The sequence below is a fragment of the Rhineura floridana genome, chromosome 4 (assembly GCF_030035675.1).
Source record: "Rhineura floridana isolate rRhiFlo1 chromosome 4, rRhiFlo1.hap2, whole genome shotgun sequence".
NCBI classification, from domain to species: Eukaryota; Metazoa; Chordata; class Lepidosauria; order Squamata; family Rhineuridae; genus Rhineura; species Rhineura floridana.
The window spans coordinates 11,366,192-11,654,549 of NC_084483.1; the positions used below are offsets into that span (position 1 = coordinate 11,366,192).

Below are 288,358 nucleotides of genomic sequence, written 5' to 3' on the forward strand. Positions count from 1 at the left end.
CCAGAACTGGGGAGAGGGGAACATCTGTCCACTTACCCAGGGCTTCATTGGGTACAAGCAAATGTTTCCGAAAGAAATGCTTTAAATCCACCCTAAGCCGAGGAATAGGGGGCACGTTCTGCTCCACTCACAGAACCTAAGGGGCGAGGGCTTCCTTCATATCCCACTTTCTGTCCTGCCCTGTCAGTATTAATCCCTTGACAGGCAGAGAGAGCTCCTGAGCTTAGATTTGATTCATATGTGACTTTGCAGTGCAAGAACTGCTACGGCACAGTTCCAAGCCTCTCTGGTATCATGTAAACAGAGGAACCACATGAGACAGGGATGAGGATGAGGATGATTTCCCACCACCCAGCCCAAGAGGCAGGTGGAGCAGCAGCCACTTACTGAGACAGGCCATTGGTCTATTTTGCTCAGTGTTGTCCAGTCTGAACTGACAGCACCTCTCCATGGTCTCAGGTAGGGATGAGGGAGAAATTCAATTCAGTTCATTTAAAGCTGAATTTATCTATGTACTTTCCAAAACAACATGAGAACCTTCAAAATTTGCTTATCTGAATTATGCGATGCAGTTCTCCAACAAAGCAAAGTTTGCAAACGTGCATATATAAGGGGAAAGTGTGCATTAAATCAACATACTCGTTAAAATAACATTAAAAAATGCATTACGTGATGAGAAATTGCTTGCAAAAATGTGTAGTCAAAACTGATACAAGAATGTATTTTGTTGTTGTTACATGCCTTCAAGTCGATTACGACTTATGGCGACCTTACGAATTGGTGATCTCCAAGAGCATCTGTCGTGAACCACCCTGTTCAGATCTTGTAATTCAGGTCTGTGGCTTCCTTTATGGAATCAATCCATCTCTTGTTTGGCCTTCCTCTTTTTCAACTCCCTTCTGTTTTCCCAGCATTATTGTCTGTATTTAGTAGGATATGTTCTCACAGTCCTACCAGGGGATTCATCCTGATGTTTCCAATGTAATTATTCTGCTGCCAGGTAGGTGCCCCGATAGCATTGCCTCCTTCACCATTATAGCAGTACCATCCCGGAGAATTTTAACGAGGATTTTTTTGTCAAAAGAAATTTGCAAATGACTGTAGAAATGTGGAGAACCAAATTTAAGACTGGCACAAAGGGAGAAATTGAGAGCACTGAAATTGACAGATCCTTCCATCCCTAGTCTCAGGCAGAGGTCTTTTCCAACCACACTGCCTAAGAGGCATTTAATCAGGGATGCCATGATGGAGCGAACCTAGGATATTATGACTGTGCCTGCAAAACATGAGCTCTACCACTGAGCCCATGTCACTGCAACTGTATTATTGCAAAGGAATCATGTGAGACTAGGTGCACTTTCCCCCCTCTGCTCTCTTCCTGATCATCCTATAATCAGTCCTGCCAGTGGATTCATCCTGATGTCTCAACATAAGTATTCTGCTGCCAAGTAGTTGCCCAAATAGCACTGCCTCTTCCAGCATTACAGCAGTACCATGCATGGATAAGTTGTGGGAGGTGAACTCCCCCCCCCACATACACACACTTGCTGGCTTTTTTGCTTGCACTATCGTCAATCCATGTACAGAAATCTATTTCTATATGCAGATTGCCACTCCTGCATTGGGTGAAGAGAGCTAAATCATAATTTGGCCAATATATAGGGGGCTGCAAGCCATCTCGAGCCCTTGGAAAGATGGACAGAAGGAAAGAAAGTCACTGGACAAGAGCAAATAAGCTTACTTGATTTCTCTCTCTTCACCAGGAGAATTACTAACGACGTATATACTTGTATTCTGAACAATCACAAATATATTTTTATTCTTATTTAAGGAAAATAAAGTTTATTTTAAAAGGCTTTCGACTAAGAGTGCATTTTAAACAAAGTACATAAATTTCTGAAGGTAAGCACAATCGCTTCCCCCCCTTTGTCACTTAGTCTGGCTGTCCCTTTGTCCATGTCCTAGGTACAAGACTGGTTCCAGTGCACTCCCCTTTACAGCTTACATATGGACTATACAGAGATGCTTATGCTGGACTTTCACATCAATCCTAAATACATTTACACTTGGAGGCAAGCGATTCCCTCCCCCCACTGGCGCTTATATCCCTGTAAATGCCATTTGTAGTAGATGGAAATGGCTGGCACGCTAATCCTAAACACATTTAGTCAGTAGAGCCAATTTACACAACACTCCAACAGCATCTTCAGTTCTTCATGGCAGTTCTCTCTGACACTAGTCAATAGTTCAGAGGGAGGAATCATGCAGCCTCTGGCTGACCAAAAACCAGCTTAGAGCAGTTGCTGTCACTGAGAGCTGATAGGAGCGCTATGTGAGTGAACCCCACTACCCTGCTAAGCATTTAATATCATGTTGCACCCAGAGCAGCTTGGCCCAGGCAGAACAAAATGTCTGTAAGAGCAATGCAGAAACAAGAATCCTTTTCATGCCGCATTTTAAAACTCCACCTGTACTTAGACAAGGCAGAACATTTTGCAGGAAGTCAATATTACAGAATAACAAATTCATTCTGTGATCCAGGGAAAAAAAGAGCAATTAAGCTCATGGCATGTCTGATAATAAATTCTGAACTCTAGTACAGAAATCTAAATCCTCAATGACCTCAACCCCAGGCAGCAAGTTTTAGGGTCTCAGTGTAGTTCAGTGAAAAGCTGGGGGAGAGGGGAAATGTGTGAACAGCAGTAATACATGTATGTGTTTTAAATAATTCTTTTTTTAATTGTTGAGGCAGTAATACTTGGTTCATGGAACTGCAATACACAGAGAGGTGAAATAAATAGCTTATATATATATAATATATTTATATATATAATAGAGCTGGTTTTAAAATATTCCCTTATCATTGGCGTATTAGGTAATTTTACTTAGTCACTTGAAGGTCGTTAGCAGCATTCTCCAGAAGTGAGCATAACAATGCAGGATCACAGAGACGTGACACCTTATGTCGTCGGAAAGGGTTACAAAGGACTGAGGTACTGAGCCCTCCACGGAAGCTCAATGACTGATCTGAAGACCATCTTGTCTCGGTCAAGCTTGCAGCAGACAATAAAGCAGATCGCTGCAACACCAGAGAATTATCCAAGGAGTTTCAGGGACTTTGGGGAAAGATGAACTTTGGTTTTCTTTGGTTTGTGGTTTTGGGTTTTATTCTTATTTTTATTTTAAGATGAACTTGTTCCCCTCTAGGGATTGGTTTGGAAAAGTTGTCCGTTCCAAAAGAGAAATAAGCACCTGTATGTCAATCCACAGACGAAGAAAAAACAAAGGAAAAAATAGTCAATTTAAATAGAGCCATTCATTTTTGTTTTTCTTCAAGTTACAATAAATCTTTTACAGCTTCCCCAACGGGTTTTTTTTCAATCCAGTCTTTTAAAAAAAATTAAACACAATGTACAAAAATAGAGCTTCTCCCTTATTTTTAGTGTAAAAATATTTCTCTGGTACAGTCTATCTTCTGTAGTTTATTCGCATGACACTGTCTTTGTCTTTTAACTGGGATTGGTGGGTCGTATTCTCCTAGTCCGCTTGGTCACGGTGGTATACTTGAAAGGTTTCTGGAACTCCACTTGACCCTTTGGGTATCTTTTCATAAAATGAACATCTTGCTGGTTCTCCCGTGTCTTGGGTCCTTTCCGGGGCCTCCCCTTTTTGGTGAAGCCGACATACCAGCCCGAGTACTTTGCCGACATCAGTGCTGTGTAGTTGTTCTCTAGGACTTTCTCAATGAAGACACATTCTTTGCTGGTGCCATCCGGCTGCAAGGGAAATAAAATTTTTTTAAAATCAATAAAATTGCAAATTGTTCACAAAGCCAGTTGACCACGCTACACTGGATTCTGGGAACTCCAGTTACAGTGCCCATTTCTGCTAGTTCTATAGAAAGAGGTTATTATTTAATAAGAAGAGCTGCATTTATGTCATGAATCTGTGGGAGTATGGTAAAAGCACAATGTTTGGCAGAATTTGGCTTCTTCATAATCTTTTATTTGTTAAAAATCAGATTTCCAGCTCTTATGGCTATGAAAATGTGCTTGAAAGTGTTTGGGGGAATGTCTACTGAAATCTTGGAAGTCAAGAGAAGTTGCCAAATATTTTTGCTTTGGCTGGGGAAGGAGCTTCAGTGGCCTTGCTCACTCATGACTAGCAAAACTAGATTTATGCAAAATGTAATTATTTATTTCCTCATACTTATACACTACCTTTCCTCTCAATGTGAGCACAGAGCAGCCAGCGATACAATATCACTTACACATACACAGCAGTACATCAGAGTAAAAAAGAAAATTACAAGACATCGTAACTGGAAATACAAGCAGAATAGAAATAGTAATAGTACAGATAGCCAAAAATTGTAGAATCATCAAAAATGCCTGTAGTATTCCAAAGGTCGGGGCAAATAGAAAACAGCAACAGCAGCAGCAACAACATGAAAAATATATTTTACACAAAATGGAAAATCCATGCAACTGTCCATAATGTATACAGGTTGCAGAAACTAGCTTTCCTTCAAGCAAAAGTTTGATTGCCTGGCCACTTTATTTATTTTTAAGCACAGACTATATGCAACCCTGCATATAAGAATATTACAATAAGTATAATATAGTCAAATGTGAAGGTTCCTTCTGATTCTTATTTAAAAATCAATCCAGCACATCATGCATGAAATTGTAACTGCATCACTGCTGCCAACCATGGCTGGATGCAGCCAGACATTTTAGGCCTGTGAGGATCTGCTTCCACTGCTGGCTGTTTCCTCCTCTGCTTAAATTTCATCCGAGCTTAAGTGGTTGCAATCATATGTGAAGTTAAGCTTGAAATAAAGGCTCCTAATGTCTCTTGCTTTTTCACAGATCTTCACATTTTGTACTAAATATATGGTTTGGAGTCAATGTGCAAAGAATTCTGCAGCACCAATGATCAAATATCAAAATACTGTAATCAGGCAAGGCTAGGGGCTGAGCCTATAAAATCAAATTTATGCATTGAATGATTCAAATACACTACAAATCAGGGGTGGCCACTCCGTGGCTCTCCAGATGCTGCTGAACTACAGCTCCCATCAGTCGCAGCCAACACAGCTCATGGTCAGGGATGATGGGAGCTGTAGTCCAGCAGCATCTGGAGAGCCACGGAGTAGCCACCCCTGTACTACATGAAGAGATCAAAACCAGCTTGTGTATTTGATTAGCACATGTTGGCCTTGCTTCAGACGTAATTAATAATTGTCTTGCTTGTGACTGGTGCTGAATAGCACAAATGGATTTCAGGATTTGTATCTTCCAAGTTGGAAGCTAGATGAAAATTCTTCAGCTTGTTTCTGGAATACACTGACTGATTCTCTGCCGGAAATATATAGCAGAGCCATAGTGATATGAGTCCAGATATCTGAAGCAATCTGTCATCTCTCCTTTCCTCCGACAACTTAGCTCTTTTAAGATTTTGCTAACACTGCCAAATCAGCAACCTTCAAAATAATGAAAAGACTATCATTGCTGACATGGTTGTTATTTGAGTCCTGGACTCCACGTGTTTTTTAAAAAAGAAAATAGAATTGAAGAATTGAGTTAGATCCCCATACAAAGATACCCAAAGCCCAAATTCAATCAAATGTTAGTCTAGGATACATCTTTAGTATCTTGACTGAGAATAAAATGCATTCCAAAATCAGGCTTGACCAAGGATTGTGCCCATAGCTCTTAAGTTTGTAAAAGAAAGTTCAGTGCAAAGCTTTTTCTTAATTTGCCCTAGAGATGATCTTTGGTTTACAACTCATCTCTACTACCCATTAAGAAATGTTGTGCATATATCTATGCATTTAAGACTGCAATCTTGGCTGGGAGTGGGGATGGGGGAGAAATTTGATTGAGATCACATTTAAAGCCAAACCTATGAAATCAGCACATTCTGAAATAACAGGAGAACCGAAACACAGCCATCCTTCAAAATTCACACTTATGTACTTCTCAAATCAAACAATGTTTACAAAAATGCATACATTAAGGGGAATTTGCATAAAAATGACTATATTAGTTCAAATAATATACAAAATGCATTATATTAGGAAAAATTGCTTGCAAAAGTGTGTACATCTATAAAAACTGCACACAAAAATGTGTTTATGAGGGGAAATTTGCACTAAAATACTGAATAGTTTTCATGAGAATTTTAAAAAAATTGCAAATTGCTACAGAATGTAGAGAACTGAATTTAAGATTGGAAAAAATGAGAAACAGAAAAAACAAAAATTGACAGATCCTTCCACCCTTACCTGGGAGTTGAATTCAGTGGGGTGAACCAGAAAGCAGACATGTGTGGGACTGTGCTGTACGTTACTTTATACCAAATTTTCTTTGCTACAAGCTTTTCACATCATCAGTGGAGGGGAGAGGAAAGGCAGATAACTCACAAAGGAATTTTACTGTGCAGTTCTATACATATCTGCTTAGAGGTATGTCCCATTGAGTTCAACAGGCTTTCCTCCCAGGTGAGGGGGTATAGGGTTGCAGCCTTCAAATTGTATCTGATGTGAATAGCTCACAACCCACTCATCCCCACTGTGGGGATTGCCTCTCCCAGAAACAGCCTGGAGATATGGGGTGGAAGGAACTGTGGTGGGAGGGGGAAATCAGGTGCAGGCAGCTTACACAAGTTCTTTTAAATTATAGTCCTATATTTGGCTATTTATCCTAGAAATACTCTCTCATTCTTTATTTCAGAAGTGGGGAAACTTAGGCTCAGGGGCCAAATGCAGTCCTCCAGGCCTTTCTATCTAGTCCTATGTAGCCCTCAAAACTGATTCTGAACCAATTCAGAAATGTGAAATACTGTACCAATTGTAATACAAGACCTACAAAATGAATACTTATATATAATTTAAGGAAGAAAAAACACTTCCTTCAGAGCAGTCACCTGTGACAAATGAGAAGACAGAATGAATTTCAGTCCCTGAATTGACTAGCATAGCCAGAACAAAGGGGGAAGGGAACTATTTCCTGGCAATGAAAACAGCACACATAATTTCAATATACAAATTTGTGATGCAGCCACATTTAGACACTGTTGAGCATGCTCACAACTGTTCCCTAGATACAAGATGTCCTGGAACAACTAGTTTCCAGAATCCAGACACACTAAGGAATCACTTTTTTATTACTTTTGAGTTCCTGGTGTCTTGGCTGCTGCCATTGCAACACTATTGCAAGGGAAATGGTACTCAGTTTGTAACATGAGCATATGATGTTCAGCATACATTTTATATTCTGGGACAGGGAATTAAGAACTTTGATACCAGGACTTAAGGTGACCAGTATCATTTGCACAGGAGATGCTAACAGGAAAAGAAAGTAGGGGAGGTACCATCACATAGCTCTGACATTTCTCATATAGTTACAGTAGAACAGCAGAATACAGGCCAGCTTTTTATTAAAAAAAAAAAAAGTGCTACCAGGCAATAACATGATAAGCCAGTATGGCTGCAGCATTTTCTAAAAGGAAAAATAAGATAACATTAACTTTATGTAACATTGTAATGAAGGATATCTATAATGGAGGAATTTATGCACACCGATGGGCCATATTCAACATGAAACCAACAGAGTTGAAAGGGGTTTAAAAAGAACAAGTGTTCTTTCAAAAGCCCCTGAAACACTTACTGGATTGTTTGTACAGAGCATTTGGTTAATTATCTCACTGGTAGTAAACAAGGAACATCTTGAACTGAGACTAGGCTAAAACATTTGCTACCCTTATATTTACATTCCGCACATCTCCCAGCTACTCTCCTCATCTTTTATAGTCCAATTTGGTGTACTTGGCGCTTTTACATTTCAGGTTCTCCAATTGGAAAGGATCAAAAAGGAGTCAGCTGTGGCTGTACAAATGCTCTCTCCAAGCAAAGCCTTTAGTTTAGGCCACTAATAGTTTTCTGCTTGGCAGAAATTCTGTCGAGCTATGGTGCCATTAGGTAGATAGTGTGAGTCTATCCACATTTACTCACATGGTAATCGTACAGATTTCACAATGACTTATTCCCAAGCAGAGATGGGGGATCAATTCAGTTTGTTTCGCTTTTCAGTATGAACCTACCCTAATTCATACGTCTCAAAATAACATGTGAACTGAAACACAGCAATCCTTCAAAATGTGCACGTCTCTAAATTTTGTGATGCAGTTCTCCAGCCCAAAACATTGTGTACAAAAATGCACATATTAAGAGGGGAAATGCATTATATACAGTAGCGTGGTGGCAAATTAAGAAGTGTAGGGTCCCTTCATGTTGATCACAGCCATGCCCTGTTTTTGATGGTTTTTTTGCGGTGGGGTTCAGAATGAGATCCTTGTTAATGCCTAGGAACCAATAAGCATGAAAAAGGAGAGAGTTGGCTCCAATCAGCAGGAAAGAAGCATGTTAGAAGACTCTTCTCAGTGGCTAACACACTCTCATGCTGATAGACTTGTAGGATGCTGGAGACATACCCTGCTGGAACCCTGCTCCTGAAAAAGTAAAGGGTCTGAGACCCCCCCCAAAATCTGCATGACTACACCCCTGATTATATAAAGGAAAACTGCTTGCAAAACTCTGGGAGAAATGAGGGCCACTACTCGTTCTCTTGACCCTTGCCCACACTGGTTAATCAAATCTGCCAGAGTGGGAGTGGCTGACTGGTTGGTATATTTAATTAACACCTCCTTAAGGGAAGGTTCTATGCCAACATTGCTGAAGGAGGCTGTGACCTTTGTTAAAGAAGCCTTCTTAAGACCCTGCAGATCTTAACAACTTCCGCCCATTCGCTAATCTCCCCTTTGGGGGCAAGGTGATTGAGAAGGTAGAGGTTGCTCAGCTCTAAGTTTTCCTGGATGAATCGGACTATCTAGACCCTTTTCTATCAGGCTTCAGGCCTGGTCATGGGACAGAGACTGCCTTGGTCAACCTGCTTGATGACCTACGCCGGGCATCAGACAGGGGCAGTGCATCCCTGTTGGTGTTGCTGGACCTCTCTGCGGCCCTCGATACCATCGACCATGGTATCCATCTGGGCCGTCTAGCTGGGATGGGGTTGGGAGGCACTATTTTACGGTGGCTCTGGTCCTACCTGACAGACAAGACCCAGAAAGTGGTGCTGGGAGACTACTGCTCAACCCCCTGGCCGTTGGCCTACAGGGTACCACAGGGTTCACTTCTGTCTCCCATGCTCTTTAACATTTATATGAAACCGCTGGGAGAGGTCATCAGGAGATTTGGAGTACAATGTCATCAATATGCTGATGACACTCAACTCCATCTCTCCCTACCACATGATCGCAGGATGGGAGTGCTCATCCTAAACCGATGCCTGGAGGCTGTGAAAGGCTGGATGCGGGCTAACTTAAACTTAATCCAGACAAGACGGAAGTACTGCTGGTCAAGGGGAAAACTGCACCAGGGATAGGGTTGCAACCTATTCTGGATGGGGTTGCACTCCCCTTGAAAGAGCATGCCTGCAGTTTGGGAGTCCTCCTGGATCTTGCCCTGCTGCTTGAATATCAGGTGGCTGCAATAGCCAGAAGCTGGTCTACCAGCTGTGTCCGTTCCTGGAAGCAGTTGACTTGGCCCCAGTGACACAAGCATTGGTGACATCGAGGCTTGATTACTTTAACACAGTTCGGAAATTACAGTTGGTTCAAAATGCAGCAGCCAGAATGTTAACTGGAGCAAGGCGCAGGGAGCATATCACCCCTGTGCTTTATCGACTGCACTGGCTCCCAATTTGTTTCCAGGCCCAATTCAAAGTGCTGATTCTAACCTTTAAAGCCCTAAACGATCTTGGACCAATGTACCTGAGGGACCACTTACGTCCATATGTACCTGCCCGGGATTTAAGATCATCTGCCTCTGGTCTCCTCTGCATGCCTGGAATGAAAGATGTTAGACTGACAGGCACGCGGGAGAGAGTCTTTTCAGTCATGGCCCCCAGGCTTTGGAATACCCTAGCCCAAGAAGCTCGCTCTGCTGCCTCCCTGATGATTTTCCGGAGACTTCTGAAAACCATCTCGTTCTGGACAGCCTTTGGGAGGGACTGAAGGTAGAGCCTGAAACTGATTTTATGCCTTCTATTTTAATTTTACCTCTTTAGTCCCTTCAGTACCACTCTCCCATATGTATGTATGTGTGTGAATATGTGTGTATAGTATTTTATGTATTTTAATTTATCTTAATGCTTTTGTGATCTTTATTGTGTACAATTTTATTATGTATGTGTTCGATGTTATTGTAAGCTGCCTTGAGTGGCCTGTTACAAGGTAGAAGGGCAGGATAGAAATATTTTAAATAAATAAATAATGAATAAATAAAACTGTTTTTGCAATATGCAAAATGGCATACAAAAAAGTTTATACTAGGACAAATGCACATTAAAATGCTGGGAAAATTTCATGAGGACTTTTTTTTTAATGCATACTGATGCAGAAATGTGGCAAAGTGAACTTCTGGGAAATAGAGAGAAACTGAAATTGACAAGAGTCGTCCATCCCAAGCAAGTGTACAGTCTGAGCCAGCACAAAGAAATGCAAGGGCACCATTGTACTGACTTCTTATTAAAAACAGTGCAAACATTTGGTCATCTGAGAAGCCATCCTCATATCAAACGGGGGGGCAGCTATTTTGAAAGGGACAGAAAGGGACAGAGGAAGCAATTCAGAACAAATATCTTCAACGCTATAGCAGCAGCAAGTAAACATGGAAGGTTTGGATCAGGAAATAATGTTCTAACAAGTTTTTGATTTTTTTTTCTTTGTAAAGGTCCTGCTAAACTCCTGGACAATTTCAGTCCTCCCCTGGAGAATATTCAGTGAAATGGCCTTTCCAGTTTCCCCATCTGAAGTAGGTTTTGATATTGTTTTAACTATCTTACTATTGTTGAAGGAAGCCATTTCTTCTCTCTTAGCAACATTTCTTAGCAACATTAGCTCCATGAGCTAGAGGGAGCCCCAGCTGACGGAGCGTCAAGGCGAGTTAAGCAGCAGAGCGAAAAGAGGGTAAGTAGCTCCCATTTATTCCATTATTTAATTGAAGTAAAACAGCTCAGAGCAATAAGTAATAAGGGCAGCCCAAGGTCACCCTGAGCTAGGAGCCAAATCCTGAAAGAACCTATATCTTAGGAGACAGATCCTAGGAAGGAAGCCTATAGAAAGCTAGTTTTCAACACCACCCTAGCAGGAAAGCTTCAGGGGACACTGTAAACAAGGCTAAATTCCAGTCCGAGAGAAGGGGGAAAAGGAAACTCCACCAACACATACAGGGAGAGAGTCAGCTCAGTCCTTGCTAAAAAGGGCAGCTTCAGCCTTCCTGAAACACAACCACAAGCTCTGTTTCCCTAGGTTAAAGAAAGGTCAGGCTGTTCTAGGTGGGAAAACAACAAACAAAAAAGACTTGCCTAGAAGGCGCAGCCCCTTGATTAGATTAAAAGCAGCCAAAAGCTTAAACAGCCCCGCCCCTCACTCAGGAAGGAAGGAAGCCTACCTTCCTGCCTTCAAAGGAAGGAAGCCTGAGAGAATACTAAAGAGTTAAGCCCCAGCTGATAGCCATCAGCCTCAAGTAACGCATCATTGGCTGGCAGCAGTAGCTGGGAGGAACCAGCCACACATATAAAGTCAGAGCACCCTAGCGAGGGAGCCTGCTCCACGAGGTAGAGAGAGCCCCAGCTGACAAAGCGTCAAGGCGAGTTAAGCAGCAGGGTGAGGAGGCCAGGGCCCCCCACTCTGCCCGTCTGTTCCCTGACCTCAACTAAACCGCAGTCTCCAACCCATTGACGTAATAAACCTTAAACAAAACTATGCAGGTAAGAAGCCAGCAGGGGTGTGGGGGCTTTCCGGTGTTTTGCACCGCCTGCAGCATGTACGACTACCTGCCTGTTGGACAGAAGTCGTGGGTGTGCTCTCGGTGCAATGAGCTCCTGGCTCTCCGGGAACGACTTCATTTCCTTGAGGCCAAGGTGGCGGACCTGGAAAAGCTGAGAGAGGCAGAGAGGTGTGTGGAGGAGGCCTTCAGGGACGTTATAGCTGTGTCCCACTCCAACGATGATGGCTCTCCTGCTATCATGGACAACGATGGTCTCGGGGAAGGAGAGCATCCAGCTGAGGAAGAGGGAAACAATCCCTTAGAAGGGACCCATTCCTTGGGGGATGAGCAGCTATCCTCTCGTGCCGAGGATATATCTCCAGGGGGTGGAGGGATCCTTGTAGTGGGTGATTCGATCATTAGGAACATAGACAGTGGGGTGTGTGATGGGCGTGTAGACTGCAAGGTGTTTTGCCTGCCTGGTGTGAAGGTTGCGGATATCGCCCGTCGTTTAGATAGTTTGGTAGACAGTGCTGGGAAGGAGTCAGTGGTCGTGGTGCACGTTGGCACCAACGACATGGGGAAATGCAGCCGTGAGGTCCTGGAAGCAAAATTTAGGTTGCTAGGTAGGATGCTGAAAGCCAGGACCTCCAAGGTGGCTTTCTCTGAAATGCTACCAGTTCCACGCGCAGGACCAGCCAGACAGGCCCAGCTTCGCAGTCTCAATGCGTGGATGAGACGATGGTGTCGGGTAGAAGGGTTCGGATTTGTTAGGCACTGGGGAACATTTTGGGACAAGCCGGGCCTGTACAAAAGGGACGGGCTCCACTTGAACCAGAATGGAACCAGACTGCTGGCACTTAAAATTAAAAAGGTAGCAGAGCAGCTTTTAAACTGACTGAGGGGGGAAACCCGACAGGAGCTGAGAAAGGTCCGGTTCGGAATAAACCTCCCCCCTGGGATAAAGACCAAAGAAATGATGAAATTTTAAAAGGGGTAGGCCTAGAAGTAGGCATTGTGAGAGCAGGGGCACAGGATATAAATTCAGAAGAGCAAAATTACCACAGGCCTAACCACAAGTGCCAAAGACACTTGAAGAGAGACACTGCTTACAAGTGCCTGTACGCTAATGCTAGGAGCCTCTGAACCAAGATGGGAGAACTGGAGTGCTTGGTCTTAGAGGAGAGCATTGATATAGTGAGCATAACCGAGACCTGGTGGAATGGAGAAAACCAGTGGGATACGGTTATCCCTGGATATAAACTATATCGGAAGGACAGGGAAGGACGTATTGGTGGCGGAGTCGCTCTATACGTGAAAGAAGGCATTGAATCCAGCAAGCTCGAAACCCCAAAAGAGGCAGACTCCTCCACAGAATCGTTGTGGGTGGTGATACCGTGCCCCAGGAGGGACTTAATACTGGGAACGATCTATCGTCCCCCTGATCAAAATGCTCAGGGAGACCTTGAGATGAGATATGAAATTGATGAAGCATCCAAACTAGGAAATGTGGTAGTAATGGGTGACTTCAACTACCCGAACATAGATTGGCTGCATATGTGTTCCAGTCATGACAAAGAAGCAAAGTTTCTAGATATTCTAAATGACTATTCCCTAGATCAGTTGGTCATGGAACCGACCAGAGGGACGGCAACCCTGGACTTAATCCTCAGTGGGGACCGGGACCTGGTGCAAGATGTAAGTGTTGTTGAACCGATTGGGAGCAGTGACCACAGTGCTATTAAATTAAACATACATGTAACTGGCCAATTGCCAAGAAAATCCAACACGGTCACATTTGACTTCAAAAGAGGAAACTTCACAAAAATGAGGGGATTGGTAAAAAGAAAGCTGAAAAACAAAGTCCAGAGGGTCACATCACTCGAAAATGCTTGGAAGTTGTTTAAAAACACTATATTAGAAGCTCAACTGGAGTGCATACCGCAGATCAGAAAAGGTACCGCCAGGGCCAAGAAGATGCCAGCATGGTTAACGAGCAAAGTCAAGGAAGCTCTTAGAAGCAAAAAGTCTTCCTTCAGAAAATGGAAGTCTTGTCCGAATGAAGAAAATAAAAAAGAACATAAACTCTGGCAAAAGAAATGCAAGAAGACAATAAGGGATGCTAAAAAAGAATTTGAGGAGCACATTGCTAAGAACATAAAAACCAACAACAAAAAATTCTATAAATACATTCAAAGCAGGAGACCATCTAGGGAGACAATTGGACCCTTGGATGATAAGGGAGTCAAAGGTGTACTAAAGAACGATGAGGAGATTGCAGAGAAGCTAAATGAATTCTTTGCATCTGTCTTCACAGTGGAAGATATAGGGCAGATCCCTGAACCTGAACTAACATTTGCAGGAAGGGATTCTGAGGAACTGAGACAAACAGTGGTAACGAGAGAGGAAGTTCTAAGCTTAATGGACAATATAAAAACTGACAAATCACCGGGCCCGGATGGCATCCACCCGAGAGTTCTCAAAGAACTCAAATGTGAAATTGCTGATCTGCTAACTAAAATATGTAACTTGTCCCTTGGGTCCTCCTCCGTGCCTGAGGACTGGAAAGTGGCAAATGTAACACCAATCTTCAAAAAGGGATCCAGAGGGGATCCCGGAAATTACAGGCCAGTTAGCTTAACTTCTGTCCCTGGAAAACTGGTAGAAAGTATTATTAAAGCTAGATTAACTAAGCACATAGAAGAACAAGCCTTGCTGAAGCAGAGCCAGCATGGCTTCTGCAAGGGAAAGTCCTGTCTCAGTAACCTATTAGAATTCTTTGAGAGTGTCAACAAGCATATAGATAGAGGTGATCCAGTGGACATAGTGTACTTAGACTTCCAAAAAGCGTTTGACAAGTTACCTCACCAAAGGCTTCTGAGGAAGCTTAGCAGTCATGGAATAAGAGGAGAGGTCCTCTTGTGGATAAGGAATTGGTTAAGAAGCAGAAAGCAGAGAGTAGGAATAAATGGACAGTTCTCCCAATGGAGGGCTGTAGAAAGTGGAGTCCCTCAAGGATCGGTATTGGGACCTGTACTTTTCAACTTGTTCATTAATGACCTAGAATTAGGAGTGAGCAGTGAAGTGGCCAAGTTTGCTGACGACACTAAATTGTTCAGGGTTGTTAAAACAAAAAGGGATTGCGAAGAGCTCCAAAAAGACCTCTCCAAACTGAGTGAATGGGCAGAAAAATGGCAAATGCAATTCAATATAAACAAGTGTAAAATTATGCATATTGGAGCAAAAAATCTGAATTTCACATATACGCTCATGGGGTCTGAACTGGCAGTGACCAACCAGGAGAGAGACCTCGGGGTTGTAGTGGACAGCACGATGAAAATATCGACCCAGTGTGCGGCAGCTGTGAAAAAGGCAAATTCCATGCTAGCGATAATTAGGAAAGGTATTGAAAATAAAACAGCCGATATCATAATGCTGTTGTATAAATCTATGGTGCGGCCGCATTTGGAATACTGTGTACAGTTCTGGTCGCCTCATCTCAAAAAGGATATGATAGAGTTGGAAAAGGTTCAGAAGAGGGCAACCAGAATGATCAAGGGGATGGAGCGACTCCCTTACGAGGAAAGGTTGCAGCATTTCGGGCTTTTTAGTTGAGAGAAAAGGCGGGTCAGAGGAGACATGATAGAAGTGTATAAAATTATGCATGGCATTGAGAAAGTGGATAGAGAAAAGTTCTTCTCCCTCTCTCATAATACTAGAACTCGGGGACATTCAAAGAAGCTGAATGTTGGAAGATTCAGGACAGACAAAAGGAAGTACTTCTTTACTCAGCGCATAGTTAAACTATGGAATTTGCTCCCACAAGATGCAGTAATGGCCACCAGCTTGGATGGCTTTAAAAGAAGATTAGACAAATTCATGGAGGACAGGGCTATCAATGGCTACTAGCCATGATGGCTGTGCTGTGCCACCCTAGTCAGAGGCAGCATGCTTCTGAAAACCAGTTGCTGGAAGCCTCAGGAGGGGAGAGTGTTCTTGCACTCGGGTCCTGCTTGCGGGCTTTCCCCAGGCACCTGGTTGGCCACTGTGAGAACAGGATGCTGGACTAGATGGGCCACTGGCCTGATCCAGCAGGCTCTTCTTTTGTTCTTATGTTCTCCCCTCATCTATCAATATGAACTAATAACAGGGTTTCATTCAACATGGAGAGAGCCAAAATGTCTGGCAAGAGAGTTTTCTAAGAAGGACTGTTGGAGAATTTCACTTTCCTACCCCCAGAAATATTCAGTGAAATTCCTCTTCCCTGTAATTATGCCACCTACAAATAATGTGGAGAATTTTAGCAGGCTGTTTTTCCTTAGTCCTAGTTTGGCACAAGAATATAAGAAAAGCCTGCTGGCCCATCTAGTCCAGCATCCTGTTCTCATAGTGACCAACCAGATGCCTGTGGGAAACCTGCAAGCAGAACCTGAGCACAAGAGCACTTTCACCTCCTGGGTTTCCAGTAGCTGGCATTCAGGAGCACACTGCCTCTGACCATGGAGGCAGAGCATAGCCATCATGGTTAAAAGACACTGATAGTTTTATTCTCCATGAATTCGTCTAATCTTCTTTTAAAGCCCTCCAAGTTGGTGGCCATCACTGCCTCTTGTGGGAGACAATTCCATAGTTTAACTATGTGCTATGTGAAGAAGTACTTTCTTTTGTCTGTCCTGAATCGTTCAACAATCAACTTTATTGAATGTTCATGAGTTCTAGTGTTATGAGGGAGAAATCTTTTCTTTATCCACTTTCTCTATGCCATGCGTAGTTTCATACCCTTTTATTATGTCACTTCTTACTTACCTTTTCCCTAAACTAAAGAGCCACAAATGTTGTAACCTTTCCTCATAGGAGAGTTGCTCCATCTTGGTTGCCCTTATCTGAACCTTTTCCAACTCAACAGTATCTTTTTTGAGATGAGGCAACCAGAACTGTACACAGTACTCCAAGTGTGGTCGCACCATAGATTTGTATAATGGCATTGGCAGTTCCCCCCCCCAAATCTGTTTCTAATGATCCCTAGCATGGAATTTGCCTTTCTCACAGCTGCCGCACAGAGCGTTGACTTCATCAAGCGATCCACTTCTAGCCCAAGGTCTCGTTCCTGGTCAGACACTGCCAGTTCAGACCCTATGAGTGTATATGTGAAATTAAAACTTTTTGCCCTGACATGCATAACTTTACACCCTTTTTACATTAAATTGCATTTTATTGCCCATTCACTCAGTTTGGAGATATCCTTCTGGAGCTCTTCACAACCCCTTTTTGTTTTAACAACCCTGAACAATTTCATATCGTCAGCAAACTTGGTTACCACATTGCTCACCCAACCCTAGATCTTTCTTTCTTTCTTTCTTTCTTTCTTTCTTTCTTTCTTTCTTTCTTTCTTTCTTTCTTTCTTTCTTTCTTCATACATACATACATACATACATACATACATACATACATTTTATTTATAAATTTGTATCCAACCTTTCCTCCCAAAAGAGCCCAGGGCAGCAGACACAGAAGTGATAAAACAATTAAAACATCTAAAAACAATTCCAATACAGATGAATACTTGGAAACATCTCTTCTTAAAAGGCTTGCTGGAAGAGAGAGATCTTCAGTAGACACCGAAAAGACAACGGAGATGGTCCCTGACTAATTTTTAATGGGAGATAATTCCAAAGAGTAGGTGCCATCACATAAGAGGCCCAATTCCTCTACTGTGTGGAATGGATCTCCTGATGAGATGTTATCTCCAGGAAGCTCTCACCTGCAGAGCACAGTGATCAACTGGGTATATAAGGGGTGCAATGATCTTTAAGGCCTAGAGCAGCGTTCCCCAACCTGATGCCCTCTGGATGTTGCTGGACTACAACTCCCATAACCTGGACCATTGGCCATGCTGGCTGCAGCTGTTGGGAGTTGCAGTCCAGCAACATTCAGAGGGCACCGATTTGGCCTAGAGTACACAGAACATTGGGTTTAAAAGCACATATCCCAACACTGATCCTTGTGGAGGACTCTACTTTCTACATCCCTCCACTGGGAGAACTGTCCATTTATTCTTACTCTCTGCTTCCTGTTTCTTAACCAGTTCCTATCCACAAGAGCACCTCTCCTCCTATCTCATGACTGCTAAATTTACTCAGTAGTCTTTGGTAAGGTACTTTACCAAAAGCTTTTTGAAAGTCCAAGTACACACTGTCAACTGGATCATCTTTATATGCCTGTTGACACTCTCAAAGAACTCTTATCATGTAATATATTTACTGTCAGGGGATATGATCAGTTTCAAAGAAAACCACCAGGTAACCAATATGTTTTTATAAACTGACCTAAATAGTTGCATAAAAAGTCACCCACGCTATAATTTAAGTAACATTTCAAGAGTTCAAGGCACTTCATGCACATTCTCAGTAATCTTTTTAACAGTCCTGTAAGATAGGCCAATGCTGATATTTCCATATTGCAGATGGGTGGTGAAGGGTGAGGGGATAATGGCCTGTCTTCAGCCATTTAGCAAGCTGAAATTTGAACTTCCAGCCTGACAGCATATACGCATCGCCATATGCATCACTCTTGCTCTCAGAACACATTGGTGGAAAAACAGAGATCCATCTGTTTTGTTTATTTTTTAAGAATCTAACCCAGAGAGCAGACAAACCACTCCTGACACTCAATGGTGTTTCTGTTTTCTCCTTTAACTTCATTACGTAGCTAACCGGCCTTGCTTACATTCTTCTCCACTTTACCTGAGTGGTTACCATGGGGATAATATTAGGGTTGACATATTTCAGTCCCACAAATCCGGGCAGGCTAATTTGCATATTATGCACATTATTTGCTAATTATGCAAATTAAGCATATTAATAATTGCATTATCCAGTTGTTTTGTTTTTGTACCTAGTAATTGTCAACAAAAACTGAAGGAATATATGAGAAATCTTTTTTTTAAATGTACATTTTCAGCCTTAAAAGACTAGGCTCTATTCTATGGAATATTTATTTATGTATTAAGAAGATTTATATCCTGCCCTTCCATTGTTAAAAACAGAGCTCAGGGCAGCTTACAAATGTAATAAAAACAATAAAAGTGTAACTTTTCAAGAACAGTTTGGGAACTCTTGGTGTAAGGCATCTGCCTATATTCCTGTGCTGCTCTCACCCCTCATTTAGGTGCCACGGATGCACACATGTGGACATACCTCTTTACAGTTATGGAAAGTGATTCTTAATAATGTGTTATCTGCTCTAGGGGCTCATCCAGACGACCGCAAAATGTGTGACACACTCGCTATGTGTGTTTATTATTTTTCGGTCGTCCAAATGACGTCGCGCGGTGTTACGCATTTTCGCGAGTTAAATCCGCTCCTTCCAAAGGGGCAAAAATGCGATTTGCTGTTTGAAATCGGGAATCTCGCTGTGCCACAAAAAAAGCATTTTTTTCCAATGGGAAACAGTGGACAACCCAAATAGGAAACAGTGGATTATCCCGCTCCGTTTGGATAAGCCCCATGTCTCCAGATGCAAGGTTGCATAGGTGTTTATGGGCGGGACCATAAAATATTTTGTAAAGTTCAAGTTTTATATGACATCATTTAGTAAATGTGCTTAGGATCGCACCAGTGGCATTTCCAAATACGTACTTTCACACAGACTTTGGTTTTCCATAACATAGTGTTTGTACAAGCCTTCACACTTGGGGGGGGCACTACTTGCACACCCCTTCCAAAAGCACATCAAGGTTGGATATGCACCTTAACCAAGACACAGACAACAGGGCCCTCAAAACAAAGACAAAAAATAGTGTGTTTTTGTTTTCTGAGGAGGAAACTCTTCCTTGGGAAAATCTTATTATTATTATTATTAGCATTAGCATTTAAATACCACCTTTTCTCCAAGGAGCTCAAGGTGGAGTAAACGGCTCTAGCCCTTCTCATTTAATCACCACAACAGCCCTGTGACAGGTTAGGCAGAAGGGCAGCGACTGGCCCAGGATCACCCAGCAAGCTTCATGGCTGAGTAGGGATTCAAACCCTAGTCTCCCAGGTCTTTCTCCAACAAGGCTTTCTCCAAAGGCTTTTTCTTTTATATTTCTCTCCCCCCCCCACATGCTCTCAAAGTATTTTTACCCATCTTCTGTAATTTCTTCTCCCATTCTCCTTTCATACTCAAGTGTATCCCCTTCAAAAAAAATATGGCCAGTTTTTTCATCCCTCCTCCCTGCCCCTTTTACAGCCACTTCTTTCTCCTATAACTCCCTCCTTTCCATTCCCTGATTCTTTTATCTCTCATTTTCTTCAACATTTTTTTCTGAGAGACCTTCCTTCCTCCCTCCCCCGCCCAACTCATCATGCCTTTACTCAATATGCAAGGAGTTGCTGGTGCTAGCATTGGTCCAACCAAAAGGCTAAGGCATGCCATGGGGATGGGGCAGGAAAATGCAGAAGGACTAGGCAGGCTATAGCTCTGAGGCCCATCTGACACTGGCCCAAGGCCCACTGGTGGCTCCCAGGTAGGGTTGCAAGGTCAGAAGCATTCCAAACTCTGAAATTTCAGGGGTGGCCCCTAGTGTTATCATAGGGGCAGGCCCAAGTGATGTCACAGGGATGGGCCCTAGTGATGCCATTAAGCATGATACATTAAGCACCAACAACAATTGTTTAGGCCATACAATTCAATCACAAATATTTCTGTGATTGGAAATTAAGACAGAAATCTTAGCTAAAAGATGGACCCTAGATAGAGAACATTTAATCTAGCCTACTTGCTTCTGGCAAGAAGGGTTTAAGTGCCCTCAGGCCAGGCCACTCACCAGAGGGCCATTGTAGGAAGAAGGGAGCCTAGTGCTGTGGAGATGTTAGATGGGAACACTCAGAAGTAAAGATGGATGCCCCTGAAGGCTGCAATTCTAAACACACTTACTAAGGGACTAAGCCCCATAGGACTTACTTCTGAGCAGATATGGTTTGGATTGTGCTGTTGGTAAAGCTTGACTAGGGATCCTCTACAAAAATATCCATATCCAAGCAAGGTTGGCAACCCCCTGCATGGAATGCCTTGCCCCTACCTTTTAACATGGCTGCTCCAAACTTCACAGATTTGACCCTTCACTTCAGAAAGAGGTCTGAGAAATGAGTAAGAGTAAGAAGATTTTCTACCATTTTCTATCTACCCTGTGGGCTGCTATAAACTCACTTTGACAGCCAAACCAATTCCAGTAAGTATTGACAGAAAGAAAACACACATGGTTTGGTTTACCTTCACAGGCAGTAGATTGGGAACAACAACAATTGCATCCACACTTCCCAGTATGTGAATTCTCTTATACCACTACTGAACAAAAAACAAACCATCATCCAACCAACAAGGTGCATCATCAGTGAGTTTAAAGGGGTTAAGATGAGCATATGGAACCACTGTTGTTGCTTCTATGAATGTGAGTGAGGTTAAAGGCAAATAAAATGCCAATACCCCCCCCTAAAAAGACAGTGATGATTTCCTAAATGCAATACCCTATCAACCACAACAAGATTCCTGCAAGTAAAACAGAAAGCTCAGCATCCCACAATCAATCAGGATTCATAACCAAAAAAAAAAAAGTAAAAAAATCCTGGAAGCCAGTCAACCAAGGTCACAGAAATCCCCATGCAGCACAACCTGACCCCGGGGCCATGTTAGTGCAGAATGCTGTGGCACGATTGCTGACATGAGTGAGACCCTCTCAGCACTTAGTACCTCTGCTCTGAAATCTGTACTGGTTGCTGATTTGATACCAGGCCAAGTTCAAGGTGTGCTTTCCATGTTACGGGTGCCACATAGTACTTGTTCTGCTCTTGTAAGAAATCAGTCCTTTAGTGTGGCAGCACCTACTCTTTGGAACTCCCTGCCTATTGACACTAGGCAGACACCTTCATTGTACTCTTTTCAGCACCTGCTAAAAACATTTTTGTTTAGGCAAGTCTACTCAGGCATGAAGAAGCTATTGTGTTTTTTTAATCTGTTTTTAACTCATTGTTGGTTTTATTTTGAATGTTTTCAAATGTCTTGTCTTTAACTGTTGTTGCCAATAATTGCATTGTTTTAATTGCTTCTGTAAACCACTTTGAGGTTTTTTTACAATAAAATGGTATATAAATGTTGTAAGTAAAATACATAAATAAATTTCAGAATCAAAGTGGCCCTTGGGTCTCTTTCCTCTTTTAGGAACAAAGGAATCTGCCTTATACCGACTCAGGCCAGTTGGTACCATCTAGCTCAGTACTGATGACATGGACTAGCATTGGCTCTCCAGGATTCCAGGCAATAGTCTTTCCCAGAAATTGAATTTTGGATCTTTGCATGCAAAGCATATGCCCTGCCATTGAGCTACAACCCTTCCCATTTAACAAAGTATCTTTTAAAATTGTTCTTTTCATTTCACTAATGAATGCACATCATACCTATGGCAGATCCACACCTTTCATTTAAAGCACATTCAACACATATTTGAAGCAAACGAATTACACCACAGAATCATAGGAACTGTAGTTTGCTAAGGGTGGTGGGAACTATAACTATGAGGGGGAAACTACACTCCCCAGGATTCTTTAGGGGAAGTCATGCACTTTAAATGCGAGTTGGATGTGCTTTAAATGTATTGTGTGGATCTACTTAATAAACTTTGCCTGCATGTAAATTGTTTTAATTAATTTTTAAAATGGAAATTAGCGATAAAGGTTACTGTGTGACCATGGGCTAGTCACCATCTCTCAGCCTAATCTGCCCCTTAGGATGAAAACAACAGAGGGGAACCATGACCACCCCAAGGAAGAAGGGCACACTTAAAATGTAGAGGAAATAATCATGTACAACCATAGTGTGAAATCACATACTTATTGGAACATTGTATGAAGAAATATTTATATAAGCATGACTGTCAAAGATGTTTATTGTTTACACAACATGTAAATATATTTATAGTGCAATGCTATGTTTGTTTACTCAGAAGCAAGTCCCAATGTATTCAACTGGGCTTACTCAAACAGGGAAGCGGGCACAGAACTGCAACCTCAAGTGATAAGGAACTTCATTCACCCAACCCCAAATTCAGAATCATGCCACTTTAAGCTGTTTTGCAATTGTTTATCCTTGTTTTTATGGTAATTGGATTTTAAAGGGATTTATTTTTTGTTGTGAGTTGCCTTGGTTTACAATCACCAACCCTACCTCACAGGGTTGTTGGGATGACTCCATATATACACACACTGGATATGTAAAAATACCCCATATAATACTTTACATAATAAAAGTGGTGATACCTATGTAAGCCTTACCTAATTGCTTTAAAAATAGGATTGGAGGGAAAAGAAAGATTTATAACACAAACATCCTGACTTCACTTATTGGCTACAAACCTGAAAGGGGGGGGGTAGAACTGCCAGCTACGAGCTCATTTAATAGAAGTTGGGGTGGCGGCTAATGTTTTGGTGTATATCTCGTGAACCAGACCACGTAGAAACTTAATTTTTTTTTAAATGAAAGCTGAAAGTCGAGAGATTAAGGTGACTCACCTGGAGAGGATGCTAAAGATCTGGAATCTCCGGGTGAAAACCAGAGACCTGGCAACCCTAGTCCCAGGCCACTGTTTGAGAAACACTGTGCTGACTTTAAATGACCAGGTACCTTTTTAACACAGGGAAGCAGTCAGAAATGGCATGCCTGCCTGCAGCCTGAAGTGTTATATTCTACTCAACCCCCTCAAGTTTCTACCACCTCATTCTGCTGCACACGTAGGCCAGAAAACAGAAGCAGGGCCAGTCCCACCCTTAGGCAGAGTGGCGGCCTCAGGCAGCTGATCTGGGGTGATATGAAAGGGCAGCAAACTGTTGCATTTTTATTATATTTTTCTCCTGGGGAGAGCTACTTGTGGAATTTTCTGCCTCAGGTAGCAAAATGATTTGGCTAGACTTTGGTACCTGACTGAGGCAGGGGCACAAGCATGCACTGCTCCAGGCAGCAAAATGTCTTGGGCTAGTCCTAAGAGGAAGATCTAGTTTGGATCTAGTTTCCCTTTCCTCGCACAATGTTCTACAGCAGCCTTTCCCAACCAGTGTGCCTCCAGATGTTGTTGGACCACAACTCCCGTCTTTCCTGACCATTGGCAATGCTGGCTGAGGCTGATGGGAGTTGTGGTCCAACAACATCTGGAGGCACACTAGTTGGGAAAGGCTGGTCTAGGGAATGATTTAAAAAAACAAAACCAGAAGAGCTCTTTCTTGAGCAGATGTCACCTTCTGGGTCCAGAAGGGTACCTTTGGATCCAACCCAATGCATTTCTTCACCCTAAAATTCTCTGTGCACGACAGCAGCAACGAACAGCATTTTCAATGTACCATTATCAGATGTTTCAGTGGAAAGGAAGGGATTTTATTTTGTTTTATTAAAAGAAAAAGAGTATCAGAGAAATAACTAATAAATCTATTGAGGATCTTGGCAGATTGTTGTGGGTGTCAAGGAAGTTTGTTGAGGTGGAGCTACATCTTTTGCATAATGAAGCCATTGCATCAAACTGTCATAAGAATCTTCTGTTCTCAGCTGTCTGACTCCATGCCAAGAAATCCTGAAAATATGGCCATAATCTCTATGCATTTTCAGCTGCTTCACAGAACTGAAGGCCAGGCCATCCCTAGCAGTGAATGAATGCCAAGTGTTACTCATTACAAGCATTCTTCCTCCAACATATTGGCCTCTGAACTTGAAGAATCCTCCTCTGAGAAGTATTCTCAGGAGTCCTGGCAGAATGCTCAGCAAAGATGTCAGAGGGGCACTGCAACGGCTAAGCATGCTCCGAGGGAATCGCAGAACACTGTATTTGAACAGGGTAGGAAACAAGCAAAGTCATATTATAGCGGAGTTTTACAATGGCTCATCTTCATTTGTGCACAGTTTCCGTCCATTTTTCACAACTTTACACAACACAGAGTAACTCCACATTTTCTAACAAGAACTGGGAAGAGAAAAGAGAATAGTGCAACGATAGAGCATAGGTGGGTGGGTGGGGCTGCACTCCCAATGTCTCCAATCATGGAGAGCCACTACTAGCCAGAATGGACAATGCTGGACTAAATGGACCAATCAGTATGCAGCTGCTTAAACAGCTCTGTCATTAAATGCATGAAAGTGTCTGTCTTTTTTTTTGTTACTTTCAAAACAAGAGCCATTGTGGTTGAGGGTGAGGAGAGCAGGATTAGGACCACAGAGCTCAAAGAGCAGGGATTAACCCGCTCCCTCTATGCTGTGGTCCCAATGAAAATCTATCCCCCCACCCAGCTACTATTAACCCCAGCAGGGAAACTTCCATTCGTCTGAGTTACATACAGACAAAGTGTGGAATTCTCCTTGCACTTACAAATACATTCCTTATTGGCCAGTGTCCTAAAATGTCACTGGTTCACTCTTAAATAAGCTTAAGTGGAAATATTACTGAAAAAGCAAAAGTGGAAATGATGTTATTAAGCCTTGATACCTTCCTCTCGTTTGCTTTGCTTTGTATATATTATTTCTTAAGATCACAGCGCCAAGGCTGGACATAAAATGCTGCAGAAGTTCCCAAAAGAAAAATGAAGAAAGAATTACTTCTGACTGTTTTAGAAGTAGTAGCAGCAGTAGGACAATTAGAATGGCTAGAAATTAGATGGTACAAAAACAATTATTTGCGATAAAACACTCACTACTTCAATGCAATATCCATTGCTAGCTTTAGACATTTTCACATCTGAAGCAAATCAAAAGATAGTGGGCTGGATCCAAACTACGTTAATCAAGCTTAATCCCTATTGAAATCAATGGAAATTATTATACAGCCACGAGAGTGGCTGACTACTATAGCCAGCATGGTGTTCTCGCATTCCGCAATGTTAAATTGAAAATAACCCCATGCCATTCTGTTGCTTCCCATAAGCTCAGACCCCTTGTTGGGCTTTTCTCTATCAGTGGTCTCATAATTTGGTAAAATTAATTAAAAATCAGCCATGTTCACAGGGTACCTGTAATCTTATTGCCCTATACTCTAACCTTCATCTTCTGCAATTTAAAAGTTAATTTAAAAATGCCTGGCTGATTTTTAATTAATTTAAGAAAATTTACATTGAAGTCAATGATCAGCACGGGCATGCTCAGTAAGAACCCACTGTCAGTGTTCTAAAAGCCAGACTCACAGTTGCTGGGCATGCCTAATCAGGGGGCCACACCCATACCAGACCTTTATTTCACTTTAGACAGTCATGGCTTCCCCCAAAGAATCCTGGGAAGTGTAGTTTGTGAAGCATGCTGAGAGGAGACTCGTACTCCCTGGACAGAGCTCCAGTGGCCAGAGTGATTTAACAGTCAGCCCCTCTTCTGGGGATTGTATCTCTGTGAGAACAGGGCCACTCCTAGCAACTCTCAGCACCCTTCACAAACTACACTTCCCAGTAATTTTTTTTTTTTAAATGTGACCAATATCCAGATCAATGAACAGATGAAATGTGTGCCCTAACACAATGCACTCCTCCAGTTTTACAGTGGCTGATTGACTGCTTCACCAATTTTTTGAACAGCAGCAGTAGAGTGTATGAAAAACCCTATCGTCTTCCTTGCTTCAGGTGTTTCCTTTAGAGATGCTGCAGCAAACTGACAAGTTCAGTTTTTGATCTTGATATTAGGGCAGTGCATTGGCTCTGTATGTACCCCAAATAATGATGCAAATCAGAATGATTAAGGGTAGTCTCATCATTTTACTGAGTTGGATCATGCCATTAACAACCTGTGTAGAGGCAGATCAAGGAGAACTCAACCTTCTGAGTAGCTCTGCTGCCTTGGCTTTTTCTAAAAAGTTAAACTAATCTCTCTCCCCCTCCCCTTTTTTTCTTTACTGAAAAATGAAACCAAGCTGACTGGGTAAGCATCCAGATCCTAAGAGGGGAAGAGGTACAGAGGAAAGAAGGTGAAGGTGGGGAGGTCAGGGGGGAATCTAGCTGTTAATCACAGTGAATTATTTTCCTAGTGCAGTCCAATCACAGCCATTTGGGGGAACGATTTTGAAGTAAACACGTGGGTCGTCATTTTCACATTTTGGCTGTGAGAACAGGATATAAGCAGATATTGAGATGGTCTGCTTCGTTCCGTCTTTCCGTCTTGCGTTTTCCCAACAAACAGTTGAAAAACATAGTTGTCTCACTCTTCACTTAATGGAAGGTACTTGCAGATGGCGCAGGGGGAGTGAGCAGGGCCGGCTTCAGGTTTCCAGGGGCCCTTGGGCACAGGGTGTCAGTGGGCCCTTGTCCCCTCCATTTCCTCCTCAAACCACATTCCTCCTCCCTTGTGGCCCCACTCGTTTCAAAGAAAACAAATCTTCACCAATATTGCAACCCCCCTCTTATAAAATAAAAATACAAACTTTTTGTTTATTTTAATTTGTTGGGGTAAATGTACCTATTTTGTAGGCCTCAGCTCCTAAGCATTTATTCTGGTTTACCATGTTAATGATAGGCAGATTATATTGTATCAGAGCCTGGGATCTTCCACAAAATGTACTGAGAAATAATTCTAATTTTTTTACTGTTCCTGTTGGCTTCTCTGCTTTAATGTTTTCCCAGACAAAAAGTATGTGTGTGTGTGGGGGGGGAGGGTTGAAGCCATCCGTTCCTGTCATTTGCAAAGATCTTTGAAAAAAGCACTTCAAATAAACATTTCAATTCTCCACCAGGATTTTCTACTCACATAAGAAGCTGCCTTATACCGAGTCAGATCCTTGGTCCATCTAGCCCAGTACTGTCTACACTGACTGGCAGCAGCTCTCCAGAGTTTCAGGCAGGAGTCTTTCCCAGAAGGACTCTCAGGTTCAGTCCCTGATGGTACCTCTCTTACCTGGAGATGCCACTGGGGACTGAATCTGAGGGACCTTCTCCATGCAAGGCAGATGCTGCAATGGCCCTTTTCCTGCACTCACAACTTACTCAACTGTGCTGAGATACTAGGAGATATTCTAGAATTAATCTTAACACTCCTTATTGCCACGTGGCACAGTTATATCAAAGCACCAGGGCAAGCCAAGGACAGATTAAAGGCTGCCCTTTCAAGCAAATACTATTTTTCAAAAGTTAAAATTCCATTTCTCAAAAAAAAGGCATTCACAATAATTCAGCTACAATTCACCTATATCTTAAGAAGTGTGTATCGTGTACAGAAATGACACTAAAGGATACCTCCACATGATAGGGCTTACATGCAGAAAGACCTTCAGATATTCCAGACCCATATAAACACAGATACAATACTCCAGAATGCCTCAGTCCATCAGACACCCTCCTAAAAATGTCCAATAAGAGGAATCACCTTTGATGTGCAGTGCAGAGTCACTGGTGGATATAGCGCTTTGTATGAAAGGACTGAAAAAAGAGCCTTTCTAGGGACAAACTATTAGTCTCTGAACATGCTGTGTTACCACCAACCATCATAAATGTACAAGTTCCCAAGTTAAAGAGACACATGATAAGTAGGACCTCCTGCCAGAACTGGTTTCAGATCCCTGCTCAGCCATGAAGCTTGCTGGGTGGCCTTGGGCCAGTAACTGTCTCTCAGTCAAACCTACCTCACAGCAGCGTTGAGAGGATAAAATGGGGAGGGGAAGAACTGTCTTTGAGCTCCTTATAGAAAGAGCAAGATACAGTATCAATGAAAATAATAATAGGAGCTTCCCAGCTACAGCTGGGGTGGTGGGGAGGCAGGAGGTGGGGAAGACAGGGAATTCATATACAAAAGCCCCAGGACAGACCTGAACAATGGAAGTTTGCCTATAAAAAGGGAGGGAGTCTCTTAACTCTCTCTCATCAGTGGGGCAAAGGGAATGAGGAGGTGGGAAGGCAATTATTATTATGTAATTAAGGCTGCAATCCAATGCACACTTACCTGGGAGTAAGTTCCATTGAACCCAATGGAGCTTACCTCTGAGTAGACATTATTGGATTGCAGCCTAAGAAACCCAGGAAAGCCTTCTTACCTTCCTTCCAAGCACAACAGCCCACTCTTAGGTTGCAGTTCTAACTACATTTACCTGGGAGGCAGCTCTTCTGAATTCAACAGGGCTTACTTCTGAGCCATTAGAATAGGCATGGTTAGGCTCTTTTTCAGCACCTTCCTCCCCTCAGCATTGCCTCGCTTCTGCTGCTACAGGCCAGTAAGAGCTGCCTCTCCTCCCATGCCTGAAACTCATGACAGGCAGGGCAGCTCCTTAGCAACCATCCTGGTGCTTCTCTTCCCCAGCAGCAGTGCAACCAAGCAGGACAGACTCTGTTGCTGTAGAGCTGGCGGGGCTTGCCTGCACCACCGCCCCTCTGATTTCCTCCTCTGCTACTGGCCTGCACTTATCCCAGGAGGGCCCCCTGGATCCCTGTGTGAGATCCTGGGCCCTTGGGCCAGTGCCCTACCTGGCCATGTGCTAGCGCCAGGCCTGCAAGTGAGCAAAAAACAACTACGACTTTTCCAGTTTTTTTATAACCAAAGTAAAATCACCTAACACAATAACTGCTAGACCTATTTTGTCGCAACTTTGGCAGGTTTCTTTCCCAGGGGAACCTCCTTCATATCCTCAGTTTTCAAACCAATTGCCTCCCAAAGCTAGGGGAGGGGAGGGGATTTCTCTCTTCCCACCCAAAATGGTAACGTCTGCCCATCTTTCTAAAAATTGGCAGGCTTCCTCCCCAATGGGCAACTATGCCTGTAATTTGCATTCAATGATGGCAAATAGTAAAAGCGTTATAGATGTTTCCTTTTTCTTTTTTTAAATCACAGGTTCCTTGCACGAAAACCCCTGGATGGGTATGCCTCCCATCATCCCCAGCTAGCCAATGGTCAGAGATGATGGGAGTTGAAGTTCAACACCATCTAGGGACCCAAAGCTGAAGAACACTGCCTTAGGTTATAAGGGTTCCAGAGGTCATCTAGTCCAACCATTTGCTCCAAAGCAGAATAGGCTACATTGAAAACATCCTCACCTAGATGCTTATCTAATTTTACCATGTGGGATTACGTTAGCTAGCACTGGGCTGGTATTCAGCAACCATTTCTGATAACTTGTTTTGAATTATTTTGTTTGCATTGAAGCGCATTAATTATTTATCTTTTTAAACTTTTCCTTAATCAATATGTTACAGTGCTGTTTTTTAATATGATTAATCACATGTAACAGAGCTTTCTCAGCAATAGTTCCATAATTATGGATGCAATTCCTGTAGATATTTGGTAGGCTCCATCTCTTGTGTTTTTAAAGAAGACTTTAAAAACCTACATTTTGTTGATGCTGGATAGTTAAGCGGGGTATGGCTAAGTTTTACATTGGTGATATCAAATATTAGTCATACTCAGAATAGACCCATTCCACTCTGAGCATGACTTAAGTTGGATATCATCAACCCCAGTGAAGAAAACCCCTGTGTGTTCTGGGATGCAAAGGGTACCTTCCTCTTGAAGGTAGTTGGAACATGTGGGCATGGAGATCAGTGTCCCTTTCTGTTCTTCAGGTGGGTACCATCACCACAAGGACAAAATAACCAATCTGTCTCCTTCAAGTGGGTAGCATTCGCCATGGCCAGTCTTCAGGCAGGCAGCATCAGTCTGAGGGCACAGTGACAAATCTGTCTTCTTCAGATAGGCAGCATCAGCATGAAGTCACAATGGCCAGTCTCATTGAGGAAGAAGCATCAACATGAGGACACAATGGCTAGTCTCACTCCTTCAGGCTGCCAACATCACCATGAAGTCACAATGGCCAGTCTCTCTCCTTCAGGCAGGCAACATCAGCAAGAGTCAGTCTTCTTCATCTAGGTACCATAAGCGTGGGACCTGTTCCTTTCTCTTTTTATTGGAACAGATGGTAATCATTGCCTCATGGAAGCAGACAGAAACAGGAGTCTGTGGGTATAACCACTCCCATTGGGGTGGGCATACTCAGGAGCATGTGAGTGCCCTCCTTCCCTTAATGAAATAGGTAGTAGCAGTAATTTGTAGGTATAGCAGCAAATAGTGTATCTTTCAGTGAAATGGGCAGCAACATTTTGGTAGAACATAGGAAGCTACCTTATAGAGACTAGCTCAATATGGTTGACATTGTTCATCTAGCTCAGTATTGTTGATGCTGACAAGCAGCATCTCTCCAGGATTTCAGACCTGGGTCTCTCCCAGCTCTACCTGAAGATGTCTGGAACTGAACATGGGACTTTTGGCATGTAAAGCAGATGCTCTAAAACTGAGATATCGTCCTTCCCTTAAGGTAGTTTTAGATGTTTTAATGTTTGTGATGTAGTATTGTGTTGTGAACTGCTCCTGTGCTCCTTTGGGAGAAAGGGTGGTACAGAAATATAAATAGCAATAATCAAATTTACTTCTCATCCGGGGGTGGAAAATAGGAGCTGTATGTGAAAATTTGTGTGCAAGATAGAGGAAAAAATAGTGTACGGATGAGGAAATGCTTGTGCAAGCTACTTGAAGGTTGACAAATCACAATGGAAGGCGCATTCAGATGTGCAGTCAAACATGCATCCCACAGAAAGCAATGAATTAGCCAGACAGCATCCACATTTGGACTACATTCTGATACACATTCCAGTCTACTTCCCATTCACATTGGTGGTTCCTAAAAACAAGGTTATCTAAAGCACTCTGTGAAATTTCCACAGGTATCTGGAACTATGTGGCCGAAAAGCAAAAAACTCCCTAGCAACAAAGGGACAGGAATCACATCCGTCTGAGTTCCTCTTTACTTTAACCCACCTATTGGTGCACATAAGTGTCATACCTGTGAATCCAAAATCAGATTATTTATAAGCTAAAAATACAGTCATAAATGAATAGAATTCCCCAGTAAACTCACAACTGAGCCATACAAAAATATCAATTGCCTGATATTTTTGCTCCAAGAATTCTCTTTGGCCTTTCTAGGCCTTCACCCAGGAAGATATATCTGCCATTTGCAACCACATTGTGTTTCAAAGATTGACGTTTATTGTTTTTATCTTATAAAAAATATCAAGGTGTAATTACGAGTTAAGCGGGTAGGGTGCCCTGTCTCTGGTTTTCAGTGATTTGGTATCTTTGTTACCAAAAATGGCTGTAAATATATGTTTCAGTCACATATTTGTATGTGCAGTGAAGAGTCACAGGTTTGGGAACTTTCCTCCCAGTATTTGTTTGTTTTTAATATTGAGGAACATTCAAATGTGAAATCCTTCACATGTCTAAAACAAGCATTATTTCAGTGCTGAAAAAGCTTCCGTGCCTTCCCCCATGCTATCCTTTCCAGTAAGAGCTCCTTCCTGCTGTTTGTGAATAAAAAACAACAACCCTTCATTGTCTTTTCAGATCTTTCCTGAAAACACATACATTCTATAGCTTTGATCAGGAAGCAAGAAGACTAGATTATTTCTTCAGTGTCTTGTAACATGGCAATGGCCTTCAAGGACATTAAACTCAGGAGATCATGGTCATTCCTTTCCAAGGGATGATTGCTCTTTGGGTTTCCACAATGAAGCTTTCTGTTTTAATATACACATGCTGCAAAATAACCTCCATTTTAAAGCTGCAGTGTAAATTTCAAATCCCTACTACCCTTCGAAGAACATTTCTGGCAGGAGTCAGTGTTAAAGTTTAACCATCAACTTTAGTCTTTGGCATCAAGCAACAATTTGTTTGTGGTCTTCCAAAACTGCAGAGATCCCCACCATCTGGTATTACTGTAGTAACTGGCTGGTAACTTTAAATATATATTGACTTGGAAAGTAGTTATCTCACCAGAAAATCTTAATGTTTCTCAGTGAAAAACTTTGCTTCATCTGTTTTCCTTGCACAGTGAGTTCAAGTTCAGACCATGTGGAGTGAGTGACTTATGTGCTTCAGGCCTTGTGAGCAGGGGGAAAACCTGCTCATGAAAGATGCAGGAAAGCGTGGAAAGAATAAAACATTTAAAATTCCAAAGTTATCTAAAAAAATAGTGAAAATATTAAGGTGATTTCCTGGATGGTTTGAATTTCCAGTCCTTGTAGCCTCTAAAGAAATCTTGAATAGATACAGTAAAAGTTAGGGAACTAATGTGGCATGGGAACAGTGCACTGCATAATGTAAACATCATTCCTTCATATACGTTAGCATTATATTTTAAAATAGATGATTTAAATACGTTAACAAGACAAAATAGTTCTGCAATGAGAAAGCTAGAGGAAACATCCATAAGTCTCATGACATGATCAGTCCAGTGGAAACCACTGCACTGGAAAGAAAGTCCTTGCACAATAACTCTTATTTCCCCAAAATCACTTATTTCCTACCTATGACAGCACCAGTATTTGTCACAGCATACTGACTGTAATTGCTATAGAGATATAGAAGGTTTCCTAGTGTCCTGTCTTGGCCATTTGATGCCTGCAAGAGTGGAACAAAGTTCTCTAGGGAGCTACAGGGCACAGGTAATTGGTATTAAACAGCAAAAAGTCACAGCTGGTCAGCTTTGAGGGAACCGGTGAATGGCAGGCGGATAGAGAAGGTATCAAGTGAAACCAGGTATCAGAGCAAGATTTGCAAGAGATAAACTCTAGACCATGAATAGCTCCAAGGCAGACAATTTGCTCCAACCACTACAGGAGCCAAAATCATGGCATACTGACGCAAGTTCCGATGCACCAATTACTGCCTGTCCTGGGCCATGCTCTGCCTTGGAGCCTAGCATTCTGGTACTCTATGGTTTTCCTGAAGGCCCCTGGCATCTCAATAAAAGAGGAGGAGGTACACCTGGGGTCCTGGCTGGTTGGTGAGATTGTTCCTTAGGAGGGCTCAAGCTGCCTACACTACTGAGCTGCTCAATCCTGGGTCTCTGCTGGATGTGCTGCTTCCTCCCTGGTCTGCTTCTCCCTTGACTTGAATGAGGCCAGTTTGGGTTTATCTACCACATTTTCCAGGATGGCATTGGGGTCTCCACTGCACTCCCTTCCCAAACTTGCTGGGCAAATCCATGGCCTCTACCAATTGCACACATGATCTTATATGGCCTGCAGAAACGGTAACCCAAACAGGAGCTCTGCAGAAAGAAACAAAAACTAGCTTCCAGTCACAAAATTCTAGGAAGGCCATAGCCCCTCTGATATTCATGAGATATTGTAAATTATTAGCAGAAACCATGGAAAATATAACTCTGATTAGCAGTTCAGTATCCTAGGATGACGTCCATTGAGGCCAAGTACTACAGAGAAGTGGGCATAACATACTGCAAGTAAGCCATATTTTATTCCTGCCCTTCCAGCTGGAAATTCCTGCTCTTCATTGTATGAAAATGGAAATGGGCTGCCTTCAAGTTGATCCTGACTTATGACGACCCTATGAATAGGGTTTTCATGGTAAGCGGTATTCAGAGGTGGTTTACCATTGCCTTCCTCACTGTATGAGAGGATTGTTTATTATTATTATTATTATTATTTATTACATTTATACCCTGCCTTTCTTTTCATCATAGAAACCCAAGGTGGCTTACATATGGTTCCCAGGCAGTCTCCCATCCAGGCACTGACCAGATCTGACCCTGCTTAGCTTCAGCAGAGAGCTGGCCTCATGTGCCTTCAGACCATTGCCTGGGATGAGCTGTGCAAATAACCAGAGGTTTCTCATGGAGGAAAAGCCCTCCCAAAGAAGTTAAAATTTCAATTGAAAAATACAAACCTGGCATACAGAGTAATGCCATTGATCCATCTATCCATCTGCATATGCTTTGGTAGTCTCCTCTGAATGACAACAGCTCTTCAAAATATCAGGAACAGAGCTTTCCCTCTCTACCTGAAACTCTTTTAACTGAAGAGATCAGGGACTTTCAACACACAAAGCACATTATCTACCACTGAGGTATGGCTCACCCAATAAATTAAGCTTAGGGTGGCTAGTTATGCATTGCCAACAAAGCGGATTTGCATTGCCAAAAACAGGATGCCAATTTGCATAAAATTTGCATATGGTAATTTTTATCTATAGACACAAATTTAGAAATAATTATTGTAATTTAAATAGAAATACAATACATTTCACCATAGAAGGGAAGACGATGGGTGACTTGTTTGTCTGCTCATTGTGCTGCCCTGGTGCTGCTAATCTTTGGCAACTTCAGGGGTCCTCTCTTCCATTTTAAGGTTCCTTATCTTCAAACCACCTTTTCTTTGGACTGGACAACCCTCAAACAGAGGACACCTTCCAACAGAGGACTGTCTTCTGGCAACCTTTCAAAATAGAGAATTGTCCTCTGTAAAGGACACATGGCCTCCCTAATTTAGGGGTGCCCAAGCCCTTCAACCTGCCCCATGGCTTGCCATTTATTGCTGTGGAGCACTTAAAGGCATTTTCCTATATGGAACTTCAACTAAATTGAAAATAGCTAATTTATGTGAAGTTGCAGGATGGTAGAAAAGAAAAGGCCAAGCATTTTATAGTCCGCCACATCCTCAAGTTTATGGGAAGCCACAACTTTAAAAATACAAAAGAAATCTTGTTGTTGCTGTTATTGTTATTACTACTACTGCTACTACTACTACTACTACTATTACTACTACTACTACTACTACTACTAATAATAATAATAAAATTTTATTTCTGAGTCGCCTATCTGGCCGGGTTAACAGCCACTCTAGGCGACGTACATAATAGGATAAAATACAACATATGAAATAAAATACAACATATAAAATACTAACAGATAACCCAAAACCTCAACTATAATGAGCTAAAACCATCCACAACTATAACAAGATAAAACTAATCCACCCCAGGAAGATTGTATGCCCGCCTAAATAGCCAGCTAGCAGCATCAGTTAGATTCCTGACCTGACCTTGAGGTCCCAGGGCAGGTTATAACAATTTAAATACACAGTATCAAAAACATTTAAAACCGATTACGATAAAGAGAATAGGGTGGGTCCTAAAATATATATCCCAAGTGCCAAAGGCCAGGGTAAAGAGATTCATCTTCAGCATATGACAACTACATAATGAAGGTGGCAGATGCACCTCTGTGGGGAAAGAATTGCACAATTTAAACAGATATATGATAGAGATGACTATGACAGCCCTACTTCAAGGTATATCATCAGGAGTCGAGTTGTTACAGGAGCTACTAAAACCAAACCCTTATGCAAAAGTAATATGAATTGCTGATATTTAACCAATTTCTTATAAAAATATTACTTCTCCATAGGAAACCTGATTGCACCTGACATATGCACAGTTAGATGTAACCATGAACTAGGAGTGCAAGCCTTAGCATGTTTACTCAGAAGTAAGCTCCACTGCCTTCAATGAGTCTGTCTCAGATATGTGTGTTTAGGATGATAGCTATGATCTGGTGAAAACCAGCCTGGCGCTGCCTATTCAGAACGTTGAAGATACCAGTTGACCAGGACTGGCTCCTATACTGTATATCACTAAGCCCCCCTATTCATTTCATAACTCCAGTGGTGGCTTCTCTTCCTCCTCCTTGCAGATGCCACCATCCCACAGTTGGGATTGGGTGAGTGTACAGTGGTGGTTTCTGCTCCTCATCACCACTCACTTGCTGCTCATCCAGCAGTGATTTCAGGAGCTGTTTGGTGATGGGACCCTGGTGCATACGCCATGGTATATGCCTCACCATAATGACCACTGCTGCTGGGCTTACTCCTGATAGGCTGTGCCTTGCGGACCAAACTCAGGGGCTGTGTCAATCTGGCGCCTTAAAAAACAGTCCTTCTGAGCTTTTGCCCAGCTCCCTCTGAGCAGTGAGAGGTCTATAGGGCCTCTGAATAATAAATAAATACCAACTTTCATATATTTTCCATGTCTTCTTAAAGATCCAAATATGCAAATTTCAACATGAAAATCAAAACTTAGGGGGGGGTGAAATACATGTTTTCAATATTAGAGAGGGAGAATAGCCAGCATAGACAGGCTTGCCTCCATTTAAACTGGAATAAACGAAATGAAATATAGCCTTGACCTTGACTAGCCCGCTCATGTTTAAAACTATTAGCCTTGTCTACACTAGCTATATTTGCTACGTTGGCTGATTTGGCTACATTTTTCTCTTAATGTAGACCAGCTGTGTGTATGCACGGAACACAAACATGCAATAAACAGATTTAGAATCCTGCTCATAATATCATAGCCAAATCTAGCTGTGAAGTGACAAACAATAATGAACAAGAAAAGGGGGAAGAGAGAGAGAGAACTCCAAGGAGATTACATTCCAAGTTCCTGAGAAAGCTCCATTGGAAGGCTTGGCGCAGAAGAGCTAGCTGGTGGAGATGTAAATTAGCCTGGACGAAGAAAAGATGAAAAGGAAGAAAGCCTGCTCTTTTGAGGTCTGAGGAGTCACGTGGGCACTCCGTCTAACAAGCTTCAAGGTAGGTAACGCACCATTTCTGAAACAGTTAACTTTTGTCAGACGTTCCAAACTGAGGATAGCATCAACCTGCTCTCATTTGTAATACCCTTTGTAGATGATTATATGAAACAAAGATTTTAAACTCAAACCAGGTTTTCCACTGGGGAAGAATCCAAAGATGTTCACTGAGACGGAGAAGAAAGCCAGATGGCATGTGTTGGTATAGTTAAGGGTTACGCAGAGCAAGTCAATAGGAAATGAGCCGAGAGGGGGGAAAAAATCACAACCCACAGTTTCATTACTGGCAAGCGAATACTCCGGGGGTGATTGCAAAAGAGCTTTATGGGTTTCTTTCCTTCCCAGGATCGACTTAAATATTTGTATTGTAACACAGGCACAAACTTGTATCTAGGGGTTTAATGGCTGTTTCGAAAGGATTTGGTATATTAAAAATGTAGTTACTCAAGCTATTGCCACAAAAAGAGCTGATACTTGGATACTAATTAAAAACATAACCTTTGGTATTGCTAATATTAGTTTCACTTTCTCTTTCTTCTTCTGACAGAAGCTGTTAATAATGGGCAATGCATCTGGATGGGGAGATTTTCCTTCCAAAAAGGAATGTTCACACAGTATCCCTCTTGCTCAGGGCAATGTATTTTATGAACGTGCCAGCAATTGCAGTAGGAAAAGGGGGTCAGGGAAAAGAATCAGATGTGATATTTATAAGTACACACACACAAAATTCAAGCTTCTAATTTGACACCATAAAAAGTCACATGGAGGGAAACAAGCCTTCCACTTCCATTAAAAACTAAAATTACTTCCTGGCTAGGGTTCAAATAATGAAATTAAAGGATTTCACTTCAGAGACTTTGAACTGAAAAATTGGAATGCCTTCCATTTCAAAAGTCATGAGTCTTCTGATCGGCATTTTGCAACAGCTAAGCTATACTGACACCAGAAGTTATTCACATGCTTTGTCCCTGAATGTGCTATATCTCATTACTTCATACTGCATCCCATTTCCAATTTTAAACTTGGAATTAAATACTTCAATTACACAAGTAACTTAAAAACACAATGACAAAATATAGGGCACACTTATATAGCCTTTATTTATTTATTTAAAACCTTTAACTGCCCCTCACCAAAAGAGTCTAGGATGGTATACAAAAGTGAATAGAGCCCTGTTGGTTGGTTGTACTGTGTGTCTTTTTGATCTTGGCACATCCTGCAAGCAGTACGGGAGCATATATAAAATCAGATTTGAATTCAGGTACCACTGACGTCAACGACACAATACAAGTGGTATGAGCAAGCACTGATGTAGCACAGTTAGCTACAGAACTGAGCTTCAAAGAACATAAGAAGAGCCTGCTGGATCAAGCCAGTGGCCCATCTAGTCCAGCATCCTGTGCTCACAGTAGCCAATCAGATGCCCATGGTATTCCTGCAAGCAGGACCTGAGCACAAGAGCATTCTCCCCTCCTGCAGCTTCCAACAACTGGTATTTGGAAGGATACTGCCTATGACTATGGAAGTCCCTGGTCCAAGTTTCACCTCTGCCATAAACTCACTATTGGAGGTTGGTATATATTGCAGCAGAGTGCAGACATGAATAGTCTTGTAAGACTGTGGGTGAAAGAATAAAGAAAGGTTTATTACTACTGGGAAATAAAGCCATTCTGACTACAGGCATACATGTGGCCGTTGCAGAACCATGAGGCTATAACTCTCAAAAATATCTCTGGCTGGAAAAGGAAGGAAGGAAGTAAAGCCTGAGAAAAACAAACAAGTGGTGATTTCAAGGAAGAAATTGGTGAGGGAAGAATAGGTTGCCTTTCTGTCTGTCCCCACCCCCCACCCCCAGTTCAGGTTACTTGTTACAAGCTTCCATGTTTTACTCCCCAACATTCACAAGATGGCCTTAGGCACATCTTTCTCAGCCTCAGCCCTTCCTTCTGCCCCCATATGCAATATAGAGATAATAATACTGACCTACCTTACAGGGTTGTTGAAAGATTGATAATGTATATGAAGCACTTTGAATATTTGAAAGCACTATATAAATATTGTTGTTATCATCACCATCATCAGTATCATTAATTCTACTTTTCAAATTAATATTATTTTATAGGTAGCATTCAGTTATATCCCACAGTTCCTCCAAGGAGCTCAAGGCAGCATTCTTTCTTTCTCCCCCATTTTAATCCTACAACAACCCTGTGAGATAAGTTAGCCAGAGAGAGAATGGCAAGCCAAAGGTTCCTCTAGGAGCCTTACGGCTGAGAAGGGATTTGAATCTGGATCTCACCAATCTGACACGCCAACTATAACATCACAACGGTTCTCATGCGTCAGTTACTATTATCAGTTTTCCCGCCCAAAAGAGCACTATTGCCAACCAATGTCTTCTACTCAAGGCATGAAATGAAGGGAAAAAATTCTCTATGAAAGTTTATATGATTAACAACAAATAAAGTAATAACGGTAAAGTCCTTTTGGCACTGATGGTCACTGATTGTACATATAGTCTCTAAATCCCATAGCTAGCCCAGCTTGCATGAGTAGAGGCCGTAGGATTCAGTACTATGAGACACATCTCACACAACTGTCTTTGCAGAAGTCAGTAACATCCCACTGCAGTAACTCAGGCACCTGGTTTCTATTTTGGAATGTGGCTTGCAGTTCTACGCCTTTGTTGACTCAAAAATAAATTCATTCCCCTCCCCCTTTTCTTTTCACTGTAATAGCAATATCAGAGTTTTAATTCTATGTGGTAGCTAGCAAGGACATTTTTTAAATCTGTACTGAGCGAACTGCCCCCTGCCTGCCAAATTCTGGTCTTGCCAACAAAGTCTCTCTCTGCGTGGGGGAGCGGTGAATGGTGGAAACTACAAGATCAAGTGAATTCGTTTAAATCTGATACCAGCAAAGATGCTTTGCTAGGCAGGTAAATGCTAAGTAATTTGTTACATGTACCTATGGGAATAACAAAATATTTCAGTAATGCTAGGACCATGAATCTCATCCCTAGTAAGATCTCAAGATTGCAATATTAACTTTACATTATATTTTTACTATTTACTCAGGAATTGTATAGGCAAACGCCTTACAATTGTATCTACAATTCCTTTTATGCATGCACATGTGCATTTTTTTTATTTAAACCACCAAGGTAAGAGAGATTTATATCAGGTAATGCAAGCTCTCAATTGTTTTGGAGAGATACACACATCTTTTATCAATTTATGCAACTGTAAAATGGAAACCTACGTGTACCCAAAGAAATCAGTAATAAAACCCCAGTGGTTAGCCACAGTACTTAATTTTATGAGTTAGGGGGTTTCTTTTCTTCCCCCCCCTTTTTTTTTAAAAAAAGTAAGGGCTTGAATGCTTTAAGAATTCTACATTCCTTAAGTCCTGCTTTTCATTTGGGGTTGACAGGCAAAGTTCAGAACACATCATTACGGGGTTCGCAGTCACTGCTAAAGGTAACGCTCATATTACAAATGAATTAATAGAAAACACTTACCTTCCCTACTAGCTTGCCTTTCCTGTTCATGCAAAGGTAAAAGTCTGTCTCTTTCCCTTTGATCCGGACTTGACTGCCAAATGTGTCTGTTTCCACTAGAAGCTGGGCTTGTAAAGGAAGAAGAAAAACACAGACATTTACCAGACTGGTCATAGAGTGAATGAGTGAAGGAGAAGATACCTTTCTATATATTCTCCAAGTCAGTGAAGTGAGACAGAGCATCCATGCTATATCACTGGGAGAGAAGGGACGACAGCAAAGAGAAGCATGTTAGCCCTCATGAGCTATCCAAAACGTGGCTGCCAGACCAACATAAGGGCTGCTTATGCTGCAGTATGTAGCTGGAATTTTATGTGAATATAAGATTGCCATTACAATAAATGGAACTCTGTTGAACTGGGGATATGTTGCATTATTTCTATAAAATGAACCACATCCCTTTAAAATAAGGGACATCTGACAGACATTGCCTTCAGGTTGCACACTGCAAAAGCAAGTCCACTAACTAATATACAGTAGGTTCAACTGGAAGAAACTAAGGAAGTTCCTAATGCTACTGCTCTAACAAGGGGTCAAAGAAAGAACCCAGTTAGAAGCAGCAGGGTTAAGCAATCTGCCTCATGTGGCTCCAAGAAGGGAATAGGAGCCCCTTGGTCATCCTTGTTGCTCTCCTCTGAACCTGTTCCAGTTTCTCTGCATCCTTCTTAAAGTATGGTGTCCAGAACTGCATGCAGTGCTCAGGATGAGGCCTAACCAGTTCCCCAACAGAGGGGAACTAGATCCCTCTCACATGTAGTATTGCTGAGCCAAGTATCCCCCATCTTATAACTGTGCATTTGCTTTATTTGTCCTAGGTGTAGAACTTTGCACTTATCCCTCTTAAATTCTAATTTGTTGTTTTCAGCCCAATGCTCTAATCCAGCCTTTCCCAACCAGTGTGCCTCCAGATGTTGTTGGACCACAACTCCCATCAGCCTCAGCCAGCATTGCCAATGGTCAGGAAAGATGGGAATTGTGGTCCAACAACATCTGGAGGCACACTGGTTGGGAAAGGCTGCTCTAATCAAGCAAGATCCCTTTGAATGCTGTTTTTGTCTTCCAGGTATTAGCTGTCCTTCCCAATCTTGTATCATCTGCAAATTCAATAAGCATTCCCTGCACGTCCTCATTCAAGTCATTAATAAAAATGTTGAAGACTACTGGGCCCAGGACTGACCCCTGTGGTACCCTGCTTGTTATCTCTCCCCACTTAGAGAAAGAGCCATTGATAAGGACTCTTTGAGTACGATTTTGTAGCCAACTGTGGATCTACCGGAGAGTTGCTCCAGCACACATTTAGGTAGCTTGCCAATCAGAATATCATGGGGCACTTTGTCAAAAACTTTGCTGTAGTCAAGATACTTTATGTCCACAGCATTCCCATAGTCTACCAGGGAGATTACTCGATCAAAACAATGAGACAAAATTAGTCTGGTAGAATTTGTTCTTGACAAATCCATGTTGGCTTCTAGTAATCACTTCATTGTTTTCAACATGCTTACAGATTGACTGCTTTATAATCTCCTCCAGAATTTTCCCAGGGACTGATGTCAGGCTGACTGGTCTATAGTTCCCAGGTTCCTGCATTTTGCCCTTTTTGAAAAAAGGGACAACATTAGCCCTCCTCCAGTCATCTGGCACTTCACCCATCCTCCACGATTTCGCAAAGATAATAGACAGTGGTTCCGAGAGTTCTTCAGCCAGTTCCTTCATTATTCTAGGATGTAGTTCATAGGGCCCATTATTCATCGTGCCCTGGAGATTTGAACTCGTTCAAAGTAATTAGGCATTCCCTGACCATTTGTCTATAAATCGCAAGCTCAAATGTCTTGGGCTGGCTCTTGTGAGGAGGAGCAGAGTGAGGAAGAGCCACAGAGCTGTGCAGAGTGCATGTTTTACTCGCTGGAGATCCCATGTTCAGTTCATCCCCAGCTTTTTTTGCTAAAGGATCTTAGGGAGCAAAGAAAGACCCTTGTCAAAGAGAAAGCCCTTTTCCTAAGATCCAGGAGAGCTGCTGCCAGCCAGAGTAGACAACACTGGGGAAAGTGGAGCAGTATAAGGTGGCTATGTATGCTGTCAATCATTGGTTAAAATTATTCCCATGGCTTTGGCCACCAATGTTGCTGTATTCCTATGTCAAGGATGTGGGAGGGGAGAGGGGGATCCAGTCTTTGTGCTATGTATAAAGTTGACTGTCAGATAAAAACAACTTTTGGTGAACTTTGTCCTATGGATTCAACAACAAAACATAATGACAAAAAGATTCCATATCACCCATTGCATCTTGAACCAAATGTGGATTTCAGTCATGTATGTAAAATAGGTCTGCATCTTTTAAAATTCACATTTGTCTCCCTTTTCCAAAACATACTCATGAAAGCTGGGTAGTTTCAAAACTACAAGATACATCACCTCACCCTCAAACTAAAACAAGTATGAGTAATACCCAGGCTGATTTTAATTTGAAAAATATCACCTTAAAAAGATGTTGGTTCCCCAATGTGAAAATTAAAACCATCTGGATAGCGTGATTTCCAATAATTAATCTCGTTCTCCTTTGACACTGTTACTAATTAAAATACGATACCCCTTTTTTCAAGTGAAGACTTTAAATAAATTTTAAAGAGCCAATAAAATATTGTAATATTTTTTGGAAACAAATGAAAATTACCTTTTCTCCTACTTGCACAGACTAAAAATGCTGAAGCTGTACCTTTATGCTAACAAGAACTAATTAAGTCAAGGCAGCACTGAAGGCAGAGATCTTCCTGGGAAAACATCAGTGATGTTTACACAAAAACCAAGGACCAGTAGACACAGTGCAATGGGTCTTAAATGCAATATACAAGACATTTAAAAGGAAAGTTTTAGAATTACATTTCCAAGACCACAATTGTGAACTCACTTACATGGAAAGTAGGCCCACTGAACTCACTGTATAAGTTCACGGTAATAATTTATTCCCAGGCACCCAAACAACTGAGAATAACAGTGATCATGGAATATACCCAGAACCATGCTGTCACATGGGCTGTAGATACAATTCTGTGATGTATTAAAAACTATTAGGCACAGAGCAAAGGACAAAGTGGGAAGGCCCTGACCTCATTTGCTGTTTTTTTTCCCCTAGAGTGATTGCAAATAACTTTTCAGATAATTTCAGAATTATTCTGCGCTGTACATGGCATGAAATTAGACCCAGGCTTTGGATCCCTCAAGATGGGATACTTTTATACTACTTATGTAATATGAGCCAGAACCATTTTTATGTATTAGTATAACTACCACTCAGCCTTTAGGTAAACCTTTTTAAAGAGATACTGTAATTTTTTTAGAACTCTATTTTTTTCAAAATGTTGGTACTATATTCTTTAGTTCTTCATTGCAACTAACTGAAGAGCTACATGTTACATTGCAGCTGCATGGGCTGAAGCTGTAACAGACACTTCTTCATTGAAGAATGGGAGGGGTGAGTTGCACAAGAGTAGGAAGGAAAGGAGCATGTAACCTTTTTGACACACCTCCCCTTCCCAGCTGGGTTTAAAAAAAGGTGTCCCCGCACTTATAGTGCGAGCCGTTTCCGACTCTTAGGGTGACATCTTGCGACGTTTACTAGGCAGACCGTATATATGGGGTGGGATTGCCAGTTCCTTCCCCGGCCTTTCTTTACCCCCCAGCATATGCCAGGTACTCATTTTACCGACCACGGATGGATGGAAGGCTGAGTGGACCTTGACCCCTTTTACCGGAGATTCGACTTCCTCCTTCCGTTGGAATTGAACTCTGGCCGTAAGCAGAGCTTCGGCTGCGTTACTGCCGCTTACCACTCTGCACCACGGAGGGTCAACCCAGCTGGGTTTAGCTGCTGTTTAGTCCAGAGTGGTCCACATTTGTGAGAAAAAACATGGGCCTGAAATAGGGATGGATGAGAATTTTGATTCAGTTCGCATTTCAAACTGAATGTATCAAATTCACACTTTCCTAAACGACATGAGAACTGAAACACAGACATCCTTCAAAATATGCACTTATTCAAATTTTGCAATGCAGTTCGCAAACCAAACAATGTTTACAAAAATGTGTATATTAGGGGGAAGTGTGCATAAAAACGAATATATGATAGAAAGTAACATACAAAAAGGCATTATATGACAGCAAACAGCTTGCAAAACTGTGTACATTAGTCAAAATTCCCTACAAAATTTTGTTTATTGGGAGAAATTTGCATTAAAATGATGGAGAATTTTCATGAGGATTTTTTTTTTTTTAATTCAAATTGCTTCAGAAATGTGGAGAACTGAATTTAAGATTGGATAAAAGAGAAACAGAGAGAACGGAAATTGTCAGATCTTTCCATCAGTAGCCTGAAATAAGCAGAGCTAAAAGCAGCAGAGTGGAAAGGGCTCATGGGCAAACTTAGGTTTTATGCCCCCCACTCTCCACTGCAAAAATCAAGCCATCCAGCGGGAACGTTTCAATAGATGAATGGTGGTTTGGTTTTGTTCGATGCAAGTGTAATAAAATGAGTAGTTTTGTCCTGAAACCTTCTTCTAGTGAAAAACAAAACCAATTGCAAATCACTCCTTCTAACAACAAACTGTGGTGGCTCATGTGGTGAGCGAGTGCCAATAGGATTGTAGCCAAAATGGGGTCACTAAGAAGTATGAGGGAGGTGTCAGCATGCTCAGGGAAACTCCAAGGTATGCAAAGGTACACAAAATAACTTTTTAAAATATCAAAGGGAGCCCCCCCAACCCCCCTAAAAACAGCCCAGTGAAGACTAAGCATGCACAGTAATGTCTGAATGTTAACTGTCAGTTCAGGGAGGGGAATGGAAAGCATGGCAGAGGGTGGGTTGAATGCAATATCTTGGAAGAAGGAATGGCTGGTTGGCTGGAACCCTGAACAAGAGCACTCCAATTAGGAAATGAGGAAACTACTACAGTTTCCTGCAGCCACTGCTTGCAGATTAACATTTAGATGCAAACTTAACATTTGGATGCAAAGTTTTGATGCACAGACGACAAGAGGTTAGAATAGGATAAGCTACTATAAAATTGCAGAGCCACAGTAGTACTCTGGAGCTAAAGCGATGCTCTTTCACCACTGAAGTCAGACATTCTGCCCTGTATATACATGTAAGGATATGGAGGCCTTTTAGTTTGCACTTGTTCCACCCCTTTATGTTTTCATATAAGCACTTACTTGTTCAGCAGATCATTTTTTGAGAAGCTAGCCTCTGTTTTATGGGAGTTGCAACTAATTGATTTAAGGTACCTCAGTAATGCTAACCATATGGAATACAGTGCAAAGTGCAAAGTGATGATGTCACACAGACACTTTACTTGGTGTTAGGAAAGCAGCATTAGTACTATCCTTTCACGGTGTATTCTAGGGGCAATTCAAAACTGTAGGTAGATGTAAGGATGAGCACTGGTTTTATAGCAAATGAAATAATTAACCAAATGGAGGCCTATTCAGTTCAGTTTTCATTGATTGCTCAGGCTGCAGTCCAAAGCCCACTTACCTGAGTAAATAGGTATGAATGGGTCTGTTTCTGTGGTTTTTTTATTCTTATTTATATTCCATTTTTGTATTCCTATTACTATCCATTCATCACTCATTTAGGAGTGGGAGCGTACCTTTCTCAAAAGCAATGGAGTCCCTCTCAGTATCTGCTTGCTGGCACCCACCATGTTATTTTCCCAGAATGCCCTGAACATTGCACTTCTCTGGGGAAATGGTAACCACCACACACACAAACTATGGCCCCTAGGAACTGCCATTTTTTCCTAGTGGCTGCCATTATCCCCAGAATGTCTTGGAATGGTGCAACATCCAGGGTTTTCTGGGAAAATAAAAGTATCCACCAGGAGGCAGCTGCTGAGAAGATAACCAATGCCACCACCACAGGAAGAGGCAGCAAAAAAAAAAAAGACATTTAAAAATGGAGAAACCCACCAAAGCATGTAACAAAGGAAATATGATCTAAATGAATTAATAACAAAATGAACAAACTTTTAAATAATGAAAATAAATGGAATAAAGAAATGACGGGGGGAGGGAATTTCATACCCAATTTACAGATAAATGGCTCACTGGCCTTCCATAAGCCCACTGATCTCTTGCAGTGAGGTTTTTTCTGTCATCATCCCACAGCAACTGAATAACTGATGAGCCACTATTCATTTATACAGTACCATTCACCTCAATCTCCTTTCAGCTTCCTCCTGGCCAGTAGGATAATGGTGCACGCAAAGAGCTACTTAGAGGGATGAAAGGATGATTCAGAAGATCCTGATAATAGTGTTTGTTCAATGATTTTCAGAGCTTCAAGCAAAGCCTCCCTAGTAGGCCCCTTTAAATCGGAAAAGGGGTGTGCATGAGCAAACTGAGAATTCTCTCACGTTGCACTTTCAGCCCATTATGGGTGCTCCGTGCAAAGCGAGAATAGTGACACTGTTACGGCAGTGGGTCATATATTGGTTTTAGGGCTTTAACAAATGCCCAACCATACCACCTTCTGGAGCCAAGCCTGTATAGCAAGTTATGGCTTGCTACATTTCTGGACCAATGAAACAACAAGGTTGCATGTCATTTTTCAGTGATACTGTTCCCCCACCCCAAATTTAAGAAAACAGCTCATTAGAGCTGATTCCACATATAGGTAGTTTTAATTAGATTCCCAGTGTGGACTTGTAAAAGAAACATCATCCCTTTAAACTTGGGTTCTGCCCTATTCCTAAGACTAACAAGAGAAATCTTCTGTGGGCAGGTTTTTCTCATATTTGGTCCATTTAACCTAAACTTTCTTGAGAACTCCCAGTGGGGGGAGGGGGGAGGGGGCAACTCCTCAAATTTCTAGGTAAAAGGGATTATATATATATGGATGTATATATGAGTGTTGAAAAGTGATAGTCCAGCTAAGAAAACATTAAGTCAGTGAAACATTTGATGGTAGTGATGCCAATTATCTTTCAAAGATTTCCCTTGAGTGGGAGGATGGGAACCAGAAAGCTAATGAAAAGATATTAGGAGGGAGTAACAGAACTGAAAAACGGAATGGCTTAGATTTGTCTATATCAAATAACTCCATCTTGCCTCATTGGGCTAAATCAAAAGGGATACAGAGATAGGTTTGACTATATAGGAAAAACTAGGTTCACACAAACACATTTCCCACCCAAATCTAAATGCTACATTACCATTCAGTTCTGGTCTCTAGGGTCTCATATTGCCATCCCAAGAGAGTGTAACTCTGCACTCACTCAGAGGAGGGTGTGGATTGGAGTGCTTCCCACAGAGTCCTCTTATTTGCTTCTTTTATACAACTTCTGTCCCACCCTTCATCGCAGATGATCTCAGGGTGGGTAACAACAATTTAAAGCACAATAAAAACCAGCAAAACACATTTAATTAAAACAGTAAAAGTACAGTACGATATATCTCCCATCTGTCCCAGGCCAATAAAAATCATACTTGAAAGGCCTGGTAGAAAAGAAAGGCCTTCAGCGGCACTGGGAGGTGGAAAACATAGTTCCCAGCCAAAGTTTGGGTCTATAATTCTTCCCTCCCATCTGCCTTCATGGGTGACGTGCTGCTACTCTTCCAAGTAGTCTCTGTGACTTAGTAGGGCCAGTCAACTGCAAAAGGAGCAACTTTCATTGTCATATGCCATTGATGTGCCTGGGTTTACCAGTCCTTTTACTGGGAGGAGTCTGCACCCTGGGGTCTTAGGGAAAGGTGAGGGGCTGGGTGCTGCAGTAAGTTATAAACAGGCCTCCTCAGCTGCCAACTGAAAGGCTTCACCAAGCTACAGTCCGTTCAGGAGAGAAGCAGTCGAGAGGAGGAGGAGGGCTATGATTGGACCATATAGAAGCCACTCCCCCACCCTGCTCTCTGTGAATACAGGACGGAACCCAACATCAATAACACTTTTGCTGTTAGCTACAAAGGATAAAAGAGTGAGCCAAAGTACACATTCTAGCTCTGGCCTTGTGCACCATTGGCTTCAGTTGCACCTACCACCAGCATGTGGCCAACAGCTTATTCTTGAGAAAATGCAGCCGCAACAGAAAAAAAAAAGTTATCCACCCTCGTTATGTATTCATCATGAACTCATTCTCTGAGTGTTGGTCCTCATGTAGCCAAAGCTACACTATCCATGCACAAGGAAGAGGTATCAGCAAGCGTGAGGCAACTCCAAGGTTTGCAGAAGTACAAAACAAAAAGGCTTTAAGGTACAGGGACAGCTTCACGAGAACTGAGCAAGTTCAGTGGGCACAGAATGCTAACTAACTGTTGACAGGGGAGGAAATGGATTAGAGTATCGTGACTGGCCAGTTGGAATCTTGAATAAGGTCATTCCATACTTGCTAAATTATGCCCCTTTGTTCATTCTACACCAAAATGCCATCTGTAAACAGACCACAGGCACACCCCGCTTAACGTCGCTTCACTTAAAGTCGCCTCGCTATAACGTACATGCTCCATACGCCAGCATGCCCCACTTTAACGTACGTGCTTCGCAATAACGGACACTGACGGAACTTGCGTTCCACGTGCCACGTGAGTTGCGAAGTGTCATCTTCTTAGCGATCTGAGCGATCTGAGCGGAGCGATCTAGCGATCTGAGCGGCTGCTGCCTTGGAGATAGAACCTTTTACAGTACTGTAATTTAAAGATATTTTATTTTACTTAAGTAAAATATTTATTTAAGTACTTTACAGTACTGTAAAGAGCGATCGGAGCCCTGCCTGCCCCGGCCTAGGTCGGTGGCGGCAGTGTGTGTGTGTGTGGGGGGCACCTCGTGCTCTTTAGATCCTCCTGATTTCATTTTAGATCCCCCAATTTCATTTTACTGTCCCATTTTATACCTTTCCCTCTCCATTGTCCCATCTGCTTTACTGTAATTGTGATAAAAAAATAAAACATAAAAAAAATTCTTTAGATCCCCCTGATTTCATTTTAGATCCCCCAATTTCATTTTACTGTCCCATTTTATACCTCTCCCTCTCCATTGTCCCATCTGGTTTACTGTAATTGTTTGTGATAAAAAAATAAAAAATAAAAAATAAAAAAAATTCTTTAGATCACCCTGATTTCATTTTATACCTCTCCATTGTCCCATCTTCCTTTCCTGCTGTTTCTCTCTGTCTCTGCCCATCATTAGTTCTGGCTTTTGCCACTGCTGGCTTGTGACTCCCAATAGCGTGTGTGTGGGGTTTGTGTGTGTATTGGTATTGTTTTCCCTTGCCTTCAGTACTGTACAGTACAGTACTGTACAGTATTACAGTACATAATGGCAGATACAAAGAAAAGTCGTAAATCTATCACCTTAGATATGAAGCTTAAAAGGATTAAACTGTCTGATGAAGGTGTTCCTCAAGCTGAGATAGGCCGAAGGCTAGGCTTCACTCGAACAACAGTTAGCACAGTCATGAGGAGCAAAAAAAAAATTCTTGCGGAAGTTAAGAGTGCTACACCAGTGAACACAACAAAAATTAGAAAAAGAGATAGCATTGTTGCAGACATGGAGAGACTCTTAATACTTTGGATAGAAAATCAGACTGCATGCCAGGTTCCTGTAAGCCAGGCAATGATTCAAAGTAAGGCCTTAAGCCTATTCAATGACCTGAAGGCTAAGAAAGGTGAGGCAGCAAAGGATGCCAAATTTGTTGCAAGCTGTGGATGGTTTGACAGGTTCAAGAAGAGGTTTAACCTACATAACATCAGAGTGCAAGGAGAGGCAGCTGCCGCAGATACTGAGGCTGCAGAAAGCTATCCATGCGACTGTGGATGAGACTGGGCTGTTCTGGAAAAAGATGCCTGCAAGAACCTTCATCGCTAGAGAGGAGAAAACAATGCCAGGCTACAAGCCAGCTAAAGAAAGAATAACCCTTCTGTTAGGTGGCAATGCCTCTGGTACCATGAAACTAAAGCCTATGCTAATTTATCGTTGGGAAAACCCTAGAGCTTTAAAGAACTACGTTAAAACTAGACTTCCAGTGCATTGGAGGTCTAATAGAAAAGCATGGGTGACTGCAGCCATTTTCGAAGATTGGTTTGACACCTGCTTTGTACCAGAGGTGAAAGCCTATTGCAGGGACAACAATATCCCTTTTAAAATTTTGCTCCTTGTAGACAATGCTCCTGGCCACCCTCGAACGTTAGATGAACTGAACCCTAACATTTGAGTAGAATTCCTACCACCGAATACCACCGAATACCACCTCACTCCAGCAGCCCATGGATCAATGTGTCATAGCCACCTTCAAGTTGAACTACTTGAAAAGAACCTTCAGCAAGTGTATTGCAGCAACAGAAAATGAAGAGGGGACAGGGCAAGAAGTCCTAAAGAAATTCTGGAAAAGTTACAACATCTTGGATTGCATCAAAACTATAAGAGATGCTTGGAATGACATCAAGGAAACAACAATGAAAGGGGCCTGGAAAAAAATTATGCCCACAGTTATTTGATGATGTCGAAGCCTTTGCAGATCCTGTAGCTGATGTTACTGAAAATATTGTAGAGATGGCAAGGCAGTTGGAGCTGGAAGTGGAGGCAGAAGGTGTTGCTGAACTTATGGCGTCCCATACGGAACCCCTCAGCAATGAAGATCTTCTTGAACTTGAAGAGGAGAGAGAAGAAGAAAATGTGCCGGATGAGGATGAGACCATGGAACAGCCTGAAGGCCTAACTTCAAAAGTTCTCTTGGAAGCTTTCTGTCATCTTGATAGCGCCATGGCTCTTTTTGAAAAGCATGATAGGGACTTTGAAAGAAGTTCCAAAGTCAATGCAAACATTTCGGGGGCTTATGCCTGTTACAAAGAAATCTACAGGGAAAAGAAAAGAGCTACAGTTCAAACCTCCATAGACACCTACTTTCTCAAAAGGCCAGCAGCAGCACCCAGTCAATCTCCCAGACCATCAACATCCACTGATCCATCTCTAGCATCGACATCAGCCCCAAGCCCTACTCCTACTTCAGGTAGTCCATCCAAGTCGCCAGCAAGAAAGCGTCTAGCCCTTGATGACTCGACTTACGAAGTAGAAGATATGCCCTCTCCTTCATCTTTCCTGCAATACATGTAAATTTTCATTCATCCATTTTGCATCTGCCAGCTGACATTAAAGGTGAGCTTACTTTATTTTATTTTATGTTTATTTTAGTTATAAATGTGTTATTTACATCAGTTATGCCCATATATGACGATTGCAGTGCAGTACATGCATCAATAAGTGAAAAAAAGTAGTGCTTCACTTTAAGTACATTTTCACTTTACATACACGCTCCGGTCCCATTGCGTATGTTAAAGCGGGGTATGCCTGTATATAATAAAGGCTCAGCCAGGCTTAGAAATAATTAATCGCTTATTGTTTCCTATTATTTATTTCTATATGTCTTGCAATAGTCAAAGTGCTCTATAATCCATCTTAAAGAAGTCCTCCTTGGATCCCCAAGTTTTGAATAACTTTCGCCCAATTTCGAACCTACCATTCCTGGGCAAGATCATTGAGCGAGTGGTGGCTAATCAGTTGTCGACACACTTGGATGAAACGGATTATTTGGATCCATACCAATCGGGTTTCAGGACTGGACATGGAACTGAAACAGCATTGGTCGCTCTAGTTGATGATATGAGGAGGGCATTAGATAGGGGAGAATTCACCTTTCTTGTCCTCCTCGATCTCTCAGCGGCTTTTGATACTGTCGACCACAGTATCCTTTTACATCGCCTGGAGGAATCGGGAATAGGAGGCACTGTACTACGGTGGTTCCATTCCTTTCTCTCCAATAGGCATCAACAGGTAGCATTGGGGGAGGAGGTTTCAGACCCTTGGCCTCTCAATTGTGGTGTGCCACAGGGCTCTATCCTCTCTCCCATGCTATTTAATATCTATATGAAGCCGCTGGGGACAATCATCAGGAGATTTGGGCTGCAGTGTCACCAATATGCGGATGACACTCAGCTCTATCTCTCGTTTAAATCTTCACCAGAGTCTGCCGTGGAGACCATGTCCAAGTGCCTGGAATCCGTGAGTGGATGGATGGGAAGGAACAGGCTGAAGTTGAATCCTGATAAGACTGAGGTGCTACTCGTGGGAGACAAGGGAAGGCTGGGAGATGTTGACCTGGTGTTCGACGGGGTGAAATTGCCCCTGAAGGACCAGGTCCGCAGCCTCGGGGTTGTTCTTGATTCCAAGCTGTCCATGGAGGCTCAGATTTCGGCAGTGAGCCGGGCAGCTTGGTATCAATTACACCTCATTCGTAGACTGCAGCCCTACCTTCCTGCTCATCAGCTCCCACTGGTGGTACATGCCCTGGTCACCTCTCGGTTGGATTACTGTAATGCGCTGTACGTGGGGTTACCCTTGAAAACGGTCCGGAAATTACAACTTATACAAAATGCTGCGGCTCGACTACTTACAAACTGTCGCCGCCGGGAACACATCACCCCAGTGTTGTTCGACCTACACTGGCTCCCAGTTATTTTCCGGGCCCAATTCAAGGTGTTGATATTAACCTTTAAATCCCTATACGGTCTCCGCCCAGTTTATCTGATGGAGCACCTCCAGCGCCACCAACCATGCTGCCCAACAAGATCAGCCACACAGGACCTTCTCTCAATCCCGCCAACTAAAACAGCTAGGTTGGCGGGGACAAGAGAGAGGGCATTTTTAGTGGCGGCCCCCACTCTCTGGAACTCCCTCCCGTATGACCTTCGACATGCCCCTTCCCTGAATGTATTCCGCCAAGCTTTGAAGACCTGGCTCTTCAGACAGGCCTTTGGGACTTACGGGGAGGGTTAAATTTTTACGACCAATAGCCTACTACTCTGTACTGGAACTGTTTTATTGTTTTATTGTTATATTGTATTTTATGATGTATTTTATTATGATGTAATGTATTGTTGTTAAATTGTACGTCGCCTAGAGTGGCCATTGGCCAGATAGGCGACCCACAAATTAAATTATTATTATTGTTATTATTATTATTATCCTTTTTTTCTTATACCCTCACAACACAGATAATCACAATGTAAGATGCTATTGTGGACAGACGATCCATGAAAAAAAAGGCCTTGGACACAGTGACTTTGAAAATGCTACAGGTGATGTATATTTGGTGCTCACTTCTGTATGTTTACCCTTCTTATTTCTGTATTCTCTAATGCTTATGCTTATTTTACATACACACACAGTTGGTAAAGTCACTATGTTATAGATCAGGGATAGAAACCATAACTTGCTAAAGGTCACCCAGTGAGATCATGGCTAAGCAAAGGTTTGGGCTCAGCTACCTTGGGCCCATGGACTAGGGTTGCCCGGTCTCCAGTTGTCACCCGGAGACTTGGGTCTTTGGGGGCCCTCTCTGGGTGAATCGCCCCAATCTCTGGAATATTAGCTTTCATTTTTTAAAAAAAGTTTCTAGGTGGTCTGGTTCAAGAGATATACACCAAAATGTCAGCTGCCCCCCGCAACTTCTGTTAATGAGCTGGTAGCCAGCTGCTCTAACCCTGCCATTTCAGGTTTCTAGCCAATAAGTCAGGGTTGTGATTGACAAGGGATTTGTTGACCTCCAGGCAATAGCTAGAACCCATTGCAAGGCCAGAAAATTGTTGTCTTTTCCTGCTTGTCTGAAAATCTCATAAATCTCATAAACTGAGTAAGTGTATAGCTTTCAGCATAACAAAAATCTTTTTTTTTCTCTTGCGTGCAGAAGAACTAAATGCTATTACAATGTGTTATGCTTTTCTAATTATGAGTCAAACAAGTTTAAATTTTCCTGGGCTGTTGAAGAGAGCAGTTCATTTGTCTAATTCATAGCCTGTTTTGAAAACCTTGCTTTTCTGGGAGTAATGCAGTAATGCTAATCCCACATATTGGGAGTAAAATCTATTGAATTCAATATGACTTACTTTTAAGTAGACATGGTTAGGATTCTGCTGTAAATTAATTAATTGATTGATCGATTCAGTTTGGTCTATGGCAGTAAATAAAAATCAATTGATCGATCGATCAATTGATTGACTAACTAACTAACTAACATAGCAAAGGATTGTGTTTCTGTTGCAAATTGTGTTGTAAATCTTTCTCTCCCTCTCCAATCCTATTTTTAAGCAATTAGGCAGGACTTAGGTGTCAATGCTTTTATTATGTAGGAAATTAATATTTTTTATTTTATTTTTTTTAAGTTCTGCAATGACCAACTGGTTTTGACAACAAACTATTATATGAGGTGTATGCATTTTTACATCTCCAGTGTGTCTGTATATGGAGTCATCCCAACAACCCTGTGAGGTAGGGTTGGTGATTGGAAACCAAGTCAATCACAACAAAAAATAAATCCCTTTAAAATCCAATTACCATAAAAACAAGGATAAACAATCGCAAAACAGCTTAAAGTGGCATGATTCCGAATTTTGGGTTGGGTGAGTGAAGTTCCTTATGACTTAAGGTTGCAGTTCTGTGCTCACTTCCCTGTTTGAGTAAGCCGAGTTGAATACATAGGGAATGAGTAAACATAGCATTGCACTCTAAATATCTTTACAGGTTGTGTTAATAATAAACATCTTTGACAGTTATGCTTATATAAATATTTCTTCATACTAGGTCCCGATAAGTATCTGATTTCACACTATGGTTGTACATTATTTCCTCCAGTTTCTAGTATGCCCTTCTTCCTTGGGGTGGTCATGGTTCCCCTCTGTTGTTTTCATCCTGAGGGGCAGATTAGGCTGAGAGATGGCGAGTAGCCCATGGTCACACAGTACACTTTATAGCCCATTTCCATTTTAAAAAATTAATTAAAGCAATTTACATGCAGGCAAAGTTTGTTAAGTAGATCCACACAATACATTTAAAGCACATCCAACTCGCATTTAAAGTGAATGACTTCCCCTAAAGAATCCTGGGGAGTGTAGTTTCCCTCTCACAGTTATAGTTCCCACCACCCTTAGCAAACTACAGTTCCTATGATTCTGTGGTGTGGTTCATGTGCTTCAAATGTGGGTTGAATGTGCTTTAAATGAAAGGTGTGGATCTGCCATAGGTATGATGTGCATTCATTAGTGAAATGAAAAGAACAATTTTAAAAGACACTTTGTTAAATGGGAAGGGTTGTAGCTCATTGGCAGGGCATATGCTTTGCATGCAAAGATCCAAAATTCAATTTCTGGGAAAGACTATTGCCTGGAATCCTGGAGAGCCAATGCTAGTCCATGTCATCAGTACTGAGCTAGATGGTACCAACTGGCCTGAGTCGGTATAAGGCAGATTCCTTTGTTCCTAAAAGAGGAAAGAGACCCAAGGGCCACTTTGATTCTGAAATTTATTTATGTATTTTTTATTTACAACATTTATATACCACTTTATTGTAAAAAAACCTCAAAGCAGTTTACAGAAGGCATTAAAACAATAAGATTATTGGAAAAAACAATTAGACAGGTATTTAAAAAACATTCAATATAATCAATGAGTTAAAAACAAACTAAAAATATAATAGCTTCTACATGCTTGGGTGAGCTTACTAAACAAAAATGTTTTTAGCAGGTGCTGAAAAGAGTACAATGAAGGCATCTGCCTAATGTCAATAGGCAAGGAGTTCCAAAGAGTAGGTGCTGCCACACTAAAGGACTGATTTCTTACAAGAGCAAAACAACTACTATGTGGGACCCTCAACATGGGAAGCACACCTTGAACTTGACCTGGTAGCAAATCGGCACCCAGCACAGATTTCAGAGCAGAGGTATTATGTGCTGATAGGGTCCCTCTCATGTCAGCAATTGTGCTGCAGCATTCTGAACTAACTGCAGCCCCGGGTCATATTGTGCTGCATGGGGATTTCTGGGACATTGGCTGACAGGATTTTTTAAGTTTGGGTTTTTGGTTAGGAATCCTGAGTGGTTGTGGTATACCGAGCTTTCTGCCTTACTCTCAGGAATCTTGTTGTGGTTGGTATGGTATTGTATTTAGGAAATCATCATTGTCTTTTCCTTTTCTTTTTCTGTTTGCATTTCATTTACCTTTAATCTCACTCCCTTACATCCATAGAAACAGCAACGGCAGTTCCATGTGCTCAACCCCCTTAAACCCACTGATGATGCACCTTGTTGTCTGCATGACAGTTTGTTTCTTGCCCAACAGTGGTAAAAGAGAATTTACATACTGGGAAGTGTGGCTGCTATTGCTGTTGTTCCCAAGCTACTGCCTGTGAAGACAGACCAAACCATATGCGTTTTCTCTCTCAGTTATTACTCACTGGAATTGGGTTGGCTGTCAGTGTGAGTTTATAGCAGCCCACAGGGTAGGCAGAAAAGGATAGAGAATCTTCTTAACTCTTACTGATTTCTCAAACCTCTTTCTGAAGTGAAGGGTCAAGTCTATAAAGAAGTTTGGAGCAGCCATATTAAAAGGCAGGCAGGGCATTCCAGGCAGGGGGTTGCCAACCCTGCTTGGAAATGGATATTTCCGCAGTGGATCCCTAGTCAAGCTTTACCAACAGCACAATCCAAACCATATCTGCTCAGACGTAAGTCCTTTTGAGTTCTATGGCGCTTAGTCCCTTAGTAAGTGTGTTTAGAATTGCAGCCTTCAGGGGCATCCATTTTTACTACTGAGTGATCCCATCTAACATCTCCATAATACTAGGCTCCTTTCTTCCTACAATGGCCCTCTGGTGACTGGCCTGGCCTGAGGTCACTTAAACCCTTCTTGCCTGAAGCAAGTAGGCTAGATTAAATGTTCCCTACCCAGGCTCCCTACGCAGATGAGAAGGAATTATTCCATCACTGCAGCTGAACCAAGGAACACCATCTTTTAGCTAAGATTTCTATCTTAATTTCCAGTCAGATAAATGTTTGTTTGAATTGTATGCTCCAAGCAACTTAAGTTGATGCTTAGTGTATCGTGCTTAAAGACAACACTAGGGCCTGCCCATGTGACATCACTAAGGCCTGCCCCTGAAACCTCAGGGTTTGGGATGCTTCTGACCTGGCAACCCTATATTGGGCCTTACTGGAAGAGCTCCTGAGGAAACTGGCCTTGCTCCTCAGTAAGAAGGGGGGCAAGATTTCCACCAATTTCCTACCTCCATCTGCAGCCTCCCACACCATTCCAAGGGTTCCCCAACCACCAGAACTAGATTAAGGGTGGTGAAGATGGCTACAGAGAAGAGGAAGAGGAGGGAAAACTCTACTAGTTAATGTGAACACTGTTCGTGTCACAGTAGGAAAGTGAGGTTCCAAGCCACTGTGTCAGCAAGCAAAGAGAGATGATCTCTCAAGTGCCTCATGGAGTAATGCCAGGCTCTGTGAAAAAGGATACCATTAAATCTGGCTGTGGTACCCATGTTCCCATTTCTTAAAATAAATTTGTTTAATTTTTAGGCTGGTTTTACACTCACATCTATAGTGTTACACAAAGAGATCCAGTCTCTACAAGAACCTGTATCGGGGACCTGAATGGGACTATATTTTCTTTTTTATATTAATGTTGAACCATTGAATGAAATGGCTTACACATAGGTGTAGATTAAGACTATCTTGTTTAATCCCAACTTGGACACAGAACAGTATGAAATGAGGCAAAGTGTCCATCTGGCATTCGCTTGTGCATAATGTAAGATTTACTTTGTTAAAGGTCTGCGCCTTGTTGGGACTAAAACTCCAGAATTGCTAAAGGAAAGGTCCTCTTTACATTCATTCTTCAAAGTCACCAACTCACATGATAATTTGCCTATACAAAGGTCGCATCCACACCATACATTTAGAGTACATTTAAATATGTGGCTTTCCCCAAGTATATAGTATGTAAAATACAAAATGGATGGGGACGATATCTGGGCCATGAGTATACAGATCAGACAGCTACTCCATATATTTTCAGGAAAACAAAACAAAATATGCTGTAATGTGCAGTACAGTAATGTGTACTATAAAGCAGATGGTGCCTAACCTGTGGCCCTCCAGATGTTGTTGGACTCCAACTCCCAACAGCTCCTGCAAATGTGACCAGGGCAGGTGCTATCACTAGGCCAACTAGGCAGCCACCTAGGGCGCAGACCTCAGAGGGGCGCAGTACTGACCTTTGAGGGGCACAGTTTTATACAAATTAGTTTTTTTTAATGGTGCATCAACCCTAGAAACAGGTTCAAAAGACTGGAAGAACACTGGAGTAATTCTCTCTTCACATGAGAGGAATACTGACCATTTAGAAAACTATCAGACCTGGAGAGAACTTGAATTGCGCTTATCTAAAGGAAAAACAATTGATGATATTAACCAGCAGAAAATTAGGCAAGAAGAACAATATTAGCAACAAATCTTGGAACGCTTGATTGCTTTGGTCAGAGTTCTTGGCATAGAAAACTTGGCATTCCGTGGTACAACTGAAAAGTTGTACAGTGCTAGCAATGGAAATTTTTTGAAGTTTGTAGAACATCTAGCCGTTTTTGATCCTATCATGAATGAACATTTGCACAGAGTTAAAGATCAAGAAACAATGGTTCACTACCTAGGAAAAGATATCCAAAATGAGCTTATACAGCTTCTAGCAGGTGCTATAAAGCAGAAAATTTTAGCACATGCAAACTCAGCCAAATACCACTCAATTATTCTGGACTGCACACCTGATGTTAGTCATATTGAACAAATGACAATGATTGTACGTTATGTTGATGTAATCAAACCATCAGATAATGAGATGTCTGAGCCTGAGGTTATCATAAGAGAACATTTCTTGGGATTTGTTCCACTAAAGGAGACTACAGGTGCCTTTATGACAGAAACTCTTCTTGGACAGCTTGAGCAAATGGGATTACCAGTTGAGAATCTGCGTGGTCAAGGTTATGATAATGGGAGTAACATGAAAGGCAAAGAAAATGGTGTACAAAAGAGAGTCCTGGACATAATCCCACGTACCTTTTTTGTGCCCTGCAATGCACACTCTTTAAACTTGGTAGTCAATGATGCCACTAAGTGTTGTCTGGAAGCAACTAGTTTCTTCAGTTTGGGTCAACAGATCTATAATTATTTCTCTGCATCGACTCAGCGTTGGCAAATTCTAACTAGCCATGTATCAGACTTAGGCATAACTGTTAAGCCACTGAGCGAAACAAGATGGGAGAGTCGGATCGATGCTTTGAAACCACTGAGATATCATCTTGGTAGTATATATGATGTTTTTATAGAAATCTTGGATGACACAAGCCTAAAAGGTTTATCTGGAAATACTTCCCAAATTGAAGCTAAGGTCCTTGCTGATGCAATTTGTAAGTTCAAGTTTGTGGTATCCCTTGTTACATGGTACAACATCCTTTTTGAAGTCAATCTTACAAGCAAGCTACTACAAAATAAGGAAGCTGGTTTAAATTCAGCTACAAGCCAGTTGCAAGTGACCAAGAATTACCTTGTGGGCTGCAGGTGTGATGAGGGTTTTCAACAAGTTTTGATAGATACTACTGAGATTGCAAAGGAGCTAGAAATACTACCAAACTTTGAGACAAAACAGGTTAGAAAAAGGAGAAAGAAACGGCAGCTTGAGTATGAGACCCAAGAAAAGGCACCGCAAGATCCAAAGCAGAAATTCAAAGTAGGTTTCTACTATGCTGTCTTAGACACGGCCATACAATCTGTTGAAGAGAGATTCCAACAGCTACAACAATATAATTCCCTATTTGGCTTCCTGTATGATATATACAGTATCCACAAAAAATCTACTGAAGATGTACTTAAAGCCTGCAAGAATTTGGAAAAATAATTGATGCACAATGGAAACAAAGATATTGATGCTGAAGATCCGTGCTGTGAACTTATAGCAATAGCTCGAAGACTTCCAAAGTCTATGCCACCACAAGGAGTACTTCTCTTCATATTACAGCGAAAACTCCTGGATAATGTGCCTAATGTTTCTGTTGCTCTAAGGATCCTTCTCACATTTCCAGTGTCAGTGGCAAGTGGTGAACGCAGTTTCTCAAAGCTCAAACTTATAAAAACTTACATACACTCAACAATGTTTCAAAAGAGACTAATTGGCTTGACAACTATATCAATTGAACATGCCCAAGCATCAGCACTTGACCTGAAGGAATTGGTGACAAAATTTGCAAAGGAAAAGGCAAGCAAAGTGAGATTTTGATGTGCCTGAAATTGAAACTTTTAAGAGACTTAAATTTTAACTTCACAGTGTAAGGTGCAAGGCAGCCCTTAGAATGGCTGAAATACCTCCAAACACAGCTCTCCTTACAGTCCAAATGTTGAATACTACAAAACATGATAGAATTGCCTTGCATCCACTCGATAATAATGACGTAATGAAGAGGGACTTATGCCAAAATTATGTAAAGTAATGGGCAAGGTCCTAGAAAGAGTGGTTGCGGACCAACTCCAAACACTCTTGGATCAGACCGGTTATCTGGATCCATTTCAATCGGGTTTCAGGCCCGGTTTTGGCACGGAGACGGAATTGGTCGCCCTGTATGATGACCTCTGTCGGGAGAAAGACAGGGGGAGTGTAACTCTGTTGATTCTCCTTGATCTCTCAGCGGCTTTCGATACCATCGACCATGGTATTCTTCTGGAGAGACTTGTGGATTTGGGAGTTGGAGGTACTGCCTGGCAGTGGTTCTGCGCCTACTTGGCGGGTCGTCTCCAGAAGGTAGTGCTTGGGGAGCACTGCTCGACACCCTGGGTTCTACAATATGGAGTTCCACAGGGGTCAGTTCTGTCCCCCATGCTCTTTAACATCTATATGAAGCCACTGGGTGCCGTCATCAGGAGTTTTAGAGTGCGTTGTCACCAGTATGCTGATGACACTCAGCTCTATTTCTCCTTTTCATCTTCTTCAGGTGAGGCTGTCAAGGTGCTGAACCAATGCCTGGTGGTGATAATGGACTGGATGAGAGCGAATAAATTGAAGCTCAACCCAGACAAGACTGAGATGCTGTTAGCAGGTGGTTCTCCTGACCAGATGGTGGATGTTCCACCTGTTCTGGATGGGGTTGCACTCCCCCTGAAGGAGCAGGTTTGTAGTCTGGGAGTTCTTTTAGAACCATCCCTGTCACTAGAGGCTCAGGTAGCCTCGGTGGCACGGAGTGCTTTCTACCAACTTCAGCTGGTGGCCCAGCTACGTCACTATCTGGACAGGGAAAACCTTGCTTCAGTTGTCCATGCTCTGGTAACCTCTAAATTAGATTACTGTAACGCACTCTACGTGGGGCTGCCCTTGAAAACGGCTCGGAAACTGCAGCTCATACAAAATGCGGCGGCCAGACTGATAACTGGGACCAGGCGGTCCGAACATATAACACCGATTCTGGCCCGCTTGCACTGGTTGCCTATATGTTTCCGGGCTCGATTCAAGGTGCTGGTTTTAACCTATAAAGCCTTGTACGGCATGGGGCCACAATACTTGACAGAACGCCTCTCCCGATATAAACCCACCTGTCCACTGCGCTCAACATCAAAGGCCCTCCTCCAGGTGCCTACTCAGAGAGAAGCCCGGAAGGTAACAACAAGAAAAAGGGCCTTCTCAGTGGTGGCCCCCGAACTATGGAATACTCTTCCTGATGAGGTACGCCTGGCACCAACATTATTATCTTTTCGGCGCCAGGTTAAAACCTTCCTTTTCTCCCAGGCATTTTAACATTTTAACATTTCAACATTTTAGTATTTTTACATTTCAATATTTACATGCATTTCATGCATTTAATATGTGTTTATTATGTTTTAATCTCTGCTTAATTATTTTTAACCCCTGATTTGTGGTTTTAATTGTGGTTTTAATTATATGTTTGATGTTTATCTGTTGTGAACTGCCCAGAGAGCTTCGGCTATGGGGCGGTATATACATTTAATTAATAATAAATAAAAAATAAATAAAGTCTGCAGAAAGTAATATAACCTGCAGGCTATGAATAAGTGAGAGAATCTATACTGCCTATATACTGAAATCTTATCTGTATAAGCACATAGCTCCAGCATCTGATTTTTCTGTTGCTTTTTCTAGTATATATAATGTACTGATGTTCTTGAAGTACAAGAAGCTACTGTACTTGCAGTACAAAATGGGTGTAAGAGGAGAGACGACTAGGGATGGGGGAGAAATTCCATTCAGTTCACATTTAAAGGTGAATTTACTTAATTCCCACTTTCTGAAACAATATTCAACCCAAAACACGGCCATCCTTTGAAATGCACACTTTTCCAAATTTTCCAGTGCAGTTCTCCAACCAAGTAACGTGTAGAAAAATGTACACAGCATGGATACATTCTGCATATAAATGTGCATATTAGTGAAAAATCATACACAAATGCATTAAATTAGGATAACTGCTTGGCAAAAATGGATATATCAGGCAAAATTGCATACAAATATGTGTATATTAGGAGAAATTCACACTAAAATGTTGACAAACCTTCATGAGGACTTTTTCTTTAAAAATATTGCAGAATGGTTTGAAAATGTAAAGATCTGAACTGAAGGCTGGAAAAAATGATAAACTGAGAAAAACCAAAATTGAGTGGTTCGCCCATCCCTAGTGCGGACACACACTCTCCCACAAACTTACAGAATTGTGAGCACAGAAATGAAAAAAACCCAAGAGTAATGGCCTCAAATGAGAGCATGGCTCTTTTAGCTCAATAGTCTCCAACTTTTTCAAAGCCAGGTCTCACATTTAATCCCAAAGAGCAACATGGGACGCACTTCTAATTTTTTGTATCATATATGCCCAGTTTTCTCCTTCTCGCAAAGGAGAGTAGGGCTCCTGCATTTCTTAAAGAGGATATTTTGGCAGGTGTGGCTTGGAAAACTGTTGTGGAAAAGTCACCTGCACCAAAATAACTTCATCTATAGAACTACTGAACAGCTTTGCCCTCTTTTGCCTCTGCCTCCCCTTTTCTCTCTCCCTTTGCCTTTCTTACTCACTTTAAGAAGAAACTAGAAAGGAAAGAAGGAAGAAAAAACAGTGGTAGTGCCATTAATGTTGACCCACCTTAGATTGGGTCAAAACCCACTTGTGGGTCCTAACAAACCAATGGAAGACCAATTCTTTCACACATGGATGGAGAACCTGTGGCCAGATATTGCTGGACTGTAACTCCAATCATCCCTGACCATTGGCTGGGGCTGATGGGAACTGGAGTCCAACAACATCTGGAGGGCCACAAGTTCTCCATCCCTGCTTTAGCTGAATGTGCAACTTAAGTAGTGTAAATCATCCATGCAAGGTAGTGTAATTTCTTTCTGTATTTCCCTTTTCATTTATTTTTGTCACTTTTTAAAAATAGATGAATTCAAAGTGGCTTACATATAAAAAAGCAGATATAAAAATAACCTAAAGTACTCACAAATGCATAAAAAGCAAAATCCAACTTATCCCCAACTGACTAAAAAATATGCAGACAATTAAGCTCCAAAGGCCTGGGTGATGGACAGTGATGGCCTAAAGATGGATACTGATGGCCTAAAGATGGATAGTGATGGTACCAGGCACACTTTCCTAGGGAGAGCGTTTGGGGACCCACCACTGCGATGGCCCATTCTCGTGTTGCCACCCTCTGAACGTCCCTCAGAGGAGGCACATGAAGAAGGGCCTTTGATAACTATTGCAGGGCCCAGGTTGATTCATGTGGAGAGAGGAGGTCCTTGAGGTATTGGGGTCCTGAGCTGTATATAAGGCTTTATAGGTCAAAACCGGCACTTTGAATATGGCCCAGAAACTAACTGTTAGGCCATGTAGCTGTGCCAGAATCGGTTTTACGAGTTCTGACCATCTTGCCCCAAATAAGCAAAAAGGATGGGTGGGAATTCTGCTTCTTTCAGATTTGCTACTGGATTATTCAAAAGTTTGTATGCTTACCCTGTGTGTGAAGTGAGCATGCTTGCTAGGATCTCAGTGGATATTTCCGGACACTGGATTTCCCCAATAGTGGACCATGCCGTGGGAAGGGAAGGGGCACACAGGCTGCAAAAATGTGGGTCCTGCATGGAGAGGGCAGGAAAGACAGAGGAGGAGCAAGAGGCCAGAGTTGGGGGGGAATCAAGCACTTGGCCCGGGTGGCAGTAGAGACAGCAAATCTGTTCCTGCCCATCTAGAGGAGAAGCGGCAGATGGGGCACCACTGGTTATGGTGACAAGCACATCTCACCTTCCCTCAATCCCCAGGGAAGATGAGCCAGTGAAGAGTGGTGGCAAGGCTTCCCAAATGGGTCTCACTGCAACCCTGATGGTGTTTCTGGGCGTGTGCGTGTACCATGGGGGGGGGGAGCGAGGCTGTGTGTCAAAGCTGGGCCGGCTCTCCACTTCTCTTCTCTGTCACTGTGGAGGTGCCTTCTCCTCACAAACATGAAACCCAAGCCAGCTAGAGCTGCTGCCGCCGGTTAAGGAAGCCCCGCTGGGGTTGGGAGACGGTTGGCCCAGTCTGTGCCTTGGTGCACCCCAGGTGGAGACTGTAATAGGACAGCACTGGAAGATGGGAGCAGGGTATGACTAGGACTGCCTGTTGGCGCTTGTAGCAGCATGGAGGGAATGGCTTGTGCAGCAGGCCAGATGGTGCCAGTAGATTAGAATGAGAGAAACAGTGGGGGCTTTGATGCAGCTAAGACACAGGCTGTGTATGATTATAATTGCAAAAAAGGTGTACTTCCATCCTCATGGGAGATGGGGAAATCAAATCAAATAAATGAAGAAGTTTGTGTAAATTATCTGCACAGGGCAGAACTGGCTGCCGGTCCACTGGAATTGGACTGGATTGGCAACCAGAAGTAAATCCCAATCCTAGTCAGCAATCTGGCCACTGAATTCTGCATCAGCTGCAGTTTCTGAACCATTTTCAAAGAGAGCCCCACACATTGCTGTAATCTATCCTATAGGTTACCAGAATTTAGACAACAGAAGTTAGGCTATCCCTGTCCAGATAGGGTGCAGCTGGACCACCAGCCAAAGCTGATGGAAGGCGCTCTGCACCACTGAAGCCACCTGGGCTTCAAGCGACAGTAGTGGATCCAGAAGTACCCCTAAGCTCTGCACCTGCTCCTTCAGAGGGAGTATAACACCACACCCCACCTACAGCAGGCCATACCCCACCCATCTAGTCTAGGGAACCACCTACTAACAGTGCCTCAGTCTTAGCTGCATTAAGCTTCAGTTTGCTGGCTTTCATCCAGTCCACTACAGAGGCCACACATCAATCTAGCACCTCCACTGCCACACCTGCAGATGTTAAGGAGAGACAGAGCTGTGTGTCATCAGCATATTGCTGACAACATTGCACTCCAAAACTCCAGATGACCCCACTTAGCAGTTGCACGTAGATGTTAAACAGCATGGGGGCGAGAATTGAACCCTGCAGCACCCCACACTGAAGGATCCACAGGGCCACATAACATTCCCCAAACCCACCCTCTGGAGACAGCCATACAAGTAGGATCAGCACCACAGCAAAGCAGTGTCACTGACCCCCAAGTCAGACCACCATTCCAGAACAATTCCATAGTTGATGGTATCAAAAACCACTGAGAGAGATCAAGGAGGATTTATTTACTTATTAAAATATTTATAAGCTGCACTTTTCATAAAATTATATTAAGGCAGCATTGCAACATACAGTAACGTGACAGAATTAAAAACCAACAAAAACATCATTAAAAACAATAATAAAAATATCCATAAGTACTGCATTGGTTGGAAAAGAAAATTCATATTAAAAGGCCTGTTTAAAAAGTTCAGTTTTCAGGAGATGCCTGAAAGGAAGGATGGTTCCTGCTGAACTTCTATTGGAAGGCAGTTCCATAGGGCAGGGCCTGCCACACTAAAGGCTCAGTCCCTAATGGAGGTCATCCAAGCCTCAGGGACATGAGGAACCACTAACAGCGCCCCATCAGAAGATCTCAGTGATCAAGACAGAACAAAAGGAGTCAGGTGATCCCTAAGGTACTTTGGGCCCACGTTGTTTAGGGCTTTGTGAATTAACACAAGTACCTTGAACCTGGTCCAATAGAAAACTGGCAACCAGTGCAGCTCTTTCAGCATCTCCCTCATCTCTCTCCTGAAAAAGGCCATCATACTGGGTGACCAAGGCAGTTTCTGTGCCAAAACTGAGCTTAAACCCCAGTTGAAATGGATCTAGAAAATCTGTTTCATCCAAGACAGCCTGGATCTGGCCCACAACCATGAGCTCAGGAACCTTGCCCAAGAAGGGAACATTAGCTACCAGCTGATAATTATTTAGATTTTATGGATCCAGGGAGGGTTTCTTAAGGAGTAGTCTTACCACTGCCTCCTTTAGACAGGCAGGGGCCACTCCATCTCACAAGAAGGCATTAACCACCTAGGCCAGCTGGCCATCCCTTCATTGCTAGTTTTAACAGTCACAAGGGGTGAGGGGCAAGAACACAAGTGGTTACCCAAACTGAACCAAGTGCCTGATCCAAGTGCCTGATCTGTCTCCTTGAGCCTTTGTAACATAATTTGTTTTAACTGATTTTAATATTGAATTTTAAACTTTAACTGACTCTGGGACCTGCTGGTGAAATGCAGGTAATAAAAATGTTGTTGGTAGTAGTAGTAGTAGTAGTAACAACAACAACAACAGCAAGAGAAACTCAGTGTTCTTGACACCTCTTCTGCTTGTTCTACATCTCACCACAAACAGACTAAGCACACAATAACATAACATCTAGTCCAGCAGCCTGTTCTCACAATGGCCAGCCAGATGCCCATAGTAAGCCCATAACAAGTAAGGCTTGAGTGCAACAGCAACTGGCATTCAGAGGCATACTGTCTGCGAGAGTGGAGGTAGGTAGAACATAGCCATCAAAACAAATAAACACTGTTAAGTATGCTCAGAAATGAGCCCATGAATACACTCAGAATGAATATAGAGCAGAAAATAGTTTCTTAAAATATACCTGTCTAATAAGTATTATCTTTCCCTGTGTAATTATCAGAATTCATGTGTCTTATAGCAGTCTAGGTGGCAATATCCACCAAAGACAACATGGCTTTTCCAGTCCCTCATCACTTGCCCCCAGCTTTGGGACACGGACAACAATGTCAAACCCATGATTTTTTTTTTATAATAATCACTTATTAATGTAATGATCCTAGAGAATGAGAGATCAGAACAATGTCCTGTTGACGTAAGTATGTTTCAGACTAAGGCTGTTCCATATAGACAGAATCGAATAACAGGTTCATATAAGTCAAAGCCTGGTATTATGCTATCACAAGAACCTAAGAAGAACCCTGCTGGCTCAGGCCTAAGGCTCATCCCTGCATCCTGTTCCCACAGTGGCCAACCAGATGTCTATGGGAAGCCTTGTCTAGTTTGTGTCTGTTTCTAAGAGATATACTTTGGTCCAGAGTTTGTTAATCCATAAATACTACTCAGACGATGCACTTTAAACATTATCCAGTATATTGCTCAATTTAATATGCCTTGTTGCACTAAGTTGAGGGCCTGTTTCTCATTTGAAAATTACAGTGAGACCTACATGTTCTGGAATGTGGCAACTGACAGAAACCTCAGGCCCTGTTCAGGCCCTTTCTGGCGCAATATGCGTCAGACATTTTCGATATCCAGCTGGGACATCCAACATTGGTTTGATTTTACTGAGCCCAAAGAATTCAAGCAGAAAATCCATGTACATGCAAAAAGTGCCAGCAGTTCTCCTAAATAAAATGTCCTTTTTAGTTTCATTGCCAAGGCAGAGGTGAAGCCAAAGAAGCGAGATGTATGAGAAAACAATAAATAAAGAAAACAGAGAACACAAATTATGGGAACACCATGAATTTCCATCTTCAAAATGGTCCGACTCTGGCCAGAGGTTCAATTGATTTGTATTTACTCAGAATTGCTTTGCCAATCTATCTTTGGAACTTCAGTAACCAGTTGCTCTTCTCTAGTGGCCAAGAAGGAGAGATTTCACCACTACTGTATTCTCTTCCCACATCAATCTCTCCATGTGCCAGGCTCGACACTGTCCAAAAGCAAGTCTCTCCAAGGTCACACTGTTGTGCTTGTGAGCGCTCCAAGCAGAACTTAATCAGGGGGAAATTGTTGAGCATTTAAAAGCATTGGTTGAATTCAGATTACAAGCTGTGCCTAATATAAAAAGATGTTATTTTCTCTGTATGCTGGGCAGGTTTTATTACTCTGTGCCCTCCAATAAAAGTTGAAATTATGATGATTCATTTTACTAGTGGGAATATGCGTGTTTGTATATTTGCTCAAAGGAGCTCATTGTAGCATCTTTTCACCTTTTTCCCCCCCAGCAAAATGAGAAATATCCTGAAACTAAGGTTTCACTATGCTACTGTATCGAACAGGAAAGATTCTTGTGGATCTGGAACTCAGGAGTGTGTGGTGCAGGGGTTAGGGAGAGAAACAGTAACAATCTATACACAGTGAAGGTTGGCAGTATTTGCTAACTTATTAATGAGAGGGTCAGATCAATGGCTGGGAAGAGAAACATTCTGACATTTGTGCAGAATAATCTCTTAAAGTTTTGTTCCTCTTTAGTGAAGTATTACATTTTCATAGAAAATTAATAGCACAGAAATTGGAGTGTGCTAATCACAGATAATCAGTAACAGGAAACATGGTATGCACAGACTTCATCAGCTCCTCATGCTTTTTTCAGAGACAGATTTCTGGAGACTACTCAGTGGAGGACCATAAGGTATTAGTAAAATGTCATTCCAATCTCATTCTAATCTCTTTCTGAGTTAGAAAATGTCCTTACATGCCATATCAACATAATCAGCTGCTAGAACCTTAACCTTACAGAGGTCAATTGTCAACACCAAGTAATTGTTAGTATACTTTGATCATCTGCTTTTTCTTTCTTTCCCCACACTGTCTGTAGATTAGTAAATGGCATTTCAAGATAGCTCTGGAACTGGAAAATTATCCTACTGATGAGATAGTTTATCACCCAGGATTAATGGAAATGGACAGTATAAAATGATCATGCTGGCCTTTAGGGTATTATTTATGACAAGAGATCCTAAAGCATAATTGGTGTCTTTTAAAACTATTTTTATCAATTAAAATAATCAGAGAGTGAGGGAGAGACTGAGAAGGTGTGTGTGTGTGTTTGCTAAATGAAGGCCTGTATAGTTCAAAACTCCTTCACTTAATAACTCATATTTCTTCAGAAAGTGTAGGTGTCGGTAATATAAAGATAAAAGTGAAGACCCAATGAATGTGACACTATGTGAGTGTCACAGTATATTAAAATTATTGGTGTTGGTGTGAGTGTCTGTGTGTGCGCAGTATGTGTTCACAGATGTAATTGTACAAATTCAACATTTACAGTGTGCTCCTATAGGTGCCTATTGTATAGAATGAGATTGTATAGAATGAGATTCCATGTACTGGAATGAGATTGTGAAGTAGCTGAGGTTGTGCCGGAATATAAAAATCTCTTCCACCTCCTCCAAAAATGCTAGCACAGAATTATATATCTGAAAAGTTCTTCCATTCACCAAAAGGACATTCTCCATCTCCCTAAGCAACTACCTAATGCAACTCTGTAAGGTGGAACTAAACATGATGATACATGCAGGTTTGTGACTTAAAACAGCTCAAAACCTGCACTGAATTTACCCCCATCTTCTCTCATAATGTGATGTCACCATATTATGTGCTTCTGTGTCCCTGCTTCACTCCACATTATTGGCTGCTGCTTCTGCAGGAGGAAGGGAGAAATGCATGATATAGCAACCATCATCTCATATCTTTCCATCGTACATTATGGGAAGAGGAGAGGGACCTCAGTGTGGGGTTGCTGTTTTTGGCAACAAGCTTGCATTTGCTATCATGTCTATTCTTGCTCTAAAAAGCACATGCACAGGAATAATTTTTGCAATGCAGACATCTCTGTAGACACTGACAATGCACAGCAGTCTGTGCCAAGTATCTCAAAAGAGATTGCTTAAGGGTTGGCTGATGAACCAGCAAGACAGAACACAGTTAACAGTCAAATCCAGTGCATGCTTACTCAGAAGCAGGACTTAATTTGTTTAATGGGACTTACTTCCAAGTAAGAGTGCCCCCTTAGTTCTTCACTAGTTGCCCGTCCACCACCAAGTCATCTCAAATCACTCTCTTTGGAAAGAGCTGGAAGGCAGCCATACCTAGTGAACATTTTTCAAGAGGGTCCGCTTCAGCTTACCTACTTCACAGCCAACCTACAATTTTAGAATGTCAGTTTCATCCTTTAAATTACTGTAGGTAAAAGGGCATCAGTGACTGGCAGAACTCTTACTGCTGGCGGTCTGGCCAAATCCATCTGGCTCCATTTCCCATCAGTAAGAATTATTTTACTCAAGCTGTGTACACTGCAAGTTCTCAGAGCCATTCCCTGTGCAAGGCAGCTAATACAGCTCCTAACAAGGGACATGGGACACCCTCTGCCTCTCTGCATTTTCCCTCTTGTTATTCTTGCAGCTGTAGGACAACGGCAGCTCTCAGTGCTGCAAGCCTCACATTCAGAAATGTTGCCAGTTTCTTTCCCCTTTACTCGCTGCTTCTTTGAGAAGAAAGCAACACTGGCATACAAACTGACTCATGGAGACGGTGGCATTCTAGAGTGCTGCTAATGTGCTTCATATTAGTGCTTAGAGGCAGGAAATCACAACTGCAGGGTAAAAAAAGTCATTTATAATGTACATAGCCAGGGCTGGTTCTAAAGGGCGGCCAGGTGGGGCACTGGCCCGAGGGCCCCTGGAGGGGACCCTCTGCTCTCCTTCTGCGATCTGCGGAAACATCCACGGACCACCATCCCCCGCTATCCCCCCGCTTTACTTACCTTTCCATTGTTTTTTGCGGCTCGCAGATTTGCCATCAATTAAGATGGCGGCCAAGGTTTCCCTAAGAGGCTGAAGCCTCTGCCGCCATCTTGGTCGATGGCACGCATGCGTGCTACACACGCGCATTGCTGCCACCAACAAAGATGGCGGCAGAGGCTTCAGCCCCTTAGGGAAACCTTGGCAGCCATCTTGATTGATGGCAAACCTGTGCACACCGCAAAAAACAACAGAAAGGTAGGTGAAGCGGGGGGATGGTGGGTGGCGCGGAAGCTCCTGTCTTGCGGTCCGCGGATGCTTCCGCAAATCGCGGAAAGGGAGTGGAGGGGCCCAGGGCAGGCTGGTACCCAAGGACCCCAGCATGCCTGGGGCCTGCCCTGTGCATAGCAACATCTCAGGTTGTTAGGGGCCCCTCTCTCTTTGCAGCTAATGAAGTTACAACTAGGGTGGCTGTGTGTCCTACTTTACTGTGGACAATCTTCTATCTGAAGAATTGCCAGAGAATAGTCATCTGCTGGAAGGGATGCCCACTCCAAGTTTGGTTGAAAGATAAAGAACCAGGGAGAGCAGAAACCCTGAAAATGCCCATCAAATTTATTTCACGCCCTTCACCAACAAGTCCCAGGGCTGGCTACAGCAGTTTAAAATTCAATATTAAAAACAATTAAAACAAATTACAATCACAGGAACAGAGTGGGTCTTGAAAACATACACCTCAGGTGTCAAAGGCCAAGGTAAAGGAGTATGTCTCAACATTCACTGAAAACTGTACAGTGAAGGTGCCAGACACACCTCTGTGGGGAGGGAAGTCCACAACTGGGGGGCTACCACAGAGAATGCCCTCTCCTGGGTAGGGTTGCCAGGTCGGAACCATCCAAAAACCTGAGAAAATGGGGGCGGGCCCTAGTGATGTCATGGGGCGGGCCCTAGTGACGGCATGGGGCGGGCCCTAGTGAGCAAGGTGATGTACAAACATGGTTCTTTCCCCTCCCAATTTTATCCTCACAACAACCCCTGTGAGATAGATTAGCTGAGAGACAGTGACTGGTCCAAAGTCATTCAGTGAGCTTCATGGCTGAGCGCGACTTGAACACTTATTTCCCAGGTCCCAATCCAACACTCTAACCTCTCCACCAAAGTGGCTCTTTTACAACTTACTATTGTGCATGTAGCCAATGCAATAAGCCAGATGTAAAGTCCTGCCTAGTGGCATGGAGGGTGGGTTGTATATTCCAACATTTCATTCCCTCTGATGGGACAGTAGAAGATATTCCATCAGAGTCCTTCCTTCACAGAGAGGGAGCCTTTAGATCCAGCTACACATATGCATCCGGTCAGAAATATATGGGATTTTCTCTGCATTTGTATATGAAGCCTCATAGTGGGTTGGACCCAAAGGGCCCTGAGTGGAAGGGAAATAGCTGCCCACATTTTTTTTCCTAATGGCTGTTTAGTTCAGCTTGGCCAAGAGTTCATACCCTGCTATGACAGATTCTAGAGCAATTCTCATGCTTACAGAAAACATTGTGCAAACTCTTGCACAAGGATAAATTTGGATTTGGTATTACTTTTATTGTGCAACACTCTAGCGTGAGATGTAAAACAATCTCTTGGTGGATGGAAGACATCTTCTGTATTTGGAAGGGCACCACTGGATCCAGTCCAATTTTTCTACATTAAACAAAGTGAAAACCAACATGTCCAAATGTAGTCCTAGATTCACTGGCTCTTATTATGCATGCTACACAGATGTTTTTCATTGCGGCAGGAAAACGAACAAAACTTCTGGGTATTCTTTCCCATGGTCTTTGAGAGTTGGAGGAATTAATGTTCAGATTTTTTTTTAAAAAAAAATGTTTATTGTTACAACATAGGCATGGGAACTATTTAAGCCAAATAAAAACCAGGATAAAATAACACCTGTTTTCACACCTACCACAATAACAGTAGTAGCAGAGACAGATAATAAGTTCCCCACTAATAGGTACACTTGACAATTGGATGTTTTCTACCTAACAAAAGAAGTGTGATTTTGGGATATTATCCCTAAGGCCTGATGCAAACATGTAAATAAAATAGGGTTGAGAAGAAGAAGGCTGTACGATAATCTTCTTTCTCCTCTGCCCCTTACTTTTCGCTTACAAATTCAGCCCTGCCTCTCTTCACCCAGTTTCATCTTTAGTAAACGCTCACCAAAGTAAGGAAATCGTAGATCACTTCCAAATGATGCTTAGCTTCAGCTATAGCAAACCTCAAAAGGAAAAAAAGAAATAATTTGTGGGGATGCCTCATATTTCACCCAGTTAGAATCCAAAGTGCAGGCTGGGGTGAAAGCACTGTGGGGCAGGTGCAAAGCCCCCTCCTTTCATGAAGAGGTAGATTTCAGCCCCTGAAGATTATCTGCATGGCTGGCTATGCTGGACATAAGGAGGCCATGCAAGGTAGCCTTCTAAATAACATCTTAGGGTATATCTGGCAACTTTTGCTTGTTGATTCCAGTTTCTGTGAACTGCAATGTAAGCGGACCCAATCGCACCTCCTAGACTAACATGCAGCTCAGAATGTAAATTACCCTTCAAATTTTGCACTTCTCCAAATTTTGCGATCCAGTATCAAAATGCATTAAAAATACATATCCTGATGCAGTATGCTTGGAAACACGTATATTGAGATAATACACATCTCAATATTGAGATAATGCTACATGTTAAAATATGAATTTTCATACAGACTTTTTGCAAATGAATGCAGAAATTGAATGCAACGGACTGATGAATGCACATGTGCAATATTAAGATGGACCACAAACATAAGGAGCTATCTATCCCTACTTAGGAGACTGCTTCATAGGTACCAATTATATTCAACATGTAAGCGGGCACAAAAAGCACTGTGAGTTCCATGTGTTAAGAGTCTCAGAGCATGCAAAGTGGCCTGCTAAAAACACCCTCAGGACACAACCTCAGGCGCCCTGATCATATCCGGTGCTGCCAGCAGACACCCTGCTCACCACATGAAGGGCTCGGGGCATGCAAAACCTGGCACAGAGAGCAGGCAGAAGCTTAGAAGATGGTTTCCTTGGCAGCCACACTTGCATGCTCCAAAGGGGGCATGCACAAAAAAAGGCCTGCTTTACCCTCTTTGCACATGTCCAGAGAAAACTGCAGGGAGTTTTGGCACAGATGAATGGAAGCACTCCACTCTCTGCCAAAACTCTCCAGAGCTGAACCACTTGGTTCCATGTGACTGAGGTAATTTGGCTTTTGTTCTTCTGAAGGTTGACTCCAGCTGGGCCTATGGGGGACTGAAAAGTAGTCTGCCTGTAAATGATACAGGCAAGTAGCCATATAGTACTTTTGGAGTCCTCCTCCCCCCCCCACACACACAGCTTCAGCAGTAGAGGACTCCACTAGTTTTCTTGTGGCATCTGGGCCTGTCTTGGTTCTTTTCTCTCTCTATTTATGCTAGACCATAATGATAATGGATGAGTCCAGTATTCCCAACATGGTACCCTCCAGTTGCTTGAGACTACAGTTCCCATGAGCTCCAGCCAGCATGGCCATTGGTCAGGGATAATAGGAATTAGAGCATAAAACATCTGGAGGATAGCTGGTTGTGGGAGGCTGGCTTTGAGGTGTTGGGCCTGACTCCTTCTTAGTGCAAGGATTCTGAGGATCAGACAAATAACATGTCCACACTATACATTTAAAGCACATGGCTTTCCAAGATTCTTTGGGGAAGCCATAGGGTGTTATCCAGCTATCCCATAGATCCATCAGAGCAAGGATATCCACTGGTGCAATAGAACTTATCCTCCCTCTCCCCTCAGAAACCCAGAGCAGATGGGGGGCTGGGGAAAGGAAAGGGAAATTCTGTTGGTGCAAGCAGAAATCCTTGTAGTAGTGTATCTATTTAACTGGATACTGCCCCATGTGCTTTAAATGTATGATATGGATGTGACTAGAGTTATCTTCGGCTTCTTTACAACTCTATAGTTCTGTATTTGTCTTCATTCTTTGTGAGGTAAAAAGTTTTCCTAACAAGACAAAACCAGGAATCTTTGGAGCATAATCCATGAGAGAACACAGACTGTGCTCCCTACTCATCCAAATATCAGTGAATACTATAATTCTGGACAAACCCAGAGACTAGGAACACACGCCGACTCAAGTCCCTGGTCCTTGTAGCTCAGTACTGTGGACATACACTTATTGTTGTGCCGGTTCCAGTGCATCTCCACCTCTCTTTTCTGAAAATGGGGGCACACAATGCTCGTCAAATATCTAAAACCAGGTTTTACTCTAAAACCAGGTTGGATCAGCTCCAGGGCGGGTTTTTTTAAATTCAATTTTGGACAGATTTCTCAACTGATTGGTAGATGAACGCATTGTCCCTCCAGGTGTGGCCAATGGAAACACTTTGCTGTAAGCTCAGGCAGAGACAGTGCTTGGTCCTTGGTGTGGGAGGTCCTGAAAGTTCCAAAGTCAGCAGTGGGAAAGGGAGGCATATCCAGCCAAGGGCAGAGTTATTTCAAAACACAGCCAGAAAAACTATTCTCGCTGCTTTTGAAGCGACTACTGTGCCCACAGCATGACTGGTAGTGCCTCTCCAGGGTTTCAGAGAGGAGTCTTCCCCAGCCCTTCCTAGAGATGCCAGGGACTAAACCTGGGATCTTTGGCATGCAAAGTATGTACTCTACCACTGAGCTACAGCCCCTCTCCCTATCACTTGGCTGACCAAAAACCTTCATAGCTAAAGCTAATTGTTATCTTTTGTTATGCTCCTTTATGGTGACTAGGGGCTCATCCAAACGGAGCGGGATAAACCACGTTTTCCATATCTGGTTTGTCATCTGACAGTCCTCACTTTGCTTGTTTGTTCGCTGTTTCCCAATAAAAAAACCCCGCTTTTTTTGCGCCCACACACGCAGCAAGAGGACCTGTACTTCTTCTCGCTTTTTCCCAGCTCTGCCCATAACACTCCCCCTTATCAGCCAATTGGTCCGCAAAAATATGACATATGCTCCTCTCCCCCTTTGCAACAAAGCACAACAAGGCGCATGCACTTGAACGTACGAGCGCGAAAGTTTGAATTTCCTGATGGTTTGGTAGTAGTGGCTGTAATGGAGTTCCTTGTCGCTCACCACTCTGGAGCAGCGCCGGCCGGGGGGAGTGTCTCCAGGTGCCCCTGAGCATCCAGGCGGATTGTGGGCAGTGCAAGGGATCAGCGCTTGTAATCGCCAGGCGAATCCCCCTGTAACCCTTAGGCTCATTCACTGCAGGGTTCAGGCCCGGACCATTATGCGGCTCGGCGGCAGGAATGCTGCCCCTGAGGGAAGCAAACAGCCCCCCCCCACAGGTAGTCGCTCTTGGCTCGGGCAGGGAATGCGGGCAAACAGCCCCGCGTGCTGCTGTGTCAATCTGCGCTGAAGTGACCAGCACAGGCTTTGCGGTGTTCCCTCTGATAAAAGAAACATGCAAACCACTTATATGCCTATAATTCCTGTATTTTTGTTTGTTTGTATTTGCGATATTTCGCAAAACCGACTGTATGCTTTTCTACCTTTATGCATATTAACGTTTCTGGAGATACACATGATTGCAGTTCCACTTATTTCTCCAGAACAGCAAGTAACGTCATGTCTAGGAATGTAGACCACCAGTCTCTATGGTTGCGGGTGGCTGAGACGCTCTAGCAAACCACTTATATGCCAATAATTCCTGTGGGTTTTCACAAAAGGGACTGTATGCTTTTCAGTTCAGCTGGCTGAGAACCTGCAGGCTGTGGTTGAAATTGACAAGACTCAAAGAGAGTAGCCTTGCAGGCAGGAAAGCGAAATTGACTAAGGGTGCCTGAGTGTCTGTAATCCAAGAGGAAAGCCTCTATTTCTCTTTTCCCCCCCTCTCCCTTGACTCTAGATGCCTGGAAGCAAAGACCAATATGTTCAAGAAGGGCATTTGATGTGGGGGGTGAGGGGTGGGAGGTGGAGGTTAGGCAAAGATAAATATTTTCTCCCTTGAAAAAGTTTACAAACAACCACAACTGCAGATCTCACCCTGAGCGGCTGCCCAGTTTGCAAACTGGCTAAAAATTAACCGCTGTTGCTGCTTCTGCGCAAATACGCTTTTTTACATCTGCGCAGTAGAAGTTGCAGGGGGCCCCCCCAACACCACACCATTGCTCTGATAGGTTCCTTTTTCCCAGGCTTTCCCCAGACATTCGCGCACATGCGCAACAGTGGAAATACGTGATTGGCTGAGAATGAGGGAAGGGATATGGGGAACCGCCCAAGAACCGCCCATCAAATGCCCACAGCTGTAAAGTCCGCAGTATTGCATCCAAGTGCCTGAAGGTACAGCGGATGATTCTCGGTTTAAAAAACCAAATTGCATGATTTGCGGTACTGCAGGAGCGGATTTAACTGCACGAAAATGCGCAAAAGCGTGCGGCGTCATATGGATGACCAAAAAATAATGAAAACACAAAGCGATCATGTCACACATTTTACAGTCGTCTGGATGAGCCCTAACACACCAAAAAAACCCAGTAATTGTTGCAATATGTCACCAGGTAATTTCCCATTTTTAAACCATCTTCTTGATAAGCCAAGGAAAATTTGGTGGTGGTGGTGGTGTGTTGTTGACGACAATGAATTTAAAGATTCTTTCTAGCACTATAACAACCTATATTTGCAGGGATGAATGTATCACAAAACGGTTTAAAAAAAGATACAATGCCCGGATTAATTGCAGGATACTAAGTGCAAATTGCAAAACATTTCCCAGTTAAAAGCTGAGTCTCAGGGGGCCTTTAATATGACCGGGAGTGGATCCTTGGAGAGTTGTTGTACACAGGAAAAGGATAATTATGGGGAGGGAAATGAAACCAGATCTACCATGTGGCCAGCCCCAGTGAGTATCTCCTAAAAGAAAAAGTGAAGGTTGCCATAGCTTTCATCCAACTGGTTTGGAAAAAGCACGGCATCTTGCCTAATGCTCAGTTGCATTCTCAGGATAGGTACTGGTTCAGAAGAGCAGGGTTATGTTTTTAAGTTTTTGTTTGTTTGTTTAGCATGACAGCAGCCCGGCATGAAAAGAGCCACAGACTGTCAGCACAATGCCACAGACTTTCATTAGAGCCAATTGTGCTGGGACTTTGCTAAGAAGCTGTATAATCATTATTCAATTATATTGCACGCTCCTCTCTCTGCCCCCCCCCCCCCCGGTAGTGAGCTAAAGTGGCCCAGATGGATCTAAAACACAAGGAAAAGGAATAATTTCACCAAATGTTCCAATAAGACAATTTTCCTGCAGCCTAAGATTATTTTTACTGAAGAAGCAAAATCTTCAGGGCTCTGAATCACCCCCAACAGGGAAAACATCATATTGGCTAAAGCATGTTTGGAGGTCAAACAAAATCAATAGAGCTCTCTCTTAAACTGTCTTTATGCTAAGCCTCTTTCAGTGGCATCTGGAGGAAAATGGACCTTCTTTTATCATTCTTGTGTTGAGCATTTTAACCATTAAAGGAGAGCCAAACAAATCTAGCCATTCTCTTTCCACCAGAAACCTCATCTGAGCTGCCTTGTTTGTCAACTCATCCTATCTGTTTCATTGCACCATGTCATTGCTTGCTATTCTTTTGGAAGAAGTGAGACTGCTGGGGACTTGGAACAGGTGGGAGGAGATCACAAAATAAATCAAAGCATCCAATTGATCAAAATTTGTATTTAAAGCTGGACATCAATATGTTTTATACAGGTCACAGCTTAAAAAGCTGAAATTTTCTCAATTTCCTCAGTTACTTGCTTCCTGCCAAGAGCAAAATACTGACAGCAAACTGGCTAAAAAACAGTTATAGGGTCGCCAGGTCAGAAGCATCCCAAACCCTGAGATTTCAAAGGCGGATCCTAGTGATGTCATAGAAGGCATTCCCTGGTGATGTCATAGGGGTGTGTCCTAGTAATATCATGGGGCAGGCCCTATTGATGTCATTAAGCATGATACATTAAGCATTAACCACAGTTGCTTGGTGCATACAATTCAAACAAACATTTATCTGATTGGAAATTAAGATAGAAATCTTAGCTAATAAATTGTGTTCCCAGGTTCAGCTGCAGTGATGGAACCATTCCTTTTCATGTGCTTAGGGAGCCTAGGTAGGGAACATTTAATCTAGCCTACTTGCTTCAGGCAAGAAGGGTTTAAGTGCCCTCAGGCCAGGCCAGTCACCAGAAGGCCGTTGTAGGAAGAAAGCCTAGTGTTGTGGCAATGTTAGATGGGAGCACTCAGGAGAAAAGATGGATGCCTCTGAAGGCTGCAACTCTAAACACACTTACTAAGGGACTAAGCCCCATAAAACTCAACAGGACTTACTTCTGTGTAGATGTTGTTAGGATTGTGCTGTTGGTAAGGCCTGACTAGGAGTCCTCTGCAAATATATACATATCAAAGCAGGGTTGGCAACCTCCTGCCTGGAATACCCTGCCTACCTTTTGAAGTGGCTGCTCCAAACTTCCTTATAGACTTGATCCTTCACTGCAGAGAAAGGTTTGAGAAATGAGTAACAGTTAAGAAGATTCTCTACGCTTTCCTGCCTACTTTGACAGCCAACCCAATTCCAGTGAGTAATAAACTGACAGAGAGAAAACACACATGGTTGGTCTACCTTCACAGGTAGTAGCTTGGGAACAACAGCAATTGAAGCCACACTTCCCAGCATGTAAATTCTCTTTTACCACTGTTGGGCAAGAAACAAACTGTCATGCAGACAACAAGGTGCATCATCAGTGGGTTTAAGGGGGTTGCGGACATGGAACCACTGTTGTTGCTTCTAGGGATGTAAGGGAGTGAGATTAAAGGTAAATGAAATGCAAACAGAAAAAGAAAAGGAAAAGACAATGATGATTTCCTAAATACAATACCATACTAACCACAACAAGATTCAGAGTTCCTAACCAAAACTTAAAAAATCCTGGCAGTCAGTCAGCCAAGGTTACAGAAATCCCATGTAGCACAACCTGACACCAGGGCTACAGTTAGTGCATAATTCTACACAATTGCTGACATGAGTGGGACCCTATCAGCACATAATACCTCTGCTCTGAAATCTGTACTGGTTGCTGATTTGCTAAATATTTTACACTATGTAACCCAATACTGAAGCCTGACACAATGCAATATTTTGCAATGCCACATTTTGAATTTGTTAACAATTCATTCAATTCTGCAGTGAATCAAAAGAGTCGAGTCAATTGCAACAAAACGAAATCCTTAAGTAAAAAGGTAGATATTGTGTATATTTGCAGTTTCCAGTGTTTGGAGCTGCATGTGCCTGTGACTGTGTATTTACCTGAAGAAGCAGGTTTTTACCCTGCGTTTAAATCAGTGAGACTTAAGCCTTTGTAGAAACAAGAAAAGCTACTTTATTTATAGAAATGTATAGTAAATAGGAAAGTACTCTAGTTCTAGCTAACTAAGTTGGAGGCGCAATGCCCGAAGTTGGACATTGCCCTCATGCTTCAGGAGGGAGAACAAAGACAGTTTCTTTGGACAGAGAAGAGGTGAACAGGAAGGAGGGTCAGAAGTGAGGTCAGCTTCCCTGAGAGTATCAGTTTCCATGGAAGGACGAGAGACAGAGAAGATCACAGGTAGAGATAGGCAAGCCTAGCCAGTTGGAGGACCTCCCTCTCTATCCCCCCTCAAGTATGCAAAGAGAATAAACAGGAATTGCTCTTGCCATACGTCCAACAAATATAGGATATATAGTAAAGTCCCACCAATTGTACAAGATGGTTAATATTTAGTTAGGCAGCAGCATTTGCTGGGTTGAATATAGGCTTCAACAGCTGATGTCAAATTCAGCATGAATTAATAAGATAGATATTCCATCCTCACCTGAAATATTCTTCTGGGCCTGAAAAACACATGAATGACTTTGATGAGCATGATGGCTTCCTACTCTTATAAATGACTCTACTCCATAGTTTCCATAGTGCCACTAGCATGGCCAGATAGAAGAGAAACTAAGGCTCTTCCACCTTTTAACAGTTGTGTAGAAGAAATAATTTTAGCAGGTGTATGACAAGCAGATGGTGCTTTTGTATGCAAGGTGTCGCTTGAATGACACCCACTTAAATTTCCTTCTTCTGCACAACTTTTAAAAGGTGCAGGAGACCCAGCCTCTTTTGCATTTGACCACCCAAGTTGTCACCTTTCTCTTCCTGCAAATGCTCCTCAAAACCTACCAGGATTGCAAAGTCTTTGGCAAGCAGTGATGTAATCATATACCCACTTACCTGGGAGTAAATCCCACTGAAGTCAATAGAACTTACACATCTGAGTAAACATATTGTTGTGAGTTTTGGATTGGAATGGATGATTCCTGTGAGTCCCCTTCCAGCCTCTGATTTGGAATCCTGTGCCTTGGGGGAGAGGCTGGCTCTGCTGGCTAGATGAGTTTCTTTTGTTAAGCTAATAGCGTGGCCACGTAGTTAATGGGCCTATTAGGTGCCCCAAAACTGGTGAATGAGCCAGGAAGATCCTTTTGTCATTGAAACTCTTCAGGAGAGCCTCCCCCCCCCTTCCTTGCAGCTAGTGGATGTTTGTGCTTTGAGTGTTTTTAGTTGTCTGGAGAATGCCTGGGAACTGGAGGCAGGCAGAGAGGCTGGCTCTCTGCATCATGGCTATAGGATGCCTCCTGTAACACTGATGGGAAAGCTGGATATCGGACTGCTGATGCCTTGAACCCCTCCATCCTAAGCTCAGGTTGGAATGTGTGTAAATGAATAAATCATATTTCATAAAGACACCACAGTCTCTGCTGACCTTCTTCCCAAAGGAAACCAAAACCCTGGATGAGCGCAGGGACACGTGAGATCTCACCGCTCAGAGATTGGGGAGGTGCGCAACAATATATAGAATTGCACTGTGAAAGGAGTTATTTGGGCTCACTGCAAATGTTGAGGGAGAATCCTTGCTCACTGATCTTGTGGCATCAAGCTCAATTCCAGGAATGCTTATTGAAATTAAACATTACAGAAAACCTTCCAACTTTAAAAGCCACCTTCCCACAATTGTTTTGGGATTTTCTTCCTTGGAAAGACATCCGTAAGAGAGGTGTAGGTTTCTTCTTTCTGGACACAGATTGGAAAATATAAGCCAAGGGGTCACTATGCTGGGATCTGAATTTATTTGTTTTCAATATGTCTGGGTCTCGAGGCTTCTAGGGCTTTAAAGGTAAGCAACAACAACTTAAATTGGGCTCAGAAATAAATAGGTAGCAAATGCAGCTCTTTTAGAATTAATGTAATATGATTCCAGCTGGCTGTGCCAGTTAAAACTCTGACTGCTGTATTCAATCTGAACTAGTTGCAGCTTCTGAGTTATCTTGAAGGGCAATCCCACACAGAGCTCACTATAGGAATCCAGCTGGGACATCACTAGAGCATGGATCACTGTGGCCAAGCTCTCCCTGTACAAAAATGGTCACAGCTGGTGAACCAGCCACAGCTGGTAGAAGACACTGCATGCCATAGAGGCTACCTGTGCCTCAAGTGACAATGCTGAATCAAAGAGTAACTCTTCTTTCAGCCCATCTAGAACAGTCTGTAGAGCCAGTTCCTTGACATGGGAACCACCAATCCACAGTGCCTCTTGCCGTGTCAGGATTCATCTTCAGTTTATTGGCCCTCATCCAGCCCATTACCAAACCTAGACACCGGATCAGCACCTGCACAACTTAACCAGACTCAGAGGACAAAGAGTAATACAGCAATATCATGAAACATGATATCACACTACCCTTAGCTGGGCTAGCCTCCTCACACAGAATACTGAAACTATACAACTATTATAGCTAGCAATCTCACTTCTGCAGACAACCCTCTCTCTCATTCACAACTACGCTGTCTGCAGTATGGGGATAATAATAATGGCCTACCTTGCAGGGTTACAACAAGAAAATGTACATGGAGCATCTTAAACCCTCTTAAGATGCTACATAACAGTAAGTACTGAGTAGCAATAATAGTTGTAATAATAATTATGATCTTTAAAGGTCAAAGCACGCTCTGAAACAGAAAAAGCAATATTGATCAGTGCCAGATATTGTGCCATTCTGACCCACCCAAGTGCATTAAAGCAAGAATGGCCAATCTGCAGTCAAAAGGCCATATACGCCCCTTGGCCTAATTTCATAAGGGTGGCAAAAAGGGGAAATGGGTAGGAAAGAGAGCAGAAAGAGAAAAGGGGCAAAGGGGGCGCCTCACTGACTTTTGGCTATGTCCCAAGCTCCACCCATCACTAGCACCAGCCCTGCCCACTGTTGACATGCAGTCATCCCCCCCCATAGGTTATCCCTGCAGGAATGCAGTCCTCAACAGAAAAACAGGTCCCCCACCTCTGCATTAAAAAGGTCTCACTCAGTTGTGTCTCCGACCAAGACCATGAAATAAAAGCTACACATAGGACTCTATATTTAAATCAAGATGGAAACAGTACTAATTCTATAGATCTTTCCAGTTTTTGAAAGTTGCAAAGACCACAGAAAGATACGACACCTTCTGAAAGAACCCTAAAATTGCCCCACTGCAGAGCCTAATACCAGTTTTGAACTGAACGTTGACAGCAAACAGGAAAGCCTTTAGTAAATCAGTATGACAAAAATAATGTATAAGGCAAGCATCTGGGGAAATAAGAGCAATTAGATCCCAGGACCACATCCCCCCTCCCCAGTTAGGATTGATTTTTTTCTGTAGCTACAGAGCTTTAAATTTAGTTGTCAATAGAAGAGGTGTAAATTCAATACGGCACTGGCTATTTGCCAGCTAATGTGTTACCCCTGAAAAATTAAAAGTTGTAAAGTCAATGACAAATGTAATTGCATTCTCCAACAAAATATAATGCAAAACTAACTGCTTATCAGACTGCACAAAGTGTTTTGTAGAAGGTGGCTCTATACAGAAGAGGATAGGGCTCCTGCTCCTTTTACTGCTGTGTAGAAGAAGGAATTTCAGCAAGTGGAGCTTGCATGACAAAGCTGCACCTGCTGAACTTCCCCTCCATTGCAGCGCCCTGTCCTCTTTTTCAGCTGGCCACCCTAGTTATGCAGAGTCTTTGTGCTCTTATCAAAATGACAAGAGTGCCCATTTCCATCCTTAAAAGACTAGCAAGTTGCTACCCCTCACGGTTACACTTTAAAAATGTGACCACCATAAAAGCGAAAGGTTCAGAAACAAGGACACAAGGCTACGAATGATACGTCTCCCAATTTTATGTATCTTCACTCAGAAGGAAGGCTTTCTGTCTTGTTAGATTAACAGTGCAATCCTATACATGTTTACTCAAAAGTTTGATTTCAGTGAGGCTTACTGCCAGGTACGTGGGTAGAGGGTTACAACGTTACTGTCAAATAAGTGTGCACATCCCAATCCTATTGCTATCTACTCTGACATGATGCTTACTGTTTCCATGGAGCTAGTTCTTGGTAAGTATCACAGGATTCTACCCTAACAATGCAGTCCTATGCACGTCCCACAGAGATAAATGTGGGCATATTTCCATGTAAGGGTGCACATGATTTATTTATTTATTACTTTTATTTATATCCCACCCTTCCTCCCAGCAGGAGAGGCAAACAAAAGCACCCAAACCACTCCAAAACATCACAAAAACAGACATCAAAATACACCAAAACAAAATCTTTAAAAACAGTTGTTTAAAAAGCTTCCAAGACATCTTTTTTTTAAAAAAAGTATAAAAACACATTGTTAAAAGAAAAAAGGTTTAAAAACATATCAAAAAGCAATTCCAACACAGACACAGATGGGGATAAGGTCTCAACTTAAAAGGCTTGTTGAAAGAGGAAGGTCTTCAATAGGTGCCATAAAGATAACATAGATGGCGCCTGTCTAATATTTAAGGGCAGGGAATTCCAAAGGGTAGGTGCTGCCACACTAAAGGTCCATTTCCTATGTTGTGCAGAACGGGCCTCCTGATAAGATGGTATCTGCAGGAGGCCCTCACCTGCAGAGCGCAGTGATTGACTGGGTATATAAGGGGTAAGACGGTCTTTCAGGTATCCTGGTCCCAGGCTGTGTAGGGCTTTGTACACCAAAACTAGAAACTTGAACTTGGCCCAGTAGCAAATGGACAGCCAGTGCAATTCTTTCAACAGAGGACTGACACGTTGGTGATACCATGCTCCAGTGAGCAGTCTCACCGCTGCATTTTGCACCAGCTGCAGCTTCCAGACCAACCTCAAGGGCAGCCCAACAGAGAGCACATTACAGTAATCGAGCCTAGAGGTTATCCTAGAGGTTAGGATTGCAAACTAAATTCCTTTTTTAAGAGTTCCATGATTTCTAAGGCCAGAATTTTTGGAACATTTAGGCTGCAATCCTATATGCAATTTCCAGAGACAGGAGTCCCTACCTATTGAGCAAGGCAGGATTTATTTCCGAGTAAACATGCATAGGAGTGCACTGTTCATCAAGGTTTTCGACTTTACAGTAAATAGTTCCAAAATGAATACAGCGCTGATAGATGCAACATATTTATCAGCTATGGCTAAATGTTTATCCAGATAGAAAGGCCTTGTGTGTTATATTAAAGAGATGCCACTAAAACATGCGTGTCAGCTGCTCCCCTCAAGAGTATGACACATTTCTGACGTGACATTCAAAGCTGAATGTCTACCATCCCATTTCCTTCTCTAGCTAAATGAAGGGTACAGTTAAAACAAATGGCCCCAACGCATGACGTAAGGATATGCAGATCCCCCACACACACCCCAAGAAATTTCACCACTCTTGTAGAAACTATTTCCACTTTCTCTGAGAACAGGGTGGGAAACCTGTGGCCTTCCAGATATTGCTGAACTACATCTCCCATTATACCCTGATCACTGGTCATGCTGGCTGGAGCTGATGAGAGCTGGAGTCTAGCAACATCTGAAGGTCCCCCGGTTCCTGACCCTTGCCTTAGAATCTAATGTTCAGGTTTGTGCTCAGGCTTAGAAACATGACCAAGAACCAGTGTGAACTCACCCCGGAATCTCATTTTTGACAACATGGTGAACTGCCATATTGGAATGGAACACTGCATCCAAACTGATGCTATATTTGGTGGAATGCAATCACATACAAGCAAATTCAGGTTGCATAATTACAATGGATTGGGGAGGTCTTGAACAACAAGCCTGCTTCCCCAATAGATCGGACTTTTAGAAAAGTGATGAGAAAATGCACTGGAAAGGGTGAGATCATGTGCTTAGACTCAGTGTCATCTAACCTCTCCACAAACAAATAATGATGAATGAATGCTCATTAAATAGCCATCGTCATCTAATCTCCTCCAAATGAATCAGGATTAATGCTCGGTGAACAGGTCATATGGCAGCACCCAGAATCATCACTGCACCAGACCAACAGTATGACAGGTAACACCATTGTCTTGGTATTGTGGACTGACCCAGAGCAACACACACACACACAGAGAGAGAGAGAGAGAGAGAGAGAGTGCACAGGACAGAGATACGATGACTAGGATTGATTCACCTATACTGTGTCAAAAAGGCATTTTGATCCCTGCAGAGCCAGCTATACAGCATCCTAAGAGCACTCAGAAGAGCAGAGCAGCTGCATGGAAGGCCCAGCCATGGTAAAATGAAGGCTGGATAACATTATGTTATTGACTTGTCTTCAGGGGAATGGTATTCACATTTTTATAAAGCTCCTTGCAAGATAAATCACGACACTAACAATATTTGTATTGATTATCTAAACTGGAGCTGCAATTGCCTCCATTGTCTCACTTCCTCTTAAATTGCTCGCAGATGGGATCCTATTTCTTAGCTTGCAATTCTAGAGGGAACACTTAAATCACGGCATAGAATTGTGTACACACAGACACAAAACTCTTATGCAAAAAGCCTTCAATTATCTTTACGATGTTTTAATTTATAATTTCCGATGTTAAGAGTTTAACAAGCTAAATCAGCACCGTGCCTCTAACATGGCACCCTCTAACTCTGTATCCCCATGTCTGTTATATGAAAATAAGCTATTAGGATTTCCCAAAGTAATCTGCCTGCTCAGGGGGAACAAATGGGAAGGTGCAGGGGGACACACACAAGAACTGATTAGAGGAGGAGAGAGACTGCAGACAATCTGATCCACCTGCAGTGCCAAGAACTTCATGTCCTCTGACATTTCTCAGAGATTTAAATAGGGAAGGATGCATTTATCTCATAGTCTTCACTGCCAGACCACCTCCCCTCACCCACTATTACTCATTGCTGAAGGCTCTACCAGATCAATGCTGCATTAATTTACTTTACAATGCCCTGATCTCCACTGATTTAAAATGTCAGACATAATGTTTTCTCATTAAAGATATACTGGGAAAACATAATTGTTTGACAGTGCAAAACATACATCTGATTCAGCAATACAGTATGTGAAATGGCAGGCTATGGCCTGCATGATGCCTTAGCAAGCTATGTCGACCTCCCACTCAGAAGTTTGGAGATGCTGCGGAGACAGCAGGATCCAGAGTTGTGACAGCTCTAGCAACTCAGGGCCCATACATACCTCCTTTTAATCTGCGATCTAACCCCTTTTGTGTCCATTACTTCGTCAGCAGCCATATAACATTCCCCGCCATTTTGGACTTTCTCTAGAGAATTCCTCACTTCCCGTACCCTGCTATAAACCAACTATTATTTCTGTCCCGATTATAACTGCACTAACCTCTGTAGCGAGGATGTCTTGCCCCGCTTTTTTGCATTATGGGCGAATCACAGTGGTAGGTCCCATCATCTGTCCACACCTCCTCCTTCTTTCCTACAGTTCATTCCTGCTTCCGGTACTGAACCGGGCTATTTCTTCCTTCTGCTTTCTGTAGCTGTACTGTACTGCTATTTAAAAAAAACTACTATTTTGCAATCAAACGTAAAATTGAATGTTAATATTTCCACTTAAAAGCTATTTTGCGATATTACGCAAGCAATTCATTGAAAACATAGAATGCACATCTGTATTAGTAAATTTTAAGCCGTATGTACTTTGTCATCTGTAACAGCCCAGACAAGGGTATTTTTAAAAAATAATTTCAATAAAGTTTGTTAATAATGATAAATAATAATAATTTGCTCCTTAAACAGTTGAAGAAATTTCTATTTAAACACAAACTTATGCATGCATGTTAATTAAATATATATATACTTTTTTGCGCTCTTCCACAAAAAGCAAACTACCGTTATGGACCAATCATCATAAAGGGGTGGACTTAGGGCTGTGACAAAATGGAAATGTGAATTAGACCAAAAAAAATGGTCCATGTGTGTGGATGCTTGAAAACCAGTTTTTAACAAATAAATCCAACCACAAACAGGACATGGTAGGGATCTCAAGGCTACCAACTGAATATGGAAAATGTGGATTTTGAGGTTAGGTATGGATGAACCCTCATACTAACCACATTTCACCAAGGCATCTCCAAAAGGCAAAAACGGGAATGGTGATTCACCAGGAACAAGGACGAAAACACACACACTGTCCTCAGTTAAACAGGACAGTTGGACCATATAGAACTCCTGTGCACACTGTTTTCTGCATACACTTGCAGGTACAGAAGGCAATGTAAGTACAGGAGAAAGTGGGCAGTGATAGAGGGGATTTTCATCATTTTTCAGTGCATTCCTACATGCGTCTACTTAGCCATTAGCTCCATGGAGCTGTATAAAGGGACTTACTTTGGAGTGTGTATAAATTTGCAGCCTCAGATTATCCTAGTGCTGTGACACACCAATATTGCCTGATTTTCAACCGTGCAAAGCCTGGATGTAATGCTCAACTGCACCAGGAAAGCTGCATGTAAGAACTGGCAGCTACAGTCCCTCTGCTGGCATTAGGAATAGACAGATCAGCCCATGTCATGCTTCTCAACCATTCCTTCAAAAGTCGATTCTGACCCATTTCTACATTAATCTGCAAATATTCCCCCCCCCCAAAAAAATCTGCATTATTTCCAAAACACACGTTAGTTTGGAAGGCGTGGATCAGATCAGTTCCTATCAGAATTCGCAGGGTTGTAAGGAATCTTAGGCATACTCAGAGGAGACCCTCTGAAAATAACACACATGACTATCTTATGTCCATTAATTTCAGTGCATCTAATTTGAGTAGAATTTACCTGGTGGCAACCCATAGTATCCCCAGCTGGCATCATGCCACAACAGGCTCCATGGGACTGAGACCATCCCATCCCCAAATTCCTTTTTGCCAAACTTTGACTATGAATCAGACAACCTGAAGGCCTCAGAGCTCAGCCCAGCACCATAACCAATAGTTTTACTCCTACTACTAATACTACTACTAAATAAATACATACAATGCTGCTTTGCAGCCCAAAAGCCCCCAAAGTAATAAAGAGTATATTATATGTATATGAACTGCCTTCAAGTCGATCCCGATTTATGGCGACCCTATGAATAGGGTTTTCATGGTAATCTATATTCAGAGAGGGTTTACCATTGCCTTCCTCTGAGGCTGAGAGGCAGTGACTGGCCCAGGGTCACCCAGTGAGCTTCATGGCTGTGTAGGGATTCAAACCCTGGTCTCCCAGGTTGTAGTGCAACACTCTGACCACTACGCCAAACTGGCTCTCAAATAGCATATTAAAACACTATATATAGATAGCTGTTGATATGTTCTAAACCTTTTAGTTACTGTCTTAATTGTTTTTAAATGTTTTTAGTTACTTGCTTTTGTTTTATTGATAATTTTAAATATTTTATAGATATCTTAGAGGCTTTTTATAATCAAGCAGTATATAAATTTTGTTCAATAAAAATATGTGTGTGTGCGCATTTGTACATGCATATATATATATATATGCACCTGTTACCAAATTCTTCCAAGCTAGACAGGAAGTGGATTGGACTGTGAAAGACAAACCCAAAGTGTGCTTGCATTTTGACAAATTTGTAGGGCAGTACAATAACTGAGAGAGGAGGTCAGGTCTCCTGCTCCTCTGATGCATTCACTATAGCTGCCCAATTTCCCTGCTTTTTAAAGTTTGATAGAAATATCTGTGGGCTATAGGTACATTCTTAAACTGCAAGGCTTTTTTTTGCCTATTAGTGAATTATTTGCTAACAGCTGTCAGTAAGCTATTATTTGTGGGCTATAGGTACAAGGTTTTTTGCCTATTAGTGAATTTCTCTGCTTTTTAATCCGGGAGGTAAGAAATGGGATCCTGTACAAGTTTGCTGAGAATGGATTGATCATTTGCAAGCTTATTGAGTTCAATAGGATTTACTCCCATGCAATCTTACTTAGGATAGGTAAAACTGACCATAGTGGAGGAGCGCCGCGGAGAAACGGCCTGTCAGCGGCGGGAAAACGCGGATGATGACTGGGGCCGGAGAGGCCGTGGGAGGTGCCAGACCGGTGGCAGTTAGAAGGTGCTGTGGGGGGGTGGCTGGCATTTGGGTGTGGCCTGTCTCCCCGCCCGGGTGCAGGACAGTGGGCCCAGTGATAGTGGGGGTGCTGTGGGATGAGTTGAGGTGTGGGCGTGGCCCTGGGCCATTGAGGGTGATCTTGTGAAGGCATTTTGGCTTGGCGGGCCTGGACCTGCGCCTCCCAGCAGCAGTGGTTGATCTGCCGCCGGATTGCTATTGCCTGCCGGCCCTCTGGGGCTTGTGTGAAGGGAAGTTGAGGGAAGGAGAGCCGCTGGTGCGCTCGACTGGAGCGCCTGGTGGAATGGAGTTGGGAGGGGAGGGGTTAATAACAGTTTTAGAATTCTGTGTGGGCCGTTAGGGCTGGGTGATTTTGTTGAGGCCTGGACAGGAGGGGGCTATGTGCATAGCAGAGAGAGTTCCGGTGGGGAGGGTGGGAGGCCACGACATTCAGAGGCTAGGTGGCAGATGCCGGAAAGGTGCTAGGGGCAGGCCAGGCCAGTTTCGGAGAACAAGAGATAGATGCATAATATCCATCCCCTGTTCCAGGCCTGCTCATGACCCGAAGATAACTGGGGGATGTACAGCTCCAACCAATCTTCGACTGCTGTTGTGTAATGCCAGGTCTGTGGTACAGAAAACATCTCTCATCCATGACATGATCATGGATGAGAACGCAGACCTGATATGCATTACGGAGACATGGCTGGACGAGGTCTCAGCTCCTGTGCTTGGGGCCATGTGTCCAGCCGGTTTCCAGTACGCGCAGCAGCCGAGGATTGGTAGGCGGAGAGGGGGAGGGGGAGTTATCTATCGGGGGTCCTTGATTTTTGCCAGACCCCCTCTCCACGAGACCAAGTTTGTTGATTGCATGTACTGGAGGTTGGGCCCTAAGGGCAGTTTAGGGATTCTTCTTGTGTACCGCCCACCCCGCTGCACAGCTGACTTCCTGACCGAGGTGCTGGGGGTCATCTCGGCTGTGCGGGTTCTTTCCCCCAACCTTTTGGTTCTGGGGGATTTTAACCTGCATGCCGAGACGGATATCATAGGAGCCCCTCGGGATTTCATGGAAACCATGACTTCCTGGGAACTGCACCTTAGTAATTGTGGGCCCACCCATGTAGCTGGTCATGCTCTCGACCTTGTATTTGTCTCTGGAGGGGGTGGCAGTGCTCTGAAAATGGGGGCTATTTCTTCGAACCCTGTGTCATGGTCAGATCACTATCTAGTGAAAATGGACCTCTTATTGCCACACACCCTCCGCAGGGGACAGGGACCGATTCGGATGGTCCGCCCCAGACACCTGATGGAGCCAATTGGATTCCTGAATGTGCTGGGAGATTTGGAGCTGTCTGAAGGCCGCCCGGTCGAAACCTTGGTGACAGAGTGGAATAGGGAGCTCACCGGGGCAATAGACCGGGTGGCTCCGAAACGTCCTCTCCCCCTGAATAGAACTCAGACCGCACCATGGTATACACCACTGTTGCGGGGTTTGAGGCAGGAGGTGAGATGGCTAGAACGCCGGTGGCGGAAGTCTCGCTCCGAGGACGATCGGACACTGGTTAGAGCAGCAATAGCAGCCTACTAAGTGGCAACAAAGGCAGCAAAGAAGGGCTTCTTTGCTGCCTCTATTGCATCCACAGAATGTTGTCCCAGGAGATTGTTCCAAGTGGTCCGAAGCCTGGTCGGTCCAGCTGCCCAGGAACCCATGGAGCACTCTAAAGCCTCCTGTGACGCATTTGCAAAACATTTTGCTGATAAAATCGATCACCTGAAGAGCGTAATTCCGCACGCCATGGACACAGGAAGCGGGCCAGAGGCGATCAGTTGCGATCTGGTCTGGTGGGATCGGTTTCAGCCTCTTCCCTCTGAGGAAGTGGACAAGGTGCTCTCTACTGTGAGACCGACCACTTGTTTGTTTGACCCTTGCCCCACGTGGCTCATTGTGGGCTGCAAAGAGAGACTGAGCGAAGGGATCATGGCGGTGGTAAATGCTTCCTTGGAAGAGGGTGCATTGCCATCCGCCCTCAAGGAGGCGGTAATAAAGCCCATCTTGAAAAAACCCTCCTTGGATCCCCAAGATTTAAACAACTTTCGCCCAGTCTCCAATTTACCATTCTTGGGCAAGGTGATCGAACGTGTGGTGGCCAAACAGCTACAGACACACTTGGAGGAAACAGATTACTTAGATCCATTCCAATCGGGCTTCAGGACTGGATATGGAACTGAAACAGCCTTGGTCGCTCTGGTGGATGATTTAAGGAGGGCGTTGGATAGGGGAGAAAACTCCTTCCTCGTCCTCCTGGATCTCTCAGCGGCTTTTGATACCATTGACCACGGTATCCTCCTGGATCGCCTGGAGGGAATGGGAATTGGGGGCACTGTTTTACAGTGGTTCCGTTCCTATCTCTCTGACAGGCACCAGAGGGTGGCATTGGGAGAGGAGGTTTCAGACCCTTGGCCTCTCAATTGTGGTGTGCCACAGGGTTCTATCCTCTCTCCCATGCTGTTTAACATCTATGTAAAGCCGCTGGGAGCTATCATCAGGAGATTTGGGTTGCAGTGTCACCAATATGCGGATGACACTCAGCTCTATCTCTCATTTAAGTTCTCACCGGAGTTGGCTGTGGAGACTATTTCCAAGTGCCTGGAGTCTGTAAGTGAATGGATGGGAGGAAACAGGCTGAAACTGAACCCTAACAAGACCGAGGTACTGCTTGTGGGAGATAAGAGAAGGATAGGAGATATTGACCTGATGCTGAACGGGGTTAGATTGCCCCTGAAGGACCAGGTTCGCAGCCTCGGGGTCATTCTTGACTCCCAGCTGTCCATGGAGGCTCAGGTATCAGTGGTGAGCCGGGCAGCTTGGTATCAATTACGTCTGATACAGAGGCTGTGACCCTACCTTCCGGTCCATCTGCTCCCACGGATGGTGCATGCCCTGGTCTCCTCTCGCTTAGACTACTGTAATGCGCTCTACGTGGGGCTACCCTTGAAGATGGTCCGGAAATTACAACTGGTACAGAATGCGGCGGCACGGTTGATTAAAAACAGCCGCCGCCGGGATCATATCACCCCAGTGCTGGAAGATCTGCACTGGCTACCAGTTGTGTACCGAGCCCAATTCAAGGTGTTGGTGTTAACCTTTAAAGCCCTATACGGTGTCGGTCCAGTTTATCTAAAGGAGCGCCTCCAGCATCACCAAATATGCCGCCTGACGAGATCTGCCTCACAAGACCTTCTCTCGGTCCCACCAGTTAAGACAGCTAGGCTGGTGCGGACCAGAGAGAGGGCATTCTCAGTTGTGGCCCCCACCCTCTGGAACTCTCTGCCATACGACCTTCGCCATGCCCCCTCCCTGGTAGGTTTCCGCCAAGGATTGAAAACTTGGTTGTTTCAGCGGGCATACAAGTCTCCTAGATAATTTTAGTTTACAGTGTATAGATGTAGGTTGGTGGATTATAATTGTTTTATATGTTAAAACTGTATTATATGTTGTATTTTTAATTATGTACGCCGCCTAGAGTGGCCGTTCATTCGGCCAGATAGGCGGCCTAAAAATAAAATTTTATTATTATTATTATGGGAGTGGAAGAAGGAGGGAGGAAGGAGGGGATTGGAAGGGGAGGGGGAAGGAGGGGATTGGAAGGGGAGGGGTGAAGGAAGGGGGAGGGGGCAAAAGAGAGGTGATGGAAGGGAGGAGGGGGGACTGCAGGTTTGATCATTTGCATGCTTATTGAGTTCAGTGGGATTTACACCCATGCAATCATACTTAAGATACGTAACACTGACCATGGGGGAGGTGAGGGGATTGGAAGGTGATGGGGAAGGGAAGGGAAGGGTGAAGGAAGAGGAAGGGAAGGAGCGAGGAGGAGGGGAGGGCAGATTTGTTTTTGAGTTCAGCAGGATTTACTCCTGTGCAATCATGCTTGGGATAGGTGAAATTGACCTGCGGGAGGGGTAGGGAGGAAGGGGGAGGAGAGGAGATTGGATGGGTGGGCACTGGGCAGAGGGGAAGCCCCTTTCCTAAAAGAAAGCACTGGGAACAGTATCATTGTTTTTCAGCGTTCCCCCCACCTTTTTATTCTACAGCAGGCACAAGCCTGATTTGACTACAGTGATGCATGCCTTAGTTGCATCCCGTTTAGATTACTGTAATGCGCTCTACGTGGGGCTGCCTTTGAAGACTGCTCGGAAACTTAAACTGGTACAAAGAGCTGCAGCCAGAGTGCTAACTGGAGGTGGTTACAGGGACCATACAACCCCTGGCTGCCAGTTTGTTTCCGGTCACAATTCAAAGTGCTGGTTTTGACCTATAAAGCTCTATACGGCCTAGGTCCAGGCTATTTGTCAGACCGTATCTCCCCATATGAGCCTGCCCGGGTGTTGAGATCCTCAGGAGAGGCCCTTCTCTCAGTCCCAACACCTTCGCAAGCACGATTGGTGGGGACGCGAGATAGGGCCTTCTCGGTAGCTGCCCCCAGGTTCTGGAACTCTCTTCCTAGGGCAGCACGAATGGCCCCTTCCTTGCTATCCTTCCGGCAAATACTTTTTTATTCCGACAGGCTTTTGGACTAGAAGATGTTTAAGATAGGGCCTCAGAAGGTCTGTTGTATTGTTCTATGGTCCTATTCTTAATGTTTTAAATTGTCTTAGTATCTTATACACTTTCATGGTTTTAATGTTACAAATAGTTTAATTCTATTTTAATTGTATATTTTTCTATGTTTTTTACCTATGTGTAGTTTTTATTTGTAAGCCGCTCTGAGTTCCAGTTTTGGAAAAAGGGTGGGGTAAAAATAAAGAGTAATAATAATAAAATAATAATGTAGCCTCCCACCCAAATTTAAACCAAAGCTGTCACTAGCCACATCCACACCAGACCTTTATTTCACTTTAGACAGTCATGGCTTCTCCCAAAGAGGAAGTGTAGCTAGTGAAGGGTTCTGACAGTTGCTAGGAGATGCCCTGTTCCACTCATAAAGTTTCAATCAGAATGGCTGACTGTTAAACCACTCTGGCCACTGGAGCTCTGTCAGGGGAATAGGAATCTCCTCTCAGCACACTTCACAAACTACACTTCCCAGGATTCTTTGGGGGAAGCCATGGCTGTCTAAAGTGAAATAAAGGTCTGGTGTGGGTGTGGCCCCTGATTAGGCAAGCCCAGCAGCTGTGAGTCTGGCTTTTAGAACACTGACAGCTGGTTCTTACTGAGCATGCCTGACATTATCATAGAGTTCAATGCTAAATTTCTTAAATTAATTAAAAATCAGTCAGGGATTTTTTTTTAACTTTTCGACTGCAGAAGATGAAGATCAGAGTATGGGGCAAGGTCAGTAATAGGATTACAGGTACTCTGTGAACATGGCTGATTTTTAATTAATTTCAACAAATTAGGAGAACTCTGAGATAAAAAAGTCCAAAAAGGGTCTGCTTTTTCTCTCTCTCTTTTTACACTTTGAGCTCTCGATTCTCTCTGACTGTTTTGTGTATAGCCATGAAAATTTACAGCGTTATTAAGCAAGCGTTTCTGAGTTCAGGATTATAAGTTTTCTAAGGTTTTGTTTTGAAATGAGCTTATGGGAAGCATCAAAATGGGAAGGGGAGTATTTTCAATTTAACATCGCAGAATGCCAAAATCCATTCTGACTATAGTATACAGCCACTCTTGTGGCTGTATAATATGCTTAAAAAATTTAAACGGAATATAGGGGCAAAATGTTTCCCAGTTTACCAAAAAGCTCGGCCTAGATCTGCCCTTGGAGTCTGGGGTGAGGGTGCCGATTGCACGATTTGCCTAGAGCTAGTCTAGGGCCACCTTTGTTCTTATGTCACAGTGGGAGCAATTGTGGGCAATTTACTGTGACGTCCCTGGATTGTTCAACACGTTACATTTTTAGTGTGGATGTGCTATGCCTATGATAAAAAATGTAACATGGCAGGAATGCAAGCACATTTTTAGAGAGACATGCCGGGAGCCAGCAGAAGGTTGGGTGTGATATGCATACATCTTTAAATAAGCATGTTTGTCTCCCATTATGTGTGAAGCAGCTCTCACGGGGTGCACATTTCTTATGCAGTATATGTGATATACATTAGTAGGGTCACAAATACTGAAGTCCAGGCGTTTATGTGCCAAAAAGTTCTTGCTTAAAATAGAAGTTCCCTAGACAAATGCATTTTACCCCTGAGTCTATCTGATGCACAAAAGCAGAAACACAGCAAATTAAATAAAGAATGAAATCTTAAAAGCACAGATGTTTCAAATAAGACGATTACGCCATATTTTAAATGATTGCTGAACCTTTCAGAACAGAATCCAAGGTGATGGTAATTGAGCCCTTCCCCTAACCCAGTGAATCCTGGGAGGTCCAGCTAGCTTTGCTGTTTGTGGTTCAACGAAGCCAGACAGCCTCTTAGCCTATGCTTCTATGTCCTGACGCTTCACTGTCATTCCTGACATCTTTTTAAGAAAAACGTTCCTACCAGACACACACCCCACCCCAATCAGATGGAAGAGATTGGTGTGGGGGCAGTCAAATGCTGGGCAACAGAGAGAATGCAGGCAAGCAGCTGGCCCAAATGCAAGCTTCCATCCCTCAGCCCAATCGCAGGTTCCCATATGCTGCCACAGTGAGTGATCATCATTATGCTGAGGTCATCTCTGCCCCTGGGCTAAGTTTGTGAAAACAAATGGCTGTGGAAAAAATGGAGCAGGGTGGGGGCGGAGAGAGGTCTTCTTACGAGTTATTTTGTCTTACTGCCCTGCCAAGACTACAAAGGGAGAACTAGTGCAAGCAGAAATATTTCTTAAAGAGAAAAATGCCACAGGACTGGTTCCATTAAATAAATTACAGATCAGAGCTGCAGTTCATAGAGGGTATTTACTGATCCACGGCAGTCAGGCTGTTTGCGTACGCCCAACTCTTAGGAAGAAGTACCCATTTCAAGATGGCGTGCTTTAATTGATACTTGCAGAAGAGGAGGCTTCTGTTTAGCTAGCCATTTCTTAGCTAAGGCTCTGTATTACCTTCTTATAATTCACTTGTCTTCTGATCACAGGGGGGAAAAGTCACAATTTAATCCTCTTTGTCCCTTGAGCATGTAATGGATTGTATGTAGGGGATGTGGGATGACGATGATGATGCAACAGTTATTTTATTACATTTTTAGCTCATCCTTTTTCCATGATGGAACTCAAAATGGCATCCAGGGGGGTTTCTAGGTGCTCTCCATCCCGGGCAGTGAGTTGACCCAGTCCTACTTAGCTTCCACAAGGTGGCTACATAATGTGCTCTTGCAAAATTCAAGGTGCTGATATCAGTCTTTACAAACTTAGATGGCTTGGGGAAGTAATGGCCTATGTGGCGCTATTACATCTCATATTAATAAATGATAAAAGATTCAGGAGCAGCTGGGTAGTGCCATGGAACACTCCCAATGCTCACATCACTGCATCTTATCAGGACTGGGCTGGGTGAACGTGAGATCAGAACTACATGGTACACGGGTGGAGTCAATCTGGCGCTCCTGCTGGTGTGCCTGCACAGTCTCATTCTCGCTGCCGCCCTCGATCTGCCCCATCCAGGCAAGCTGTAGTGAAACTGGCGTCAGGAAAATAATACCAGAGCTCTGCCCCATCACACAAGTTTCTACTGGTTTGGAACCAGCTTATCTAAAAGACCACCTTCAGCTACTCATTTAGTAAGATCAACTAGAGAAGTTTTGTTTGAGTGCCCACAAATACAGTCTATTAGACTGGCAAGCACAAGAGATAAGGCCTTCTCAGTGGTAATCTTCCAATTGCGGAATTCCCTTCCTGTTGATCTATGGAAGGCTCTTTCAGCACAGGCTTTTAAACATGGTTTGAAGACACATTTGTTCCATCTGTTGGCCATTTTTTTTATGCTCTTGATTTCTGACCTGGTGTTCCCTTTTGATTCTGGATTCTTGCATTTTTTTACCATACAAATCTATCTCAGTTGGAGACTGGAATTGCAGTTTGTTCAGCCAGACCGGAGCTACAGTATGTAATTCTGTTTAATAGTGAGCTTTGGGCACTTTCGGGTAGCCTGTTATTGAGCATTCATCCTAATTTCTTTGCAAGGAGATTAGATGACATTGGCTATTTAATAAGCATTCGTCGTGATTTGTTTGTGGGGAGGTGAGATGACATTGCATCAAAGCAAGTGTTGTCCCACACTTTCCAGTGCATTTTCCCATCACTTTATTCATCACATGAAGTCCAGTCTTTTGGGGAACTGGACCTGCTGTGCAAGACCTCCCAATCCACCATTGTTGTTGTTGTTGTTGTTGTTGTTGTTTATTACATTCGTATACTGCCCCATAGGCGAAGCTCTCTGGGTGGTTTACAACAATTAAAAACAAATATACAAATATACAAATTTAAAAACGCTTTAAAAAAATAATTTGGGGGAGATTCTTGCCTGGCCAGCTCTGCACCTTGAACACAAGCCCATCTGTCTGTTCAAGAACACGAAGGACAGTCTAGCTGCAAAAGTGGGTAGCTCTCTTCCCTCCACCCTCAAAGGCAGCACTCTTCCTCGTCCATTTCAACCAGGGGCTGATGGTGAGGCTCCCCTTCAGAGCCTTCCTCTGCAGCCACCTCCTGTGGGGCAGCTGCCTGAAGCAGGGCCACTTTGTAGGAGACTGAAGAGGGCCCAGTTCCACAGAGAGAGAGGGAGGCTGTGCAACACCAGGCAGACAAACCAGCTTCCACTGCTGCCATCAACAAGGAAGGAAGCCAGAGGACCAGTGCTGTGTCATAGATGTGGGTAGTGTCAAAAGCGCACTCGTTTGTTATCACAGTGCGGGCATCAGCTGGAAGGGCAGAACTGTTGCAACCGGTAAAGTGATGATGGCCACTGTTGACAACAGTGAGGGAGATGGCAAGTGCCAGCCCCACGCAGCAGGCTCCTGAGATCAGGACATTTGCCAGGGAGATAACAACCAGGATCCAAGGCAGGCAATGGTGGGAGAAGCTCCGGGACACCAGGATCGCCAGGAAGCCGGCAACAATGCTCAAGAGCCCAGCAGCCACTGCAACGACATTAGCCACAGCATACTCTGAGGTGATGGTGTGTGCGGGCCGGGCCACATGGCGCAGGAGGGAGCCGTGGATGATGGCCCCCACCACCAAGGTCAAGTGGCCCAGGACCACCAGCGAGATGCCGCTGCGAGCTAGCCGCTGGGCTCTGCAGCCCGCCTCTACAAGGAGGGAGGGAGAGAGGCTAGTGAGGACTGCCGCACTGTGGGAGGCAAGGAAAGCCTGGGGGCGTGGCACGAAGCCCCCAAGAGGAGGAGGGGCTCCCCAGGGCAGCACTAGACTGAGGTGCAAAGGAGGGCTGGGACTGAAGACACTTGGGAATCCCCCCTCCCCCGTGGTGGCTGCCCTTGCTCGCCCCATGACCTCTCGGAGCTTGGAGTTGCTGTTCGGGGCCTGAATTTGCCGGTGTGTGATTTGAATCCCACTGATAAATAGCAACAGTCTGGAAATGCAGAGCCACCCTTAGGCACCGGGAAGCGGAGCAGTTGCCCCCGGCCCCGCGCTTTGGTAGCTCCCGTGCTTGACGATCTGCTCACCAGCCGGCTCCTCCCTCCCTGCCTGCTCGCCTTCGCCACGCCAGGCAGGGCACAGCGCTCGCTCGCTCTCTTTCTCTCCACCCAGGACAGGGGCTCGCTCGCCTGCCCACCCGCCCACCATGCCGAAGCCGCTGCCGCTCCTGCTGCGGTCAGCGAGCGGTACCACCCCGGGGATAGCGAGCTGGGCCAGCAGTTCTGGGACTGGTGCCTGAGCACCTATGGCAACTTGGCCAAGACCAAGACGGTGACCTGGAGCAAGTACCAGCGCATTGCCGAGGTGCTGCAGGGCAGGAGCCGCTGGTGACGGCGACGGCAGCAGTGGGGAGAAAGGCAAGTTCCAGTTCTGGGTGCACACCAAGGGCTTCTGCCTGGACAATGGCACTTGGGAGTCACCGGCTGCGGCGGCGAAGATGGGCCAAGTGGTGGTCTATGTGCCGGTGAAAACGGGAATGGGGGCAGATGGCCTGTCAGAGCCCGAGGGCATCGCTCTCAAGCACGTCGCTGTGGTGGAAGATTTCTTTGACATCATCTACTCAATGCATGTGGAGAGTTCGGTGGAGCCAGGCAAAGCACCCAAACATGCTGGGCAGAAGAAGACCTACCGGGTGATTGCTGAGACCTATGCCTTTCTTCCAAGAGAAGCTGTGACCAGGTTCCTGATGAGCTGCACCAAATGCCAGAAAAGGATGCATTTCAGTTCCAATGGCGTGGAGCCCAAAGGTAGGACTGAGAATGGCCTCTGTCTGAAGCCCAGGAGAGCTGCTGCCAGATGTTGTGGACAATACTGAGCTAGATGGTCTAACTGTCTTAATTGCCAAGAGGTGTAATGTGGCCTGCTAAAGAATGAAATGTTATACTTATAGTATTGAAAATGTTTTTGTGTTTGCTGTGACATTTGTTATTGTTTTACTACTGCTGTTGTATTTTATTATGAAATTGTTTTTGCAATTGTTTGCTTTTGTTGTAAGCTACTTTGAGCACAATTTCTTTTTTTTTTCTTTTTTTGTAAGTTGCTTTGAGTTCCATTTTGGGGGGAAAAGCGACTAATAAATATTATTATTATTATTATTATTATTATTATTATTATTAATAATAATAATAATAATAATAATAATAATAATAATAATAGAGAGAGAGAGAAGCCAAAAATTGGCTGCATATCTTTTAGTTCCGATTTTATGTTTTAAGATGTGCAGGCAAAAACTGTTGAAAATAACATTTATGATCGAGTTTGCTATGTAGAGATTTTAGATAGCACGTGCAGAAGTTGAGATACAAGCAAAAAACGATAGTGGTAGAGGAAAAGATGTGAATTTGTATGTCATAACTCGCACTCAGTCCATCTCCCACGGACGCTTGCCTCCTCTCCCCTCTCCCCCGCACAGTTGCACCACAGGATGAAGAATACGGAAAAGTGCACATCATGTTTTCGTACAAACAAAATAATTTAAGTTCAAAAGTTTCTGACGGAGTAAAAGCAATACGATTCGCAGAAACCGGCGACCAGTGCGGGGAGCACTTGGCGGCTTACCGAGTGAACCAAGTACATAACACTCATTCAGAGCTTGGAAAAGTTACTTTTTTGAACTACAACCCCCATCAGCCCAATCCAGTGGCCATGCTGGCTGGGGCTGATGGGAGTTGTAGTTTTAAAAAGTAACTTTTCCAAGCTCTGCACTCATGGACAGGAGCAGCAAGTCTCTGCCATTTATTAGAATCGGCGATTTCGCAAAATACGCACCGCCCGACAGACGAGTACTCTGCTGCCTGTTGATCATCACTTTTTAGATAGAGGTTTGCGACCGACCTGGGAACATTATCTTGATACGTGGGGGTCATCAAGGTCTGCGCCTGATGGACAGCGTTGCCATGTAGGCTGAGTCAAACCATGTGTTGGAACTACATAATCAGAAGATGTCCTGTAGCTGAGAGAGTATTTCACGACAGCCGGTCCGTCGGAGGATGTAATGTGCGATCCTCCACAGTTGAGAGTGACCGTGTTCTGTGTGGTGTCATTTATGTTAGTAAGAAACGATTCATGTAGTGTAGCATGAAAATAGTGTATCTAGTACTGTTCACGTTGAGAAAAAAAATAGTGCCAAGACAACAGAGGCGTGAATTTGATTATAAATAATTGTAAATATTATAATTACATATATTCGTAAATAAAATATCTCTCTCTCTTGCTCTCTCTGTCTCTAAATATATATATATAGAGAGAGAGAATGTGGGGGGCCCCAACTATGCTTTTGCCACGGGCCCTGCACATGTTAAGGGCGGGCCTGTGGAAATGCCCTCAGTTCTCAACTTGGGAGTATTTTTGCCTCTTACACACAGAATGAGAAACCACTAGTCTGCCAAATCAAGGGAAGCCCTTGAGTATTACAGGCAACTCCTCCACTAAATAATTTCACATATATAAACCTCCATCCAATGTCTTTACTGATGGCAATATACTTATTGGTGCAGAAAATGTTGACAGTATACTTAAATGTTTAGATGAGATAAAACTTGGAGGGACTGCAAATGCTTTAGAGAATAAGCTAAAAGTTCAAAGTGGTGATCAATAAACCAATGTGCTGGGCAAACAGCAACAAAATCAACCACAACAAGGAAAAACAAACTGCTGCACACGAGAAAATAGTATCCAATCCACAAATATAGAATGGCAGATAAATGGCTAAGTATGTGGAATTATATACAAGTATTTAGAGGTTATGCTGTGGCATAAAAGGCAAATAAAAATTCAATTTGGCTAGCAGAACACTGCAAGCAAGGCTGAGGAAGTATGTTCAGTCACTGTCCTTGGAAAGTTTTCAAGAAACTTCTGATGCAAACAGCTGACACTTTCTTTTGTGTATGATTTGTATGGTGTTTTTTTTAAAAAAAGGTTTAGGTTGTATTTTGATTAATTTTCTTTTTATCATCAGCTGCTTTATACAATACTCTGTCAGAAAGCCAGAATATAAATAAATACATTGTAATATTGTGGTTCATAGCAAATAGCAGGGCTGGGTAACTCATGATGTACCTCTAACTCTCAGATCCTGAAGACAACTATTTATCCCAACCAGAGCTTAGAAAAGTTACTTTTTTAAACTACAACTCCCATCAGCCGCAGCCAGCATGGCCACTGGATTGGGCTGATAGGAGCTGTAGTTCAAAAAAGTAACTTTTCCAAGCTCTGGTCCCAACTAGATGTCCCAGGAAAGCATACAAATAAAGCACAATGGACATAATCACCACCACCCTCTTCTTTGGCACCTGGCACTCAGTGGAATGCCGCTACTGAAACATGGGTATTTTCATTCTGGCATCAATGCCTAATAGCAATTAATAGACCAGTCCTCCAAGAAGTTGAACCAAAGACGTTTGCGCTCTGTTGAAAACAAGACACAGAATAAGATGAGAACTGGCAACCATCCATTCTGAGGGGGGGGGGAAACCCTCACAGCTCATCAGCCACTGAACTGAATTTCAGTTTTCCTCCAAAGGGGTTCACCAGGTGGAGTGGAGCTGCTGTGCTAGCTTCCCAATAGGTGGGTCACTGTTGCTTACTGGGAGGCAAAGGAGGAGAGATAAGGCATCTGGGAGGTTAGCGCAATGCAAATGCACTAGTGGAGCCAATCTGGTGCTCCTGCTAGTGTGTTTGCACCGCACTGACCTCCCTACCACCTTGCCCCCTCTCCCTTCCCAACAGCAGCCTACCTTCAGGGAAGCTATCATAGTGACTCCACCCCACCCAGTGAGCCACTTCTGATCTTACTAATTAACCATGCATTTAGGGTTGCCAGGTCTCCAGTTTTCACCCGGAGACTCTGGTTTTTGGGGGTCCTCTCTGGGTCTCCGGGTGAGTCACCTTAATCTATGGACCCTTGGCTTTCATTTTTTTAAAAAAATTAAGTTTCTAGGTGGTATGGTTCAAAAGACCTAAACCAAAATGTCAGCCCCCCCAACTTCTGTTAGTACTGGCTGCTCTAATCCCCGAGCTTTCAGGTTTTTAGCCAATAAATGAGTTCAGGGTTGTGATTGACAAGATTTGTTGACCCCCAAGCAATACCTAAACCCCATTTCAAGTTCTGAGAACAGTTTCCTTTTCCTGCTTGTCTCACATCAGGAATTCAGTAAATATATAGCTTTCAGCAGCATAAAGAGTACTTTCTCTGTACAGGATTGGGATTTGCTTCTGAGTAAACATGCATAGGATTGCACTACAACAGATCATAGCAGGATCTAGGTGGGCATACACAATAAACAATTTTAGTTATAGCATGGTGATTTCTATAACCTTGGCTGACTGCGTGCCAGGAATTTTAGTTTTGGTTAGGAACCCTGACTGGTTGTGGGATGCTGAGTTTTCTGTCTTACTCACAGGAATCTTGTTGTGGTTGGTATGGTATTGCATTTAGAAAATCATCACTATCTTTTTCTTTTTCTATTTGCATTTCATTTACCTCTGACCTTACTCCCTTTCATCCATAGAAGCAACAACAGTAGTTCCATGTGGTCAGCTCAACTCCCTTAAACCCACTGATGATGCACCTTGTTATTTACATGACAGTTTGTTTCTTGCCCAATAGCGGTAAAAAATAATTCACATACTGGGAAGTGTGCTTATGTATATTGTTGCAGAGGATCCCTAGTCAAGCCTTACCAACAGCACAATCCTAACAAAATCTACTCAGAAGTAAGTCCTGTTGAGTTTTATGGTGCTTAGTCCGTTAGTGTGTCTAGAATTAGATCCTTCAGGGCATCCATCTTTAGTCCTGTGTGCTCCCATCAAACATCTCCACAACACTAGGCTCCTTTCTTTCTACAATGGCCTTCTGGTGACTGGCCTGGCCTGAGGGCACTTAAACCCTTCTTGCCAGAAGCAAGTAGACTAGATTTAATGTTCCTTACCCAGGCTCTCTAAGCAGGTGAGAAGGAATGATCCCATCACTTCAGCTGGATCTGGAAACACCCTGATTTAACTAAGATTTCTATCTTACTTTCCAGTCAGAGATTTTTCTTTGTTTGAGTGATATGCTCCAAGCAACTGTGGTTGATGCTTAATGTATCATGCTTAATAACATCACTAGGGTCCACCCCTATAACTCACTAGGGCCCACCCCCATTACATCCCTGAGACCCACCTCTGAAATGCTTTTGTCCTGAATACTATTGCTTTGTAGTATGAACCCAACAACCACATGACTACATGTGCAAGTTCTAATGATGAAATGGAACACAGGACATTGCATTACCCTAAGGCAAACCATTGGTCATCTAGCTTACTATTGCCTACACCAATTGGTAGCAGCTCACCAAGCTTTCAAACAGAAGCCTTCTCCAACTCTACCTGGATATGCCAATAATTGAACTTGGGCCCTTCCACATAAAAAGCATATGCTTTGCCACTGAGCTCTGATCTATCCAGCCCTATTATCCAAAACCCAATTTATTCTATCTCATGGTGTCCTATACATTATTACAGCTATGTAACCTCTGTATAATTTGTTGCTTTCACAATGTTTTGAGCAGAACATTCAGGTATGAAGCTGAACTATGCACAATACAATGCTATCCAGCACATAGAAACTTTAAAGTTACCTTTTACCTAAATGCTGAAGTCTGATACTTTTGTAATACAATCTGTGAAATACAAATAAAGCCCTGGTACTGCAAGTGAACCACACACAAAGAGGGAACAAACAGTATAGAATGTCTTCGCTCTTTTGTGCAATGAAAATCTAGGGTTTCAAGATATATACTGCCCTCTCTCCTATCTGTACCATCAGTGTGAGATATAATGCAATGGGTATCTTTTTTCCTCTCCTCCCACCTTTTTTTTCTTTTTAAAAGTCAGCGCATGAGAAAGAATTAGTAAACCATTTCACATTGTTATTCTGAATGTGAAAAACAACATCTCAAAGAATTAAAAGATTGAAATCTAATTAATGAACGGTCACTTTTTAAGAAACCTGTCCAGACATATTCTTTCCCATGTTTCTCAATGATCTAAGAGCACTTCAGAGACCTTAAGTATCCCGTCACTGTGAAATATCTGGAAAGTAGACAGTCTGATTAATATCTGATTAAATGGATCCTATTCCTTTTAGAAGCAATATATCAAAATGATCATTACACATATTCATTTTAATCTATTTTTGGTAATATTTTCTGTTTGAGAAACAGGGAACCAAATCTAAAGCAATAATGATTTCTATGTGTCTGCTCTGTGTTTGAGCAATGAGAAACATTTTGTATGTTTCAGAGTAAACGCTGTATGCTTAGAAGTAGCATGATAGTTGTCACCCTGTGAATTTTTCAAAACTCCACAACTGTAGGGATCAATAGGCCTACTGGAATGTTGATGACTCTCCTAATACAATCAGAACAGGAGGAGGAAACAGTTTCACCTCAACTCCAGATTTGAAACTAAAGCTAATTTGTGACCATAGGAACCATCTCATGGAGAGTTTGGTGTCAGGGTACCTTTATAGTCTGGAAAAAACCATCATAAATATGAAATATTAATTCTCCAATTCTGCCAAGTTGTAGACTTCCACTAGTTGAAACTTTTCAAAGCCCAGCAAGAGGGAAGTAAGGTGGGACATTCTTCCTCTCTGGCTGGCTGTCCTGGGTCTGGACAGATGTCTGAGTGTGACCAGAGAGGGGGCATGGCATCCATGGAATATAGAGCTGGATCCCAGGAGGTGTGATAAAGGGGAAATTATCTGAAAGGTTGGGGGAATGGTAGAACTTGGCCTTTTTGATGAGTAAAAGTTGGAACTCTGCTTCCTCAGCCCAGCAAATTTGCCAGGCATTTATCTGATAATCAATAAAAGCTACATGGCAATGAAGCTTTTGTTATCCTCCCCAGCAACATCTCTGCCCACCATCAGCAAAGCTCTCGGTTCCGGCTGCCTTCAGCTACACCTCACCAGCTCTCCAGTCTGTGCCACTCCCACTCCCATCTTGAAACCCTTATCACTTCACCTCACCCACTACTTCTGGATCCTTCTCGGTTTTTAACCACATTTCGTTTGTCCAGCCTTCCAGCATTTCATTCGCATCCACTTCTATGAAAGTGCTTTTTTTGCGTTTGAAGACTGTTTCCAGATTGCTGGGGAGAGGAGGACATAATTCTGACTTGTGAGTCTTTTAGCTTGAAAGCTTCATTTAACAATCCATGCTTTACAGATGGCTAAAACAAGCCGCACCTGGACAGGGTGAGGTGGGAGTCACTACATGTATACAGCTGTAGATGCAAAGGCTTCCCTGCCACAGATGCATTCACTGTACACACAAACACCAGAGGATGGGGCAAGCCAGAGTGCACAATGTTCCCTTGGCAGGGCTAGTCAGTCTGGCTCCACTTGATACCAAGTGTAAGTAATACTAAAGGAGGCTTTTGAGTGTCCTGCTGCTGGACCAGCAGGGCTGGCCCTAGGCATGCCGGGGCCCTTGGGCAAAAGCCTGCCCCAGGCCCCAGCGCTCCCCTTCTGAGACTCACACACAGCGAGAGCTTCGAGGCTCTGCCATTCCCTTCCTTAACTTACCTTGATCTGCGGTTGCGTACGCAGCGGTGCCCTTAAGAAAGATGGCGGGTGAGATTTTCCTAAGGGGCTGAAGCCTCTGCCGCCATCTTTGTTCATGGCAGGGATGCGAGCGCACAGCACGCAGGCATGCCATCAGCCAAGATGGCGGCAGAGGCTTCAGCCCCTTAGGAAAACCTCAGCCGTCATCTTTCTTAAGGGCACCGCTGCGTGCGCAACCGCAGAACAAGGTAAGTTAAGGAAGGGAATGGCGGAGCCCCGAAGCTCTCACCCTGTGATCCGCAGCAGCGATCCTGCCGTGAATCACAGAAGGGGAGCAGAGGGGGCCCCCCAGGGGCTCCTGTAGCCTCAGGGGGCCTTGGGCCAGTGCCCCACCTGGCCACCCCTTGGAACCAGCCCTGTGGACCAGTAAAGCTCTTCTTCGACATATAGATAGCAGCCATAGCTGGTAGCACCCTTTTGCCAGATTAACCTATTTTGCCAGCTTTGGCCACTTTGAGAGAGAGATGACATGGTCTGTGTAACAGCCAAGATAGACTACTGTAACACGCTGTATATGGGGCCACCTTTGAAGACTGTTTGGAACCTTCAGGTGGTTCAAAATGTGGCTGCCAGTTTCATAACAGAATTGAGCAGATGGGAGAATATCATACTAGTGTTAAAACAACTCTGCAACCTCCCATTTTCTTGCTAAGAACAAAGTGCTACCTGTAAAGCCCAAAATGGCCTGGCACCTGGCTGCCTAAGGAAAAACCTCACTTAGTATAGGGACCCTCCATTCACCTCTCTAGAGCTTAATTCTGAATAAAGACGCTTAGGGTTGGACTGCAAGGCTTTCTTATTCCATAACACCACTGAAATTATTTACCACAACAGTTGGGGGAGATGATGGTTTTCTGCAAATCCTCAGTCTCTCCAGCAACATTACATGACCCTCTTGTACACATTCTGCTCATGGCAAGGTTAGTGTACACAGAGGAAATCTCTGCACCAGGAAAATCAAAATGGTTAAAAAAAAGTTGGGATTTGTTTACTTTGGTCAACCTTCTAGTTTATCAGAATACTAAAGTATCAGTATTAGAATACTAGAGATGTTTGGATGCTACATAGTGGTGGAATTATGCATTGTATATACTGATTTGCACTACTCCGATTGAATGCGATACTGTAATTGCTTCCCTCTGATTGCTGCTACTGATGTGTTTATATTTATTGACATTTCTCAATAAACAGATGAAATAATTTTTAAAAATATTTTCTTTTTCTCACAGGCATTCAGAGGGCAAAACATTTTAGCATCTTTCCTTTTATTACTCTTGTTAATTTTTAGTGGGTTGCGATATGTAACATTTTAGGGATTGTATCGTTGCTGTTCTTTTTATTTAGATTTGTTAGCCACTTTTGAATGAAAGGTCTTTTGAGGCTAAATACAAATTTAAAGAAGGAAAAGCTGCAATGATCCCATGCACTCCTAATGTGCATTTAGTTTTAATTAACATGACAATCACATTAGGAAAGGTGTAATCCAAAGGCACAGAAACTGTTAATGGGGATCAGACGACACAAAAGTCAATCACACATATCCAGTTATTAATCATTCAACCAAGACATGAAAAAAGCCTGTCTGGTTTCATAGCTAGATAGCTGCTATATGGTGTACAGGTTAGCCTATTGGACTATGGTCAGGGTGTGATGATGGATGGAGTAGGCCATTCCTGTCCTTTGGTGTATTGCTGTATCTGTCAACATACCAATGATTCCCATTTCCCAATGGCAGACCTGTCACACCGTGTATTTGTCATAATACAAATGTTCTGTCTAACAGGAAGGGGTGAGAAATATTCCCTCAGTTATCACCTTTTAATTCAACTGCCCTAGATTGAAAATGTGTGAATTGCTGATCTCCTATGAAGTCAGTAGGGGTCAAAACCTAACTGGAGGATTCCTCTTCACCTATCAATCTCCCTCCCCCACCAAGAGTCTATGGGAATCAAACTGGGTTGTCCTCTCTATGATTTTTGTTATCCATTTTCCTACAATGAAATGGCCACAACAAAAAGGGTCATCAGTGGACCCCCATGTGAGTTACCAAGCCTCTCTTTAGGAATGAGTAAAGATAGGTTATCTAGAGAGTAAATTTTTTTGTTCATTTTGTATAGCCTACCTGATTTTCTCCCACTTCCCTGGACCTTTTTATCTTAATCAAGTCTTTAAGCTGGCAACTAAGGTTGAGTGCGTATTCTGATCTCTCAAAGATTGCTTCCCCCTGCAACCCCCCAAGTGTGCCATACGACTGTTCATCTGTGTTACAGATTTTGCATGGGGAAGTAGAAGGGACACAGATTGGATCCTGCCCCAGCAGTACCTGTGGACAATTTTTTCAAAGTGCTTTGTCCTCCCAGATAATATAGTTGTAAGTTCTGGGCTCCTCACTAGCTCCACATTTACACTGAGTGGCAGCAGCTACTCATGATGAAGGTAAGGAAGTACATTCCAGCATGGTCCAACATCTAATTTTCTTCCCACAGGGTGACTCAAGTCTCACCCATCCACCCACTATGCACCATACAATCCCCACTCAGCCTTGAAGCTCACTAGCAATCTTGGGCCATTCATCATCCCTCTCTAATCTAACCTACCTCAAAGGGTTGTTGTGAGCGTAAGAATATATATACATAAATAAAAACAGGGATAGATGGTGACATAAAGTGACATGACAAACAGTCCAAAAGCAAATTATGAGTCCCAGATTTCTCAAAAGCCTGATGACGGGTGCTGCTGCATTTTATGTTCAGAGGTATAAAAAATAAAAGCCCCACGATAAAGCATGAAATGCATCCAGTTTGGCTGTCTTGAATTGATCGTAAAGAATGTGTACTTTTTTCCAAAACGGTAATGTTCCATGTATTCTTATACCGCAAAGGGAAATTATCCAAAGTTTTCCATGTTTGAGTAAAAAAGGGAGCAGCAAATGAAAGATACACGGCAAGATCTTTAACTAAAATATCAGTTACAATCATGAAAAATTGAAAGGAGGGCCACTGGGGTAACATCTGAATGGCAGCATGGATAATTTTAGATCTTTCTTCAAAAACCTCCGCTCAGAAAGGTTTTATACGGAAACATTCCCACTACAGATGAAAATAGCCTCCATGGGCCCCACATCCAATATTCCGCAGAAAGACCATAAGTAGTAGAGGAGGAGGAGGGTCCGCAGAGGTTGAGGTCCTCAGAGGGAAGTCAGGACATGAACATAATAAGTAAATAAACAAATAAAATAATAGAGATATATTCAGTGGGTTATATCCAACTCGGAGTACACCTAGTGAAATCAATGGACTTAAGTTAGTCATGCCCATTTATTTCAATGGGTCTTCTCCGAATACACAACACAGTAGTCTGAAGTAGCAACTACTGACACAAGCTGGAGTAATTAATAGAGAAATTAACTGGTCCAACAGGGCAAAACCATCTATTCCTCATCTTCAATCATTTTTTCCCCATGCCATTTCCTGTTTGCCTCACCTCTAACAACTAACTGCCCACACAAATGTTTGATATTAGTCACAAAACCATATTCATTGGCTAGGCCTAATCTATTCCACATTAGGACACTGAAGGCAATGAAACACCCTACCCTCACCTCCAACCCCTATGTATATATTGGAAGTTGATACAGCAAATAATAGGAAATCCTCTTACCATATTTGTCTCCATCTTCTCCTTTGGCACTGATCCGTCTACCTAGCACTTGGATATGTTTCCCACTTGTTCTACTGTACAGCTGATAGAGTCTGAGCTGCTTCCTGCTTACATCGTCTCGGGCTCGTGTTTGATTTTCCACGTGTATCCGAAAATCCACATTTTCTTCAGCGACAAACATCTATTTTTTTAAAAAAAAAGGAGGAAAGGAAACCGTAAACTAAAGCAATGTTTTTGATCCACAGATGCAAATTAGTACTACGTGCATTTTGGCTTACTAACACTCAGAAGCATGTCAAAATTTGTATGTAAAATATTGTTATGAGCCAAAAGACATTTGTCATTACTATTATATCCTAATATGCACCTCCTCTCTTCCTTTGACCCTTTCCCCTTCCTTCTCCTATTTCTTCCTGTTCTGCTCATTACAAGAAAATCTCCAATGTACTTTTAAAAATAATCAGGGGCAAGTGATACCTCCAAACTGTGGGGTGTTACAAGTCATTCACCTACCCAACCTTTCTTTGGCTTTAGCCACCCAGAGTTCCTATCTGCTCCACCCACAGAAGCCATCCAGAAGCCAGTAACTAAATGGAACCTCCATGTTTAGAGGTAGTATACCTCTACCGGATTCTGAAGACAAACAATGGGGGGGGGCTTTTGTCCGTATCCATTGTTTGTCAGCTTCTGAGAGGAATTTACCTGGCCCTGCTCTTGTACAGAGAATGTTGCACTACACAGAGACAAGTGATATGCCCAAAATCACAAACTAAGGAAAAGGCAAAGATTGGAACTTAGCCTCAAACATAATATCCCCCAGTCAGTTCCCTTCAACAAATTTACCCTCACTACATGCCTGCCAAGGTTCCTCCTCAAATAATTTCCCCTTCCAAAAAGCAGAGCTTGGAAGTAACTAGTTACAAGTACCGAATTACTTGTAATTCGTTGCTTTTTTGAGTAACGAGTGGGTAATTCCTTTACATTTTGATTGTAATAGAACTAGGAGTAATTTTACTACTTTTGCGGAGTAATTGTAACGTTTCCAGAATTACTTTTGGGCATTACTTGGGGGGGAGCAGGGGAAATCTTCTGCTCCTCTGATTTGTGCATGAAAATCATGTGCCTCAAACTGGGCTTCTGTGCAGCATCGCTCTTTCCTTATGCTCTGTGGATGGGCAGGAGGCGACGAGGGAGGAGGTGGAGAGTAAGACAGGGTGGAGTGGAGAAAACAATTATTTTAAAAAACGGATAGTGGTGGTGAAGAATAGAGTGATGGGGAAAAGAATCCGGAGCAGAGCTTGGAAAAGTTGCTTTTTTGAACTACAACTCCTACCAGCCCAATCCAGTGGCCATGCTGGTAGGGGCTGATGGGAGTTGTAGTTTAAAAAAGTAACTTTTCCAAGCTCTGATCCGGAGGTCAAGAACATGGATAAAGAAGGAGAAGGAGGCAGCAGCAGAATGGAGATAAAGAACTGTGGAGGTGAAAGATGACAACGTGTGTGTGTGTGTGCACTTGGCACACAAAGTGGCCTCCACCACCCTATCTGGCTACTGTTCTGCATTTGCAGTATTTTAACTTTTTTGCATCTCAGGGGAAAATGTTTGCTTGAGTGAGTGTCCCTTAGTTGGTGGCAGGGCAGCATCTGGGAGGTGGTTAAGTGAGAGAGATCATGCTTCCTGGCTGAGGGAGGGGGTTGCACTTGGTTTGACGTGCAAAGATCTGAGTAGTGGCCTCTGCCTCCCTCCCCACCACCCTTACCAGCGGAGAGACCACCACTGGTATCTTATGAATAAAAAGAATTATTCTACTACCTCTGTATGTGTTTGTTTATTTTTAATGTTGTTTTAGGCTACTTAGATGTGCAGCAGCCAAGGCCAGTACCTTGTAGGTGATTTTTTAAAAGTAACTGAAATGTAATTGTAGTGATTACTTTGGAGGAAAAGTAAAGTAATCAGTTACTTTCAGAGCAATTGTAATTGTAACAGTAATTACTACTTTTTGGGGCCATGTAACTGTAACTGTAATTTATTACTTTTTAAAAGTAATCTTCCAAGCTCTACCAAAAAGTCATTCTCCCCAGGATTCCATCAAATTAATTGTACCCCCCTACAATCCAATTATTGCATTAACTAAGACTTTAAAAAGCAAACAGCAGTTTAGTTTTCATATTACCTCACAGCTGCCTACCATGAGATTGGTATGCAAAAGCATGTTGCAATTTAAGCCAGAACAGAGGGGAGAAGGAGAGCAAGAATCATGGTGATGAACATTTCTGCCTGCCAACTGGCACTGAAAATACATCAGGGAAAACTGTGAAACATCCAAAGAAACCTTGCTACAGGATTTGTTGGTTTGATATTGCCACAGCTTGTCAATACACACTCAGGCGCTTCACGCTATGAAACCTATTACTTCAGAGAACTGTTGCTTTGAGCTCTTGTCTGCTGCTAAATCTGTGTGTAGGGTGCCTGGCAGGTGTTTCCCTCCTGTTCTTGCTTCCCAAATCATACCCCATTCCGGAACCATTCAGTTTTACAATTTGCCTCTGTGTCTTGCTCCTCCCGCTTTAGTTCTATCCTAAGTCAGAGGCAAGGACTATGAGAGTTGTTGCCCAAGAACGTCTGGAAGACACCATGTTGGCTACCCCGTCCTTTTTCCCTTTAAATCCCTCTGCCTTCTGTTCTTCATCCTGTCCCTTGCCTAGCTGCTGGTATTCCTAAATATCCATTGTTTGAGGTCCTCTGAGCGGCCCTGTGACTTGAGGTGAGTAGTGCACGACCGAGTCCAGGGTGAGCATTTCTACTGCTGCTCACACAGCCTCTCTGTCTCTCTTTTCTCCCAAACGCTTCCGCTGAAATGTTGGCTGCCAGTCTCCCTTTCTCCTCCCCTCTCATAGTACCCATCAACTACCATATGTGCTGTCACTCTCTCATTCTCTCTCACCCCTCTCATCTGCCCCCCTGGGGAACATACTACAAGTTCAAGCCCTCCTGTATCTGGGGTATGAAGCAATGCCTGCCTCTGCCCACTCCCCCCCCCACTACCTACTGCCATCTGGTCTCTTTCTTAATTCATTCCCCTGTGGTCTTGGAACACACTCTGAACGTTGAAGCTCTGCTGTATCTGGCCGGGGGGGGGGTCATGCCAGTGCCTGATATTCTTCTGCTCACCTTCAGCCTCTGTCAGCGTGTGTCCAAATGGAATCCTTCGCTGCCAGGACCCTGCAAGCGCTCATCCTATTCTACCCCCAAATTTCCTAAAACATTCAAGTGCAAATCTTCATTATCTGAAACCCGCTGGGTACCAGGGTGCCTCAGGGCAGACCCATGGGCAGGGGGGCTAAGGGGCACCCCCCCTAAAAAATTCCTGCCCCCTAATTTTTTTAACAAAAAAAAAATTTACAGAAAAAAAATCTCCCCCTTCCTACTTTTTGGTGCCCCCCCCCAAACTTTTAGGCTGGTTATAGGTCTCCCTAGGGGTACTCACTATAAGCAGAGAGGACCTGTAACAGATGGGTTGCCTTCCTGCCAGCTCTCTTCCCTTCCTTGCCTTTCCCTTGCCTGCTGCTCCTCTGTCTGCATGCTGCTGCCCATTTTGGTGAGACAGATCCTGTGGCCACTACCCACTCACTGCTGAGAGCAGCTCACTAAGAGAAAAACGAAAGCTCACCTGCTGCTCCTGCATAAGCCAACCTCAGCGAGAAAGAGATTGTGCCAACATGCACCTGCTTCTGACTGCTTTTGTAAAAGAGAAACAGATAATACCACCTGCTTCAGTGGAATAGAAGGTAAGACTAATAAATGTCCCCCCCCCAAGATTATACTTCCTGTCTGAAGAAGAGAGACTCGCCATTGTGACCACATGCTGATGCTGCCTGCCTACCTGCCTGCCTGAATAGAGACTGTGCACTATGATCTCATGCTGATACTGAAGGAGAGAGAAACTGGCAAATTTATCATCCCACATTGCTGTTCACCTGAAGAAGAGACACTGTCCCTTATGCACACACTTTGTTCACCACCTTAATAAGAATTGTGCCTTTTGCACCCTGGGCCAGGCTAGGGTTTCTTAGCTTACTCTTCCGTCTCTTTCCCTCCCCTCAGACTGGCCCCACTATCCACTGTGCATTTTTAGGGGATGACTGCCATCTAACTCCTGCTGACTGGCAGTGGAAGCATCTCTCTGTTCAGTTTCCACCTCGTCCCTCCTAGTCACTTATCTAATGAATGCGAGCTACTTAGGTGTTAGCAGGCACCATTTGGAGACAAGAAATCATCAGAAAAACAGTTTGGGAAGGATTTCAGTTATTCACACAGAGAAAAAAATTAAATGAAAAACTACCTCTTCCACACCCTGTTACATGTGACAGCCATGTGTAGTTTACCAGAGATAGATGAATACGTCAGTTTTGCTTTCTCTCAGTTTCTCATTTGCATCAGTTTGCAAACTTTTTTTCATGTAAAATCTACATTTCTTATGTGCACATTTCCTTATATGCATTTTTTCAAACAATTTCCCCTAATATAATGCATTTTGGCCATTATTTTCAGTAACAGAGACATTTTTCTGCACACTTGTCCCTAAAATATTCTTTTTTGTATACATTTGTGGATTGGAGAACTGCACCATGAGATTTAGTGTGGTGCAAATTTTTGAAAGAAAGCTGTGTTTCAATTCATATATTGGTTCAGGAAGCGCATATTAGGTAGGTTTGTAATAAAAAGCAAACCAGACAAATCCCAGCCCCATTCATAAGAACATAAGAAGAGCCTGCTGGATCAGGCCAGTGGCCCATCTAGTCCAGCATCCTGTTCTCACAGTGGCCAACCAGGTGCCTGGGGGAAGCCCGCAAGCAGGACCCGAGTGCAAGAACACTCTCCCCTCCTGAGGCTTCCAGCAACTGGTTTTCAGAAGCATGCTGCCTCTGACTAGGGTGGCAGAGCACAGCCATCATAGCTAGTAGCCATTGATAGCCCTGTCCTCCATGAATTTGTCTAATCTTCTTTTAAAGCCATCCAAGCTGGTGGCCATTACTGCATCTTGTGGGAGCAAATTCCATAGTTTAACTATGCGCTGAGTAAAGAAGTACTTCCTTTTGTCTGTCCTGAATCTTCCAACATTCAGCTTCTTTGAATGTCCATGAGTTCTAGTATTATGAGAGAGGGAGAAGAACTTTTCTCTATCCACTTTCTCAATGCCATGCATAATTTTATACACTTCTATCATGTCTCGTCTGACCCGCCTTTTCTCTAAACTAAAAAGCCCCAAATGCTGCAACCTTTCCTCGTAAGGGAGTCGCTCCATCCCCTTGATCATTCTGGTTGCCCTCCTCTGAACCTTTTCCAACTCTAGAATATCCTTTTTGAGATGAGGCGACCAGAACTGTACACAGTATTCCAAATGCGGCCGCACCATAGATTTATACAACGGCATTATGATATCGGCTGTTTTATTTTCAATACCTTTCCTAATTATCGCTAGCATGGAATTTGCCTTTTTCCTAGTACCCTACCCTGCCACTCCATTTACAAAAATAAAACCACAGGGGCTGTAATCTAGAGCAGAAGATCAACATGTGGAGAGGCATCTTAACGCTTTCCCTCTTGTAGTTTTTCTACCAAAAGATCCCCCCAACTGCTCCTCCCCCCAGCAGAGGAAACAATAAAGTTACAACTGAAGAGCATATGCAGTTTTGCCCTGCAAAGTCTCCATGAAGATAAAAGCAAACAATATAAACGTTTGTCTGGAAGTTTAAATACTACAACTTACTAAAAAAAAAAAAAAAACACCTCAGTATGGGTGTTTCGAAATAGTGATATTGTACCAAATGCCTCAACAGAGGCATGTGCATTTTAAACACAGGGTATTTCCTTCATCCTTCAGTAGAGCTGTTTTCTCTTGTTACGATTCATGCTGTGGCCACTCAACCTAGTCATGCAATTAACACAAGATTGTACTCTGAAATGCATTTAATACAACCCATTATTATGGTCATGAGGAAATGTGTGGCTGAGGAGTGGCTTTTTAAATTACTGGATGATTCTCAGTTTATTTTAGAAGTATCAAATACATTTAAAAGACAGCCATTTCTGATACAGTTTCTAAGGGTCAGGTCCAAGTTGTGTGAAGCATGCTGGTATAATGATTCAGATTTACATTAGATTGAAAACACTGAAGACCTCAAGGATCTATGTCACGAGGAGACATAATAGCCCTTGTGTGAAGAGGGCTAGAGTGTTGACAGGGGCTATACGGCAATACATTTAGCCCCACCCTCAAAGTCCCACAGTTCCTCCTTCCCCCACTGCCACTGCCCATGTTACCACCATAACTTCTGCAACAGGGAGCTTTCTCTACACATAGAACCTTGATGGCCCAAGGTTCTACATTGCACATGATGTAGAACCCTGATGATACAGGGTTCTGCACTGCATGTGATCACCCAGCGTTCTCCACTGGAGTGATGCAGAACACTGACTGCCCAGGGTTCGACATGGTGCGAGGAGCCTTCATATGGAGAGAATGCTCCATGCTGCACAGAGTGATCCCAGCAATGATGGGGTGGGAGTAGCTGTGTGACTTTGGGGTGATACTAAACATGTGACCTTGCAGTCCTGTCACTATGCTTACTCTTTTCACACGTGTGTGTGTTTGCCCTGCTTTTCCATCTCCTGCACCATCCCAATTGTTCACCATACTATTCTCTACCCTCCAGTATATTTAAGGCATGCAGGGATTAGGGGGTTTGACTGTCTAAACATCTGAAAAATGAATTCCATCATGCTTGGACCCATATTTATTTATTTATTATACTTTTATACCGCCCCATAGCCGAAGCGCTCTGGGCGGTTTACAGTAACTAAAAACAAATACAATTTAAAATACATCTTTAAAAAAACAATTTAAAACACAATTTAAAAATTTAAAATAATATAAAACACGTGCTAAAATGCCTGGGAGAAGAGTTTTGACCTGGCGCCGAAAAGATAACAGTGTTGACGCCAGGCGCACCCCATCGCTCAGTTTTGTCAGTGATACTAGTTGGTGATCAGGATAAAGGTTGTTCCTAACCAGAAACTCTTTTTCTACATCTTAAAATCCTCAAGCCAAGAGGCCATGCTGCTGAACCACAGGGCTAAGGAATTTCAGGTAGCACAACTCAAGCCCTGTGCCAGACTATGCCGACAGAATGTGTGGTAAAGGATTGCACTCACATGCCAATCCTATCCCAGGCATGCTGCATCAACCTCCCCTAACACATCCATCTCTGACATCCATGCATTGGATTATCAAGTTCGCATAGTTGCCTTTGTGCATAAAGCCCAGCATATGTAGATCCTAAGTGTGCAGTCTTCACACTCAGATTCCATGGTGTACACTCTCACAAGAATAAAGTGGGCAACCACAAGGTGAAACCCCTACCCATCCCTAGTCTTGAATATGTGCATAAGGCATCAAGACCATGGTAGATACAGATACAGTCTACAATAAGTGCAACTAACAGGGGAGATTATGAAAGTGAGCAAGAGAAGAGCCTATCCCTCTTAATACTCCTGATAGTTACACATTCCAAGCAACCCAGCATAGGACAGAGTATGTTGCATGGAAAGGCAAGCACTTGCTGGGGATCGGGAGGGGGGATTTTGTGCCAGAAAGTAATGGCAATTTTTAACATATGATGAGATCAGTCATTTTGCCTTGGCTTTCTAAATTCTTCACAGTATTGTCATCTTTCTCATGTTACACTTTCATCAATGTTGGCAAAGGAAAGGCTGCGCAAGCACCATACATTTAAAAACACATTTAAAGAACATGACTTCCCCCAAAGAATCCTAGGTATTGTAGCTTACCCTTCACAGAGTTAGGATTCTTTGGGGGAATCCATGAGGATGAAGTCTGCTTTAAATGTATGTTGTGTACACAGCCTTTGACGCTACATATAAATTGCCCTAATTTTGAATAAAGCATAAGACTGTTTACAGCAAAAGTTACCAAACTTTTTTTCCCATTCAAATTGTAATACAATAAAGTATAACATACTAAATAAAAGAAGCAACACAAATACAATTAAAAATCAATATGAATATTTAGTGCAGACATGTTGCAGACCACCTGAATGAAGCTTGCAGACCACCTATGGTCCATGGGCCAAGTCTCAGAAGCCCTGGTTTACGGATATGTGAATGATACTACCTTTCCCACCTCCCAAGACATCTCAACAATTCAAGTTCAATGCATTCAAATACTCTATAGAACTCCTACTGGTGTTTGCCTTTAAAAAAAAATACTTCAAATTCACTTTGAATTTCACTATTTCTACAGATTTCCGGTGAGCAGCGCATTCATTTTACAGTTATGTCATATGTCACCACAGCCAAGTTTGGTGGAAAAACGCTTCCTGAGAGATTTCACTCATCTCATTAAAAAAGAAAAAGGGGTTATGTTTATTATTTAATTAATTATTATTGTTTAATATTTAACTTTGTTTATTCTGTTTATCATTTAATGAATATACACAGTGCCATTCAACAGACATTTCCTAACCCATTTTTTAAACTTTCCTCAGCAATCCTATGAACATTTGACCTAAGTATATTCATAATGAATTTCACTTTACACAAAATTTAGTGGCAAATTTAACTGCTAAATTAGTGAGTCCTGCTTCCCATATTACATGGGTGGGTGAAGACAGCCATGCTAACAGAGCCATGCTAATGATCCACCTAGCTCAGTACTGGCAACTCTGACTGGCAACTGCTGTGATGAAACAGCCTGCAGCTCTTCAACCAATTATTCCCTGTTTTTCCTGTATTGGATCCAGTACAGCATGTCACTGACACCTATTCTACCAACTACCCCTTACAGCAGGGATAGTCAACATGACACCCTCCAGATGTTACTGTACACCAACTTCCATCAACCCCAGCCAGCATGGCTAATGATCATGTACGATGGGAGTTGTAATCCACCACATTTAGAGGGCACCATGTTGTCTACTCCTGATCTAGATGGTGCTTTAAGCAGTATAAAACATTCAGAAAATGTACAATTTGCAAATTAGAGTAAACTGTAATTCAGGGATAGGGGACCTAAGGCCCTCCAGAAGCTGGACTTGAGCTGCGTATACACCATACATTTAAAGTACTTTCTTTATGATGGGATGACAGGAGCTATAATGCAACAACAGCTGGACAGCATAATGTTGGCTACCCTGCCTTACAACTTTACTGCCACCACTTAGCATAATGGACCTGCAATTCTAAGAACACAACTGGAATTTCATGAAGTCTTTTAGGAAATTTCTTTGCAACAGAACTCCTCACTTTATGTTGTATTTTTATTAGGTGGTTATTAGGCATGAGGTATTATCAAGATACCTGTACAGGGTTTCTTTCAAAAGAAACCATTTATTTGCTTTTTTAAAAAAACAAATAACATTAGAAAACGTGAAATAGAAGAAAACACTATTAACATCTCTCTCAGCAACATGAGCTTTGGGTTTAAGGCAAAGCTCCTTAAACTCTCTTCCAAACTATATAGCAACAATCGTTTTTTACCCTTTTTCTTTAATCATAACTTAAGCTTTAATCACATCTATTCCAGTGTGAATTAGTATTTACATGTCAGAGTAGGACTAGGAAGATCAGGATTCAAATTCCCACTCAGCCCTGAAGCTCATTGGGTAACTTTGGGCCAGTCACCAACTCTCAGCCTAACCTACCTAATCACTTTGAACAAGTTCAAATCTCCAGGGCCCAATGAACTGCATCCTAGAGTATTGAAGGAACTGGCTGAAGAACTCTCAGAACCACTGTCTATTATCTTTGTGAAATCGTGGTGCCAGATGACTGCAGAAGGGTTAATGTTGTTCCTATCTTCAAAAACGGCAAAAAGGAGGAACCTGGGAACTACAGACCAGTCAGCCTGACATTGATCCCTGGGAAAATTCTGGAGCAGATGATAAAGCAGTCAATCTGTAAGCATCTTGAAAACAATGCAGTGATTACTAGAAGCCAACAGGGATTTATCAAGAAGAAATCCTGCCAGTTTAACCTTATGTCATTTTATGATGGGGTAACCTCCCTCATAGACTGTGGGAATGCTGTGGACATAATATATCTCGACTTCAGCAAAGCTTTTGACAAAATGCCCTATCATATTCTGATTAGCGAACTAGCTAAATGTGGGCTGGATGCAGCAACTATCAGGTAGATCCACAGTCGGCTACAGAATCATACTCATGTTATATAAATTTGTATAGATATTAGCAGAGGTTGTCAACGGTCTGAGATGCGTGTGTGCCAGTGTGTGCGTTTACCTAAGTCGCAGGCTTTACCCTTCATTGAGATCACTGAGACTTAAGACTTAGTAAAATAAGAAAAGCTACTTTATTTATAGAAATACATAGCAGATAGGAAAGGCATACGTAGTTCTAACTAACTAAGTAAGTTGGAGGCCCAACACCCAGATGTGGGGTTTGCCTTCATGGCTCAGGAGAGAGCGAGCAGAGACAAAGGTGTCTCCTCTCAACAGTCAAAGAAGAGAGGAAGGAAAGGGCGGAAGGAGGAGGGGCAGATAATCTTCCCTAAGCATATCAGTCTAACGACGGAAGTCATTCAGTCAGTCAGTCAGAGCATCACAGGTAAAGGTAGCCTAGCCTAGCCATCTGGAGGACCCTAACTCTATCTCCCTTTTGGAACATAAACAAAAGAACAAAACAGGAGTTGCTCTTGCCCCACTTCCAACAATTCAAAGAGTGCTTATCAATGGTTCCTTCTCAAACTGGGGGGAGGTAACGAGCAGGGTACCACAGGGTTCAGTTCTGGGCCCAGTGTTCTTTAACATTTTTATTAATGACTTGGAGGAGGAGGTGCAGGGAATGCTTATCAAATTTGCAGATGATACAAAACTGGGAGGGATAACGAATACCTTGGAAGACAGAAACAAAATTCAAAGGGTTCTTGATAAGCTGGAGCATTTGGGCTGAAAACAACAGAACAAAATTTAACAGGGGTAAGTGCAAGGTTCTACACCTAGGAAAAAGAAATAAAATGCACAGTTATAAGATGGGGAATACTTCTAATATTGCATGTGAGAAGGATCTTGAGATTGTTGTTGATCACAAGCTGAATATGAGCCAACAGCATGATGTGGCTGCAAAAAAGGCAAATCCTATTTTAGGCTGCATTCATAGAAGTATAGTTTCCAAATCGCATGAAGTATTGGTTCCCCTCTATTCAGCACTGGTTAGGCCTCATCTTTTGTACTGTGTCCAGTTCTGGGCACCACTTTAAGAAGGATGCAGACAAACTGGAATGGTTTCAGAGAAGGGCAATGATCATGATCAGGGGACTGGAAACAAAGCCCTATGAGGGCTGAAAAAACTGGGCATGTTAAGTCTTCAGAAGAGAAGACAGAGGAGAGATATGATGGCAGTGTTCAAGTACTTGAAAGGCTGCCACAGAGAGGAGGGCCAGGATCTCTTCTCATTCGTCCCAGAGTACAGGACACAGAATAATGGGCCTAAGTTAAAGGAATCCAGATTTCAGCTGAACTTCAGGAAAAACTTCCTAACTGTTAGAGCGGTACAACAATGAAACCAATTACCCAGGGAGGTGGTGGGCTCTCAGACACTGGAGGCATTCAAGAAGCAGCTGGACAGCCACCAGTCAGATATGCTTTAATTTGGATTCCTGCACTGAGGAGGGGGTTGGACTCGATGACCTTATAGGCCCCTTCCAACTCTATGATTCCATGTCACAGGGCTGTTGTGAGGCTAATATAGAAAGGGAAAGAGCTATGTACACCACCTTGAGCTCCTTGGAGGAAAGGTGGGACATAAATGCAATCATAAATAAATACCTAAATACATTTATTACCACTTTTCCTTTAATCTAAATCACCCCAATCATTCTTCCTTGCAAGATCCTTTCAGCTGTATTCCACTCATATGATTACTGGGCATGTGCAGAGGGAGACTATCTCTATCATAGGCTGAGTGAGTTCCAGATGCTCAGCCCAGTCACTTGCTTCAGAGAACCTCAGAGAAAGCTGTTTCCTGGCACCAGCCAACTGCCAGTAGGAGAAGATTTGCCCTCCATCATGACCTTAGCAAATCCCAGCAGCTGGACCTCGGAGAACATTACTAGGAGCTGTTGCCAGGCAAAGGAATTCCAGTTGCTTGGCCCCACTCCCTTGCTTCAGAGAACATCTCAGAGAACCTAGTAGGCAAAGGTGAAGGGAAACACCAGGGGAGGCCAAGGATAAGGAGAGAACATCCCACCTGAGTAACCCTGGCATATTATTTTTATTTTTATTATTTATATTCTGCCTTTTTCCCAGAACTGGGACTCAAGGTGACCTACAAAATAACTAAAATATACAGAAGTTATAACTGAAATGTAATTGAACTAAATGTAATTAACTAAAAACTTGAAGCCATTTAAAACATGAAAAACATGTGATTAAAAAAACAACCACAAAATACAAATCAGTAAAAACAGTACCCTATTTAATAGCCCTTGCAGTAAGTTCCCAAAAGCCTGTCGGAACAGTCTCCCCCCCCCCCAGTGGAAGAACAGCTGAGAGGAAGCCAGTCTAACCTCCGTAGGAAGGGAGTTTCAGAGCCTGGGGGTAGCCACCAAGAAGGTTCTTTCCCGTGTTCCCACCAGAGATGCCTGTGGGGATGGCGGGACCAAGAGAAGGGCTTCTCAGTGTTCCATAGGAACATGTCGTTTCTGTTCCTGATTCCAGACTTGAATGTGGTATTTATTATGAGAATCATTTGTAAGCTGATTTGACAGCCTCTCTGGGTTGTAAAGCAGGATATAAGTATTCTAAATAAATAAACATGGAGGGGCAGGCTCCCCCTCCAAGCTTCATTGAATGGCTAAAGGGAGTTCCCACATGGAGAATGGTACATACAGTAGGCTTTGGCCATGCACTGCGATTCCTGAGTGGCTGTGGGGCTCCTATTGACATAGACAGAGCCCTCCTTATGTACGGCTTACTTCAGGCATTCAGTGAATGCATGGAGGGGGATGGACAGAACCATAATCTCTCTCTTTACACAATAATTTATCACATGAGAGACTCCTGAAGGGGAACTCAGCCTCCCACATAGGACACCTCACCTGTCACTTCCCAACTCTCTCTCCTATCAATGCTTGCTTTCTCTCCCAAGATTCTAAAAGGGTTTAGGGTGCCCTGAGTGCACGGCCACCTCCCCTGTCAATCAGATTCAAGCAGAAGTGGCTGACTGGGTGGGGCAGAGCAGCTATGCTACCCTTCCGGCAGTTCGGTCATTGTTGCTTACTGGGAGGGGCAAGGTGGCGGGGTGGTCAGTGCAGTGCAAGCGCACTGTCTGCATATTTGCATCACACTAATCTCCCCCCTGCCTTCTCCCTCTCTGTAAGCAACAGTGGCCCACCTGCCTGGACACTAACATAGTGGTTCTACTCCATCCAGTAAGACATTTCTGGGTTCAAGACTATACATTTCAAGTTGCAAATGGAACCTGCAACCAAACGGTGCACTGTACCTCCTCTCCTGATCAGGTTTCCAACCAGCCAGCCCCTCCAAGCAGGACATTCCACTCCCCACCCCCATTCTGTGTTCCATTTTTCTTTCCCAACTGTCACTCTGCAGTCTGTGGCTACTGAGGATGACAAGTCCTCACTGGACTATCAGGGTTTTGGGGGGTGGGTTCCCTTAGAATTTTTAAAAAGATTTTTGTTTGTTTACTTCTGCAAACCTTGGGGTTCCATCAAGCGATGTTGATACTTCCTTTTTGTTTCTCAGTGGTCACATTTTGGTGACAATCCTAGCAGCGCTCTGTCTGAGTTCACTATTAGAAGGATGAGCCACATCAGTTCATAATTTCACTTCAGTTATATAAATGATGCAAACCTTTTAAATGCTTTGAAAGTACCCACAGTTCATTTTTTGTCACATTTGCTGTCCAAGGTCTCAAGTAAGGATTTCCCCCCAATCCTGCTACCTGTGATTCTTGTTTTGGATTAAACTTGGAGCCTTCTGAAGGCAAGGCAGGTGCTCTGCTACAGGGGTATGGGCAAGTCACACTTCTTTTTTCATGGCTTCCCTGAATATATGAGCAGGGTTTGAATCAACTTGAGAGTGCTGTGACTAACATTTTTTATATCCACGCGTTACTATGTTTAGGGGCATAGAGATTCCTAACCTTGTGGCAGATAATCTGTTGCCCCTTCATCTGCAATTTATTCCAGGTAATGACGTACATTGAGGACATGTATATCTGTTTAGATAAACCCAACAGACCCAAATCAAATTTCATTTAGATTCTTCTTTCATAATATGAGAATAGCCATGATGGTTGCCACAAATTCAAAGGAGATGAATAAAGATAGGAAGCTGCCTTAGAACCAAACCAAACCTTTGGTCCATCTAGCTCCAGCCAGCATGACCAACAGTCAGGGGTGATGGGAGCTGGCATTAGAAAATACCACATTAACTGGCTAGACCTAATTTATTTCTCACCTGCGCAGGAAAAAAATACAGGTCCCTATATCTCTTGCTTTGGTAGGAAAAATTTTGAGTGGACAAATTAATTTCTTTAAGCTTCTTTTTTGTATTCAAAAGGACAGGTGCCTATCCACATATTCTCTCATTTAGTCTTTGCTGGGGTGGGGAATAATGGAAATATCACTTTGCAGTGAAATGAACTATAAGAGAAGCAGTTTCTAATCTGGTCTAGTCTGTTTCACAACACTAGTGACTTTTATGGTACCAAGGACAGCGGTTCTTAAATTATTATTGTTTATTGAATTTACGTCCCACCCTTCCTCCCGAAGAGATGGCCGGTTGTCCCTAATACTTTTTCAGGGGAATCCCTAAGGCCACAAAGTAAATCAAAATCAACATATTAACAATTAGAGTTTTCTTTGAAATTCCAACTACATGCTGAGGAGGCAACCCTCTTTTAAAATTTAAATTGAGAAGTTGCTTGTCTCTTTGGCTGTATAAACTGCTGCAGTGAAATATTTGAAGAAACCCCCTGTGTGTGTGCATAAATGTTCCCTCTCATGCTTGCATATACCTTTGTTGGACTGATTCACCCTTATTGTGGCCATAGGTAAAAAAATGTAGTGACCTGCAAAGAATAAGCAAACAGCATGATGGTCAACATATATGTTGAAGCTTGAGATTGTTGTTGTATTATTTTTGTTAGCTCCCTTGAGTCTTGTATGAAAGAGAGAATACGGATCGCTTTAAATAAATAAATAAACAAATAATGTGATTAATTAGGTTCCATGAAAGACATCTGAATCATCTTGCTTTACCAAAACAATTGTAAGGGAAGCATAGTATATAAAGCTTTTTAAAGTCCCTGTAAGGGAATTCATTTGCAAGGATGAAATATTCCTCCATTTGGGACCTTTATTGATTTTAAATAGTAAACAAAATGGAAGTCTCATTGATATACAGAAAATACCTTTTAAAAAAACCTTTCAGACACTGAACCAACCTCATAGTAATTACTTCCTTCATGACCTTCCAAACATAAAAAATTATCTTGGGATGATCAACAAGAAAATATCTAAGATGTCTCTTTCCCAGTTCTGGAAAGAAGGCTAATCACTATTTTGTTTTCATAGTTTTGACAAACTTCCACTTTGCCAATTAGAAAATGTGCAAGGCCACCTCCAGAACAGTGTTATTTTAGGCACGTGCTGAAATGTAACACCCCATTATTTGCTGCCATTTCCTCTCCCAGTCTTGACTGCAGAGCCCATCATCGACCAAGCCCTTAAGTTGAGGCTACAGCTTGGAGAATGACTGGGATGGATGTGTCCCCATTTAATGATGGCACATCTGCTTTTCCTTGCACACAAAGCTACATCAGGCATATTCACATATGTTATAGCATTTTGCCAGCCTGCTAATTTGCACAGACTGATACTGAGAGCTGTGCTTATGCCACCTATCACCAATCCTGGGTCTCATCCTTGTCACTCCAAACGCTGTATCACCTGTGTGTACCTCAGGGAGACAGCCACTTTCACAAGCAATAGGACAGGCAGGACTTATTACATCAAACAGAACATCACGTGCAGGTCCTGCAATATAATTTATGCCATATCCAATACGCAGGAAAAACCACAACTGACCTATGCACACGCTTCAGAAACTACAAATCAGCAATCTTAACAAAAAAAAGTGGAGCAACCAGTTGCAAAACATTTCAACATTGAGGGTCACAGCCTGTTGGACTTTTCTGTAACAGCTATAGAGATGCCAACAGATCCAGCAGCACTGACTAAAAGGGACAACTTTTGGATTTACTTCCTGGACACATTGGCACCACATGGCCTGAACCTGGAGGACAGTACCGGCATCACTTAGCTTCTGCCAATGAAGCCCCTCTGAGCATTCCATCCTCAAAGCTCTATAACTGCCACCTGGTAACAGCATTTGTATGTTAGCAGCTGATGAAGGCAGAAGCCGAAATGTTTTGGTATTACAATAAAAACCTCTGTTTTGTTAATCACAATTACGTGCATATATTTTTAGGTGATTAATGGAATCCTTATAGGGATCCAGAGCAAGCTTGGGTGAAGTTCTGTTTGTTGCTTTCAAAACTGTCTATCTATGTATTTATAACAAGATACAAACTGTGCATTACTGATGCCTTACCCACGTGTTATCAATGAAAGCCAAAATACATAGCACCTTTTTGACACCACTGCCTATAAGTAATTATTTCTTAAGAAAACTGTCATGGAACCAAATATCATCATCAGCAACAATTTAATTTTGCCACAGATATTTACTGAACCTGATGTCCAAGAAAGGTCATCACAAACTGAAAGGAACATGTCATTTTCACTGTTATCATTGTCTCTTATATATAAATTCAATGAAAGCAGTGAAAGGATAGAAAGCAGAAATTTCTCTCTCTGCCCAGGGAAACAGAACCTCCTCTGCCTCCTCTGTCACATTAAAGCATACCTGACAGGTGTCTGTCCAGCTGCCTCTTGAATGCCTCCAGTGTTGGACAGCCCACCACCTCCCTAGGTAATTGTTTCCATTGTCGTACCGCTCTAACAGTTCAAATGTTTTTCCTGAGGTTCAGTTGAAATCTGGCTTCCTGCAACTTGAGCCCATTATTCTGTGTCCTGCACTCTGGGATGAATGAGAGGAGATCCTGCCCCTCCTCTGTGCAGCAACCTTTCAAGTACTTGAAGAGTACTATCATATCTCCCCTCAGTCTTCTCTTCTCAAGGCTACACATGCCCACTTCTTTCAGTCTCACCTCATAGGGCTTTGTTTCCAGTCCCCTGATTATCCTCACTGTACTCCTCTAAACCTGCTCCAGTTTGTCTGCATCCCTCTAAAAGTTTCTTCTCAGAACTTCTCAGCACTCAAGATGAGGCCTAACCAGTGCCGAATAGAGGGGAACAATACTTCATGTGATTTGGAAATTATACTTCTGTAGTGTGGTGTAGTAGTTAAGGTGTTGGACTACAACCTGGGAGACCAGGGTTCGAATCCCCACATAACCATGAAGCTCACTGGGTGACCTTGGGCCAGTCACTTTCTCTCAGCCTCATGAAAACCCTATTCATAGGGTCGCCATAAGTTGGAATCGACTTGAAGGCAGTACACACACACACACAATGCAGCCTAAAATAGCATTTGCCTTTTTTGCAGCCATGTTACACTGTTGGCTCATATTCAGCTTGTGATCAACAACAATCCCAAGACCCATTTCGTGTGTAGTATTGTTGAGCCAAGTATTCCCCATCTTATAACTGTGCATTTGGTTTCTTTTTCCTAGGTGTAGAACTCTGCACTTATCTCTGTTTCATTCTGTAATTTTCAGCCCAATGCTCCAGCCTATCAAGATCCATTTCAATTTTGTTTTTGTCTTCCAGGGTATTAGCTATCCCTCCCAATTTTGTATCACCTGCAAATATAATAAGTATTCCCTGCACCTCCTCACCTAAGTCATTAATAAAAATGTTGAAGAGAACTAGGCCCAGGACCGAGCCCTGAAGTACTTCACTCGTTGCCAACCCCAATTTGTGAAGGAATCATTGATAAGCACTCTTTGAGTATGATTCTGTAGCCAACTGTGGATCTACCTGATAGTTGCTCCATCCAGCCCACTTTTAGCTAGCTTTCTAATCAGAATATGATGGGGCACTTTGTCAAAAGCTTTGCAGAAGTCAAGATATATTATGTCCACAGCATTCCCACAGTCTATGAAGGAGGTTACCCGATCATAAAATGAGATAAGATTAAACTGGCAGGAGTTCCTTTAATACTCTGTGAGGCATTTCATCAGGCCCTGGAGATTTGAACTTGTTCAAAGTGATTAGGTATTCCTTGACCATTTGTCTATCAGTCTCAAGCTGCAATCATGCCCCTCCAACTTCATGTTTGCCAGGACAGTCATAGACCCTCTTTAGGGAGAAGACTGAGCCAAAGTCGGAACTGAGCACTTCTGCCTTTGTCATCTGTTATCATTTTGCCATCCTCACTGAGTAGCTGTACCACCGTTTCTTTTCTCTTGTCTTTTACTATGGATGTACCTGAAGAATGCTTTTTTGTTGCTTTTGGCATCTCTTGTTAACCTCAGCTCATTCTCATCTCTGCATTTCTGTGCTACCTGTCTGTACTCTTCCTTTATGAGGAATGAATGAATGAATAAATGAAACTTTATTTTTACCCCGCCCTTTTTCCAAACTGGAACTTAGGGCGGCTTACAAATAAAACTACATGTAGTTAAAAACATAGAAAAACATACAATTAAAATACAATTAAACAATGCACAACCTTAAAACCTTAAAAGGCACTTAAAAATCTAAAAACAATTTAAAATAATACAAATAATAATATAAAACAATAAAACAAGCCTTGTAAAGCCCAATCCTAAACACCTTCTATCCCAAAAGCCTGTCGGAATAAAAAAGTCTTTACTTGCCGACGGAAGGATGGCAAGGAGGGGGCCATTCGTGCCTCCCTAGGAAGGGATGATGAGCTGCCTCAGACTCTTAGGTTCATGAGCAGTGACCAAGAGCTACTCTGATTTAAGCTAAGAACACTGAGGTGCTGTGGTCTTATGGGAACACTACAGGAAAATAATTTAGTTGTCTGTATTTGTATTTACTTGTCTTATATCAGCTTATAACATATTTAGCTGGAAATATGACTTGGAAAAGCAAGAATGATATTGACCAGGGGAAACCCCAGGAAAATGTCATATATTGGGCCATGTGGTCTATATAAACCTTTGCTTAGCCAGCAATTCTTCCATCAGTCAGACAGAAGGTGGCAGGTAGCCCATAGCATTGTATGCCATAAGTCAACTGAACTTACTATAGTAATGTCTCAACTAAGTAGAAGGGTATGCTTTGCACGCAGAAGAGCCCAAGTACTATCAGTCCTGGGCATCTCCAATTAAAGGCTCTTGTGTAGCAGGACTAGGAAAGACCTCTGCCAGTCAGAGTAGAAAGTACTTGGCTAGATAGACAAATAGTCAGATTCTGTATAAAACAGATTCATAGGGTGGATTCAGGGCTAGCCCTATTCAGAGTAGACCCATAGAGGTTAATAGACATGACTAGCTTAGGTTCATTAATTTTAATGGGTCTATTCTGAGTACAACTTAGTTAAATACAACCCATATGTTCCAGATTTTCACCAACATGGGCTACAAAGCCTTCCCAGTGAACGTGAGTGACAGGGGCATCAGAGCATTGGATGACCATCCAACCTTTTGGCTACTCTCCTAACAAGGCCAGTGGAGATACTGGAAAGAGTATTACTCTCTCTCTCTCTCTCTCTCTCTCTCTCTCTGCATGGCATACTATAACTAGGCTCAGTTTTCCAGAGTCCCTAATCAGTCTTCTGTGGTAATGCCATGCCCTCAAAGACTGAGTCTCTGATACACAGCATCATTCAAGATTTCTCTTGGTTGATGGCTTTCTGAATCTATTTGGAGCCAATCTGGAATCTAATTTGAGTCGCTCCTGCTACATAATTGATTGGAGTGCTTTTGGGTAAGTGAAATTCAATGATGTTCTCTTGAAAAGTCTTTGTTAATGCAGCCTAAGTAAAAAGCACTTAGGGGATGAAGCTGAAATTGAACAGGAAGGAAAGGTTGACAATTGGGTCAAACTTCCCTCCAGCTGCCAGAATTCAGAAATATGAGATGGGACAGAAGCAGAAGGGGCACCCTGGAATACAGAGAAGGTGACAGATCTCAGTACGAACTGAACAACATTCAAAAGAGTGATGTCATTCCAGCACTTGCTAACTTTATCACACTGGGCCAAGAGCATATTTTGAAATGCCAGAAACTTAAGACTAGGAATTTATTAAATCTTCTGTGCCCAAGCTGTTAATATAGCCATTTTCTATATATTAGAAGGAAAATGCTTATGTCCCTAGAGCTCAGTGACAGCACCTTGTCTTCAGTTTTCTTTCTCTTCTTTTTTTTACAAACTTTTAAAAATTGCTGTCTCTAAAACTGTGGGCCCAATAAGATGCACTGGACTGAATCCTTGGTTGCACTCAGTTCCTATTGAAATCAAGGAGACTACCTTTGTCACGACTAACTTTTGAAACCTAAAATGAAACCTGGAACCCTGCCAGATGACCTTTTTATCGCGCATTGATTCTGATTTGTTTTCAGGGAGGTTACAGGAAGTTGCATCAAAGCAAGTGTTGTCCCACACTTTCCAGTGCATTTCCCCACCACTTTCCTTATTGCAAAGAGTCCAGTCTTTGGGGGAAGGGAGTTTGTTGCCCAAGACTTCTCAATCAACTATAACTACACAACCTGAATTTGCCAGTATATGATTTGAATTCCGCCCAAAAAATAGTGACAGTGCCCTTGGCAATAGGAACTCAGTATGGATCAAATTTACTGTTACGCTTTGCAGTTGCTCCCTCCAAATATTACCTTGATCCAGCATAATAAATTAGCTCAGCAACAGAATGTCCTGTAAATCATGGCAGGATTGTGCTGCTGCATAAAACCTGATGCTCGCTGCAACCTACAACCCACATTTTGATTTCAAGGTGGTTTCACCAAATTATGCTGACCTTTTTCAGCATCAGGAATGGCTCAGTTAGGAACTTGGTCCAAAGATCCAGATGGCCGAGCAAAAGGCAGTTACACGGAAGGGGCTTTACTGATAATCCTCCCCTCTCTGCAGCCCCCTGCAGATCATGAACTGGTCATATCGAAAATCAGAGTAAAGCTAAAGAAGAAGAACAAAGCACCTATAATGCCAAAATACAATTTAAACAACATCCCAGAAGAATATAAAGATCAAATAAGGAACAGATTTGAGGCTTTAAACTTAGTTGACAGAGAACCAGAAGAACTATGGAGTGAAGTCAGAGAAATTATCAGGGAAGAATGCAAAAAGACAATACCTCTAGTTAAAAAGAGAAAAAGATCTCAATGGATGACTGTAAAAACTCTTAAAATCGTTAAAGAGAGAAGGAAAGCAAAAGCAAAAGGAGATAGAAACACGGTTAGATGCAACAATACAGCGACTACTACGTAGGGACAAAGAACTATTACAATAGTTATTGTATAGAAATAGAAACGGACAACAAAATGGGAAGAACAAGAGCCCTATTCCAAAAGATTAGAGAAATGAAAGGGAAATTTAAACCACAAGTAAGGATGTTGAATAATCTACAGGGGAGCACACTGACTGACCAAGATGAAATAAAAGGAAGGCGGAAGCAATACACTGAAGAACTCCATAAAAGAGATGCAAGGATGACAGATTCATTCACAGAGGAACTGTATGATGAAGAACCAGAAATTTTAGAATGTGAAGTGAAAGCTGCCCTTAAAATACTTGGAATAAACAAATCACCAGGAATAGATGGCATACCAACAAGCTACTGAGACTGAATCTGTCCAAATTTTGACAAAAATTTGTCAACAAATATGGAAATGAAAACAATGGCCTACAGACTGGAAATGTTATATATACATCCCAATTCCAAAGAAAGGGGATACAGGGAATGCAGTAATTATCAAACTATTGCCTTAATATCCCATGCAAGTAAAGTAATGCACAAGATTCTACAACAAAGGCTCTTACCATATACGGAGTGAGAAATACCAGATGTCCAAGCTGGATTCAGAAAGGGAAGAGGCACCAGAGAACATATCGCAAACATACGTTAGATAATGGAATGGACCAAGGAATTTCAGAAGGAAATCACTCTGTACTTTATAGACTACAGCAAAGCCTTTGATTGTGTAGATCATGAAAAATTATGGAATGGTTTAAAAGAAATGGGAGTGCCACAGCATCTGATTGTCCTGATGTGCAACCTATACTCTGGACAAGAGGCTACTGTAAGGACAGAATATGGAGAAACCTATTGGCTCCCCATCGGAAAGGGTGTGAGACGGGTGTATTTTATCACCCTACTTGTTTAATCTGTACGCAGAACATATCATACGGAAAGCGGGACTGGACCAAGATGAAGGAGGTGTGAAAATAGTAGGGAGAAATAGCAATAATTTAAGATATGCAGACAATACCATACTACTAGCAGAAACCGGTAATGATTTGAAACGAATGCTGATGAAAGTTAAAGAGGAAAGCACAAAAGCAGGACTACAGCTGAAAGTCAAGAAGACTAAAGTAATGAAAGCAGAAGATTTATGTAACTTTAAAGTTGACAATGAGGACATTAAACTTGTCAATACCTTGACACAGTCATTAACCAAAATGGAGACAATAGTCAAGAAATCAGAAGAAGGCTACAACTGGGGAGGGCAGCTATGAGAGAACTAGAAAAGGTCCTCACATGCAAAGGTGTATCACTGAACACTAAAGTCAGAATCATTCAGACTATGGTATTCCCAATTTCTATGTATGGATGTGAAACTTGGACAGTGAAAAAAGCGGATCAGAGAAAAATCAACGCATTTGAAATGTGGTGTTGGAGGAGAGCTTTGCGCATACCATGGACTGCGAAAAGGAGAAAGAATTGGGTGTTAAAACAAATTAAACTAGAAGTATCACTAGAAGGTAAAATGATGAAACTGCGATTATCATACTTTGGACACAATGAGAAGACATGATTCACTAGAAAAGACAATAATGCTGGGAAAAATAGAAGGGAGTAGAAAAAGAGGAAGGCCAAACAAGAGATGGATTGATTCCATCAAGCAAGCCACAGACCTGAACCTACAAGATCTGAACAGGGTGGTTTATAACAGATGCTATTGGAGGTTGCTGATTCATAGGGTTGCCATAAGTCGTAATTGACTTGAAGGCATATAACAACAGGAGTTTCAGATGGGGATTAGCAACCGTTTCAACTCATGTAGAGGAACTTTGGATTCAAGCAATTGATTCTGGAATATATATTTTTTAATCCAGCAACTTTATCTAGAAAGGTGAGACAATTAGATTCTTGACAGACCATTACTGAACATAATAAATAATAAAGAAAAACCATTATTGATGCTGGCTGTTTCCATTTCAGCACAGGCAATGTTCTTTTATAGCAGAGGTGGGGAACCTCAGGCCTGGAGGCCACCTGCTCTTTAGGCCTCTCAATTTTACCCTCAGAACTCTGCCCAGGTCACATCCCTCCCCCCCAGGCCGCCCCTCGTTGGTCCTGCTCCACATCCTCCTCAAGTTCTTTTGCTTGGCTAGGATGTGCGTATTGCAAACTGTATTTGTAACAGAAGATCCAGCAAAGCTAAAAACCTTGCTTGTATTACATCCCCACACTTTCTCCACCCCTGCACTCCCAACAATACTGCATTTCTTGAAGAGTCACATATTTAAGACAAAGAAGGGGCTATAGTACAGCAAAGTTCTATTCAGGTAGGAGAAATGGTTGTCAAAAAGGACATGGTGTTCAGAGACATTCCCCGATCGCATCCAATGCATGAAAAGTTCTGCCCCTCTTTTTGGCACTCCTTTGCAACAGAGTACAAAAAGGTGTTCAATTGTTTGGAAAGGAGCAGGTACCAGGGCAAAGAAGAAATGCCTCCCTGCAGCCAAGGCACTGAGGCCAAGCCACCCATATCCATTAGTGCTTCTTTGGGGCAAAATATGGATTGGATTTCCCATAGAAAGCAATACAATGCAACTGAATATCATTCATGTCTTAATACACATCTGGATTCAAATACCACCCATCCATCCATACACACTACATTACTTTCAATAGGATACCAATTTGGATACACATCTGAATGAACATCCACAATCTGCCCAAAGTAGTTGTGTGCAACAGCCTGCAACCAGCACTGGATCAGGACAAACTGGCATTGCAGAGCTGGGAGACAATGGCAGCATCAGCCCCACATCAAAGCAGCAGCAAATTGGAAAGACAATGGCTATGAACAATCATGAATAAATATGTGAAAGCATTCAATGGAGGGGAGGTTAACCAGGATTATTTGCATTTCCTTTCCCCCAAGACAACTTCTGCAAAAGGAAGAACCCTCTCACATACACAAAGTTAGGGCAGTTCTATTTCTTAATCTTGCAAACAAGATACAGCTATGGGAAGGTGATGGTTGGGTGCTTTGGGGGCCAAGCCTCCCCAGAGATATTCCAGATCTATTCTCTGAATTTTCAGATTATATTTTTTAAAATATGACCCTTATAAAAGGTCTTCTACAAAGGTGTATGGAGCGAGAAAAAGTTCAATAAATAGTACACGTTACCAGTATTCAGACCAATGAGATCAATGACATTGGTGTGATTCTCAGGTAAGAAGTTCAGCGATGTCCTGGTTCATGCCCTGCCACTACATATACTGACCAATGAAGCAAAAGGGAGCAGGTTTTTATGTCCTTCCCTCTTTTGCCAGCAAAATCCTAGTAGACCTCTGACACTTTTAACAGTGGTAACTAGATGTGACACGAAAGGCAACTGAACCACCAAAAATGGCAGCTTTTTCCTTTAACATCACAGCCCTTGGCTGCTACTGGAAAACACAGGAGACTGATGTCACAGTAAGAACATAAGAAGAGCCTGCTGGATCAGTCCAGTGGCCCATCTAGTCCAGCATCCTGTTCTCACAGTGGCCAACCAGGTGCCCGGGGGAAGCCCGCAAGCAGGACCCGAGTGCAACAACACTCTCCCCTCCTGAGGCTTCCGGCAACTGGTTTTCAGAAGCATCCTGCCTCTGACTAGGGTGGCAGAGCACAGCCATCATGGCTAGTAGCCATTGATAGCCCTGTCCTCCATGAATTTGTCTAATCTTCTTTTAAAGCCGTCCAAGCTGGTGGCCATTACTGCATCTTGTGGGAGCAAATTCCATAGTTTAACTATGCACTGAGTAAAGAAGTACTTCCTTTTGTCTGTCCTGAATCTTCCAACATTCATCTTCTTTGAATGTCCACGAGTTCTAGTATTGAGAGGGAGAAGAACTTTTCTCTGTCCACTTTCTCAACGCCATGCATAATTTTATACACTTCTATCATGTCTCCTCTGACCCGCCTTTTCTCTCAACTAAAAAGCCCCAAATGCTGCAACCTTTCCTCGTAAGGAAGTCGCTCCATCTCCTTGATCATTCTGGTTGCCCTCCTCTGAACCTCTTCTGCAAGTAGCACTATGTGCTATAGAGGAAGAAAGGGAGCCAAATGCAGAGCTGCTATTTTCATCAATAGATGTGGGGTGATTAGTATTACATCTTGTTTGGGTTCCAGAACATTAGAATTAAGGAACTGAGGAGTACAAAGTGAATATATGTCCACAAAACTGTCAATTGCTTACACGTGGCAGGAATCATTATTTATTTGAAAAACTTATATTCTATCTTTTATCATCAAACAATTTCAGCATGGGTCACAACAAAACTCATCATAACACCAATCAAGATATTAAAAAAGCAGCAATATTGCACAGTTCAAATTTCACAGCATTCCCCTCCTCCACTCAATACAAACTAGCGCGTTTTGATTACATCCTGATGGAAGAGGAAAGTTTTCAGCTACTGCCAAAAAGTAACTAATACTGGCACATCAAGGAAAGGGCTATTTTATAGCTGGGGTGCCATCACTGAGAAGGTCTTGTCCCCACCCCACAGACTTCACTTGGTGATGGTATAATAAGCAGGGCTTCCCCAGTAGATCTTAAATCACAGGCAGAACTAGGGTGGCCAGGTCAGAAGCATCCCAAAACCTGAGATTTCAGGGGTGGGCCCGAGCAATGTCAGGGGGTGGGCCTGAGTGATATCACAGTGGCAGGCCCTAGTGATATCACGGGGCGGGCCTGAGTGATATCCTTAAGCATGATACATTAAGCATCAATCACAACTGCTTATAGCATACAATTTTTTTAAAAAAAATCTCTGATTGGAAATTAAGATAGAAATCTTAGCTAAAAGATGAAGCCTGGGTAGGGAACATTTAATCTAGACTATTTGCTTTTGGCAAAAAGGGTTTAAGTGCCCTCAGGCAAGGCCAGTCACCAGAAGGCCATTGTAGGAAGAAAGAAGCCTAGTGTTGTGGAGATGTTAGATGGGAGCTCTCAGGAATAAAGATGGATGCCCCTGAAGGCTGCAACTCTAAACACACTTACTAAGGGACTAAGCCCCACAGAACTCAATAGGACTTACTTCTGAGTAGATATAGTTTGGATTGTGCTGTTGGTAAAGCTTGACTAGGGATCCTGTGCACAGACATCCATATCCAAGCAGGGTTGGCAACCCCCTACCTGGAATGCCCTGCCCCTATCTTTTAACATGGCCACTCCAAACCTCTTTACAGATTTGACCCTTCACATCAGAAAGAGGTCTGAGAAATGAGTAAGAGTGAGAAGATTCTCTACCCTTTCTGTCTACCCTGTGGGTTGCTATAAACTCACTTTGACACCCAACCCAATTCCAGTGAGTAATAATTGACAGAGAGAAAACACACATGGTTTGGTCTACCTTCACAGACAGCAGCTTGGGAATAACAGTTGCAGCCAAACTTCCAAATATGTGAATTCTCTTTTACTACTATTGGGCAAGAAACAAACTGTCATGCAACCAACAAGGTGCATCATCGGTAGGTTTAAGGGGGTTGAACTGAGTGTATGGAACCACTGTTGTTGCTACTACGGATGTAAGGGAGTGAGGTAAAAGATAAGTAAAATGCAAACAGAAAAAGAAAAACAAAAGACAGTGATGCTTTCTTAAAGGCAATACCATACCAACCCCAACAAGATTCCTATGCTTAAGGCAGAAAACTCAGCATCCCACAACCAGTCAGGATTCATCACCAAAAACCAAAACTAAAAAAATCCTGGCAGCCAGTCAGCCAAGGTCACAGAAATCCCCATGTAACACAACCTGAACCGGGGGCTGCAGTTAATGCAGAATGCTGTGGCACAATTGCTGACATGAGTGAGATCCTATCAGCACATAATACCTGTGCTCTGAAATCTGCATTGGTTGCTGATTTGCTACCAGGCCAAATTAAAGGTGTGCTTTCCACGTTATGGGTGTCACGAAGTACTTGTTCTGCTCTTGTAAGAAATCAGTCCTTTAGTGTGGCAGCATCTACGCTTTGGAACTCCTTGCCTATTGACATTAGGCAGATGCCTCTTTTCAGCACCTGCCAAAATCACTTTTGTTTAGGCAAGCCTATCCAGGCATATAGAAGCTATTGTATTTTTAAATCTGTTTTTAGCTCATTGTTGGTTTTATTATTTTGAATGTTTTTAAATACCTGTGTCTGTTTTTGCCAATAATTTTATTGTTTTAATTCTTTCTGTAAACCACTTTGAGTTTTTTTTTTACAATAAAGCAGTATATAAATGTTGTAAATAAGATACATAAATAAATTTTGGAGTCACTGTGGCCCTTGAGTCTCTTCCCACTTTTAGGAACAAAGGAATCTGCCTTATACCGACTCAGGCCAGTTGGTACCATCTAGCTCAGTACTGATGACATGGACTAGCATTGGCTCTCCAGGATTCCAGGCAATAGTCTTTCCCAGAAATTGAATTTTGGACCTTTGCATGCAAAGCATATGCCTTACCAATGAGCTACAACCCTTCCCCTGTTTAAAAAAGTATCTTTTAAAATTGTTCTTTGCAATTCACTCTTGAATGCACATCATACCTATGGCAGATCCACACCATTAATTTAAAGCACATTCAACACATATTTCAAGCAAACGAATTACACCACAGAATCATAGGAACTGTAGTTTGCTAAGGGTGGTGGGAACTATAACTGTGAGGGGGAAACTACACTCCCCAGGATTCTTTAGGGGAAGTCATGCACTTTAAATGCGAGTTGGATGTGCTTTAAATGTATTGTGTGGATCTACTTAATAAACTTTACCTGCATGTAAATTGCTTTAATTATTTTTTTTTAATGGAAATGGGCTATAAAGTGTACTGTATGACCATGGGCTACTCGCCATCTCTCAGCCTAATCTGCCCCTCAGAAAGAAAACAACAGAGGGGAACTATGACCACCCCAAGGAAGAAGGGCATACTAGAAACTGGAGGAAATAATGTACAACCATAGTGTGAAATCAGATACTTATCGGGACCTAGTATGAAGAAATATTTATATAAGCATGACTATCAAATATGTTTATTATTTACACAACCTGTAAAGATATTTATAGTGCAATGCTATGCTTGTTTACTCAGAAGCAAGTCCCAATGTATTCAATGGGGTTTGGTCAAACAGGGAGGCATGCAGAGAACTGCAACCTCAAGTGATAAGGAACTTGTTCTTTCAACAAGTGTTTTAAATTGAGATCTTACCCAGTCTGCATCTGTGTTGGAATTGCTTTTTAATGTTTTTAAACCTTTTCTTATTAAAAAAAAATGTTTTAAAGCTTTTAAAAAAATGTTTTTAAAGATGTTTTGTTTTAATGTATTTTAAAGTCTGTTTTCATGATGTTTCAAGGTGTTTTTAGTGCTTTTGTTTGCCACCTTGGGCTCCTACTAGGAGGAACGGCAGGATATAAATCAAATAATAAATAAATAAATAAACTTCATTCACCCAACCCAAAATTCAGAACCATGCCACTTTAAGCTGTTTTGCAACTGTTTATACTTGTTTTTTTAGTTCTTGGATTTTAAAGGGTTTTATTTCTTATTGTGAGCTGCCTTGGTTTCCAATCACCAACCCTACCTCACAGGGTTGTTGGAAAGACTCCATACACACACACTGCAGATGTAAAATTACATACACCCCATATAATAGTTTATTGTCAAACCAGTTGGTCATTGCAGAACATTTTTAAAAAATCAGTATTAGTTTCCTACATAATAAAAACTGTGATACCTAAGTAAGCCCTGCTTAATTGCTTTAAAAATAGGATTGGAGAGGGAGAGAAAGATTTACAACACAAACACAATTCTTTGCTATGTTCACTCAAAAATCCCATTAATTTACAGCACAAGCCTAACCGTGCCTACTCAAAAATAAGTCCTACTGTATTCAATGGGGTTTACTCCAGGTATGTGGGATTAGCATTGCAGCTTCACTCCCAGAAAAGCAAGTATTGGATTATAGATTTCATATTGGGAAGGTTTTCAAAACACTGTCCTCTTCAACAGCCCAGGGTTTGACTCTTGCACATAAGAAAAAAAAAACCTGAAAACTATATACTTACTCAATTTATGAGATTTTCAGATAAACAGAGGGAAAACCCACCATTTTCTGGTATTGCAATCTAGCCACTGCCTGGAGTCAACAAATCACAACCCTGGCTTCATATATTGGCTACAATCCTGAAAGAGCAGGGTTAGAGCTACGAGCTGCTAAACAGATTTAACAGTCGTGGGGGGGGGCTGATGTTTTGGTGTATATCTCATGAACCAGACCACCTAGAAACTTCTTTTTTAATTAAAGCTGAGAGTCTGGAGATTAAGGTGACTCACCCAGAGACCCAGAGAGGACCCCCCAAAAGCCAGAGTGCTGAAAACCAGACACCTGGTAACCCTAGGCAGGACAATACTGAAAAGAAGCGCTTCTTCAGATAACTGGGTCCGAAGTCATTCAGGGTATTGTATGTCAGAACCAGAACTCTGAATTGAGTTTGGCAGCATATAGGCAGCCAGTGCAGATATTTAAGGATGGTGTTAAAATGTCCTGAGCAGTGAAACCATCCAACACCCAGTTGAATCTGAACTAGTTGTATTCTCCAAACTGTCTTCAAGGACAGCCCCATTGGAAAAGTTACTTTTTTGAACTACAACTCCCATCAGCCCCAGCAAGCATGGCCACTGGATTGGGTTGATGGGGGTTGTAGTTCAAAAAAGTAACTTTTCCAAGCTCTGTGTAGTCTAATCATGAGTTTACCACAACATTAAACAGCCATAGCTGGCAAATCACCCACAACTGGAAGTAGGTACCCCATGCCACCAAGCCCACAGGACCCTCAAGCAAAAAAGCAATGAGTACTCCCAAACTACACTCCTGGTCCTTTAGGGGAAATGCAACTCTGTCCAGAGCTAGCTGCCATCCCAATTCCCAGACATGGGAACTGCCAAGCCCCAGCGACCCTCTCTTACTGGTATTCAACTTCAATTTATCAGCCCTCATCCAGCCTCTTTACCACTCCAAGCATCCATCTAGCACTTGTAAAACCACACCTGATTCACATGACATGGAGAGGTGCTTTCTAATCCATTAATATTTACAATTTACAATAAAATTTGTTAGAATTTAAGGTGCCACGAGGCTCTTTGTTGCTTTGGTTATAACAGACTAACACAGCTAATCCCTGCAGAAATTTTTATTTTACTAAAAGAGGTTAATAAATTGGCTTTAAATTAATAACATACTTAGGCCACATGTATCTAGATTGTTGTTGCTTTACATTGACTCTAACAGCCCTCCCAGTTAGAGATGGGAGAGAAATTTGATTCAGTTTGCATTTAAAGCTGAATCTATCAAATTTTAACTTTCCAAAACAACGAGAAAAACACAGCCATCCTTTGAAATTTGCACCTGTCCAAATTTTGCAATGCAGTTCTCCAGCCAATTTTTACAAAAATGCATATATTAGGGTAACATGTGCATATAAATGCATATATTAGTAAAAATAACATATAAAATGCATTATAATAAGGGGAAATTGCATGTAAAATGTGTACAATAGTAATAACTATATACAAAAATGTGTTTATTAGGAGAAACTGGCACTAAAATGCTGACAAATTTTCATAAGGATTCTTTTTTTAAAAAATTCAAATTGCTGCAGATTATGTGGAGAACTAAATTCAAAACTGGAAACATAAAACATTTAGAGAACTCAAACTTACAGATCCTTCCACCCCTATTCCCAGTGCAATCCTATACATGTCTTCTAGGAAGTAGAGTTCAATGGGGCTTACTCCCAGGTAAATGGGTACAGGATTGCAGTCTTAAGAAAAACAAAACAAAGTACAAAAATTAGGCTTTGTAGTCATGAGACCAGCTTGCAGACTCAATTCCAAGATGGAGATTGCTGGTTAAAACCCTCCCAGATTAAATACCTAGGATTTCATGCTAAAGAAGCTATGGTTGCTTTCCCCATTGTTTGAGAAAACAGACGCTGGATTGTTAACTGACTTTACTCTGCCATCTTTGCCTACAAGTTGGCCTCACGGTTACAACATCTAGCCTAATTTTTGTAGTTCCCTCTCCTTCACCCACAACTCCTTTGCTTTGTATAACATCTTGGCTGATGAATAGTTGTAAACAAAAACATGTCAAACTGATGTGACTTTTTGGTTGGTCCTAATATTAGGTATTACTCAACTAAGTAATACCTAAGGTATTACTCATCTGGGACTTGAGGATAATCAGTGACTTAGGGGTACTTTTCCCTTCACTATAATTGCTATAAGACTTCATGTTTTTATTTAACAAAAACTGTAATATGTTTCATCATAAATGACATCACAACACTCTGCATCTCCCCTTCCCATCCCCCAAGGCCATTGGCTACTCCTGGTGGAGGGGGAGGGCAGGAAAACACAGGAGTCTGTGATGTCACAATACATGAGGTGTTACAGAGCAGGAAAGGGAGCTAGATGCATAGCTGCTATTTTCATCAAAGGATGTATAATTAGTGTCACATTTAGCTGGAAAACTATAATTAAGGAACTGAGGAGTATAAAGTGAATATATGTTCACAGCACTGGCACCACCTCCTTACTCATGGTAAGAATGCTGTGTCTTGTTACTTCTGGTTGCAGATGCCAAGTGGAAAACTGTCATGACAGAAACCTTGTGACCTTTCCTAATTAGTAAATATAATGAGGCCACAGACCCAGGCAAGGTTAATAAGGGGAAAGTCAGCGAGCTGTCCACTATGATCTATGCTTGAGTACCCAAAATGGTGCTCTTTAGATGTTGGATTCCCTTTCCTATCAGCCCCAGCCAGCATATGCAGCCAATTGTGAGGTATAATGGAAGTTGTAGTCCAACAACATCTACAGGGCATCATGTTGGCTACCCCTAATCTGTGCAGTAATTTATTAATGCCATGGAATGGAACAAATTTCTGAAAGGGTCCAGGAGATGCTAGTGATTCAGGTTGGAGTATGCCAGCCATGACAGTGCAGACAGCAGGGGGAGGAGGATCAGTGTGGAGAGGAGGTGTTCTTTGCCCTCCAACTTTTGCCAGTGGAAAGAGTTCACTTGTTTTTCTACACTACTTTGAGAGAGGTGTGGTATGAGCATGGTGAATAAACTAATCCAGTGGAGTTCATCTTATCCCAACTAAATGAACTTTAAAACATTTCCTTACCACCTAGAAATGCAATTAGTTCATTTAACTTGAACAAATCGAGCTCCTGAGTACTATCAGTTCCAGAGTTTCAAAAGTTGGCAGGTTTGATGCAGAGTTGTTAGGTTTTTGGGAAACTGGTATTCTACTGGCTGAACAGGAAAATGCCAGGTAGGATTGTCCAGGGCAGTGATGGGCATATTTGTACATATGACTTTTGCCCACAAAATACAACTGCCCCTCAGCACCTTACTATGTAGGAAATGCTACATCAATTTACAAGTGAAAAGGACAAGCAAAACATTGGCCCAGGAATGAGACCCAATAAATGGCCACAATAAGCCTCACTAAAGCAGACAAGGGGTATTTTGTCTGAGGGAAGCCATTCTGAATGCTTCAGGGGGTGCAAAACTTGATAACAACCTCAGTCTGAAGTAGTTCGGGGGGCGGGCGGGGACAAAGATCTGTCATTTACAGACAATGCTTAATTAGACTATTACAATGGGATCTTTCCTTATTTTGAAAGCCAGGAAATCTTGCCATTTGGATTAACACCTTTTTTCTTATTATCCCACAAGGAGCATGGAATTATTATTTTTTTAAACGGAAGGGACATAACGAATGGCTGTCCATGTTATCTATAGGAACTGTATGTGGGTTCAACTGTTGAGGTACACAAATTCAGTCCATCCATTAACTGATACACAGAATGAAAAAATAAGTACTGTACCTGCTAAATAGGTACAGTTGGAAGGTATGGAATAGGAATGGGGAGGCAGCACTGGAAAGGCAGCAAAGGGTGCTTTTGGGTGGCTTGGAGACAAGGAAAGGCACTAGTGGCTCCCTATAATAAAGAAAAAGAAAAAGAGCTCACATCAACTGCTGCTGCTTTCAAGGGACCATATCTCAAAGACAGAAATATCCTGTTCAAGTAACAAATAGAACAAACATCTCTGAGGCATCAATACATCAGCTCCAGTGGAGTGAATTTATACTAATTGAGAATACGTGATCAATTCTACAATTCCTCAAAATTAATCCAAAACCTCATTTGCAGAAAGGAGAGGGAAGAAAGCTACAAATAAAACATGTAAGAAATATATAGAAATCAATGAAGCAATGTTCTGGATGCAAGAGCAGCATTAAAGGTGACGTGAAGCAGAACAAAGATTAAGTAGTTTTTATAAGAAAGAAAGAAAGAAAGAAAGAAAGAAAGAAAGAAAGAAAGAAAGAAAGAAAGAAAGAAAGAAAGAAAGAAAGAAAGAAAGAAAACAGTCCAAAGAAACAGGAATCTCTCTAGTTTACTGGAGAGGATTAAATCCCCATGATAGTTTCCCAAGGTCATTTCAGGATTACATGCTTGTATATGCATGTGTGTGAGACACGAGGGGGAGAACCTTCAAGTCCTGTGTATTTCGGAACACTGCAAAGAGTTAATTGTGTAGCCTCACACTGGCCAGACAGAATGTGAATAGTCTAATGTTAAGAGCTCCAAGTCTTCTCCAAACTCCGCATGAAATTCTCCCCAATATACAAAGTGCCTATTTATTACGGAGCTAATATTTCTCTCCCTCTTAAAAAAAAACAAACTGGAAAGCACGTAAGAATAAACTGGAGTGGAAATGTCACACTGTTTATTCAGTTCTGCAGCATGCCCAGCCTAGACCCCTCCTCTGAAAGGAGGTAATGGGATGCTCCCCTGTGAGAGTCTACACAGCCACCCACAGATGGTGTTCTTTCCTGGAGCATCCCTTCAGCCTGTTCGTGCTATTTGCCAAGCTCTAACTGTGCACAAATTACCAGTTGAAAAACACAAGGACACCCCCTTTAAAAAAAATCCCACAAAGCAGATTATTTGCCCAGATGCTGAAGCAACAGCTGTGGGGTGGCCATGTATTCTACTTTACACAGTCCTCTATTTGAAGGCCTATCTGGTTCTTGTCTGGTTTAAAGATAGAGAACCATAAGCAGTTGCCCTGCAGTTGCCCATCAGCCATTAGCAGTACCTCGAAAGCAGGCTGAGCACGCGACCTGGTCATAGTGTTTTACACTACAGCGAGTTGTATTGTATTTCTACTTAAATTCTAGTAATTATGTCTGACTTTGCATCTATACATATAAATTAGTATATGCAAATTTCATGCAACTCTGTACCCTCCTTTGTCCTCTTTTCTGCTGATGCTTTTCTCCTTTTTTGGTGATGTGTATTTGACCATCCTCAACAAGCCTCCTGAGAGCTGCTCGTCACTGTTACCAGAACTATGCTAGCTTTGCAAAAATAGAGCATATAAGCAATACTGCACATCTGAGGGATTAACTGAAAAGTGGTGTTCCTAGCACACATGTGGGCCTGCTGCTATCTTGGAAATGGCACTGCAATATATCAGAAATACAAAGCACAAGATTATTAATAGACGGTAATCAAACATGATTTCCTAATCTCACATTCCTGCTACAGCCAGATCAGTCTGCATGTGACTGGGACTGCAGTCCTATGCACAGTTAGGACTAGGTCGCACTGAACTCAGTGGGGCTTACTTCCAAGTAAACCTCCACAGGCTCAGGCTGCTTATCTACAAGGAGCCACTGAATGGTTCTTCAGGAGGAATAAAGAATGAGCGGTAGGTGAGGAGAAGCTTCCAAGAGTACCTTTTAACAACAGATGTGCATTGGAGTGTTCAGGGAATTATAGTGAGATTATTATAGGTCCCATGGCAAAAGAGGAAATTTCAGGATGATAACACTTTGGTACAGGGCTGGATTGATGATAAAGAAGCATGTTCTTCATTCTGTTTTAAGACTGGGACCAGATACAGAATGCATGGCTTCATTTTTAGCCAGGCTTTTTCCTCCCTCTGCTCCCCCCCCCCCATCTCTTGCTCTACCATTTAGGCTGATGAAGAGTTCTGGGAAACTTGACAGTGTGCACACTTTTTTTGGTGAGATTTTGGTTGGCCCGATAAAGGTATTGCCCTAATACTGATTTTGGAATTTTTCTTATGGGCCACTTTTATCTTCAATGATATCCTGTTTTACCAGCATGCCTTTTTCAAAAGTCCTTGCAGCAATTTTTCCTATTAATCATAAAATAAATAAATCCTGTGATGTAACTTAGGCCATTCGCTGCCTGTTAAACTAAGTCTACCCAGTGGGTTTTATAGTTGCACCAGGATTTGAAACGGGATTACCCCGCTTACAAGCCCAACACAGTTGCTATGACATCACCCTCTCTTATCCTTCACCCATGTTTTCATCTATGAGTATTTATATATGAAAGGAAGCACAGACAAAGACATATATATACAAAAAGATGCATCTGTGTCCATGACACAAACATACACTCTCTCAAGGGCCTCCCTATTCCTGACCACAATATAGTGCCTTTTTCTTACATTGCCTTTGTAATAGCAAGAGGGTTCTGCCAGGGAACCAATAATAGTATCCTGAGCTTCCACATCCTAGGGCCTTTGCTTTGTCATTTAATAATTTTAAATGATATTTAAGGAAACTGTCACCATGTCTTGAATCACAGGGGATTTTAGAAAATAAGGTTTAAGCACTTTTTGCACAAGGAGCAGAGCCCAGTAATTAAGAGCTGTCACAACTGAGAATCAATATGCCACAAGCAGAAAGTCTGAACTTGCATGCAAGCAAATGGCTCCACACGACAGAAGCAATGAAACCACAAGAGAAGTCAAATACATATGACACACATACATGTATATTATATTGTTTATACCACTTAGAAGACATTGGACCCATTATACAGGTGACAAACAGTAAGGCACAGCCTAAGATCACTCACTTAATTGCGGCCCAGCAACCGAAGGAAGATTGTCATCTTTATTATTGCCACCACTGCCAAGACTAGGACTACTTGTGTTGATTTGGGGCTGATTTTGACTGTGGGGATGTATGGATGTGTGGATGTGTGGTTGTGGGGAATTGTAATGATTTTTAATTTACATTTAAATTTAATTTAGCAGTATCAGAGTGTTAGAGGCGGGTCTCCGGCTCATTATTGTTTTAGGGTGGGTGGCCTGTCTGATTGGCGAACAGGGACAGGGGCATGTGCAAGTCAGGGGGGGATGTGACAGGGAGGGTGAGGGGCCAAACTATAGAAAGAGTGGGCGGCAGACGCTGGAATGGTACTGTTGGCAGACCATGCCAGATGAGGGGAACACGGGATAGATGTGTAATACCCATCCCATGTTCCGGGTCTGTTCAGAACCAGACGACAACTGGGGGATGCAGGATTCCTACCGACCTTCGATTGTTGTTGTGTAATGCCAGGTCTGTAGTACAAAAAACATCGCATATCCATGATATAATCTTGGATGGGCAAGCAGACCTGGCATGTATTACGGAGACCTGGCTGGATGAGGCCTCAGCTCCCATTCTTGAGGCCATGTGTCCGCCGGGTTTCCGTTATGCACAACAACCGAGGGTGGGAAGGCGGGGAGGGGGTGTGGCAGTCATCTATCGGGAGTCTCTAGTTTTTACCAGACCTCCTCTTCATAGGACTAAGTTTGTTGACTGCATGTACTGGAGGTTGGGCCCGAAGGGCAGTTTGGCCCACCCCGCTGCACAGCAGACTCCCTGGCCGAGGTGCTAGAGATGGTCTCGGCTGTACGTGCGTTGTCCCCAGAGCTGTTAATTCTCGGGGACTTCAATGTACATGCTGAGGCCACTCTCGTAGGAGCCCCTCGGGATTTCCTGGAAACCATGGCTTCCTGGGAACTGCACCTTAGTAATATTGGGCCCACCCATGTAGCCGGTCATGCCCTCGACCTTATATTTGTCCTGGGAGGGGAGGGAAGTGTTCTGAAGTTGGGGGTGGCTTCTTCCACCCCTGTGTCATGGTCAGACCACTATCTGGTAAATATAGACTTCTCGATACCACACACCCTCCGTAGGGGAAAAGGACCTATTAGAATGGTCCGCCCCAGACGCCTAATGGATCCAGAAGGATTCCTGACTGCGCTTGGGGAATTGGAACCTGCTGAAGGCCGCACGGTCGATACCCTGGTGATGGAGTGGAATGAGGGGATCACCAGGGCTCTGGACCGCGTGGCGCCGAAACGTCCTCTCCCCCTGAACAGAACTCAGTTAGCACCTTGGTATACTCCATGGTTGCGAAATCTGAGACAGGAGGTGAGACGACTAGAACGCCGGTGGCGGAAATCCCGTTCCGAAGATGTCCGGACACAGGTTAGAGCAGCAGTAACTGCCTACCAAGTGGCAATAAAGGCAGAAAAGAAGAGGTTCTTTGCTGCCTCTATTGCGTCCGCAGAGTGCTGTCCCAGGAGGTTGTTCCAAGTGGTCCGAAGCCTGGTCGGTCCAGTTGCTCAGGAACCCTTGGAACAGTCTAAGGCCTCCTGTGACAAATTAGCAAAGCACTTTGCCGACAAAATCGAACATTTACGGAGCTCAATTCCATACACCGTGGACACAGTAAATGAAACAGAGTTGGCCAGTTGCAATCCGGTCAAATGGGATCGGTTTTGACCTCTTCCTTCTGAGGATGTGGACAAGGTGCTCTCGACTGTGAAGCCTACCACCTGTCTAACTGATCCTTGCCCATCGTGGCTCCTTGTGAGCTGCAAAGAGAAATTGGGCGAGGGGATAAAGGCGGTGGTCAATGCATCCTTGGAGGAGGGTGTAATGCCATTAGCACTCAAGGAGGCAATTGTAAAGCCCATCTTAAAGAAGTCCTCCTTGGATCCCCAAGTTTTGAATAACTTTCGCCCAATTTCGAACCTACCATTCCTGGGCAAGATCATTGAGCGAGTGGTGGCTAATCAGTTGTCAACACACTTGGATGAAACGGATTATTTGGATCCATACCAATCGGGTTTCAGGACTGGACATGGAACTGAAACAGCATTGGTCGCTCTAGTTGATGATATGAGGAGGGCATTAGATAGGGGAGAATTCACCTTTCTTGTCCTCCTCGATCTCTCAGCGGCTTTTGATACTGTCGACCACAGTATCCTTTTACATCGCCTGGAGGAATCGGGAATAGGAGGCACTGTACTACGGTGGTTCCATTCCTTTTTTTCCGACAGGCATCAACAGGTAGCATTGGGGGAGGAGGTTTCAGACCCTTGGCCTCTCAATTGTGGTGTGCCACAGGGCTCTATCCTCTCTCCCATGCTATTTAATATCTATATGAAGCCGCTGGGGACAATCATCAGGAGATTTGGGCTGCAGTGTCACCAATATGCGGATGACACTCAGCTCTATCTCTCGTTTAAATCTTCACCAGAGTCTGCTGTGGAGACCATGTCCAAGTGCCTGGAATCCGTGAGTGGATGGATGGGAAGGAACAGGCTGAAGTTGAATCCTGATAAGACTGAGGTGCTACTCGTGGGAGACAAGGGAAGGCTGGGAGATGTTGACCTGGTGTTCGACGGGGTGAAATTGCCCCTGAAGGACCAGGTCCGCAGCCTTGGGGTTGTTCTTGATTCCAAGCTGTCCATGGAGGCTCAGATTTCGGCAGTGAGCCAGGCAGCTTGGTATCAATTACACCTCATTCGTAGACTGCAGCCCTACCTTCCTGCTCATCAGCTCCCACTGCTGGTACATGCCCTGGTCACCTCTCGGTTGGATTACTGTAATGCGCTCTACATGGGGTTACCCTTGAAAACGGTCCGGAAATTACAACTTATACAAAATGCTGCGGCTCGACTACTTACAAACTGTCGCCGCCGGGAACACATCACCCCAGTGTTGTTCGACCTACACTGGCTCCCAGTTATTTTCCGGGCCCAATTCAAGGTGTTGGTATTAACCTTTAAATCCCTATACGGTCTCGGCCCAGTTTATCTGATGGAGCGCCTCCAGCACCACCAACCATGCCACCCAACAAGATCAGCCACACAGGACCTTCTCTCAATCCCGCCAACTAAAACAGCTAGGTTGGCGGGGACAAGAGAGAGGGCATTTTCAGTGGCGGCCCCCACTCTCTGGAACTCCCTCCCGTATGACCTTCGACATGCCCCTTCCCTGAATGTATTCCGCCAAGCTTTGAAGACCTGGCTCTTCAGACAGGCCTTTGGGACTTACGGGGAGGGTTAAATTTTTACGACCAATAGCCTACTACTCTGTACTGGAACTGTTTTATTGTTTTATTGTTATATTGTATTTTATGATGTATTTTATTATGATGTAATGTATTGTTGTTAAATTGTACGTCGCCTAGAGTGGCCATTGGCCAGATAGGCGACCCACAAATTAAATTATTATTATTATTATTAAGCAAAACAACTGTTAAGTAACAAGAGTGCCTCAGCAGAATTCTTAAGCAAAAACAACAGTTAAGTAACAAGAGTTCCTCAGAGTGTTTTCTCCACTGAGTAACTGCAGCCACTCCACCTCTAAAATTAAGAAATAGGGTACCTGAGCCTATACAGAAGGTAATCATACATTTTTTTAAAAAAGCTAATGTGTTTGTCAAAAATTCCAGCTAGCCTCATGGTTTAAAACAAATGGAACTTGAAGCAATAACAAGGGCTGGTGAAGAGGGCCATCTCTAGCACAATTAGGAGTAAAAACTTTTGAACAGGTATGTATGGTGAGGAGAAGAGGCTCCACAAAAGTGGAAAGACTGAAGGAGGACTTAGCAGCCATTGACAAAGAGCATCATTCAGTGCCAGGCTGGCTTTCTTTTCTACCAATGATTAGATTTACAGACTTGGTATGAGAGAGAATCCTCCATAAGGATGGCATTTCTTCTTTCCAGGAGCCGGTGTTCACACATTAGTTGCATGCATTTGTGGGATAGTCCTCCAATATCCACATCAAACAGTAGGATACTTAAGGTAGCCATGCTGTGCTGCTCCCTCATTTTGAAAATTAGGACAGATATATTCTGTAGGGCCAAGGCCAGCTCTACCAGATTAGGAAAAGTGAGACAGGTGGTTTTGGGTATCATGAAAAAGCAACAAATTGTTGGCTGTTTATCATCATCATTATTAACATTTATCTCCCACCCTTCACCCAAACGTCCCAGGTTACAACTATTTTAAAATACAGCATTAAAAACAATTAAAAACAACCTAATTGGGTGGATCCTAAAAATATAGATCTCATGTATCAAAGGCCAGGATAAAAAGGTGCATCTTTAGTATTCACCTAAAACTATACATCAAAGTTGCCAGACACACCTCAATGGGAAGTTCCACAATTTAGGGGCCACCACAGAGAAGGCCCTTTCCCAGACCACCCCTCCCCCAAGCTTCCGAGGGTGGTGGAACTACCAAAAGGCCCCCTGCTGATCTCAACATCCAAGCGGGTCTGTAGGGAAATAGGCGGTGTTTCAGATATTGGGGACCTAAGTTGTTTAGGCTTTAAACACTAGCTTGAGCACCTTGCACTAGGCCCAGAAACGAACTGGCAACCAATGCAGCTGTTTCAAAACAGGGGTCATATGAGATCTAAAGGGAACCCCAGTCAGTAATCTTGTTGCTGCTTTTTGGACCAGTTGAAGTTTCCAAGTCATCTTCAAGGGCAGCCCCTCGTAGAGCACTTTGCAATAATCCAATCTGGAAGCTACCAGAGCATGGAGCACTGTGGCCAAGTCCTCTCTGTATGAAAGGGGCCAAAGTTGGTGAACCATCCAGAACTGGAAAAAGGCACTCCTAGCCACTGAGGTCACCTGAGCCTCCAGTGACAATGTTGGATCCAGGAGTCCTCAAAGCTGAGGACCTGCTCCTTCAGAACAGGTGGTCTCCCCACCTCCTAAACATGAAAACTATTTTTACTGCCAAGGAGGAAGAGAGGTTTTTGTGTGATTTATTTTTATTTCTGGTGCCTAAAATAAATTGACCAGCCTTGGGTACTATGCACCTTGACTTGGGGTTAGGATGTACCATTTGCTGCTCTGCCTCAGACAGCAAGGCGTATTTCACCTGCCTTTAGGAATGGAGATGACGGCCCCATCTTTCAGGAAGCTAAATGCAGAGGACTTGAAGCCTGAATTCTCTTAATGAGCCCCAAGGAGGCATCTGGGCTATGGCTGGGCCATCGCATGGGGGGGGTGTACGTGTGTGTGTAATTCCCATTCCTGTGAGAAGATTAGTGTCTCTTGTTTCACGTAAGGACAGCACCTAGAGCAGACCACAGAACATTTCTTACTGGGAACACTGAACTTTTTATTTGCTCAGGCATTTTGTGGTTGTTTTCTACCATTTTTATGCTTTGTCCTCCAATTGTTAATGTTGTGTGTTTTTGTATTTGTTTTATTTTTCATTTGTGGGCTTCTTCAGATGATCTGCTGATTGAGCAATCATCCTTTGTTTGCCCAAAGCTTATGCAGGGCTTGGGCTATGTCTGTTTTTTATTGAGCACTCATTCTGATTTGTTTGCAGGGAGGTTATACAACAGTGAGCATCCATCCTGATTAGCTTGTGTGGTGTTTATACGTCTTCCTAGTAATCATTCACTCATCCCACACCTTTCAATGAATTTTCCTGTCACTTTCCTAACTGCAAAACGTCACTGGCGGTTGTCATTGTTGTTTAAGTGCATTTGTTATGCCAAGGGAACAGAACCCTTTAATCCACTTTAATTGCACAAACCTCAAATTTCCAGTATGTGCTTGAATTCCTCCTGCAAAATACTGACAGTCTGGAGGTAACCTGTGGTTTCTGGTTGTTATAATTGTGATTTCTTTCTAAAAAAACACTTTGGACTTTTTTCTAAGGGTGGGGTATAAATAATTAAAATAAAAAAACTGAACAAGGTCTATGAACAAAAATATTTAAATGATCACAAAATGGTATAGGCCTGAGAGGGTTGGAAGCTCATCTCTAGTGATGTCACAACCACTGTCCAACAGGGGCTTAGGACACTCATACAGTCACATTCCACAGAGCATTTGAAGTACTAGTAGGTGTGCTGGCTGGCTGAAGAATTACAGATATTTCTGCAGCAAAGTTTTGCTCTTTGAGTGTTGACAAAACCCGATATGATATCAACACATGTGCCACCTTGAGGAAAAGCATCTGGATCCTGTGCAACAAATGAGTAACAACAGTGCATTTATTGCATGGAAAAAACATCTGGAAAGGCAACAGAAGGATTAAATATCACATGCCAAGATCAGGATCTGACAACCCTTACCAACCAGAAAGTAGCCTTAGGTTGAGAAGAGGTCTGGGAGTGGGCCAAGTTGCTTAGTGGGGCTTCCTGGCTCTAGAATTTTGAAAAGGGCATAAAGGGTCACAAGAAAAAATGGGATCTCTCCCACTTAACCCTCCTGATGGTTGCCACCATTCCACAGTCACGGGGAATAATTTCCTGAACCTGAAAGGTGCACAAATCACACAGTTAAATATCCTTGGATTTACATGAAAACATATAAGCCAATGTACATCCATCAAGAATCTACACTGCTGGAGTTATTCCCAGTCATGGGCAACTTAAAATATGTGAACTTGAAGCAATATTCTCCTGAGTCTAACTTTGCGTTTTGACAGTTAGTACATTTATGAGCAAACACATTCCTTGCTGAACCTTAAATGGTGTTAGCTGAGATATTCATTAACTGGTTGTGATTTCCAAAACTTCTTGAGAACTGCCAGTTTTTATCTTTTGCTGCAAACTATCTAAATGGCATCACTGAAGTGTGTGGCACACCCACAGTCTGTGGCCCAGACATCATTATTCCTATGTTATAGAAGGTGCTGAGATTGAGGGATAGTGATTTGCTCATCACCACACAGCAAAACCAAACTCGCCTAACTCATACATACAAATATAGGTATAAGTGAAGTAAAAATATTCCTTTAATTGTTCAACTGACAAACTATCAGGTTGGTGGTCACTTTAAAGTCATATTCTGAAGACTTCTGGTACTGGATTTTCCTGGTTATCACATTGCAATGCACTTTATTATACTATATTGAGGTACAGCACGTGACACTAGTGATTTATGTGCATTTGTGATTCTGGTGGCAGGCTGACTGCCATTCATCTGATACAGGGTCCAGACTTCTTATCTCTAAAATGCAACTTTTATTTGATACTGAGAAACGTTGGAACTAGCAAACACGATGGGACAAGCAACATTTGTTCTTGAGCCAACCTACAAGTCCTAGAAAAATGATGGTGTTTCTAATGTAGTCTTAAAATGGCTTTGCAAACCATAATTAAAAGACATGATTTCAGGAGTTTCTGTGTTTCACATCATCACTATACAGTCGGCCCCGTTCAGACACACACAGAGCCAATAAAATATGAGTCAATTCCATGTCATGTGCTATACAGGAGAGCATGTGTTTTGAACATTCTGACCATGTTGGAGTAGTCAGTGGCATGGATCATTCCAACACAATTGGCATTCTGTCAAAAGGGAGAGTACTGATTGAATGGGAAAGGTCCATGTTTCTTGATTCGCGTACACTTCACAATGTCATGGGATCCCACTATGGAAAAGCAGCTCTCGCACTATTCACAGAGCATATAGTTAAACTATGACATTCGATCCCACAACAAATAGTGATGGCCACCATCTTGGATGGCTTTAAAAGAAGATTAGGCAAAATTCATGGAGAATAAAGCTATCAATGGCTACTAGCCACGATGGCTGTATTCTACCTCCACTGAATGCCAATTATTGGGAATCACAAATGGGGAGAGTGCTCTTGTGTTCAGGTCCTGCTTGCGGGCGTTCCTATGGGCATCTGGGTGGCCACGGTGAGAACAGGATGTTGGACTAGATCAGCCTTGGCCTGATCCAGAAGGCTCTTCTTATGTTCTTGGGTGGAGTGCAAGCGTGCATAGGTAGCCGATGCCAGTCTGCTTGGCTTCAGGGACCTGAATCCATCACTACTAGGTCATGTGTGTTCATTTCTGCAACCTATTAGGAGATGCTCCACCCTATTCCCACAACCAGGAACCCACTAGGAGTAGTTAAACAAACATGTCCCATTTTGTAGTTGTAGCTTAGGTTTGGCAAATCAAACTCATTAGTTGCCTGTCTAAGATTTTTAAAGTTACTCTGCTCCAGTTGTGCAAGGTGCTAAACAAAACACTGGGCAAATGGCAAGCCCTGTACATTAATCAAACAGCTTGATTCCTGAAGACCACCCCAGCCAACGACATCTTACCAGAATATACTACATTCAGAGCCAGCTGTACAAGTTGGATGTTGTTAAACTCATCCAAGGGAAAGCACCTGGTTTGCATTATTGGCAAAGGCATCTACAAGCAATGTGCTTTTGATGGGTGTGAGGGGAGTAAAAAAACCACAAGGGGAAGTCCCCACAAAAATAAATATTGTGTACGCCTGATAATATACAAAAAGAACCCGGAACAAGTATATCAGGAGCAGAGGTTGTTGACGACTGAGGCATTTTTGTAGCCGGGGTGTGTGTCTTCCTAATGGGGAGGGGGGGGCTCTTCCTGTATTACCTGCTGCCTCACTCAGCATTCATTCCCCAGCATAGTTCACTATACATACAACTTCTCTGCCAAACTACTCTATTAAGGACTGATCTCTCTGAAGTCCTTCTCTGCTGTTCTTTGACAATCACATATTGCTACCACAGGGCCATTTTTAGAAGCATAAAGAGATTAACTAGATTTCAGGGGAGGGTTATAGTAAAATGCTGAAACCCGGTCTCAAGGGATGAAGGAACGAGAGAGAGAGAGAGAGAAAGAGAGGAGCCCAAACTGTAAGTGCCTGTTGAGTAGAAGAAACCTCCCCTAAATATCTGAAACAAGAATGCTACAAACAATGAGTTCTACTGAAATAAATTTTGGAAATGGGTGCAATTGTGCTTCTTTCTGCATGCTGGCTTGTTCTGTGCAACTGTGAGCTGGAAGAATTTGTCATGCTTCATATGGAATGATGTGTGCTAAGAGGTACGCACAAATGGGGAGCAAAGGATAGGGGGGAAATTTGGTTGGGCTTACATTTCAATGGGGACCCACATAATTCACACTTTCTGAAACAATGCATGGGCTGATGAAATGCAACAATCCTTTGAGATTCATATTCATCTGCATTTTGCAATGCAGTTCTCCAGCCAAAACATTTGTATAAAAATGCAGACATTAGAGGAAAGTGTGCACAGAAATGCATATATATAAATAAAACAGCATGCAAATTCCATTGCATTAGGCAAAACTGTATACAAAAATGCTGCATTGGGAGAAATGCATACTAAAAGGGAGATGAATTTTCATGAGGGCTTTTGAAAGAAGAACTGCAAACTGATGTAGAAATATGGCAAACTGAACCTAAGACTGGAAAAATGAGAAACTGAGAGCAACTGAAACTTTATTAAGAGTCCTCCATCTCTACAAGGAGCAGTGTTGTTCCACATGCAAGAAAACAGACAAATTGTGCATTTGGACACATGACCATCTAAAATTTCAGGCTTTTTCCTACACAGAAAAAGTACCTGTGCAGTGAAATTGGTCCTGTCTGAAGAGTCACAAGAGAAAGGGGATAAATAATGGGCCAGGGGTGAGGAAAATGTAGGGAAAGTACACAGAAGAGCCCATCCCCAAATGCTGGAGAAGCTGCCTGTAGGTTTTTAACACGTCGCCAAAACTATTGGGGGCCATGAGCTTCTTCTTTATGTAAAATAAATGCTGCGGTTCTTAGGAATCCAAATTATGTGCCAGACACCAAATTCTTTGCAGAATTAGAGAAGATGAACAGCCCTGCATGAGAGAGATAAAGACAAGACAGCGTGGGTGGGTGGGAGCAATGTGGACAGTTGATCTATGTGCCACAGGTTTCGACATTAATGGTGCTTTCTTTCAACACACTCTCACTAAATAAAACACATAATATATGCTTTGTTGCAGGTGGCTAACCAGCAGCACACAGACATCTGTTCAGTATGCAATTGGCACATGGGTCTCTGAACCTGCATTTTGCACAAAGGCAGTAGAAAGGAGGTTTTTGGAGCAGGTCCCTGCAGCAATAAACATAATCAGATGAGCAAGGTTGTATACACACATACATGGAGAGAGCAGGAGGGAGGAAGTGCTGAACCTTGGCCAATGGCTGACCTAATTGTTATCCTTTGATCAGATGATTCAATAGTCTCTCCAGCAATCTGGTAGATCTCATGCTACTGGTGCCTACACAAGACTCATATATTTTATTTATTTTGGAGTATTTATACTCCGTCTACCAACTGAAGTTCTCGAGATGGCTTACAAAATATTTAAATCACAATAAAGTAGACAGTGGTACAAGTGTTACTAGACTGGAGCAAAGTTGTACATAGATTTCCCTCCTAGTTCTCTGATGTTTCAACAAGTGCCATTCTGCAGCTGAATCTCCTGACCTTGGAACTGACTGTACTGATCCAAAGGTGCTGAAGCCCATTAAACATCTAAAGCTGCAAGATTTGGAGTTCACAAACAGTGCCAAAAAGATCCTGCAGGCATGAATTATGAGTGGCTTCGTTCAGATGCACCAGCATCATCCAAACACACACTGCCACTGGACTGTCCTTAAGGGAAAAAGCATCAGAATAGAGAGTCCTTGAAAGAGACTCCCAGAAAACAACATTCCTCCAGGAGGTTCAGCCATGGGACTCCAGAGGCTCCCCTCTTTGTTCCCGTGCTAAGCAATGAAAAGTAGGAGAAGAAAGAAAAGGAAGAGGAAGCTGAGTAGAAATTTCAACCTGGTGCCAGTAGTGGTCGGTGTGGAGAGGTGGCAATGTTTACCTGACCTCCCATCACCGGCGTCACTGTGCCTTTCAACACATTCCAGCTAAATAAACGGGAAGGTGGTGGTAAGGTCAGCACGGTGCAAACACACCAGCAGGAGCAACAGATTGGCTCCGCCAGTGCATCTGCACCTCACCAACCTCCCTGCTGCCTTCTCCTCTCCCTCCCAGTCAGGAGCTCAGGTAAACGCCACTAGCCCTCCATGTCAACCTCTGTTGCATGGTACCCTCCAGAAGTTGTTTGATTCCAACTCCCATCAGCTGTCAAGGTCAGGGATCATGGCAGCCAGAACATCTGGAGGGCAGTACACTGGCAGATAATGCCCTAGCATGCGACTATCTAACAACCCCCTAGCAAAAAAAATAAGTTTGTGGAAGTCCAGGAATGACTGGAGAGTGATTGACAAACAGGGGTAGAATCAACAAGTATTATGTCTTCTGGTGGACCCAACATTGTTCTGTGTGGTCCCCACCCCAGTGAGCCTCAGTTGTTAAATACTGAACCAGCTGAAGTTTAGCTCTGGACAACAATAGTAGTAAGACCCATCACTCTCTGAATTGACTGCCTGTTTTGGGATGTTGTGTGAGGTACTGATGTGCCTGAAACAATTTTCTCACCTTTCACTCAACCACACAACTGCAGTCTTCACATGGAGACAATAACTAGGGACCCTGGGGACATCTCGTTGAGCAGCCAACCCACCCAACTATAATGATACCAGTTCTTTCCCCTCTGCGCTACATTGTCATGCTCAGTGATGGTGGTGGAGACTGTGACTGTCAAACTCTAGAGGCATTGATATTTGTGTTGGGCACAAAACACATGCCCTTGCCATGTGTGAATCACAGTCTGACAGCACAATCCCATCCATTGCTACTCAAAGGTAAATACCACTGAATTTAATAAGGTGTGTCCCCAGGTGAATATAGGATCACTGCTTGAGTCTCACTTTGGTTTGGTTACACCAACAAATATGAAAAAATGTAATTCTCCATCTTTGGAGATGGCAGGTGTTGCCACCACTCACCATATGCTCAGAGGCATATTACCAAATTCTTCCAAGCTACACAGGAAGTGGATTGGACGGTGAAACACCAACCCAAATTGTGTTTGCATTTTGACAAATTTGTAGGGCAGTCCAATAGCTCAGAGAAGAGGTCAGGTCTCCCGCTCCCCTAGTGCATTCACTATAGCCGACCAATTTCCCTGCTTTTTAAAGTTTGATAGAAATATTGGTGGGCTATAGGTACGTTCTTAAACCGCAAGGCTTTTTTTTGCCTATTAGTGAATTTCTCTGCTTTTTAATCCGGGAAGTAAGAAATGGGATCCTGTGCAAGTTTGCTGAGAATGGATTGAACATTTGCATACTTACTGAGTACAGTGGGATTTACTCCCCTACAATCATGTTTAGGATAGGTGAAACTGACCACAGGGCTTGGGGGGGAGGAGGGGGGGAGCAGGCAGGAGGGGGAGGAGGAGGGCAGGTATGATCATTTGCATGTTTATTGAGTTCGGTGGGATTTACTCCCATGCGATCATGCTTAGGATAGGTAAAACTGACTATTAGGAGGGAGGCCTGGAGTGGGTAGGGGAGGAGGAAGAAGGAACGGGGGGGAAGGAAGAGGGAAGAAGGAAGGGAGAGGAGAGGGGAAGGAGGGAAAAGGCAGGTCTGATCATTTGCATGCTTACTGAGTTCAATGGGATTTACTCCCATGTAATCATGGCTAGGATAGTTAAAACTGACCATGGGGGAGGGGGAGGGGAGAATAGAGGGAAGGGGGAAGGGGGAGAGGGGAGCAGGAGGAGGAGGAGCGGGAAGGAGGGGATTGGAAGGGGAGGAGGAGGGTTGAAGGAAGGAGGAGGGAAGGGGCAAAAGGGAGGTGATGGAAGGGAGGAGGAGGGGAGGGCAGGTTTGATCATTTGCATGCTTATTGAGTTCAATGGGATTTACTCTTGTGCAATCATGCTTAGGATAGGTGAAACTGACCTGGGGGAGGAGCAGGGAGGGGCAAGGGAGGGGGAGGAGGAGGAGAGGAAAGGAGAGGAGAGGATTGGAAGGGGATGGGGGGAGAAGGGAGGGGTGAAGGAAGAGGGAGGGGATAGGATAGAGGAGGAGAGGAGGGCAGATTTGATCATTTGCATGCTTTTTGAGTTCAGTGGGATTTACCCCTGTGCAATCATGCTTAGGATAGGTGAAACTGACCTGGGGGAGGAGCAGGGAGGGGAGGAGGAGGGCAGGAATGGGAGGGGAGGGGGAGGAGATTGGATGGGTGGGCACTGGGCAGAGGGGAAGCCCCTTTCATTCCAAAAGGAAAACACTGCGAACAGTATCATTCTTTTTCAGGGTTTCCCCCACCTTTTTATTCTACAGCAGGCACACGTAGCCTCCCACCCAGTTTTAAACCAAAACTGTCCCTGGCCACATCCACACCAGACCTTTATGTCAATTTAGACAGTCATGGCTTCTCCCAAAGAATCCTGGGAAGTGTAGTTAGTGAAGGGTGCTAACACTTGCTAGGAGATGTCCTGTTCCACTCCCAAAGCTTCAATCAGAATGGCTGACTGTTAAAACACTCTGGCCACTGGAGCTCTCTCAGGGGAATAGGAGTCTCAGCACCCTTCACAAACTACACTTCCCAGGATTCTCTGGGGGAAGCCATGACTGTCTAAAGTGAAATAAAGGGCTAGTGTGGGTGTGGCCCCAATTAGGCAAGCAAAGCAGCTGTGAGTCTGGCTTTTAGAACACTGATGGTTCTTACTGAGCATGCCTGACCTTATCACTGCGTTCAATGCTAAATTTTTAAAATTAATTAAAAATCAGCCAGGCATTTTTTAAAAAACTTTTAAGTTGCAGAAGATGAAGGTCAGAGTATGGGGCAAGGTCAGTAATAGGATTACAGGTAATCTGTGAACATGGCTGATTTTTAATGAATTTCAACACATTATGAGAACTCTCAGAGAAAAAAGTCGAAAAGGGGTCTGTTTTTTCCCTCTCTTTTTACACTTTGAGCTCTCTATTCTCTCTGATTGTTGCGTGTATCGCCATGAAAATTTAGAGGGTTGTTAAGCAAGTGTTTCTGAGTTCAGGACTATAAGTTTTGTAAGGTTTTGTTTTGAAATGAGCTTATGGGCAGCATCAGAATGGCATTTGTGGTATTTTCAATTATACATTGCAGAATGCGAAAAATCCATGCTGACTGTAGTATACAGCCACTCTTGTGGCTGTATAATTCTTTGCTTCCATAAGAGGCTGCCTAACACCAAGTCAGACTATTGTCCACCTAGCCAACTATTGTCCATGCCAGCGTGCTTCAGCCTTGGTTCCCCAGATGTCATTGGGCTATAGCTCCCATCATCCATGACCACTGTCTAAGCTGGCTGGGGATGATGCAAGTTGTAGTTCAAGAGCTTATGGGGATTCAAGATTGAAGAACTCTGGTCTACTCTGTCTGGCAGAGGCTCTCCAGGATCCCCAAAAGAGGGATTTCACATCACTTTCTAGCCTTTTTCAAATTGTTGATGCCAGGGGTTTGAATCTGGGACCTTCAGCATGCAAACCAGGTGCTCTGTCACTGTGCCATAGTCTGTCCCCCCTCTATGGCCTCCCCTGTGATGAATTTTAAATTGTAATCTCCTCGAGGCAGAGAGCTTGTCTTTTTACTGCTACCCTCAAGAATGCCTTCTACACTCGCAGCACCATAAAATAATTTCACTATCATTGTTCTGTCCTGACTGAAGATGTTGCACCAGAGGGGTCACTTTGGCCAATGATACTGCACTGGTGACAGCCACCACTTTCTTGCCTGACATCACATCCAATAACGGAAAGTCATCACACAACCTCTAGTGCCGTGCTATCTTATAAGACCATTTTGTTGTGACTTCATAAGAATTAGCACACCCCCACCACAAATATACACACTTTATACTTTTAAAGATGAGCTGGCATTTAAAAGAAAGAAAGGAAGGAAGGAAGGAAGGAAGGAAGGAAGGAAGGAAGGAAGGAAGGAAGGAAGGAAGGAAGGAAGGAAGGAAGGAAGGAAGGAAGGAAGGAAGGAAGGAAGGAAGGAAGGAAGGAAGGAAGGAAGGAAGGAAGGAACCTGAGCAATGTCCACAAATCTGTGCTGACTATCCACGGTAAGTAGATTCGTAGGCAAAGATATATTTGGTACAAGAGTCTGTATCAACTAAACATGTTAAACTAAACATGTGTGTGTGTTTTTCCTTCTTATGCATTATTTTCAAAATGCTTTAAAAACCCCTTCAAAATAGTCTCCTTTTTGTTGTCCCCATCAGTCATGCTAGATAGCAAGAAGTTGCAAAGAGGAAATTCATGACATCACTGCTTCAGTGAGACTAATGGAATCAATGATGTCAAAGAATGATACATTCCGCTCTGTGTTTCTTTATGCAAGGAAATCCTAGAGGATTTCACAGTGGGGGAAAAGAATCTGAAACAGTTACTTATGATTGATTTCTGTACTGAACACGACCCCGCCTCTCTACCGCAAGCATGTTAACTGGGGAAATCAGCACATATTTTCAGGCTTACCTCAATTTTCTTTTTAAGGTCAGAGTTCAGCTTTGCAAGCCCTTGATACCTAATGGGCCAATGATGTGTCCCTCTGTGTCTTTATGCGCTGGGTTTCTCGCCAGATGGTATTGCAATGCCGTGCACTACATTTCAAATGTGCCAACTCACAGAAAACATTCTGTACAAGTGCAAGACCTCAGGACTGGTCTATTAGTACTGTGAGTAGCTCCTATGTGCCAGATTTCATCTCCTCTTATACCTGGTGTCCCTACACCAGATTAGTACCCACTGTGCAGGCAAATGATAATGTCACTGGGGAACATTTTGTCAGCTCCGTGGAGAAATGATCAGCAAAAGCCAAACACTATGAAATGAATGAATCTTCCTTCCTTCCTTCTCTTTGTGTGGTTTCATTTCCACAAACCCTCAAAATGCACAAAGAGTGGGGATGGCTTGTGTTCAGCAAGGCCAGCTCTTTTTTCAAACAACTGAAGCCAACAACCTCTCCTGAGGTCTTTGCCTTGTGAAAATGAAACCCTCCCAGCAGAAGCCTGTAAGCCTGCAAGCTCCCACACATGAGAAAACTATCAATCATACTTATATACTGTATCACCTACAGTACAGAACATGTTGGGTACCCTTCTCCACTGTGCTCCCTGACTCTCAACTATCACTAAATAGTCGTTAGCCGGAAGAGGAGAAGCCTGCATTTTAATTTGTCATGCTCCTGAAATCTTCCTGTCAGACAACACTAATTATCCTATATATACTACTAGTAAATTCATTCTCCAAGTGTGGATCTTTCTGTAGCCAAGTTGACTTTACAAAAGGGAAGTATCATCAGGCTTGGGAGAAACCCAAGATTGATATACAGGGGGAAAAAAAAACTTTAGCGGGAAAAGAAGCCTAAGATGGGAAAATACCCTCCAAAGGTATCCAGTGAGAACCAGGCATGCTCAGTGGCCACAGAATGGTGACTGGCTGTTGGAGGAGGAGAAAATGGAAAACAAGGGAGGGTGGAATAGAATGTCCTGGAAAGGGCATTGGCTGGTGGGCAGGCTGGCAGGCTGGAACTTTGAACTGTATTCCATACTGCAACATTTTGTTGAAGGTTCCACTTGTAATAGCCCATCACCTTTTATTAAGTGCAGAAGCGGGAAACTATGCTAAGGTGCTTTGAAGCAATACAACATAGATCCAGTAATCTCTGCGTTGCCAAGGTACCACAAAGTGCTTCTGGCATCCCTGTTCAGCTTGTGTTGCCTCACAGAGATCCAACTTCACTTCTGACAACCCCAAAATACCTCTGAGGCACATCACCTTGCCTCAGGATTCAAGATACATTTGAATCTGATATACCCCTCCTAGTAATTTTAGACTGTGGAGTTAAAGGTCTTTTTGGAGAGCGGCCAACAAGTTTTGCACAGGATAGTCTTCTGTTCAAAATGGGCTATCTGGTCAAAGTCTGGTTTAAAGATAAAGGAACCACCAGACGGGAAAGAAAGCGGGCGGCGGCAGGGGAAGAGGCTTGAAGTTTCCCATCAACAGTTAGCACCTGAACAGCAGACTGAGCACTCACATAGGTCACCTGGTCACCGTCCTCCCCATAATGGTGAGATCTATTGTATTTCCATTTAAATTACTAGTAATTATTTCTAAATTTGCACCTGTACTCATAAAATAGCATTTGATACAGATCTTCCCCTCCTTTTTGGTGATGCATTTCCTCCTTTTTGGTGTGGTGTTAGTGGCCACCTTGTCACAGAAGGCCCTCTTTTAAATGGCAACGTGTATTACTCCATTTGTTTCAAACCGTAGAAAGCCAACCTTGCTGCATTTGGGAGTCCTCCTCATTCTGCTGAGTGGAGCCCTGGGCTGGGCTCTTCACTAAAGTCCTGCTCTGATGGCACCACTGCAACGGATCCAAGTTATCAGGCCCTCCCCGCCCTGTGCCAACATAAGAACCTAGGAAGCTGCCTTATACTGAGTCAGACCACTGGTCCATCTAGCTCAATACTGTCTGCACTGAGTAACAGCAACTCTCCAGAATTTCAGGCAGGGTTTTCTTCCAGCCCTAACTGGAGATGCTGGGGATTGAACCTGGGACCTTCTGTGTGCAGAGCAGATGCTCTACCACTGAGCAGAAGTTACAAGGACATGTGGCTCAGGGACATTCTGTGCTAGTCAAAGTGAACCTTCTTTAATAATTGAAAACTCACCTTTGAAAAAAGAAAAGAAACTATGACTAGGGTGCATTATTCCCCTGGCAAAAGCGTGGTTCATCTAACAAATCTTCAGTGGCCCATGACCTTGTTGTTTGTTTTTTTCTAAGTTTGTCCTAATGCTAAGACTTGGTATGCCGGGTTTTTATTCTACTACATTAAAAAAAAATCTCCTTGATGGCATGCATTTAAAAAAAAATGGAAGTGCTGACATGTTCTTAACTGTAGCATCTTGAACATGATGCTATAACAAGGAAGCTCCTGATGTGGCCCAGCACCGAGATAAATAAAGCCCTTTTGGCAGCTGCCTCTGACAAATCATAAGCCTTCAAATGCATAAATACTAACAACAACCCAAATGATTAGAGGTCTTAATGGTGAAGCAGGCTAAGTTAATTCAGAGGGAGGTGGCAGGGTCATCCTTTCTGAATAGGCAGAGGTAAAGAAATCAATACACAGTCCTGATTTCTTCCGGGGGGGGGGGGAGAAGGGGCCATGGTTAATTGCACAAACACTGACTAACCATGATTAATTTCAGTATTGAATTTTCAAATAATTCAGCAGAGCGGAGGACTAGCTCTTCTCCACATCCCCTAACAGGGGAGGAGAGCCCAATTCTCTTGCCATACAAGAAACTCCAGCCCTTTGGGTCACACGCAGTGGGCAAGGCAGATATCATTTCAACCAACCCTCCATTCACCATGAAGGCTGTGGCATACTTAGTTTGTTCTCGGTCACAATCTGTTATCTGCCGGTCTTGCAAGAGGTAGGTGCATTTGAGTGCCCCAAAATAAACTCAGAATTACTGTGTTTGACTGATTTTGCACTGCATTAGTTAATTCTTTTCCTCTCTCTCCTTTCAAGATGATTGGCTAAGTTATCATTCACCTTGTCTGACCATGATATGCAAACAGTAATGGAGTAATTAAATAGTCCAAAGCTATATCATTTCTTTCTCTCCTTCCCAAACAACTGTATGTGCTCTGCCCATATAGGATCATAGGAAGCTGCCTTCTACTGAGTCAGGCCGTTGGTCCATCCAACTCAGTCTTGTCTACATTGACTAGCAGTGGCTTTCTAGGGTTTCAGGCAAGGGACACACCCAGCCCTACCTGGAGATGCTAGGGGTTGAACTTTGGACCTTCTGCACGTAAAGCAGATGCTGCTGTACCACTGAGTTACCACTGGGCTACAGGATTGCTTTGCTGGATCACATGAAGGGTCCATCTAAGCAATCCAGCATTCTCTTTCCAAAAGTGGCCTTCAGCAGACTCACAACCAAGGTATGAAGACTCTGTCATCTGTACAAAGCACCTGGTAATCAGAGGTAGACGTGGGATCATCAACAAAATGTTGTAGGGTAGAGCGCTCCTTTTCAGGATACTCCATTTCATTCTCCCTCCGCACCTGATTTTCGGTGTCCCCCACCACACCACACCACACCAGTCAGTCAGCATTCTGTGGCCAGCCACTGAGCATTCTCAGTCCTCATTGGTCTCTTTTGGGGAGTTCCCCTTTCAGTGTGTGTGTGTGTGTGTGTAAATATTTGCTATATACTTCTGCAAACGAGGAATCCTAGAGCCTGCTGATACCTGCTTCTTGAGCATAGCTGATACCATATTGACCACATAAGCAATGACACTCACCTCTGAATATTGAAAATAGAGGGAGTCATACTGCCTCTAGACATGTACCTAAACACACTGCATCACTCTCCATCAATGTTCTCTTGCTGCTTGTGCAGAGAAATCCTTTCTTGAACAGGTACGTGACACCACTTCTCCCTTCAAATCTTTCCTTTGGGGAGGTGATTGTGCGTGGAAATAATGAAACAGATTCTTGCCTTCTTTTCTTATTCATATTTATTCCCATCCCCACCTGTATTCTCCCTCAAGTCCTGCCTATGGTCAACTCCCACTCATAGCATCATAAGATGGACAGACTCTTGGGGGCCATATAGTACAATCCCCTGCTCATTTCAGGAGTCACACCCACACCATACACTTAAAGCACATTCCCCCCCCCCCAAAAAAGCCTGTAGTTTTCGCTTCATATAGCTATAATTCTGAGTACCTTTAACTACTCAGTTCCCAGGATTATTTTGTAGGAGGCCATGTACTTTAAATATATGGTTCGGATGTGACCAGGAAATCCAGAGCTAGAGTAAGAACATCCCCAACAGATGGCTACCCAGTATTTGCCTAAAGACCTCCAGCAAAGGAAAGCCTACCCATCCCCCGAGGTCATTGGTTCTATTGGTGAACTGCTTTTATCACTGAGAAGTTTCTCCTAATGTTGAACTATTCCCTCCAATAACTTGAGCCTCATTAGACCAAGCCCTGCCTTCTGGGGCAGTAGAAGACAAGTCTTTGCCCTCTTCTGTGTGACACCCCTTCAGATATTTGAAAAGTGCTATCATGTCCCCCAGTCATCAGTCTTCCCTTCTGCAGGCTAAGCAGACCCAGTTCCTTCAATCTTTCCTCATATAGGACATTTTTTGTATAACCCTGTCCATTTTTGTTGCTCTTCCCTCACCCTGTTCAAATTTGTCTACATCCTTCGTAAAGTGCAGTACCCAGAACTGGACTAGTCAAGGAAAAGGCTTACTGGCAGCTGTTAGCAAATAATTCACTAATAGGCAAAAAAAAGCCTTGCGGTTTAAGAATGTACCTATAGCCAACAGATATTTCTATCAAACTATTAAAAACAGGGAAACTGGGCAGCTATAGTGAATGCACCAGGGGAGCAGGTGACCTGATCTCCTCTCTGAGATATTGGACTGCCCTACACATTTGTCAGAATGCAAACACAATTTGGGTTGGTCTTTCACAGTTCAATCCACTTCCTGTGGAGCTTGGAAGAATTTGGTAACATGTGAAGGGAGGGGAAGGGAAGGCGCAAAAGGCAGTTGATGGGAGGAAGGAGGAGGGGAGGGGAGGGGAGGGCAGGTCTGATCATTTGCATGCTTATTGAGTTCAATGGGATTTACTCCCATGCAATCATGCTTAAAATAGGTAAAACTGACCTCCAAGGAGGAGGGAGAGGAGAGGGGGAAGTAGGAGATTGGAAGTGGATGGGGAGGGGGAGGGAGGGGCAAAGGAAGGGGAGGGAAGGGGCAAGAGGGAGGGAATATACGGCTTAGGTCCAGGCTATTTGTCAGACCGTATCTCCCTATATGAACCTGCCTGGGCCCTGAGATCTTCAGGAGAGACCCTTCTCACGATCCCAACACCTTCACAAGTGTGACTGGTGGGGACACGAGATAGGGCCTTTTCGGTGGCTGCCCCTAGGCTCTGGAACTCCCTCCCTAGGGAGGCAAGAATGGCCTCCTCCGTGCAGTCCTTCCGCTGACAGCTAAAGACTTTTTTCTTCCGGCAGGCCTTTGGAACTGAAGGCTTTAAGGGTAGTGACTGAAGAGGATGCTGTATGTTATTGTTTTACTTGTATGCTCCTAAACTGGGTTGCAGTATTTTAAGTGTATATCAAATTGGTTTTAACATCTTAATAATTTAATCCTGTTTTAATGCTGATTTTATATGTTTATATGTTTTTATAGGTTCTTAATGATATGTACTTATTTTTATCTGGAAGCTGCCTTGAGTTCCAGTTTGGAAAAAGGGCGGGGTATAAATAAAGATAATAATAATAATAATAGGAGGGAGGAGAAGGGGAGGGTGGGTTTGATCATTTGCATACTTTTGAGTTCAATGGAATTTACTCCTGTGCAATCATGCTTAGGATAGGTGAAACTGACCTGGGGGAGGGGCAGGGAGGAAGAGGAGAGGAGATTAGGTGGGTGAGCACTGGGCAGAGGGGAAGCTCCTTTCCTCTCCAAAAGGAAAACATTGTGAACAGTATCACTGCTTTTCAGCGTTTCCCCCACCTTTTTATCCTACAGCAGGCACATGTAGCCTCCCACCCAAATTTAAACCAAAGCTGTCCCTGGCCACATCCACACCAGACCTTTATTTCACTTTACACAGTCATGGCTTGTCCCAAAGAATCCTGGGAAGTGTAGTTAGTGAAGGGTGCTAACAGTTGCTAGGAGATGCCCTGTTCCACTCCCAAAGCTTCAATCAGAATGGCTGACTGTTAAAACACTCTAGCCACTGGAGCTCTCTCAGGGGAACATGAGTCTCCTCTCAGCACCCTTCACAAACTACGCTTCCCAGGATTCTTTGGGGAAAGCCATGACTGTCTCAAGTGAAATCAAGGTCTGGCATGGGTGTGGCCCCCTGAATAGCTGAGCCAAGCAGCTGTGAGTCTGGCTTTTCAATCACTGACAGTTGGTTCTAACTATGCAGGGGCTTATCATTGAGTTCAATGTAAAATTTCTTAAATTAATTAAAAATCAGCCAGGCATTTTTTTTAACTTTTAAACTGCAGAAGATGAAGGTCAGAGTATGGGGGCAAGGTCAATAACAGGATTATAGGTACTGTGAATACGGCTGATTTTTAATGAATTTCAACAAATTATGAGCTCGGACAGAAAAAAGTCCAAAAGGGGACTGTTTTCTCTCTGTTTTGATTGATTGATTGGTTGGTTGATTGATTGATTGATATCCCACCCTTCCTCCCAGCAGGAGCCCAGGGCGGCAAACAAAAGCACTAAAAACTTTAAATGTAATAAAAACAAACTTTAAAACACATTAAAACAAAACATCTTTAAAAACATTTCTTTAAAAAAAAAGCTTTCAAAACGTCTTCTAAGATTAAAAACATTTTTAAAAAGGTTTAAGAACATATTAAAAAGCAATTCCAACACAGACACAGACTGGGATAAGGTCTCAACTTAAAAGGATGAAAGAGTAAGGTTTTCAATAGACGCCAAAAAGATAACAAAATGACATGGTGCCTGTCTAATATTTAAGGGGAGGGAATTTCACAGGGTAGGTGCCCCCACACTAAAGTTCCATTTCCTATGTTGTACGGAACGGACCTCCTGATAAGATGGTGTCTGCAGGAGGCCCTTACCTGCAGAGCACCGTGATTGACTGGGTATATAAGGGGTAAGACGGTCTTTCAGGTATCTTGGTCCTGAGCTGTATAGGGCTTTGTACATCAAAACTAGAACCTCGAACTTGGCCCGGTAGCAAATGGACAGCCAGTGCAATTCTTTCAGCAGCTCTTTCTACAGTTTGTACTCTTGATTCTCTCTGAGTGTTTTGTGTATCACCATGAAATTTTAGTGGGTTGTTAAGCAAGTGTTTCTGAGTTCAGGGCTATAAGTTTTGTAAGGTTTTGCTTTGAAATGAGCTTATGGGAAGCATCAGAATGGCATGGGGGGTATTTTCAATTTAACATTATGGAATGTGAAAAATCCAAGCTGACTATAGTATACAGCCACTCTTGTGGCTGTATAATAAGCATGAGTTCCTTTTCCAAAGGGCTTCACAACACACATTATGTCAGTACTTCTCACAACAACCTTGTAAAATAGGTCAGTATAATTATTATCTGTTCTATTGCAAATGGGGGCAGGGGAGAGAAGGGATGCTGACAGAAAATCATTTGCCTTAGGCTACCCACTGGGTTTATGGCTGACGTGATATGAACCTAGGCCATCCCAACTCAGCACAACCTTTATCTTAAACCCAACACTTTGCTGCTCTAGGAATACAAATGATTGCTTGCCTGGGCATAAGCATGCTCACACAATGCTTCCACCAGGATGTTTTCCAGCTCATAAAATCAGTTCTATGCAATCATTCCGGTGCTTCAGAAATGCATCAGTCTTCCTCATAGCACCTACATGGGGTTTTGATCCAAGATCATTGCTTCTATAAGCACTACTGAAGTCAAGAGGGCTGCACTAAGAGATCATTCGACCATGGTATGTGGGCAAATGTTAATATTCCTGGCACACTGCTGTACCTAAATAATGAGTTTTCTGTGTAATGCAAAGATTCAGAGTCACAATGTAATCCCCTATGCATGTTGACTCAAAAGTAAGTCCCACTGAGGCTGTAAACACAACTAGGCGCCAGATCAAAGCATTTCCATTAGCCACACTTGGAGGAAGAATGGGTTGATCTACCGATCAGTTGCAAAATCTCTTTGAAGCTGAGTTTAAAAAAAACAAGAAACACTCAAGCTGCCCCTACCACATTTTACAGGGGAAAGGGGTGGGGTTTGACTAGTCATATACCTCCATTTTCAGAAGAGAGAGGTGGAAACATGCTGTAACCAGCAGAACAGTGAATGTGTTTCCACTCTGAGACAGATAGACAGACAGATAGACACTCGTATGCATCCAAAAAAACAAGTAAAGGCTAGACTGGCTGGAACACCTTACCTCTTATTATTTTCACCCTTTAAATTGTAAGGTTGGATTTATTTGTTGTTGTTTTTTATTGGATTTGAAGCTGATGATGTCAAGGATTCCCCATATGAAAAGTATAAAGTGCATTTTGGTTACAGCCAACTAAGCTGAAAGAATTAGAAGAAATTCTACTGTAGGGACTAAAATCAGCTCTATAGTGTGGACCATCAAGGGATGGGCTGCTTAGCCACAAACAGCAAGGAGTCCTGTGGCACCTTAAACACTAACATGCTTGTTGTGACATAAAAAAAAACTTCCTGGAGAAAAGCATGTCACTCACACATTCAAAAGAAGCAAGTAGCTTCTTGCTAAAATATTAAGAGTTGTGTGTGTGTGTGTTTATTGTGGAGCCACATTCTCCTGCCAAGCCTAGCAAAATCAAATAAAGTCATGTCTCACTAAAATATATGCACCCCTTTGGTTGAATTTTCTACATACCAGTATGTACTAAGTGATCACTCGTGGCTGCAGATCCACATCTCTGAAATCAAGCTCTTCTCTATCATGCTAAAACTACAGGGTACATGGAGACATCTGTCATTATCTAGCCCAGGGGTGGGGAAACTCAGGCCCAGGAACCAACTATGCCCCTCCCCCAGGCCTCTGTTCAGACTCTCCAGGCCACACACCCTATCTCCAGGCTACTCCCTTGCTACATACCCTCCTCAGGTGTTTTTACCAAAGTAGAATGTGCCCTTGAACTGCCTCTTGCTTGCCTAGATGGAGGATAGATAGGGGTGTGTGAGTGTGTGTAGAAATGAGCCTACTGTACCAAGGCAAAATTTACATCTGTTACTCTGCCCACTTTTCCCTCTAGCTCCACCCATCACTGGCATCTAGCCCTTGGAAGGGTGCCCAGAAAGGAATGTGGCCTCAGGCTGAAAAAGTTCCCCACCCCAATCTAACCCAACTCCTGAGAAAGCTTGTGATCACACAGTTCTTTTCTATTTATTTTTTCAGAATAAATCTCATCAACAGTCTATAAACAAACAACGATATGCAAAACTAAGCAACTAATATAAAAATTAATGCTTGGTCTGGACCTTCACTTTGATCCTCACCTGGCTGGCTGGCTGCAGCGCTGATGTAGTGGCTCAGTTGGCTAAAGCCAGCACAGACGCTGTGTCAGAGCTGGCACAGATTTCTTTAGAAGTGAAAACACGCTACCTGGCCTTGGTGTTACTGTGGATTTTTGGCACAGACTAGATTCTGCTGCATGCTGGGGAAATCAGAATCCTGGAAAGAAATGAAAACTGACGTATTTTTTTTCTTCCAAAAATAAAAAGTTAAATTTAATATATCTATATCTATCTATCTATGCTAATCCTTGGCTGGTAGGAGGCATTAACGTTTCTCCAAACACCGTAACAATAAAGCACACAAGTGACCCTCCAGGTACAGTTACTGACTCAGTAAATACATCAACTATAACTAGCTGCATAAAGATGTCACAATGGCACAATATGCCATGCATACATTGCATTGCGGATCACCCAGATTGCAGGATGATGCTGAGAATGGTATGGAAATTAACCATGTAATCCAGATAATTCACAATACTGCTGCTGTATAGGCGTCTTTTGATGTCAGCACTGGTAACACAGGAATTAGGTCTAAGCACAGAATCTGGCAGGCTGAATTACAGTGGCAAGATTGGCGTGGAGACTTACGTTACTAGCTATCTGCTTTTGCCAGTTTCTGCTGGCAAACTGTGGCCAGGCTCTCACCCAAGTCTTTAAAGTGATGGAGATTGATCGGCCAAGCTAAACAAACCTGTAGCCTCTGGTGGATTGAAAATGGCTGAAATGTATACGAGTGAACAATTTATTATGCTGCATCCTATCAATTTTTGTCATGCACTGCAGACCATCAGATTGGACTGTTAGGCTCTCTAATTCCAAATGAACTGAATCGCAGGAATATTTCTCTGGATTGCAATCCACTTCTTTCTTTATTGAGTTCATTATACCACTAAAAACAGGATAACAGTGAACTATCTAAACAGCTTTTTTTAAAAATGCCAAAAACCACAACAATGGTTTCTTCTTCAGCTTTCTGCTCTCATGGGCAGAGAAGAGTGCTGCTAATTGAGAAGCCAGATTGCCAGGGAAACTGTTGTGTTCTAGCATCTTAGATGGCATTGCAAACAATAGAAAGCTACTTAGCTATTAAAAAGTTGCTTTCTTTTTGAACATTGTTTTAATACAGGGGTAGCCAACTTGGTGCCCTCCAGATGATGTTGGACTCCAGCTCCCATCAACCCTACCCACCATGGCCAATGGTCAGGGATGATAGAAGAACAACGTCTTGGAGGGCACCACATGGACTATCTCTGTTTTAATAGCACAGAGAAGTACCATATACTATGGTCAAACTATTTGCCTATTTAGCCCAGTACTGCATGCTCTGACTGCAGTGGAGGCCGGTCCATTAGGGCAAATGGGGCACTGCCCCACTCACCTCATCCTGCTCCCACCTGCCTGCCTTCCTACCTACAACCAGCCCAGGGGCTGTCACTTTCCTCCTCCTCTTTAGTCTCAGTAGAACTCAGCAGGAGAAAGGATGGGGGCAAAACTAGAATTAATTGAATCCACCTGTCACTGCCTCTAGTTCCACCTACAGCTTGGGAGCCTTTTCCCCCACCAGTCACAATGGGCACCAGCCACCACGGTCTCACTGGCAACATCTCACCAAGTTTACAGGAAGAGGTGTCTTCTATCACTTGATACCTGATCCGTTTTAACTGGAGATGCCAGGGATCAGCTCTGGTACCTTTTCAATGCAAACCAGATGCACTATTACTAAGCTACAGTCACTCTTCTCACAATCACTATACTGTGGAATGGGGATGGGAGAGAATATCCGCTAAATCGGACTTAGTACTGGATTTCGACATAATCCGACAATCTGTTGTCTTTTCAAACCAGCATTGATTTCTTGCAGCAGGACTCAGTTGTCATCAGCACGGTGGGTTTTTTTAATCCGTTCCAAATGTTATGTTATCGTCTTCGTAACTGGTTTTCCTCTAAACTCATGCATTCTTAACTGCTGTCTAGGTGATAACTATCGCCATTTACATCCATTAACCTCCCTCCAATTTTGGGCAATTATCTCCATAATTGATATGTAAATAGAAAAAAAAAGGTGGAACAGCATTTTTATAACCATTTTCATTACAAATTATGTTTTTTATTTTTGTTTTTTTGCTTAAAAAATTCAGCAGAGCTGCAACTGCAAAAGCAAATGGCAACCAAAAAAATCAGCAGATTGGCAATGAAAGCCTGACTCTCAGAATTCAAGTGGATCAGAACTAGGCAGCGAATCCCATCCCTCCTGTGGAACCTGCTTACATAATCTTGTTCACTGAATGATCTTGCTGTGTCACTCTGGGGACAGGTGATAAAGGAGCTCCATATCAGCAGACTGCTCGAAGGAACATTCTAGACAACTCAGTCAGAGAGGTTCACATCCCAACCTTGGCCATGGAAAGCGCAGGGGTGGGCTGGCAAGGCAGAAGTCTTTCGTGAGTTTTACACTACCTATACAGCACTAGAATCTTTCTGTTTTGGGAAACCTACAGTTTATGGCCATGGCAGAAAAGGGGGCTACCCAGGCATTTAAGATGACATAAAATGATGAGGTGCTTAACCTTTAAATGCCTGCTGAAAACCTTACTGTTCTGCCAGGCTTATGCAGGAAATTAAGAAGTTGTCTCTTTGCAATAGTTGGCTTTGTTTTTACTGTGTTTTTAATGGATTTTATTACAGTATACATTTTTAATTTGTGGTAAACTGTTTTGAGGTTTCTTGAAATGAAATAGTAGTATACAAATACGTTCACAAATAAATAATAAATGTCAAAGTGCCTTTTACATTTAAATTTAGAGCCCATTGGCAACATCCCTAAGAGTAACGGGCAGGTATAAACATTTCCTCTTCTTTAATATGATCTGTAACAATCTTACTACTAATTTTCCCTTTCCACATTTACAGTTAGGCACTTGAGATGTGTTAGCATGGGCTGCCTTCATTTAATTCAACAAGGGCTTAACAGTTTTAGCTCCTATTCTGACTGCAGTGACTGGGGAACCTAGGAAGCTACCTTATAACAGGGTCAGACCACTGGTCCATCTAGCTCAGCCATGTCAACCTGTGGCCTTCTGCATGCAAAGGATGTGCTTTACCACTTAGTTACAGTCCTTCTCTGAGCAGTTAATTGACGTTGTGTGTAGCCTTTGAAATGCACAGTGGACATTTTTTCACAGTGCACTTTTGCACGTAGCAGTTTGTAATTCCCCTCCCCTGAATTAGAGGGGCTGGAAACTGGTATGTTGATAATGCTACTATATAGGGATATGGAAATGGACTGCCTTCAAGTTGATTCCGACTTATAGCGACTCTATGAACAGGGCTTTCATGGTAAGCAGTATTCAAAGGGGGTTTACCATTGCCTTCCTCTGAGGCTGAGAGGCAGTGACTGGCCCAAGATCACCCAGTGAGCTTCATGGCTGTGTGGGGATTCGAACGCTGGTCTCCCAGATTGTAGTCTAACCCTCTAACCATTACACCACACTGGCTCTCGTATATATGGATATATATCAGTATAAAAAGGTGGTTAAGTTACTGTACTGCTTCCTATTTTGCATATTTCATTCATAGAGAAGTTAAACAGGATGAGGAGGAATGACACAGCTCTGCAACGTCAGTAGGTCTGTCCCAACTGGAAATGACCTGAGAAACTGCTCTTTGGGTACACATATATGCAGCAAGCGCTTGAAAAGTGCATTCTCGGCACAAAACGGATTATAACTGTTCCACCAGTTATTTATGCACTGTAAATCGACAATTCGTGTGGGGACCAGGACGGCATGGGGATGACGTCATGTGTACAGCACCCAAAAATGCACTTACATCAAGCAATGCGCATTATCATGCAGTGTGTACATGCCCTAAGACAGAGCTGTAATACAGACTTTTCTTTAAACCAGGGATGGGGATCCTGTGGCCCTCCAGAAGTTGTTGGATGCCAATTCCCATCAGCGCCAGCCAGCATAATAAATTATCAAGGAGGATGACGGTATAGTCCTACAGGTCCCCTGTTGGAGCCACAACTTCCCTCTCCCTGCTGTAAAGAGTACATATCCTATCCTAGTGCTGCTGCCTGCTGAATTGGCTGCTCAAATGCAAACACCACCAGAATAGGTCCTTCTTCACCATGAAGAGGACTGTTATATCCTCTCTCTAAAACAACAACAATGCAACTCTGGAAAATATTCACATGACATAAATGAGCACAATCCCTTTGTGGAATAGAAGTGGAGAATGTACGTTTGTGTAAAATAGTCTGTGAACAGAACAGAAATCAGCCAGCCACAAATGACCACCCCTGCACAAGTACCTAAGGAGGTGTGTTTAGCTATCAGTGGCAGAACACCTGCTTGACATGCAAAAGGTCCCAGGGTTCAATCTCCCAGTTTAAAAGGATCTCAGGTAGAAGAGCTGGAAAGGAACTCTGCATGAGGACTTGGAATCTGTGCCAATTCTGCAAAGTGAGCCAATGTTTTGACTTGGGATAGCATCATGTGCACAGACAGCCAAAGACTGGCCCAAAGCTTAACCAGAGAGCTTACAGAGAAGCTGGGATCATTCAACTTATTTTGTGTCAGTCAAAAGACTCAATCCTAGCCACTGTGCTTTAGAACATCCCCATTGCAGCTGCAATCTTAAACTTTGGGTTCCCTGGAATCCAGAGTCTCTTGTACGGGTGACAGTGGGGCGTATAACACAGAGATCACATTTTTGCATGTGAACAGCCAAGGGTCAGGGGAGACAATACTGGGCTAGATGGACCAATGTTTCAATATGAGGCAACTTCATTTAAGAGGAAGGATGGCTGTAGCCCGGTGGTAGGGTATGTGTCCCATGCAAAAGTTCCAAGATTAAATCCATGTCATCCCAAGATAGCACATGGAAAGACCCTGTCTGGGGCCCTGGAGAGCTGCTGCGACACTGAACTAGATGGACTCACAGTCTGATTAGGTACAAGGTAACTTCCTATATTCACATAATAACCACACTAACTTTACTGCATGCAGCCTAACATTCTTAATTCTCACATCCACATCATAACATTTAAAGCACTCTTATACCACTTTAACAGTCATGGAGAATCCCAGGAATCCTTAAGTTTGTTAAGGGTGATGGGAATTGTATGTCGTGGAGGTCAGCACCCTTAACAAACTACAGTTCCCAGGATTCTTGTGGAGGGGGGGGACCATGACTTTTAAAGTGACATAAAATTGCTTTAAATATGTGGTGTGGGTATGACCCAGGCCATGTGACTGTTAAAGGCCTTTTTAAAAAAGGTGTTTTAACTACAGTATCTCAGAACAAAGTCTGGGTCTAGAAAAATTTCAGCCACTTTATTACTACTTGCTTACCAGCAGAATTACACAGCAGAGCAGACGAAGAGGGGAATCCTTCCTTTGCTTGGCTTATTTTTAAATGCCAGCTGCCAGTTGCTTTGCACTGAGCCTAAACAAGCTGCTGTGAATGGAAACAGGTGGCAAGGCTTCCCATTATTCTAAGCTTTTTTACTCCCTCTGGACGCTGTGTCTCCTAAGTGTGCATTATACTAATCATTTTTATCCCTACAGACTACCATCTATTTTAGTGAATATTTATGTTATTCCACTTGCACAAGAACAGAAAAATACATCCAACCAGTTTTGATAGTACAGAGTTAGGTGCGGTGCATGTACAGAGGTAGGTACTGAGGTTCAAAGTTAGGTGCTGTGTTTAATTGCTTTCATTTGAATACACCCTTGTGCACTTACGCAGCATCACGAGTGAACAGTGTAGCAGGAAATAAGATTTCTGTACTGAAAAACTTGAAAGGCAGTGAAACTCTGTAAATATGGCATAAGGAGGGTCCCCTCTAGAGCAGGGATGGGGAACCTTTTTCAGCCTGAGGGCCGCATTCCCTTCTCAACAGTCTTCGAGGAACCACATGCCAGTGATAGGCAGAGGTCAGAGGGAAAAGTGTGAGGAGCAATGGATAGAAATTTTACCTTTGTACAGCACCCTAGTTTCTACACACAAACATCTCTGACCATCCTGGCCAGCAAGAGTTTATCTGAGTTCAAGGATACGTTTCATACTAAAGGATGATGTGAGGCAAGGCCGGTGAGGAGGTCTGGGGAAAGAGGGGTCTGGGGAAAGAGGGAGTGTGGCCTGGGGGGGAATCCCAGGAGCCAGATAAAGAGACCTGGCAGATCTTATTCAGCCCCCAGGACTGAGGTTCCTCACCTCTGGTGTACTACCTTATATGTATCGAGGCAAATTTTTTTTGGGGGGGGGAACACATAACAACAACAACAAAAAAACTACTACTACTACTACTATTACTACTACTACATGTATCATACAGAGCCCAGGGCAGCTAAAAACATTCATAAAATACAACATAAAAACAAAATAAAAGCCACAATTTACAATAAAATACAATAACTATCAGTGATATTCAAGACACTGGAACAGAAAGCATTTTAGATTGTTATTTAAACAGAAACACAATACATCTCACCATAGCGAGGGAGGCTATGGCTAGGCAACCTATATGTGCCTTGCTCCATCTGCTGTCCAGGTGCTAATGACTGATAGGCAACGCCATCCCCGCACCTCTTTGCTCTCCCTTCTTAGAGTTCTTCACCTTTAAATTGGACTTCAGCCAGGCAGCGCTTCAAATAGACTCACAGCCTTTCCCAACATTTGGGTCCCCAGATGTTATCGGACTGCAGCTCCCATCAGCCCCAGCCAGCATGGCCACTGGTCAGGAATGATGGAAATTGTAGTCCAGCAATATCTGGGGACCCAAAAGTTGGAAAAGGCTGAAATAGAGGACTCCTCCAAATAGAGGACTGTTGACTGTAATATAGGACATATGGCCAACCTATGCTTTGTGGCTTTGTAAAGCAGCTACAAGAAGATCCAGGTGTCAACAACCAACAAAACATAGCAGTAACATTATCAGGCAAGACTTAGAAAAACACATTGATGCTTTTTGCATACTGTAACTCAGCTTTGTGGTCCAGGATTGGAGTTTAAGGACATGACAAGCATTCAGCCAAGATGCAACTGAGGCTGTTGTATGAATCCTCCCTAGGGTGACAGTGCAATAAGGAGGAGTGGACTTCTGTTCCTTTAACAGTTGTACAGAAGAGGAGACTTAAACAGGCACAGCTAGTCATTCAGGGAAAAGTTGCGCCAGTCAAAATTCCTTCTGCTTACAAAAATGTTGAAAATACAAGAGCCCAGTCCTCCTTTGCTTCAGATCATTCTAATGCAGCTGAAGCTTTTTCCTCCACTCCTTCGACTACTTGATCTTTTGGGTCACACGTTATGCCTAAACGCATCAAACTATACTAGACATCAGGGTAAACCCATGCACCAACAATTAGAATATTGGGTTTATCAATTTATTGATTACAGTGGGGCTGTTTATTATTCTGATCTCACCTAGAAGGAAGACTTGCCAATCGAACTAAGGTCACGACCAGAGGGTCATAAACCAGTACTACATTAATCAAAATTTATTTTACAGATGATCAATACTAAACTGTGCTTTGTAACACACAATACTGTACTACATTGCACTCATTGACTAAGGCCACCCAAAGGCAGTTCTGTATCTCATGCAGCAAGTAAACCAGTATCCAAACATAACACCTAATGAAATTTGTTAACTAGCTTACTGATGCAATCTGCTATTTGTCTTATATCTGTCACATAAAGATGGCTTATCCTTGCGTTCCCATTTAGCAGCTATATCTGTTTTCGCAGTTCTTTCATTTTTTAAGAGTCCTAGACTACATAATTAAATTTTCCTTTATGGCAACTGACAGGACAGTTATTGGAGCCAATGGAATTCTATATCCTGTTATCTCCTTGATTGCACCAGTGATTTAAGATCTAAGATTTCTGTATTGTGGAGGGAGCAGCCCCACCATATATGGGTACCGTGCAATCAGCATTTGACAGTGCTATTATATATAGCTGATGGAACCTGAAGCTGTAATTGAGTGAAGAGAAAAAGAATTACAGTGCCTTAACTTCATGATTCACACTGCAACAAAAGTGCTGTTAATCCATATTCTATCAAGATTGTTCCATGCATGCCTTCAAAAAACAACTTATTTTTTAGGAATGCCTGTGAATATTCACTTGAATAAAATCTGAGTACGCATAGCTTGTGAGATTTGTTTATTTATTATTGCTTACATTTTAAACTAATGTCCAAGCAAATTGTTTCATTAATAGAAATACTCACTGAACTACATAAAAAGCCCATGTGGATCAATCCAAAGGCCCATCTAGTCTGGCATCCTGATTTCACAGTGACCAGCCAGATGCCTAAGGGAAGCCTGCAAGCAGGACCTGAGCACAACAGCACTCTCCCCACTTGTGATTCCCAGGAACTCGTATTCAGAGGCATCCTGCCTCCAACAGCGGAGGAAGAGCAGAGTCATTGTGGCTAATAACCATTGATAGTCTTCTCCTCCCTGAATTTGTCTAATCCTTTTTTAAAGCCATCCAAGTTGGTGGCCGTCGCTGCTTCTTTGTGGGAGTGAATTCCATAGTTTAATGATGCGCTGAAGAAGTACTTTCTTTTGTCTGTCCTAAATCTTCCAAAATTCAGCTTCATTGGAGACCTCAGATTCGTCTAGTATTATGAAAGAAAAACTCCTCTATGCACCTTTTCCACACCATGCATAATATTGTACACTTCTGTCAAGTCTCTTCTTACTCACCTTTTCTCTAAACTATAAAGCCTCAAATGTTGTAACCTTTCGTCATAGAGAGTCACCCCCTTGATCATTTTGGTTGTCCTTTTCTTAACCTTTTCCAGCTCTGCAATACGCTTTTTGAGGTGAAGTGACCAGAACTGTATATTAGTTTTATAGGTGGGAATACTAATAGAGCTTTGCATTATTAAATCAAGCATTACCTTTCCATTTTCCTTAAATGGACACCAACACTAAAAAGGCTTAACTCCCAACCACATTTAGAACAGTTTATTAGGCTGGATTCATGCAGAATGCAGGCCACAGGGAACACCCTTATCTGTGCAAGCTTTCCATGCACAGCTGCCCATGTTTCAAGGGACTTGCACACAAATGGGTCAATGCATGAGGTGCTAGCAGGTCAGTGGTGCACCCCTCCAGATCACTGATTGCTGACATACTAACCTTGACCATGTTAAATGCATAGTGCATTTAAACACGACCAACTCCATGTGGTAAGTTTATACAGATTACACACAGCCTACATCCTGTATAAATCAATCCTGAGCGTAGAATAGTCCAGGGGTCACCAATCTTTTTAGGACCATGGGCACATTTAAATTTTTCAGCAAGTGCCGGGGGCACCACCCCTCTGGTCTCTTCTCCCCCCTCTCCCCCATAAGAGCCCTCCACAGAGAGAGTGAAGGAGAGGGAAGGCATGAACAGACACAGGGACACTTTTCCAAGGAATATACAGTAGGTAAAAGTCAGGTCCAGTAGAATTAATCCTAGCCCTGAAAAGCAGATAGAGCTGACGGAGGAAATGGGAAAGTGCATCACTCCTCCAACTTCCTCCTTCAACTCTGTGAAATTTTCAAGGGAGAAAAAGAGGTAACCACCCTAACCATCTCATTAACAAGGCTGCAGTGAGAGGGAGGATAGAGGCTTCACAGGCCCCAGAGGAAGACCTCAAGGGTGCCATTCCATCACACACTGGCAACCCCTGGAATAGTCCTTTTACCCTTTTTCTTCTTCTCATCTATTCCATTCAAACTATTTCAAAATATTTATTTCATCATCTAAGTTTCCTAAACAATATTATTGTCAGGATAAAAAACGAACATTTTAAAATACTGTGGCAATTTAAAGACTAACTTATTTAGAACAGTGTAAGCTTTTGTAGTATACAGCCTACTTCATCAGATGCAAAGAATAGCCTTGAAACCACATAGTAATTATTTCAAGTTCCCAAAGTATCACAGGTCTGAGTCAGCATTCTTAAACAGAAAGGCAGCTAAAATATGAGTTAGAATTCATCAGCAAATTTGACACTACATCTCTTTGTTTGAATTGGAACCACCAGAAGACTAAAGATTGTAATGCCATATGAGGGCTATGAAAAGTAATTGCCCTTCATGTGGCATTACAATCTTCTTTACAACTAGGTTGGTGTGAATAGTATGTGATTAGGCACCACTAACATCCATCCGGCTTCAATATTTGTCAGAGCCATCTCACTGAATCATGTAGTAATAACAATTGGTTAAATCCAGATTCAGATTGCAATCCTAACCATGTCTACTCAGAACTAAGTCCTACTGAATTCAATGGGCTTACTGTCAGGTAAGTCAGGTTAGGATTGCAGCTTTAGTCAAAGTAGACCCATTGAACTCACGACTAACTGAAGTTCCATTGGTTTCAGTGGGCCCACTCTACGTATGACTAAGTCTGGATCCAACCCAATGGTGATAACAATGAGTTGGGTTGTATCAACAGTGGCTTTGTGCTGGCAGAAAGCGCTTCCACTTGCGCAAGGCAGAGCACCTGATTTTCCCCAGTCTTCCTTTCCATTGCATCCTCCCACTTCTCCTGAAAAGCTGCTCTGGAGCAGTATGGGATATGATGCACAGGGCTGCAGCAGCTAGTGGAGATCGGCAAAAGTTGGGCAGCAGCCCCTTTTGCCAGTGCAAAGCCACCACTGGATGCATCCCAATATTTGCAGCCTAATCTACTAGGGATGGAAAGATATGTCATTTTCTGTTCTCTCGGTTTCTCGTTTTTCCAGTCTTAAATTCAGTTCTCCACATTTCTGCAGCAATTTAAAAAAATATCCTCGTGAAAATTCTCCAGCAGTCTACTGAGAATTTCTTCTAATGAACACATTCTTGTAGGCAATCTTGATTAATGTATATTTTTGCAAGCAATTTCTTTTAAGATAATGCATTTTTTCATGTTATTTTTACTCATATATTCATTTTTATGCATACCTTCCCCTAACACATGCATTTTTGGAGACATTGATTGGTTGGCAAACTACATCACAAAATTCGGATAAGTGCAAATTTCACAGGATGGCTGCGCTTTCGGTCTCATATGGTTTTGGAAAATGCAGATTTGATCGATCTGGCTCGAAATGCAAACTGAATCTAATTCCTTCCCTGTCTCTTTTCCTAACCAACAAGTAAGGCCCTTTGAATTCAGTAGGGCCTACTTCCAGGTAAGTGTATATAGAATTGCAAGCTTAGTCAGAAGAAAGCTCCATAAAAGCAACCACTCACATTACAAAACAGTGATTTTTAAGACTGTAATTTTCTTTGTTCTTTTCAGTAAAAAACCAGCAGGGGTAGGAGGGAAATCTCTAAACCAATAGGGTCTTCACTCTCCACTCCACCAATTAAAATTTGCCCCCTGCCAATGAAAGCTTTGGTTGATTACCAATCAAATCATGTCTCTATAACACTTAAGCCAGCCTTTATTTCAGAATGGACAGAGGTGCAGTGTTCGGGATAGGCTTACTAGACTACTGGAAGGAACCTTTGTTTACTTCTTCTGAATTTTTAAATATTCACTGATTTTCCTACACGGCCATGGAAGACCATACTCACCATTTTCATGGGGCCCTCTGTCCCACTGGTGTATTGTAGGCTGTGATATACCAGACCTTTCCAGTCTCCAAAAATCAGTGAGCTGTAGTGACCATGGATGTCTAGTGGAACTTTCAAAACTCTCTAGCCTCTCAGGGAACAGGTTTCATATAGCCCTAATCCATCCAAACGTACAATGTAAAACATTCCACACCGTTACTATGGTGCAGGAACCCTTCCGAATGGTTAATTAGAGTTAGAAAACTGCCAGTCTGTAACACCTGTCATTTGTTCAAAGCCTTCACTAGCTCTTCATATTATCTGAGAATATACCAGACACTGTGCTGAGCATAGAGGCTTCTATATAGCATTAAAAGGGGGAGGGAGTATTTGGAAGAAAGTAGAACACAACATGGGCAAGGTCACATAGGAGGCTGCATATAGAGCTTGTGGCACTTCTGCTGCTTTTTTCATAAACTACATAGCTTGTTCTGGAGCAGCAGAATAGAGATCAAAAGATTTTTTTATTACTGAATTTTCTGAAAAAGCAACCTCAATGCTCAGAGCTCAATAGCTTATATGAAGGAAAGACATATGGGGACAGCCATTTTCCCCCCTCACATGCAATGTCCCTAGTTGTCTTTCAGGGATGTTGTACGGGAAAAGAAAATGGCTGCCCCCATAGATACATAGGGGAAGTTATCATTTTTCTGTACATTTACGCAGAACTTGTTGGCATCATGTCATAAAACAGTCGTTTTCAGGTGCTTTCTACTCAAAGCACTTAAACGAGCACAGAAAGCACTGTGGTTTCGGGCTGTTCCAAGCTGATAGAAATTGTTTTGTTTTGTTTGAATGAATGAATGAATGAATGAATGAATGAATGAAAGAAAGAAAGAAAGAAAGAAAGAAAGAAAGAAAGAAAGAAAGAAAGAAAGAAAGAAAGAAAGAAAGTTCTCAGATGGCTTCATAAATGCTTTATTATTTTATTTTATTTTTACATTTTCATAGTGTGTAGATTTTTTAGGATTTTGACTCCAAAATCCCCATGGCCGTTTTGATAGAACAGATTTAAAGGTCTACCTGTGTTCAAGGGACACAAACCAATTTGAGACCATTCCATCTATCACTGGCTATACACAACAGAGTCAAGTCAACTCATATCAATCATTTCCCAATAAACCTAGCCCATTTAAGGACTGATCCTTTTTAAAATACAACAAAAAGAGAACATGGCTTTTTCCAGCATTGAACCACGCTTTTAGATGCCCTGACATGTATCTGAATCATGATGCAAGGAAGGAAAATACAGTTATGTTTGCCCTTCAAGAGAATTATTTATATGCATATATGACATTCATAAGTAATTACGTTATACCTGAGTCGGGCCATTGGTCCACCTAACCCAGTACTGTCTTCTGAGATGGTCAGTGATTTCCCAAGGACTCAGGCAGAGGGCCAGGGTCAGGACACCTACCTCAATTCCACATACAGCAGGGGTGTCCAATCTATGTCCTTCCAAATGTTGGGTGTAGGGCAGACCACCTGGCATATGGAGCACTGGATTTCAAAACCTCACTGCTGCCACCACCCACCTCATCCCCAACATCTGTTGCCTGAGGGAGCTGCCTCACTCTGCCTAATGATAGGGCCAACCCTGCAAGACCTTTTCCTAGCCCTGTACCTGAGGTCCTGGAGAGTAGACCTGGGACCTTCTACAAGCACAGAATGTGCTCTGTCACTAAGCCATGGCCTCCCACAGTTTATTCAACTGAACTATGCTAGACATCTGGCACATGATATTAGCGTTACTGGAATAATTATTTATTTATAAGGATCTTTAAAGTATAATTTATTATTCATAGTTTACCTGGAACAGCTTCTTTAATACCATTACAGGCGATGCCAGCGAATAAAACGTTGGCATCCTGCCAACAAATTGGTAGCATAATTCCCACTGAAAAACACTGCAGATCATCAGTATAAAATTATCATAGGAAACACCTCAATCAATCCAGGACTTCCTTTCAGGCATAGGACTACCCCCATCTGTGGAGGCTTCTCTGTTTGCTTCAGTGATGGTGGTGGGGCAGCTCCGTAAGCAGAAAGAGTGGAGGCTGGCCCATTAGGGTGAATCAGGCACACCTTCACCAAACTCAGTCTTCCCTCAGCCAGCCCCCATCTGCCTGCCTTTTTATTTACAGCCATTTCAGGGGTTGCCTCTGCCTGTCATTAACTCTGGTTCCACCAATTATTGGTCGCTCTGCTTTCTACCCTACCAGTCCCCAATGGACTCCAGCCACCACAGAACACAAAGAGTTGCTGATAATGTGTTGCCCACTTCCAGAGAACGGAGACTCTTGCTTATGTTGCCACTTTTAATAACATACTGCCTTTCCATAGTATCTATATCCAGGGGCTGTTTGTTTTGTTTGACAGTACTTGCTGGTTCCAGCACCCCTGTGTTTGCTGCCCATGGCTGCCATTTTTGTGCTGACACCCACAGCACTTTTATCAAGATACAAGTACTGGCATCTCCATTTTTTTTGCCAAACAAGCACTGTCTACATCTATATCTATATCCATTTATATTATTTATATATTGTAAGCTGCCCAGAGAACTTTATGTTACGGGACAACACACAAATGTCATAAATAAATAAATGCTGATGCTCAAAGCAGATTACGCGTGTGTGTGTGTGTGTAATAACAAAACAGCAACAATGAGAAAAAAGAGCACAATGTAATGGCACCTTTGGGTGCAAACAGCAGCTTGGGGGTGATTTCTCTATGGGAAAATGGCACAGGGGAAAGGGTTAACTCTGCTCCATGCACTGCATGGTCTTCATCCAGATCAGTTCTTCCCACCACAACAGCTGCTTTAAAAAAAAAAAGGGAATCCAGAGAGAATGGCAAGTTTAATTTTCCCTGCTTGTGTTCAGCAAGGGTTCTAAGTCTTAATGGTGGTTGGAGAAAACTTGACAACATGTGGGTGGTAGTTTCTCATAATCCATTAAGTCCGAATGGCCCTTCCCATATCTGAAAAGGACTCCACAAAGTTCTCCATGCCTTCCTATGACGACCCATATTCTATGAGTAGAAAGCAAAAGAGATATATTGGGAGCTTACACACATAAATTGGGGAGGAGGGAGATCAGGGTTGGCCCCTTTCCTACCATAGCCCTCCCATTTGACACAAAAAGCCACTCCTGATCATAAGGGAACCCTCTGGAGTGGCAATCTATAAAATGCAAGGAAGAGGAAATTACAGAACCCCCCCCCCCAGAGTTCATGCATAAATTCTTGGCTGTGCACATGCACGCACGCACGCACGCACACATACACACACACACACACATGGTTCTTTTGCTGTGTTTGCTTGTCCCCCCCCACATACTAATGCCAATAACCTCATAGATGTATCACATCTCTTCTCCCTGTCTCTCACATTCCAAGTTATACAAAAATAGAACCACCAGTCCACACTCCACTGCCACTCATTCAACCAGAACAAAGTGCACAAATGAGAGAGATTTTCTAAGTCCACAGAATTCACTGCAGTCACTAAAATGGGGCTTTTCCAGCATGTGAGTCAGAGGATTGTTATTTTTTAATGTAACATTTCTGCACCTACCCAACACTCCAGATGTTTAACAAAATAGATGCATTATTTCGAGAGGTCATTGTGAAATGTTAAAACACTTTTAAAATCAATGTGTCTGATGAAGTAGGCTGTAGTCCACACAAGCTTGTGCCATAATAAATGTGTTAAGTCTGTAAGATGTTACATGACTCCCTGTTGTTTTCGCTGCAACAAACATAGCTACTCCTCTTGAAGGTTTTTGATTAGTTATTTCTGTGAACAAACGGGACAGACCAACAGAAATATTGGTTTAAAACAAGAAAAAAAAATATCCCATGAACATTCATCTCCCCCAGTATATGAAGCTGCCGTGGGATAAGGACTACAAAATCTCTGTATTTTCATGCCTATCCCATATCAAATCCTGTGAAAATTTCTTTTTGTGACACGGAGGATCTTGCTGTTCTTTTTCAAGAGCTCTGTACAAACATCTGATTTTGAGAAGTGAAAATGTGTTCATTTTTCAAAGTGTCCACTGATTTGGTTTCGCTTTTCTGTCTGATTCATATAATTTGTCCACTCAGCAGGTTAGCTTCGTATTCCTAGACATGGGATATGTGATGTCTGAGATTTCATTGTGAAATGTTTAGAGGGGCAAATCCGGCTGCAAAAGAACTTTTTTTTTTAATGTGGGAAAAAATACAGCTCACATAATAGAAGCAAAAGTGGGATTTGCTCCTGGAGCCCTGAAAATTGTGAGCCTCCTTCCTGAACAAGGAAGAAAAGTATGCCGCCCGCTTCCCCAGCCCCCCACCTCCACCCAGACTCTGATCACTGGAAGGAACTATCACAAAGAAAAATACCCAGACCATGACAGCCTAAGCTCAGCCCTTCCTCTTTCCTTTTATGCTGCTCTCCATCCTAAGGTGGTGCCATTGAATGCCAATAAGGAAGTCGTTTGGCAGCATCAGACAGTCTGTAATTTCTTTAGATATTAGATCTCCTGTATAGGTTGGGAGGGAGACTGTCAGGTAGGCTATAGCTGGTGTGCATTCTGGTTGCACCTGGTCAGCTAGGAACCATTACCAAATTTAGCATGCATGTGTTTACAACAGGAGAAATGAGCATACAATAGGCCTTTGTTGCTGCTACTAATCAACGGGTTAGTCTCATATTGAGTTTAGTGGAGTGCAGCGCAAGATAAGTTCAGCCTGAAAGCAGGGATTCTCTGCCTTTAAGCTGCTCAGCTTCCTTAAGACAAGGGCAAAGTGGGGGGGGGGATGTCCCAGGCTCCCCAGCAACAACAAGGCAATACTAAAGAAGTGGCTGAGGACCCCTTAACTAGCTAGATTTGAGTTCAGCTCCCTTCCTTTAGGATGTGAAATGCACACTATTTTATTGCTATCATTGTTATTAAAGCACAGAAATACAAGCACTGCTGTACAAATTATTACAGGGACTAAATTTTTAAAAATCCTACTATCCCATATTTTTCATTTTGAACAATTGGAGGTGCAGTTTCCTAGTGCTTTGCCATGATGATGTCTGCAACCGTCGAAAGGTTGGCCATAAAATGTTTATTTTTAGACTGGCTCAAGTCAGCCACTGCTAGACAATGATGTGGTCATGTCTCAGTCTATAGCTACTTTGTGCATTAATTGCAGAAGGTAGTCTTATATGTTTTTCATAAATAGATACATCATTTCAAAGATTTTTTATTCATACCTATAGCCTTTTCAATTAATAATATAGCCCTGGCATATATAAATGTAATTGCAATAAGCTGATTGTAACTCTAGCATTTATAGTGTTCTGAAATTTTACTGAATCTGTAATAATAAGAATAAGAAGAAGAAGAAGAAGAAGAAGTGATATCCACAAAAGTCATACTCAGAGTAAATTCACTGAAATAGTCCATTGATTTCAATGGATCAAGTTAAAGAGGAAAGAACAAAAGCAGGACTACAGCTCAATGTCAAAAAAACTAAAGTAATGACAACATAAGATTTATGTAACTTTAAAATTGACAATGAGGACATTGAACTTATCAAGGATTATCAATACCTCGGCACAGTCATTAACCAAAAAGGAAACAATAGTCAAGAAATCAGAAGAAGGCTAGGACTGAGGAGGGCAGCCATGAGAGAACTAGAAAAGGTCCTCAAATGCAAAGACGTATCACTGAACACCAAAGTCTGGATCATTCAGACCATGGTATTCCCGATCTCTATGTATGGATGTGAAAGTTGAACAGTGAAAAAAGGGGATAAGAGAAAAATCAACTCATTTGAAATGTGGTTTTGGAGGAGAGCTTTGTCCATACCATGGACTGCAAAAAACACAAATAATTGGGTGTTAGAACAAATTAAACCAGAACTGTCACTAGACAGTTAAAGCTAAAATGATGAAACTGAGGTTATCATGCTTTGGACACATCATGAGAAGACCTGATTCCCTAAAAAAGACAATAATGCTGGGAAAAACAGACGGGAGTAGAAAAAGAGAAAGGCCAAACAAGAGATGGATTGATTCCATAAAGGAAGCCACAGACCTGAACTTACAAGATCTGAACAGGGTGGTTCATGACAGATGCTCTTGGAGGTCACTGATTCATAGGGTCGCCATAAGTCATAATCAAGGCACGTAACAACAACAGTCTAGTTAGATGTCATCCAAAGATATCATCTGTAAGCTGTCTTGTCATGATTTTCTGCCAGATTCATACAGAAGGAGAATCTATGACCATGTCTATTGATATACTCTCAAAAACCTGATGGAACAATAATTCTCAGAGCTTAGCCCATTTATAGTTAAATAGATTGTCATGCAAAAAAGGAACAAGATATAAATTAGCCTTTAGTTTGATTACCTGTCTCCACTGTTTTCTCAAACTATGTTAAACATCTTAGATGAATTTGACCTCGAGTGTTGGGAAATAAGATGTCATATAGCTGTACATATTGGAAAGAAGGGAGGCCTTATGTGATTCATCTTTAAAACTTTATCTTTAAAAATTGCCCTTATACTCGGTCTTTGGGCTCATCTACATGGGAGCATTTTTTCGTAGCAAATACACTTCATAAAAGATTTGCACCGTCCGCAGTTTCTGCTCATTGTTAGCTTTTTCCCATTCACACAAGTAGGCATTCCTCTGGGAAGGATTGGTCTCACTGTTTCCTTGTGGCCCCGCCCTCTAATTAAACATTTACACTCCTTCTGGTTGCTAGGTGACCGGGCATGCTCAGTCAGTTCTACCAGCTGCAGCAGGTTCCTTTAAAAAAAAAACCCTGTAAGTGCGAATACCTGTGTTTTCTGTGCCTATCGTTGGTGGGATACAGCTGAAATACAAATCTTTGTTTGAGCAGTGTTATGCTTTTGTGCACAAGTTAAGGGGGAAAGAAAATAAAGGCAATATTTGCAGCAACATAAAAAAGGCCAGCAGAATGGAAGAGAGCAAGAGGCAGTTGCTTGTCAGCCCACAGGAAACAAAATGAATGAAGGGAGGAGGAGATGGTAGGTGTGGAGAGGGGAATGATTGACACATCTGCCTAAAAGCATTGGAGCAAAGCATCTGCAAGCACTAGAGAAATGGAGTGGAGATGTTTTTTCTCCCTTTGTTGTATTATCAATGGATTGGGTTAGTACAAATTTACAGAGGGAAAACTGTGTGATAGCTTCTGTTTGCCGGTAACATCATATGAACCATGCAGATTTAAAGATGTGAGTAGCACCAAACACACAGTAGATGAGCCCTCTATATATTTCCAATAATTTTCCAAATCTCAAAATTGCCTTGGTTTAGCTAGATTATCAAAGAAAGTGGAGAAATACTAGATGATAGCAACAGATTAAACAAAAATATCATTGCTCTAGCTTTCCCCTCTACCATGCTCAACTCACATAGGAAGCAAACTCAAGCAAATCTACTTTAACAATGAGATAGTATAGACACCTGGTCACTGTCAGTTCCTGATGGATACTGAAAAAGAGTTTAAGGAAAACCTGGTCATAAGAAAAAAATTATAACCGTACGAAGGAAAGCAGGCCATCACCCCTTCTGGAGAATCATAATAATATGTTGTAAAATAGGGTCATTGTCTGTGACATCTTGAACTTGTAATGTTAAGGCTTTTGGATCAGCATGGGAGGAAGCAAAGAGTACATGTGCTTCTGCCAGTTCTGTAGGATGATATATCAGAGTGTAATCAAGCTTGAATTTGCAGCATCCATTGTTCAATGCCAGGCAGATGGTCAGAGTGAAGTGGTGGTAAGCATTTGTTGTAGTGGCTTATGATCTGTGACAATTGGGAAATGATGTCCATACAGGTACGAGTGGGAAGTGTAAACAACCACACACTGCAGCCAATGCTTCCCTTTCTGTCTGTGAATAGCGACATTTATCTGCTAATAGTGCTTTACTTGCATATGGCTTAGTATATTTACAGACCTTGGAGCCTGTTTGTGCTAAATAGCCCCAACCTCCCAGCCCCAGAACAGGATTTCATCTAAACTCAAACTACTGCTTCATTTCCTTTAAAATTTTTGTATTATATAACAATTTTCTACAATGTAACAGCTTTCCGTTATAGTATTGCATGGTTAGTAGGCTTAAAAATAACCTCCCAAATAATGTGTATTTGAAAAATCAGCTGTGTGTTTAAACTTTAACCACTAGTTCATCCAGTCTCCTAGAGCACACTACCCGCATGACTACTCTGAAGTAAGTCCCACTGAGTGCAATAGGACTTACTCCCAGGTAAGTGGGGTTAGGATTGCACAGCGTCATCGAGAAGTTGCCTAAGGCTGGGACAGTTAGGGTGATTGCCTTAGAAGACAGTAGGCAAGGCATGCCATTCAGCGCTAAAAATATCAGCGGGGGTATGGGGGTAGAAGGATTTTTCTTTAATTTAAAAAATTATTTTAAAAGCTGATCATTCATTGCTGCATGGTGGATCCAGCAAAATCAATTTTTTGCCTGGTTAACTTTGGATGTTTAACACTCCATACAGGCTAAATGTAAGGACAAGTTGAACTCAGCAGTGGTTCAGTTTTCAGCTTTCAAATTTACATCACATAGTTGAAATTAGAACAAATTCAAAAAAAACCAAGGCTAGTTTAACTGTGTGTGGGGGGGGGTGTTGATAGTCTTCAAAAAGACGGAAAGCCTGGGGCAAGAGACTGACCTAATGGGCAATTAACTATCGCATTCATATTTAAATACAAAAATAAATATAGCAGCAGCTATTTCTTCACAAAGCAAAAAAAATGGATCGGTAAAAGAAAAAAAAATCCCCCCCCCCCGGAAACCAACATATTGATATGCCCTGTGGCTCCAAAGAAAATAGATTAAAAACGACTCTAAGATGAGAATTCCAACTCTAACTATGAGTACTGTGTTCTTCTGGGGATCAAAATATGCTATTGTGACACTACAGAAGGACATTTAAGCTGATATAAAGCTGTTTGATGTTTGGCAGTCCATTCCTTTGATTTTGTTGGTGAGCAGACTGTGCTGGGGATTAAACAGCCGCAATATGTGACAAAGCCAAGTAGGCTCCTGAGTTCATGTGACATCTGCAAACCGCAGCTTCTTTGGAGAAACACCATGTGAAGAAAACATACAGCCTAAAACTTTAGATTAGTCTTGTGGTATTCACATTTCTCAGGATTCAGTGTGAGATTGTACTGCTGTAAGTGATCCAAAACTGCTTCAAGTCTGTTATCATTGTACCTTTTGAGTTGTCCCAAATACAAGAATGCCATCACTGAGCATCTCAGAGAGCCCAGACAAGGTTTCATGGATTACGTTCTGAAAGATTTCAGCAGAAGAAGAAATCTCAAAGCTTACTCTTTTGTAACCCCAAAGACCAACATGAATGGTAAATGTGATTATCTATATTCAGGGTGAAGCTCTAGTTGGTGATATTCAGCTGTGAGATCATGATTGGAGAATATTCTTGCCCCATTTAGTAAATTGAAATTTGGAGAATATTCTTGCCCCATTTGGTATTGAAATAATGTCATCTACAATAAGAAGAGAGGTCCTCTTGTGGATTAGAAACTGGTTAAGCAGCAGGAAGCAGGGAGCAGGAACAAATGGACAGTTCTCCCAATGGAGGGATATAGAAAGTGGAGTATCCCAAGGATCGGTGTTGGGACCTGTGCTTTTTAACTTGTTCATAAATTATCTAGAGTTAGGGGTCAGCAGTGAAGTAGCCAAGTTTGCTGATGATACTAAATTGCTCAGGGTCATTAAAACTAAAAGAGATTGTGAAGAGCTCCAAAAGACCTTTCCAAACTGAGTGAAGGAGGGAGTGTAAATGGCAAATGCAATTTAAAGTGAGCAAGTGTAAAGTGATGCATGTCAGGACAAAAAAAATCTTAATTTCACATATGCACACATGGGGTCTGAAGTGGCAGTGAATGACCAGGACCAAGACCTTGGGGTCTTAGTGGATAGCTCTATGAGGATGTTGACTCAGTGTGTGGCAGCTGTGAAAAGGGTAAATTCCATGCTCGGGATCATTAGGAAAGGTATTGAAAATAAAACTGCTGATATCATAATGCCCTTGTACAAATCTATGGTGCAATCACATTTGAAATTTTGTGTACAGTTCTGGTTGCCTCACCTCAAAAAGAATAATTTAGAGTTGGAAAATGTTGAAAAAAGGGCAAGCAAAATTATCAAGAGCATGGAGTGATTCTCCTATGAGGAAAGGCTGCATCACTTGAGGCTTTCTGAGGCAAGCAAGAGGTGACATGACAGAAGTTTATAAAAGTAAGCATGGCATGGAGAGAGTGGATAAAGAGTTTTTTCTCCCTGACTCATAACAGAATTTGTGGACATCCAATGAAACTAAATGCTCTACTTCTTCTTGCAGCACATAGTTAAGCTATGGAATTCCCTCCCAGAAGAGGTAGTGATGGCCACCAACTTGGAGGGCTTTAAAAAGGGATTAGACAAATTCATGAATGATACACAGCTTGGAAAAGTTACTTGTTTTGAACTACAACTCCCATCAGCCCCAGCCAGCATGGCCACCGGATTGGGCTGATGGGAGTTGTAGTTCAAAAAAGTAACTTTTCCAAGCTCTGGTATCAAAGGCTACTAGCCACGATGGCTGTGCTCTGCCTCCACAGTTGGAGGCAGTATGCTTCTCAATATCAGTTGCTGGAAATGATGAGGGTGAGAGTGCTCTTGTGCTCAGGTCCTGCTTGAGGGCTTCCCATGGACATCTGGTTGGCCACTGTGAAAAAAGGATGCTGGACTAGATGGGAGGCTCTTTTTATGTTCTTAACAGTGTGTTTGATATTTATTATTATTGATTAGATTTATATCTTGCTATTCCTCCCAGTAGGAGCTCAGGGCAGGAATGATATGGCATTCCCATTTTATGGCTTGCTTGGGCAGACACATATCTACACAGAGTCTGGTTTTTTCCTGGTTTCCTGATTTTTCAGGGCTACCACATTGGCAAAACCATAGGATAGGGCCTTCCACCTTCTCAGTTATATCCTGTGCTTCCAGGCATTCCAGTTTCATTAATTTCCACACAAGTAAAAGGAATGCATTTATGTGGTAAAGCTGCACGGTTGATGCTGTCATCAATATGGCTCTTGACCTCATAGTCCATATGCTTGCCTGTGCCATCAGACATCTTTGCATGAGCTTATAGCATGTGGTACAAACAGGTTGGCTGAATGTTGCAAACTATATGGCTGAGCTTCAATGCAATGGCTGCTCCATTGCTGTGAAGGATGTCAGTGCCACCACATGCAAGGTAAAACACAGCTGTTGTTGGGCTAGCTTATTTTCACACACATACTCTCTATCAGCCAGCAAAATGAGGATTTGGTCTGTGAGGTGGGCCTCAGCCTGTGTCCGGAAGTCCATGTACCGCTCAGTACATTCATCGTTTTCTCATCATCGCTGAAAGATGTACTATTTGTTGAGAACAAACTCCACACATTAGGTATGAGAAAAGCCTGCTAGAAATCTATCTTTTTAATTGTCCCTGGGTCTAATAATTAGAGCGCCAGTGTGTTGTAGTTGTTAGAGTGTCAAACTGGGACCTGGGAGACCAGGGTTCAAATCCCTCTTCAGCCAGGAAGCTCACTGGGAAACCTTGGGCCAGTCATTGTTTCTTAGCCTAACCTACCTCACAGGGTCGTCAGGATAAAAACTGGAAAAATAAAAAGGCTTTTGCCTCTCTCCTAAGACATTGGCATAGGCACCAGGTGATCTTTGTAGAGAAGAGTTCCACAAGCAAGACACCAGCACCAGGAAGGTCCTCTCCCCTACAACACCCCCCCTCACATCACGCAGAGACACCCAAAGGAGGGCCTTTCAGGAAAATCTTAAATATTAGGCAGGCACCACCTCTGCTATCATTTCGGCGCCTTTTGAAGACTTTCCTCTTCCAACAAGCCTTTTAAGTTGAGACCTATCCCAGTCTGCGTCTGTGTTAGCATTGCTTTTAATATGTCTTTTAATATCTTTAACCCTTTTTTAAAAGATGTTTTTAAAGTTTTGTTTTTTAATGTTTTTAACGTTGCTTTGCTTTAATGTATTTTAAGGTCTTTTTATGATGTTTTAAAGTGTTTTTAGTGTTTCTGTTTGCCGCCCTGGGCTCCTGCTGGAAGGAAGGGTGGAGTATAAATAAAATAATAAATAAATAAAATCTTAGGGCATCTGAGGCCCTCCAGATGTTGTTGAACTGCATTTCCCATCATCCCTGGCCATTGGCTATGCTGGCTGGGGCTGATGGAAGGTGGGGTCATCTGGAGGATCACAGGTTCCCCACTCCATCTTAGGTTATGGACAGGCTGATGTGGAAGAAGATTTTCCTTCAAGTAACCAGATGCAAAACCATGTAGGATTTTAAAGACGCTCCAGCAATTTAAATTGTGCTCAGAAATGGACCAACAGCTAGTGGAGCATAAATAAAGGTGTACACCTAGAGGAGAGTTGGGATTGTGCTTACTGACCCCATCCCCTCACCATGCCTGATTTCCACAGTCTGGGGCTCCTATCTCTACAGTCAGAGCCGCCCCTAGGCACCGGAAAGTGGGGCAGTTGCCCCGGGCACCACATTTTTTGGGGGGTGCGCTTGGCGATCTGCTCACCAGCCGGCCCCTCCCTCCCTGCCTGCTCGCCTTTGCCATGCCAGGCAGGGCGCAGCGCTCACTGTCTCTCTTTCTCTCCGCCCGGGACAGGGGCTTGCTCGCCTGCCCACCCGCCCGCCATGCCGTAGCCACTGCTGCCGCTCGCGCTGCTCTCAGCAAGCAGTAGCTGCCCCGGGGACAGCAAGCTGGGCCGGCAGTTCCGGGACTGGTGCCTGCCCACCTACGGCGACTCGGCCAAGACCAAGATGGTGACCCGGAGCAAATGTGGGGGGGGCAACTATGCTTTTGCCCCAGGCCCTGCACATGTTCAGGGAGGGCCTATCTACAGTGACCTACATATGCACCCCCAAATGAACCTAAGCTCCAGTGGGATCCATCACTCCATTTTTCAAGCATACAGATCTGCACACAGAGTCCACATACAGTGGTAGGTTTGCACATGGGCACCTGTACAGGCAATATGTAGAGAGGTTGGGTACAATGCCAGAGCCAAACCAGTGGGTACAATCCCAACATACATGCACACCGTCTACTCTATACAGCATACACTCTTTGCTGTCACAGTAAGAAATCCAACTTCCAGATCTTACGGTCTAGGCTTCAGTGTCTTTATTGGCTCATGGCCCATTTCTATGAAACAGAAATGCACTTTGAAGTTTGAGCTCTCAAAGTTCCTTTCACAAAACTGTACCACAGTCATGTCATTTTAACGCAGATCATTAAAACGCATGCAATTTATTGGGAGATTCCAAAAATGATATCACCACTACGGGCTTTGCTTATCAAAAAAATTAAAAGAGCCATTATTTACCATGGTAGTAGAACCAAATCTACTGCCAAAGCATTTCATTTGTTGCAATGGTTTGTGGCTTATTTTCAGCTTGTCCTCATGTTTTCACTCATTAGTGCTTAAAATCTGGCATTGTGTAATTAAGCCTTTCAAGGCCAAGGAGTAACAGGTTCTGCAGCATGCATTAAATTGTACTTTAAATGAATCTTTCATTTAAAGGGAATGCTGAACAGATGTTCAAGTGAAAGTGCAGGAGACATGTCCAATATTCTTAGAGTACAATACTGGATTTGCTCCCTATCTACACTTGTAATGAGTCATCTCATAATTCACTACATTATAAGCCACAGAGCAGCTCCTCTTTCTATGAGCACCAATGGGGATTTGTGAAACTTCCATCCTAATCCCAAATACGATTGCATAGAAGTAAGTTCCACTGTTCAGTTAAGCACAGTGCCCTAGAAAGGTACTTGGGTTGTAATCATTAAAAGCAATGCATTCATTGGTTCCAGTTGTAGCACCTCAAAAAAGGATACTGTAGAGCTGGAAAAGGTTCAGAAAGGGGCAACCAAAATGATCAAGGGCCATTCCCCTATGAGGAAAGGTGACAACATCTGGGGCACAGAAAAAGGCAAGTGAGGGAGGATATGATAGATGTGTTTAAGATTATGCACAGTGTGGAGAAAGTAGACAGATAGCATTTTTCTCTCTCTCTTTATCATAATACTAGAACCCAGGGACCATCCAGTGATTCTGAATGGTGGGAAATTCAGGACAGACAAAAGGAAATACTTCTTCGCATAACACACAGTTAAACTGTGGGATTCACTTCCACAAGATGTAGTGATGGCCACCAACATGGATGGCTTTAAAAGAAGATTAGACAAATTCCTGGAGGATAAAGATCTATCTCTACTAATGATGGCTACGCTCTGCTTCCACTGTCAGCGGTAATATACCTCTTCAATACCAGTTCTTGGGTATCGCAAGTGGGGAGAGCCCTCTTGGACTTGTCCTGCTTCCCATAAGCATCTGGTTAGCCACTGTGAGAGCAGGATGAGCTTTTGGTCTGATCCAGCAGACTTAAGAACCCAAGAACATAAGAACTTTTTTTCTGATGAGGGCCATGTTTCCACAGGGTAATCTGTCAGGGACCACATGCCAGCAGCAACCAGAAGCAGGCAGAATCTGTAGCATTTCAGCATTGCATAGCCCTCTCTGTGCCAACCTGTCTGTCTGTCTCTGTCTTCCACCCTCCATCCATCCACCTGTTTTTGGCTTTCCCGCTGCTCCCTCCCCTCCAATAACACTGTTGGAACGGAATGCTTGCAGAGGGCATGCTCTTCTCTTCCATGGCCCTGTCCCTTTCCACTCTGTCCATTTTGGGGAAGGGGAATCTCATGGAATCATAGAATAGTAGAGTGGAAAGGGACCGATAAGGCCATTGAGTCCAATCTCCTGTTCAATGCAGGAATCCAAATCAAAGCATTCCCGACAGATGGCTGTCCAGTTGTCTCTTGAATGCCTCCAGTGTCGGAGAGCCCACTACCTCTCTAGGTAATTGGTCCCATTGTCATATGGCTCTAACAGTTAGGAGGTTTTTCCTGATGTCCAGTCCAAATCTGGCTTCCTGCAACTTGAGCCCATTATTCCGTGTCCTGCACTCTGGGACGATCGAGAAGAGATCCCAGCCTTCCTCTATGTGACAACTTTTCATGTACTTGAAGAGTGCTCTTCCTATCTCCCCTCAGTCTTCTCTTCTCCAGGCTAAACACGCCCAGTTCTTTCAGTCTCTCCTCCCACCTCCCTCTCCCTCTAGGCTTCCCCTACACCAAGACTCACCTCCTCCCATCCCACCTCAAGCTCACTGTGTAGCAGCCACATCTCTGTCACTCACACACAAACACAGTGTGGAAGAGGAAGCAATTCCCAGAGGGGAGTTCCAGAGACCAAGAATGGACCTGCAATGTCCAGTGAGCCACATAAAATTAGGATGGAAGATGTAATATGGCCACCAGGCCACAGGTTCCCCACCCCTGTGTTCCACGATTCACTGCCGCCCTGGGGTCCTACTGGGAGGAAGGGCAGGATATAAATCTAATAAATAATAAATAAATAATGACCTTGTTATGTAGCTGCTGAATGAGTGAAATTACAAGCAGATTTCAAGAGGATATACCTTCATTCCAACTCATGCTTGCCAAAATACTTAAACATTCTCAGTAATCTCTCTTGCTTGGTCGCATGTTCGCTCTCACAAACACATACATTCATTCATCCATACATCCATCTGGGTTTAAGGACAGAGACATCCTGTGAGAGGACAATTTGGGACAGTTTGAAACCTGTCAGTTCTGATGAAACTAGCCACTGGCCATGTCATGTCCGAGGCATATCAGCAAAAACCATATTTATAAAAACACTTTAACATCAACATTCCCTTTCAATGGGAAAGCTAGCCAATCAGGAAGATAATACCAAACTTTCTCCTGACGTGTATTCAGGGAGCTTATGGCACAGGGGAACATTGACATGAACTTTGGGAGAGGGACAGCATAAATATATAACAGAGTAGGGATGCCCTTGATGTCCATTACTTTGAAATCCAAAGTGCCTTAAGACTCCCACCTTTTTGGAGGCTCTGTGCATTTAAGAGCAGACATATGGAAATATCATGATAGGAGAAGTTGCACCTGTTTCAATTCAGCTTGCCATATAAGCGTAAAAGGTGCACAGCCTTCTTTTGAGAAAATGTAGGAACTACTTAACAACATCCCTTCGGGCATTTCAAAACAATCCTCATACGTAGAAGGAGAGCGTACATTTCTGCTAGGTCCCAGTCGTGGCATCTGAACTCAGGTTCAGAGGTCATTTTTTTCACTATAAAGGGCCAAACTAGATGCAAGAAACATATCATATTCCCCTTTAATATTTTCTTTTGTAACAAAAGAAGCAACCTCAGGAGGCTACGAGGATAAGCAGAGATTGTGGGAAGTTGCTGCTTAACCCCTTTTCTGTTCTAGACTTAAATACCCTTCCCAGCTACTTTTCTATCAATAGGGGGAAAGATACCTGAAAGCAGCTTTCTGAGGCTGCTTTTTCTTACAAAAAAAAATCAGGAGAAAGAGATAGGCAAATACATGTCAGTATCTAGTTCGGGTCAGAGACATCCGCACATCAAGGATGAAGGTGAGTCCCAACAAGCATGTCTAAGTACAAAAAAAAATCAGCCCCCTGTGTGTATGTGTAGATAGAGAGGTAAATTTTTCCTTTCCACAAAAGTACTGAAAGCTCACATTTTACATTTCCAATGCAGCAAAACCTAGTGGTGGAACTGCAATTTTTCCAGTATGCTGCAAACATAGTGAACTGGCTCTCTGAGGTACATGACAGAGATGTACAAACTGATAGGCCATGTGCAGGACTGACTCAAGACATTTCTTGAGATGATACAGCAAATGGCATCTTCCCCACCCACTCCAAGTCAGGGCTGGCCAGGTTATTTTGGTATCTGAGGCAGAATATTCCACAAGACACAAGCATCTCTCCCTGGGAGTAAAAAAATAAAATAAATGCAACAATAATTCAGTAAAGAACTCACCATTTCCTGCCTTTTCATGACACCCAATGCTGTGTAAAAGTGTGGAGCAAGTGAGCGACTGTATGGATGAGCGACTAAAAATAAATTATTCTTGCGTAAAACATTAATTTTGGGCTCAGTTCCTGAAATTGGAAAAAGTAAGGACAGGAAAAACAAAAGGAAGATACGTTGCTTTTTATGGACATAAAGCAGCAAAAATATTACTGCAGATGCATCACTTAGTAGGCCTAGTTTTTCTTGTAAATTGGTCAAAAACTATGTTTGGGCTGTACCACTTCAGACTGAGGAGGGTCACATGACTGAATGTACAGAGATACATTTTAAAAACTCTATGCACACAGAAAACTGGCATGTCAAGGGAAAGCGTACTAGCCTAATCATTTCCTGGACATGCCAGTTTTCTATGTGGTATGAATTTTTTCACATGGAGGAACATTGTCATGTGAGCCCTCCACTTGCACTCCAAAGTAGTACAGCCCAGACACAGCTTGACCATCTCAGTGAGAAGAAGCACATATTATTAATAATTAGGTCCTACATTGGTTGCATTTCTTTGGTCACTTGGATTTTCACCTCTTCTTCAGTTTTCTAAAATGAACATTTTTTCACCAATTCACCTTGGTCCATCAAAAACATCTGCATGGTATTAATTTAAAATAAAAATCTCACACATACACAAGGTGACCTCTTACAACAATGAAGGGATGTGACTATAGCTGTAGGACCACCAGTAGGCATGTGAGACCATAGAGAAGAAACAACAGTCAGTGACTACTGATGAAGTTAGCCCTCTCACCTTTTGATTGCTTCTTTTATTTATTTAAAAGCATTTCTAAACTGCTTAATGTTAAAAAATGTCCAAGCCACATACAAAAATACAACATATAAATACAATAAAACAATATAATAAAAATAACGAATAAGTAACATCCAAAATTGACTACTCAACCAACCTCCTGGAATGGCTTTTAAGTTTTCAGTCACATTTGCTTTGACTTCAAAATACAGTGCCTTTTAAAATACTCAACAATTTTCCACACAGCTTTATGAACACGGTAGGGTATTGTCTTTATTTTTACATGGTTTAATATATATTTGTGATATAAATAAATCTGTGTTGCCTTGTTTAGCTGAGTGAATTCGTTTTTTAATTTTTTTATAGTGAATCCTTATAACATCTATGTTGGTTATTAAAATGGCCAAGATCTCACAAAGCAGGGGTGGGGAAACCTCTGGCCCACGGACTAATCTTGGCCCACAGGGGGGTCTTATTTGGCTCCCAAGGCCATTTCCCCCATACTATGCCCACCCACCCATCAGTTGACATCAGCTGATAGGCGGCATCTTCTTGGAAAGGCTGCCCTGCAATGATGCCTTCAACCTCCTAAAAGGATCCGCATAGGTCAGGCTTTCCAAACAACCCAGGTCTGCTTGCTTTCATTGCACGGGCAATGAAAACAAGCAGACGGGGGGGGGGGTCATCACTGCATGACAGAGCAGTCCTTGCCGGAGCCGATGTCTGCTTGAAGACATTGGCCATGACAGGAACAGCTCTATAGACTGCTCTGGAGTGGAGTGATGAAGAAACATGTACTTGTTTTCCAGTGCTCTTTGAAGCAGCCTCCCTCCCACTGGGGTGATATTTTCAGGTGGGGGAGACTGCTTCAAAGAACACTGACATTAAGATAGTCTCCACGCTTTTGTGCTCAGACAGTAGCTGGGGACTGTCTTAAAGCATTTTTCAGTGCTGTTTGAAGCAGTCTCCCCCACCCCACTTTAAAGATCACTGCCCCAAAGAGCGCTTGCTTTAAGACAGTCCCCACACTCCCTTTAAAGCGCGGGGGGAGGAGGGACTGCTTCAAACAGCACTGCCAAACAAGCACCTGTTTCTTCATTGCTGCACAATGGAACAGTTCCTGTCACAGCAGATGCCTGCAACCCACTTATCAACAATGTGATATCACAGTGATATCATATGATTGGCAGGTGGACTGGCCCACCCACCTGTCAAAGTTAGCCCACAGGGTGGGGCCAGCAGAAGATCTGGCCCCTGAAGCCAAAAAGGTTTCCTCCCCCCCCGTCATAAGAACCTAAGAAGAGCCTACCAGGTCAGATCACAGGCCAAATCTAATCCAGCATTCTGTTCCCACAGAGGTCAACCAGATGCCTATGAGAAGCTCCCAAGCAGGGCATAAGCGCATTAGCCCACTCCTGCTGTCTGTCCCCCAACAGCTGGTATTCAGTGGCATATTGCCATACTGGAGGTAATATATAGGTATCACAACAAGGAGCCATTGAGTGTGGTACAGCTAGAAATTCTGACAAAAAAGTCAAATGAAATTCACTCCCACAAGATGCTGTGGATGGCTTTAAAAGAGAATTAGACATTGGCTGTTGGAGGCAGTATGCCTCTGAATCCCACTTGCTGAGAATCACACTTGGGGAGAGTGCTGTTGCACTCAGGATCTGCTTGCAGGCTTCCCATCGGCATCTGGTTGGCCACTGTGAGAACAGGATGCTGGACTAGATGGGCCTTTGGTCTGAGCCAGCGGGGCTCTTTTTGTGTTCTTAACTGATCTAGACTAGGGACATCCCCAGCAAAAGCAAGAGACACCTGTAGGATCAGAGCACCTTCACACATGCCCTATTATGTATCTATTTTGCCAATTAAGCTTGATGAAACCAACAAGACATTCTCTTTCTGAGTATAGCTGGAATTAGCTCTTCCTTCTTGCAAGCATTTGCTGTTGGAATTACTCAACGGAACGTGGCCTTTTGACCCATCCCCACATGCAGAAATCCCAAAGGCTGCAGGAATACAAGCCGATCTTTGCTCACTCACACTCTTTGCTCTGCCCAGCACACAGCTGTTCATACAGGCTAAATCACCAGGCTGGCTGAATGTGCAACCATCATTTTCATTGCTATGTCTTGCAAAAGCCCAAATCGCTCACCAGAAACTGCTGCAGGAGCGCAGAAGAGTTACAGATTACTTCATATAGTTAGAGGAGCTTGCCTGCATCTTCATAACCAGCAAACAAAACATGAATGATGTCAGGGAGCACTTCCCTGTGCCAGCCCTTCCACTGATCCACCCTCCCCAGCTCCAACAATATTGCCATCATATTTATAGTTGCACAAAACACATGAAGCAAAATCACAAGCTTTCTCCCTCATTTGAACTAATTCTTCAAGAGAGTCTCATAGATCTGATGTGCACGGAATCATGTGTGCATATAGGATAGGGGTGAGGAATCTATGCCCCACTCCCCAGTGTAACTGGACTTACAACTCCCATCATCCTACCCATGGGACAGACGGGAATTGCAGATCAACAAAACTGGGAGAGCCACAGGTTCTCTATCCCTGACATAGGAGCATAGAAGAGAGAGGCAACTCCCAGCATATTTAAAGCACTCCCTTAACAAGAATCCTGGGAACTGTAGTTTACCGGGGGGTGCTTTAAATGTATGGTGTGTACACAGTCCAAACACACAGTAAGTCTCTTATCCTCTTTATAGCAACCTTAAGAGCCTGAAAAGCGAGATTGTGCCTATTGCCTTCTGTCGTCTTCTCTAAACATATCCAGTCCAGTCTAACACACATCTTGCATTCTGGAGTCTTTATGTTTCTCCTGTTTTCAGGCCTTCTGTGGTATTTCCATAGCCTTCGTAGAATGTGGTGATCAAAACTGAACACCATACTCCAGCTGAGGCCTAGCCCCTGCCAAGTGAAATAGCACTGTTCTTTCTCAGACCACCCCCAATGGACATTTCCAGGGATTTGGCACCAGTTTCCAAGCTCAAATGGGACTGATAAAATAAAGAATCCAACTTATTAATTTTTTTTTAAAAGGCAAGTATATGCCTGGAAGAAAGTCTGGTCACATAAATTTCCCCAACTCATCATCCCTGTTCACTGGCCCTACTGACTGGGATTGATGAGAACTGGATTGGAACAAGATCAGGAGGGCCACAGGTTCTCTATCCCTGATATTGGAGAAATGGAGAGAGGCAACTCCAGGGTATTCAGTCCAAGTCACATGTGACATTGTTCTCTTATATTCTCTGTAGCAACCTTAAGAGATCTTCGCTGTCCATAGAAACCTTAATTTTATGGTTGGGAATCACAATGTCAGTGTACAAAGAAGATGCAGGAGTTCAGCCAGCAGAAACAGATTAAGGTCCCTGACCACTTGACCACCACATCTCACATTCCCCTTAACCCTGTGCTACATGCCAAAGAACAACATCAAACTCAGATGGCAAGAAGAAAGCTGCCTTGCCAAACACACACACACACACACACACACACACTTAACTGTCCTCGCAAATGGGAGAGTGGAATGGCTGCACTATGAAGGCTGGGGTGGGGGGACTAGAGCAGCGGTAGCAGTTGATGGCACCTGTATCATGGTGGAAGGAGGTGGCGGTGGGAGAGGGAGCAGAAGCTGGATAGCATTTACAGGTACCTAGTGTAGCAAAATGTCTTGAGGTAGCCCTGATGTCTGTCAGAGAAGAAGTGGGATGGCATAAGTGAGTCCGGCCTAACTATGTTTCTCTCACTATGAAACCATCCCACTTCCTTCCCCCCTCTCCCATTTCAGACACTAGAATTTGATGGACCTTTGGTCTGATGAAGCAAGGCTCTTCTTGTGGTCTGAATAACCAAAAAATTAAAACAGAACCAAATTTATCCATCTTTTAAAGAAAAAAAATGTAGAGTAGGCAGCAATCACTGGGCACAGTCCACTGTGTTCTTATCCATTTGCTGTGGAATGCAGGGAGAATTTCCCAGTGGATTGGACTCATTGTAAACTGAGATATTAGGTAAAGATAGCGAAGGCTCTCTATAGGTTAAAAAATGAAAAACCCTAGCCATGATAAATATTGAATCAACTAACTGATGTGAACACTCTAAGATGCTGGGAAAGCACATTTAATGCCAGATGAAGGAACCACCAATCAGTGGCGTTAAAATCCTTCACCTTAATACTTAAATTTGCAGTCCTGGTTATAATTCATACGGTTTGATGGAAACAATCTTTCAGGAGTGAATCCATTCTATGCATTCACAAACACTTTGTGGCAATGTTTTCAAAACAAAAACAACTGTCTCCTTTCCCCTAAATAAATATTAAGCCTAAACAATGCTTTAAATGAATGTCAGTTCAGCAAAGGTTAACTCCTACCCAAACTGATCATTATAATCAAAACCCTCTAATCCTTCTCTCTCTCTCATTCAAGTTCCAAACATGTAATCCAGTCCAAATCAATCCAGACAGGCTGGATTGCAAAATGGTCAATAGCTAAGAACTCCCTGTGTTTCCACCGTTTATATTTTCATGAATACTGTATGCACACACTTGAAGTCCCCTGAAAATAACTTATCAGAAGTTTGGCTTTGTATAGTAATGCCCATAACAGTGGGCCTCCGATTAAAAGACACCCAGCAGATCAGGGGCAAATGATGACAAAGAAATCATCTCTTTTACATATCATTTATCGATTGATATCCCACTCTGTCCCATGGGGCTCACAGCAACTTAGAACAGTTTTTCTCAGTTCCTTCAAATCCATCTTCAATAGGAAATGAAATGGACTGCCTTCAAGTCGATCCCGACTTATGGCGACCCTATGAATAGGGTTTTCATGGTAAGCGGTATTCACAGGGGGTTTATCATTGCCTTCCTCTGAGGCTGAGAGGCAGTGACTGGCCCAAGGTCACCCAGTGAGCTTCATGGCTGTGTGAGGATTCAAACCCTGGTCTCCCAGGTCATAGTCCAACACTTTAACCATTATGCCACACATTTTTTAAAAGATTCCGGCTTATTTCCAGGCCTCATCTCCTACTGAAACCAAGTCTGACACCACAGTGCTGTCACACTTACTTGGGAATAAGCCCCTAATGAACTCATAGGGCTTACTTTGGAGTAAACTTGCAAAGGATGGGGCTGTGAAATATGTGACAGTGCAATCATATATGTACATAGAAGTCAGCCCGGTTGGGTTCAGCAGGGGCTTACTCCAAAGTGAGTGGATACAGGATTGCATCCTGAAACTGAACACATACTCTTCCCCTGTTTACCCTCTCCTCTCCTGCTTACGCTCTCCCCTCCTAGGTCTTTTATTGAACAGGTGGGGAACCTCCAGCCCAAGGGCAAAATTACCACCACCACCCCGCAGTCCTTCCCATTTATACGGTGCGGGACCACGATACCTTGCGGAACGCCTCTTCCAATATGAACCGGCCCGTGCACTACGTTCTGCTACGAAGGCCCTCCTCCGGGTTCCAACTCACAGGGAGGCCCGGAGGGTGATGACAAGATCTAGGGCCTTCTCAGTGGTGGCCCCCAAACTATGGAACAGTCTCCCTGAGGAAGTACGCCTGGCGCCGACTCTGCTCTCCTTCCGGCGCCAGGTCAAAACCTTCCTATTCTCTGAAGCATTTTAAGTTATACTGATTTAATTTTAAAAATGTTTACTGTGTTGGATTGTTGCTTGTATTTTAGTATTGTTTTGTTATTTATTGTATTTTTATGTTGTTTTATGTTCACCGCCCAGAGAGCTATTGCTAGTCGGGCGGTATATAAATTTAATAAATAAATAAATAAATAAATAAAAAATTTGGCCCACAAGGCCATTTTGGCCAAGCCACACCCACCTGCCCTACAGCTGCTGTCATTTGTCTATTGTTTCCCCTGTGTCAAATGTCTGGATTGTAATCCCCTTGGGGCAGTGACTCTTCTGTTAGGCTGTAAAGCGCCATGCTCACCGATGGCACTTGATGATGATGACGCCACACTTGTGAGATTTTCTTCTCTCTGCAGCAAATCCTGCTGTCAGAGCTCTGGAGTACAAAAATGTTGCATAATCAGCACTAAAATAAAGTATGGTTCTAATAGTAGGAAAGTACAGAAAGTATTCTCTCTCTTTCTTCTTCATTATTTTATTGCTTTGGAAAGCCTGAGAGTTCCAACTGTATAAATGCCAATAACTTCCCCAACTTTTTTAAGGCTGCTGCTGAAGTAAGAGATCAGATTTTTTAGCAAGTGCTTTACAGGCAACCAGCCAAAAGTCTTCCGATTCACTAAAAGCAACAAGGGGATAGGAGGAGGGTGAGAGGGGGACAGATAAAAGGTGGGGAGTGGGGGAGAAGGATGAAGGGTGATTAACTTCAGTTACCGCACAAATTCAAAAAAAGGGAGAAAAAGTCTCTCTACGTTTCTGCCAAGGGTGCCCGTTTGCTGTGAGCAAACGCCTTTCCTTCCAACCGCAAAGTAATTTACAGCTGAAGATTCGAAGTCCGCTTTCTCTCGCTCCCTGTTCTTCTGAGTCCCTTTCCTTGTTGTTTTTTCCTACTCTCGCTGGATTTTTTTCAAGGGAGGTAAGGCTATGGCACAGCTTTTGGAGCTTGGCTTTTTGGAGTCAGCTCAGATTTCAGAGGCTTTAATCCGTTTGCTCAGGATCGGTTCCTACCCAACATGAAACAACCGCAACAGAAACGCTGGCAAACAGGTGCATTCCGGGCGAAGAGAGGCTGCCGGAGCAAGCGACCTCGGGAAAAAGGTGAGGGCGCCGGCGGGCGGGGAGAGAGAAAGGAGGGGGGCAAGTTAGAGGGAGCTGTGTTGTGTCGGGAGCGGGGGGGGGGCTGGCAAAGCCTTCCGTCCCTGCTGCATTGTAGCTGCTTACAATGCGCACGGGAAGCTCGCCCAAGGCAACAAACAGCAAAGCGAAGCGAGGCTGGGGAAAGCCAGAGAGACGGAGGAGAACTCCAGAACTGCAGCACCTGCTCTGCCAACTCTGAAATATTCAAGATCGCGGGCGGGTCCGTCTGAGGACGCACGTGTTGCCTTTACACCAGCTCCAGCTATGCACAAGAAATCCACATTCTTTTTTCCCCTCTCCTCTCCCCCCCCCTTACAAAAACATTATAATGTCATGGAAAATAATGTGGTCAACTCCTCCCAAAAACACGACGCCCATTTTTTAAAAAAATGTTTTATGACATATACTACAACCACAAAGATAGCTAGACAGACATGGAGCGAGAGGAAACACACCGAGGGTTTCTAAGCTGCAAAGTTTCTTTCCTTGCCTAATGTACCTTCCCCCCATTGCATCTGGAGGAGTTTCTCCTATAGAATAGGGGAGGCCACGTCTCCTCAGCCCGTTCCTCCCTCCCTCCACACACACCCTTATTAAACGAAGGATGTCTCGCGTTTTCAAAGTATGGATTCCCCCCCCCAAGTACTTCTAAGAAAGAGGGAGGGAGGGAGGGAGTGCGTTCAAACAGGAGAACCTTTTGCCCGTCCACTGCAAGTGCATCAATCAACATTTTTGCAAAGCAAAGGCCAACTTCTCCTTCTCACATCGTTAGGCAGTCTAATGCACTCCAGAGAATCCCTTGTAATGCAGACTACTGGCATCCACAACGCCGCAGCAGCCATTTGGAAAAGGGCGGGGGTGTGGGGAGAGAGGAAATCACCAAAGATCGGTTTATCCATCCTGTGGATCAAGTGATGCCTCCGCTGAAAAGTTAGGCAAGGCGAGAGGTGCCTGTTTGTGGAGCAAGTGGATTCTCCGCCGGCTATAATGAATTAGGCTGTAAAAAGTGCAGGGGGTGGAGGGGCCGGCGGCAGAGGGGAAGCCCTCTGTTAAAGGTGCCTAGGTCAACACTACCACGCTCGTCCATCAAAGGGGGGAGGGAGAGAAGCATTCAGGGGAAGAGGGGGGAAAGTCACTTACCTGTACCTGGATGCACAGCAGGAGGAAATGTAAACATCTGGGGAGAAAGCAACAAAAGATCAGAGAATGAGATGAAATGGTTAAAAGTTCATTAAAAGACAGTCAAACAGACGGGCAGCTGGCTTTGTTGTATAAAGATCGCAATTAGGATATCCGTCGGGGAGAGGGAGACAGACAATACCAGCTGAAACTCTTTTTAAAGGGAAGGGTGGGGGAGAAGGGATCCCAAACTGACACTTTAAAGGGGGGGGGGAGATGGGAGTGTGAAAATGTCATAATCCTTACAGGCAAGTGCAGGCGGAGAGCAGGGAATAATACATCGCTGAGCGCGGCGGAGCGGCGGGTGGAGGTCAAGTGGCTTCAAGTGAGCGGAGTCAAATCCCCGGCCGCAGCCTTGCCATGGGAAGGGTCCGGTTTTGTAAAACCCGGCGGCCGGTTTCCAGCGATCCCGCTTCGCGCTGAGCAGCAGCGCGGAGAAGTTGAGAGCCTGCCTGCTTTGCCTCCTCCGAGTGACTCCCTTAGACATCAGCTCTCCGCTTTCCCCCCCGTCTCTCCTCCTCCTCCTCCTCTGTGGATTTGAGTGAGTGCGCGCGCGCGCGTGTCTCTCTCTCTCCCTCTCCCCCCCCCGCCTTTGGAGGTGCTGCTTGATTGTCAGTAACTTCCGTTCATCAGCAAACAACCCCCCGCTTCTCGCTACTACCACCCACCACCTTCCTTCTCTCTCTCTCTCTCTCTCCTGGCTCCAGCTACCCAGACCAGCAAGGCTTAGCTTTTGCCTAAGGATGGCTCTCAGGTCCTGGCTTTCTCTCTTCTCTCCCTGATGGATCCGCTCAGTGGTCTGAAGGGCTGGTCGCTGTGGCGGCGGCGAGACAAGCACCGGGCTCTCCCTCCCTCCCTGGGCTGGGCAGGTTCCTTAGGAGGTCATCGAAGGGGAGGGCTGGGCTGTTTGGTCCTTTGGCCAAGGGCAGCCTTGAAGCGGGCAAAGAGAGCCTGGCCCCAGCGCCCTGCTCCCGTCTCTCCCACCCGTCTCCTCTCAACATCCTCCCCACGGGGGGGGGAGAGAAAGGATCCTTGGCCAGCGGTGGGAGGCGCTGGCTGCTTGCACTTGCTGGAAGCGAAGGACAATCGGGAAGCCAGCTGGCTGGCCTCTGCCTTCCTCCAGTCCCGTGGCGGTTGTGGAGCCTCGGTACCTGGGCAGCCAGAGACCACAGCAATTCGGCGACAAACCAAGCGAAGCTGCCTGCCTTTTGGATCGGAGGAGCAAGCAGGCAGCTGACACGCTGAATCTAGGAGGGAAGGAAGGCAAGAGAAAGAGAGAGATTTATAAGGGCTGTTAGCCAAATGGCAGCTGAATGGAGCCTTCATGCTCAGTGGCAGTCTATCCCTAGAATATCAGTTGCTGGGAATGTCCTTCAGGTCCTGCTTCTGGGCTTCCCAGAAATATCTGGCTGGACACTATTCAAAACAGGGAGTTGGACTGGATGGACTTTATGGTCAGATCCAGCAGGGTTCTCTTGCTGTTCCAGAACTGAGTGCCTATAAGGTTCAGTAGCACTGAATAAGTTGTGGGGAGGGGGGACAGGCAGCAAAGGAGGGCTGTTGCCTCCCTGCCTTGTTTGCAGTGGTAGCTGCGCCCACTGGGAACTGGCATGGCAGAAGGCAGCGAGACCAACAGTTAGTGAAGCCAGAGCCAATGACAGTCAGAGCCAACCCTTGGACTGGTTGTAAGTTATAAGGCAGGCGGGAGCGGACTGGTTGAGGGCAGAGTGATTGGTGGAGCAGCGCCCCACTTGCCCTAGTGGACCAACCTCCACTGCTTGCATGTGGGCCTCCTAGGGGCATCTGGCTGGAAACTGGATGATCTGATCCAACATGGATCCTCTGATGTTCTTAGCAGCCCACCAACCACCACCTCAAAATAATAACTAGAAGCAGCAGCAGCCAAGCCAAATTCCCACCCAGATTTTTTTGGGGGGGAGTAGTGGCACAAGCACTTACTGGAATGAAAGAGAGTCCCAGATTTTTTTTCTTGGAGCACAGTAGGTTAGGGGGTGCATTTTCATTTCTCTTTTTCATGCTGGGGGGGGGAGATTTGAGCAGGAGGGACTGTTGCCATTGCATCGGCCACCCAAAGTCATAATGGCCACCCTCTTTTACTTCTGCTAGAAGTCACAAACCCTCCTGCCTGAGCATCTGAGAGGAAAGAGAAAGGTTTGAAGGTGGCCTGGGCTTCTTGACCTACAAGCAATTCAAAAGTCTTGGAAACAGTGAACCATGCAAAGTAGGGTCATTGATCACTTTGGATCCAGACCTATCCATTTTTCCCCTTCTCCCACCCCTCTTTCTCCTTTCCTCTCTTCTGCTGCCCCTCTCCATCTCCTTCTCTGTCCAGAGATGATGAGTGCTGTCCATGAAGCAAACACAGCAGTCTACCCCACTGCTACCCTCAGTGGAGTTTAGCAGCAGGAAGGTTCCTTTTTATCTGCTTGCCACTTTCTTAGCAAAAACTTAGCATCCTGACAAGCACCCATTTAAGTCTATGCCCCACCCAAAATGCAATTGGTCTGTGGTGGTTGGTTGGTTTTAAACTACATGAGCCAACAAAGCAAAATGTAGGACATTTTGTACTTCAGACTCCTGTTTCACTTTTCATTTATCCATTTTGCATTTACACATTATTTGGTTCACATTTATCAGTGTTTTGCATTTTTTGTACTGATGAATGGTTTGAGTGTCTTCCATTTATAAATTGTGGCTTATACACACATCCTTTATTACTGGTGCCAGCAATTTTGTTTTATGTTGGACATTTTAAAGGCAGTACCTGCCCGATGCACAATCCCACACACCACACTGATGGCTGTGAGCAGGAGTGGCCCATGTGGTAGGGTGGTGCTATAGAGCCAACTTCCTGACAACACTAATGCCACTTCTGCTTACCTGGATGGTTTGGCATGTTTGGGGCTGCACAGAGCCAATCCAGCAATCCTGCCAGTGTGCCCACACAGCTCCACTCTTACTGCCCCCCATCCTGATCCCGCACTGTCAAGATAGGCGGCAGTAGCACAGCTCTTGAGGCGATGATTCCGTAACACTACTCTCTTACGCCAGCCACTCCTGGTTGTGAGCTTGTGATGGAATAGCTGACAACTATCAGTGAGTGTTTCATGGAATCATAGAATAATAGAGTTGGAAGGGGCATATAAAGCCATTATGTCCAACCCCCTGGCTCAATACAGGAATGGATGAATGGGATGGTGTTTGGATATGGCCTAGGTTTAAATCCCTGTCTTGGTTCATCACTATTGCTCACCCTCAGCTCAAATTCATAATTGGGGGGGGGAAGAGAAGAAATAGAATTTTAAATCTCTGACCTGGTTGTTAAGACCTGCAACAGCACTTTATGCGCTGAGCTAACAAGCACTGTGGGAAGAAATTAAGTGTGGAACGCCTCTCACGCACATCAGAATATTTGTGTGGATTCTGACCATCATCCACATCACCCTCAATCCCCTTCAGATGATGACCTCAGAAAATTTGTTCTTCTCTGGGTTTGCCGAAGTTGACATAGTGATGTGCATGCACAGATAAGTGAGAGGAATATCTTGGCAGGGTTTTGCACACTGACACACTGGCAACGCATGCTTGAGCCTCTCTTGTACTTTTTGTGCCATGTGTGAATGTTATCACAAGTGGCCTTGGCAAAATGAGTTATAGCATGTGGAGAAATATGCTTCTGTGTCAAAGAAGAAAATGTGTGGAGCTGCCTTAACATGAGGTTTATACAGAAGACCAAGCCAGCAATTGGGGAGGGTACACTCCATGGATATGAGCACTAAAAGGATCCCAGGAGGGCACAAAAGACTAGAATGAGAGCCTTTTAGCCTAATTGCTGAAGGTGTGCCACAGACTTTGACTATACCAGGGATAGCCAACATGGTGCCCTCCATTTGCTGTTGGACTACAACTTCCATCTTCCCTGGCCATTGGCCATGACTGCTTGGGCTGATGGGAATTGATATCCATTACCATTAACTGATCAAGAGGAAAAGCCTTTCAGCAGATATACAGCCGTGCTGCTGTCTTCCTTCACTACTTACCATTTGGGAATATGTGCCTTCCATCACACAGGAAAGGACTGCACAACCTCTACAGATGTTTGCTGTAGTTAAATGAAAATGAAATGGACTGCCTTCAAGTCAATCCCAACTTATGGCAACCCTATGAATAGGGTTTTCATGGTAAGAGGTATTCAGAGGGGGTTTACTATTGCCTTCCTCTGAGGCTGAGAGGCCGTGACTGGCCCAAGGTTACCCAGTGAGCTTCATGGCTGTGTGGGGAATTGAACCCTGGCCTCCCAGGTTGTAGTCCAACACACTAACCACACCACCACACTGGCTCTCTTGCTGTTGTTAAAACCCCTGAAAACAAATAAATGAAGCTGAAACCCAGGCATCACAAAATGGGGCATGGTCCTGCTGTCATCAGCCACTATCAATAAAATAAAACTAAAGGTTCATGGTGCAGTAAATCGGGTCATTTTCTCACTAATTCCATCACAAACCAATGGCCCTCCCATCACCTAGAAATCAATTGTAATGAATGCAATATGCAGGGTCAGAATCACATTTTCCAAGTATGAAATACTGCAGTTGGGATGGACAGAAAAGTGCCACTGGGCCAGCAAAATGCTACCATGAAAGAAGAGAAGAGGACTAGGTGCAAGAAATGAAAAATATGTATTGTACAAAAAAGGAGCCTGCAGGGGAGCTACCTTATACCAAAAGTTGGCCCATTTAGCTCAGTACTGTCACTAACTATCAATGGCTCTGCAAGTTTTCTGACAGAGGACTTTCCCAGGCCTGCCTGGAGATGCCAGGAATTGGACCTGGGACCTTTTGCATCAAAACATGCTCTACCATTTTTGATTTTATGGCCCTAAAAGGTTGTATACAATGAAAACCAGGAGCACATGCGGGTGACTGTAGCCTAGGTCTCCCTGAGAGGCCAACCTGTGTGTGAGCAGTACCACCTCAGACTGCTGGTGGGGAGCTTGCATGATTCATGATCCTGCATATGAAAATATTCTCTGCATGTAGAAAACTAGCATGTCAAAGATCAGACTTCTAGCCCAGCCTTCTGCCTGACATGATCATTTTCTATGTAGAGGAAGTTTTTTAAAATGCAGGATCATTTCATCATGTAACACCCCTTGCAGTTTGAAGTGGTACAGTCCAGGCATAGTGAGAACGACACCTGCTTGTATATAATTTGTGAGAAAGAGGGAAAGAGAGAAAGGAGAGCACATGGCACTAGTTGCAGGAAGTCGGCATACATTTACCTCTGAGAATCAGCACGGCAAGCCTTCTCCCTCCATCACTTCAAAGGGCAGAAAGGCACCTTCAGCTTCAGTTCACATTTTGCAGCCAGCCAAGGAGAACAAGCTTCCTGAGTTGCCTGCTTTGGAAGTTGACCATCTGTTTGACAGTGCAGGGCATGTTTATTCAACTGCTACCTGAAAATTGTCGAAAGAAGACATAGCACAGCTGAACTCTGAACTCTAGAATGCACCATCTTTATGTCACTTGGCTGACCACCAGCCAATCACTGACTTGCATAGCTGATGAACAGTGAAACAGCATCGAGGTGGACTAAGTTATGACTTATCTACAGAAGGGTCCACAGAGACTTGCAGATCAGAATTAATTCCTAAGAGGGAGGCAGATATGTACATCTGTTTTAAAGAGCATTTCAATCACCCTGCTAGCTCCATTCATCAAAACCAGGTCCTGCTTCTGATGCGATCACTGAGTGATATCCAACTAAGTCACATTCAGAACAGACCCATTGAAACAAATGGACTTAAGTGACTAAAGCCCATTTATTTCAATGGCTCTATTCTGAGTATGACTACTCACCCAATGTGTTTGATCACAGCCACTAGAAGCAGGGCCTTTGCTGTTGTAGCCTAATGGCTGTAGAATGATCTCCTTTTATCTGTAAAATTCACTTGTAGATTAATTTTAATTTGTCTGGCTGCTTTGCATTTTTATGACATTTTGTTCTACTCTTATATTAATTTGTATTAGTTATTTTAATCATTATTCTGTTTATATATAATAATGTAAATCATTAGTGTGTCTGTGTGTATACATACACAAACACACCACTTTGAACACATGTAGGAAAGAAACAGAAATGCTTAAAATGAATACCCTTTCTTTTCTTTTTTGCCAATATATTCTTTGCTATTATTTCTGCTTCTTTCACGTTGGGATATTATTTATGTTGGGGCTCAAGCTGACTTTTTCTTTTTTTAGCAAAGTTTTTTTAAAAATTCAAAGAGATTTTTCCCCCAGACCCCAGCTGTTTCCCACTGGTTCCAGTCTGAAAGATTTTCCATACACTTCGCCTGCCATCTAGTGGAAAAACAATGTTGCTGCAAATCACATTTTTGAAGCAAATGGCTTGTGTTCATTTTCTTGAGAAGGGGGAAGGGATCAGCCCTGCGTTCTCTTCCTAAGCCTGCAGCTATTTTTGAGAGAAGACTTTGGGGGGATTTAGGTTATATCAAGAGCAAGAGTTTCACAGACAATATTGGTTAGCTCTCTCAGATTTCAAAATATATAAGGAAATAGTTGCTAGAACAGAGTAATGAGAGATTTATTTAAGAGCTTGGCTGAGGTTCTTATGGACAAAACCAAAACTGGTGCATCACAGGTAGATTTTTTTATATAATGGAAGGTCACCAGGAAACTTAGGCTGCAGTCCTATACACACTTATTGCAGAGGAAGCCTCATTGAACTCAGTAGCACTTACTTCTGAGCAGACATGCACAGGACTACATTGCAAAAGGCTCATCATACTGAGAACAGATACTTATTCTAAAAAAGGTCAGCACAACAAATAATCATGCTGAAATCCCGGAGAGCTACTGCCAATGAGTACAAATCACTGGGCTTCAACTGGTGGTCCAGAACCCACTATTGCAGAGATGCGCTTCAGGCCCAGGGATCAAATGCAGCTCTCAAGGACTCTGTATCTGGTCCTTAGGATTCTCCCAGGCCATGCCCTGCTTTCCACCCTCCTTGGGCATTTTTGCCAGGCTAGAATGTCTCCTTGAGCTCTGATCATGCTTCTTGCTTACCTGGATAGAGGAAAGGGGTGTGTGGTGTGTGTGTAGAAACTTGTTGTTCTGCCCACTTTTGCCTCTGGCCCCACCCACCGGCATGTGGCCCCAAGAACATTGCTCAGAAGAGAATGTGGCCCTTGGGCTGAAAAAGGTTCCCCGCCCCTATTCTACTGGGTCACAACCTGACATCACTTGGGTTACAACAGCCACACTGTCACCATGGAGATATCATAGAATCATAGAGTTGGAAGGGGCCTAATAAGGCCATGGAGTCCAACCCCCTCCTTAATGCAGGAATCCAAATAAAAGTATAAGATATGGTGGCTTTTTTTTTTAAAGCATGTTTGGACTAAAGGTGGGTCCTCGGTCTGAAAAGGCTGAAAGATTTCTGGTATAGACAATACTGAGCTAGATGGAACTAACTCACTATAAGGCAATTCCTTATGTTCCTATGCTGGCGGCAGTTCAAAATTCAAGGGGTTTTTTTGCCATATCCAAACATACGACAAATACAAGCAGGTGTTCTGGAATAGGTAAGTCACACTTCAGGGAACTAACGAGAGCAACAACCAAACGTCTGTGGTTTTGAACTCTCATTATCAGTCACTGATATTGTTTAGCTGGGAAACAGCTAGTCTTTCAACTCCCATTAAGATACAAACTATTTTAAAAAAATCAGTGAGAACAACTATCACATCTCAGTCGCAATAGTACTGGACCTGTTGCTCCTTCCTGGAAGACCTGCATACAGGCAACAAAAATACCAGGAATTACCTCAACTGCATTCATATTTCCTTTTTCAGAAGAATCATAATGCCCATTAGAACACTGAGTGAGAATATGACACCTGCTCTCAACTGTGCATTTATCAAAACGGTCCACAGAACGTCATTTGTGACTTCCACTTTGGCATCATAGGAACGTAAGGAGCTGTCTGGCCAAGTCAGACATATAGGTCTGTCTTGCTCAGTACTCTACACTGACTGGCAGCAGGTCTCTAAGGTTTCAGACAGGATTCTTTCCCAGCCGCATCTGAAGATGGCAGGGATTAATCCAGGGATGCACACAGGGCTTATGCTCTACCTTCCCAGAGTATTTTTACCTGGGGGAAAAAGATAATGGAGGAAGTCTTCATTTTCAGGAAGACCTCATAGTCAACTCTTCCTCCTCCCCAATTTCAATAAAAGCTGGCCAGTGTTAACACTTTGAACATGAAGTTTGTAACACATAGCCTTACAAGTGTTTCAAGGACATACATTCCAACCTTCAGTACTAAACCTCAGACAGATTCCGGTCTGTGTCACCCACCCCCATCCCTTGCCAGTTCCCACACCCTCAAAGTTACTGCAGCCAGCACTTACAGTCAACCTCCTGCATAATATATACCTGATATTCCCTTTAGTCTTAGACTCAGGCCTAATCTAAGCATGCAAGATGACAGAATCCTGAGGAGGTACAGTGGGCTGTACCACTTCAGACTGCAGTGGAGGGAGGGATGATGTATTTTTGAACACATTAAAAGCTCCCCACAAAGAGAATACCAGCACAGCAAGCAAAGAAGGACTGGGTGAGAAACGTTTGTCCTGTTGATGTACTTGTTTTCTATTTGCAGGGAGCCTTTTTTTAAAAATGCAGGGGTGTACTCAAATGTCATATCTCCACCTATAATCAGAAGTGGTAGAGTCCATTGTACTACCTCATCCCCACTCATTCTCCCACATGCATAGACCCAGCCTGTTGGTTGACAAGAACTGGGTACATAATCCTGTTTAATGGTGTGGGATCAAACTGCACAGGAACCCATGTGTGAGTGAAAGCTGGAAGGAAGTTTTATTTAGTGGATCATTTTATATATCTCAGGTTGGTATATATCCAGAGAATGCCCTTTAACCTCCAAAATCTAACGTGAGGGGCATATCAGACTTCCACAAATCATTGTATTTAGTCTTCATGTTGTGTGGGTGTTTATGAAAAAAACTGGTAGGCCTAAGGAAGGAGGGTCTGCTTGCTCCACAAAGACAATAATATTGAGCTCCTGATAGTCTGCATGACTCTTAAATTCATTTGTTCCCTGCACTATATTTTGTCACACCTAGTGCCAGGCCTACTACTCTTTATAGCTCAGCTGGGAGAACATTAGATTGAAGATCCAAATCCTGTGCTTTAGCAAAAGCTGCTAGGCCTAATGCATGCTGCTTTGAATGATATCCTCTGTTTACAGTACAAGCAGAGCCAGTGTGGTGTAGTGGTTCAGGTGTTGGACTACGACCTGGGAGACCAGGGTTCTAATCCCCACATAGCCATGAAGCTCACTGGGTGACCTTGGGCCAGTCACTGCCTCTCAGCCTCATGAAAACCCTGTTCATAGGGTCGCCATAAGTTGGAATCGACTTGAAGGCAGTACATTTACATTTAGAGTAGAAGCAATAGTTCAATGACACAGAATACATGCTTTGGATGTAAAAGGGCCCAGGGCTCAATGTTTGGTTAGCTGGGCTGAGAAAGTCCTTTGCCCAATACCCAGAGAACCATTGTCAGTCAGAGTAGGCAATACTGGATCTGTAGATTTCTGGATTACAACTGCCCTTCCAACAAAGACATCACTTCAGCATACCTAAACGGTGTGAGGGTAGGGCAGTGGAGAGGTTGGGGATGCGCAAGCACACTAGTGGGAGCAATGGATTGGCTCCGCTGGTTCATCCACACAGCCCTGGCCTCACCAGTGCCCTGTGCTGCTCCTGCACCATGCAGGTAAGGTGCAGCACCACCACAGCAGTTGCTCCTGAATCTTACTGTATATGAGATGCTTTGATTAGCCTATTAATGTGTTTGACTATTTACATTTTGATTTGCCTTGTAAATGTTAATGTGTAATCTTGAAACGTTATTAGGTGGTTTTTCCCCCCCTGATGCTTTGAGCATGGTTTACCATGGAAAAACAGCAGAGCAAAACACACACACAAACACACACTTCTGCTTTGCATGCAGAAGGTTCCAGATTCAGTCCCAGCTCAAAAGGATCAGGTAGCCAGCAATGAGAAAAGGTTCTGCAGGAGACCCTGAGAGATGCTGCCAGTCAGGGTAGACCAGCCTTTCCCAACCAGTGTGCCTCCAGATGTTGTTGGACCACAACTCCCATCAGCCTCAGCTAGCATTGCCAATGGTCAGGAAGATGGGAGTTGTGGTCCAACAACATCTGAAGGCACACTGGTTGGAAAAGGCTGGGGTATACAATACTGGACTAGATGCACAAACAGGCTGACCAGGTATAAGTCAGCTTCCTAATGCTCTAGCCTCATATGTTCATATGACTCTAGCCCACAAAAGCCTATGTCACACTGTAATCTTTGACGTACTACAAGATCCTTTGCTGTAGATTTCTAGAATACAGGGACATCATGTAATGTTTTCAGTTTGCAGGGAAAATATCAAATCTATTTATTAACAGTCTTCACAGTTACATTTGTTTTAAAAAAGAAAAGGATAAGAGTTGATGCTGGGCTTCTTTTGTATATGAAAAGGAAGTTCTTCCCATCCGGTAGAGCTGCCAATTAACCTGTTATCTTAAATATTATGTTTTCTAAATTCAGTGGATGGTGTCCATGTGAATGCCATTTAACACTCCCCATTTATCCAAGTATTTTTAATGTGCCCTCCCAGGCCCACAAGACTACATCATCACATAGTTGCATTATGAAAATAGTCCTGTTCTCCTCAATAGCCTACGCAGAAGACCCTCCACAATGAACAACACCAGCTATTCACAGCCATTGGGGAAATACAAAATAGAAGGAATTAATTATATCACCTGAACTCATACTCCCTACTGATTTTGAAGAGTGAAATTTGATTACCTCTCTCTCGCCCTGCATAGCTGGCATTGTAATGAATGATCATAACATTATCCAGACTTGGCTAAAAAAACCAGCCAAAATCCATTGACGTCAATCTTGCATCCACTGACATCAACAAGAAAACCTCAGCCAACATTTACAGGAGGAGCACTGGTCTAGAATGATCTCCAACAGATCTAAAGAAGGTTCACTGTTAATTAGAAAGAAAAAAAATAGGCTAGAGGGAAACAATGAGTGTGATTCCATTAAGACATAACATAGCATACCTTTGTAAAAACATACTGAATATACTAGACCAGCCTTCCCCATTCTGCTGCCCTCCAGATGCTTTGGAGTACGATACCCATCAGCCCCAGCCAGCAAAGCTGTGCTGACTGGGGGTGATGGGAGTTGTTCTCCAAAACTTTGGAGGGCACCAGACTGGACGCATTATGAATCTGTTGCCCAGGAAGACCAGTGAGTGTCAGCCCTGCAGAAAAATATTGGGCTCATTTAGGGCTATAAAGGATAGATGACATCTCCAGTGTAAGAGGAAGAGTGGTCCAGCATGCCCTTTGAATGCTGGAGGAAATTGTCAGACCTGACTGTCAACTTTCTCTTTCCAGGGAAAACATCAGTAAAACATATTTAAATATTACATTTATACCCCACCTTTCTTCTGAAGGAACGTGAGGTGGTGTACACGGTTCTCCTCCCTCTCCCATTTATCCTCACAACAACTCTATGCTGTAGGTTAGGCTGAGAGACTGTGACTGGCCCAAGGTCATCCAGCAAGCTTCATGGCTGAGTGGGGTAACTGAACCCTGGTCTCCTGCATCCTAGTCCAACACGAAGCTTCTGAGTGTCTCTGGGCTTTCACTCTCAAAAAATGTGCAGCCATTTGTTTTTTCTCCCAAGAAACAAAACTGAAGTTTTTTGAGGAAATAAAGGAGAAGGGATGTTGAAGCAAAAAAAAGAGGGCGGTATTCAATGCTAGTCCTATTCAGAGTAGACCCTTGAAGTTAACAGATGTAACTACCAGGTTCATAAATTTTAATGGGTCTACTCTGAGTAGGACTTTGTTGCATACCTTTTTTTCACTTCTTGTTCTCCTCCATGTTTTGGCTGTAAGCAAGACAAGTGGTGTATTTGGACTATTAGAGTGGTTTGCTTCTTTTCCAATGGTTATTTTTCCTACATGAGAGCCAGTGTGGTGTAGTGGTTCGAGTGTTGGACTACGACTTGGGAGACCAGGGTTCGAATCCCCACACAGCCATGAAGCTCACTGGGTGACCTTGGGCCAGTCACTGCCTCTCAGCCTCAGAGGAAGGCAATGATAAACCCCCTCTGAATATCGCTTACCATGAAAACCCTATTCATAGGGTTGCCATAAGTCGGAATCGACTTGAAGGCAGTCCATTTCCATTTTCCTAAACCCATCTCTCTCACACACACACTCTTTTCATGGAGGATACTTCCTGGAAGGGGAGGGGGGCTTTCCCAGTCTGTTTGTTTGTTTAGAACAAAGGGGAAATCACTTAAAGCACATGACTTCCCAAAAGAATCCTAAGAACTGGACTTCCGGGAAGGGTGACTTAGCCTGTGCCTGCTTTTGAGACGGGCTCCTGCCTCAAAAGAAGCTTATTCAGATATATCAGTCAGGTTTTTTTTTTTTTTTGACTGATTAAACTTCTCCCGGGTAGGGAGAAACGAAGAGATTAACCTCAAAGCCTATTTTTGTTGGGACGACCAGATCTCATTAATTTATGGGACGAGGTCCAGCCGACGAAGGTGGGACGGATTTTCAACAACAAGCTCTATCTGATAAAGCGAACGTTCATCTTATCTTCTAAGAGAGAACGCACTAACAGGCAAGCACCCTTCTTTCTATATTTTTCTTTTACTTGACTTAAATTGTTGCTGTTTAAAAGAGATTTGCCAGATTGATCGGTTTTTGACATCTCACTGGGGAGCCATAACTTCTCTCTGCTACTCACTAATTAATAGCTTATCTCTGTTTTTGTTGCAAAAAGCTGTCCTGGATTTGCATTCTAAAGATATACACAGAAGAGGGATTTCTATTCCAGATTTTTATTTTGAAGAATATTATATTGTCTGAGACTACTCTCTTTTTGGTCTATTTTATTTTGACGAATCTGTTTCCTGACAACCGCCATTAATTGTTTCGATCCTGGGAACTGCATTTTGTTTACTTAAGCATGGAGAGATAAGGCTGTCTGCTCTGTTTATACTGTGATGTCACCAAGTTTGGAGTATTAACCCAATTGTTGCTGAAATAAGAAGTGGTTTTCCTATATTTTTCTTTTAAAATGGCAATTAAGAAAGTGGCTGAGAATCTGGAAATAACTATGTTTCAGAAAATAATGGATGAGATTGAGATAACGAAACAAAACCTGCGACAGGGTTGTAAGGAGCTGAAAATTGAATTGAGTAAAATGAAGCAGGAGATTAAAGATATAGGGGTCCCTGTGAGAGAGGTGACCCTGGAAGGGGTCCCTGTGAGAGAGGAGACCCCGGAGATTGGAACAAACGTGGAACAGGAAAAAGATTTGGAGTCTATGGACTTTAGAAACAAAATCTATTGTTTGGAGACACAGGAGATTAAAGACATAGGGGTCCTTGTGAGAGAGGAGACCCTGGAGACTGGAACAGGGGTCCCTGTGAGAGAGGAGACCCTGGAGACTGGAACAGGGGTCCCTGTGAGAGAGGAGATCCCGGAGATTGGAACAAACGTGGAACAGGAACAAGATTTGGAGTCTATGGACTTTAGAAATAAAATCTATTGTTTGGAACTCAATGTTATCTCTGAAGAAATTAATGAAGATTCTAGAGATAAAGTTATCAATGGCATGGATAATCTTCTGGACTGGAATGATGTGATGGAGCCCAATATAGAGAAAATCTATGGAATTAACTGCAGCCATGTGACAATGGAAAAACTTTTAAGAGATGACCCAGTGTATTTTGAAAAAAAGAACAGAGATATGATTTTACAGCAGTATTTCAGCAACCTACTCAGAATGGATGGCAAGAAAATATTTGGGATAGAGGTAATTCCCATCAGACTCTTACTATATGACTATGGCTTTGACAGCAAGATTATTATGGAATACTGATAATGGAAGATTGGATATTGAAATTACTGGACTTAACAAGACTACTGAAGATGGAAGATGGAAAATGGAACTAATAGGGATAATAGAACAATGGCTACTGAAATTACTGAACCTAACAGATTCTGATGTGATGGATTAATTGAAATGTTTATTTTGACTATGGTTATGACAATAAGATTATCATAATTAGTAATGAGATGGATTAATCGATATGCTTATCTGGAAAAAAAAAATTGATAGATATATTTCTTAAAGAATTGAAACCTCTCTTTGACTTTTTGTGGAAAGAATAAAGTAATGTTTATGAGATTTGATGATTAAGTAAGATAACTACTGGAGGAAAGTGATTTTATAATATGACTTAAGAGACAGGATTGTTATATATTATAGACTTATAACTGATTTGATCTTTGACAAATGGGAAGTCAATATTTTACTCTTTATTTTTTATTTTTGTTTTTTTTTTCTTTTTTTTTTTGTTTAACTATTTTTGATTTTGTTTTTTGTCTTTGAATGTTTTATGATTTCGTCTTGTATGTTTTATGAAAATCTGAATAAAAATTATTGAAAAAAAAAAAAAAAAAAGAATCCTAAGAACTGTAGATTACCCCTCAAAGAGCTACAAGTCCTAGACAGCACCCTTAACAAAACAGTTTCTAGGATTCTTTGGGGGAAGTCATGTGCTTTACATGTGCGTACACGGCCAACAAGGAGCAAGTAAGTTTTGTGTGCAGTTCCATACTTCAAGCAGCTGATGTTTGCTATCTGATTCAGAGACCTGTTCACTGGGCTTTATAGGCCATTAGTATGAGACTGTATGATCATGGGATCCCAGAAACAAAGCTATTAACAGTGCTGCAGTTAGGTAATGTAGATTAAAAAATCTTTTGAGGCCTCCTGTTTAGAAGATAATGTGCTTTTCTTCACTTATTTCAAAATGTGGTATGCTTTTGGACCCTCCTGCTCATTCTGCTAAGGTGGGCCCTTGATGTCTGCCCCCAAGATATGTCTTAGGCTGCAATCCAATACTCAGAAGTAAGCTCCATTGGGTTCAGTGGGACTTACTCCCAGGTAAGTGTGTACTGGATCGCAGGCTTAGTGACACCACTGAACTTCAGGTTTAAAATACATAAAAATTAGACAAACATCAGAGCAGACAGCAGTGTGAATAAGACATAACACTTCAGCACAGCAGCTAAAACCCTCATTCAATAGATATTAAATGCTAAAAGTGTGGGTAGACAGAAATGTCTTCACCTAGTACAGTGAAATGGCATCACAGTTAGTGCTGTTCAGGCCTCCCCAGGAAGAACATGACAAAAGCTGGGGGCAACAACCTAAAAGTTCCTCTCTTTGGTTACCTTACCACCCATCTAACTTCATATGATGGGGAGATCCAGAGGAGAACCTCTGATGGCAAATGTAGCATTCAGGCTCATGTGGTAGGTGCCTGCCATAGGTTAGGAGATAAGGCATCACTTCTTAAGTTAGTCTTCATAAGACAGAGATCATTTCTGTGTAGAAAGTGCGTGTGATCAATAAAATATGAAGGGTGGCATGACTATCTTTTACCAGGAAGGCTTTTGACTACAAGTGCCAGTATACCAAAAAAGCATTAAATAGATGTATTTGATTTGTGCTCTGCATTGTAATAAGATACGTTTCCCTTTTTTTTTCTGTGGTCACATCCACACATACATTCAAAGCACTCTTTATACCACTTCACCAGTCATGGCTTCCCTCTCCCCCAAGAATCTGGGAACTGGAGCTTATTAAGGGTGCTGGGAACTGGAGCTCTGCGAGGGGCCTCCTAACAACTCTTAGCACCCTTAACAAACTACAATTCCCGGGATTCTTTGGGGGAAGCCATGACGGTTTAAAGTGGTATAGGAGTGCTTTAAATGTATGGTGGGGACAATCACATACTGAGAGAGTCTGCCTTCAGTATCCCCCAAAAGGGTATCAGTCAGCATAAGCAACTGGATGCTGGGAACAGAACACCCTCTATCCTACCATATCACAAGATTCTAAAAGGCAAAGGCATTTATGAGTGAACATAGGAAGCCGCTTCATGTTTAATCAAACCATCGGTGCATTTAGCTGCATACTCCAGGGGTGCACAACCTGCTGGCCTCACCCTATTTTCATGTAGGTGGCAAGGAGGGAGGAAACAGCTGGGGGGGTAGTTGGCAGAAAAAGACAAAGAAAAGGGAGTGGCAGAGAGAAAAGGAGGTGCGCCACCACTTTTCAGAAGTATAATTGCAAATTCAGAAGTTCAGGGTCCCGTCATGTTAATCACGGACACACACACACCCCTCCAGGAGTGTAGCAAGACAGTTTTCATTGGGTGGACAGAGACAAAAATTGGGGTGGGGCAGAAGGGTTGGGGCATCAGTCACTACAAAAGAGGCTTCTGGGGAGAGTTTTCTTAGGTAATGACCAAAATAAACCCCAATTTATGCATTTTAATTAGCAACAATGATCGGTGAAGTTTACAAAAAAGCAAATCACATTAAAATACAGTAGGGCCCCGCTTTTCGGCATTCCACAAATACAGCAGCTTTCAAATAGAGTAATGCCCCACTCATATAGCGCTTGTTCTGCTTTTACTGTGTTTTTTGGGTGTCGGGTGCCATTTTATTGACGGAGGTCCGCTTTTCGGCGGGTTTCACTTTTAGACGGAGGTCTGGAACGTAACCTGCCGTATGAGTGGGGCCCTACTGTACAATATTTTCCACATGCAAAATAGTTATGTAAAGTAAATAACAGTGACTAGGAAGTAAATGTATATTGTGCAAGTCATCCTACCATAATGATCTGAACTGCTAATAAAGTCTAATGCACTGTAATTTCTCTGTACGCTTGCAGAGGAACTGTTCACTTGAAATTCCTTCAGATATGTTACTTTCAAAAGCCAAAATCTGAAGATAGAAGAAAAAGCCAATGTGGCTTCACAAAAAACTTAGAGATGACTGGAAAACAAAAAAAAGACACATACAGGAAGTAGAAGGAAGGCCAGGCCACAGGGATGGCGTCAGGAAGACTAAAGCTGAGAATGAGCTGAGGTTAGCACAAGATGCTAAAAGCAACAATAAAGCTTACTTCAGGTACATCCAAAGTAAAAGACAGAGAAAAGAAATGGTAGTACAGCTACTAAATGAGGATGGCAAAATGATAACAGATGACAAAAAAAAGGCAGAAGTCTTTTCCCAAAAGAAGGTCTATGACCCTCCTGGCAAATGTGAAGTTGAAGGGGAAGAATTGCAGCTTCAGATTGATAGACAAACGGTCAAGGAATTCCTAATCACATTGAATGAATTCAAATCTGCAGGGCCCGATGAACTGCATCCTATTGAAGGCACTGGGTGAAGAACTCTCTGAATCACTGTCTATTAACTTTGTGAAATCGTGGAGGATGGGTGAAGAGCCGGATGACAGGAGGAGAGCTAATACTGTCCCTATCTTCAAAAAGGGCAAAAGGGAAGAACCCAGGAGCTACAGACCAGTCAGCCTGACATCAATCCCTGGGAAAATTCTGGAGCAGATTATAAAGTGGTCAACCTGTAAGCACCTTGAAAACAATGCAGTGAGCAAAGCATGGTGTTCTACACCTAGGAAAAAGAATCCAAAGGCACAGTTTTAAGATGGGGGATAAAAGTCAGCATGGATTTATCAAGAAAAAATCCCACCAGACTAGTCTTATCTCAATTTTTGATCAGGTAACATCCCTGGTAGACTATGGGAATGCTGTGGACATAATGTATCTTGACTTCAACAAAGCTTTTGACAAAGTGCCCCATGATATTCTGATTAGCAAGCTAGCTAAATGTGGGCTGGATGGAATAGCTATCAGGTGGATCCACAGTTGGCTACAGATCATACTCAAAGAATGGTTATCAATGGTTCCTTCTCAAATTCGGGGGTAACGAGAGGAGTACTGCAGGGCTTGGTCCTAGGCCCAGTGCTCTTCAAAAATTTTATTAATGACTTGGATGAGGAAGTACAGGGAATGCTTATAAAATTTGCAGATGATACAAATTAGGAGGGATAGCTAATATCGTGCAGGACAGAAACAAATTTCAAATTGGGCTGAAAACAACAGAGTAACATTTAACAGGGATAAATGCAGAGTTCTACATCTAGGAAAAAGAAACCAAAGGCACAGTTATAAGATGGGGGATACTGGGCTCAGCAATACTATATATGAGAACGATCTTGGGATTGTTGTTGATCACAACCTGAATATGAGCCAACAGCACGATGTGGCTGCAAAAAAAGCAAATGCTATTTTAGGCTACATTAACAGAAGTATAGTTTCCAAATCCCATGACGTACTGCTTCCCCTCTATTTGGCACTGGTTAGGCCTCATCTTGAGCCAGGGCTGTGGAGTCGGAGTCATGGAGTCGGGAGCAATTTTGGGTGGAGTCGGAGTCGGGAGCAATTTTGGGAGGAGTCGGAGTCGGAAGAAATGTACCGACTCCGACTTCCAAATAAATTTTGATTGACAAGAAGCAATTTTGGGTGGAGTCGGAGTCAGACAGTAGAAAAATAGAGGAATCGGAGTCGGAGTCGAAGGTTTGGCGTACCAACTCCACAGTCCTGTCTTGAGCACTGCATCCAGTTCTGGACACTGCACTTTAAAAAGGATACAGACAAACTGGAACAGGTTCAGAGGAGGGCAACAGGATGATCAGCATATTGGAAATAAAGCCCTATGAGGAGAGACTGAAAGAATTGGTCATGTTTAGCCTTGAGAAGAGAAGACTGAGGGGAGATATGATAGCACCCTTCAAGTACTTAAAAGGTCATCACACAGAGGACAGCCAGGATCTCTTTTCGATAATCTCAGAGTGCAGGACATGGAATAATTTATTTATTTTATTATTTAATTTGTATCCCGCCCTTCCTCCCAGCAAGAGCCCAGGGCGGCAAACAAAGCACTAAAAACACTTTAATACATCATAAAAACAGATCTTAAAATACATTAAAACAAAACAGCGTTAAAAACATTTTTAAAAAACAACTTTAAAAAAGGGTTAAAAACATTATTAAAAAAACATATTAAGCAATTCTAACACAGATGCAGACTAGGATAGGTCTTAACCTAAAAGCCTTGTTGAAAGAGGAAAGTCTTCAAAAGGCGCCGAAAAGATAGCCTGCCTAATATTCAAAGGGAGGGAATTCCACAGGGTAGGTGCCGCCACACTAAAGGTCCGTTTCTTATATTGTGCAGAACGAACCTTCTGATAAGATGGTATCTGCAGGAGGCCTTCACCTGGGGCTTGTGTTACAAAAAGCCAGATTTAGGCTGAACATCAGGAAACGCTTCCTAACAGTTAGAGCAGTACAACTATGGAACTGATGGGAGGTGGTGGGCTCCCCTACACTGCAGGCATTCAAGAGGCAGCTGGACAGCCACCTGCTGGGTATGCTTTGATTTGGATTCCTGCATTGAGAAGGAGGTTGGACTCTATGGACTTATCGGTCCCTTTCCACACTAGTATTCTGATTCTATGAAGTTTGTTTTTCTCTGATGAACAACTGAACACTTCTATGGTGTCAAAGTCGAGAATAAATTTTCACACACAGTTGTAGATGCACCAAAGGTGAGTCCTACAGCGTACAAAATGTGTGTGGAAAGGCTTCCTTATACAAGTACAATGGCTTAATAAGTTCGTGAACTCTGAGTTCAGTTCTCCTAAGGCAGCTGCTTCTCAGAACTAACTACCCTGGTCTCCTTTGCCATGCCAGGAAAGCAATTAACACCCAAGAGGGTCTGTAAGGAAAGACGAGGTTTTTCAGATATTTCGTACCTAAGTCATTTAGGGTTTTAAACACCAACATGAGCTCTAGGGCTGTGCACCACATTCAGTTGAGGATTGAGTCAAATCAAGCCCATTTGGATGTTTTGGGGCCTCAGCTGAGTTGGTTTCCAACAGCCACAGATCGTTATGTTGGGATTCGATAACCCAGAACAACCCAGAGCTGTCAGGGGGCAAGTAGAAGAGGCAGCCACGACTCTCCTTACTGTCTGATGACTAGAGCCAGCAATCCTCCAGGGGTGTAGGTAAGCCCATTGCAAAACAGCATCCCCCATGATCATTCCCTTCTGCATAATGCTGTTTTGCGAAGAACTGGGGGATACTTTCCTAGCCCTTTGTAAAACAGCATCCCCCAGAATCGCTTCCAGGATAAATTGACCCCACTCTCAGTTGGGATTGTGAAGGGGAAGGAGACACAATGCCTCCTTCCCCCCCCCCCATTGCCATATGATTAGGATTTTTTTACCTAATTAAACATGAGCACCCCCCTCCCCAACTTATTCAGGAGTGGCTCCAAGTTAGGGTGAGTGATCCCCAGGTTGACTCAGGGCAGGTCAGCCCTTGGGGCGGATGGAGGGGGTCTGTGCACAGCCCTAATGAGGACCTTGAATTGGGTCCAGAAACAAACTGGCAACCAATGGATCTGTTTTGAAACAGGTTATATGGGATCTAAATGGAACCCCAGCCATTAATCTGGCCACTGCATTTTGGACCAATTGAAGTTCCTGAGTCATCTTCAAGGGCAGCCTCATGTAGAGTACATTGCAATAATCCAGTCTGGAAGTTGCCCAAGTATGGAGTACAGCGGCCAAGTAATTTCTGTCTAAAAGGGGCTATAGCTGGCAAACCAGAGCTGGAAAAAGGCACTCATAACCATGAGGCTACCTGAGCCTCCTGACAGTTGAATCCAGAAGTACACCCAAGCTTTGGATGTGCTCCTTCCCATGGAGTGCAACCCTATCCAGAACAGGCCATCTCCCTACCTCTCAGATTTGAGAACTTGTGAGGCATAACATCTCTGTCTTTTTAGGGTTCAGCTTCCATTTATTGGCCCACATCCAGGCGATCACTGCCTCCAAGCATTGGTCTAACTCCACAATCTCCTCTCCCGATTCAGATATCATCTACATATTGATGATACCTCATTCCAAATCTCTTGATGACAGCTCCTAGTGGCTTCATATTGATGTTAAATAGCATGGGGGACAAGATGAAACTCTGCAGAACACCAAAGGCAGCTCCAATAGCTATGAACAGCAGCCTCCCATGACTACTTTCTGGAAATGGCTCCAGAAATAGGAATGGAACCAATGAAACAATTGCCGTAAACCCCCACGTCCCTGAGATGCTCCAGAAGGATACCATGGTCAACAGTATCAAAACCCGCTAAGAGATCAAGGTGAACAAGCAGGATCACATTTCCCTCTTCTCACTCCTGATGAATGTTATCAACCATGTAGTTTCAATGCCATGGCTAGGCCTGAAGGCAGACAAATGGATCCAAACAGGGCTTTTTGGGCAATAGTACTCACAGGTACTGAGTACCAGCACCTCTTTTTTTGCTGCCAGCCATTTTGTGCTGGCACCCATGGTACTATTATCAAGATATGCATACTGGCACCTCATTTTTTTTTTTTTTACCAAAAATGCACTGAATCAAAGTATTCCATTTCCTCCAGGAACGCCTGCCCACAGACAGGATATTTGCCACTGGGTGATAGTTGTTTTAACACTTCTGGGTCCTCTTAAGGTGGTGACGCACCACCACCTCCCTCTCTTCCAGTGAAGCAATCATCAATCCCAGGCCCCACCCAGCCAATGCTTTACAGCAGCCTTTCCCAACCAGTGTGCCTCCAGATGTTGTTGGACTGCAACTCCCATCAGCCTCAGCCAGCATTGCCAATGGTCAGGAAAGATGGGAGTTGTGGTCCAACAACACCTGGAGGCACACTGGTTGGGAAAGGCTGCCTTACAGGTAGCTCTAAGAAGCCAAGATGAGCAGGGATGAGAGCAAGTGGTCAGTAGCACTTCTTCTCTGGACTGCCACCAGCCCACCACATCCCCCCCACCTCTCCCAAGTGTGTGTGCATGCACACCACCTCACTCAGAGCCTCCCCTAGGCACCAGGAAGCGGGGCAGTTGCCCGGGGCCCCCCACGCTTGGCGATGAGAAGCTGGGCTGCAGCAGGGTTTTTTCTCTTTAGCCGTGCAGTCTCGCCAGCCGCTCTTGGGAAATCTCCCGCTCTTCGGCTGTGTGCCTGAGCAGTTTTTCCCCTCTGCTCATCAGCTGTGAAGCGGGTGTGCGTGCAGCACTTAGCTAGCTAATTTTAGGCAGGTTTGAATCCCCTGCCTGAGTGGCTTCCTTGTGCTGCCTGCCGCCCGCTCATCAGCTGTGCAGCGTGTTTACAGGCAGCGCTTGCTGGCTTATTCTGGGCCAGAGGTTTGAAAGAGAGAATGCAGGGGGGGCGGCAACTATGCTTTTGCCCTGGGCCCCACACATGCTAAGGACAGGCCTGACCTCACTCATCAGTGTGCATGTCTGCCATCACCCAAGATGGCAGCAGGGGCATACTGAAGCCCCCGTCACCATCTTGGGTAAGAGCAGGCATGCAAACGCACAAGGTGGCACAACTGGGTGCATTTAATCGCTCACCAGCAGAGATGAGATTGGCTGAGAGAGTGGAGAGTCCACTCTGCAATCTGCCTCACTATCCAGTCATGGCCCATGACCTGATGCTGGCAGGGATGCGGAGTGGGAGCTCCACCCTCCCAGCTCCAGCTGCAATTTTTTTTTGCTGGTGGGAGTAACCAGTACTCAAGAGTCAGAAATAAGTCATTAAATTAAAAGCAGCTTATTCCCAAGTAAGCGAGTTTAGGGTTGCAGCCTTGTTAGGCTACCAGTATTTGAGTTTTGGCTGTTCTCCTTGGATTTCTCCTCTCGGTGTCCCCAGGCCCCTCAACATAAAATGTCAGGCTACTTACCTGAGCTAATGCGATAGTCTGAGTACTGAGGATTCAAGAGATGGAAGAGCCTTTCAAAGGTGTCTTCCAATCAATGCCATCTGTCCCTCCCTAGCCCAAGCTGAGGTGACATTTCCCCCTTAGCCCACCAGATAGACCTTCTACACACAACTTTATTACTGACCTCCACATACACAATCAAATCAAGATGTGCTTGCCCTCACCTCAACCTCATCCCTCTGCAAGCAAAATAATGTCTACCAAACCAAGGAAGTTACATTGTGTTTCAAAGTAGAGCTGCCTGAACTGGCAGTGTGTATTTCACCACTAAAGAAATTTCCTCCCCATCCCAAGTTAAAATTGGATTCCTTTTACACAGAATGTTCTAAAAGATGCTGCTGTTTTGAGTCTGAAATGAAAGCATTTAAGTATCATATCAGTCCTACAGTCTTCTTTTATGACACTGGCAGCGTAAGAATGTATGGGAGCCCATGCAGAGACCTCTCCCCCCCCCCGCCACCTCCAGCTTTCAAACAGTATTGACTTTTGAAGTTTGTAACTTTTACAGTGCAGTTCTATAGTATCTGCTCAGTAGTAGTTCAACTGGACTTACTCCTAACTAAGCTAAGTGTGCATAGGCCTGCAGCCTTAAGCTGGAGTGATTTTTTAATTGGAGGGTTGCTCATGTTTTTTGTTCTCCTGTGTTATGCTGGTTTGCTTTTCTTTTGTAATATTTGTTCTTGTTTACTCTTGTAAACGATCCTAGGAATGCTGCTTGAGCACTGAAAGGTTTATATGGAGTATGTCTGTCTACGTTTTAGAAAAACAAACACTTTAAACATTGATGCTTGTGCCTCAAATTACTGTCCAAAAGTCTTCACTTGACAAGCTCCTAGGCATAAACACACTCAAATGCCCATCTTGGACTTTGGTTTTTCAACTGTACCAAAATAATGCTGTACAACAGATTTACTTAGGCAAGCCTATCCAGATAGAGATATTGATGACATTTTAATCATTTTAGTTTACTGCTGTCTTTTAAATGTTTTAATTACTTGTTTTTAACTGTTTTTAATTGATAATTTTAATATTTCTTGTAGACCACTTAGCAGTTTTACAATCAAGCAGTATAGAAATTGTTAAATAAAAAAGATTTATTTCAAACATTTGAATACATGCCATCTTTAAAAAAAATCCACAAGGGGGCTTGCATTAAATAAAACTTTAAAAACAGTGTATTAAACAAAAGAACAGGCAAAAAGGTCTAAGAAAGAATGAGGCAGGAGGCACAAAAGAAAAAGCGTAAGGAATAAGAAGTGTCTGACCCCTGAGACTGAATGGAAAATAAGTCATGACCTGCTGCTGCCTAAAACTTTAAAGATCCCAGAAGATTCTCACTAGGAAGTTCCAAAAACACTAAAAGTAGTTGTGAGGAATCTTTGGCACACCAGATGTTGCCGGATTACAACTCTCACCATCCCTGGCCACTGGCTATGCTTGCTGGGGCTGATGGGAGTTGTCGTTAGGCAACATCTGGAGGTCCAGTTTTCTCAGTCCTATACTAAAAAAAAAATCTTATACCACCTTAGAGGTTAGCCAAGTTATGACATAAGCTAATGTGGACTACAGCCCACTTTATCGGATGCATGAGCGTGTTTTCTTTTTTGCAGGGGGAGAGCCTTGGGATTTCACCATTTCAATGCCTCCATGTGAAAATATATCTAAGGATACCACTTCATGCATCTGACAGTCTGTAGTCCATGGAAGCTTGTGTCATAATTTGTTAGCTTTTAAGGTGCCACAAGACTCTCTTGCTGCTTTTGCTGCCAACAGATATCCAGAAATTAAAGGCCTCGTCTTTTGTTAACTACCACAGTACCTCATGAAATACAGGCATGCATTACAAAGGGAAAAGTTAACAGTGGCTTGGATAGAAACTTTGTTCGCAGTGGTAGGGGCTTCACCTAAATGATGTTATGCTTAGGGTACACTCCTGACAGTGAATTCTTGCACCTTCTGAAAATCTACTGTAGAGGGCTGAGGGGCTTGGGGGCACGATCAAGGGAGAGAGAATCAGCAAAAAGAAAAAGCCTTCTACCAGAGGAATGTTCCACCGGATCAAAAGCTTATGACAGGGGCTTCTGTTGAAAACTACTAAAAAGTAGAATTTGGCTTAATTGTTAATCAAAAGTTACTAGCTTCTGTATCACTTACAGTCAGAAAAAAATTAATTTGCCTCTACATTTACTATCCAGATGTTGTTAAATTGCTTTCCTAGCAAGCAAAATCCACACATCCATTGTCCCGGCTACCTTGTCTTTGGAATCATTATCCTGCTAGCGTTCAGTGAGAAAGAATTGTTAGTCACTTCAAACAATACCATCTCACACATGATTATTCAACTTGTGTTATGTGCAGTTGTCCATTACTTGTGTGAAGCAGTCCGACTGTAGTTCTCTCACTGACACTGAAAAGGTTGGATTTTAGATTAACCTCATACCCTTGTGGAATTACAAGGTTTTTCAGACAGTACTAATTTACTAAGTGGCATGTTTCACCAACAGATTGATGAGATTGTGGTCAACATCAACTAAGTAACTGGGGGGGAAAGGGAGTTTTCCATGTCATAATGAGGTCAGATATATTCCTTTAAAAGACTCTGACTCCCTACCCAACCCTGTCTATATTTTCTTAGGTTTTTCTTAAGCTATTAGTATTTCTTTAGGGAAAACCCATAATCAAGATCCAAACCAGTGGAGCACTCCAAATATTTCTCTTGCAATCTTCTGCTTGCAGGAAAAATTTAGTACTTGAGGGAAACCTAGTAGGTATCATTTGGCCAGGATGATCAATGCCCCCTCCGCATACACCAGTATTGGGGGGGTTCCATCTGTGACCAGAGCTACATGGCTTGACGTCACCATTTGGCCATGACACACTGGCTGGCCCTGTGCCAGTCACTATCTCTCAACCCAACCTACCTCATAGGGACATTGTAATAAGATGACCACAAGTGATGGAGACCATGAACTCATGCAGCAAAGCTTGCATAATAAATTTCTCAAATGCTATCTTCCACTCTTACTAAAGGTTGCTTAGCATGCTCAGTCCTCAGTGGACTGTGTTTGGGGGGGGGGCTGTTCCCTTAGGTTTTATACATACACTTCGGCAAACCTTGGACTTTCCCAAGCAGGCTTTTGTGGCCAAAACACATAACAGCAGGACCATGGAGCAGCAAATTCAGCTGGTGAATGCTGAGAAAATTGGTCTGGAAGATATTAGCATACTTGGGGGAATCCCAAAGTTTGCAGAAGTGTATCCATTACATATTCCACTCTGGCTACAGCTTAGTAGGAACTCATAGGTCCTTGGAGAGAATGACACCAGATTGTCCATTCACAGGCATCTCCTTTACCCTTCAATCCCCAATGTAATTGTACCCACTGCCCACAACTCAATATAAAATGTAGAAAATCCTTGACAAAATATGGCAATCAGAAGGATGGCTCGGAAACACAGGAGGAACAGGGACCAGAAGGCTGAAGGACTAATGAGAAAAGGGTTGGGGGGAGGAAATCACTCAAGCCCCAGGGGCAGGAAAAGTTTATGTATGAGGAAGAGTGAGATGAGCAGGCATGGATATTCAAGAGCCAAGAATAACCTAGAAGCCAGGGTTAAAGAAATGCCTTATCAAAGCCAATTTGTTGGCAATGAATGGTCAAAGACATGTTGGGAGAAGATGCATACCTGCAAACATCTATTTCTAGGAGTCTTCAGCATGGAAATACACATCTATCTTCCCCTTCTCTCACCCACTCCACAATACCAGCAAGGTGAGATCCTTCAACTTCCCTGAGAAATATATAGATTTTTCCAGCACCTGTCAGATTTAAATTTAGGTTTTGGTCAATTCTCTGCAGGATTTCCAGGCGGTTTGTGACAACTGACTTTACAAGTATATGCAGTAGCCAGTGTGATTATGCAGGTAATACCATGCAGGTATTTGATTCAGCACTTACCACTGCACTGTGAAGAAAACAAGGAATATAGTGATAGGCCATAGTGGTTATTCATTTTGACAGTGAAAACCCAAGAGAAAAAATTGGACACACTGTTATCTATTGCTGTTGATTCAATGACATTAATTTTCACCAGGGTCCTAGAAACAAAGACCAGCCAAATGTTCTGAGGAGGAAACCATTCCAATATATGTCTCCACTAAGCAACATCATTAGACCCACAGGTAATGAACATATTTTGCTATGTCCCTAGTTTATGTTGTTGGGTGTGCCCCGCTTCAAACCAAAGTATGGGTGATTGTCTTTGTCATCTTCAGTTTATAAAGCAGCTCCTGAAACTGAGTCAGCTATGATGAGAAGCAAAAGGTGAAGCTTGGTAACATTGTGATCAGTTGACTGTCTGATTAGAGGGGTATGGGTGACACTTTGAATCCTTGTGGATTAAAAGGCTAGAAGAAGGCTGAAGTGCAGACAAGTGGGACAAGTTAGGGAAAGGGAAAGGCATGGTAGTACAACTAAGTTGGAGGCTTCAAAAGAAGCAGAATCAGGAAGCAGAATTACTGAAAGAATGGACATTTTGCAAGAAATTGCACACCTTGTGTTATTGGGTAAATGTGATTAGGCAACCCTGCTTGCATGTGTGTACTACAACTTGTACAAAACAAGGACTAAATCTGACATCATGAAAAAGCAAAGATACTTAAAATACTAAACTTTATTTTCACATTTACATTTAGTTTCCCCACTTCCATTTTCTTACCACCACTACTATGCATTATCAAAACATTCCATACATATTTGAAATGAAAAGGGTGGGGTCCTGATCTTAAAAACTGAACAGGCATTTTGGACAACACATTCTTGGCAAGACATTCTGGACAACATTAATCAGACGTTGTAGGGAAAGCTTTAGCATTTATAAAAAGGACAGCCAGATATTAATGGTTAAACACACCGAATTGATACTTAAAAAGGAACCATTTATTAACTTCTTGCTTACAGAGTCTGCCTCCACTGCCAGAGTGCTTGAATAACCTAAAATGCATACAAAGAAGTTTAGTTTTGTCTTGATCTTCCTTTTGGGTACAAACTGTATTAAGCATCAGAAAAAAACTATTTAAGACAATTAATAATCAAAGTAATGTCTGCCTAAGATATTTATGGGCATGAAATTCTCCACTTGAAAATTTCTTTCATCTAGGTACAAGTGAACAGGACAAATGTATATGAAATCAAAGTCTGTACTGATTTTTAAAAAATGCTTACCAAGTACACTACTCAGTACACTAAGATTATAATTACTCAATTTTTGCCTTTTAAGACTGCTCACACCCTATAAGGTATAGTAAAGAAAAGCAAAAGGAAGGGTGTGTCTCAGGCAAATACTGTCTGAACTTTGCCTGCCCTGCCTCATGTCCAAATCTGCTTCAGTAGCTGAACTAGCTGCTTTCAAACATTCTCCTTCAACAGGCCATGATTTTTCCCTCCGACAGCTTTGAACTGTTTGGTGGAAGGAGGAAAGCATAACAATTTTGTTTAAGGAATTTTGATAGTGAAATTTAAGATTTACAGGTCTAACCCAATACAGCTTGCTTCCTGATACCAGGACCACCACCTCCTGGCATCGTCTCACACAGTAATTTGGTTGATTTTGGGAAAGGAAAGCATCGAGACTGCCAAAGATTCTAATACAGTAGTTCTTCCCTGCAAAAAGGAAACTGAAGGGAAGGCTAGCCAAATTCAGCAGTAGAAAACCACAACACCATTTTACTTTGTCAAAATGGTGCTGAAGAATCCTGTGGGTTTAGTGAAGAGTCACTGACCTTCAAAATGGAAAAAAAGTTTCCTTTCAGACAAACAATACAGTAAGTATTGTTCTAGAAAGTGACTGGCATAGGTGCATCAATTTAAAGTACAGTGATTTTATCAAAATCCGATTGTTTCCATTACCTTCTGGTCCTCTGTCCTGAAACAATTCTTAATGTAATTCACAAACTTGGCTTCCACCTTCGGAAGACTAATTCCCTGTTGTACAAAAGAAAACAAACAGCAAAGCATAAGATTATCACAACGAACTAAAAGACTTTTAGCCTGTGTGGTACATGGAAAGAAGTTACTGCACAAATGTTAAGGTAATTTGATTCACATGCAACATTCTGGAGGACTTTTGCAACTATCAATGAAGGCCTGAAGAGACAAAACATGCCACTTATTTACTGGTCATAAGACAAAATTTGATCTACTGACATTGTAGGCTAAAATTACAAGTACTCATAGAAAAAATGTGTATCAGCCTAAAGATGTCAACGCCTCGAAAAAAGCTGGAGAAGGGAACCACATTTTTCCCCCAGGAGGAAAAGTTAGAAAAACTGGCCGGAGGGGGGGGGGGATCCTCTTGAATAAAATTCTTAGAAGTACAAATGAAACATTTTTAAAGCAGTTGTACAGCTGTTACATCCAAATTACATTGTTCCAAATTTCCTAGACCCAATATTCAAAGGTAAGTGATGTGTGTGATGATAGCAATACTACTGCATTCCTCTGGAGAACAAAGAACTCTCCTGATTCCTGTTGGTTCACATTTGCCTCAGATTCCTCTATCTTTTGCACGAAATGAAATAACTGACAAATGTTTAAAAGTACACATACGATAAAGGAACTATTATGGGAAAAGTTAAGCAGTTTTGAGATCAAATTTCTGAAGCACACAAAACTCAAAATGCTTCAGAATTAGAATGTGTTGATTTTTCCAACACAGATAGATAAAACTTGAATTGCACCAGTAAGGTTATATTTAATGGTATAAAAATATAATTACAGGACTAAGTTCTGGACTAACGGCTAATCCCCCCCCCAGTTACTATGACACCTTCAGACTGTACACATTTACTGAGAAGCAAATTGCACTGAGTTCAGTGGAATCATTATACAGTGCAAAGGAATACCCATGTTTGTTGCCACTCCTTAATTGCATTATTGAAACTATTTTCTGGGATTTTTCTGCAAGGCAAGTTTGTTTCTGCTCAATGCTGAGGTTGTCAAATATTTAAGTCGAGATAATGAAACCTTCCTTCATTTATTATTGTTTCATTTATTCATTGTTTCAGTATTCAACTTCATCTCCCCACCCTACCCATTTACCCAACTGGCAAAAAGTTACACTTCAGTATCTTAGGATTTAGTAGTTTGCAGCTGTTGTCACTGGCTGGGTAAATTTGTAATAATTGTTTGACTGAAACAAAGCTACTTAGGGAAACATCCAGTGACGTCTCCTTGCTTGTACAACAGGACTTCCTATTTTCTCTTCTACCCATTTCCCCTCCTCCAAAAAAATCTGGCCTAAAGGTTTCCCCCAACCTTCTGGAGATTTTGAAGGTGCACAGGGAAGGAAAAGAAAGAAGATGCCCACTCATATTATACTGTACTTTTAACATTTTCATAAGTATATTTAAGGGCACATCTATCTGTGTTAATTACACATTATGTTCTTAAAGCAGTAAGTTTATGGACTCCACCCCCGCTTGCCAACTCCACCTATCATCAGTGCACCCCCCCATGGGTGGCCAGCACTCCCCCCTCCCCCCACAGGTCATCAGCCCTCCCCCCTCCCCCAGGGCCAGCTGCCATCGGGCACCTCTGCCCCACTTGTTCGCTCACCTGCATGCTGCCACCGGGCCTACCACCACCACCACCACACAATTTGCCCACTGCTGCAGGGTGACTTACACAACAGGCGCTTCAAGCAAGCGGCAGTGCTATCACCACCACTGTCCTGCCTCGCAGCATCACACTATGCGTGAATGCTTCTGCACAGGCTTCCGCCTGTGCAGAAACATGTAGCATGACACTTAGAAAAATATTATATAAGAAGATATGTATCTTATATTGACCTTTCCCCTAGAGCTCCATTTTTCAGGAAAAACAGATGATTACATTTCCAGACACCTGACTTCTGTGGCCAGATTTTTGCACAGTCACAAAGCAGTGCATGTAAAGGATTTCTCCCATACCAGTAATTAAAAATCCAAGCATATCCAACATTTTACAGAAAGTACCTAAACATAGGATTTACACGTTCTTCCCTATCATAGAATCATGAAAGTTGGGAGGGGTCTATAAGGCCATCGAGTCCAACCCCCTGCTCAATGCAGGAATCCAAATTAAAGCATACCCAACAAGTGGCTAGCCAGCTGCCTCTTGAATGCCTCCAGTGTTGAAGAGCCCACCATCTCCTTAGGTAATTGGTTCCATCATTATACTGCTCTAACAGGAAGCTTTTCCTGATGTTCAGGCTAAATCTGGCTTCCTGTAACTTGAACCCATTATTCCGTGTCCTGCACTCTGGCATGATCAAGAAGAGCTCCTGGCCCTCCCTCTGTGTGACAACCTTTCAAGTACTTGAAGAGTGCTATCATATCTCCCCTCAGTCTTCTCTTCTTAAGGCTAAACATGCCCACTTCAAGTCTCTCCTCAAAGGGCTGTTTCTAGTACCCTGATCATACTTGTTGCCCTCCTCTGAACCTATTTCAGTTTGTCTGTATCCTTCTTAAAAGGTTGTCATCAACAATTCTAAGATCCTTTTTGCATGTAGTATTGCTGAGCCAACTGTACAACTTTTTCTTTTTCCTAGGTGTAGAACTTTGCAGTTATCCTTGTTAAATTTCATTCTGTTGTTCTCATCCCAATGCTCCAGCCTATCAAGCTCGCTTTGAATTTTGTTTCTGTTTTCCACAATATTAGCTATCCCTCCTAATGTTGCAGACAGCTGGTATAGCACAGTGGGGAGGAGAGCCTGGCTGGGAGTCCAGAGTCTGTGAGTTCAAATCCCCACTCGTGTCTCCTGGGTGTCAAGGGCCAGCTAAAGATCCCCCCCATAGTGAGTGGCTCAGGGGTTACGTGCCCTGCCACCTGTGCAGCCGTGGGCAAGCTGCATAGTCCCAAGGAGCCCAGTTGCCCCCAACTGGCAGTTGTGGACAAGGAAGGGGTTGGCTTGTGCAGCTGTGGCAACCTGAGCGGGCCCTAGCCAGCTGGGGAGGACTAGCCTCAGAGGGAGGCAATGGTAAACCCTCTCTGAATACCGCTTACCATGAAAACCGTATACATACGGTCAGGTCCACCCTTAGCATGTGCGGGGCCTGGGGCAAAAGCATAGTTGCCCCCCCACACACATATTCTTTCTCTCTCTATATATATATATTGAGAGATATTTTATTTACGAATGTATGTAATTATAATATTTACATATGAGGCTAACAACTTATTAAATACAAATATGATTACCTTCACTTCAGGAAATATGCCTCTAGTCAACCTGTTCCATACATATCCATTTCTTCACTGGTCTCTCGACATCTGTCTTCCCTTTGTTGATATCTGCTAGATATAGCAGTCTATTTCTAGGCATATTTTCCCATCTTTATCTTCCTAACTAAACAATTGAAAACACTTTGTGCAGAACCATTGTTTTAAATGTCGAGGATGACAGAATTTAATCATTTCTGTAAATGTCTGGGCCTGGCTGCTTTGTTGATGGGTAATTACTTTCGGATTAAAATTAAAACAATACAAATATAAGAAACTATATTTATTCTCAAAGATTTATTTTCCTTGCTTTCACTTCTGCAAAATCATTAATCAACTTGTCAAAATCTAGATTTTTACAGCTGATGAGCGGCAGCAGCACAGGGAAGCCACTGACTCAGTCATGCAGCCGAAGAGCAGGCAGGGGATTCAAACCTCCCACCTAAAATTAGCTGGCTAAGCGCTGCACACCCGCTTCACAGCTGATGAGCGGCGGCAGCAGATGGAAGCCACTGACTCAGGCACACAGCCGAAGAGCAGGCAGGAGATTCAAACCTCCTGCCTAAAATCAGCTCAGGAAGCTGCTGGAGAGACGGCTGCCACACAGCTGAAGAGAGAGGAAAACCCCCGCCACAGCCCAATCGCCAAGTGTGAGAGCCCCCCAAAGCACGGGGTCTGGGGCAACTGCCCCGCTTCCTAGTGCCTAGGGGCAGCTCTGCATAGGGTAGCCATAAGTCGGGAACGACTTGAAGGTAGTCCATTTCCATTTTTTCCTAATGTTGCATCATCTGCAAATTTTATAAGCATTCCCTGTACCTCCTCATCCAAATCATTAATAAAAATATTCAAGAGCACTTGGCTCAGGACTGAGCCCTGTGATACCCCAATTGTTACCTCCCCCGTTTGAGAAGGAACCATTGATAAGCACTCTTTGAGTATGATTCTGTAGCCAACTGTGGATCCACCTGATAGTTGTTCCATTCAGCCCACATTTGCTAGCTTGTTAATCAGAGTATCATAGGGCACTTTTGTCAAAGGCTTTGCTGAAGTCAAGATATATTATGTCCACAGCATTCCCATAGTCTACCAAGGAAGTTACCCCATCAAAAAATGATGTAAGATTATTCTGGCAGTATTTGTTCTTAACAAATCCATGTTAGCTTCTAGTAATCGCTGCATTGTTTACAAGGTGCTTACAGACTGACTGCTTTATAATCTGCTCCAGAATTTTCCCAGGGAATGATGCTGGACTGACTGATGTGTAGTTCCCAAGTTCTTCCTTTTTAAAGGTAGGCATAACATTAGCCCTCCTCAAGTCATCCGCCACTTCACCCATCCTCCATGATTTCACAAATATAAGACAAAAAAATTATTGATTCTCAGTAAAGCGAAAATCTGATTTTCAGTAATGCAAACTCTGCTAGAGTAGCCAGTTACTGATTACACCTACCTTTTGTACACTTGCTTGCATTTTTGCTTTAATCTCATCTAGAGAGAAGGATTTTGGTGTTTTTGGAGTCTGTGGTTTCTTCTCTTTATGAGCCTCTGGAGTCTGAAACACACAAAAACATGAGTTTCTCAACAATATGAGAAAAAAGTATTTAAAGTCTGGTCGTTATATCCAGTATCGTTTGCGTACACTATATGCTTTAATTAGATTCAAATTATTAACATAGTCCTGTGTTCTCCTATGCAAGGCAAAAGGTGTCACAACCAGGTAGCAAGTGACCTTGTGCCAATATAACATTGCATCTGGGAGACAGGAGTAGTGGGAGACAGGAGTAGTAGGTGTCAAAGTGCACAGCCATAGGTGTCTAGCTTGTACAGGTAGAAATCCAAATATACAGCCCTTCTGAAAAATTGTTTTATCAACCATAATAATATGAATTCTAGTACTTAGAAGCTGTATTTTAAATCAAGTATTAAAATCCCACTGCTAACTTCCAACGTTTAAGAGTGAACAGATATTCAAATAATTCTTAATTACTTTCCAAATCTGTAGATAAATTATGAATACCATGTGTGTTAAATACTTTATACGTACTTTTGACTTGGGTGTGGCCAACTTAGAATCTTTTCCATTCTGGTTTGATTTTGGTGTGTTCTTTGCAGAAGAATCTCGGGTAGGCTAAAATTAGAATAAATATTAACCTCATTTTAAACAGATACTGTAAAAGCTCACTGTTAATGTGCGCCAATAGGTAAGAGAAAACAACAACAACAACGAGAATCTATCAGTGCTTCCATGATGGAATCGAATCCTAGCTTGTGGAATCTTTTGGCAGGAGCCTAAAGGTGCCTAACTAAGCAGACATTTTTCTTGTCTATAACAGAATACATTTTGTAGACTATGCAGTGGTCTGAAGTAGACATTTTTCCACTATGGGTGATTAGTGCTAATCATAGAGCAGACCTTTTGAAACCAACGGACGTTACATTAATTTCAGCGGGTCTACTCTGGTGTATGACTTATTTGGAATCCACCTTAATTTTTTCTGCAAAAATGTAACTGTGTTTTGTAAATTTAATTAATAACATAATAAATGAACCCAGTACAAGAAAAAATGGGCAACTGGAATGGATACAAGTCCAATCTAAAATCAGAGTTGTAATTAACTTTCTTCTGGAAAATATCTCTGGGAAGCACATATTTATCCACACAACTCTTCTGGCATGCTAAGTCAGTATGTGAACAGGTTAGACTATTTAGAGTAACAGAAATATAACCAAAAAAATTAGAAAGCCATTTTGGGGCATAAAGAAATATTGAGTTCCAAAATTTGTTCATTAAGGAAATTCTCTGTCTATATTCCTTGATCTCTGAAGAAGTCCACCAACTGCCTTAACAGTTTATAGTGCCTTCATTTTTTATGCTAAAAAAATTAACATAACATACATTTAATAAACATCTGGAAGAGTAAATCAATTAAATATAAATCAAATAAACATGTCAAATCAGATCTCCATAGATTTAGGACAGGGGAAATTCCTTTGGAAAATCCATGACACTGATACTGTGCAAGCAGAGAAACATGTGGGGATATATTCCATATATGCTACTGAGTCCCTTAAAGGAAGGTCAGAATACAAATGGAACAAATATAGTTTTGTGCTCAAAACAGATTATATTAATCTTTGGCATCAAATTAGTCCACAGTTCAGTACTGAATATTCATATTTATTTGCATTATCAAGCATGTATGAACCCCTCTATTTCATCTTAGTTATTTTGTTGTTTTCCTCAATAAAGTTATATTTAAGTTACAAATGTAGTCGTACACATTAATGGACAGAGACCAATTTCTAACCAAATCCCCAATTCTAGATCAGATTTTTCCCATCTATGATTTTCCAGAAATTATACAAACATGCAATGAATTCAGATAAATTAATCCCTAAGCTTCAATATGTAGCTTTAAGCATCTCTAGCCCACGTTAAATCTTTAAGCCACAGTGCCACCTAGAGCTTCAACTCCGTAAAAAAATCTGTAAAATATGCAAGAGACTTTTTTATATAGTTTAACTTCTCTCAAAGAATGAGATTTCGCTATTTGAAGGCACAAAATTTTGTTAACATCCTGGTTGACTCCAAAGATTTTTCTACATAATGCAAGACAACTTTTTGCAATTGCTTCTTATGCAACTTTTGCTTTTTAAAACCAGGACTTGAAAAAGCATTTTCCTAATTGTACCCAGCTACACAAGCACAGTCTATAAGTACCTCTGCCCCCACCCCCAGGGCTGTGGAGTCAGAGTCAGAAGCTATTTTGGGTGGAGTCGGAAGAAATGTACCGACTCCGACTTCAAAATAAATTTTGATTGACAAATTTTTTAAAATATAAATTCAAAATGTCAAAGAAGCTTCCCATGAAGTCAGCTGTAGTTGAGCATTTCACCATAACTCAAGATGGAAAACATTTTGTGTGTCAGTGTATGACACAGGACCCAGATGAAGACAAATGCTGTGATGCCAAGATCAGCGCATATTCAGGCAGCGATAAAAATGCTCCTATGAGAGCTTCCAATGTAAAAAGCCATTTACAGCCCTTTCCAGGGCTGTGGAGTTGGAAGCAATTCTGGGTGGAGTCAGAGTTGGACAGTTGAAAAATAGAGGAGTCGGAGTCGAAGGTTTGGCGTACCGACTCTGCAGCCCTGCCCATCCCCACTTAGAAAAGTGGATTTCAGTTCACAGTCCAGGCAGAGGCAGATGAATAGAAAATGCCAAGGCAGAGTACATTCCCACATACTTTCCTATCCCAAAGCTCTTCAAGGCATAAACACGAACTTGCAAAACTCATTGACGGTCAGCCTCCCACTCTATCCTAGGCCGAGAAGGGGATTAGGTTAATGCAGAGCCCACGCCCTTCAACCCTGTTGAGCTAATAGCATTTTACTAGGAAAAGCCATGCACACAGTCAGGTTATGGTTCGTGTGTGCATGCACTTCACCACAACAGAAAGGACTTGCCTGATGGACAATTTATTCATACAACCAGGCAAATAAAAAAAAAGATGTGGTGGTTCAGCTACCAAGTCAAAAAGCCGAAGCACACAGGACTTGAGAAATGTTTCAGAGCCAGCAATGGGGGAGGGGGTGACAAGAGCAATAGTACTTTGCAAGTGAATTGGGTAGTTCCATTCTTGAGGAAGGAATGATATTTAAGGTAGTGATTATCAACCCTGAGACACTGGTCCAGGCCCATGCTTGGAAGCCTCCTTCCTCAGTATGGTCATAAACCTTACTTAATATGCTGAATTTACAACTAGAGCATGAGCTCAATGAAGGTGGAAGAAACATATACCAAACCATCTTTTAAAAACCCCTGATCTGAATTAGTTAAAGCTTTTTTTGAGGCTTTGACATGTAATCAGTAACAATTAACAATTTGAAGATCTTTTGCACTAACATGGCAGATGGGAACATATATTGTTGAACATTCATATAAAAAGGCAGGATAGAAATCCTTCCGTTAAAAGTAACTAAGCTCTTGTTCAGCAACTGTCACCAAAATGTGAAAACTGTAAGACAGATATTGAAAAGACAAACTGTTCTGAGGGTTGGGATACAATGCTTTGCCTACCTCCACTTCCAGTTCTCCATTACTGAGGCAGTCTCACATGCAGGTCCCTCTACACAACAAGAACTAGAACAGTGCTCTCTCAAACTAAAGTAGGCTGTGCCAAGTATGTTGCTCATCCTAGAGATATAAATCTATTTTTACAGGCTGAAATACTCACCTAAATACTGCACTGATTTGCTCTGGATTTATAGCTTCTGAAAAGCCATTATGCCCAAATATTTTATATGCTTAATTTTAAATTCAAGCACAAATTTCATATTGCATAAACGAACTCCCCAGCATAAGCCAACTCCCCACCATATTGTTAATAATTATTTAGCTAAGCTCAAGATAAAATACTGTGTATAGTCTGTGAATTATATTTGCTCACTTTTTTTGCTGGAGTCCTCTCTTCCTCCTCATCTTCATCCATGTCATCATCATCATCACTACAATTGAAATTCTAGTTAGTATGAATACCTAAAAGTTTGACATTGTCATCAAACATCTTTGAATTCCTCATCCAAGTTGTATTATATCAATAAGGAATAAACAGTAGTGGGTACAACCACAACCTAATGAGAACTGGGTTTTTGTGGGAAGGACAGCAGTCTCAGAGTACACAGAAGTACCCCTAATTTAATTCTGTTTTATTTAAACTGCTCTGGAGAATCCATTTTGAATTGAACGCAGTGTAGGAAATGTTTTTGTTTCAAACTTCACCAGCAAAAGTTGAAATTCTACTGTTATTAGTAGCAACATTTTAACAAGGCAACATAGTCTTTCAAATGGTTATAAATAAAACTTAATGTGATAAATTGTTCCTAATCTGTTTCACTACTTTTGAAAAAGACTACTTTTCAGAGTTACATTTTCTGGATGCGAAAGTGACATTTCTTAGTGAATCGTTAAATAAAGTTGCACATTGCTCAAACTTAGGCTCTACACAAGCTATTTAAAAGGCAACGTACTCTTCATCATCATCATCATCTTCGTCGTCGTCGTCATCATCATCATCCTCCTCCGTCAGTTTTGCTTTTTTCTTTAAAAAACACATGGGTGAGAAGCCAAACCATGGCGGGAGCAAGTTTACCACCCCATAAGCCACAAAAGTACACACACACAAAAGCAGGAGTGGAGACCTGTTGTCCCCAAAGGGATGCAACTGGGCAAAGCCAAGGCTGTGTAGAGGAGTCTCTGACCCATTCCTCTTTAAAGCTCTGGGAACAGCTGAGACAAGGGCCTTGAATGTGCGCCCGGGTGACATGCAAAGTGCAACAGCCAAGAGCAGGAAGGACTAACTTTATTAAAACAGCTTCTAGACACAATCTAAGGTGAATAAGAACATTCTGAAAGACCAGTAGGTGGCTCTCTTCCTCCAGCATCTTTACTACCCAACCAACATATTAATCCTTGGGATCCCTGCTTACCCCCACCTTCACAAATGGGAAATAACACAGCTTTCTCTTTATACAGTAGGGCCCCGCTTTTCGGCGGCACCAGCATGGGGAGCTCACGTGCTACAGCTGATCACTGTCAGCTGTAGCGTGGTGGCTGGAATACAGTAGGGCCCCACTTCCTGGCAGTTTTCGCTTTTTGACGGGGGCCTGGAACGTAACCTGCCATATGAGCGGGGCCCTACTGTATTGGGAAAACTAAGAACTATTATCTACAAAACCAACTTAATGCCTGATACAATTCTGGAAATTGACCTACTTTAAAGAGTTTGGATGGATGACTCCTCACTTTTTGTTGTTGTTATACCATCACCCTAAGTTTAATGCACTGCCTCTTTGTACCCTTGTTTACTTACAACTCTATGCACTTTTCATTATTTAAGACATTAGAAATCCTTTCCATCAACCTTCATATATGCTTTTTGAGACTGAACTAACACTATCTCTATGATATATATCAGAACAACTAATGATTAACTATCTGACAACTAACAACTGTTTGAGACAGTAATAACTGGTGGAAATGGTTTATAAGAAAAAATGTAAATATACTGCCTTCAAGTCGATTCTGACTTATGGCGACCCTATGAATAGAGTTTTCATGGTAAGCAGTATTCAGAGGGGGTTTACCGTTGCCTTCCTCTGAGGCTGAGAGGCAGTAACTGGCCCAGAGTCACCCAGTGAGCTTCATGGCTGTGTGGGAATTCGAACCCTGGTCTCCCAGGTCGTAGCCCAACACCTTAACCACTACATCACACTGGCTCTCTTTGGTTTATAAGAAAGGGGAAGGGAAAAGAAAAGAGGGGGAAAAAGTCTCAGTCTTATCGCTGAAACATCTTGTTTAAAACTAATCCTCATTACTCTTAGGGTGAATAATATGGATTAACTGATTTGATTGTAGTATGTGTCCATTAAGAACTACAGTCATCTCATAAATTAAGCTAGATTACTGATTCTGTGTGTGCATATAAAAATATAACCACAGTAGGGCCCCACTCATACAGCGGGTTACATTCCGGACCCCCGCTGTAAAACGGATTGAATAGAATGGCATGCAATGCCCAAAAACCACTGTAAAAGCGGAACAAGCACCGTATGAGTGGGGCTTTAGTCTAATTACATCTAATTGAGACCGCTGTATTAACAAAGCGCCATAAAGCAAAGCGCCGTAAAGCGGGGCCCTACTGTAAATCTATACTGATGAATTATCTTAACCCCCTACTTTTTGGTACTTTAGTATGTTACTGGATCTTTGTTTAGAATAGTATGCCAACGTGGTGCCCTTGGGGACTTTCCCTGACAGCTATGAGGCCTGAGTCCCCCCAACTCACTACCCCTTTAGTAATGAAAGTGCGAGGATGGTTACCTTTTTCTCCCTTGGAAAGTATAGAGCTGAAGAAGGAAGTTGGAAAAGTAATGATATATCTCACTTCCTCTTTCAGCTCTATGTGCTCTTCAAGGTTCAGATTAATTCTACTGGATCCAACTTTTACCAAATCCCTGGGAAAAGTGAAGTGTGTGTGATTGCTTTCCTTCTGTTTATCGGGGGGGGGGGGGGAGGCAGTCACAGCACCACTTGCTCAAAAATCCAAATGTACCCAACAGACCACAGAAAGGTCAGTGACCAATTCAAAATAAAATATTTTGTCTTTTTACATATACCACATTATGGGACTGGCTCTAATTGATACAGTTTAATTTTATTCATAAACTAGATTCACAGAACACAAAATTTCTCTTGCCAGCCATGCAAGCTAGAACACAAGATTAGCTTGGTTTTTAGGAGCTCATGCAAGGAAACCCATTTCTAATTTCCTGTAGATACACAATCAATGACAAAGCAACTTCCCCCATTTTCCAGGCTTACCTGTGGAACTTTAGCCAATGTCACACCTGCAGGCCTTTTTGCTGTATTATGCAGTACCTTATCATCATCTTCATCTTCAGAAGACTCTGGTTCTTCCTCTAAAGCTAAAGATATGGGCCAGTACAAATAAAATTAGACAATTCTTTAACTTTCAGCAAGACGTAAGAAATTAATTCCATTTACCAAATTTAAGTGTACAAATAGAAATAATCTAAGTTAACATAGAATGTTAAACTTCGTACCTACTAGATGTTGACCACTGACATAGACAGGCCCAGAACCACTTTTCAACCTCAGAATTACTGGTGGTGTAATTTCAAAGCCACCTAATGAAACCTGAAGGGGAAAAAATGTACAAAGAGAAGTTGAAACATTTGTATCAAATATGCAGTACCACTGAACTACAGAACAAATCCCACAGGTATAGAAAAGGCACTGGGGATATCATGCAGCTGAGCTCAAATCTGCTAAATTGGATTAGGGTTCATGAGCTGCATTAAGAAGTTGGAAGCTGAGCCAGGCAGACTTTGATAAAACCACTCACCATGTGGCAAGTAAATGAGGTAACAATAAGGCTTTTATGACATCAAATTCAAAATGAATGGAGAGGGAAGCTGTCTTATCTATGCTAATAGAGGCAAGAGAACACACATTAAAAATGGAAGGTGGTGTTTATTCTCTTTTGGTCTGCAACCCTTGTAGTCACTAAAAACAGAAAGCATTTTTTGCTAACACAAGGTACTAAATACCAAGAAACTGAAATAAAAATGAGGAAAACCATCAAGCGTAAAGCTGAACCTTTGTTGTTTTTTTCTTTGATAGGAGTTCAGTCCAGCAGTTTAAGTGATAAAACTTGATAAAAGCTAAATGCATTTCAGCTGGCTGAAGATCCTTTATTAAAGCTGAATGCACTGTTGCATGGCTGCGATACAGCCTGCTGTACAAAGGTAAGAGTCACATCTGTTGTTGTGCCTCTGGCCCCACCTGCAACTGGCATGTAGCCTATACAGTAAAAGGTTGCCTATGAGGATTTTAACTGCCATCAAGTCTGTATAGCAGGAGCTGCCACGTCCTGGACACTTGCCACCAGCTTTGTTCCTGGATCTGATCTGGGGAGAAGCATGCTTCTGGCTGCTCTTTATTAAGGGCAAGGCAGCCAGAACTCCCACCAAAATCCTTTTTCCAAGTGTGTCACGTCTTTATAGATTGTGAGCCTGAGGGCAGAGATAATCTTAGTACTGATTTTTTGAAAGCCGTTCTGAGAGCCTTTTTGGCTGAAGGGTGGAATACAAATGCCTTAAATAAATAAATGTAGCCCTTGGGCTAAAAAGGCTTCAACATTTCTGCACATTTTTTGAAATTATGAAGTCAGCAGTATTAGCAATCATTTAAAAACATAGGCCACTTAAAACAGGTAAAATTTAAATCTCAGCAGAAATAAAAAAAGCTATCCAATCTAAGATAGTCCTCAAAAAATACCAAAAAAGGGCACCATGGTGGGACTCTACTTCACAGGTGGCTAGTAGAAACTAATGCTTGGCTACCCATATTTGCAAGTCCCTGGAGCCAAGCTTCCTTGGTAATGAATTCCCTATTCACAGGGCATTCAAATCAGATCATACTTCTCTGAAGTGCTCAAAATAAATTAAGAAATCTGATGTAGGATAAAAACTTTTCATAATGAAATATTTTCCCCTTCCAAAATTGCATTGCTTTATAGAATTAGTAGCATTAACAAATGAAAACAACACTTCTCAAGTTGGGTTTGTATTTTGAAGTAATTAATTTTCTTCAGGCAACAGCTTAAAGGAGGCATGGCACTTAATATCAATGCATAGCCCTTTAAACATACATTTTTTAGCATCTGAACAGTTTAACAGCTTCATTCTCCCCTTAAAATGTAAATATAAGGAACTATATACTATTAAATAGAAATAATTCTAAGTAAGGCTATACACATTTGTTTAAATGTAACGGGCAAAATCCAGTGATTCCATCTACCAATAGAACCGACACAGTTGACAGAACAGCTCCTCTTTCTCCTGTAGCTCCTCCAAAATCTGCTCTAGAGAAATGGGAGGCCCACCAGACTGGGATGGTGGGCTGCAAATGGGGAGTAGAGAAAAATGAATTGTCACCCACTATTTAAACCTTATTAAGGGTGCTTTAATTATTCCCCTAATCAATTTCTTCAAAATTCTACTGAAAAAAACTGTTGAAATAATAAACGTGTAAAATTAACTTTGTGTCTGTTTCCTACATAAGCATTCCATTAAGAGTACCAAGAACATTTCTAGTAAATCTACAACATTGCAAAAAATACAGGACAACCAAACCAAAATCATGTCACAACCCAGGAAACCTGGAAAAATTGTGATGTAACACGACACCACAGGTTAGGGCCGAATAAGTAAGCCGTAGTCCCCTCCAAGGGTACAAACGAAGAGCCAGAAACTTCTACTTCATTTTTCAACTAACAGCAGCATGTTTCACCCAAGTAAGAAGAAACTATAAATAGCATAAAGTTTAAACTACTGTTTGCCCAAACAAGCCAAAACATCTTGTATTGTGGCATTCCTGTCTTAAGCGGGTAGAACACTTCTGTAACAGTAGCAGGCACACCACGCTCCACTAGGAAAAGTAGCCTAATGAAACAAGCTGCCCACCTCTCATTGCATCAAGATACAACATTTTCAAGAAGCCATCAAGTTACTACTGCTGGTTCTGCTGTATTTTAAGGCACCACTGAAATGTTCAATAAATTGATTGACTAGCTCTGATAAGGTATTTGGAACAGGATCCTCCACAAGTCGTGCAAGCTTGGGCTGGGCTGTGGCAGTTGTAAATCTATAGCTGGATACTTGCATAGTATGTCTGGTCCCTCTGTGAACAGAGTATGGAAATTATGGACTAGATCACTGGGAGTTTACTTACTGTTGTGCTTGTAGTATTTAACACACTTAGGCAGTCCCATTCTGGAGACTGAAGAAAATTACTGCTATCAAGACAGTTGAAATATTGTGCAACAGGAGCAGAGCAGACCTGATCACCTGAACTGAAAATTGCCACCTGTACTATCTGTTCCTCCCAGACTTGATCTGGAAGGGGGGAGTGTCTGTATTATCTGCTCTACTCCCAGACTTGATCTGGATGGGGTGAGTGTTCCAGGAAAGAGTTGCTGTTTGCCCCACTGAAGAGGTCAAGAGAGCCAGAACCCGAACAGATTCCAGAGTAAGGTAAGCTAGTCTGTTCCTTGCTCTAGACCAGTGGTTCTTAACCTGGGGTGCACGCACCCCCAAGAATGTGAGACACTTTTTCTAGGGGTGCAAGGCATTGTTCGAGATTTTAAAAAATCATTTAAATAGAAGCTAAAACACACATTAAAATTAAATTAAATGGTATTTTTTCAGGAGATGCGAGAGCATATTTTGGAAATCCAAGGGGTGCTGGCAGTGTAAAAGGTTAAGAACCACTGCTCTAGATCCTATCCTGCTAAGACTATAAATAGCACTATTGAGAATTGTTTGTAAGTGATTTTGCACTACATAATCTGCTTTAAGAAGCGTTGAAAAGCAACACAAAGGTTCTAATGCAAGTATAAAAATTCAAGACGGTGGCTTGCTTAAAAACACCAGGTGAATTATGGCCAAAATGAGATTAAAGCTGAGAACTTCTCATTCGTTACACTATTACCAGCTCTTTTCTGCAGCCATTCTGGCAACAGATGGAGAAGGCAATGCAGGTACACCAGAATCAAATCCTATCATGCAAGAGTACAGCCAGTAAAGTATTGGCATTTGTGTATTATTTCTTTCTCTTTAGATTTCATCCCATTAATTTTAACAGACAAGCAAAACCCTTACCGTAGGCTGCACTGACATCTTCAAGGATGCCAGTGTGACTGTGATCTGGTTGCCTTCATAGTCCAATGCTTCTGCTTCAACAACATGCAACTCATCTTTAGCACCAGCCCCTAAACTAACCTGCATAAGAAGGTACAGTGTTTTTAAGAAAAACAACTGAGCTTTACAGTTTCAATGTTAAAAGCTACCTAACAGAAAGAATAGTAAAGCTAAATACACCATACAAAACCCCATATTTTATTAACCATTGGAGCAACAACTTAAGCATATACTGAGTAATCAAGATCAATCAAGATGCTCAGGAACACCTTGGTTTTGAGAATTGCAATACTGAGTGGTAGGGTCCCCAGGAAAACCAGTTTTTTAAGTGGAACAATAAGTTAATATATCTCATTTTTCCCATGTGTAGGTGAATGCAGTGGTTTTTTAACAGGTCTTCCGTGGTATCCTCTGGTGCCACAGCAGTGCGGTAATCTATACATATCAACAGGGTAGGCCAATGCCTGGATGGAAGCATCTGAAATCCCCACTAGCCACATCTGAGAACCTATCATCAAATGCACTTTTAAGGTGCAATTGCCACAAGATCGTGCATCAGCACAACCTGCATTTACTCAGCTGCACTTGTTCCAATGGTTCTTCAATATTTTCCAAGAATCAGCACTTACCGTTCTTAAAGAGAGCTGATGCTCGTTTTCTTCATCATTCACCTTGAAATGATACTCCTTGTCTGCCTTTAATTCACAACCTGCAAAAGCAGCAATAATGTGTTGTGATTATACTGTTAAGTAAATTGAACTTTTAGCTTCCTTTACAGGCCAAACTTAGAACAGATTTAGTACACAGTATTTCAGACTACTCAGAAAAAAGGCCCACTGAATTCAATAGGAATTGCCTCCAAATAAACGTGCATGGGACTACAATCTTAAATTCTCATTTTTAACATGTCAGATAACTATAATTTACTTCATTTCAACATCTATAAAAAAAAGTTTCCAGACTTTATAGCTATGTTGTAATTTATCACAAGTGAATGCAACAAATTAGCCTATAGATAATAAATTCTAAGTGATATTTAAAAACACAAGGGAAAGCTTTCTAGTACCAATCTCCTATTAACATGCCTTCTTAAAAGCTTGTAATGCCATGCCTTTCTAGAACATAACTTAGTGTTTCAGGGTTGGCAGGCAACAACATGGTTTGTAATTTCACTTATATGCCCATACGTTACAAAGAAGGGAGTTGCCATCTACCAAATACACATCAACATCTTATAAGATGCTATCATGTTCCACTTAAGCAGGTAAGCCATCATATTTCTTTCTCTCCTCCCCACCTGGTGTCGCTGGAATACTAGCCTCTACAGCAGCGTTCTGCTTTTCACAGCAGGCCTAGTTCAGCCTAGTTTTGAGATGGATTCATCTGTGTCCCAACTAGGGTACCTCAAAGTTGTATCACCTTAAATGACACGTGACAGAGGCACCCATTATTGAAATAGATAAACACCCAACGACCTCCTTCCGAGAGACAAAGGCAATGTAGTTTCTTTCCCTGATATGCTTGTTATATACACAAAGGTTTTTTAAGCGAGTTCCCCATAGACGCTTAAGTTCAACATTCGCGTCTTGCGTCTGAACCCCAAGGTGAGCACGTGACGATGCTGCGTATGTAGCTGGGGGAACTAGAGACAACAGGCCTTGCTCCTTCCTCAGTCACGTGACGAGTAAAAAAAAAAAAGCACAGCCAGGAACTGGTGGGCTCGAGGCCAAAACTGCGTCAACGGCTGCAGCGGCGCCCGCCTAATGGAAGAACAGCGGGGGAAAGACAAAGGAAACCCCCGCCGGTGGCTCAGGTTCCCGCCCTGCTTCCTCCAAGCAGGCCGGCGCAAGGTCATGGCCGCCGTCCCAGAAACCCACGCCACGTGGGGACGCCGAGCCGAACCTCAACAGTAGACGCCTCAAGGCCGCAAGATAAAAAGGGAGAAATATTGGGTGGGGAAGAGAAGACTGCGCGCGCAAGAGAGAGATAAAGAACACGCGCAGAGGAACGTTCGAAATGTGGGGGGGAGGGGCGCGCGGAAAGAGATTGCTCGCGCACACGCGCAGCCTATCCTCTCTTACCGAAGAGGAAGGTCTGCGGCCGCAGGGAGCCCATGTTGTCCATGTCCATGCTGCTGTCCTCCATGTTGCTGTTGGTTGTTGTCGAGTTCCTCCTTCCTTCGCCTCCTCCTCAATAAGGGTCGCGAGAGTGGGATGGAGAAGGGCCTAAAGAATTATCAAGCGTGAGGGCACACACCCAACGGACGGAATAGTGCACTGCGAGAAAGAGCCCGCCTCCTTCGCCCTCCCTGCGTATATAGACTTGCAGATCTCGCGAGAACTGTTCGCAACCCTCCGCGGCACTAGCTGCAGCGCCTCCCATCAATCCCTGCTCCCGGGCGCGTGCGCTTCTCGACGTGGTTTGACCAGCGCACGCGGTTGGTAGGTGGGCGGAGTATTTTATAAACCGAGTCGGTGCTCAGGTCGCGCGTGCGCTGTCGGAAATAGATTTTTTTTCGTTTTACGCTACCGTTAGGTGCTTTCGCTTAAAACTAGCAGACAAAATGAAGAATATGGGGCCAGGGAGGATTGGGGGCGTTCTGTTTAAAACAAAGGTTAGTTTTTACTCATAAGAAACAGTGCGAGCTCTGCTCCTTAGGTTAGTTTATAAATCACTTCAATGACAATTACACCCAGTCACAAATACGTTAAAGCTTTTTACAGGATTGGCAATTGCCCCATATTCATACCATAAACACAGAGCATACTATAAACATCAATCCTTGATGGGAATTTTTTTTTTTTTAAAAAGAAGCCTTTAGAGCTATAAAAAGTATACACTGTTTAAAAACTAGAATTTAAATAAAAGTTACTTTATTTAGTCTAAACATTTATGTACCACTTTTCCAAAACTCACACTAACAAATGAAATCAGTCTACTAACACATTTGCCAAAAAAAAAGGAACAGTCTACAAACATATTTGATTCGGGAACCATAAAGCAGAAATGAGTGTAGTGTGTGATAGTAGATGCATGGATCTTTACAGTGAGATTTTGGTGTTATAAGTACACACCTGTTCGTAATATTATCTGTGAAATGTTGGCATATGGATTTGATTTCATTTGCTTTTTGTTCTGATTCTCTCATTCACTCCTAATCCCTGATATACTTGTAAACAAGGTGGTGGAACAGTGTGTGCAATTCTTCAAGAGTGTGTTAAATGCAACCTTCATATTTGCACATTTCAGATTTGGCATGCAAAACATAAGCCCTCTGTTAGGATCTATGGATTCTAATGGTATTTTACGGAAGTAAGCCCATGCAGTAAACGCTAAGCAGTACTTACACTTTAGCTTGGTAGAAATTACACTGAGACTCTGGTATAGGGGGAAAAATAACAAACTAAGTTTACTGTAGGAAATACATTTAGATAGAAAAGATCTACATCTGAGAAACTAGACAGGAGATGCTGCAGAAGAGATTTTGCTTCATCTATGTTCCTCCACGAGCCATGCTGGTAAGAAGGACAGAGGAAGACAGATCAGAGAAGGAATAGGAAAGGAGATCAGGAAAGGAGTACTGTATCAATGTACCCATGGAAGGAAAGGTCAGCTTAGGTGAGTGGACAGATCAGTAGGAATCTAGGACTTCTATCTCTCCACTCCCTATGTAGCATGCAGTTCCCTCCCAGGATTCAAGCTGAGTTGCACTGTCATATTTCCAACACCCTCTTCATGTGTTCACTTCTCCACAGAAGGGTCTTAACTGTGTAGAGTCAGATGATGTCAAACATTTGCTCTTAGGGGACTGCTACTTGTATTCAGCCAAACATACATAGAAGCTTCCTTTAGACCTTTGCACTAAAGTGTACACATGAAGATTTGAGAGGAGCTCTCCCACTGAGGAAACCGGGGACTGCACTTGCATGTAGGTCCCCACCCATCCACACAGTTCTAATCCTCACATGTTCAGGCAAATGCCTGAAGAGGACTTCAGATAGAGTTCTAGAAGGTGCACGTAAGATTTATTGAACCAAGTAATATCTTCTGAACTTGGGGACTTTATATCTTCTGATTTATCTTATTCCTGCAACCCAAGTGCGCGTCAAATGGATATTCCACCAACTACGAATAATTGTCTTCCTTCGCTGACAACGAGCCCAAATAAATCTCATCCATGGAAATTAGTTCTACAGGCAGATAAGTTGGTAATCTCTTTTAAAGCTAAAACTTCTGATTATCGTCTCTGGACCCCAAGCATCGAATATTTGGACAACTGCTTTAGTAAATCTATGGCTGCACCCTGTAGAATGGGTTATATAAGATCCATGAAAATCCTTTCCAAGACTCCTTATGAATGACGCTTGATTGTATCATGCCACTCGCGCGATGGCGAATCAGATCTTCCGTATAAGAGATACTTTATATAAATTTGGTATGTCAGTCCAGAGATTTTATTTAAACGTATCTCCTCCGAACCCACTTGTAAATTGGCCATTATCTTCTTGTTCTCATAGTCCTATAACACCTAATTCTACTTCTAATGATAATTCAATGACGACATATGACTTTACAACTTCAATAGATACAGTCTACTCACAGCCAGACTGCATCCAATCTGCAGAAATTCCTTTTCAAGAACTACAACCTGAAGAAAGCCAGCTTGCTGATCTGTATCCAACATTATCTGAATCTGAAAGAACGGCTCTTATAAACAGACTTCACCACTTAATTCTCCGACTCAAGTCCTCAACTTCAGTCAACACTACAGTGGAGGAGACTCACCCTCCCTTTCCAACAGAACCTCTTGCAATACCTCATCAAGGACTTAAGACTGGTAATTATATGAATTATCTTGTAACTTGTCCATCTCAGACTGAACAAAAGGCCAGAACTAGACCATCGCTTTCAGAAAAACCAAGCCGTATCTCAACCCAAAGGAATTCTCTATCATCTCAACCTGAGCTCATACCTAAACGAAAACAAGCTATTACTAATGGAGCAATCTTTAATGATGATACTGGCTCCTTGAATATCATTTCTGAACTCAATTGACAAAGCCAATCTACATTATGCCCTGAGTCCTCAATTCCCTCTGAGACCTTTAAGCCCTCCTGTAATGAAACCTCCTTACCTGCTTCTCCCGAATGTACCTTACACTTCCTATCGTGGAATATTGCAGGCTGGAAATCAAGGGTTGTAGAATCTGATTGGGTTTCTTATTTGAATGGATTTGATATTATTTTCATGCAGGAGACTTGGCTTACATACAAACCCTTCTTAAATGGTTTTTTTCCCCTAGACCTCCCTGCAACGCCTTCCTTAAGTGGCAGAGCAAAAGGGGGCCTAGCGATGTTATTCTTGACCTCCTTACGCACTAAGATTGCTCCTATTCACCCTCTTGAACCTGTTGCAATGGCAGTCTTGTTGGAAATTGGTGCCCTTTCCCTGCTTCTTATAAATATATATATTCCTCCCTTCACGTCCAATTCCCACACAAAATCCAACTGGGATTCTCTGGATCAATATATCTTAGATCTTGAGCAGACATATCCCAATGTTAAAACGCTAATTATGGGTGATTTTAATGTAAGGATTGGCCCCAACAATGATGCCCTTCTTTCCTCCAAGTTATGGCATGGGGAAAAATGTGACCATTTAGCATTCCCCTATAATAGAGAATCGAAAGATCTGAAAATTAATAACGGCGGAATTTGTTTAGCCCGCTTTATAGCTAGTCACCATTTGATTATTCTGAATGGTCTAGAAAATCTTAATGAATGTGCAGAGTATACGTACATTTCCAACTTGGGAAGCAGTGTAATAGATTACGCTCTAGTCTCGCATAATCTAATAAACTGGATAATAAAATTTGCTGTTGGAAATAAACTCAATAGTGATCACCTCCCAATTAACTTCTCTTGTGCTACACAGGAGAAGCCTCGTTTACTTCAAACTAGCAAAACCTCAGCAAACTTCTCTGCTTATTATAAGAGATCCTACTGGACACCTTTCTTAGCTTCCAAGATGGAAACATTTTTGCTCTCCCCAAACTCCCTACATCTTAATTCTCTTTTAATGAATTCTGACTCTTCAGATGAACTTCTTAATATATATGATATCCTATCTATAATAATAATAATAAAATTTTATTTAGCAGACGCCCATCTGTCCGACTGAACGGACACTCTGGGCGACGTACAATATAAAATACAATATAAAATACAATCTGCTCATATACATAATCATCACATTATTAATATCATAACATCTCATCTGAAGACCATCTTACATTAATACAGTGTAAAACCTAACCCACCCCAGAGATCCCATAGGCCTGCCTGAAGAGCCAGGTCTTCAAGGCTCGGCGAAAAGTCAACAGGGAGGGGGCATGCCGAAGGTCAAAGGGAAGTAAGTTCCAGAGGGTGGGGGCCACGATCGAAAAAGCCCTCTCCCTGGTCCACACCAACCTAGCTGTCTTGGTGGGACCGAGAGAAGGTCCTGTGAGGCTGATCTTGTTTGGTGGCATATTTGGTGATACTGGAGGCGCTCCTTCAGATAAACTGGGCCGGAACCGTATAGAGTTTTAAAGGTTAAAACCAACACCTTGAATTGGGCCCGGTATACAACTGGCAACCAGTGTAATTCAATCAACACTGGGGTGATATGATCGCGGCGGCGGGTCTGCTTTATTAAGCGTGCCGCCGCGTTTTATACCAGCTGGAGTTTCCGGACCGTCTTCAAGGGTAACCCCACGTAGAGCGCATTACAGTAGTCTAATCGAGAGGAGATCAGGGCATGTATCACTCGTGGGAGCAGATGTATGGGAAGATAGGGTCGCAGCCTCTGTACTAGATGAAGTTGGTACCAAGCTGCCCGGCTCACTGCAGAAACCTGAGCCCCCATAGACAGCTGGGAGTCCAAGATGACCCCGAGACTGCGGACCTGGTCCTTGAGGGGCAAACTCACCCCATAAAGTATCAGGTCAAAATCACCCAACCTTCCCTTGTCCCCCACTAGTAATACCTCAGTCTTATCGGGGTTCAGCTTCAGCCTGTTCTCTCCCAACCATCCACTTACGGACTCCAGGCACTTGGACAAGGTATCCACAGCCAACTCTGGTGAAGATTTAAATGAGAGATAGAGCTGCGTGTCATCTGCATATTGGTGACACTGCAGCCCAAAACTCCTGATGATGGCTCCCAGCGGTTTCATATAAATGTTAAATAGCATGGGAGAGAGGATAGAACCCTGTGGCACACCACAGTTGAGGGGCCAAGGGTCTGAAACCTCATCCCCCAACACTACCCGTTGATATCTACCGGAGAGATAGGAACAGAACCACTGTAAAACAGTGCCTCCTATTCCCAGTCCCTCCAGGTGACTCAACAGGATACCGTGGTCGACGGTATCGAAAGCCGCTGAGAGGTCCAGGAGGACGAGGAAGGTATGTTCTCCCCTATCCAACGCCCTCCTCATATCATCCACCAGAGCGACCAAGGCTGTTTCAGTTCCGTGTCCAGTCCTGAAGCCCGACTGGAAAGGATCTAAATAATCTGCTTCCTCCAAGTGTGTCTGTAGCTGCTTTGCCACCACACGCTCAATTACCTTGCCCAAGAACGGTAAATTGGAGACTGGGCGTAACCTCCATAACCTCTCAAATATCTTTCAGACCTTCTCAACATACTAGTAAAACTTCACGCCCCTTATGGTTTGATGATGAATGTTTAACTTTAAAACTCCAGCTACGATCTATCTATACAAGCTATCGACAACAACAATTGACCCAATTACCTTCAATATATTATTTAACTAAAAAGAAATATAAGTTAACCCTTGCATATAAAAAGAAACAGGCTATCAAAGAGGAATGGAAAAATCTCGACTTCCGGGAAGGGTGACTTCGCTTGTGCCTGCTTTTGAGACGGGCTCCCGCCTCAAAAGAAGCTTATTCAGATATAAATCAGTCAGAACATTTTTTTTTTGACTGATGAAATTTCTCCCGGGCAGGGAGAAACATAGAGATCAACCTCAAAAGCCTGTTTTTGTTGGGAGGACTGGATTTCATTAATTTATGAGAAAAGGTCCAGCCAGCAATGCCGGACGGACTTCCGAACAAGCTCTATCTGATTAATGCGATACGTTTATCTTTTCTTCAAAGAGAAAACGGACTAACAGGCAAGCACCCTTCTTTCTATTATTTTTTTTACTTGGTTTAAATTGTTGCAGCAAAAAGAGATTTGTCAAATGAATCAGCTTTAAAGAACTTCTGGGTGAGCTATAACTCTTCTCTGTTATTCACAAAATTAACAGCTTATCTCTGTTTCTATTGCAAAAAGCTGTCCTGGAAGTGCATTCTAAAGATATAAACAGAAGAGGGATTTCTATTCCGAGGAACATTATATTGTCTGGGACTATTCTCTTTTTGGTCTATTTTATTTTGACGAATCTGCTTCTTCACGACGCCACTAACTGCTTTGATGCTGGGAACTAAATTTGTTTTGTATTCTTGAACATAGAGAGATAAGGCAGGCTGCTCTGTTTATACTGTGATGTCATCAAGCCTGGAATATTAACCCAATTGTTGCTGAAATAAGAAGTGGTTCTTCTTTATTTTTGTTTTGTTTTGTTTTCGTGGTTTTAAAAATGGCAATCAAGAAAGTGGCTGAGAATCTGGAAGTAATTATGTTTCAGAAAATAATGGATGAGATTGAGATAACGAAACAAACCCTGCGACAGGGCAGTAAGGAGCTGAAAATTGAACTGAGCAAAATGACGCAGGAGCTTAAAGAAATAGGGGATCCTGTGAGAGAGGAGAATGAGATCAGAGATGAGAAAAGAAAAAATAAAGGGAAGATACAAGCCCTGGAGATTGGAACAAATGTGGAATTGGAAAAAGATCTGGAGTTTATGGATATTAGAAATAAAATCTACTGTTTGGAATTTAACGTTATCTCTGAAGAAATTAATGAAGATATTAGAGATAAAGTTATCAATGGCTTGGATAATCTTCTGGACTGGAATGACGTGATGGAGCTTGATATAGAGAAAATATATGGAATTAACTGCAGCCATGTGACAATGGAAAAACTCTCAAGAGATGAGCCAGTGCATTTTGTAAAAAAGAAGAACACAGATATGACTTTACAACAATATTTCAGCAACTTATTCAGAATTGATGGCAAGAAAATATTTGGGATAGAGGAAATTCCCATCAGACTCTTATTATATGACTATGGTTATGACAGCAAGATTATTATGGAATACTGATAATGGAAGATTGGACACTGAAATTACTGGACTTAACAGGACTATTGAAGATGGAAGATGGAATTAATATGGATAATGGAATAATGGCTATTGAAATTATTGGACCTAACAGATTTTGATGAGATGGATTAATCGATATGTTTATTTGGACTATGGTTATGACAATAAGATTATTATTATTATTAACGAGATGGATTAATCGACATGTTTATTAGGAGAAAAATTGATAGATATATTTCTTAAAGAATTGAAACCTCTCTTTGACTTTTTGTGGAAAGAATAAAGTAATGTTTATGAGATTTGATGATTAATTAAGATAACTACTGGAGGAAAGTGATTTTATAATATAATTTAAGAGACAGGATTGTTATATATTGTAGACCTATAACTGATTTGATCTGCGACAAATGGGAAGTCAACATTTTATTTTTTTGTTTAATCATTTTTGTTTTTTTGTCTTTGAATGTTTTATGATTTTGTTTTGTATGTTTTATGAAAATTTGAATAAAAATTATTGTAAAAAAAAAAGGAATGGAAAAATCTCATTAATGCCTCTAGATCAAATAATTCGTCCATCTTTTGGTCTATTATATCGAATGCTTTTAGACAGTCTATTTTCCCCACTTACACCATCTCTTCTCAAATGGTGGAACATCATTTTACAACTCTATACCAGAAGGTTCTTTCGAATAATGTAAATATTCAACTTCTTGAACCCTGTTTGCTCCCTGAATGGCCCCCCGTTACTCACCTTGAAATAAGAGAACTAATAGCTGGGCTTAAAAAAGGGAAAGCTCCAGGCCCAGATAATATTTCTGCTGAACTCCTATATAATTTCCAAGACTGGTGGGCCCCCTTATTAGCCAAGCTGTTTACTAGTCTAAATGACTCCGGCCGTTTCCCAAAATCTTGGACGGAAGCAATAGTGATTCCCATTTTTAAAAAAGGGAATAGACAAGACCCTTCTAATTACCACCCCATCAGTTTATTATCAGTAATAGGAAAACTTTATGCTTCCTTCTTGAGAATAAAACTGCAGTCCTGGATAGACGCCCATAATATCCTCGGTATGGAACAAGCAGGTTTTAGAAAAGGATCTTCGACCATAGATCACTGCCTCATTTTACATCATTTGGCAATGAAATACAGTAAATACCAGGGTACCGGCTTATATGCAGCCTTTATTGATTTAAGGGCTGCTTTTGATTCTATACCCCGTGACAAACTATGGCATAAATTGTTGTGTACATCCATTGATAAAAGATTACTTTTCCTTATTCATAACCTGCACCAACACACATCCATACAAGTCTCTTGTGCTAAGGATGGGGGCCTAACAAACCCTATCCCAACGTTTACAGGGGTGAGGCAAGGCTGCATTTTAGCCCCCCTTCTTTTTAACCTCTTCATAAATGATCTGAAAGACCATTGTCTCTCTCAGGAGTTTCACATCCCTAAAATTGCTGATGTGCGCTGCCCTCTGCTCCTATATGCTGATGACGCTGTACTCTTATCTTTTTCAAAGATTGGCCTCAAACGCATGATAAGAGCTTTCATGTCCTACTGTGCCGAGAACCAACTTTCTATACATTTGGACAAAACCAAAATTCTTGTCTTCTCCAAACGAAGCAATCTCCCTGTTTGGAAAATTAACCACTGTCAAATTGACCAAGTTGCCCATTATAAATATCTAGGGATAACCTTTCATTCTTCTATGGGCTGGACTACGCACATAAAAGACGCAATATCGAAAGCAAGATATTCTGTTAAGAACCTACTTCGGTTTTTCTATTATAAAGGAGGTTGTTTTGTTCCAGCAATTCTTAAATTATTCAACTATAAGATCATACCCCAACTTCTGTATGGAGTTCCACTCTGGATCCATTCTATGGATCATACAGTTGAAGCAGTTCTCTCTAGTCTATTACGCTGGTTGCTAGGCGTTCCGAGATGTGTTCCATCAGCGGCACTTAGGCTTGAATGTGGTCTTTCCTCATTGGAATGCCAAGCCTGGCTAATGACGGCCAATTATTGGATAAAAATCTCTTCTAATAATTCGCTGGGCCTTCTCTCTGCATACTTGGAAAGACTCTAGTCCTTCCCTCTGGAATACCAAAATTGAACTAAAAATGCTGAAAATGGGCCTAGCTAAAGCACATCTAATTCAATATTCGCCAAGTGATGCTTTAGTCTCAATTCGCTCTCGCTTTAAAGACATGGACTACCAGAGATCAACCGCTAGGGCTGCGAAAATATGCTCCCCCTTACATTTAAAATTACCGTTACAATATGGTAAGATTGCTCCATACTTGCATTTTCTTACTATTCCCAAACTTTGCTTAGTCTTCTCTAAAACAAGATTTAACTGTTTAAATTCTGCAATTCTTGAGGGAAGATTTAATGGAGTTCCATATGATCTCCGCATTTGCCCTTGCGGAACTGATAATATCAAAACTCCCTATCACTGTTTATTTGAATGTGCTTTTTATACTCAGATCAGATATAAATTTCTCAACCCTATATTCTCAATTCCCTATCACCAATCTCCTGATGATATGATTGTTTCTGCCCTCTCTGGTTTAGACAAAGGAATTACTATTCAAGTTGCTAAATTCCTTTACGCCGCCCAATTAATTCGTGCTAACATTTAAATGAGATTGTATGTTACTTGCTAATGTACTGTATATCTCTTTTTTATTTTCTTTTAAACTGTTTGTATTGTATAGCCGATATGGGTCTTTGACCGCAAATTAAAGAGATATATATAAGTAATACCAATCAAGAGCTTTGAAGTACCTTCCAGATTAACTGATATATGAGCCATAATAAATATTTTAGTTTTTGAAGTGCCCCAATGTTTTTATTGCAAGACTCTAACATAGCTATCTCTCTGGATATTGATTGTGGGGTGGGTGGGTCAGTGGGTGTACACACAGAGGGAAATATAAACACATGTTTGCAAGCAGTTTCTCCTAATATAATGCATTGTGTATGCTATTTTTACTAATATTCATTCATTTTTATGCACACTTTCTGCTAATATATGCAATGTTGCTTGGTTGGAGAACTGCATCGCAAAATCCAGATAAGTACTAATTTCAAAGGATATATTTTTTCAGAAAGTGAGAATTAGATAAATTTGACTTTAAATGTGAATTGAATCAAATTTCTCTCCCATCCGTAATATATGTACATACAAGATAATCCTTTAAAAACAAATAGCACTAAACACTGATTTATTTAAGCGGGATTACCATAAAATATTTTAAAGAGTTTACTATTTATTAGAAGTGTAAATTAGAAGAATGTGATGTGGGAGGTTTGCTAAAACACACAGCTAAAATGGCGGTGACCCCAAAGTCTTTTTGTTTTTCAATAAGTATTATAGTGCTATAGTATAACAACCTACTTTCATTTAAAAATATTTTACTAAGTTTTAATATATTTTTAAAATTATAGACAGAGAAGCATTTTAGTGCTAATTAAAAAGGGAAGTTGCTGACCACAAAGGATGTGGTGGATGTGTGCTGAACTATGTTAGTTTCACCTGGTCAATATGTCACTGCTCATGTCAAATGAAAAAGTAGCGCTAAGGACATCTACACTTTTGGGGATTGCATTACTCTTCCATCCTTTTTTTAAAAAGCTCTTCACAGTGCAATCGTAACCATGGCTACTCATAAGTAAGTCCTATTGAATTCAATAGGCCTTAGTACCCCCAGGTTAAGTAGGGCTAAGATTGCAGCCATAGTCTTGCAGCAGTAAGAAAAAAATGTAAGAGGCACTGGAAAAAGAAAGGACAATTCTAAACAGATGAAGACATTGTGAGGATTCTATATAACTCCTAGCCATTTACTACAGAAGATTAAGCTGGCTGGCTACCCCTCTGGAATTTGGATCAAATATCAATATGTTTCAGGCTGTAAAGTGCTTCTCCAGGAGGACAAATCCCAAAAGCAGAAAGAGAACACTTGTTAAAATTGTTACAAGGATTTTATGTGTGTTTCAAATGCAACAGTGGTACAATATATTTTATAATATTAGGATCAACTCAAAATGTCACGAGGTAGCAGACAATCTTTCCAGTTTTTCAGAACTCATCTTTAAATCTGCAATCCTGGACACAGTTATAAGTAGGGAATAAGACCTATTAAACACAGGGGAATCATGCACAGAATTACAATGCACCCTATTGCATGAATATTTATATTTATTTTATTTCCAATCATTATAGACTGAATTTCACTGCAGACAATCACAAAGTGGTTTACAGAACAATCAATCAAATAATTGATCAAATAATGTGTTTAAAACCAACAAAAACCACAGGTAAAAACATAAGATCCATATAATACTACTTAAAATGCCTGCTGGAATGGAACTATACTGTAAGTGTAAGTAAATTCAGTACAGGGCTCTTGTAAAATGGAAATATCTAAAGCTCACGTTTTTAAAAAGTTGTTGGAGCCAGATTTGTGCTTGGATGTCAGCTGACAAAGTGTTATGTCAGCTTGTATTGCTGCCCAGACCCCATCAGAAGGGAGATGCACAAAGGGGAAGTATAAGTTATTTCTGATTCCTTCCCTCACTCCCACTTTATTTAATGTCTGAACAGCAAATTAATTTATTTAATGTCTGAACAGCAAATTAGAAAGCATGGATTGCTTATCAGTAGATGGGGAAGTCTTCTGCTCCTCTGATTTGTGGATGAAAATCATGTGCCTGGGCTTCTGTGCAGCATCACTCATCCCTTGTCCTCTGTGGGTGGGAGGCGATGAGGGAGGCAGTGGAGAGCATGACGGGTGGAGTAGAGAAAACAATTGTTTAAAGAAATGAACAGTGATGGAGAAAAATGGAGTGGAGGGAGAAAGGAGCTGGAGGGCAAGAACATGGTTAAAGGAGGAGAAGGAGGCAGCAGCAGAACAGAAATAAAGAACTGTGGAGGTGAAAGATGTATGTGCGTGTGCGTGCGTGCTGTGTTTGCACTTGGCACACAAAGTGGTCTCCACCACCCTCTCTGGCTACTGTGCTGCATTTGCAGTATTTTAACTTTTTTGCATCTCAGGGAAAAATGGATGCTTGGGTGGTTGTCCCTTAGTTGGTGGCAGGGCAGGGTCTGGGAGGTGGCTGAGTGACAGAGATTATGCTTGCTGGCTGAGAGTGTGGGGGGTTACACTTGGTTTGATGTGCAAAGGTCTGAGTAGTGGCCTCTGCCTCTCTTCCCGCCTCCCTTACCAGCGAAGAGACCCCCACTGCTATCATATGGATAAAAAGAATTATGCTACTACCTCTGTGTGTGTACTTATTTTAATGTTTTAGGTGACTTAGGTGTGCAGCAGCCAAGGTCAGCACCTTGTAGGCACTCTAGGGTTTTTTAAAGTAACTTTAAGTGTATGTTAGTGATGACTTTTGAGTAACAGTAATCAATTACTTTCAGAACAATTGTAATGGTAATTTAATCTGAAAAGTACAGTCAGTGTATGATTTAGTGAGTTATGCAGGTTTACAGGTAGTAAATTTGAGTGTTAATTCAAACCAACAAACAATAAACATATATTTCCAAAAGCACTGTGCATTTTACCTCTTATCAAAATATAGCTTCATTCATTCATTTAACTTAATTGAGCTTTTGTTTAAAAAGTCCCAGGCTATGGTCTGAAGGCAGATAAGGCCAGCTCCCTGCTGAAGGTCAGGTGTGGTCAGTGCCTGGATGGGAGACCGCATGGGAACCCAACCGCCTTGGGTTCCAATCATGAAAAGAAGGGCAGGGTAGAAATGTAATAAATAAATAAAAAAGACCATAATGCAAGACGATGAAGTTATGTAAGTTTTTTATTAAAAAAAACGACATACATATATTTTTGCAGCACTTTTACTTGCAAAGACTATTACAGGCTTTTTTTTTTGTTAAAGAGGCAACAGTCGCGGCTCCTTATTTAGTCGCTGCTGGGCCACCAGTTCTGTCAAGGAATAGTAAAGAAGGCTGGGATGACAGAAGAAGTGATGTTCACACTAGCTTAATATTGTCCACAGTGAGTGGCAGCAGTTCTCCAGGGTTTGAGACAGGGAAGTGTAGTTTGTTAAGGGTGCTGGGAATTTATAGTTCTATGAGGGGGAAATCACAGTTCCTAGGATTCTTTGGGGAAAGTCATGTGCCTTTAACGTATGGTGTGGATCTGCCATGGTAAATGTGCATTGAATGTGCTTTAAATATATGGTATGCACCTGCCTCCAGTCCTACTTGGAGATGCTGGGAATCAAACCTGGAGCCTTCTGTATGCAAAACAGATGCTCTACCATTGAGCTACATCCCTTCTCCATTGGAAAGGGCCAGCCAGTTTCTGCCCAATCACACAATTAAAGTGGTTCTCTTAAGGGTGCTTTTTTAAAAAACATAAATAATGCAACATGCAGCTTGACCTCCAGTCATATGGAGCCTTGAACCCAAGACTTGCTGGAAAATGGGCTACTATGTAGCTTAGGACCAAGACACCTGAAAGATCGTCTTACTCTTTATATGCCCAGTCGATCGCTGCGCTCTGCAGGTGAGGACCTCCTGCAGATCTTATCAGCAGGTCTGTTCTACACAACATAGAAAGCAGATCTTTAGTACTGTGCCACCAACACTTTGGAATTCCCTCCTCTTAAATATTAGACGGGTGCCATCTGTTATTTTTGGGTGTCTGTTGAAGACCTCCCTCTTTCAACAAGCCGTTCAAGTAGAGACCTTATCCCAGTCTGCATCTGTGCTGGAATTGCCTTTTAAGATGTTTTTAAAGTTGTTTTCAAAAACTGTTTTTAAGATGTTTTGTTTCAATATGTTTTAAAGTCTTTTGTTTTTAAGATTTTTTAAGAGTTTTTAGTATTTTTGTTTGCTGTCCTGAATTCCTTCTGGGAGGAAGGGCAGGATATAAATTTAATAATTTAATAAATAAGCACGATCCTGCTCCTGTGAAGAGTGTTGAGTTTTTAAAAGAACTAGGATGTATGACCATAGAGCCCAAGTCTTTTTATTGCTAATATATCCAAGCATATTATGGGGCACCATAGAGAGGTTTCCCTCCTGTTTTAGTTAACATGATCACACCAATCTAGTCAAATTAGTTGTATCTCTTAAATTCCACTAAAGACAGTGAAACTGAAGTTAATTTTCAACTAATTAAAATGAGATTTGCACTGCAGTCCTATGTTCCAGCTACAGTGGTCACCAGGACTTGGACTAGCACAACACAGTCAAAATCATGTGCTCCCCCAACAGCACAAAAACAGCATTAAAAAAAAGAATTAACATAGCAACAATAGCCACTCTAGAAGCATCCCTAGAGACTACATTACCACCCACTAATCTCAATATCGCTTATCAAAAATCACTGCACATTAGCGGTATAATGGAAGGCACCAATCAACACACAGCAATGAGACATACTGTTGACGTTGTGTAATTCTCCCCCATAAGTAATGTACAAATGGGCTCCCAAGAAGATCCCACAGGGATCATGGGAATATCTCATAACACAGTGGTGGCTAGTGTTCATTGGGATTGGTAGGGTGGAAGATAGGGAGACCAACAGTAGGCAGAGCCAATGGTAGGTAGAGCCAAATAATTCTAGTTTTGTCCCCATCCTCCTTTTCCCTGCTGATTTCTACAAGGGCAACACTGAAACTAAGGAGAAGGAAGCTGACAAGCAGTGCCATGCCCTGGATGGTTGGCAAGTGATTGAAGGCAGACCAAGGTTGGTGAGGCAGTGCCCCATTTTCCTTAATGGACCATCCACCACTGCTCATACATCAGAGGTTTCCATAGTCCAATGGGAAGGCAATTTGCAAGTAAAATCTATAGGCTACAGACGTCCTTGGAGAAAGCTCTGGATCTTACAGTGGTGCTAGTGTGGCGCAGAGTGGTAAGCGGCGGTAACGCAGCCGAAAGCTCTGCTCATGGCCGGAGTTCGATTCCAACGGAAGGAGGAAGTCGAATCTCTGGTAAAAGGGGTCGAGGTCTGTGAGGCGTCCTTCCCTGGCTCTCCCTGTCAGGTTCCTACCTGCTCGTGGTTACTGCCTGTCTCTAGGCACCACCAGGGACTCCACCAGTCCGGACCGCTCTCTCTTATGATTTCTCTCCCCGCTCTAGCACAGATCTCAACAGATCCCCCTGCTAGGCAACCACCAGTAACGTCCCAATACTAGTATTCCCAGAGACTCTGAATACTGGTATTGTTATTCTCTTCACCGCTGCCACCATTTGTTACAGTTCCCCTTCAGCCTTGGTCATTACCTTACCCTCCCTTCTGGTCTGTGAAACCCCAGCCAAGGATCAGGCCTTTGGTAAACCAAATTAAGTATTTATTACAGATAACAAAGCTAACAAGATTTCTTCTTAAGGCACATAAGCATATGGTTTTACTCAATACTAATCCGAACTCCACCTCCCTCCTGGTAAACAACTCTCTCAAACCCCACCAAGCAATCCACTCTTTCTCGTCTCCCCCCAGATTCCACAATTCACCACCTCACATTCCCCCAGATTTACCTGTCATCCTTTCATTTATACTGTCAGCCATTTTAAACATTCAGCCAATCATCAAGCATTCTATTGCCCATTCACTCCCCCTCCTCTTTCACTACTTACCATGTATACTCTAAACAACCAGCACTTACCATATATACACTAATATATAGGAACATCACATTTCCCCCCCCCTTAAACAACTGCAGAGTATTATTCCTGTTCCAGGATTTATACGTCACGTTAACAAATAAAAGTCTCTATGGGGAAAATGTCTTTCTTTGTTCCTCTGTCTGGTCACATCACTGCAGTCCCAGCCACTTGCCTGGAAAGTCCATCGGCCAGTACATTGTCCTTGCCTTTGATGAACTGGAAGTCCACTTGATAGTCCTGTAGGACCCAGGACCACCTCTGCAGCATAGTGTTATGGTTTTTCATAGTCTGCAACCATAAAAAGGCCCGATGATCCGTAGTCACTGTGAATCTTCGTCCCCACACGTATGGGCGCAACTTGTTCAGTCCCCACATGACCGCTAGACACTCCTTCTGGACCGACGAATAGTTTTTCTCCCTCAGCGTCAGCTTGCGACTCAGATACGCCACTGGATGTCTGGTGCCTTCTCTCTCCTGCAGCAAGACGACTCCCAGCGCGAGGTCTGACGCATCTGTAGCCACGATGAATGGTTGCTCATAGTCTGGTGCTATTAATATGGGTCCTTGGCACAAGGCTTGCTTCAGCAGATCAAAAGCCTTCTGACATTCATCCGTCCATACCACACGCTCAGAACACTTCTTCTTGGTCAATTCATGCAAGGGGGTTGCTATTTCCCCAAAATTTCTCACAAACTTCCTACAAAAACCAGCCACACCCAGAAATGCCCTTACTTGTTTTTTGGTTAAGGGGATCGGCCACGCTTGTATTGCCTCCACCTTGCTCCATAAGGGGGTGATTTTCCCACTCCCCACCTTATGTCCTAAATAGATTACTTCCTTTAGTCCAAACTGGCATTTTTTAGCTTTTATTGTGAGGCCTGCTTTTCTTAAGGCCTCCAATACTGTTGTCAGGTGTTGGACATGCTCAGGCACCGACTTGCTAAAAATGGCCACGTCATCGATATAGGCCACTGCAAAATCTGACATGCCTCGCAACACAGTATTGACTAGCCTCTGAAATGAACTTGGTGAGTTCCTTAGTCCCATGGGTAAGGTCACAAACTCATATAACCCATCTGGTGTACTGAAGGCAGTTTTGGCTCTGGATTGCTCGTCTAGTTCCATTGCCAAAATCCTTTACAGAGATCTAGTGTAGAGATAATGGTTGCTGCCCCCAATAACTCTAACATAGCGTCTACCCTAGGCATAGGATACGCATCTGGGACAGTAATTTTATTGATTAGCCGATAATCAATGCAAAACCTTGTCGTTCCATCTTTTTTCGGAACCAGGACAATACTTGAGGCCCAGGGACTGATGGATTCCCTGATCACTCCTAATTCCAGCATATCTTCCACCTCCTTTTTGATCTCATTCAAAACTTTCCCATTCGCACGGTACGGAACAGATCTGATTGGGGCATGATCTCCAGTATCAATGGAATGTATAACTATACTGGTTCGGCCAGGTTTGTTGCTAAAGAGATTCCTATAGGTTTTCAAAACTCTCAGAATCTCTTCTTTTACTTCCTCCTCTACCTCCTCTGACCATTCCACTTGATCTACCCCTCCTTTGTCTTTGCTTTCCTGTACCAAATCTGGAAGTTCAGGCCCACTTCCCTCAGGGAATAAGGTAACTTGCAACACCTTTGCATCCCTGGTATGGTAAGGCTTTAACATATTTACATGAACCACTTTGCTTTTGTTTAATTGGTCTGTGGTGATTACATATGTCACTGTGTCAAGCCTTTCTCTGATGGTATATGGTCCTTCCCAGTTAGCCTGTAATTTGTCATGTTTCCTGGGTATGAACGCCATAACCATATCTCCCTCATCATACACACGTTCTCTGGCTGTTCTGTCATACCAGTAACTTTGCTTCTCCTGTGCATGACTCAAATTCTCTTTCACTACTTCCATCATTGATGTTAATTTATTGCGGAATTCCAATACAAAATCTACTACAGAAGTTTTGTACTCTCCCAGAGTTCCTTCCCATGAATTTTTTAGCAGTTCCAAAGGTCCCCTCACTTTTCTAGTAAACATTAGTTCAAAGGGTGAGAAGCCTGTTGACTCCTGAGGGACTTCTCTGTATGCAAATAAGAAGCATCCCAAACGTTCATCCCAGTCTTGTGGGTGATCTTGAACATAGCTTCTTATCATGCCCTTCAAAACTCCATTGAATCTCTCAGTTAGCCCATTAGTGGCGGGATGGTAAGTAGTGGTCTTTAGATGTTTTAGACCACAACATTTCCACATACATTGCATCACTTTGAAACAACACACTGAACCCCATTCCATTAAGTTTTGACACAGCCATAATGTTGCATTCAATGTCAGGAATAAACAGCACATCTGTCATAATGGTATTGAAACCTGCTAATTTCACTGTACCCCTACCTTTGATCAGTTTCTTAGATCCATCAGCCATTATCACATAATCCTCTAGGTCACGAAATGTATGAAACATTGATTTATCTTTGATTATGCTGTTTGTAGCCCCATACATCATTGCTTATTCTTACTAGCATAGATCACCTGTACACATGGTTTTCTTCCTCTTTCTCTTCTTCTTGCTTCACAATTCTTTTGAAGATGTTGCCTGGAACCACAAAAATAACATGCCTTTTGTCCATACAGTCTCTCCTCCGCTGCTTTGTTGTTCTGCTTTTCCACGTTGTGTTTAGACTCAGTCCTTTCCTGCTTTGCCATTTCTTGCCTTCTTTGAAATTCTTGTAAAAGTTTTCCTTCAATATAGTCCATGGTCAGGTTTGCGTCATTCATCGCTTCCATCGAACTCACCAGAGCATCATAACTTGAATCCAGACTTGATAACACAATATAAACTTTTTGCATTTGAGAATGTTCAACGTCACGTTCTGTCAACTCAGCAAATAGTCTATTCATCTCCAATAAGTGCTCTGACATGGTTGTATCTTCAGATAAGCGCATCTGATATAATCTTCTGGCAAGATATATGTTACTACCAGCAGTCTTTTTCACATGAATATTTCTTAAAGTTCCCAGGTTTCCTTTGCCGTTGTTGCATCACGCACGTGCAGTAATTGAGAATCATCAATAGCAAGAACAATTAACGCCTTTGCCCTCTCATCCAGCCTTCTCCAATCCGCTGGAATTGGCACCACGGCGGGTGGGTCATCTGCGATGGCTTGCCAAACGCCTTCTTTCACTAGAAACGCTTGCATTCTCTGTTTCCAACTGCCATAATTTTTCCCTGTCAGCCTTTCCAAGGGAATCCCGGCCGATAACGTAACAGACATACTTTCACTTTTCACAGTTCACCGCCTTTGTAATTTAGGGCTTCTCACCTCCGTCCTTCAGTCAGTTATTCCCACGGCTCTCTCACAGCTTTCAGCTCAGCTTTCGGTTTCGCCGTCTCTTCACACGCTTGTCCTCTTTACTCCTCTTTTGGCTTTTCTTCGGACATCCGTCTGCGCATCGAAACCATCCTCTGCTACCACTTGTTGGATGTTGGATCAGGCACAAGCAGATGCCCAGAATGCAGAACAGAATAGTGACAGGCTAGATCCCAGTTGAATCACTCAGCCAGACAAGACATAGGTTTTAAGAGTCACTTTTACTGACATGAAAAGTTTCAGGATACATTTACAAGCTCTTTCTCTCTACTAACAAACTCCTCGACCCCCACACTCTGCCAGTTTCAGTTTCCAGGTATATACTGATAAGACAGCTGGTTGTCCTGGCAACATGTCCTTGAGGAGTGCACGTCCACTCCAGCCTTGTGAGCTACTTGGCCTTGTAACTCTGCCATGGAAAAATACTCTTAGGAACTTTTTACTTGCCAACAGCCCAGAGCTTCTGCTGGGTGCAGGGCATGGAGGAGGGCATCTATGCAAAATCAAAGCAGACCAAAACATACAGGAAAAAATAAGTAACTGGGGGTGCCCACCCCAAAATCTGCTCTGGGCCAGGATAAATCATATACCCCAGGAAAGGGGAGGGTGTCCTCTATGAGATGCCACTGTATCCTGCCTGTCCCAGAGCTACTGCTGGGCACAGGGGAAGGATGAGGGCATCTATGCAAAATCAAAGCAGACCAAAACATACAGGAAACAATAACTGGGGGTGTCCACCCCAAAATCTGCTCTGGGCCAGGACAAATCATATACCCCAGGAAAGAGGAGGGTGTCCTCTACGAGATGCCACTGCATCCCGCCTGGCCCAGAACTTCTGCTGGGCGCAGGGCACAGAAGAGGGCATCTATACAAAATGAAAGCAGAAAAATACAGGAAAAATAAGTAATTGGGAGTGCCCACCCCAAAATCTGCTCTGGGCCAGGACAAATCATACACCCCATTAAAGGGGAGGGTGTCCTCTATGAGATGCCACTGCGTCCCGCCTGGGCCAGAGCTTCTGCTGGGTGCAGGGGAAGGATGAGGGCATCTACGCAGACATATGGTAGAGAATCTTCTTACTCTTACTCATTTCTCAACTCTTTCTGAAGTGAAGGGTCAAATCTGTAAAGAAGTTTGGAGCAGCCACATTAAAAGATAAGGGCAGGGCATTCCAGGCAGGGGGTTGCCAACCCTGCTTGGATATGGATGTCTTTGCAGAGGATCCCTAGTCAAGCTTTACGAACAGCACAATCCAAACTATATCTACTCAGAAGTAAGTCCTGTTGAGTTCTATGGGGGCTTAGTCCCTTAGTAAGTGTGTTTAGAATTGCAGCCTTCAGGGGCATCCATCTTTACTCCCGAATGCTCCCACCTAACATCTCCACAACACTAGGCTCCTTTCTTCTTACAGTGACTTTCTGGTGACTGGCCTGGCCTGGCCTGAAGGCACTTAAACCCTTCTTGCTGAAAGCAAGTAGGCTAGATTAAATGTTCCCTACCCAAGCTCCATCTTTTAGCTAAGATGTCTAGCTTAATTTCCAGTCAGATATTTTTTTAATTGTATGCTCCAAGCAACTGTGATTGATGCTTAATGTATCATGCTTAATGACATCACTTGGGCCCGCCCCATGACATCACTCGGGCCCGCCCCTAAACTCTCAGGTTTTGGGATGCTTCTGACCTGGCAACCCTAGTGCAGACTGATGTAGCTGCCTGCATTGTGCTTTCATATGGATATGACCCATATTCCCTTGCTGGGCCTTACATACCTCTGGTGTTGTGCCATGATAGGGTTGTGGGTTAGATGAAATTCTATCTGTCAAAAGAGCTGGGGAGAGGAGGGCTGGTGTCGGGGGTTCACCACTGACTCAAAATGGATATGTTTACATTCTATTGCTCCCATGGAGGAGTTGAGGCAAAGTAGGATGGGATAGCCTAGGATTCTAACTACACCAATAGTATGCGTTGACTGGTCCTGCAATCCTTTCCCCTCCATGCCCACTGGTTCTCCCCATTTCACCCATTGCATCAGTTACATTCAGCTTGTGTGATGCTTCTGTTTAGAATTCTGATGAGTGAAAATACCTTTTACAAATCTGATTGTTTACAAAGGAAGGAAAAATTAAAAGAAATTTGCATATGCATTAATTTTAAAAAGTAAGTAAAAGAGAGAGAAAAGAAAACTAGCAAAGTCATAAAACTTAACATGCAAAATAAAGTACAGGAACAGAGGCCAGAAATCAGTGGTGGAATAGATAAAATACTGTGCATCTTCCGAGAACAGACTTCTCACTGTGGGAGATTTCTTTAAATCAGGACTAAAATCCCAGTTCAATAATGGAAAGAGTGAGAGGTAATAGTATTTGAACAATGCCTTTCCCAATTCAATATAATTGATTTATTGCCTGTCCATTGAAGCTATCAAGTGTACAAAATGATTAATCTTATATTCGGCTGCTGTCTTCTCTAAAGAATAAAACAGCAACAGCCTCATTCAAATAGAGACACTAAGGGAAAGGCATTTGTTCTCAAAACAATGCAGATGCTATAATACAGACCTACAAAAGAGTTCATTTTGTAAGGATAGCGCAGCGTCTTATTTTGATTCAGGTAGTCACCCTGTATCCGGAGGACTCTACTGCTTTAAATTTCAGGCTGGAGGTTCATATGAAGGAATATTCCTTCATGTAGAAACATTATCTCCACACAGAACTTTCAAATGTCAGAGAGAAGAATAAGCTAAAAAGAATTCTTCCTCTTAACATCTAATTTTTTGCATGATTATTATTATTATTATTATTTATTATTTATTATTTATTAAATTTATATACCGCCCGACTAGCGATAGCTCTCTGGGCGGTGAACATAAAATAGTATAAAAATACAATGAATAACAAAATAATATTAAAATACAATCAACAATACAATAAACATTATTAAAATTAGATCAATATAACTTAAAATGCTTCAGAGAATAGGAAGGTTTTGACCTGGCACCGGAAGGAGAGCAGAGTCGGCGCCAGGCGTACTTCCTCAGGGAGACTGTTCCATAGTTCGGGGGCCACCACTGAGAAGGCCCTAGATCTTGTCATCACCCTCCGGGCCTCCCTGTGAGTTGGAACCCGGAGGAGGGCCTTCGTAGCAGAACGTAGTGCACGGGCCGGTTCATATCGGAAGAGGCGTTCCGCAAGGTATCGTGGTCCCGCACCGTATAAGGCTTTATAGGTTAATACCAACACTTTGAATCTAGCCCGGAAACATATTGGCAACCAGTGCAAGCTGGCCAGAACAGGTGTTATATGCTCGGACCGCTTGGTCCTTGTCAGCAATCTGGCCGCCGCATTTTGCACTAGTTGTAGCTTCCGAACTGTCTTCAAAGGTAGCCCTACGTAAAGCGCATTACAGTAATCCAAACGTGAGGTTACCAGAGCATGTACCACTGATGTAAGGTCCTCTTTACTCAAATAGGGACGTAGCTGGGCTACCAACCGAAGTTGGTAAAACGCATTCCTAACCACCGAGGCTACTTGAGCCTCAAGTGAGAGGGAAGAGTCTAAAAAGACTCCCAGACTACGAACCCGGTCCTTTAGGGGGAGTGTAACCCCGTCCAGGACAGGGTATATATCCACCATCCGATCAGAGAACCCGTCCACCAACAGCATCTCAGTCTTGTCTGGATTGAGCTTCAGTTTGTTAACTCTCATCCAGTCCATTGTCGAGGCCAGGCAATGGTTCAGCAAATCGACAGCCTCACCTGAAGAAGATGAAAAGGAGAAGTAGAGCTGCGTGTCATCAGCATACTGATGACAACGCACTCCAAAACTCCTGATGACCTCTCCCAACGGCTTCATGTAGATATTAAAAAGCAGGGGGGACAAAACTGACCCCTGCGGGACCCCATATTGGAGAGCCCGCGGTGTCGAGCAATGTTCCCCAAGCACTACCTTCTGGAGACGACCCGCCAAGTAGGAGCGGAACCACTGCCAAGCAGTACCTCCAACTCCCAACTCCGCGAGCCTCTCCAGAAGGATACCATGGTCGATGGTATCAAAAGCCGCTGAGAGATCAAGGAGAATCAACAGAGTTACACTCCCTCTGTCTCTTTCCCGACATAGGTCATCGTACAGGGCGACCAAGGCTGTCTCAGTGCCAAAACCGGGCCTAAAACCCGATTGAAATGGATCTAGATAATCAGTTTCATCCAATAGCGCCTGGAGCTGGCCAGCAACCACCCGTTCCAAGACCTTGCCCAGGAATGGAACATTCGCCACTGGCCTGTAGCTGTTAAAATTGTCTGGGTCCAAGGAAGGCTTTTTCAGGAGTGGTCTCACCACTGCCTCTTTCAGACAGCCCGGGACCACTCCCTCTCGTAAAGAGGCATTTATCACTTCCTTGGCCCAGCTACCTGTTCCATTCCTGCTAGTTTTTATCAGCCAGGAGGGGCAAGGATCCAGTACTGAAGTGGTTGCACGTACCTGTCCAAGCACCTTGTCCACGTCCTCGAGTTGAACCAACTGAAGCTCATCCAACAAAACAGGACAAGACTGTGCTCCGGACACCTCACTAGGATCTACTGCTATAACTTGAGAGTCTAGGTCCCGGCGGATACATGAGATCTTATTCTGGAAGTGATCGGCAAACTGATTACAGCGGGCCTCCGATGATTCCACCCTGTCCGGAGGATTTGAATGGAGAAGCCCCCGGACAACTCGAAAGAGCTCCGCTGGGCGGCAAAGAGATGATTTAATAGTGGCAGCAAAATGATGTTTTTTAGCTGCCTTCACTGCTCCTACATAGAGCTTAGTCGAAGCACTAACCAGCGCATAATTGTATCCGTCGGGAGTTCGTCTCCATTTCCGCTCAAGCCTCCTCCTATCTTGCTTCATCGCTCTCAGCTCCGGAGTATACCATGGAGCTGTATGAGCTCTACACAGGAGAGGGCGTGCAGGAGCGATCGTGTTTACAGCCCGGGTCATCTCCGTATTCCACAGAGCGACCAGGGCTTCAGCAGGAGCGCCAGTCCTATCAGCCGGAAAATCCCCCAGAGCCCTTTGAAAACCTTCAGGATCCATTAGTCTCCGGGGGCGGACCATTTTAATAAGTCCCCCACCCTTGCAGAGGGAAGAGGTTACTGAAAGTCTAAACTTCAGCAAGCAGTGGTCTGTCCATGACAAAGGGAGTGTTGTAAAACTCCCCACATCCAGATCACTTTCCCCATGCTCAGTAGCAAAAACAAGGTCTAGAGTGTGCCCCGATACATGTGTTGGACCACTAACATATTGAGACAGCCCCATGGCTGTCATGGAAGCCATGAAGTCCTGAGCCGCGCCAGACAAAGTGGTCTCGGCATGAATGTTGAAATCCCCCAGTACTATTAGTCTGGGGGACCTCAACAATATATCCGAGACCACTTCCGCCAGCTCAGTTAGGGAAGCCATTGGGCAGCAAGGTGGGCGGTACACCAAAAGGATTCCCAGCCTGTCCCTCTGGCCCAACACAAGGTGTAAACACTCCAGGCCAGTAACTGAATGAACATGGTGCTTGGTGAGTGAGATGGAACTCTTATAGACAACAGCAACCCCACCTCCCCGACCCTCAGATCTACCATGATGCTGGACCAGGTACCCCGGTGGGCAGAGCTGAGAGAGACCAACTCCTCCCTGCTCACCCACCCAGGTCTCGGTTATACATGCCAGATCGGCTGCCTCATCCACAATCAAATCGTGGACGAGGGAGGTTTTATTATATACCGATCTGGCATTTAATAACAGCAACTGGAGATCTGAGAGTTGGCTGATAGGACTACCAACGACCTTGCGGGTGTGGGAAGGACCGGAACAAGGCACAGCCACAACATGTCTGGACCGCGTTCCCCTTACCTGGCATGATGGGGGCAGGGGTGTTCAGTGGAGTAACATCCAAGCATATGAGCCCCTGCACCAGCGCTGGTGCCGCTCATATACAAGTTGACCAGTCCTCAGTGAACCTGAAACACTTACAGCTGGGGGGCCACTCTGAGATAGGGAAGGCAATTAAAAGGAAAAGGAAATGCCTCACACATAAAAAGGACAAAAGATGTAAATTTACAATAATTTTTATTCAGATTTTCATAAAACATACAAGACAAAATCATAAAACATTCAAAGACAAAAAACAAAATCAAAAATAGTTAAACAAAAAGAAAAAAAGAAAAGAAGAAAAAAAAAAAAAAAAAAATAAAGAGTAAAATATTGACTTCCCATTTGTCAAAGATCAAATCAGTTATAAGTCTATAATATATAACAATCCTGTCTCTTAAGTCATATTATAAAATCACTTTCCTCCAGTAGTTATCTTACTTAATCATCAAATCTCATAAACATTACTTTATTCTTTCCACAAAAAGTCAAAGAGAGGTTTCAATTCTTTAAGAAATATATCTATCAATTTTTTTTTTCCAGATAAGCATATCGATTAATCCATCTCATTACTAATTATGATAATCTTATTGTCATAACCATAGTCAAAATAAACATTTCAATTAATCCATCACATCAGAATCTGTTAGGTTCAGTAATTTCAGTAGCCATTGTTCTATTATCTCTATTAGTTCCATTTTCCATCTTCCATCTTCAGTAGTCTTGTTAAGTCCAGTAATTTCAATATCCAATCTTCCATTATCAGTATTCCATAATAATCTTGCTGTCAAAGCCATAGTCATATAATAAGAGTCTGATGGGAATTACCTCTATCCCAAATATTTTCTTGCCATCCATTCTGAATAAGTTGCTGAAATACTGCTGTAAAATCATATCTCTGTTCTTTTTTTCAAAATACACTGGGTCATCTCTTAAAAGTTTTTCCATTGTCACATGGCTGCAGTTAATTCCATAGATTTTCTCTATATTGGGCTCCATCACATCATTCCAGTCCAGAAGATAATCCATGCCATTGATAACTTTATCTCTAGAGTCTTCATTAATTTCTTCAGAGATAACATTGAGTTCCAAACAATAGATTTTATTTCTAAAGTCCATAGACTCCAAATCTTGTTCCTGTTCCACGTTTGTTCCAATCTCCGGGATCTCCTCTCTCACAGGGACCCCTATTCCAGTCTCCAGGGTCTCCTCTCTCACAGGGACCCCTATTCCAATCTCCGGGGTCTCCTCTCTCACAGGGACCCCTTCCAGGGTCACCTCTCTCACAGGGACCCTTATATCTTTAATCTCCTGCTTCATTTTACTCAATTCAATTTTCGTTATCTCAATCTCATTCATTATTCTCTGAAACATAGTTATTTCCAGATTCTCAGCCACTTTCTTAATTGCCATTTTAAAAGAAAAATATAGGAAAACCACTTCTTATTTCAGCAACAATTGGGTTAATACTCCAAACTTGGTGACATCACAGTATAAACAGAGCAGACAGCCTTATCTCTCCAATAGTTAAGTAAACAAAATGCAGTTCCCAGGATCGAAGCAATTAATGGCAATCGTCAAGAAACAGATTCGTCAAAATAAAATAGACCAAAAAGAGAGTAGTCTCAAAACAGTATAATATTTTTCAAAATAAAAATCTGGAATAGAAATCCCTCTTCTGTGTGTATCTTTAGAATGCAAATCCAGGACAGCTTTTTGCAACAAAAACAGAGATAAGCTATTAATTAGTGCGTAGCAGAGAGAAGTTACGGCTCCCCAGTGAGATGTCAAAAACCGATCAATCTGGCAAATCTCTTTTAAACAGCAACAATTTAAGTCAAGTAAAAGAAAAATATAGAAAGAAGGGTGCTTGCCTGTTAGTGCGTTCTCTCTTAGAAGATAAGATGAACGTTCGCTTTAACAGATAGAGCTTGCTGTTGAAAATCCGTCCCACCTTCGTCGGCTGGACCTCGTCCCATAAATTAATGAGATCTGGTCGTCCCAACAAAAATAGGCTTTGAGGTTAATCTCTTCGTTTCTCCCTACCCGGGAGAAGTTTAATCAGTCAAAAAAAAAAAGAAAAAACTGACTGATATATCTGAATAAGCTTCTTTTGAGGCAGGAGCCCGTCTCAAAAGCAGGCACAGGCTAAGTCACCCTTCCCGGAAGTCCCAAAAGATGTAAATTTAGAAAGAATTACTGTCATTTAAATCAAAATACAATAAATCTCATCATAGTTGGGAAGACTGTGGGTAGTTGACCCATGTGCCTGCTCATTCTGCTATCCGGGTGTCAACTGTTGATGTGCAACTTCAAGCCTCCCTCCCTTCTTTCAGTTCTTTATTTTTAAGCTGGACTTTGATCAGATAGCCCTTCAAATAGAACATAGTCCTCTGTGAAGTAGGAGGTGGGCCAGCCTCATAACCGCCAGCCCATAAAGTGGCTTCCCATTAAGTTTTCTTGCTAAAAAATGTCACTTTAATACAAGGGTTGGCAACTGGTGAGGATGGGGTGACCAGCTGGAGCCTTTCAGGTGTCTGGATTTGGCCTATAGCCCCAGCTTGCTGGGACCACTCCCTTCTATGGTTTGACCTTTGGTATGAGTCTATGGCTTTTATTTATTTAAAATATTTCTGTCCCTCCCTTCTGCCCTTCAGTAGGGCACTCAGGGTGGTATGGTTTTTAAAATGAATTTCTATAATTTTTGGGATTTTAATTGGGGGTTCAATTTTTTCCAACTTTCCCCAGAAAATTGAAAATGATGAGACTAGGTCAGGATTCTGAAAACCGTGAAAAAATCAAAAGCATCAAGAACTGTCCTAAAAGTCCTGCAACAGTCAAGTTACCAGGAAAAGTGCAGAAAACATGAGTGTTGCATCAAAATTCCAAAAAATATAGAAAATTGTGCATCTGGGTCAGGATTCTGAAAAATATGAACAAAATCAAAAGTGTCAGAAACTCTCCTAAAATGTCTCTCAATGATCAATTTTCTGGAGAAAGTGGAAAGAACACAATTCCTTTGTCAAGATTCCAAAAACTATTCAAGATTTGTGAGTCCAGGTTAGAATTCCAAAAAAGTCAAAAAAATGTGACCAGGATTCTGAAAAATGTGAAAAAAAATCAACAGTGTCAGAAACTGTACAAAAATGTCCCTCAACAGTCAAGTTGATGGGTAAAGTGCAGAAAACAAGACTGCCTGATGAAAATTCTCTACAATATCAAAAATCATGAGTCCGGTTCAGGATTCCAAAAACAGTCAAATAATGCATCCCAGGATTCCCAGAGTGCAGTACACGGAATAATGGGCTCAGGTTATAGGAAGCCAGATTTCAACTGAATATCAGGAAAAACATCCTAACTCAGAGCTGTATGAAAATGGAACTAATTACCTAGGGAGGTGGTGGGCTCTCCAACACTGGAGGCATTCAAGAGGCAGCTGGACAGCCACCTGTCAGGCATGCTTTAAGTTGGATTCCTTCATTGAGCAGTAGTTGGACTAAATGACCTTTCAGGCCTCTTCCAATTCTACTATCATTCTATGAATTTGAAAAAAAGAGAACATGTTAAAAACTTTTAAAACAGTCCTCAGCAGTCAATTTTCTGGGAGCTGTGGCAATATAGTCACTCCCCAGTGATAATTTCAAATATATATATAAAAATTAAAGAATTCTGATAGATTCAGAAAAAATTCAAAAAGTTGACTGGGGGGTCAGGTTTCCAAAAGTTGGGGGGGAGTTTCAAAACCTGTTCCAAAATATCTCTCATCTGTCAACTTCCCAGGAAAAATTGAAAAAATCCTGACTCGCCTGTCAAGATTCTGAAAAATAGTCCAGGGCATGATTAAAATAAATAAATAAATAAATATATGTGATACATGGATCAGGAATCTGAGAAATGTGAAAATAAGATCAAAAGTTTCAACAACTCTCCTTCAGCGTCCCTCAACAGTCAGTTATCAGGGAAAAGTGGAGAAAATGTGACTCCCCGGTCAAGATTGTGAAAACTATTGAAACCAGTGAGTCTGAATCAGGATTCTAAAAAAGGTCAGAAAAGGTCAGGATTGCAAAAATGTGAAACATTTCAAAACTGCCCCAAAATGTCCTAAAATGCTGCTCAGCAGTCAATTATCTGGGAAAAGTGAGAACAAAGTCACTCCCTGATCCAGATTCCAAAAATGAATGAAAATAATGACTCCAGGCCTGGAGTCCAAAAAAGTTTTTAAAAATATGACCTAGGGGTCAGGAGTTTTTTTGGGGGGGGGAATTAAAGTGCCAAAAACTCCTAAAATGTTGCTCAAGAGCCAATTTTGCCAGAAAAGTGGGTGAAACTCTATTCCTGACTCAACATGTTGAAATACCTTAAAAATCGAGACTCCAGATCAGGATTCCAAAAACAGCTTTAAAAAAATGTGATCTGCACGTCAGGATCCTGAAAAATGTGATTTCAAAACTGCACCAAACTGTCTTAAAATGTTGCTCAAGAGCTAATTTTGCCAGGAAACTGCATAAAACTGGATTCCCCTCTCAAAATTCCAAAAGGTCTTGAAAATTGTGACTCCAGGTCAGGAATCCAAAGAAAGTCAAAAAATGTGACCCGTGGGTCATGATTCCAAAACATGTGAAAAAAATCAAAACTGTCACAAACTGTCCTAAAATGGTGCTCAAGATCCCATTCAGCCTCAAAAGTGCAAAAAACTTGATTCCATATTCTGAAAAATCTTGAAAATCATGACTCCAGGTGAGGAGTAAAAAAAAAGTCAAAAAATATGACCCGTTGTCAAGATCCCCCAAAATGTGAAAAAGATCAAAAGTGTCCTAAACCGTTCCTCAAGAAACAATTTTGCCTGAAACTGCATAGAACGGGATTCCCCACTGAAGATTCTGAAAAATCTTGAAAATTTTGACTGCAGGTGAGGAGTGCAAAAAAGTAAAAAAAATTGACCCACTGTTCAGAATTCTGAAAATTGTGACAAATTTCAGACCTGCCCCAAATTGTCCAAAAATATTGCTCAACAGCCAGTTGTGCCTGAAAAATACATAAAATGGGATTCACTGCTCAAGATTTAAAAAATCTTGAAAATCATGACTCCAAGTAAGCAGTAACTACAAAAAATGTGACCCACGGGTCAGGATTCGCCTCTTAAGATTCCAAAAAATCTTGATAATTGTGACTAGGGGTCAGGAGTAAAAAAAAAAAAAAGTCCAAATATGTGACCTGCGGGTCAGGATTTCAAAAGATGTGAACATTTTCAAAACTGCCACACATTGTCCTAAAATGTTGCTCAAGAGTCAATTTTGCCAGAAAAGTGGGAAAAAATCAATTCCCCACTCAAAATTCTGAAAAATCTTAATCATGACTAGAGGCCAGGAATAAAAAAAAAATCCAAAAATGTGACCTGTAGATCAGGATTCCAAAAAATGTGAAAAAAATCAAAACTGCCCCAAACCTGCAGAATTTTATAAGACATTTAGTGATATTTTCCTTCTTCATCAACAAGCATTGATGAATGGAATTATGAAGGAAGATAGGATCCCAGAGACCTGTAAACAAGCTAGAATAGTTGTCATCCCTAAACCTCATAAAGAGCCATGTTCCCGGGGGTCCTATCGCCCAATAGCTCTCCTGAATCAGGATGCTAAGCTACTTACTTCAATAGTGGCTCAGAGATTAAATGTCTTTATCTCTAGATACATTTGTACTGATCAGACAGGTTTTACTCCTAATCAGCAACTTTCAGATGCT

The 288,358-nt window shown here is 42.7% G+C and overlaps 3 protein-coding genes across 3 annotated transcripts; all 3 read right to left on the minus strand.

The window, feature by feature from the left end:
- Positions 1-2,491: 2,491 nt before the first annotated feature.
- On the minus strand, positions 2,492-211,473 carry FGF18 (fibroblast growth factor 18). Its single transcript, XM_061622474.1, is given in 6 exon segments — positions 2,492-3,776; positions 40,768-40,874; positions 111,931-112,111; positions 210,927-210,963; positions 211,212-211,278; positions 211,281-211,473. Coding segments are annotated over 6 exon segments (831 nt in total). The 5' UTR covers positions 211,453-211,473; the 3' UTR covers positions 2,492-3,509.
- LOC133384578 (keratinocyte-associated protein 3-like) lies at positions 98,534-100,511 on the minus strand. The gene is made up of 2 exons (XM_061626524.1): positions 99,729-100,511; positions 98,534-98,677 (listed from the first exon to the last, which is right to left on the minus strand). Exons 1-2 carry the CDS (start codon positions 100,509-100,511, stop codon positions 98,534-98,536), a joined length of 927 nt encoding a protein of 308 aa, XP_061482508.1.
- A 27,055-nt stretch (positions 211,474-238,528) lies between the features above and the next one.
- Positions 238,529-257,794, minus strand: NPM1 (nucleophosmin 1). The gene is made up of 11 exons (XM_061622473.1): positions 257,499-257,794; positions 256,047-256,126; positions 255,379-255,498; positions 251,758-251,851; positions 251,516-251,619; positions 249,163-249,233; positions 248,583-248,640; positions 245,177-245,260; positions 244,583-244,684; positions 239,782-239,856; positions 238,529-238,866 (listed from the first exon to the last, which is right to left on the minus strand). The coding sequence occupies exons 1-11, from the start codon at positions 257,560-257,562 to the stop codon at positions 238,828-238,830; spliced, it is 891 nt and encodes a 296-aa protein (XP_061478457.1). The 5' UTR covers positions 257,563-257,794; the 3' UTR covers positions 238,529-238,827.
- Between the last annotated feature and the right edge of the window lie 30,564 nt (positions 257,795-288,358).

Coding starts and splice junctions, on each gene's coding strand:
- LOC133384578 (XM_061626524.1), bottom strand. CDS start 100,511: ATGGGGCGAGCAAGGGCAGCCACCACGGGGGAGGGGGGATTCCCAAGT. Junction 98,678..99,728: donor ACAAAGTGGCCCTGCTTCAG/GCAGCTGCCCCA, acceptor GTTTCACTACAG/CTTGCCTGGATGGGGCAGAT.
- NPM1 (XM_061622473.1), bottom strand. CDS start 257,562: ATGGAGGACAGCAGCATGGACATGGACAACATGGGCTCCCTGCGGCCG. Junction 256,127..257,498: donor GCCGCAGACCTTCCTCTTCG/GTAAGAGAGGAT, acceptor CTGCTTTTGCAG/GTTGTGAATTAAAGGCAGAC. Junction 248,641..249,162: donor GATGATGATGATGATGAAGA/GTACGTTGCCTT, acceptor TTTCAATTGTAG/TGATGATGATGATGACATGG.